Source organism: Conger conger, chromosome 2, assembly GCF_963514075.1.
Source record: "Conger conger chromosome 2, fConCon1.1, whole genome shotgun sequence".
Taxonomy (NCBI): Eukaryota; Metazoa; Chordata; class Actinopteri; order Anguilliformes; family Congridae; genus Conger; species Conger conger.
The window spans coordinates 43,609,844-43,898,201 of NC_083761.1; the positions used below are offsets into that span (position 1 = coordinate 43,609,844).

Below are 288,358 nucleotides of genomic sequence, written 5' to 3' on the forward strand. Positions count from 1 at the left end.
CAGACCCCCAGACAGGGGAACCTACCTCTAATCTGTCCACCCTCACCTCTTTTGCCACCTATCTAATCGGGCAATTGTGTGGCAACAGTGGAATGCATGCAATCATGTAGATACGGGTCAGAGGACCTTGTTCACATCAACCATCAGTATGGGGAAAAATGTGATCTAAGTGACTTTGACCGTGGAATGATTGTTGGCAGCAGACAGGGAAGTTTGAGTACAGAATCTATTTTCATGCACACTAGTCTCTAGAGTTTTCAAAGAATGGTACAAAAAAATTGTTGCATTTATAACAGGTGGGGCATACTAGAACACAGTGTTCTAACATTGATCTGATTGCCATTGAAAAGTCGTACAATGGAGCATGACAGCATGCCTTCCTTGTTGTGAGTTCCTCTAGTAAAGCTTGACTGAGTTTGACTTTCACTCTGTGTCAGTCCTACATCATGGAACCTCACAACATTACACTGGTGTCAGAAGAGGGGATGAAGTTGATCAAAGATTTCATCATCAACACGCGACACAAGACCCAGGATATTCCAAACCCAAAGTTGGGCTCTCCGGGAACCGAGTGGTACCTTCCCAGACTTGCCCGATGTGGCTGGAGGCAAGGAGGCGGCTGCTGTGGCATCTGATGCAGAAGCCAAGGTGTACTGCTCCCAGTGGGCCACACTCATCCTGATGGGGGGACTACTGCACCGGAGATAGAGGTCACCGGTATGGGGGGCGGCCTGCTGCAGCTGCTGGCGCCCCAGACCCTGGCCTTGTGGCTTGGGGCACTTTGGAGCCATCAAAGACGCTCCACTGCCTACAGGGAAGGTTCTACTGGGCGGGGGCAGTGGAGACGTCAAGCTCCGCATGTACAGCTGCGCTTAAAGGTCGCCCATGTCTTGGGCCCCCCAAGTCCAGACAAGCTTCGGGGCCCAGCAGAAGAGGGGCTATGACACCCGCTGTTGGGGGTGGGACTTCACCCCAGGGGACCAGGTCTGGGGGGTCTGCACCCCACGCCACAAAAAGGGGGTGTCACCCAAGTGCACGGGGCACTCTACCGGGTATGTAAGAGACTATTATGAATGAAACAAATAGTTAAATGAATAAATGTTAGTTAAACAGCATAACAGTTGCTTGTGTAAATGTAGACTCTGATTCCCATTGAAAAGTAATACAATGGATAAAGCTTGACTGAGTATGAACTTCACTCTGTCTCAGTCCTTCATCATGGAACCTCGCCACATTACAATATGATTACATTAGTCAAATAAGATATTTTAACTTCCAGATTGTCAAAATAGAAAATGATGTGCTCTAATTCAAAATAAGGTAAATGACTGATTTTCTGTGAAATCCAACTACAGTTTGTATGTACCTCCTTCCAAAACTGACTGGTAATCCGGCAATAATAAAGCCAATGATCAGTTGTTTCATAATGTGCATAGGTCCACTGCAGCCTGAACATTTACTTTAAAAATTCTGACATAGGATAATTCCCAGTCATGATTTGTTAATGTGTTTCTTTTGTTTTGAGAGAAACTGGCCATACAACATATTTATCGAGAGCTTTAATGTAATGTGGGTGGAATATCAACAACATGATCACTAAAAATCCTGCTTCTAATAATATTCCAGCATAGCTTGTTATTATATATATTTTTATCAAGTAACTCAATAGAAAACATTTAAGATGAGGTAAATTGGTTAAAACACTACCATATTTTATAACATTACTAATCAACATAAGCAAGGGAGGAGAACAGAGTTTATTGAAATTCCCTATAGGAGCATATTACATTATATTATATTAAAACAATAATTGTATTGAAAGGGATTACCATAACTGTCAAACAAATATCAAAACAAAAACAATACGTTTCTCATACCAATCTAATTTAAATGAAGACTAGCCAGATATTTCAATTACTATGTTATTCCACAAGGTGGCATTGTGTGGAGTAAAATTCTGCGTAAATACTATTTTCCAGAACATTTTAACATCTGTTTGTGGAAAGCTGATTGCTTTATTGGAAGCTTACTGGTCTCACATTTTAACAAAATTGAATTCCAAACCTTCTACTCTCTTAAAAATATTCCTCAGAATATGAAACCATATTGATAAGCTGTGTAGCATTGAACTGTATAATTCAATGGTTGCTCGCTTCACACTACAGCTCATAGATAAAAGTCATATGATGTGGGTGCAGTGTCATGTGACATGTTCATGCGCTAAGAACCCAAGATAAGCACATCTTCGCCAATAGAAAAAGTGAGTTTCGATTTGGGTGGAGTTTAATATAGGTATTATTTGTGTTGAAATTGAACTTTCTTGCTATAGGAAGTGGTTGATTCGTTGTTGGGTCTGAAATATTATACGAAGGTAAGAACCTCTCTTTTATTAAATTATTTGTTCCACGATTAACTAGTAACGTTAGCTAACGTTTTTGCTTTGTTCTGAGATTGCTAGCCTGGTTAGAGAAATGAGTAGCACGTCCATTCATCTATTAGTTAGCATGCTAAATGCACGCTTCCTTTGCCTATCGTGCTTGTAGTTAGCTCCAGTAGCCTAGTTGTACAATATTTTGTTCAGACGAGCAACACACGTAGCAGAAATCTGCTTGAATAGCTAGCTATATCTACATAACTTTGAAGACTAACATTAAGGATAACATTTAATTTGACAGTTTGGCGTATGCCAAGTGAAATGGGTTAGCTATGTCTACGGTTTAAGCAAGCTTGCTAGATGGAGCCAGTTAAATGTCATCTGCTGTGCTTCGGTAACCAGCAGTAGTTACCAGTAGCACCTAGCTAGGTTAGTGTACACTTCGAATGTCAAATTGTAATATTCACCATCTGGCTTGCTTGCTAACTACACTGTCAAATGTATATTTCCTGTATTTACATTTAGCTAACCGCTAAAATAACTGCAAAGAAAAGATTACACAGGATAGCCTTGGTTAAATGTGTGCGTAGATTTCTAAATTACTGAACTTGTGTAACTTGTGTAACTTGTATAACTTGTGAAGTTATTCAATTTGGGAGTGTGGATCACTATAACGGGTTACAAGTCTCATTTGATGTTCTATGTTTGATGTTGTTAGGGGAAAGTAGTTAAACTCGAGAGGTGTTTTCTTTCTTTCTTACACAGTTTACAAGTGCAAGTAAGAAGAGCATGTGCAGTAAGACAGGTCGTCTTGCTGGAAAGAAGGGACGATATATTCGACTTTTCTTATTGTAAATTCCTGCTTTTCGTCTGAAATGGTATGAATGTCCATTTTAAACAATCAGTATTTAATTTGCTGCATAGCAATGCAGGCTTTACATTATTTTGCTGAAGTCTTTGGGTATGGTGAAAGTAAGAACTTGCATAATTTTCTTTTCTGTTGTATTTATATATTTATATATATTTCATAATTTTCTTTTTTTTTCTAACCTACATGATCTTATTTATGAGTGGAAATGAACTCTAACCAAATGTTTCCACTCATATCTTAGTGTATAGTGGGCTATTCATGCGTTATCAAATTTGCAGTTTCTGTGTAATTCATTCTTAACCAAATGTACTAGTAATGAAGAGTTTGCATAAGAAATTCTGGCTGTGGTCTGACCTAAAAACAAAATGCTTTGTCTTCTCAATAGGAAGAATAAAAGGCATATATAATATCTTCTGTGCCTACATTGAACCATTTTGTTTGCACTTAGGCCAGAAATGGCATCGCACCTAATAATGAAGGGATTAGCAGTGCATGTAATTTCTAGCACTTGTAGTGCTTATAGATATTAGCTGTGGCTGTAAAGTTAGTTAAACATTCATGCTTTAGTGCACATACGTCTGCCTGACAGGAGTGAACTGCTATGAAGAAGTTCTTTGGTCCTAGTAGGATGTCTACCTGTGGATGCTAGCCTGTATTTGTGATCAAGGAATGTGCTGCTCTAATCAATTGTGTATATACTCTAAATTTTCTAATGAAAATTTCTGAGCAGATTAGGCAAGTGCAGTTCATTGTACCTCTGTCATTCCTCATCAGACCACTTGGAGAAATATGTTGCCTTTTTAAAAGCCTACACACTTGGTCAGCTTTTGTAATGAATAGAATTTGTATTTCATATTTCACTATTTTCATTGTTCACTGCACGTGTAGGTCGATCAGTTAGATGAGATGGTTTTCCCCTCCCTCTTCTCCCTGTTTGTCTTAATTTCCCCTGACCTTTCCTCACTTTCTTTTTCAGATGCTGAAAGCAGGAGTGTTGTGCACTTTGCTAGCGCTGACCTCTGCGCTAACATGTCCTGACGCTAGTGTGTGTAAGGATGGCAGCACTTGCTGCCAGACTCCTTCAAACAAATATGGCTGCTGCCCGCTTCCAAACGTGAGTTGAGTCACTCAACACTGCGCATCACCAATAGACTGCATGGAATAATGAAGTACAAACTCATAGTTTGTATCTCCGGCCTCTGAAGTTATATAGGATGTAACCCCGGTTCTGTGCGCAAGTATTTGCTCAAATGAATCGGGTGAATGCCATTCTGTATCCCACTGCAATTGGATATTCTTTAATTTGCCTTCTCCTATGGATCATTTTTTGGTGGACGACGTTTTATAAGAACCTTGATAATATTGCAAGCCAAGTCAGATTAAACCCATTATGGATCTGATGTATAACTAATTCATAATTTAACAAAACCCCTATGTGAACCTGACCTGGGTCAAATACGTAATTGATTTGGATTCAAATACTTTTTTGTGTTTGATTGATCTTGCCTAGTGCAACTGAGCCAACCAAGAGGACCAGAATGCGACATTTACATTTTGAGAGCATTTCATCTGTTCCAATACACCAGACAAGCTCAGTAAAGCATAGAAAATTATTTAAATCCAAAAAAATTACATGTTTGACCCAGGTCTAATGTGAACACTTTCACAGGCTGTGTGCTGTGAAGACCACTTGCACTGCTGCTATGAAAGCACGATCTGTGATACAGAGCATGCCAAGTGCCTCAATGAAACCCACAGCCTGCAGTGGCTGGAAAGGGTCCCTGCTGAACTTCTCAACTTGCCACAGGTATCAAACTGTTGATGGTGTTTGGTCAGCTTTGCCCGACACTTTGTCGCCTATGGTTGGGTTTGATTCCATTTTAACACATTCCCTTTCCTTGCTGTCTTCCCTTGAGAGAGGAATTTCCCATCGAAATTTGTGACGTGTGAATAGCAAACTTAACAGGTGCTCTGCATGGGAGGATAGGCGATGTACAAACCAAAACATAACCAAACCGCCTTCGCAAGTTCTACAGGAAGTAACCTTGGCACTGTGCGCAAGTAACCTTGGCACTGCATTAATAGTTCATAATAACCACCCTAACTTATATTTATTGCTAATAAGACACACCCACACCTTATAAAACAGTAGTGAGGATTTCTTGAACTTCGATTAGAAACACACAAAAAATTAAAATAAAGTAGCCTAAAGTCTGACAATGTTAAATTCTCACTTTTTAATCCTTCCTCCCATTCCTCAGCAGCGCTCATTAATTATTCCCAAACCTCTCAAAACTCCTTATTGCCTCAAAAGTGCACTAATTTGCTCCTCTTTTCTTTATGCATGGAACATTGCATTACTGGATTTCCCTTCTTGCTGATAAGGAACTATAATTGCTCCCATAATTCAGAAGCGAACCCCACTTTCCTGGCATTTTGTGGATTCCCCACTTGAACAAGGGGAGGGAATGTCAGGAATAAAGCATACAGTTTGGAATCGAACCCAGCCGAGAACTTAGGCTAAAGCTGTGATCAGTTGGCCACAGAGAATCTCAAGATGTGTGTATGAAATTTTTTTGCAAGCATTGCCTCGTGTTCTCTAGTTCGCTTCCTGGAATATGACTCAAAAGTTATGTGTCGCTACCACATTTTTGTGCAATCAAGATTTCATTCCAGCTGTGAAACCCACCTGGGTGCATTTTAAATCATTTAATCACACAGACCATGTGCTTAGCTCGTACTGTTATCAATTAAATATTATCATAGATTTTTCAGTTCCATTGAAACCAACTAAAGTGTCAAGATAATTTTCTGCTTTTTCCAAAGTACATAAAACGGTATATTATAATTATGGTGGTGTCCGTCCCATTCAGTTCAGCTAATTGAGGAAATAAATCAAAATGAATTCATTGAATTTGAAGTAATTTCCTGGATTGACAGAACTGGAATGGAATTGGCCCAAACCCTGATTGTAACTCAGTATTTGGTTGGTAAGCAATGTGCTGTTCTCCTGTAATGGCAGACGGTGCGGTCGTTCTCCATGATCCACGCTGTCCCTGTGAATTTGGATTTTGATAATATCTGCCCTGACAAGACTCGCTGCCCTGGAGAATTCTCCTGTCTAAAGACGCGCAATGGAAAATACAGTTGCTGTCCTCTTCCTCAGGTAAAAGTTAAAAAGTACACTCACGGTTGAGTGGCAGGAAATCATGCCTTTGGCGAAAGCAAAGTTACAGACTCAAGAAGCCTATCTTTGAATAAGGTTTCTGTGCATTTATCAGTGAAACTCACTGTTGTGCCTCAAAGCATTGCATTGTATCCATGCACAGCTATGCACTTTAGGCTCACACAATGATGAGAAAATGGTATTGAGGTAAAATGCTGTCTGATGACATTTTTTTTCTGACAGGGTGTGTCTTGCTTTGATGGAAGGCACTGCTGTCCTAACGAATACCAGTGTAGTAAAGATGGGATCTCCTGTACCAGGAGTGCAGGTGAGCATATTTCAGTAATTGAATGAATGCAACTTGAACTTTCAATGCAAAAGTATTCTCTGCTCTAATTTGAGTGTATAAACGTCCATATTGGGTGATTTGTAGGAAGTAGTAGAAAGTTGTAGGAAGCAACCTTTATTTATTTATTATGTCATATTTTTTGGCCTTTACAGCCCTGCAATACTGGGTCTGTTTCCTGGCATTTTAGATAAGGCGTCTGTCTGATTACTGTTTAGAGCCAGGGTTAAATGTACAGGTGTGCACGCCTTTAGAAAAGTGAAGTGCAGGTTTGTGCACCCCTGTGTGAAGTGCAGGTTTGTGCTGCGCCCCTGTGTGAAGTGCAGGTTTGTGCTGACCCTCTCGCTCCATCCCTCTAGAGCGCGTGGAGGCAGTCATCTGTCCCGACCAGGTGTCCGAGTGTCCGGATGAGACCACCTGCTGCCAGCTCCCGGATGGCAGCTGGGGATGCTGTCCCCTGCCCAAGGTGCAGAGTTAGGCAGAGGGCCCTTATCTCGCCACCTTTGCTCTGAAATCATTTTCTGCCCCAAAATAACCATTTTCTGGCCTAAAAAAAGCATGTTGTGCACTCAGACATGGGTCATTCAAAACATGGCTTCAAAATACTGTATGTGTAGCGTCATGGTCTGAGGTTGGGGATGAGTGGTGTTAAATGTAAAAGAACATAGTGTTAATGTTTAATCCTTCATGTCGTGTGCTCATTTCTGGGCAACTGCAAGTGGCTAATCATTAAACCGTATTACTGGTTTTGCCAAGTTTTAAATCAGGTGTGCACAAACTGACTGGTTTGCAGTAACCATTATTTAAACACAGACCCTGTATAAAATGTACCTTTTTGGGTTGCAGTAGTCTTGAACTGCTTTTTTCTGTTTGTGCAACACAGTGCTTACTTTAGACTTTGGGCTTTAGATGTGTCTTACATTGAATCGGAACTTGAAGTATCTTGAACATAGAACAATCTGCCATAAATACATGTAAGGGTAAATATATTTGAGGTATTTTAAACTGTATACTTTAATGCCCAAGACTGATTCAGTGTTATTTAGTGCAGTTGTCACCTTACCTGTACTTTGTACCATACATAATTGTTTTGGATTCCATTACTCTTCTACTTGTCTGGTCTATTGGTACCAATGAAATACTCTCTAAAAGTGCAAACCCCACTTTCTGACCCTCTTGATTGGCTCAGTTGCACTTGGCAAGACAAATCAAAGTATTTGAATCAAAAACAATTAAATATTTGACCCGGGTCTGGAAACGATACTGTCTGTCGGTTGGTTGAAAGGTGTGAGGCTCTATAATCTGTGCTGTAATTGCCGTCTCCAGGCAGTGTGCTGTGCTGACCGAGAGCATTGCTGTCCCATGGACACCATCTGCGACCTTGAGCACTCCAAGTGCGTGCCTCCTTCTGGGAAGCCTGTGCCCATGTGGGAGAAGTTCCCTGCCAGGAGGCGTGAGGCGTGGGAGGACCGGGCAGGTAGGCCACAGTCCGGACCCCCTGGCGGGGGGTGGGGTTGGGATTAAGCAGTCAGCGACTAGTGTTTCTCTGTTCCCTCAGATGCTGTGAACACTACGGCGGTTACCTGCCCCGACGGGAAGAGCAGGTGCCCGGACCACTCCACCTGCTGCGCGCAGACCGGTGGATCGTATGGCTGCTGCCCCTTCCCAGACGTGAGTGGGCTTTGACCGCAGCTGAAAAGTGTACACCGTTTTCCAAAATTTACAGAAAGTCACTCTGTTTAATCACGTCCGGCAGTTGAGAATCCTCCCGATTTCATTTCAGCCAAATGGTACTTTCTTTCACTGTGTTCTCGAAAGCCTTTGTTAGTATAACCGTTCGAAAGCTTAAAGTCCCACATGTGTCAGCGCTTTCTTCCTAGTTTTAGTGTCTAAAATGCAGACAAAGCATTCTCAAAGAGCAGTGTCATAGGTTATTCAACTTTTAAACTGCATTTTTTAGTTCTGTTGATGTTCGCAAGTAACTGTGCCATTATATATGGAAAGAGACTTGCTGTTGACTTTTTCCAAATGTATATTTTTGGCAGGTCCTTCACCAGATATAAAGAAAAGTCCATAAAGGTCCATTATATCACGGTGAAGTGAATCTTAAAAGGTTGTCAAATCTAGAAAAGTCCCTTACCCTGACCCCCAAGCCCAATTCCCCCAATTCCGCCTCCTCTGGTCAGCTTTCTGTGTTAACATTCAGCAACGTCATCCCATAATTATGCAAGACCATATATCATGCCACGTGGGAAATTGTGGTAGGGCGTGGTAGGGCAGCCACAATCTGCACAGCTGTTGGGCACTTGCGCAAGGCCCTTAACCCTGCATTGCTCCAGGGGAGGATTGTCTCCTGCTTAGTCAAATCAACTGTACGTCGCTCTGGACAAGAGCGTCTGCAAAATGCCATTAATGTAATGTAAAAATCGTTTTACAAACAGATTACAAAAAATAGCAGTTAGACCCTAATATATGCATACTTCTACCAAAATCGCAAATGTACTACTTTGCTCAGTAAGAAACACAAACCGAAAGCTCCAGGATGATATGAAATGCTCAAAAACACGATAAATATGCATGTGGGCCGTTAAGCGGCTGAATGAACTGGTGGAGCAGCAGGGTTCTGGGTTTGAGGGGAGCGTGTTGCAGCACTGTCTGGCCTCTGGAGCGTAAAAAAGTGCGCCGCGTAGTAACGTGACCGTTGCTGTTCGCACACAGGCTCTGTGCTGCTCTGACCGGCTGCACTGCTGCCCGGCCGGCACCAGGTGCGACCTGGAGCACGGCACATGCCGACAGGAAGAGCGTCCGCCTGCCCCGCCCCGCGATGGTGAGGTTTCACGTCCACGCCGAGTTCCTCTGAAAGAATCGCAGAAACTACCCTGCACATCCCGAGTCTCGGTCCGGTGGCAAACTGAGCAACCAGACCGGACTGAAACTAAAGAGTCCGCACGCTGTATAAGCTTCCGTATAACGTTAATGAATTCATACCACAAAGTAACGTTTCGAGCCTCATGGCTCTTCACCTGACAGTTTCTCTGAACGCCCTGCATGTCCGGGTGCCTGGTTTGATTTCACTGTTTTGTTTTTTTAAGGGTATTCAGTAGAATGTCTGGACCATGTGACCACATGCCCCGATGAAACAACCTGCTGTATGCTGAACAACGGGAGCTACGGCTGCTGCCCAATGCTTCAAGTGAGTGAAGCTTTCATGGCCTTTTTTACATGTCTTTGAAAGCCAATATTGTTCAGATGCATAATTTTTTCTTCCTTTTCTTGTAACAGTGATGCGGATATGTCCTTTGATGCAGTAGAGATTGGCTAAGATCAAATTTAGACGTGCGTAGCCTTTAATGAACTATATCTCGAGATTTTGGGCTAACACTTGGGTTTTTTTTAAGAATACGCAGTACATGAATTTGTGGAAGTCTGCGTTAATGACTGGTGATTGGGCAGTGGGACAGAGTGACAGTCGTAGCTCCTCCCCAGGCGGTTTGCTGTGTGGACCATCTCCATTGCTGCCCGGAGGACACCACGTGTGACCTGGTCCATAGCATGTGTGTTGGGGCTAGTGGGAACATCACCTGGGCTACGAAGATACCTGGCGTGCCGCTCCCTCCTGTAGAGAGCACAGGTTACAAGCTTTTCTTATGATCGTATTCAGTCTGGCCCTGGATATTGACCCCATGGAATTAACTGCATGGAATTTGACTTTGCAAGCAGGCAACAGGTCCAAGCCTGAATGGATAACCTGTATTGTTTCAGTAAATATCTGCCTCTACAAATTAATATGCTATCTTGCCCTGGATAAAGGTGTATCTTGTCATGCAAATAGAAATGGCGTATATTATAGACAGTGCAGCATGAAAGGTTTGTTTGATAGCCGTGAATGAAAGCGCAAACTTGTGGCCTTTGCTTAAGCTCATGTGGGTATAACCAAAGCATCTGATTACGCTGTATCTTCCAGGCACCGATGTTCGGTGCGATGAATCCGTGTCCTGTCCTGATGGCTGCACCTGCTGTAAAATTGCATCAGGACAATGGGCATGCTGTCCCCTGCCTAAGGTACATGTCATTTCCTGATTTGCAGTAGCTGCTATCGTTTCCAGAACAACACTCACCGCCCTGTCCTGCAAGCGCTGTCATTTTAACATATCTCATCACAAAAGAAATCTTTCTTTTTATGTCTTATGATGCATTACATTACTGGCTGACGCCCTTTTCCACAATGCCCTACATTGAGCAGACAAGTGCATAAATCAGTGTTATGGAACAGTAACTCTAGAAATGTTACACTAGAAATGATACACCGATTAGCCAAAACATTATGACCGTAAACATTATGCGAGGTGGAGCCGCATTGGATCAGACTTTTGTTCAAGCACATCCCACCGACGCTCGATCGGATTGTGATCTGGAGAACACCTTGAACTTTTTGTCATGTTCTTCAAACCATTCCTGAACAATTTATGCTGTGTGGCAGGGCACATTGTCCTGCTGAAAGAGGCCACTGCTATCGGGGAACACCGTTGCCATGAAGGGGTGTACCTGGTCCGCAGTGATGCTTAGGATGGTGGCACATGTCATTGACGTCCACATCAGTGGAGGCTCCTCCATAGAGGTGGAGGAGGCCTGGCCTCCCCAATAATTTGAGAGAAGAGAGAGATTTAAAAAAAACAATAAATATATTTATTTTATTTATTTATTTTATCAAAAAACATATTTTTTTATTTTTTATATTCATATTATTTTAGTTTTGTTCATAAATCTAAATTTTCCCATGGCTAAAACCCAATATTGCAATTGTAAAGCAACAGGCCAGATTTCCCTATCAGTTTGTATTAAGGGAGGCCAGGCCTCCCCTAGGAAATTCGCTTTTCATAGAAGTCAATGTAATGCATTTTTTTTCATGCCAATATGTGATTGGCCAGATCACTGAAAATGGGTGGGCAACGGAGGCCTGGCCTCACCATGCATTGTGTCCAGGGCTGAAAGATTGACATTTTGTTCGTCCAATCACATGCTACTGGTTCATTTGGAATCAACTATCCTTTCCTTTCCTATTCAACACAGAAGCCATTTTGAGAATTCGCTAGTCACTTCAGTCAAACAAACACTCGCCATAGTGGCTACGAGTGTCCTATCAACTTGTGCTTTTCAGGAAATTTAGAGAACACCCCTGGCTATCATCCCTGGCTCCATATAGCTCATTTGGCCAAACACTTTTGCTTAAAACTACCTCGGAAGTCGGCGAGATTCTAGCGCAATTTGAGATCTTGAGCTGGAGATATGCAGATTCCAGATACTAGGGAGTGAGAATGACATTCAATAGGTCATGTTAGACACCATTTGGGATTTATTGAACAGTTTTATTTTTAATGTAGTCCATTTCGTTTTATTACAAGTCAATTTAATAATCTTCCATATCAAATTACCGAATTGTTGCTCTGTGAGGAAATTCACTCTAAATACGAATAGAGTGCTGCCCTCTAGTGGATAACGTTAACGTTAGATAAAGCCAACTGGAACCATATTTTTACATATTTTATATTAAATATATTGAATAAAACTACATATGATAAAGAAAGTGTTATCTTATCTTTTTTATATGCTAAACTTGATTAAATTGGTGATTACATGTTGAAGCTGTAGAAGAATGAAAAATGTAAGCTAAACAAAATTGTTTTTAACTACATAATTAAAATTCCTGCCTTTTACACATGTTCACTTGGCATTTATATTACATCCAAATGTCATTTCTCAGCTTAATTATCAGGCAGGCTCATAGACTTACAGCAATGTCATTTCTTCAGGAAGGCACAAGGCTAAGCTCTGCACAATGAATTTCATCAGCCAGAACTTTCTGACTGTAGCTTACACTCCAAATAGTATGCCTTTGGCCAGCACAAAGACAGATAAGAGAACAGGGAACATTCCATCGCGAGTGAAGTGAGCAAGCGGAAAAAAATGGCCTCCTCAATTCTGGAAGTCACCAGCCTCCACTGGTCCACATGAATGCCCAGACCCCGGGTTTTCCAGAGTCGTCAATATGACGTAAAAGAAAACAGGACTCATTGGACCAGGCAGCCTTCTTCCATTGCTCCAAGGTCCAGTTGAGCTTACCTAATGAGACTATGAATCGTGACCTGCCCTGCCCCATCATTTTCCCTGTATGTAACGTGATTCAAAAGCTCACGTGCCCATTGTATGTGCTCGCAGCAGTGGACAGGGGTGGCACCATTCACGGCAGGGTGTGAGGCAGTGTGTGTTGTGACACATTACCCCCATAACCACCATCAAAAATTTCAGCAACTTGTGCCACAGTAGCCCTATTGTCATTTCATACCAGATTGCATAGCCTTTGTTGCCCTTGCGCATCGATGAGCCGTAGGTGCCCAACACCCTTTCGCTGTCGGAAGGTACTCACCACTGCTGACCAGGAGCACCCCACAAGCTTTACTGTTTCAGAGATACTTCGAACCAGTTGTCTGGCCATAACTATTTGGCCCTTGTCAAAGTAACTCAGGTCTTTACCCATGCCTATTTCTCCCACATCCAACACGCAGACCACGAAAACCAACTGTTTGCTTACCGTGCAATATATCCCCAACCTTGGCATGCGTCGTTGTTATGAGACAATCAGTCTGTGAGTGGTCATAATGTTTTGGCTCATCAGTGTATGTATTCTGTTAGTGAGTTGCAGGTATTTACTTGATTTAAAGTAGCTTTAATGTCTCATATTTTGTTTTCGAGGAAGTGCAAAGAGAAAATTCCAAGCAGCTTCTGTTGCCGTGGCAATCAAGTTCCTCTGCTTGCCCTCCTGCTTCTTCCATCTCCTCAGGGCCCGGGGTTTTATTTTAATTTTATTTTAATTTTTTTATATGACTAGGAAGTCACATTGAGATTAAAACCTCCTTTACAAGTGAGACCTTCCCAAGACGGGGCTAAGACAGTATAAAAAAGTATATAAAAACAACAATAAAACAACCAACATGATAGGATACATAAACTAAAACAGTGTTAAGTAATTGAGGGTTTAAAACAAGTCTTTTAAAATATAGTAATGAGATGTGCTTGTTTTTTGTGGGCTTCTGGAAAATTACTTTGCATCATACAGATGAGTGCCAAATGTTTGTGTGAAGAAATTTTTAAGTTGACCAAAAAATGAAATTAAAGTATGCTTCCACTTACCCAGAGTATGAACAATTTATATTACATCCAGAAGGTTTCGCTGAGATGACAAATTTTCTAGATTTGACAACCTTTTTAGATTCACTTTACCATGATATAATGGACCTTTTTTTATATCTGGTGAAGAACCTGCCAGAAATTTACATTTGAAAAAGTCAACAGCAATGTCTCTTTCCATATATAATGGCACAGTTACTTGCGAACATCAACAGAACTGAAAAATGCAGTTTAATCTTGCACAGCGGTTTTCTGGGGCACAGTGTAAATTTGCCATTTGCTGCGGTTTGCTTGCATATTGACAGTGTGCATGTTAGCCAGCTGTGAACTTTAGTTAGCAAAAAAACCAAGACAATATAGGAACTCGTTTAGCTCGCAATGTCGGACTATGAAGAAGACATGGACGCTTTGCCTCAGAATACTGGTGTGCTTCAGCAGATAAACTTCTGCTCACAGAAGAAATGGTTCTGGATTAAAATGTGCATTTGTGTGCTCTGTTGATGTTTCAGAGTAACCTGTGGCATTATATTTGGAAAGGGACGTTGCGGTTGACTTTTTCGAATGTACATTGTTGGCAGATTCATTACCAAAAATAAAGAGGTCCATAGAGGTCCATTATATCACAGCGTACTGCACTAAAAAAAGCTTAATTCTGAAAAATTCATCCGATCTCAGCAAAACTATGTGGATGGATAGATGGCACTCTGGGTAAGTGGAAACATACTTTCATTTCATTTTTGGGTGAACTGCTCCTTTAAATCACTGAATAAAAGGAAGTGTATGAATCTTTAAATCATATCTTTAAAAAAAAGAAATGACTAGAAGAAAATGAAATGCGTCCCATTAGAGCCATTAAGCAGAGTGACAGCATTCGATTGGGTGGTCCTCCCCAGGCCGTCTGCTGTGAGGACCATGAGCACTGCTGCCCCCAGGGAACGGTCTGTAACCTGGCTGCCGAAACCTGCGATGACCCCTTGGGCTCCACCGCCTGGCTGGAGAAAGTTCCCGCCTTCAGCTGGACCTCGGGCCAAACTATGAAGCAGGAATGTGACCCCACCACCACCTGCGCTGGCAAGGCCACTTGCTGCAAGGACGCCTCTGGAAAGTGGGCGTGCTGTCCGCTGCCTAAGGTGGAAAACGTCAGGGAGAGGATGGGAGGATGGGTGGAGGGGCATTGTCATGTGATGTCTGTCATGTCTTTGAGGGAAATTGCTGCTGTTTGTTTGGTTGTTTGCTTTTTTTAGTTTTTATTCTCTGATATGTGGCTTTGTAGAAGTTGTTAATCTGTTTTGATGGCCGCTGAGATAATCAGTTTCAGTCATTTCATGTTTCTTTAACTTTTGAATGGAATTACAATTTGTGATTTGTCTTGGAAGTGATCATTCACACGAGCAAATCTGACCGTTTAACCATTTGAAGAGTATGTTTTTTGGAATTTATTTCACTTATCAGTGGTGGTCAGCATCAGCATTGGAATGTTCAGCTTGTGGTCAGGAGGGAAGGAAGGAAAGAGCTGGGTGTCATTGGCATAAGATTGGTAAGAAAAGCCACGGGAAGAGTTAACAGAACCAAGAGACATGGAGAAGAGGAGGCTATCCAGAAACCAGTTGGGGGCCGAGGGTCAGAGACTGGGCTCCTCCAAGTCACCTGGTAGTGCAGATCCTGTAACACCCATCCCAGTCAACGAGCAGAATCTCATGGTTGACTGTCCGACAGGTTGAGGAAGCTGAGGACTGAGGAGAGGGATTTGGCACTAGCAGAGTGTGTGGTCTCTGCAATGACTAAACCACTTGACCATGTCTGCATGCTTTTATGCATCGTGTTGCTGCCATATAACGCCACAGTTACTTGCGTGTCTGGTTAGATATTTGCATTGCCTAATATAGTGGTGACTGAGTGTACGTGTTCCCTCCTCTCAGGCCGTGTGCTGCGAGGACCACATTCACTGTTGCCCCGAGAACACTGTCTGTAACCTGGCAGCCCAAACGTGCGACGACCCATCGGGCTCCACACCCTGGCTGGAGAAGGTCCCTGCCGTCTCTGAGATGCCCGACGGACGGACAGACGCCCAGTCGCCTGCGGAGGTGAAGAACATCACGTGTGACCCCAGCTACGCCTGCCCAATCGGGAGCACCTGCTGCAAGACAGAAGAAGGAATATGGGCCTGCTGCCCCCTGCCGAAGGTAAAGGCAGGCCTAGGGATGCCGGAATATTCTAGAACAGTGGATCTCATTCCTGGTCCTGGAGAGCTGCCGGGGGTGCTGCCTTTTGTTGTTACTCGGTACAAGTGTCTAATTCTGCACTTTAAATGGATCAATTAACTCGCCTCACCTGGTTTCTTGTATCTGAATTGGTTGCAGAAGGCAGAAACAAAAACCAACATACCCTCTGCAGCTCTCCAGGACCAGGAGTGAGACCCAATGTTATAGAGCCAGGTCTTATCAGACTTCACAGATAATAGCGTCTTTGAGCAGTTCCTAGCAGACATGATCTATTCAGATATGATTGAAGTGACCCGTAGCCACGTGCCCTGAGAAATCATCCCCGTTTTCTTTTTGTGAAATGCTTCCCCTGCAGGCTGTGTGCTGCGACGACCACGAGCACTGCTGCCCCGGGGGATACAAGTGTGACGTCGTCCAGCAGACGTGTGTCAGGCCGGGCGGGGCCAGCCTCCCCTGGGCCAGCAAGCAGCCGGCCCTGATGGCAGAGCAGACCCAAGGCCCGGCTCCATCCTCTCCACCACACAGCCAGCAGTGCGATTCCCAGACTACCTGCCCAAGGGACACCACTTGCTGCTACATGGACAAGATGAGGAAGTGGGGCTGTTGCCCTTTGCCAAATGTAAAGACCAAAGATTGCGACCGTTCGGCACCACAATAACGTGCATTATTAATAATAACTATGATGATAACAATGTGAGCAATAGCGTTCTGTAAATAGTCTCTTGGCTATGTTATCTGCCATTTTGCACATGACGCCCGATGAATTCTGTTGGATTTTCATTGGCTGTCACAGCATTTTATCGTCAGTGTTTCATGTAGCTGGAAAAAATCTGAAAGTGATACCAGCAATATCATTTGTTATTGTCTTTTTTTTTTTGTGGTGTGGACTCCACTTGAGTTCAAAAGAACATATTTATAGTTGTAGTCATAGCTATCGTTCTTGGTGTGGATGGGCCTTTAACGAGGCCTTTAGCCTCCTGCTGCTCTCGGTTTGCCCTCCCTGTCCCTGGCCACGTTCGTTGGCGTGTGCGTGAATACGGCGCATTTTTTCTGCGTTTGCTTTTCAGGCAGTTTGCTGCGCTGACGGAGACCACTGCTGTCCCGAGGGTTACGAGTGCCACGTGGCCCGTACGTCTTGCCAACGAGGGAGCGTCGTGATTCCCTGGTACCGAAAGGAGGAGGCCCTTGGTGGCCCCGCCGCACCCACGGACGTGAAGTGCGATGCTGAGAAGAGCTGTGCTGCAGGCACCACGTGCTGCCTGCTTCCCTCAGGGGACTGGGGCTGCTGTCCACTGGTCAAGGTACGTAGCACATGGTGGACTCATCCATCCGCTCACAGCGAGCACTTCAAGCGCACTCTGAGCAAATAGGTTGCCGATTCGATCCCCCGTCCTGGGTGTGTCGAAGTGTCTTGTGTAAGATGCCTGACCCACAATAGCTCCTGACGAGCTGGTTGGTGCCTTGCATGGCAGCCTATCACCGTGTGTGTGTGTGTGTGTGTGGGTGTGTGTGTGTGTGTGTGTGTAGGTGTAGGTGTGTGTGAATGAGAGCCATTAATTGTAAAGCACTTTGGATAAAAAGGCTATATTAAAAAGTCAATTCAGGATATAGTCAAATATGTCTGGCCATTTCACTACGTAAAGTATTATATGGAGCAGATATGAATGGGACGATACAGCCAGCTCATGATAAGACGGTGACCACAAACTGAGGCCACAGTTGACACCGGTTGTGGTACTGTGATGAGTAATCTCTCTTCTGTGAGAACTCTGCCACGTTCATTATGTAGAAGCAAATTATTATTGAACAATGATATGCTGAATTCAATATTCAAGCCACTCTTTGTAACAATTTATGCCTGCACTTCTGTAACAATACTTTGGTACGTTCTAAACAGGGTAATGTACTTCAGCTCCGGTCAGAATGACTGACTAACAACATGAAAAGTAATGAACAAGTAATGCATCTTAAAAATAACTATTACAGACTAGTTATACCTATTGTGGATTCATCAGTGATGTCATGATAATTTTTATGTATTTCTACATGACTCAAAGGGACATCATTTAGCCAAATAGCTACAATATCTGAACAGCTTTCATACCAAATAGGCTAATAAGAGTCAAAATATAAATACAGGATTTTATGAAAGATTAAAGCACTTGACCATATACAGTGCAGTCTGTAATTATTTCCATAATTATTCTCCTGTTTTGGCTCTACCTCAGCCCACTGGATTTATGAAATAATGAATAATAAATTAAATAATGAATATGAGGTTAAAGTGAAGTCTGCCTGGTTTCATTTGAGGGTATCTACATCTATAGGAATTACGCCCCTGTATATACATACGCCCTCATTTCAGGGCACCATAATATTTGGGACAAATGGCTTCACAGGTGTTTGATTAATTAGTCAGGTGTGTTCAATCATTTCCTTAGTGCAGGTGGAGAGCTTTCAGTATCTAGTCTAGATTCTAGCCCTTTGATTGCCTTTGGAGTCTGTTATTGGTGTTTGTCAACCTGGGGACAAGAGTTGTGCCATTTATAAGGCTGAGGAATAAGAAAAAACAGTCCAAGGCCAAACAATAGGCTTTCAGTACCAAAACAAACTGTTTGGAACGTAATTAATTACAAAGAGAGCACTGGTGTAGGTTTGGGATCATTGTCTTGCTGTGGGATAAAGCACCGTTATTGTTATTGAACATAGGCAAAAAGGTTGCTTTGGTGCACTACAGAATTCATTCTGCTTCTGCCATCAGCAGGTAAATGATCAATGAAGATAAATGAGCCAGCATCTGTGGCAGCCTACATGCTCAAACCAGGACACCCCCACCACCATGTTTCACAGATGAGGGGGTGCTTTGAATCTTGAGCAGTTCCTTTTGCCCTCCACAATTTGCACTTATCACTCTAATACAAGTCAATCTTGGTCTCATCTGTCTTCAAGACCTTTTTCCATAACTCTGCAGATTCTTTTAGGTACTTCTTGGCAAATTGTAACCTGGCTATCCTGTTTTTGTGGCTGACTAGTGGTTTGCATCTTGCAGTGTAGCCAGTGTAGTTTTGTTTGAAGTCTTCTGCAGACAGTAGTTATTAACACATCCATGCCTTCCTGACATTGACAAATGCTGACAGACTGCACTTTACCTGCACTGTAACCACTTGTTGACAAAATTAGTGATTGATGTGATTATGTTATTGGTGACTAATTCTCAACTTTCTCAATTTTCTCTACTAAAGTCAAAACCCCTTGGGGTTTGGGATTTTGGTAGAGACACTTCATATTTGGTTTGGGACTGAAAGGGTTAAATACAGGTGGTTTGATAAAGTACAGTTGTCTAAAACCAATTGTTGCTCAATGACAATAATAACAACCTTCAGACTAATCGACTTTCAGAATAGTCCTACCCATTGGATATTAACGATTGCCTTTGAAAATGTGATATTTTAGACCTGTCAAATAATGCAACTGATAGGCATTCAGCTTCCTGAAACCTGAGAATTGGCCACAATGGATAATCAAACTGGCTGAGGGCAACAGTTATTTATATGCCACGGTTAAGCCTTCTACATTTCCAAGTGCATTCACTTCAGTTTCTATTTTCATTTTCAAATTCAACCAGCCCCCCATCATATGAGACTGGAAAGGTGCATTTTCAATGTTCATATTTTATTTTTTATTTTTCCTGCCATAAGAAGAAAAAGCTTAAATAGCCAGTGGTGGGATCATTCAATGATCGTTATCCGATCATGTGTACACAACATTTTCAAACGAATGCGTGTGTTTAAACACTTCATTGTGTGCTACAGCAAACCGCAAAAATAGACCAGTAGCATAAAACAACGCATCAGTCAGATTCTGCTGCATCAGACAATGTACTGCACCTGCATCTGGTGTAAATGCACAAAATCTACTACCTTTCAAATTACAGTGTTTTGGGTATTGCGAATGTGCTACACGGTGCTGCATGCAGTGTAAAATGCGGGTAAGTGGGCAAGTAACATCAGTCGATTTCAGTGGGTGCATGACCAAGAATTGAATAAAAGTACAGCTGGAAGAAAACGGTGTGTTACCTTCTCAAGTCTTTCAGAACCACGGCCCATTTCAAGTGTAGGATCATGGTCCTCATTGCAATACGTTACAAAGAGAAATTGTATATGTAATTATAAAAAGTATTTAATTGTAATTATCTTGTCACTTGCAGTATATTATTATTATATATATATATATTTTTTTTTTTGCAGAGAAAAGGGTGATAAGGTGAATCATTTTTACCGATTGAAAATTAATTCTGAACATTATGCTGTCACTTTTGCACACAGAGCTGGATAAGGGCGAGTCCTTCCGTTCACTGTCCCGTGTTCTGCTCTCCTTTCAGGCCGTCTGCTGCTCAGACCACTTGCACTGCTGTCCCCAGGGATACACCTGCAACATGACGTCAGGAACCTGCGAAAGGAAGGGGGGGAGGGTATTTCAGAGCGTATCCCTGTTCCAGGTGTATTCAATGGAGCAGGAGCCTACCCCGGAGCCTGCCCTAGAGACTACCCCAGGGCCGACTACAGAGACTACCCCAAGGCTTACCCTGAAGCCTACACCGGAGCCTACAACCGAGCCGACCCCAGGGCCTACAACTGAGCCGACCCCAGGGCCTACAACTGAGCCGACCCCAGAGGGGGATGAAGTAGAATGCGATGGAAAGTATCGCTGTCCAAAAACCGAGACATGCTGTAGGACTTCTGCCACCACCTGGGCTTGCTGCCCCTCAGTCAAGGTACAATAAATTGACCTCCCCTGACTTATTTCTCCCAGGTCTGGTTCAGCCCTTTTCCCCCAGTTTCACTGTAGAGCTGTGAACCAGGCTGGCCTGTTGGTATTTGTATGTTCATTTTCTTTGTCGGGCTAAATAAGAAATGCCTCAGGCTGATGATCGACTTGTGAACAAGCTGTGAGTCCGCAAGCTGCCTAACGGCTTATGCGAGATGTGCAAAGGAGCACGCTACCGTCACTTGATGTGTAAGATGAGTCCAGCATGGTGAAGTTCTGAAGCATTGGCAGTATTCCAGGAAGCATGACTTGCTCCTCGGGCATGTGCTGAAACTCCAGTTGTGGGCAATGCAGAGGAAAGGTGGTTGTGGTGTATCAGCTTGACCAGAATTGTCCGTCTGGCTTTGCAGAGAAAATCGTTGCCTTTCATAATGATTGGCAAAGCAGGGTCAAAGGTGAATGGATAGGGACATGGCACTGGCACAAAAAAATTATCGATAGATGAGGGCCAGTATACCTGACCATCTCGCAAGTACATAGGATGGATTTCATAAGTTCATAAGTCACTGAGAACTCCAATGCAGATTTTGTAGTTTTCTCTGTGGGTGAATATTTCCTTAGCTACTTAACTGAATTATTCTTCCAAACTAAGCTTCTTCCATCTATTCATCCATTATGCATACCTGCTTAATATTCAGGGTATAATGGTCAGGGTCATGGAGGGGGCGCAAGGCAGGATAACAGCCTGGACAGGTCACCAGTCTATCACAGGACACTATTCACTCACACACTCATACCTAGAAACTATTTGGACCAGGGCTCACCAACCCTGTTCCTGGAGGTCTACCGTCCTGTAGGTTTTCACTCCAACCATAACCACAGCACACCTCATTCAACAGCTAGAGAACTCATCTGCTACTTGGAAGAATCAGGTGGGCCAAATTAGGGTTGAAGTGAAAACTTACAGGATGGTAGATCTCCAGGAACAGGGTTGGTGAGCCCTGATTTAGACTCTCCAATTAACCTAACCTGTATGTGTCAGACTGTGGGAGGAAGTCTGAGTTCCTGGAGGAAACCCATGCAGACACGGGGAGAAAGTGCATCAAAGCTCCTTGTTATATACTGTAAAAAAGTGAGCATTTAATGGTCTGCATTTGCCTTTACAATTTATATACTTGTATTCGTATCCCACTCTTAATAGGACTGATAGACATTTTGATGCTCTTGTACATTTATCAACTTCTCTTTCCCTCTCTCCAGGCCGTGTGCTGTAGGGATATGAAGCACTGCTGCCCTGCCGGCTACGCCTGCAACGCAGTGGACGGGTCCTGCATGAAACAGTCGAATTTCAACTGGGACGAATTTATCAGATCTAGAAAAAGATCTTTCATTTCTGTGTGACACTGAGTGAATCCAATTGCACTGATCTACACTACACGCGCATTCACAAACCTGCAGCACACCGTTGTTTTAAACTTGGGGATGAGGGACAAAGTGTAACGCTTTTCTTTCCACTTTTACTCATGGAATTAATTTTTTGGGATATGCTCAATCATTGAAAAAGATGAAAATGGGTATTTGTTGCAAGGGGAAGGTGACCAGTGTTGTATTATATTTGAAGAGTGAGGTTCTTGATGTTGGTTGAAAGGGGCCCTGTGGCTGAAATCTACACAATGCAGTTTGAAGCAGACATTTTTATTATAATGCTGACGGTTCTGTTGAAATACTGACATTTTTTCTGCCCGTTGCATTCTAATAAGTGTCTGCTGAGACATTAAAAAAGTGTTTGTACCACTGTCAACCAAGTAATTTTTAAAAATCTAAAACGATTTTCTCTGTCTCTGTCACCTTATTCTATGCAAGTGGAAGCTCTCCTGTAAAGAAACATGAATGCACAGTAGCCAATCACTGGTGACTGCTGATAACCAAGCAAGTGTCTGTCCAATCAATCTCTTCTCATGTTAACGCTACTAGGTTTTAGAAGACAGTTTTGTGAAACTTGCAAAAATGATACTGACGACTGAAATATTGCGTGAATCAAACTGCTAAATCACAGGCCTTCTGTCACAATTGGTGCATGAGAATGGTATTCTTTGGTATTCTGTTTTTAACACCTTTACATGTAAAGAGAGAATGAATGTCAACAAGTCTCAGCATTATTTCATTCTTGTTCCCTCTTAACCAGGAACTGGGATGCACTGGAGCTGCTGCCATGTCGGGCTATGGTAGTTTTGACATTGGTTTCAGTCTAGACCCTCCAGTCAGTTGTGTTGCATGCTAACCATTGCGAAGGTTGGACAGTGTGTAAATGATGCTAATATCATTAAGTATACCGTACGATGCATTTACAACTGCAAAAAATTACCACGCACATTAAGGGGCAATTCGATCAGATGCATCTGGTCAATGGAAAATGTCTTTGGTTACACATTTAAAGTAGGATTGCTCTTACAGTGTTTTTTTTTTTTTTTTTTTTTCAAACTGTAATCATATTAATATTGAAAGTTCTGCAAAGCAATTAAATGTAATTACTTTTTTTCCTATGCATTGATCAGTCAACATAATCTGCAGTATACCATCCACAAAACCTTTGCGTGCCATTTCTCAAGATGACTTGTGGGGCCATTTTAGGTAAAAGGCTAAATTAGGCTTTACCTAAATTTAAAGTAGACTGAAGGACGTAATTGAGATATCTCCCTGTTACAGCAGTTCTTAGCATAATGGCCCAAACATCTTGTGTCTATGTTTAACAGTAACTCATACAACCTGAAGTTTAATCCCAAAAATAAAAAATAAGAGTGGACATGTAGGCCATATCTGAATAACCAGGGTATGATGTGTCACTATAGCATCCACAATTTCATAAAGGTCTGTGTTCGGTGGCATAAGATCACTGGAGAATCGAGTATAATGAGAAGTTGTTTAACATAATTCATTTTTGCAGCTTTGCAGCATAAATGTATTCTTTTCAGTTCAGCTGTGCCCCATTTCTTTTTTTCTTTTTTTCTGGTTTGAGATGATATCTTTTAATTATTTATATTAGGTTTTTTTTAATCAATAGCCAAGATGAAGGTTCTTATTTTGATAGTGTTGTATTTCTGTTTTTAAGCAGTTTTAGTTGGGTGTGCACCTTGATATAAAAATAAAAGGGAAAATTGATTTAATTGAGGCAAGGTTGTATTGTGTTGATGCTTGTACAAGCGTACTGTACCAGTTCAAGTGCAATAAAGCAACTTTGAACGCTGATAAACGTTTTTATAGGAACTCTTCAACATGGAACATTGGACATGGAACATTGTGGGCTCTATTTTTGTAGTCTTTTTGCAAAGTCTATAGCTCAGCACGCAAGGCCGCTTAGGGCGTGGTCAGGCTTATTTCAGGGTGGATAGTTCAAGCACAAAGTCGTACTCAAGGTTCAGAAGGACTGGACTGAATGTCTTAACTAATAGTGCCTCAGGCGTAACATACGATAAACAAATCAGAATGTCATCTTCCATTCCCTTTAAGGTCAACTGCATTTTTGCAAGATATATTATTATTATAATAAATATTTACCTCTGAATCCAATTACGCTTAAAACCATTCATGTTTCGAGGTTTGTAAGGCTGAAAACATTCAAAAAGATTAAAAAATTAATTAATAAAAAAAAATAAAAATAATAATCTGATTATTTCTACATCCTCTACAGTTCTACAGTTCGCATATCAATTCAGCTCTGGAATTATTAGCATCCTTGATGGAAATAAAGAAAACAGCTGCATATAATAAATAACACAGAAAATAATCTGTTATGTTCAAACATATGGGAGAACCATATACGTAAATAAAATCTAAATTAAGTTGCCAATAACATTTGACTTAATATAGTTCCTTTAGCCTGAGATCAACTAAATTGTCTCATTCCATCACTTCCTGTTTTTCTACAGTATAAAATGAGTAACAAGCATGCAAATTCCCCCCATTAGCCTTGGAAAAGCCAAAGAACTGTCAATTCAAAAGAGACAGATGGTAATTGACCTTCACAAGTCTGGTAATGGGTACAAAAAATACATAAATGTTTAAACATACCACTTAACACCATTAGGGCAATAATAAAAAATGTAAAACGTGGAATGGTTGCAAACTTGCTAAGAAGAGGACCCCATGGACCGTGAAGAAGATGATGAGGGAGGCCAAAAATAACCTCAAAAAGAACCATAGAACCAAGAGCCTCAAAATGGCACCTCCAGAACCACTCTTTGTAAAGGTGGTATGAAGACAGCCCTTACTGAGCACAATAAGCAAGCATCTGGAGTTTGCTACCTCATTGGACGTATGGCTCAAAGAGAGTTAGATGAGACTAACACCATCAACATGTTTGGCAGCAAAAGAGGAATGCATACAGGGAGAAACACCTCATACCTACTGTCAAATATGTTGGTGGGTCATTGAGGTTTTGGAGTCATTTTACTGCCAGTGGAGCAGGGGCACTATTTCAGAACAATGACACAATTAATTAAACAGAGTACCAGGAAATTTTGCCAGGAAATCTGGTTGTCTCAGGAAGCTGAGTCGTTGGTAGATTGTCCAGCAGGGCAATAACTCCAAACATACATCAAAATCCACATAGAAATGGTTATGTGAAAACAACATCCATGTTCTGCAAGTCAGGTGTGAAGACAATCTGGCCATCAGTAGGTCTAATTACCCGGGAGAGAGGAAAACAAGGGCTGGATTTGGATTCGAGGGCCAGAGTTGATGATCTTTTGCTGCCCTATTTCCCTAATTCGCATTAAAACTGCCTTTGAATTATCCGTCGACGTCTATTGTAAATGAAACTCTTTCACAGTAGAAATGTTTCTTCACGGTAAGAACAGATTAATAGTGTTTGGAATTCCCATCATTCGTTCAGATTACATATAAGCGTTATTGTGAGTAAACATTAAATAAAATTACAATAAATAAATAAATCAGAATAACACGTCGATATGGTGATTTCGCAACACCCCCTACTGGCGCGGTGACCATTTTCCCACCATGGTTATCACCTTTATTTGGTCAGTTAGCACGAATGAGAATGAGACGGCCTAGAAAGTAAACATGAGTCACTGACAGCCTGTGGGTGGCACAAATGCTCGGTGTACGTATATGCTGACGTAACAGATGTTATCTTGCAATGGGAAGCTTTCTCCAAGATGGCGTTACACCTGTTTCAGTGTCGGGAACAGAACAGAAACTGTTAAAAAAAACAAAACATTGCAGATAGTTTTTTAGAATAATTAAGAGACTGAAATCGGTGACAGGGTCCCCTTTATCGGACAAAAAATGTCGACAGAGGAGCTGTCCACTTCAGACAGTGAAACTGCCTTCGCTGGTGGGGAGCGCTGGGCGCCAGTGGGAGCTGTAGCCAGTCCCGAAGATGAGGAGTCAAGAGACGGGCAGGGGGATGCGCTCGAGCCGAAGCGTAAGGGCTCGATGTCGTCAGTTATGGAGATGGCCACGAAGCTCCAAAAGCTAGAGGAAGAACAGGAGCTTCTGAACTCCTCGCTCTTGGCTCTTACGTCGCACTTTGCTCAGGTGCAGTTTCGCCTGAAACAGATTGTTCACGCACAAAGCGACGAAAAGGAGAATATGCTGCTGGAGCTCGAAGAATTCGCATTTAAAGGATGTCCTCACGTCCTCGGCTGCAGGGCCCAGGATGCGCTTCAGTTAGAGAACTCGGTGAGTTGTTTTACAATTGTATATTCAGCTTTTTATTGTGCGGTGCTGCTAGCTAGGTAAACATTACAGGTAGCTGCAGTCGCCACCAGGAGAAGCCGAGTCTGCTGTCAGTGATATTGTTGTGCCGACAAAAGAATTAACTGCACAGGGTTGCAATAGAATAGAATATTGTGTTATCGTTGCTAAGAAGGAGTGTACATTTACTAATCCAATAAAGAGATTTTATGGACTTAGATTCGCCCTGGACTACCCGTTTAAGTTTATTCAGAGATGGCGCAAATAGTTATTTTTGAAACACGCCAGAGAGCAGTCTTTTTTCACAAGTCAAATTAGAGTGCATGCCTGTTGTCCAATTATTAGATATTGGCAGCAAACCCGTCAATATAACCTCACCCAGTCCTTTCAGAGAATGTGTTTCATGGTGATTAAGGAAACATAGATTGTGTTATATAACTCAAAAAAGTCCATCAAATCTTCGTAGCTATTAAGCAAAATCGTCTTAATGTAGCCTGGTGAATGACAGCTCATGACGTAAATCAGCCCTCGGTTCAAGTTCTGACCATGGCTTAAAAAAAGTATTATAATGTTCCCGCCCCGTCATTTCACTAAGCTTTTCATCACGACAGGCCGAGTAGCCAACGTCTGTTGTACTGAGGGGCTGAACGCTCTGTATCCACTGCCTCATTTCTGTACTATGGGAGAATCGTAGTTGTGAGACTGTGCAGCAGCATAAAAAAAAAACACAAATATTTCTTTACTTGTCTTTGTTGTGTAGTTGTGGCACCAGTGTAGCATACACACACCATGTGTACATACACACTACACACCAGGTATTAGCTACACTTTACTAGTACTGGGTAGGACTTCTCTTTGCCCCCCAAACAGTTTGAATCCTTTGTGCCATGGATTCGACAAGGTGCTGAAAACATTCCTTGGAGATTCTAGTCCATATTGACATGATGGCAGATAAGCCGCAGATTCAGGTGCACATTTATACTGCAAATCGCCTGTTCCAGCACATCCAAAAGTTTCCAATTGGTTTGAGATCTGGCGGCCGTGGAGGCCATTGGAGTACACTGTACTCATTGTCAAGTTCTTTGAGCTACCTTGTGATGACGATGTGTTTTGTGACATGACATGTTATCCTGCTGGAAGTCAGGTAGACGGGTAGACTGTGGCCCTGAAGGGATTTACATGGTCAGTAACAATATTTGAGTAGGCTGGGGCATTTAAACAATGCTCAATTTCTATTAAGGGGCTAATGCGTGCCAAAAACACATTCACCAAACAATTACACCACCACCACCAGCTCGAACCATTGACACAAGGCAGATCTATGGATTAACGTTGCCTACCCAAATTCTGACCCTACCATCTGCATGTGGCAGCAGACATTGAGATTCATCAGACCAAGTGTTTTTTTCCAATCTTCAGCTGTCCAGTTTTGGTGAGCTTGTGTTCACTGTAGCCTCAGTTTCTTGTTCTTAGCTGACAAGATTAGAACCAAGTGTGGTCTTCTGCTGCTATAGCCTATCCACAAGGCTTGACGTGTTGTGTGTGAGATGCTCTTTTACATACCACTGTTGTAACGTGGTTATTGAGTTACTGTCACCTTCCTGTTAGCTTGAACCAGTCTGACCGATCTCTTCTGACCGCTCTCATTAACAAGGCGGTTTTTTTCACAGCATTCTCTGTAAACTCTTGAGACTGTTGTGCGTGAAAATCCCAGTAAATCACTATTTTTGGAGATAATCGAACATAATCTGGCACCAACAACCTTTCCACCATCAAAGTCACTTAGATCATGTTGCTTTTACCATTCTGATGTTTGGTCTGAACAACCACTGAACCTATTGTCTGCATGCTTGTCTGCATTGAGTTTCTGACATGTGTGTGTACACGTACAATTGAACAGGAAATTAAAAGACTGTCTGAATGAATGCACCACATGGCTACACTGTGCATCGGCCGTCAGAGCTCTGTGCACTGTTCTGACAGGAATAATCTCTCAGATGGTCCAGAGGAGACCTATTTTGCCCTTTTCCATTAATTTTATTTATGTTTTTGTCAGTGGTTCCTGATTAAATTGTTCTTCCCTATTTATTCACATGCTTGGCTTACAGGAGGAACTGGTGAGTATTCCTGCTTGCTTGCTTATTCTTAATTAATAATAAAAATAATAATCATTACTGCTAGATTGTTCTCCTTGGATTATTCTCTAAAATTGTGATACAGGAAGAGAGGGTCAGTTAACAGGAACCAGCTCCTATTGTATGATAAGTGTGCTACCCAAAATGATGTTTAGTTTTGTTTACAACAGAACACACAGTTGAGTTGAATTGCTGTAGACATTTCCACTTGAAGATTTGCCTAAAAGCTGGTATGTGGATACTGGTTTGTCCTGTGGTTGGTCAAAGTGGCTTCTTGTAAATTAGTGGCAACATTCACAACCCTGATGTGAGGAGGAAGAGTCTGTAGGCAGGAAGTTGTGATTTCCAAAATAAATACTAGTGTGATGATAGCAGCCCGGGAATTCACTACTGGTGATCTACAGTGCAGTCCATAAGTATTTGGACAGCAACGCTTTTTTGTTTTCCCTCTGTACACCAGCAAACAAACAGTTGAAATGAAACATTCACTGTATGGTTAAAGTGCAGACTTTCTGCTTTATTTTGAGCATTTTTACATCCATATTAGGTGAATCGTGTAGGGATCCTACATGGATCACCTGATATGAATGTACATGCCCTCAAATTAAAGGTGACAGTCTGCACTTTAATCTCATTCATTATTCATTTTTAATCTATGTGTGGAGTAAAGAGGCGAAATAACATAAATTGTCCTTACAGACACTTCATTCGTGTGTAGATGTAGTGCTTCATAACAGGCTTGAAGAAATAGTGAAGATGCATAGAGGGAGGTGTAGATAACACTGTGTTGCTACAAGGGCTGTGACTTTGTGCGGTCTTGGTCAAGAGTACACCCATGCTGCCAACCCAACATGTTCCTGGCACCATCCTCCACAGAGTGAAAGGGAGAAGAGGGAGCGTCTGGAGGCTCAGAGGGAGAAACAGAAGGAGCTCATCGTCCAGCTCAAGACCCAGCTCGATGACCTGGAGAGATTTGCCTACCAGGAGGGGAGCTACGACTCCCTGCCCCAGTCCGTGGTCATGGAGAGACAGAGGGTGAGGAGGGGGGAGGAGAGCAAATCCAGCTTCTGGGTTCAACTCTGGGGGCAGATGGAAGGAGTTCACTGGCAACGCTCTGTTTCACAAGATTTGTGGCTTCCATGCAGGCCTGATCAAATACATAACTATATTGGGTTCAAATACTTTTCTGCACTTTACTTGGTTGGAACCTATGAAATACTCTTGAAAAGTGAAAACCCCCACCTTCTGGTCCTCTTTACATTACATTATTGGCATTTGGCAGACGCACTTATCCAGAGCGACGTACATTTGATTAGACTAAGCAGGAGACAATCCTCCCCTGGAGCAATGCAGGGTTAAGGGCCTTGCTCAAGGGCCCAACGGCTGTGCGGATCTTATTGTGGCTACACCGGGATTAGAACCACTGACCTTGTGTGTGCCAGTCATTTACCTTAACCACTACGCTACAGGCCGCCCCCTCTTGGTTGGCTCCATTGCACCAGGCAAGAACCATCAAGCACAGAAAAGTATTTGAATCCCAAAGAATTAAGTATTTGACCCAGGTCTGCTTCCATGATGGAATCATACCCTCATGGTTAATAATATAGGTATTGCACCTGCACTATCATACTTCGACAGAGGTTCTGCAGAATGACCATACCTGTTCTGCTGGTACATGTATTGATGTTGTGAGAAAGGAGCGTCTTTACAAGCGCGTGACTGCATGAGCGTGCGCTTTGCAGGTCATCATCGACGAGCTCATCAAGAAGCTGGACGTGAACCTGAACGAGGACATCGGGAACCTGTCCCCCGAAGAGCTGCGCCAGCGGGTGGACGCCGCCATCGCCCAGATAGTCAACCCCGCCCGCGTCAAAGAGCAGCTGGTGGAGCAGCTCAAGACCCAGATCAGAGATCTGGAGATGTTCATCAACTTCATACAAGGTGCCACTGGCTGCGTTCCCCACTGTGTTTCGGAAACAGAATCCCACAATCCATCTCCTCTTCTCAATTGGCCCCGAGCGCACTTTATTCGAGGCTCTATTTAGATCTTGTAAGCTCAGCAGAATGTGCAGCCTCTCTGGTTTGCCTGAGAAGCTGTTTGGTTGTGTACTGAATGATTGATCTCTTCCTCATTATAGATGAGGTGGGGAACCCTCTTCTGCCCAATGGCGGGGCTTCACCGCAGCCAGGGGCAGCAAGTCCAAACTCGAGAGGCCCTGGTGGACCGAGGAAAGGTCAGTGTTTAATGTTGCATCTCTGAACTTGTGTGCCGATATGTAGGAGATAGCTGTGACCTAGAACCTGTGTGGCAGGAACTTTTCGCTTTTCTACTCCTCATATTTGGAGTTCAGTTCTTCACCGTACAGTCTCTAACACTGATGCTTGCTTGTTTGCCCAGGAGTAGAATCGGGTAAATAAAATAAAAATAGAGCATGGAGATGTCACAGAAAGCAAGACCCTTTGGGGTTACTGATGTTTGGTTTTAAAGGAATAATCCACCCTTGTCTTGTAATAAAGAAGCAGTTCAGTCAGGAACACACTTCCCACTTGATCCAATGATGAGGGTCTATATTTCTGCAGAAAGAGCACACCTGCTGACAAAGTCAACACTGTACAAAAAAAAAAATTATTCACATTGACTCATTCCATTTGCTGAGCTGATGTTTGTATCTATGACAAAAAATCTAGCTAGATAGCTAGTTGGTACACAGCAATGTTAACTAGTTTAATTTTAATCTGCCCAGGGCCTATTAGCAACCCGGTTGACTGGCATGTATGTAAATAAAAGAACTGAACTTGAAATTAAATGACAGGGTAAAGGATATGGAGATGGAGTGTAGAATGGGGAGTGGGAATGAAATGAACACTGCAGACTGATGAGTAACTCCGGTACTGTCTGCCTAAACAAACCTAAATAAACCTCAGCTCTTCGAAAGCTTACCGGGCTCGAGGCGGCATGTAGCAAAACCCCAGTGCAGATCAGGTCTCCTCCCAGGGTCGCCTTCAAAAACAACAAAGGCAAAATAACAAAGCAAAATAACAAACAGTGTCCCGTTGGAAGGATGCTATCCAAATGAAAACACTCTAAATTACCGGAGCCACTATATGTTGAGCAGAGGAGCAAATCAAAGACACAGTCAGGGTGGGCGAACAGAGTCGAGCATGAGTGAGGCACTGGGGCGAACAGTTAAAAAACGGTTGGGCAGGAATCAGAGTTGTAGTTGGGTCAGAGATGAAAACAAACGAGGAAATGGTCATACACAAAATCCAAACGGCAAACAAAGCAAAAGGGCTAGGCAAGAGTTGTAATTTGAACACAAATACGGTCATACACAAGTAAAGGAAGCAATCAATAATCCACAGTCACAAATGCAAAGGGTCGCAGGGCTAGTCTACCCAGATCAGTAGGAGTGGTGGCCTTTTAAAAGAAATTAACAGGTAGCAGAAATCACCAAAGATGCACAACTGCAAATACATAAGCAGAGGTCGTACCAGAATGTACGTATGTTTGTGCGAGTATGTGCGTGTGTTTGTATGCATACGAGTATGTGTGAGTATGAGTATTGTTTGTGTGTGTGTGTGTGTGTGTGTGTGTGTGTGTGTGTGTGTGTGTGAGCATGTGCGTGTTTGTGTCAGTACCGTGCTGTACGTGCCTGTTTGTGTGAGTATGAGTATTGTATTTGTGTAGGTTTGTGTGTGTGTGTGTGTGTGTGTGTATGTGTGTAAGTTTGTGTGAGCATGAGCATGCTTGTGTCAGTACTCTGCTGTACGTGTGTGTGTTTGTGTGAGTATGAGTATTGTATGTGTGTAGGTTTGTGTGTGTGTGTATATGTGTGTACGTTTGTATGAGCATGTGTGTTTGTGTCAGTACCGTGCTGTACGTGTGTGTGTTTGTGTGACGATGTGTGTGTTTGTGTCAGTACCGTGCTGTACGTGCATCTGTTTGTGTGAGCATGTGTGTGTTTGTGTCAGTACCGTGCTGTACGTGCGTGTGTTTGTGTGAGCATGTGTGTTTTTGTGTCAGTACCGTGCTGTACGTGTGTGTGTTTGTGTGAGCATGTGTGTGTTTGTGTCAGTCCCCTTCTGTACGTGCATGTGTTTGTGTGAGCATGTGTGTGTTTGTGTCAGTACTCTGCTGTATGTGTGTGTGTTTGTGTCAGTACTCTGCTGTACGTGCATGTGTTTGTGTCAGTACCATGCTGTACGTGCGTGTGTTTGTGTGAGCATGTGTGTGTTTGTGTCAGTACTCTGCTGTACGTGCATGTGTTTGTGTCAGTACCATGCTGTACGTGTGTGTGTTTGTGTCAGTACCGTGCTGTACGTGCGTGTGTTTGTGTCAGTACTCTGCTGTACGTGCGTGTGTTTGTGTCAGTACCGTGCTGTACGTGCATCTGTTTGTGTGAGCATGTGTGTGTTTGTGTCAGTACCGTGCTGTACGTACATGCCTGTGTGTGTGTGGATTGTGACTGACAGGTGCCCCTCTCCCTCCAGTGGATTCGGAGCAGTGTGTGTTTGTGTCAGTACCGTGTTGTACGTGCGTGTGTTTGTGTGAGCATGTGTGTGTTTGTGTCAGTACCGTGCTGTACGTGCGTGTGTTTGTGTGAGCATGTGTGTGTTTGTGTCAGTACCGTGCTGTATGTGTGTGTGTTTGTGTGAGCATGTGTGTGTTTGTGTCAGTCCCCTTCTGTACGTGCATGTGTTTGTGTGAGCATGTGTGTGTTTGTGTCAGTACTCTGCTGTACGTGTGTGTGTTTGTGTCAGTACTCTGCTGTACGTGCATGTGTTTGTGTCAGTACCATGCTGTACGTACGTGTGTTTGTGTGAGCATGTGTGTGTTTGTGTCAGTACTCTGCTGTACGTGCATGTGTTTGTGTCAGTACCATGCTGTAAGTGTGTGTGTTTGTGTCAGTACCGTGCTGTACGTGCGTGTGTTTGTGTCAGTACTCTGCTGTACGTGCGTGTGTTTGTGTCAGTACCGTGCTGTACGTGCGTGTGTTTGTGTCAGTACCGTGCTGTACGTGCGTGTGTTTGTGTCAGTACTCTGCTGTACGTGCGTGTGTTTGTGTCAGTACCATGCTGTACGTGCGTGTGTTTGTGTGAGCATGTGTGAGTTTGTGTCAGTACCGTGCTGTACGTGTGTTTGTGTCAGTACCGTGCTGTACGTACATGCGTGTGTGTGTGTGGATTGTGACTGACAGGTGCCCCTCTCCCTCCAGTGGATCCGGAGCAGTGTGTGTTTGTGTCAGTACCGTGATGTACGTACGTGCGAGCATGTGAGCATGTGTGTGTTTGTGTTAGTACTCTGCTGTACGTGCGTGTGTTTGTGTCAGTACTCTGCTGTACGTGCGTGTGTTTGTGTCAGTACCGTGCTGTACGTGTGTGTTTGTGTCAGTACCGTGCTGTACGTACGTGTGTGTGTGTGTGTGTGTGTTTGCGTGGATTGTGACTGACAGGTGCCCCTCTCCCTCCAGTGGATCCGGAGCAGTGTGTGTTTGTGTCAGTACCGTGCTGTACGTGTGTGTGTTTGTGTCAGTACCGTGCTGTACGTGCGTGCGTGTGTGTGTGTGTGTGGATTGTGACTGACAGGTGCCCCTCTCCCTCCAGTGGATCCGGAGCAGGCGCAGAAGATGCGTGAGACGGGCCTGCAGCTGATCCAGCGGGCGCTGGCGGTGCTGCAGATCTTCGCCGTGAGCCAGTTCGGCTGCGCGGCGGGGCACGTCCCGCGGGGCGTGTGGTCTCAGGGCGAGGCCGCCCAGGACTACGGCCCCCTGCTGCAGCGCCTGGAGGTGGCCACGGAGAGGGTGCGCCAGCAGGCCCTCTGCAGGCAGCAGCCGGAACAGCACCTGGTCTGCCACAGCGGCGGGCCGCCCTGGGGCGCGCGCGACGAGCTGACCGCCACCGTCCGCAAAGAGCTGGCCATGGCCCTGCGCGACCTGCTGGCCCACGGCCTCTACTCGCCCTCCCAGGGCATGAGCCTGGTGCTGGCCCCCATCGCCTGCCTCCTGCCCTTCAGCCCCGCGCCGCAGACCATGCACCCCTGGGAGCTCTTCGTAAAGTACTTCCACTCCAAGAATGGGCAGGCCTTCGCCGAGGCGCCGGCCCGCAAGCTCTCGCAGTCCTTCAGCCTGCCCGTAGGGGGCGGGCCGGTGACGGTCACGCCCAAGCAGTCTCTGCTGTGGGCGGTGCACTCGGTCCTGCGCGAGCACGACCCCTACAAGCGCGGGGCCGACTCGGAGTTCAAGGCGCTGGTGTGTCTGGCGCTGAACGAGCAGAGGCTGGTGTCCTGGCTCAACCTGCTGTGCAAGTCGGGCGCGCTAGTGCACTCGCACTACCAGCCCTGGAGCTACATGGCGCAGACGGGCTTCGAGAGCGCGCTGCACGCCCTCAGCCGCCTCAGCCGCCTGCGCTTCAGCCTGCCCGTCGACCTGGCCGTGCGGCAGCTCAAGAACATCAAGGACGCCTTCTGAGGCCAAGCTATTCTTAGGAAAGACTCCTAGCAAATTTGCTCATTGTAGCATCAATCGAAGGGGTGTTGGTTATCAAGAAGACAAAATGTCTGCGTAACATTCCAAAAAAATGTTATGTTATTTTACTTGTATCCTAAAACACAGATTTTTGCTTGAATTACACCTGAGCTGATAACCAAAATCATTTGTGTAATGATTATAGAAAACAGGGTTACTGTTGCGTAATTTTCAAAGTGATTGTACAGTTATTCTGTATTCTGTTTTCCGATTTGACAGTTTGCTTTAAATGTATATCACATCCTGTCGTTCTAGATTGCTGCATTATAGGTTATGTTAAACAATGTACTGTATTCCGTTACATGGTTAACAACGCTGTCACATATTTCATGTGCTCATTCACCACTGTGTTCCTAGGGTAGATGGCTCATATTCATATGAGATTTACCCTATGCTGGTCAAGAAAATGCAGTTTGGCTCCAATGAACTTTCAATGAGGTTTCTGCTGTAGCTCCATATTAGAATTAGACTGGCTAAGTCTAAACAGTCTCCTGGTGGCCAGCATTAAGGACTTAATGCAAACTACCACCAGTGTTTCCACAGGCATAAAACTGAGGCTGCAAGGCAAAAGCATTTCACGACGCTCTGATGAATTGTTTACCATTCTTTCAGGTCGTCGTTCGAGTACAGCTTGGAGGATAGCCTTGGATTCCACGTTTTCTGTCTTGGATTACGTAGTACTGCCAACATTTACTGTGGGCATATTGTGCAGTATCTTTAAGGGATTGTATAAACTGAGGACCAATTGAGAGAACAGCTGGCTAATATACGCTCAGGACAACAAAACACTACTATCCATGTTCACCCTTGCAATGCTTCTGGGATTAAAGCAGTCCAAACAGTTTACACAGGTTTCCCTGTTGCTGTGCACGATACTGCATTTCTCTCCATGCTATATGAAAGATTATGGATGCATATTCAATAGGAAGATACTCAGAAACAGTGATTCTAACTGCTGCTTATTGTTCCAAAAGTGCATTTTAAATGAAAAATATTTATATGCTTATATGTGTATTATATTTGATGTGATTATTGGATGCGAATAATCCCATTTTGAATGAAGGTAAAAAGATGAAATTGTTTCAAATCAATCATCAATCACATTGAATATGTATATGAAGAACCAAAGCTGAATGTAACCATTGTTAAAGGTTGTAAGATATAATTGAGTCAATAAGTGCTAAATACTATTAGGATGTTGATTATTTAAATCATTTTTTTGGCATATGTCAGTAATCTTATTGAGATTCTTTTGTTTGTGTTGAAATCATTTTGCATACACTTTGTAACTCTGTGCATGTTATTTCTTATATGCTGATGGATTGTTTTCTTTCGTGTTTTCTTCAGTATTTAACTCTCACTTTATATGGGGGCACAGCACAAATGGGTATATTTGTATATGCACAGTATCTTTGGTCTTATGGATTTGGATTCATGTTTTTGCTCATTTGTGAGTATGAACTTCGCTACTACTGTGGTCCGAAAGTGGTCAAAAGGTCATTAAGCTGTCTGTCTTTTTCATTTCAACATGAATTTTCCGCATGGTGTCATTAAAATTGTGTATCAATGATTCCTTTGTGGTTTCATACATGTAAAATCTTACTGTCTTCCAAACTGGAAATCTAAAAAAATCTTTAAAAAAAACAAAACATCCTTTTTATGTTGAACAAGACTTATTCCTCTTCTATTTCCATTGAAGATATCATAGACCTTTGTTATAAACACGCACGCACACACACACACACAGTATCCATGTTATTAATATATTATGTTTAGTTTATGACTCTACCTGCCAGAACATGGCTTATTCCTATGTAAATTCGTTTAATAAAAATGTCAAAATCTAGTTTTTGGCCTTGTGTATACTTCTGCCACACATTTTGTTCATGGTGTAACATTTTTTATATTTTCCGATTCTTTACTTAATCTTTGAAAAGCCAATTTACTTCTTGTGCATTTTTAGAATTGTTCTTAAGAAGAAAATAGAACATTTGAGTTTTCAGGTGTTTGTGATCCGCGGTGTATGTCTATGGTGTTTGAGCTTCAACGGAAGTGACGTATGCACGTGATGTGAAAGGTCAGTATAAAATTTAAGAATCATAGACGTATATATGTCTATGGTTAGAATCTGGTCCTACTTCCTTTTTAAACCGGCGGCCGTAGATTGCCTGGGCTAGGTGTGTCTTTCCGTAAAAACAATCCTTGTCCGTCGCTGGAATTGTCGATAAAGAGGGACATTAACACTGGTTTTAACACTGCATACCTGAGAGTCAGCTGGGTCCGCAATTGCATTATTTCTTACTCCCTTCCCTAAATTAATACGTTGTATTGGTGAGCGCCACTTAGAGTATACTACCTTAAAAGAGCTAGCTGTTTGATTCAATGTTTACTATTGTGTGCAGTCGATGACAACAGACATGCAATAATTGGGGTACGTTTTCATGAACGTACTTGCCTGTTCTGATTGACAAGACCAATCGCTGTGTGTGTTGAATTGTTCCGAGTCTGGTATGAAATTGCATTGTGTTATGATTATGACTTCGTGTATTCATGGAATGTATTTAATAATGATGTGACTGTTATATGATTGGTGTGACCTGTGTTCCCCTACGCACAGAGATGGGCAAGTTTATGAAACCTGGCATACTGGTGATGGTATTGGCCGGCTGCTATGCTGCGCGCCAGGCTGTCATTGTCAAAGTGAGTGAGACCTGCAATAAACCGATCGTCTAAAATGGCCGACGAATCTTTTTTTGCACTGAATATTGCTGCTGTCCTTTGAGCAGCCTTTAACACTGATGTTTCTTCCATGCAGAATATTGATGATGGAGCCTCTTATCCCCCTTACAACTATGCTCTAGTGTCTGGCATTGACTGATATCCTTGCAAAGTCACCACCACCATGGGCAAGAAGGTTGCCAAGAGGTACAAGATCAAGGCCTTTGTTAAGGTGTACAACTACCTCATGCCTACCAGGTCAGTGTCTGGCATTTCAGCCAATTTGAAGAAAGGGAGATGGTGGATGGACAAAGTAAATCTTCTGTGGCCTTGTTTCAGTGTGAGGTGCTATAATTGGGAATTGAGATTTGAAGCGGTGGCAATCTCAGTGGAACAGGTGTTACCTACATTCAACGTAGATAATCATGTGGACTCCCGAAGACAAGTTGCAAAGAGCCAACATGCAGAATGCCTGCAGTTTGTTTGATGGAGACCGCTTTTGCAAGTGCTGGGAAGTGCTGGTTTAGATTTGTTTTGCTTCTTACTCAAGACTGGTAGTTTATGCTTTTTATGATTAATCAATTTACTCTATCATATTCTTTTTGTCCTACTCATCTGCCCATTAACTGCTTTTTTTGCCATTTATTTCTGCTGAAACGGTTTTTATTGATTAAAATAGTTTCAGAAATTGAGTATCAGGAAAATGGTTTTCTGCAGGAAATGCAGAATGCGGTAGAGGTACTTGTCATCTTGGATTCATGTCCAGTGAATATGTTCATGTTCATACTAATCTTTCCACATAGAAACTCTGGATAAAATGGTTGTCAACAAGGCTATCTTCAGCTCCCTCATTATTGATTTTTGTTTGTGTTAACCTTTTGATTGATGTATGTATGAAATCTTCATTAGTAACCAAATGGATAGATTTAGTGACCAGGTGTTCACACTTTAGCCAATTGGCAACCTGCTGATTTGCCTCAGTCTTTAATGGGATCAGGTAAATGTCCTCTCCATGTAATTATTTGATGTATACAGGCTATTCTAGATATGCTCTGGTATATATCAACCAGGGGTTAATATTTGAGGGGGGGAGTGTTACGGGTGGTGGGGTTTTGTACATGTTCATAGTTAGATCTGTGTACATGTAGTTCTGTTCTGTTTCGTTGTGTGTGTTTTCCCTCTGGTTTCATTTCAGTAATTCACTTTTGTCATCCCTTAGTAGATTCCTCTGTCAGCTAATCATCTGGATTGCCTGCAGCTGGAGTCACCCAATTAACCCATCATCACACACACCCTATTTAAGTTCTTTGTTTGCTCCCCGTCAGGAGATGTGGCAGGTCTCAGATTTCTCTGTTTGTTTGTTACTTTTGATTCTTTTTTGATTATGTAGTTTTTGATTCACTTTTTTTATTTTTTTTATTACCTTTTTCAGTTTACCAGCTGTTTGGTAACTTTGTTCTCTTTTTGACTTTTTTCTACATTCAGCCGGACGCAGGGTTTGAGAGGTAGGGAACTTAGGTATCCGCCTGCAGGTCTACATCTTGTCCTGCACCACATGTAGACTTCTCTCTGTATTAGTACAACAGTTAGAGCGGCGACACTAACCCATGTCTTTGGGGTGCTAGCGCGCCTGTCAAGGGGGTTAGGCTAGGGGGATTAGTCCTGGGGTTGTTTTTGTGTGTTTAGGTAGGGTTAGTTTGTTTTGGGCTTTTTCTTTTAGTAGTCGCTGCATAGCTCAGGGGGTTGGGTACATGTTGTGTCTCGGCCCTGTGTTCCGGTTGTTTTTTTTTTTTGTAAATAAATTATTGTTACAACTATTTGGTGTCACTGCCTCCTCCATTTCCACACCCTCACTGTCTATGTTACGCCGGCGGCCTCCGACCATCAGAGGGGGGGCGTAACAATCCGTACACAAAATGTTGGCTGTGATGTTAATAAAAATCCAAACCTTTACCAACCCAGCTTTACAGCTATTCTACAGCATGTAGTATTTGAGCGCTTTTTGTGGTGTTTGGAAACGAGTAGTGTATTTGATACAATTGTAGATTTATGTCAAATGTCCCATGTACCTTAGCATATGATCTTAGAGGGTATTTGGTGTAAACGAGTGATCTCGATCCCTCATAACTCAAGAGTGAACAAAAGAGACATTTGTATTATAAATGTGTTTGAGGAAACCCACATTATATTTGTGATTGTAAGAGGCATTTAAAGAGGTTCTTGGCATTCAGAGGCTTTGGGAAACCCACCCTAGTTTGGCCACTGTATGATAGCCAGCTTTTCATGAGTCATAATATCACTGCGTGATACACGCATCCGGAGGCTCACCACTCTCATCTCCATAATGTTACGCAAATAACAGGGATTCTGATCCCACCTGAATTGGTACAAGAAATCAGACCCTGTCATAACCCTATCTCAGACATTGTTCGGGAAAGGGCTTTAAGCTACATTGTCAGACATGCATGGAGTAGAGAATAGAAGTTCACATTGTGCTGTATTGCAAATAATTACATGGAGAGGACATTTACCTGATCCCATTAAAGACTGAGGCAAATCAGCAGGTTGTCAATTGGCTAAAGTGTGAACACCTGGTCACTAAATCTATCCATTTGGTTACTAATGAAGATTTAAAAAATGCAGGGTTGGCTTATCTGCAAAGCAGTTAGGAGCCAGTTGATTCACCTCAATTGCCTTTGTGTCTTTATGTAATCATTCGCAATCTAGCACAATGTGAATATGGGACTTCATGGCTATTTCTGACATACTCAGGGTAAAGTGGGTAAATCCCTAAAAATAGGAGTCAATTAACAAATTGTTCATTAATATGGGATTGCAGACCAGCATACACATGGGTCCCCAGGACTGAATTTGAAAACCAATGATCTAGATCAGGGGTCGGCAACCCTGGTCCTGGAGAGCCGCAGGGTGTGCTGGCTTTTGTCTCCACCTTAAAATAAGCAACCGATTCAGACCCAAGAAACCAGGTGAGGTGAGTTAACTGTAATCAACGGCTTTCATTGATCAATTAATGCCAAGTAACAACGAAAGCCAGCACACCCTGCGGCTCTCCAGGACCAGGGTTGCCGACCCCTGGTCTAGAATGAAAAATTTATTTTCCCCCAGGTTATTTGGCTCATTCCAAACAGAAAGTGGTTCTAGAAAGTTGACACCAAATTTGACAGCACACATGTCTGGAGTAATCTGGCATCGTCATGCATAATTCCTGCATGATGCTGGGACTTATACTTACTTTCATCATTTATTTTTGACATTGTTTAGTTTGCATTATGCAATGTATCAATGTATATCAACACTATTTAAAGTATTTCTACCAGTTATTTTCAGCTAATAATTGCTCTGAATTGCAATATTTTTGTTTAGAATTAATTTTAGAATATTTATTGAATATCTCTGCAGACACATAAAAAGTTTTTTTGTTGTATAATTTTCTCAACCACAAAAAGACAATGTAAACAACAATGTTCTAACCCTACTGAAATTCACAATTTAATAATAAAACTAAATTTATGTCGGTGCAACCAAACTTTTCCAATCGATGTCTGGAATATATGCATTCCTGAAAAACCTTTTTTTTAATTTTTTTTTTATCCAGTAAGGGGTAACCTTCTCTGATAAGTTGTAAAGCTGTCTTGGTGTCCAAAGCATACATCAGATTTAATTAGAAGTGAGCCCAGACATTATCGCTTTTCATATACTGTAGAATTAAATGATGTGAAGGGAAGTTATATGCTTTTCCAATGTTTTATATGTGAGTATTTTACCTTATTTATTGAATAAATCAAGCGCATAAATTAAATTACATTTATTTCAACTGACTGGTCGGAGAAGTTGTGGTCATAGCACAGTTTCCAAGCTAAAAGGACTTGTCCATTAAACTTGGATAGTTTAACAGGAAGTATAATTGGAGCATAGTTAAATCTCAACAGAAATTGGAGTCCCCCTATTTTTGTTTTTAAATAATAAGAGGAATAATGTACCATATATATCAGAGCTAAGCATGTATCTTTTCAGCCAGTTTACTTTAAAGGTGTTGTTAATGCCAAAACAATATTCCTTCAAGGCTACCATCAGCTCTTTTGTTGGCTATGACATTTTTTATCCTTATGTTTATTTTTCCATATGAATCATAAAACAGGTTTAGGCTTCTTTGGCTGTTGGAGAATGTCACCAAGCCTGACAGCTCGCTTAGTTACCCAGAAACGAAACTGAAAGGATTCGATGTGCATTGCGCAAGTCTAAAGTGCGATTTGTTCGACTCGAAGAAAAGGTAAGTAACAGATGAACGAAGTTTCTGTTTTTGAGTTACAATTTTAACAATGTTTATTTTGTTGTTATATTGTTATATTGAATTCAGGTTATGGTGTTTATGTGCAGCTACTGTCACGTTATTAGCAAGAAATAGTAGAAATAACAGTACTGAAATATTTTCAAATGGTTCATGATGTTTTTTTTTGTGAAGCTGAAATTTTGTTTAAATGTTTATGGCCGAAGTTGTTGCCTACGCGGAAATAGTATAGCCTACTCTTCTGACGGCCCTGATCCTTTGTGTAGGGCTAGGCCTAGCGAATATTGTGCGAATAGTCGATCAGTGTGAAATTACATTCTGGAGCAATTACTCTCGCCATGGTAATTGTCTGATGTCACTTGTTTCAAGGGGGGGGGGGGGGGGAATTACGATAGGCAATATACGTATTTTTCCCTTTCTGTGAGCATTGCAGTTGCTACAGTTTGGGGCTTTCTTTGCAACATACAATGTTAAGTCATTAGTCACAAAGGGTTTCTAAACAGAACAGAATTACCTCCGTGGCCATTTATCTTAACATTGTTTTCAGTCTTCATTCAATATGGGTTAACTGTCTGATGAGGATTTAAGATTTCAAGCCATGCCATATCTCTGTACCTTTCTTTATAACAGACTTGAAGAAGCCAATCCTTAAGTGTTCTAAACTATCCCCCAAGATGTCTGATGAGGTAATTATAAATAATTCAAATAATAATAATACAGTTGTACTCTAGCTGACACAAATTCACTGTTGATCCTATTCAACTGTATCCTAAATGTACAGTATACACTCACTGAGCACTTTATTAGGTTTTTATTAGACTTATTTTTTAGACTACTGCTGCAGCCTATCCACTTAGAGTTATGATGCGTTGTGTGTTCAGAGATGCTCATCTGCATACCGCTGTTGTAATGTGTGGTTATTTGCCTTACTGTCACCTTCTTGTCAGCTTTGACCAGCCTGGCCATTCTCCTCTGACATCTCTCATTAACAAGGCATTTCTGTCTGCATAACTGCTGCTCACTGGATTTCTTTTTGGGGTTTTTTGCACCAGTTTTTGTAAACTCTAGAGACTAGTGCATGTGAAAATCCAAGAAGATACTCAAATCACCCTGTCTGCCACCAACAATCATTCCATGCTCAAAGTCACGTTCCCCATTCTGATGGTTGATGTGAACATTAACTAAAGCTCCTGACCCGTATCTACAGCATTGCACTGCTGCCACACAATTGGTTGATTAGGTAATCAACCAGAATAAGTCGGTGTTATAAAGTTAAAATATTCTTAAAGTGCTCGGTGAATGTATATAAACACATATAAAATGAAAGTTAATTGAAAGCTCTAACATGCTTGCAGCAATTACAGAAATTCTCCGTGGTGACTACAAATGGTGATGTGCCTGGAGTCAATCCTTTGGATCAGGTCTTGCAAGAAATTGAAAGGCAAAAGGTCTGTGTACAGTATGCAAGCATACATGACATTTCATGCCATGGGGATAGAACTTGGAATCCTGTTTCCTTTGTTAGTGTGTGTGCTTGTGTGGAAGGACTACAAGCTACACTTTTTGTGCAGGCGACCTATGAGAAGCTGCTGGCGGACCACAGGGAGCTGTCTAAAGATACGGATCAGAATGTGGAACTAACCAAGCGGTTTCAGAAGCGCAGTGCCATACTTAGGCAGATACTAACGGAGGATGAGATGGAACAAGCGCAGGGTCTGGAATTGTACAAGGTATGGAGCATCATGAATGCCGTCAGATTCACGTGTCCACATTCTTACAAGGTGTTCCCACACACGGACGCACACACATGGGTCATGTTTGACAGGGGAATAAATGTACAATGTGTAGTGCATTTCCAATGCCATTCAGCTGCATCTTCTTCATCCTTAAGGAGGACACTAGGCTGTGTGCCCTGCAGGAGACTGAAGGCAGGCTGAAGGAGGAGATACAGAAGATGAAGGAGGAGCTGTGTTGCATGGACAAGCTTACCCATGAACTTGGGAAGCAGACACAGGTAGAGCCACACCGTACACATCACTACTGTGGCATGGCACTGCTATGGAGATGTACAGAGATTAGATTTTTGTGATAAAGGAATTGGACAGAATACTTGCATGAAAACAGAATGTGTTGACACACTCAACCTTTTCAGACTGAAGCAGCTGGTCTTGAGTACCCCACTGTTGTCTTCCTTCCTAACACCTAACTCCCTACCATGGTTCTCACTTGTTTTAGGTGTCCACAGCAATGCCTGAAAAGAGAGTTGTTTTCACTGGCAGCGTCTCTGTGGCAGAAGCCAGTGCTGGGACCAGTAGCAGTATTGACATGAATGTTCGAATCATGTACCCCATGGAGGGTGGGACAGCACTCGTCACTTTCGAAGATGCGGAAGGTAAGGATTCCATTTGTCCATGCCAGAGAATGAAGTCCATCTCTTTCGCCCAGTTTCTGTACTACTGGCAAGTTATGGTGCTGAATGTCGGTTCCTTGATTCTCCTCTATTGTAGTGGCTCAGAGTATTATCAGCATGGAGCAGCATGAGATTCGCTTGGGGGACTGTTTCATTAGAGTGAAGGCCCAGCCTGTGCAGTTCCTGATGCCCAGCCACATAGAGGTATGACACCATCTATATACACCTGTCTATGAGATGGACTGATTTTCATTGATTTCACCGAAGCAAGCAGTGGACCAAAAGATGCAAATTGACACATCACTGACAACTGTCCAGAACCACATGGAAATGTGTTGTTGAAAATGTGAATTCAAGGTTCAGCTTAAGTTTTATAAAATACCTGGTCACTTGCGTTGAGTAATATGGTAAAACATGAAATCAGTAAAACATGACATGGGCTATTAGGATTCCTTCAAGAAGAAAATCACTGAACAGGACAAGCAAGTTCGATTTTGCTCCAGAAGTGACTGTATGTATTCTTTAAGTAAAAATGAAGAAAAAGAGAACAGAAAGAAAGAGGTCAAGAAAGCTTTCCTTAAATAAGGACAGGGAATAAATAATAAACCGAATGCAACAACTGCATACGGCAAAAAACACCATGTAAATGCGTGTTTATTCAAGGTTCGGTGCTAGACCTCTCTCAGTATGTTGAACAATGCAAGGCACACACCATAGAATTTACCTCATACACATGTATTTTCTACATGTGTGGTTTGAAGTGTTTCACCTTTTCAAATTGAAGGCACTCATTGATGTTTGCTGAGAGTAAGGTTGAGCTTGAGCTGATAGCACGGCTTCTCAGGCACTGTCAAGTGTTTATATCTCACATGATTTTGCATTGTTCCAGTGCTGTTGGAGTATGTTGGCTCAGTATTGTACCAGATAATCACTAATACTTTTAAACCTGAGCCGATGACAATCGCAGTGAGAATAGGTCACTGGGAAATAAACCGCCTGCTCAGCTCAATGAGACTACACTCACTGAGCACTTCATTAGGCTGTGTACACCTATGCATACAATCATGGAGATATGGGCCAGGCGCTTCAGTTAATGTTCATATAAACCATCAAAATAGGGAAATAATGTGATCTAAGTGACTTTAATCTTGGAATGATTGTTGGTGGCAGACAGGGCGGTTTGAGTATCTCAGAAACTGCTGATTTCCTGGGATTTTCACGCACAACAATCCCTAGTGTTTGCAGAGAACGGTGCGAAACACATAAAACATCCAGCAGCAGTTTGGTGGGCAGAAACGCCTTGTTAATGAGAGCAGTCCGAGGAGAATGGGCAGACTGGTCAAAGCTGACAGGAAGGTGACAGTAACACAAATAACCACACATTGCAGCAGTGGTATGCAGAAGAGCATCTCTGAACACACAATGCATCATAACTCTGCTGTAGTGGATGGGCTACTGCAGCAGAAGACCAATGAATCTAAAAAATAAGTCTAATAAATGCCTAATAAAGTGCTCACTGATTGTATATGTTATTCTATAAAAAAGACTTATCGACATGTTTGGCAGACCTTGTGGAATATTATCAAGTTGCTTAAAATTGAATAATCGTGGACCTTTAAAATGTGTGAGCTCTTTGATCATTTGCTTGAAAATAACAATGTTTTACCAACACTTTACAATGCCTCATTGTGTGTTTGGTACAGCAAGTGTGAGTTTTGATTTGTCATTAACAGGTCGACACCCGTGTGTGCCCCAGACGCATCTTGCTCTCGGATCTACCAAAGAAGGTGGAGATGAAGCGACTGCTGGACAGGTTGGAGATCCACTTCCAGAAGGGTCGGAATGGGGGCGGTGAGGTCGAGACCATCGACCTCCTGCGTGACTCTGGGAATGTGGTCATCACTTTTGCAGAGGACAATGGTGGGTGCAAGTCTCTCAGAAACTGGATATGTGACAGCATAGGCCACTGAAGCAGGGTTTTTAACCTAAACCTCTCCAATAACATTTTCTGGATGGCACCAGTTTTTCTTGTCGTTCTACTAAGCATTCAGCTGTTTAATTTGTCAAAATTTCTGTTGTTATTGGAAATTAAGACTACTATTCTGAGGTAATGTATTTGGTTTTCAGTGGCAAAGGGCTTGACAGACAAAAAGTACCACGTGGTGGATAATATGTACAAACTGAGAGTAACACCGTTTGTCAATGGGGAGATCACAAATCTACAGGTAAGGGTACCTTTGGAAAAATAACTTTCCTGTGCTTAGAGTCTCTGAATGTCATTTCTGAATCCGGTTTGACCATTTGAACACATGATTAGTCATTGAAGTGTTCCACTTCCTTGACCCAATAAGATATTAATTGGACTTGTGTGAATGTCCCTAATACAATCCAGCCCATATCAATGGAAATAGCAATATGTGATCAATTCTGCTTAAAACATAAGGTTGTTCCTTTTCATGGTATCTGGCTAAATGTGTAAACCAGTTTGAACTAACTTGATGGCTAGATAATCTACTTTTTATCTGCGCACACACAAATGTTTCTAGTTCTCCTGGAAAAAACAAAGCCTGAAACTATTCTCAATGGTGTGAAACCAAAACTGTAAGAAGTGTTTGCAAACTTGGAATTTAGCAGGTGTGATGAGTCAGTCAAAAGGTTAATACTACACATTAAGTATATTTATTGTCTATGAATTGATATCGGTTGTAAAATGCATGTTTACATTTCTCCATATTTTGATTTGATTTTTTGTTTGCTTGTATTCATGCATGTCCTCTCCCCAGACGCGGATGTCAGTGTCCCAGCGTACCGTGCTGCTCACAGAGATCCCTGACATCATGGAGCAGGAGAACATGCAGGACAGCCTAGAGATCCACTTCCAGAAGGGAGGCAATGGTGGAGGGGAGGTGGACGCCTTCATCTACAACCCCCTGGGCCACAGAACCCTGGCCATTTTTGAGGAGGACTCTCCCAGGAAGAAATAGAAGAGTTGAGAAATGAGCAACAGGCGCACCCCTCACAACCTGTTGTGACCGTCTTCCACCCCCTCCATGTTCTGCAGTCCACCCCACCCAGTACACCCCTGAACTCCTGTCTAGCCTGCTGTATTCCTCTCTGCTGATCTGTGACCAAGGCTGGAATTACACCAGAAATGGAGTATTCGCGTAGCAGAAATGAAGCTTCCAAAAAATACGCTTTCTACGCACACACTACAGCCTATGAAACCGCTATAATCCAAGCTAAGCACTGTGAATGCAGTGCGTCTGCTAAAATTCCAGCCTAGTCTTAGTCCGAATGGTGTAATCGTGTACCGAATAAGAATAAATTGCAAACTCATGCCATTGGATACAACTTAGAAAATAACGATGACAATGAATGAAATTACTTTGAAAGGCGAGCTCACATTTTGCCAAAACAGGCTAGACGTTGTGACAGAGTACATGAGCATGATGTTCTTCATCTGTGGCAGTCAATGGTCGGTCTTAATGGTCATCCACAGTACTGCACATTGGTATGAATGCTTCTGTTTCTACCATACACCTTTGAAGTGATGCTTTTCTTGGTGAACATTATTTTCTATTGAGTACCAAGTGAGGAAGAATGTTGATCTATATGATGTTGATACATGAAATTATTGCTGTAATTAAAATGATTCAACTGCTATTCTTTTTGAAATCCAAATAATTTATTTGTTTTTATGCAACCTACTGTACCCTCTAAAATGGAAACTATGTGAATTCATTACCTCAATTCAAACATTTGGGAATTTTTCATTTTCAACATCATTCATTATGTACAACTTCCAGGCTGAAACTCTGGTGGACAGGTCTAAAGATAATATCCTAACTGGACCTGGCGACCTCAGACCTGAACCGAACCCAAAATTTAAAATGTCTTCCAATAACTAGCCCAACCAGATGAACAAACCATGTTTTTACTGTCTGTTGTCCGTTTTATTTATTTGTGAATCCTGCATTGGCTTTATTTGTAAGGTATAATCAATCACACATACCCAGTCATTTTCCCTTGGTTTTACATGTTACGCTATATGTTCTTTCAAAACTAGAAAATATAGAGCCAATACCCTGTCATTATCACTATGTGTAGATCATATAAATGTACATCATGTCATGGTCTGTTTTACCAGGAAGAAATATGATTATGGATATAGGATTTAATTTAAGGCACACTATGGTACTATATCCAGAATTGTTCTGAGAAGTGTGGTGCGGTCCGTATGGAGCATACTATGGATGTGCATACTGTCACCTTTTAGATGTTAGGGTACTTACATCCACATCGGTTAACCCATGTATGAATTGCATCCTTTCATATACATAGTCCCCCCATTTTAGGGGACCAAAAGTAATTGGACTGTTGGCTTCAGCTTTTTCAGATTTGTCAGGTATATTCATTTGCTTCCTTAATGCAGGTATAAGAAATCTTGCAGTATCTAGATGTGATTCTAGGCTTTCGATTGGCTTTAGAGTTTGTTATTGGAATTTGTCAACATGAAGACCAGAGTTCTGCCAATGAAAGTCTAGGAAGCCATTATGAGGCTGAGAAATTAGAAAAAAGTCTGAGACATAGTCCAAATGATACCCTGGTGTAAAGCTGTGATCATCTTTGGTTTACCAGCTACCAGCTATTTCAAAACATAGCTTGAGCTGGTAAAACCATGTTGAGTATGGAGCTGGTCTGAGCTGGTCAACTAGCTACCAGCTGTTTCAAATGCTAGCTTAAGCTGTTTTTTCAGCAGGGTATGCTAACTGAAAGAAACATGGAACTTTTAGAGGAAAGATTTCACCGGTGTATGTTTGGTATCATTGCCTCGCTGTGCGATGAAGCATCGTCCAATGAGTTCGCAGGCATTTGTTTGACCTTGAGCCGATAAGATGATTTTTTATTCTTCCGAATTGCAAGGTAGTGCACTTTATTAATGATTCAATGGAATTAACCAAAAACACATTCTACAATTATTGGCACCCCTGGTTTAATACTTTGTGCACCCCTGGCAAAGATGACCGTTAGATAATTTGTGATAAGGTTAAGAACACATTCAATGGGATTTTTGTTTTGTTTTGTTTGTTTATTCTTTGAATTTTATTTTAGATTTTTCCCTTTTTCTCCCAATTTGGTTGCCAATTACCCATATTATTTTGGATACACTGGGTACATATGACCGCGTCCCCTAGCAGCACAAACGATCCAGAGATCAACACGCCTTCTCCAAGCCGCATCGTCTCCAAGCGCGACTGTGACTCCGAGGCGATCCGGCCTCTGTTGTTGTGTGCGGCGAGCCTCCCCCTGCTGAGTCCTCCGCCCTCCCTCAGAGCAGCGAGTTAATTATGCCACCCCACATGAGCCGACCAAACTCAGCCTTTGGCAGGACCAGGATGTAGTGGGATTTTTGATCATTCCTCCATGTCAACTTTTTCAGGATCATTGATCTCCTTGGGATATCCCTTCTTCAATTCAGACCACAGGTTTTTGATGGGATTTAGGTTTTTAAGTAACTACTTCTGTATGGATTTTGATGTACAGAATTGCAACTGGTGTGCAAAGATGTGGGTGCCCTTGGTAAAAAAGCCTTTTACAATTAATATCTTACTGAACAGAAGCAAAACTGACCTGAATGGTTAAGCATTCACAGCATAAACAGATTTCTTCAAATTTTTGCAAGAAGCAAGATTGTGTACTCTGGTTTCCTCCCACAGTCCAAAGACATGCAGGTTAGGCTGATTGGAGAGTCTAAATTGCCCATAGGCATAAGTGTGTGAGTGAATGGTGTGTGTGCCCTGAGATGGACTGGCGACCTGTCCAGGGTGTATTCCTGCCTTTCGCCCAATGTATGCTGGGATAGGCTCCAGCCCCCCTGCGACTCTGTTCAGGATAAGCACGTTAGGATAATGAATGAATGAATGAATGAATGAATGAATGAATTTGTGGTGTGCTTTGGGTCATTGTCATGCTGGAGTACCCAACCTCTCTTCAACTTCAATGTCTGGACTGACCTTCAAACATTAGCCTCTAGAATGTATTGATATTTGGTGGAATCCATTCTTCTTTCCACTCGCACAATATTTCCTGTGCCCCCAGCTGCCACATCACGCCAAAGCATAATGGATCCACCTCCATGCTTAACAGTTGGCAAGGTATTCTTTTCTGCAAAGGCTTCACCCTTTTTTCTCCAAAGATACCTTATTTGGTGGTGACCAAAAAGTTGATTTCTGGTTTTGTCAGTCCAAAGCACATTGTTCCAAAAGCTTTCAGGCTTCTTATTGCATACTTCAGACACTTAATTTTGTGTTGAGGTCATTCTTTCTGGCAACTCTGCAATGTAGGTCTTTGTTGTTTACATTGTACATTAAGTACATTGTATTGTTGTCCTGTGAACAGCTAGACCTGTGTCTGCTACTCTTTTTTGCAGCTCTTTTGCAGTGATGTGTGGGTTCTTCTGAGCATTTCTCACCAGGTCTCGGGCCATTCTATCTGAAATCTTATTGGTCTTACAGACCTAACCTTTACTCCAACTGTTCCATTCATCTTCCATTTCCTAATAATGTTTCTGTCAGTGGAAATGGGCAGTTGAGAAACATTGAGAGAATTTTTAGTAGCCTTGTCCTTCTTGGTGGAAATGAACCATGTTAATGCTGAAATCATTGGATAACTGTTTAGAGGAACCCATGGCTGTTAATACCAGACAGAACAGCCACTGCAGTTGGATACTTTAGAAGGCATGGAGTTACTTCAGAATAAAAAGTTCAGCCCTAGAATTATACTCACCTGACTCATTGAAGCCCTAACGAGTAAATCACCTGAGTCTGGGCCTTGGTAATCATCTTTTTAAATAGTAACAAATAATATTACAAAAGAGTTCCCTCATGTTTGCAGAGGGCCCTTTATTACAAACAGTAAAAAATTTAATTAAGAGGCCCTCTTGCTTTTAAATTAGTTCCTTTCAGTTTTGCCCCTGGACCACTGGCAGCAAAACATCTCAAAAACATCAATGACCGTTACCTTTTGGTCTCATCTGACCATAGCACACTCTTCCAGTCGTAATTCCAAAGAGGTTTGGCAAACTTAAGGGCTGTCTTTGTGTCACCCTTCCATATGTTTATGCCTTTTTTATCATTGCCCCGTTTATCAGTGCTAAGTTGTATGTTTAACTGTCTATGTTTTCTTTTGTACCCATTACCTGACTTGTGATGGTCAATCCCTCATTGTGTGTCTTCTGAATTAGGGTTCCAATAATTCTGCAGCTCACTCTACAAATGTTCCCCTTGCCTTTCTTCTTGCTCTTCCACCTCTTTTCGGTTGTACTCTTTCTTATTTCACCAACTCTTTCTGGTTTGTTTGGATCCATTTTTCCAAAGCACATGAACTCACCTGTCATCCTTTTATTCATCCTGAAGTTGATTTGTGTGTTCATTTTTCTTCTTAGTATTTGTGCCTAAAGAATTCAGGAAGTGATGATTTTCATTAAATATAACTGCAAAACAAAGAAGAAAGGGCAAATACACTGGGAGAAACGTAAAAATAAAATTTGCCCATCCCCACTTCATAGTTGGCAAGCATACTGCAATGTATTATATGAAAATGAACAATATGAGGATATAAAGTATTCATGTATCATTCTAGCAGAGATATAGCTGTGAGGGAACACAACATTGTGAAATATGTGAAATGCAATATGTAAAATAGCTATCCTGCACAGCAGCCATTTACATTACATCCATCCATCCATTATCTGAACCCGCTTATCCTGATCAGGGTCGCAGGGGGGCTGGAGCCTATCCCAGCATACATTGGGCGAAAGGCAGGAATACACCCTGGACAGGTCGCCAGTCCATCGCAGGGCACACACACCATTCACTCACACACTCATACCTATGGGCAATTTAGACTCTCCAATCAGCCTAACATGCATGTCTTTGGACTGTGGGAGGAAACCGGAGTACCCGGAGGAAACCCACGCAGACACGGGGAGAACATGCAAACTCCACACAGAGAGGCCCCGGCCGACGGGGATTCGAACCCAGGACCTCCTTGCTGTGAGGCGGCAGTGCTACACACTGCACCATCCGTGCCGCCTCATTTACATTACAGACAATGCTAATAAAACACACAATAATAGCAGTATTGTGATATTATTTTAATGCAGCCACACAACAACGGCTTGTACACAGTGAATTTAAAAGTGTCCCTGATGACTTTATAAAGACAGTGGTAGTCGAATACAGTAGTATGGTAGAGCAGGCAGTGGAGAGATATGGAGGAGAAACAGACCAAACAGCCCAACTCATTTTTGCACCAGGAGCTGACCAGGAGAATCAGCAAATCCTTTAATTTTTCCTTTTTACCACAAGGCATGCGACCTCACTGTCATCAGCTCTACTGTAGTGAAACACAAGATGGCTGCCTGTACCTACCCCTCCTCTTCACCTGCTTCCTCCCCTGCCTGCCCCCCCTTTATGTCACATGCCCATAGGCATTTAACATGTTCCATGGCATTTCATAGGTAGGATGCTTTAAGTGCACTTAAATTTGAAAAAAACAGAACTGAAGGTTGAAAATGACATACCCAAAATGAAATAGTTACTATTCTTGAACCCCTTTGACTACAGGCATAGTCTTCTGAAAGGTAGCCCTTTGTGTCAGTCAGAATTACTCACATAAAGTTACAGAAGCTGAAACACAGTGAAAGTGGAAGCTTTTCTTCTCACTGAAAAAATGTTCTGTTTTGACTAGATACGGATTATTGTAGTTGTGGCTTGTGCAGTTAGAAAGACAATGGAGCCGCAGCCACAACACTGGACAAATTCCCTTTCACATTTTATGACAATATCACCATCATCATTCTCACAGATATAAAACTGGGTCACGTCACTGAAAATGGCCTCTATTGTGGAGTCAACAGTGTTTTCAGTGTCTTCCTCAGAAATATTCCTCCAAAGGAAGTCCTCTACTTAGACGTAGGCATCGCAAAATAAGTCTTTTGTTGTAAAACAGCAGCTGATTGAGTTGAGCGCACTGATGGAAGTTTGAGTCACTCGCGCACCTCCAGCCTCCCCTCTCTGATCCTCCACTGCCAGCGGGGGCTGCCATCCGGGGCGGGGGTGCAGCGGAGGAACAGGCCCGGATCCTGCACCTCCTCATCATGGGACACCTGCTGCCCATCCAGCGCCTCCAGGCTGAATGCCGTCTCTGAGATCTGTGGGACACACGCACGAGACGGGGTGAAGTAAAGCTCCCGCTCGCCTCGACTGCACAATGCTTGTTCGCCCAGATCAATGGCCTTTGGGTCTATTCTCTCACCTGCTCGCTGATCCCGATGGCGACGTGGCCCACCTTCACCTTGGGTCTCTCGCGGATTCGCAGGCGCTGGCCGTCAAAGTTCTCGATCCACACGTCCACCCCTGGTCCACAGAGGAGGAGAGAGGGTGGTGAATTCCCCCAGAATGCCACAGGGAGGAAAGAGGAGGTTAAGGTTCAGTTAGGGTCTGCTCATGCCACTCACCCGCAAAGCAGCGGGAAGGTGTATGTTGCACAGGCAGCAGCAAGTCCATGTTGAAGCTCTGTCCGTCTGTCTGGCTATTGTAAGAGAAGACGCCAGAGCTGAGGTCATCTTGCATGTTCATGGACCAGCGGGCAGAGTCCTGTGTGAAGGGGGTCAAGGAGATGGAAATGTTAGAGGTTAGTTACAGGTTGGTTGGCATGCACCATAATCATCCTTTCAAAACATAATGTCTTGTACAATATCATGGAAGGTGTTGATGTTGCTGCAATTCTACAATGATGTGCCTTGTACAGCCTATTATGTTTTGCTGTGACTAAAGTAGCCATACAAGTACTTCAACCACCAAAATAAGTGACTGAGGAAAAATGACATCCAGCATAAATTATATGTCAGTGGGCTTTCTATTCATTTTAATGGACATAAAACTACACTTACCACTGTTAGTTAAACTAAACACCATTTCTTTTGCAACACACTGTGGACTTTTTTCTTATTTTTGTAATGCGCATTTGCCTGTATTACGCCTTGCTGTGCATGCAGAGCAGATGTAAAGCATAGATTTAGATGGTTAACAAGAAACTAAACTGTTCTGGACCCTAACTCCATTCATCATTGACTGAGGTTTCCTGAGAGAACCACAGCCCAAATTTGGCTATGCAACTAGCATGAACACATACACACGTTTTTGGTACTTTTATATATTTGTCTGATGTTTTAATGAAGAGTTTTTCATGAAAAAATTCTCACACTTGCATGTACGTTTCCTGCGATGGTGACAACTGGCAGTAAAGTTTAACACAAATTTAACAGTAGATCGAATATGGCAGTTAGCATAATAGACCATATTATACTATGTTAGTTTGGCGGACTTGGGCAGTGATGTGTCCACACCTTGTCCACAGGGTCTCTCTGGTCGGGGCAGTCATTGCTCAGACAGGAAAGCAGCACTTCAGGGGAGTGTGGCTGGGACAGGCTATCGAGGATTAAGACTGAGGAGAAAGCACACACCAAGCTATGTCACAACTAATGCATGCCGGTACTCATACAGATAACTTGCCCACAGTTTACAATCAAGCTGCTAATTAGTAGAATCAGGTGATCCAAATTATGGCTGGAGTAACACATAAACAAAGCTTCTCAGTAGCTAGTCAGTTAGCAACTACCTTAGTTAATATCAATTCGTGTAACTTTATTGTAAGTTTACAGGTTCCAACAACCTGCTCTTAGGGCCACAACACAGAGACCCCTTATTTTGTTTCCCATAAAAAATTATGTGAGTAGTTCTGTGCTTGGCCCCAGATTATGTGTCTTAATTATGCAATAATAAGAAGATTTACTGTGAGATACTGCTGTGCTGCATTCTGCCTTTTAAAAGCCTTAGATCAGCACAGCATTGACAATATCTCATGGTAAATCATGACTTTGAGTGTATTATTGCAATTATAAAACAGTTTTACCGACACGTTGATATATTTAAGCAATACAGTAACAAATTACTTTATTATGGCGTTTTAAAGACAGAATGGACCGCTTCTGAAGTGTTGCTAAGTTACGAGTTCATGATGTCTCTGATAAAATCAACCAAACATAAACAAAGCGTGATAAGTTAATCCTTTGAATGTCTCTCAGCCAGTCAAATTATGAGGTGGGAACTAATTGTTGTAAAATATGCAATCCTCTCCTCAGGGAAGAAGGAGATGTACAAAATCTAATGTTGGCGCACCTCTGCTCAGCTTCTTCAGCTCCTGCTCTGACACTGTGGAGGCACTGTCTACCTGCTCCCATTTCTCATGTCTGGAGCGACAGGCTAAGGAAGGCCGAAGGCGCTCGCTGAGTGAGGTCTCCCACTCCGTGTCATCTTCCTCCTCGCCCCCAGTCTCCTCATTTTCCTCATACTCCTCCTCCTCGTCTTCACTGTACTCCTCGTGGTGGGCGTTCTCTCTCCAGGGGCTCACCCACAGCAGCCTCTGCTCCGGCCTCGCCTCCGCCGATGGGGCGGGGCTGGGTGTGCGAGGGGGCGAGGGGATGGACCTGGACCTCACAGCACGCCTCTGAGCAGACCTGATGCTCACTGGCTCCTGATAGGCTCCTCTCACGGGGCTGGTGAGTCCGCCCACTGCGGTGACACAAATGCACAATCGGGTCACATGACTGCATGGCTCAGGGAAGCACTGGTGTACAGGCTGGTGCCAAATGGCATTATGTCTACAGGTTCAGGTTCAGAGGTGTGTTTCCATATGATTCTGAAACATCTCAGGTTTCTCACCCTCTTTCAAGGCTCTAGTGGTTTTCTCCTTAAGCTCAGCGGCTGAAGCCCTTATATTTGGATCCTTCTGCAGTCCCGCGGTAAAGATGTCCACAGTGTACGGGTGGCTGTCGGAAGGGATCTCACTTAGAGGCGGTGGCTCATTGGCAATCTATGAAAAAAAATTCACATCACACATAATTGTCAATTGTATACCAACACATGTATGAAAAAAAAACACATATAGTACGTACACTCACAGAGTGCTTTATTGGGAACATTTGTACTTTATGACACCCACTTACCTACCTCATGCGATTATCTAATCAGCCAATTGTGTGGCAGCAGTGCAATGCATACAGTCATGTAGATACGGGTCAGGAGCTTCAGTTAATGTTCACGTCAACAATCAGATTGGGGAAAAAATGTGATCTAAGTGACTTTGACCGTGAAATGATTGTTGGTGGCAGACAGGGCGGTTTGTGTATCTCAGAAACTCCTGATCTCCTGGGAATTCCACGCACACTAGTCTCTAGAGTTTGCAAAGAATGGTGCAAAATAACCACACATTACAACAGTCGTATGCAGAACAGCATCTCTGAACACACAATGCATCATAACTCTAAGTGAATAGGCTACAGCAGTAGAAGTCTAAAAAAATAAGTCTAATAAATATCTAATAAAGTGCTCGGTGAGTGAATATTCAATGTAAGAGTTGGTTCTGCAGGTGTCTGATACTATGACAGCACATTCCATGGTGGCATGAGTGTCAGTGGAAGGCTACCTTGAGGCACAGTGGAAGGCTACCTTGATGCACAGTGGAAGGCTACCTTGAGGCACAGTGGAAGGCTACCTTGAGGCACAGTGGAAGGCTACCTTGAGGCACAGTGGAAGGCTACCTTGAGGCACAGTGGAAGGCTACCTTGAGGCACAGTGGAAGGCTACCTTGAGGCACAGTGGAGGGCTACCTTGAGGCACAGTGGAAGGCTACCTTGAGGCACAGTGGAAGGCTACCTTGAGGCACAGTGGAGGGCTACCTTGAGGCACAGTGGAAGGCTACCTTGAGGCACAGTGGAAGGCTACCTTGAGGGACAGTGGAAGGCTACCTTGAGGCACAGTGGAAGGCTACCTTGAGGCACAGTGGAAGGCTACCTTGAGGCACAGTGGATGGGCGTAGTTGCGGGTCCAGGGGTCGCATCCATTCCGCATGTGCAGTAACATGCAGCAGCTGCTCCACACATCTGCCTTGTCACAATGGCACTCTCCTTTCACCACCTCTGGAGCCATGTGGGTCTCTGTGCCCTGGAACCCTTCTCCTGCAACAAAGTCACACATACAGGAAGTGAGGTAGCCCTCTCTTAAAATGCAGTCACTCATACAGGAAGTGTGGTAGCCCTCTCTTAGAACACAGGCTGTGTCAGAAACAGTGGAATTGCCCACTAATGAGTATAGTTGTTGAGTGCACTGGATGAGAAAGTAGGTCAAATTTTCTCTCAATGTAGTAGGATAATATACCTATTTCCATAAATATGATGTGCAGCTTTGCTTTAAAAACGCAGCTGAAAATATTTTTGCATGCTGCCCATTGCATACTAAAACATGCACTAAACAGAAGACAGTAGGGAAGGCCTTTTAAAACACAATTACATGTACAGGATGTGAGGTAGCCTTCAAACATAGAGAAAGTCAGATCTCCTACAACACAACTACAGTTACAGAAGGTCACATAGACGCATACACTTCTGCAAGATAACCACAGTTGCAGGATGTGCTGTTTTCGCTTTGCTCTTTCACTTCTCATTCTGATTAGATCAAAGCAGAACTAAACAAAACTCCCGCTCTTTTTTGGTCTTAGCATGTCAGCTGAAATCTCTAAGCATTTGGTGACAATAAAAACATTATTTTCAGACCCAATAGGTTTTGTTTTTTTTGCAGTGCTCTGTGGATTTATCTAAAATCTTCAGTACATAATTGTGTTTGTAGGACCACTAGTACAATCTTCCAAAGACAAATCTTATCTAGTTAAAGGGTTCTTCATTCCTAAAGTACTGTGCAGAAGTCTTAGGCACCTGTATAACATTCTGTACAGATAAGATTGTAGGGCATTTTACATAAGTGTGCCTCTCTGCAGACCCCCAAAAGGAAACAGACTGTGTTGACCATGTTGACACAGGGTCAGCAAGGTTTGATGAAAAGACAGTGCTTGTCAATACAGGACTATTGCTCCCATCATTGTGCTGCCTCTGCGCAATTCTGCCACCTCAGTGGAATGCTCCCAGAACTGATGAGTTGAAGTGTCTTTAGATTGCTAATGATGTGGGAAATAGTTTGGTGTCATTGGTGGTATAGTACACTGGTTGCTGAATAAAGATCTTGTAGGAATAAACCACAGGTAATGCAAGTTACCTGTGAGTCAGCAACCAGCTGTAATACAAAGGTTAACCAGGTTTGTTGGACATACAGAGATAACATCAGCAGGGCCATTGTTACCGCCATCTTGAACTGTTAGAACAGAGGAGCAGTTGAACTTATCTTTTGGAGTCAGATAAACGAGAACAAAATTAAATTAACCCTGTTCCAGTAGCATTGGTCCGACAACATGCATTTCCTTCACCTCTCGGATACTTCCGCCTTTTGGTGTATTTGGGGGGTTTCTTACAAGATCAAATAAATATTTTTTGTGACCACCCTTTGGCGTTAAAACTGCATCACTTCTCTGAGATAGCCAACACTGTCCTGCAGTTCTGTAAGACAATCAGCAGGGAGGTTGTTCCAAGCATGTTGAAGAACTTGCCACAGTTCTTCTGCAAACTTTGGTTGGGTCCTTGCTTCTGATGTCAGACAGCCTTGATCAAGTTTTTATGTAAAACGTAGTTAATTGCTTACAGTAATATGTTACTTTTTTAAATTAAATACAAAAATGAAAGTTTGAAAATGAATATTTAGAAATCTCAAAAAGTCTAGGGTGCCTAAGACTTCTGCACATTACTGTATGACTGAGGGTTCCATAAATAATTAAAACGGTTCTTCTATGGAATCAAGACAAAGAATCCTTTCAGAACCCTCTTTTTCTAAGAGTGTACCATGTAGAGCAGCTTTACCTCGGTAGACTTTGGTGCTCTGCCCATTCAGGTCCAGTCTCTCAGAGTGTCCAAAATCACAGAGAAATATGTCCTTCTCATCCTCTGAAAGTAGCACATTGTCCGCTGCAGACAGACAGAAACAAACCAAACTTCAGACAAAATTATACTTAATAATTTAAACTGATTACATTTACATTTACATTTACATTTTTGTCACTTGACAGATGCTTTTAATCCAAAGCAACTAACAAGTACATTGGTTCTTCCACAGGTTAAAAGCATCAAATCCTAGTAAACTAGTAAAACACGCATGAAGAACTGTTTGTGGCAGAATCTCTGTGCCATCAAAGAGCAGCATTCACCTGCACTAATCCATTTGTCCACTAGGAGGAGATTTAAAATGGACCAAACTCCTCCTCACCAGTGAAAACCTTGCTGCTCTTTTTTTTTTTTAAATCATGGTGAGTCATGGGTCATGTGGTGGGAAATTCCCCCGCTTGTCTTGTCTTTTCACACCACAGAAAGTGTCAAGAGAACAACAACCTGGTTCATTCTTTGAATTCACACAAGAGCAACAACGGGGGTGAAAGAAAACAACACTAAAACTTTCTTCTTAATTCAGTCCTTTTTTCTGTTTCTCTTTCGATACATACTAATTCATCTTTGGCACATTTTAACCCTGCCCAGTTATGTAACAACTCCCTTATTCCGCATTGCTATGCATATAAGGTTTTCTGTGTCTCTGCATCACGTTTACCTTTGATGTCCATGTGCAAGACTCGTCGGCTGTGGAGGTACTTCAGTGCTTCCAGAACCTGGCAGAGGTAGTGCAGAGACAGGTCCTCTGGCAACCGGCCTCTGTCTTTCAGCAGCCCACCAAGTGAACCTGGGGAAGCAGAAGGAGACAGGATGTAAGAACCTGCCCAAACTGCACAGCAGACCTGGCACAAATATGTAAATGTTTTGGATACAAATACTTTTCTGGGGTTGACTGATCTTGCATAGTGGAATTGAGCCAACCAAGAGGACCCAAAGGCAGGGTTTACACTTTCTGAGTGTATTTCATTGGTTCCAATACCTCAGACAAGCTCAGTACCCAAGTCACTAGTATAGGCTGTCCTCGGCTAACAATTGCTACAGGAATGGCATCACCCACCAAAACCCTTGTCAGTGCCTTGTATAGATGAGGAAGTATGAATTTGTATGGGGTTTGTCTGAAGCATGCAACACTACAAAAACCTAAGAAATAAGTCAATCTTAACAAGCATTTTAGTCATGTTCAACGTAAAATCTGAATTCCTAAATATACCCAAAGGATTAGGAAGAAATACATTTTTAAGTCCCTTTACAAGACTAAAACAGTTGTTAAGACAGACTTTTTTTTTTGCCATACTTGAAACCTTTTGCTAGCTCGGCTTTGTACGAATTTGACCTTTTAATAATTTTTCCAAGGGCCTTCTCCTGATTTACATTGGTATGCAAGCTTTCCATTTTGATGCTCCCAAACTTAAAAGAACCCTATGGAGGACAGTGGTCTGAATAATGTACATCTGATAATGTCATCTATATGATCTGGCATAGCTGCAAATACTGCACACTGACTGCTGCAGCACTTAGCCAGGAAGCTACATCACCATTGGAGGTCACCCTGCACTACATGCTAAATGCTCAGGAACGGATTTTCCTTGAGGGTCCCTCACAATGGCGTCAGTCTGTTAGTGAGGGGAGAAAGGTGAGTGCACTAGCCTGATTTGAGATCCATGAAGAGGGTGACATTTGGGCCCTCTCGGACAACGCCAAAGAGTTCCACAACCCAAGGGGATTTCAGGGCACTCCACGAGCCCACCTCCTCGCTGCAGAATAGGTTCAAGGGTATCTGTGGGCGCAAAACAAAAAATAACGAAGCCATTTTAAGTCTGTGCACTTGAATGTTGTGCACATACAATCGGCAGGGAACTGTACTAAGGAATGGTGGTGCTTGTGTATATGGTATGGAGAAGAGGCCAGTGCTACCTTTTTGGCAGCGCACGTGAATCCGGTACTGTTGTCCCGCATGCGGTAAACATCCCCAAAAGATCCATTCTGGATGGGGTTAAGCCGGGTGTATTCTTGACCCTCTCTGTATTCAAAGTCTTTCGCCTGGAGTTTCTGAAATACAAGCCGGGGATTAACAGACATGAATTAAAAAATCCAGATGGTGAATTAGGGTGGATGGACGAAGAAGAGGCAAACAGGAAAGGAAAGGAAAGGAAAAAACAAATCACAGACAAGAAGAATATTATGCAAATTGCCAATTTCTCTGTGTTGCTTTCTCTTACCTCCTCAGGGTGGAAGAGGATGCCCTCGTTGACGTAGGAATCGCCCTCCTTCTCTTCCGCAGCCTCCATTTCCAGCGCTTTAAAGAGGGGGGCAGCGAAGCACCGCTCCTCCTGGCTGACAGAGCCCCGCAGAGCCTTCACCCCCAGCTCACACACCTCCAGGTCGAGGTTGGAGTCTGACCCACTCTCCTGGCTGCATAGGGAGAGGCTGGGGCTCCCCCAGGTCAAGGTGGTGTGTAGGAAGCCCAGAGGGAGCTCATCGCAGCAGGGCAGGAGTAATTCGGGCTCCACCGATCCTGGCGACTCGGTCTCCTGCACCCCTAAGCTGTCGCTATCTAGCGCCTCTTTCTGGAGGGAGGACACAACAATCACCAATGAGTGTGGAAGGAGACAAGGGAACTGGCTTTCATCTTCTCAAAAGAACATCTTTAATTAAAACAAGTAAAAATTTTCAAATGTTCTGAATCCCTTCATTCATTGTGGAAGGCATATATCAGAGATTTGGTGTTCATGGAAGGAGCATAAAGGCTGATAATTGTCAGTGACAGTTTGAGCCACGGAAGTAACCATGAATCATATCTTGGAAACAAAGGTCTTTTGGTACAGTTTTGAGATACAGTATGTGAAATATCTTAAGAAAACAATACACACACATCTCAAAAAGTCAGATGTGTACAGTAATTAATGGACTGACAGATGGTGTAAGATCTGCTCAACAACACCAAGTGTCAGCAGTTTCGCTTCCCTTCCAGTGAAGCAGACATTGTTGTGCTAGGGCGATTGTGTTTTGCCATCCGCTAAACCACAGGCCTGGAGCAAGGCCCTTTCCCAGCAAGGGCATAGGGGAACTAAAACTAGCTAGGCAGTGGGATTAACATTATTGCCACTGGCAGATACCATCTCATGACAAGAAGTTAACATTTCATATCAAATTAGTCTGACATATCTATTTTGCTTTCATTGCCAGAGGTTCTCATATTTTAAAAGACAAACTGACTAGACGAACCCCTGTCAAAGTCGCTGCTTTATGCATTCAGAACGCCACATTTTGTCATGGAAAATGATTGCAGGTCAGGGATGCAGTACAGCAATGGATGCTACGGCAAATGGATGTTAATGCTAATGGATGAGAAGCAGCTAAGGTGCTTTGGACTCAAGAATGACAGGACTGTTGTTATTGGTGGAGTATAGACAGGATAGGGCTAATCAACACTATCCACAGAAGGTCCTAATATCAACAGGTTCACTCAACTAGCTCATTGTATAGTCATTGTCTTGACTGAATGACTAAATCTGTTGACAGTTAAGAGAGCTTCCAAGGCTAAAGGAGAACTTGGGTTGCTTGGATGTGGACCTCTGGTCCTGGAGTTGATCCAAATTGCCACTGGGACGTTGATCTTACCTGGACACGCTCAAGGCTGTAGGAGCTGCTGCTCTCCTGCTCTGGGACTACCGATTGCGTCCTCTCCCTCTCTCCCTCTTGCTCATTCTCCCTACGCCTTCTCCTCCTCTGTCTCCTGCGCCTCTTCTGCGGTTGAGAGTTCTCTGGTGCCGGACGGTCCTCCTCCCGGGCCATTGGGCAAGCCACATTGTTGTGCAATCCGTGGTGCCCCACAAAGGGCCTGCAGAAGTCAGAAATGATGATCAGAGCGCCTTCAAGGCAAGGTATTCTTACAGGGGAAATTATATCCCTGCTGAAAGAAACAGCTCAAGCTAGGTTTTAAACCAGCTGGTAGCTGGTTGACCAGTTCAGACCAGCTCCCAGCTCGACATGGTTTAGTGCAGTGTTTCTCAACTCCAGTCCTCGGGATCCACTTGCCAGAAGGTATTTGTTATAACCAGAAACGTACACACCTGATTTAATGAATGAACCAATCAAACCACAAAAAATGTCCTTGATTAGTTCATTAGTGTGTGTGTTCGTGGTTACAACAAAAACCTTCTGGCAAGTGGGTCTCGGGGGGTTGGGAAACACTGATTTAGCTGATTGAACATTTTAGACAAGCTATCAGCACAAGCTGGTTGACCAGCTCATATTCTGCTAGACCAGCTTATGATCAACTTGACCAGCTCAATTTTCAAGCTGGTCAAGCTGGAAAGCTGAATTTTACAACAGGGATGCATAGTAACTGAGCAATAATATGCGATTGGATTAAAAAGTGGGAAAATGGACCCAAGAATTTCTCTGGTGAATTTCCTCTGATACTGAACTTCTCGTGCATAGAGGAGCAAAGCCAAATGATACCTGTGTTTGTTAATGAAGACAGATCTGATGAAGCTGTGCTCTGTCCTGGTGGGGGTGAACTCCTGTGGTCCATCACCTGAAAGACAATGATATAGCAGGCCTTAGATACTGCATTTCCCTCTCAGCCATAGCACAGCCTGCCCATCATTCTAATGTCCAGTTATTTTCTCTTTTCTGAACAAATCACTATTCAGTTTTCCAAGACCATGACATCCCCCCAGCTCTGCCCTTCCGCATGACTTAAACATTTCTTCTCCATTTTCTATACTTCACATTGAAGGATTTAAGAGGAAATTATTATGTTATGAAAGCAAACTAGTTCAGTACCCTTGTATAAAATCCAGCTAGACCAGCTTGAATTTACCAGCTACCATCTTTTTCAAAACAGCTTGAGCTAGTCAAACCATGTTGAGTATGTAGCTAGTCAGAACTGGTCAACCAGTTACCTACTGTTTCAAAGCCTAGCTTGAGCAATTTCAATTTCAACTTGGTTGAGCTCTCATCTTATATAAGGTACAACCCCCTTCCCCATTACGCGTCCCCTTCTTCTCCCTCCATTTCATGTCCCTCTCTCTGCCCCACTTACTGGCCTGGGCGATGATGGACAGGTGAAAGCGCTTCTCCATCTCCTGGTCCCCGGCGCACACCTGCTTGGCGGAGCCGTGCGTTAGCAGCAACCTGACCGAGGGAACCGTCAGGTCCTGCTTTCCCTCCATCCACTTGGAGCTTGTCTCCTCCCCTGGGCACTGGTACCCCAGCACTGAGCCACCCTTCAGCTCCTTGAATGGGGTGGTGGAGTTGAAAATCCTCTGCATGTTCATCGCTTGTTCCTCAGTAGCCCTGCAGAGCAGAAACACACCCGATGCCCCCCCCTGCATTAAGTTTCTTTTAACTTGATTTAGTGACCAGACCTGGGTCAGATTAGACTGTTTTCAATTCAAATACTGTTTCTGTGCTCGACAGGTCTTTCCTGGTGCAACTGAGCCAATCCAGAGGACCGGAAGGCGAGGTTTTAGAGTATTTAATCTGTTCCAATACACCAGACAAGCTCAGTAAAACATAGAAAAGTATTTGAATCCAAAACAATTATGTATTTGACCCAAGTCTTTTCCATCCATTACCGTGGCAGCCATTCAAAGTCATTTGATTTGGTTTAACTCGCTTGGACATTCATGTGCAATTTGCAAGCTGTGTGCTGTGTGAACAAGAAGGATGGCAGCAAATTCTGTAAATGTTCAATTTGTACATATACTTCATGCTGCATATTGTGCAATGGCTACATTAACATCTTTGGCTATGAGCAAAAGTGCTGATATCGCTTTTATTATCCACAACCAAGCCTGATTTGACAGTTGACCCATTGTTTCTAGACAACCACAAGATCCCTTTTACTGACCTCACAACTACATTGTCAATGGCAAGATAGAGCTTGAGGGCCGGCATGCAAGTGCAACATAAATAGAAAATGGCAAAATACACTGAAACGATGACTCTCATTTCATCATCTCTGAGCACCTGTGGGTAAACAACACACAGGCTCTCATTGTGTGGCAAATGAGAAGTCTTGCTTGGGCGAGCACCTTATTTATTGGGAAGGCTTAGTCACTCACCGTGGGAGGACATTTTGAGACTGACCCTTCAAAACACCACTTCAAATGTCCCAGGGGCTTCAGTAAACATGAAGCAGCTCGATTTGACAGCTATAAAAACTGCACAGCAATCTCACACGGCAATAAAACCAGCAGCCATTCACCAAGTATCAGTTGAAACTACCATGAAGGTATGTGGGGCAGGCATAATGAGGAAGCAGAGATCTTTAAGATTAACCGTGAGAACGAACAATGATGGAGTCATGTAACTGAGCCACACCTTTTTGCTATTTTGGAATTATCTGGTTCATAGCCTTTTTGCCTTCTTGTTAAATAACTCTCACTATTGAAATGGAAAGGGAGAGAGTTATATTCTGGCCAGGAAAATCTGTTCAGTGATTACCTGATTCCTGCTATCACAGGAATTACAGTTTGTTTCTCTTGGCCTTCAAGCGCTATGGCCACCACAGATTGTCTCCGCAAGGCCTGGTTCAAACATGAGCCACCAACAAATAATTTGTGGATAGTGCTGACATTACAATGTTCATGATTAAACATGCAAGTATGCAGATTCACAAAAGTAAACTGCTTATCAGTGTTACACTATTATATCATTGATAAGCATTGAATGATTTGAATTGATCTGGTGAAATGAAACCTTTTTACAATTATTGTCCAATTTTAGCAGAGTTGCTTAGGATTTCAGGAAATTAATGCTAAATTACATTATGGTTACAGGAAACTTTCCTAAAAGAGCCATGCATGTCTAAAACACACACAAAGGTGACTGAGTCAATGAAGAAATCTGATGTATAGTCTAGCTGTTTCAAATATAATTCTATAGACACATACACGTTTTGCACAAATCTGTCAGTAATTTAAGGTTTTTTTAATCCATTGGACTATTCTTTTTAATACATTGTTTTATATTGCCATTAGAGCTGGACGACAAGAAGAAAATATGCGATATGCGATAACGTTGTTGAATATTGCAATTACAATATGACTGGCGATGAAAAATAAAAAAAAATATTGAAGTGTGCACAGTGTATTTCTTCTGTGGTTCACTGCTAACATAAACCGTAGACAATGAATAGCCTATTCTCACTGATAAAAAATAAAATAAAATAAATAAAAAAACATTTCCAACATGCTTTTATTGAACACATTGCACATGAACAGCCGATCAATTTAACAGAACATCAATTTAAATAAACACTATTCAACGCAGTTCAAGTAGTCCTTTGCGATGTGTTTATCTTGCATGTCCATATCTCTATGACGATAAATATACAATATATCTTGCAGCCCTAGTTGTCAGTCTCCAGAATTGAACATTGGCTTTGATTTTATAAGGAAGTCCACAAGCACAGACTGAAAGATCCACCAATTTTTTTTCTCTGATATCATAAAACACTATTCACACAATAGTGTTATCCTTGTAAAATGCTGAAAATAAGGGTGGCAAAAATTTGGACACCTATCTTTTTGGGAAGTGTGTGAGTTTATTATCGTGTTACTACAATGAGATATTATTTTTAAATGTTGGCAACCTAATTATATATACTGTTTGTTTTATACAGCATTTTCACCGCAGATGGCAATAATTTTGGAAGGAAAAGTAGTCAGAACCCCCCAAAAAGGTGCTGATTTTTTCCCCCTAATAATATTTTTTTTTCCACAAATAATTTTAGAAGGCACAAGAGTGAATGATTATCTTTATAGAAATAAAATTCTTTTTCAGAGCTTCGGAAAGCATAAAAATATGTAAAAGATGCTACATATTTGCATATTTACTGCCAAAACATTATAGTTATACCGTTCCTGAATAAGATTCCACGTACTGTAGGTCATACTTTAGATTTAAGTGCAATAAAATGATGTGTAGGCAATACTTAAGACAAACAGTAATTACTATGAGCATTAGACCAAGACAAGTGTATTTTATATAGTTGCCTGGCGTAGTTTATTGTTTTGAATACTTTTCTGAGCCAGTTTTGTTTTTTATACAGCACTGCAGTTCCGCTCGTCTCTGCTGAGATAGAACCTCCAGAGCCGTCTTTCACCGCGGAGCCGTGGAATGAACGGCTTCTCTGCTGTATCTACGATGTTGCCGCGTGTTGCATCAGTGCATCTGCTGTCGGTATTCGCTAATCTACACCACTGATCTTTCCCCTTGAGCCTAGAACCTCATATACATCCGGATTACCGCACCGTGCGCTGGATGTGCCAAATGGCTGTTTCTGAGGTTTACAGCGGCACTAAGCGCAACAATCCAAATTAATCACGGAGTATTATTGGGAATTCCACTAAGACCTAAGGTGTGTATGTACTGATTGAGCCCAGTGTGAGCGAGTTGAGGCTGTTAGCGATCCTGGATTGGGGTGTATAAATAGCCAGCCGGGACCTGCATTCTGTGGGCCTTCCCAGCTGTCCAAGTCTCTCTACCAAACACCCACCATCTTGACATAGCAGGCCCACACCCACCACTGCAATCCCGCATGACTGAGATTGACCGAGTGATCTAGCCCCCAGCTTGACAATGTCCAAATTGCTGGGTGTGTGCAAATATTTAAGATGACTAGTGTGAAACTTATAGGCTTAGTTTCATGAAAATATTTTTTCCAAATAATAACTATGATTTTAATTTGATTGAGGAAAAATGAATTACAAATGAATTGCAAGCATGCACATTGGTTACCTTGTCACAGGGTAATATGGTGATTAAACCATATGCAATATAGAGGATCATCTTTAGACTTTCTTAAAAAATAAATCCGCATTAAATATTCAGCTGTACAGAAACATGAACAAGACAATTGCAATCACACTAATCTTGATGTACAGAAAAGTACCCAAATATATATAATTCCTAATAAACTAAAATAATTTGCCCAAAAAAGCAGCCTGTCTGGAGAAATATATGAGCTAACATTAGGGCCATGTCAGAGGTTCATTTCTAATATTTCAATTAATGGTCCTTCAATATCATGTCCGTGTCATATCAGGTCAGACTTGTTACATACACACTGACCAAACTGCAACCTGGGTGTCACATTACAGTGTGACATTAAAAACACTGTATGAAAAAAGTTACTCCCACAATAAATAGAGGAATTTATGTATTTAATTTCCTCTGCCTGTGTGTGCAATGCTCTTGTTTTATCAATCTTAAATCATACACTAAGTGACCACTTTATTAGGTAGACCTGTACACCAGTTCTAAATATCTAATCGGCCAATCATGTGGTAGCCAATCAATGCATAAAAGCATGCAGACATTTATACCAATTAATACCAATGAATTCCTGGCTTACAGTTTCTTTTAGAGTTGATTTTAAAGTCTTATATAGGTGCTATACAAATAAAGCTCTTATTAATCATCGCTTAAATGCCACAGCCTATTTGAGTGTTGTTGCTGACCATGCGCATCCCTTCATGGCCACAATGTACTGATGTTCAAATGGCTACTTCCAGCATGATAATGCACCGTGTAACAAAGCAAAATGTTTTCTCAAACTGGTTTCATGAACATGATAATGAGTTCAGTGTTCTTCAGTGGCCTTCCCAGATCTGAATCCAATAGAACACCATTGGGATGTGGTAGAACGGGAGATTCACAGCATGAATGTGTTGCTGACAAATCTGCAGACATTGCGTGATGCAATAATATCAATATGGAACAGAATATCAAAGGAATGTTTTCGACATCTTCAGGAATCCATGCCATGAAGAACTAAGGCTTTTTTGGGAGCAAAGGGAGGCCCAACCCAGTATTTGTGTTCCTAATAAAGTGCTCAGTGAATGTTTATCACAGTGTAAGATTGATTTTTCCTTGATATATCCCTTATACACCCAGACCTCTTTTTGTATCAGTAAGCTTGGCTTTGCAACCTTTCTAATATACAGTGGGCTCCAGAATTATTGGCACCCCTGATACGTCTTCACGTCAAATTAAGTGTTGTAAACTAAGAAATACTACAGTGATTGATTGATTGATTGATTTTATTAGACAAATTAAAAACAATGTGCATACAGTACTAAAATGAATCAGGATATCACAATAAAGTCACATGACTTATTTCCATTGCGGTCCCGGACGCAGGCAGGAAAAGGAAACGACATGTGTATGCTTCTAATATCAATCTACATTAGCTACGCTACTACACCTAATAAAGACATCAGTATTATAAACTTGTCATAGAAAAAATGTAACACTATACTATACTAACTTAGTCATCATCCATCAAGTTGTTTTTTAAAACTATTCAAAGAATGAGCAGATTTAATTTCATTTGGGATTATATTCCACTCCCCCTGCCTTGTATAGAGGAACGTACTTCTCTGTACTTTGCTAACTAACCTACTAGTTATTGACATAAGGTTTATTTTCCAATATGCATAAAGTAGTGTGCTTTATTAATGTTTCAACTGAATCAACCAAAATCAAATAAATAATGTATTTCCCCAAAAAAACATTTTTGGTTCTACAAATTGGCAGTCCTCATTTAATACTTTGTGCAAACAACCCTGGCAAAGAAAACAGTCACGTGTCTTTTCCTATAAGTTTAGAGAGAGATTTTTGACTATTTCTCACTGAAGAACTTTTCAGAATCATTGATAACCTCGGGATACCCCCTCTATAGTCCAGACCACAGGGTTTTCATATGATTTAAGTCTGAACACTGAGATAGCCATTACTGAACATGGTTGGCATTTTTACTTAACCATTTCTGTGTGGATTTGATGTATTTTTGGAATCATTGTCCTAGTGGACAATCTATCTACAACCAAGACTCAGCTTCCTAGCAGAGGCAACCAGATTTCTGGCCAAAATGTCCTGGTACTTTGTTGAATTCATTGTGCCATTGCTTCCACTTCCGGGCATGTTTGGACCCAAGAAATCAACCCAAATTTCTTAAATAACAATTTTGGTTTCAATGAATAATGGTTCCAATGGCTTTATATTAAGACAGATGTAACATCATGATGAAAATTGAAAGGAATGTAGTGTGCAACACAGGTAAAACCATTCACTAGTCAATGTCACGCTCAAGTTCAAATGATGCTGATGCCTTTGTGTGCTGCTGCAGTACAGAAATGACCGCTCAGGGTCTTGCGGCTGACAAGTGAACCTCCACCCCGTCAAGTATCGCTGGGTTTGACAAGTCAAGACGGATGAAGAGTCAAAACAAGACTTCCTTTGGTTGCCTGGCCGGGTACACCCAGTTCTGACAAATATGTGTACAAGTGATGTGTTGTAAACAAACACACATCAAGCTCTGTGGCATTGCTATCACGAGCACTTTCTCACCTCAGGAAAAGTGATCTCACACCTTCTCTAAGTGCCTGCTTTTGTGTCACTTTAAAATCGCACCCTTTGAGCTGACACGACTCATCCGCAAGCTACTATCTCCTATAAAGGCTGTTGGGCCCAGATACATCCCTTTTGCTGATTGGTTAACAGGCAGGAAGAATCCGGCAGGAGAGGCCTGGCGGGAGGGCCAAGCTCTTCTGCACATGCTCTGTTCAAATCCTGAGATGATCTGTGCCAACTGAAACAAGCGCACAACTGCAGGTTTCCATGGTTTGCCGGCACCTCTTTGACTCAGAGTTCAGCTCCACACAAAATACGATTTCTCATGTTTTCAGGGTCTTGAAGACAAATGTAATCCAGCCATTAACAAGAAGGCTTATTTGGCTGCGACAAGAAACCTAACCATTTCAAATATAAGTAGTGAGTAGCTTTACGTTGTAGTACTCACATTGCCCTTTGCTCGACTGGGGCGGTGAAAATAACCAGCACTTTTCCTGCACTAAGACTTCTTAATCAAACCACTCCAGTGCATGGGCTGTTTATGAAAGAATTTGTACTATTTCCCCACAACATGAAAAATTATTTGATTCCCACTTGCAAGCGCCCCTACTGATTCCTCTTTATGGTGCACAATTATTTTTCTTGCCCGTTACTTCCTGCTACAAGCCACGCCAGCCCCCAGAAAAACAACCAGGCTCACCACTCAAAGACAATTTGACACAAATCCTAAACACAGAGGTAGTTAGACAAAAATCTTTGACATACCAAGGAAATGAAAGCAGGTGGTCTTTTCTTTGGTATTCCTTACAAGATTTTTCAAACTTCAGTGAGAGATCTACCTCCGTTCCTCTTCCGCCTCTCTCGCTCTGGCTCTGTGCTCAGTCTGCTCTCCTGCTGGCTCTTAGCCAAGAGCTCTGTGTGTTGAGGCTCACTCTGATTGGCTGAGGGTGTACGCTGGTTTACGGGAAAGCCATCTCCAGTTCTCTGCTCTCCCCCCTCCCTTCCTACAGCAAGGCAGGCTGGGGCAGGCTCTGCATTTCATTCTGTCTTTCTGTTACACACCCACACACACACCCACACAGCGAGAGGTCGTCTGGGAGCCCAACTGGGACCAAGGAGACCAAACAAACCAAACTTATGTTACCCTGACAGTGTTCCGCTGAATTAAGTAAACACTGTTAAAGTTGTAAACTGCATAGCTTTCAGTTACTCACTGGTTATTTGTGATATCCTGCAGTGTAGAAATTCATATTCTTCACTAATAACTAACCATCAGATCAAATATTAAGCTGACAGTAGTATTGCAGTTTTTCAATATCCATCCATCCATCCATCCATCCATTATCTTAACCCGCTTATCCTGAACAGGGTCGCAGGGGGGCTGGAGCCTATCCCAGCATACATTGGGCGAAAGGCAGGAATACACCCTGGACAGGTCGCCAGTCCATCACAGGGCACACACACCATTCACTCACACACTCATACCTATGGGCAACTTAGACTCTCCAATCAGCCTAACCTGCATGTCTTTTGGACTGTGGGAGGAAACCGGAGTACCCGGAGGAAACCCACGCAGACACGGGGAGAACATGCAAACTCCGCACAGAGAGGCCCTGGCCGACGGGGATTTGAACCCAGGACCTCCTTGCTGTGAGGCGGCAGTGCTACCCACTGCACCATCCGTGCCGCCGTTTTTCAATATAAAAGCATTATTAATATTATTATCAAATATGTTTTTGCGGCCATTTTTACCAGTTTGACTGCAGGTTTGACTGATTACCAGTATTTAATCAAACATGCAACCAAAATGGTACTTTTAACTCTATGATACAACTATCACTGGTCGAGCTGATCCAGTATCTTTCTGTGTGTTTAGACCTTGTTAAACTTCTGAGTCCCTCTATCTCAGTGGTTCTTAACCTGGGTTTGATCGAATCCCAGGGGTTCGTTGAGACAGTCTCAGGGGTTCGGCAGGGGTCATAAAATATATACCTATGTTTTGAAGAAATCATATTTTATTTTTCCAATTAGGAAGGGTTTGGTGAATGCACTGATGAAGCTTACAGGGTTCAGTACCTCCAATAAGGTTAAGAACCACTGCTCTAACTGCTTAATAGTGAATAAATTAATTATTTGTGTTGTACTAGGGAAGCTTCTAACTATCAGTATCTACTGCTGCCACTGTCCTAGTCTCTGTAAGCATCTCAGAATATATGTCATGTCGATGAACAGGCTATCCTTAGTTTGGTATTAAGATCTTCATTCAGTTTTTAGATACACTTTAACTGAAGCCTCTGGAATGATGCACTCAATAAGGGTATGACCTTTTCAATTACCAGTGGGCTACAACCACATTGTAGTTTAGTACTGGATATTCAGGTGATTCACAGGGACTGGCAGAAATTATTTCAATAGATCGGTTCCAAAATCCAGTGTAATAGTGGGGCAATTACAGTAAGGAGGAATTTACAGGTGAGTTGGACATTACTTCATTTTAAGTTTTTACTGAATTTCAGGGAAAATTACATATTAATTCAAAACAAATTACCAGACAATATGGACAGTGGTCAAAGGACTCTGTGGTTTGAAGATAAGTCAAGAGTTTGAGTAACTTGGAAATCTTAAATATCATTGAACATCCTGTATATCCATAATCTGGTCTTTGTCAAAAGCTTGAATAAACAGCCTCCTGTCTGATGTTTGTTTTTTTGTTAAACCTTTTGAGCACTTCTCCTTTGGAATAACAAACAGCCACAGTATTCAGAATATTGCTGTTCACAGTACACCATGCTCTGGCCCATTATATTATCATACCCTGTATTCCTTGTCCATTTCCTGGGGTTTTTTTGTGTGTCATGTCCATCTTTGCTTTGCTGTTTCTTTCGTTCACTCATCTCACCTGTGTCTCTTCAGCAGTTTTCCATCATACACACCTGTTTGTCATTTCAGTTCATCACCTGTGTATTTAAGCCCGCCTATTTCCCCTATTTGTTTGCCAGATTGTAATGTGTGTAAGCCATTCCATGTGTGCATTTTTCTGATTGCTGATTGTCAACTCTAGGTCAAGTAAACTGCACCGGATTACCTGCACGGGACAGACAGAGACGGTGGGCCTATGTCTTTCCTGTGCCGGACCTGTAAATTGTCCAGTAAAAGAAAATGCCTGTCAGTAAGAGAGTGGGTTCTGATGGGTGCCTCCATGGTCTCTACCCCCTCTACCTCTTACTCTTTCATGCATGCTGTGGTTTCTTCTGAGCTGTTGGGTCTGAGCAACTTCATGTGTCCCACATCTCACCCGATAATGACTCTGACGGACGTCTCACTAGCGTCCCTTTGGCCGAGGTCAACCACATCACCTTTCCTGTGGGAGTTTTGATGTCTGGAAATCATCACAATTAGATTTTCTTTTACGTCATAAAGCATCGTCACGTATGTCGTGTTCGGCAGACCCTGGCTCCTGCATCAAAATTCTCAGATGGACTGGGTCAATGGATCCATCACAGGCCGAAGCCCTGGCTGCCATGTTTGCCATGTCTTCACTCAGCTTCCGGTTTGTCTGCTTCTGTCTGCCCACCGAGGAGGTTCCCGCTGACCTGTCCAACCTAATCTGTGCCACAACCTCCTCCAAGTCTTCAACAAGTCCCTGCTCCTTACCACCTCACTGTTCCACACTCACCTGCCAACGCCGACAATGGTCCTGCTGCCATCCTGCCTTCAGGGTCCCTGGTCACCCGCCACCAAATTGGAAGGTTAAGGAAGCCCTTAGGAACTACCCTGCTTCTGATGACCCTCTGCCTGGCCATCTCCTTGTTCCTGACTCAGTTCAACCTCAGGGATCAGTGGCACGCTGGCACTTCTGTCCCAAAAAAACATTTTTGGAGTCTATGCAAGCTTGAGTGAATTCTGCCATTAAAGAAAAAGGGGGACATACCAATACTAAGAAATTCTGAAATGTATCTACATTTTCACAGATTCAGCATATCCCTCAAATTGTTATGCCGATAATACAATTTTAAAGGATTTTTTAATTATTAAATTAGAAAGGGGCGGCGGCACGGACGGTGCAGTGGGTAGCACTGCCGCCTCACAGCAAGGAGGTCCTGGGTTCGAATCCCTGTGTCTGCGTGGGTTTCCTCCGGGTACTCCGGTTTCCTCCCACAGTCCAAAGACATGCAGGTTAGGCTGATTGGAGAGTCTAAATTGCCCATAGGCATAAGTGTGTGAGTGAATGGTGTGTGTGCCCTGTGATGGACTGGCGACCTGTCCAGGGTGTATTCCTGCCTTTTGCCCAATGTATGCTGGGATAGGTTCCAGCCCCCCTGCGACCCTGTTCAGGATAAGTGGGTTAGGATAATGAATGAATGAATGAATAAATTGGAAAGGAATGCAAAATGGAAACATTTTCACGACTGGTCTCTATTCACTATTTTGGACCCCAAAAAAACTGCATTGGTATAAAGTATGCAACCTTCTTTTTTATGTTTTCCTTTCAAGATTCCTCGGTCTGCACCACGGTAACCAAGGTGTGCATTTTCCTTTTTTTGCTTTTAAAATTGGCACTGCTTGGATTGTATCACTGATTGGAGGTAATCAAACTTTTGTGGATAGTGGAACATGTGACTGGAATTGCGCCTACAATTTTACTCTTATTTTCATGCAGTGAGAGATCTGACAAACTGACATCAAATTACCTACACAATGTAGTGGAAAAATGTATTTTTGTACTATCTGAACACTGTAGAGATGAAACCCTGAATGTTTTTGTACTTCTGTTCTTTTGTTCTTCACTATTATTAGTTTTCTGTCATGGCAATCTATGGCAGCTCATAGAACATCTCTGTAGGTTTTAGTGACATTTGACACATTCAGCACTGGTCAAGGTATCCAGACACCAAGTTTGGGGTCAGTTCATCGACTCTAGTGCTACCAACAAGTCGAAGTTCACATTAGAACTAGATTTTTTTTTTTAGACCCATTAGACCCATTAGACCCATAATTGTTTATTTGTTGGCCTCGAGTCATGATTCTTTTTCCACATGATCTGTAGTCCTGCTCAGTTAAACACACCCACTTAAGTCAATTTCTACAATATTAGATCTTCCACCATTTAAATTTTTTTTGTAAAATACATTTTAAACATCTCCTCCTAGATTGTTGAAGAAATCACCAATACATTTTTAATGTATAATTTTGAGAGTACTGTTATCAAAATGTATTCAAAGATAGCTGCTAGGTAAAACAATATGGTCACTGTACATAAACAAATTTGATGACAGAGTGCCATCAATATCTCTGCAAAGCTTTGTTGGATTGGTGCCAAACTGGTACCCTTCTTTGCCTAGGGGGCTGAAGTGTAAGCATCACATTGCATGAAATTCGATCACTTGGGGGCCCTATGACAGGAACAATGTTTATATGTTGATTATATAAATATTCAACCAAACATTTTGTGAATCATTGCTATAAACTAACTGGGGAATCATAGGCTTTTTGTGACTTCCATTTTATTTTCATCTTAGATTTTGTGGGTCTTTCAATATTGCCACAATATACCAATGGATTTCGCAGAAAAGGCACCATGAAGGAAGAGTGGCCATATATCTGCAACCCCTTTGTCTACTGGCATCACTCTTGGTGCACATGCATATCATCAAGAGTGGTACAGATAAAGATGGGATGACAGTCGAGAAAATGCCAGGGCAGGGAATTGAACCCCTCAACATGGGGTGGGGGGTTGCATAAGGGATGAGTCAGCCATACTGCGTGCACCACACAGTCATTCTGTGCAAGCAGTTACTTTAACTGTTTCAATGTGAGCATATCACAACACAAAATAGAAAATCTATCTTGGGTGCCATTAAAAATGTATTTATTTGTAAGTCACAGTTCTTTATTGGTAAATGGTTGGCATTTATATAGCGCCTTTATCCAAAGCACTGTATGATTGATGCCTCTCATTCATACACACACTCACACACCAACGGCGATTGGCTGCCATGCAAGGTACCAACCAGCTCATCGGGAGCATTTTTAGGGGTTAGGTGTCTTACTCAGGGACATTTCAACACACCCATGGTCGTACCGGCAACCATTAGACTATTGCTCTTACCACCTGAGCCAATGTTGCTGCCCATTCATTTTTTACATGTCAATGAATGGCTTTTGCTGGTGTACCTACAGTACAGCAACACCAGAGAGTTGCAAAGTAATTTAGAGTTTTCACAGAAGATACTTAGACAATTCTGTAATACATGAGGAATAAACTGAAATGGTAATCAACTAGAACAGTTGGTGTGGGTGGAATAGTGGGTGTTTGGAGGTACTGTAGAATGAAATGGATTCAGTTCAGGTTAGCCAGGCCAGTGAGCAAATATAAAAAGATAGAAGTTAACTGCCAAAAGGAATAATGTAGCGATTGGTTGTGTTTAACATGAGAAAGGAGCTTCTCTGAATAAGTGCACTACTGAAAGGGAACTGGGAAGCGAGCTGATTCCGGCTGAGCACACACAGGCTGACTCATCCACACCCACTCAAATTCACCACATATTTGAGACCTGAGCAAAGACCACCCTTCAATGCACATCTAGCAAGGACTGGGCTTCTTAAAGCCTCCCTGGCTAGTTTCCATTAGTGGCATGCCACTGGACTCTGGAGGTATGGGATTAATGAATGGGTTTGTGTCCAGTAATATTGGAATGACATTAAAGGACAGGGAGATGCAGGCACTATGCATACAAATACTCTAGACATGCTGGTAGATAGGGCATCCAAGTTTGGGCAGAGCACCTGTTTATTTTCTGGCTATACATAGACTCGGACAAAGTGCAAGAGGTGATCATTGTTTGTTCTTTTTTCAGGTCCAGTACTGTAGCTGGGCAGAATCAAGCTTCTGCTGTGATATTATTCCATGTGCTTGATAGCTTAGGGGAGGCTAAGGGGGGGCACTTGACATGTTTTAGCTCAGGACTGTGGAAGCCTGGTCGTCAAGAAAGCCGATTTGCCACAAAAATGACTCAAACTAAAAAAAAAAAAAACCATGGGTACTCTGGACCTCAATAATCAGCCATATGATGAAGAAAGTGGGTCTTAATTTAGGTCAAATCATGTTGTAGCTACCGCAACTATTATTTTTCCCCTTACATATAATTATGTAGGGTTCAAGGCTTAAGTTAAACAAATGAGGAATATATTCAAACAAAACTAAAATCCCTTGATTAACGCAGCTATACAGGACAAGGGCAACTTCCTTTTGTGCCTCTATTTGTTTCCTTCGTTCAGTGCCAGATTGTAATGTGCTCCTGCCATTCTCTGTCTCTGTCTGCTCTGTCTGATTCCCAATGCGATTTTTTTGCTTGGACTTTCAGTGTCAGAGATGCAGGACAGAGCAACCATGCTTAGACTCAGGAATAAGGTGAATAAGGCAGGCTTTATTTACAAGGGTAGACCCAGAACGTAATAGAGAAACAGGCAAAGGTCATAATCCAGGCAGACAGGGACATACAGGGTAAGCAGAGCGAAAATCAGGGTAGATGAAAACAGGTGAAAGTACAAATATGAAATCCAAAAACACAGGGAGTCCAAAACGACGCAAAGACCAAAAACAGAGAATCCGAAAACCAATGCACCAAAAAACAGAAGGGGAAAACAGGTTGGAGAAAAAAGGCTAGAACCGGGGGTAGCTAAGACAAACTAGCAAAGGTAAGGAGCAAACAGGTGGGCTTAAATACAAAACTGATTAACAGACAATGAGAAGCAATGAGGGAATGACAGCAAGGAAATACATTTAAGGAGTGGGAGGTGAAGACACTCAATAGAGAGCAGGTGAAAGGAATTAAAGGCAGAACAGACTAAATGAACTATGGAAAGTGACATGGGGCAAAAAATGCGAGGCGCTAAGGAAATAGACTAATACTGAAAGCTGAATAATACAAGGCATAACAGAATAGACTACGGACAGCGAAGTGGGACTCAAGACACAAACACGAAAACACCAAAACAGGGAGAAAACATTGGGAAAAGCACAGAGATACAGACAAAATGGAAAAAACAATGGACAAAGGGCACAGACGTAACAGATTTGTGAATTTTGGATTTGGTTTTGATGTTCTGCCTCTTCTGATTGCATTCCTGATAACAAACTTTTGCCTATTATATTGGCTACGATTCAAATTATCTTTGCTTCGTCTGTTTGCCCCGGTTACAAGCCTCTGCCTGGATTATTGGTTACGAACTGGTTTACCTCTGACATCCTCTTTTGCCATGTTTGACCATTGCTTGTATGAATTGCCTATCTACCAATGAAAACCCTTATAGTTTGCTACTGGTTCCTGTGTTCTGAAGATAAATTGGCTCAGGGGGTAAGAGCAGTCGTCTGACAGTAATAGGGTTGCCGGTTTGATCCCACCCTGGGTGTGTCAAAGTGTCCCTGAGCAAGACGCCTAACCCCTAAATTCTCCTGACAAGTTGGCCCTTTACCTTACCAAGCCAATCACTGTTGATGTGTGATTGTGTGTATGAATGGGTGAATGAGAAGCATTATTTGTACAGCGCTTTGGAAAAAGGTGTTATATAAATGCCAGCCATTTACCACAACGTATTGCTTAGAAGAAACTTTTATAAGTTATTTCTTACATTTATGATTTATTTACATTTACATTTATTATGAATTATTCTGACTGTAACTTACCCATTAATATGCTATTAATAATGAGTTTATACATTTTAGAGACAATCTGTGTGAGAATTGAGAAGCATTTTCTCATAAGTTATGCATACACAAATAAAAGGTATTGTGATCTTTACCTAAAGGTTAACAATTAGTCTTTTGCCTGGGCATAATATTACAAAGATCTGTTATGCACTGTAATGTAATTACCTTCATTATAAATAAAATCTGCATTTTTGTCATGTGATACAGGCCTGCCATGCAAGACACCGACCAGCTTATCAGGAGCATTGGGGGGTTGGGTGTCTTGCTTAGGGACACTTCGACACACCCAGGGCAGGATCGAACTGGCAACTCTCCGCTTGCCAGACGACTGCTCATATCTATGAGATCTCCCTTTATGGAGCAACACAGTGTGTTCATAAAGAAAATCCATATATAGTAACATTTTTCAAAAATAGTAATACACAGGAATATTCCTCTGACCATCATGCTCTGAATTGTTAGTAAACACAGCAAATAACCATTCATGTGTTAACTGTTCATTCTATTAAACTGGAATTTCTAGGCCCAGTAACTAGGGTTAGGATTCCGGTTAGGGTGAACCATAAGTAGCACATTCTACGGTACATCCCAGGAACTCTTATGTGGCTATGGTCATCGTCATGCAGGTGGAGTAGGTCTCCATCTAGTGGTGAATTTTGCATTTGCAAATTTGCACACCGAGGCAGGTGAAGTATTTTGCTGTACAATGTTTATTTTCTGAATCTGGCTATACTAATGTTCTAATGGCTAATGTACTTATAATATAATAATCATAATATAATAATAATCACAGCACTGTCAGCTACATTATTGCCCAACCAGTGAAAGTACTTAATGTGCATTTTCCTGTTTATATATATTAATTGGCTGACTACACCTTTGTCAAGTTAATAGTGTTGGGTCCCCAGGATTTGTTTTTATTACTGCTATAGTAGCCTACATTGGCCAACCATGGGAAGGAGTGCCAAGTTATCGTTAGAACTATATTGACAGTCACACTTAATAATTTGCATGTCAAATAGGTGACTATTTCAATACTGCAAAGATCAGTCATTTTCCTTTTCAAAACAAGACCGTATTTATTTTATCAAAAGCATTTTACAGTTAATGCCTCTCAATAACCCACTCATACACACTCACATGCCAACAGTGAAAGGCTGCCATGCAAGGAACTAATTATCTTGTTGGGAATTAGGAGGTAGGTGTCTTGCTCAGGGACACTTCGACACACCCGGGGCGAGGGATCAAACCCTCCAACTGCTGGACAACCGCTCTTACCTCCTGAGCTAATGCCATTCCACAAGACAATTCAGAACAAGTACAATTAAATCATTTAGCAGATGCATTTAGACAAAGCGATTTACGTTGAATTGCTTGGTGGTTGCTAGGGTGTAGGGTGGCCTGTGTAGGGCACAGTGTAGGGCGGCCTGTAGTGTAGTGGTTAAGGTAAATGACTGGGACACGCAATGTCGGTGGTTCTAATCCCGGTGTAGCCACGATAAGATCCGCACAGCCGTTGGGCCCGTCAGCAAGGCCCTGAACCCTGCATTGCTCCAGGGGAGGATTGTCTCCTGCTTAGTCTAATCAACTGTATGAGCATCTGCCAAATGCCAATAATGTATTGTATTGTAATGTAATGTAAATGTCCAGTGTTAATTAAACTCTAACAGAGTACACATGAGTCCTATCGGGTAAGAGTTGATATTACACTGAACATTTTGAAGGTTCTTTCCTCAGTACTTGTGAGAAGGTAGAATAATTATTATTTTTTTTTTCATAGAAACATTAAATTAAAATAGAAACACTGAGGTATAGTTTGTAAAAACCAAATGAGTTTGTGGTGTTACAAACTCTTATCACTGAGGTGGTAGTCTATAGGTGCTGTAGTGTATATACAATAGTATCTACAGTAAATCGTACAACAAGCTAACAACACATAATTAATGCCTAGTGTTTGCTTACAAAACACACTTATCGGTACCCAAATTGAACATTATTGTACTTTCAGGGTACATTTGGGAAATGTTTTCCTTGAAGAACAAAAATTTACCATTACTTTACCTTTGTATAGGAGAGTGGAAAGCCAGTGGGTCTGTCTTCCTGACCAGTTGGGGAAGGTACTTCCTGACCAGAGAAAGAGTCATGGCAGCTAGAAGTGGCTGCTGGGAACATGAATGGATGGGACAGCCAGCTGGCAAGAGGATCCAGAACAGACCATTCCTTCCTATCTTCATTATCTCACACTGCCATACCAATAGAACACCTTTGGGACAGATATAGCTATGTATTTAAATCATGAAACACATACTTTGAACACAGACTTCAACCCTGTGTAGTTTGCTAATATTTACCTTTCACCGCTCTATCCCTGGCTAAATGAAACATTTCTGAGAACACTGATTTGCTCAATTCGCGATATTATGAATATCTTTACTTATCAGTAGACTTATGCCATTGCATTTTCAGTGTTGCACATAGAAACTGCTGATTGCTAATTGTGGAACATGTTACTGTATACTATAAAATATAAACTGAACACACACCAATTAAATAACACATTTTATTTTTCAAAACTAATGTAACCATTCAGCACATGCTGTTGGTATTCAAGGTGTTTGTTATACACAAGAGAAATACAGATACTGAAAAAAAAATGCTTGCTGTTTTTCGTTTCTGTGTGGCCACAGAACCTCATCCACATCACAAACAATGTTTTCCCTGGCCTAGTAGCGGGGAAAGTATCTGCTGGCATGATGAATCCAGCCCTGGAGTACATAGCACCACATGCCTCCTCCATTGCCTGTAGAAGGGGTGCTAGATAGTCTTTCCATCAACGTGCAGAGAAAAATTGGATTCAGAAATAGTGAATATGGTCGGGGGAGATTATTGGAAAATCTTGGGTGGACAAGGAACCAATTATGGACCAGAGCAGCCTGGTGGAAACTGATGTTGTCCCAGATGATAGCATACATGGGCTCCTCTGGCCCAACATCTGTGCTGGTGTAATCATGACGTGTGGATGGAGTCCAAAAAGTGATCAGATGGGCAGTATTGCAGGGGCCAAGGTTGGAATGTTGTTGTAGAAGGCCTACTACTTCTCCACCTCTTACTCTCACTCTACATATTTCTCTTCCTTTAGCTGCAGCATTGGCATCAATTGTTCACCAATACAGGAGAGAAACCTGTACCCCTTTTATTCATGTGTAAGTTGTGATTGCTAATTGAAAATGTATGCTACTAGTGTAAACTGGTGTGGAAGTAATGTGGCCGGTTGATAATTTGTGTTTCGTAGTAGTCCTTGAATAGTAGTGCTTTCCATGTGAATACAATAAATCAAATTGTGAGAATTATGCCAAAAGTAGAGAATTGTGTGTAAAGTTTTGTCAAAAGTGTGATTTAGGATTGTGATCTGAGCAAGGAAAATAATGTACTTCTGCAGAAATTGTGTGGGGGTTTGGGACGTGAGTGTAAGGTTTTGGTTATTGTGTTTCAAATCCCTGTGTTAGTGTGTAAACATTTGAAAAAAACTGTAAGCAATCTTGCTGACCACGTTTGTGCAATGCTAAATCATGACGACACATCTGTTAGGTAGTTTTTAGCAAAAGAGCGTTTGTCGTTGACATAGTTCACGTTTATCGTATTGTCTCCCGCATATGACATAACGATCGGGAGTAAATCTGCATTTTGGTTTTGACATTGGCTGAGTGTTAAATCAATCTATAATGTTTGAACGTGCTATTGGTTGGAATATTCGTGTTCTTTAGGTTTGGGGTGGAGGTGAGACCAGAACACTCCAGTGATTGGTTTACAAGTGCATCGGGCATACGGATTTCTGAACTGCCATAGGATAGAAATTTTAATCATGGGCTGCAGTAGGCGTTTCCAACACAACAGGGACAGGTCGGACACGGGAGGGGGCCGAAAGAAGGAGCTGCGGAAGGAAAATGGCTGACAGATTCTCTCGTTTCAACGAGGATCGTGATTTCCAGGTAAATAGCTGCATAGTGTTATTTTATCCAGAATAAATAATTATATGTCTTACTTCCGCAAAATGAAAATGCAGCTGTTATGAGTTGAATTGCTAAGATTTATCTATTGCAGCTTGAGCTTGCCCTTGTCCGACGTTTGAATGTGTGTTCAGAAATGAGTCGGCTTTATTCAACCAGATTCATAGCTGACGAGTAGAAATGCAACACTGCTGTATTATTGGGATTATATTTCAACGCAATGTCATGCATTAAAATGTGTTGTACAAAGGCTGTGTTGCATATACACGAAACATATTTGCATGATGTTTACATGGCTGTTATTTCAGCCCACCAGCTAGGTAGCATGCGCATTCAACTAGCAGCACACAAGGGTCACAGACTGAATGGAAATCACCAGCAAGCTAACTCAGTTAGCTCATTGGCGACGTTAGTTTAAGTTACCTGCTTGTTGTTATCGGAGGTTTTCATATCTGCAGTACAACATTCAACAATTGGAACGTTCGAATTGTTTAGCCTTATTTTTTTATCCTTAAATGAGATAATTTGTTGTTTTACTTAAGGTTAGCCATTAAACTGAGGTTTATTATAGCTAGCTAGCCAATTCAACTGGCTGGTTAACTTGCACAGTGGTTATCAAGTTTGCGATTAGTGTTAACTGCCAACTAGCTGGCTAGATGCCTATCTAAGTTTTTACCTAGCTAGCTACATTGCTAATTTGCTTCATTTAGATCCACGTTAGCCTAGACTAGCTGTTGTATTGGCTTCCATTGTTGATCATTTTTAAGTTTTAATGGTAGGAGTAAACGGCGATATTCTGTTGGCAACCTAGTTCAAGCTAACTTGATTGTCTTTCCTACCGTAGCTTCCCTATAACGTTAGTTTGAATAACCTTAACATTACAAGTTACATCATTACAAGTTGAATGTTAGTATGCTTGGCTTACTATACTACCAGTAATTGCGTGATACGTTTGTGTTTTTTGTCTCACAAGGGAAGGAAAAATTGTATTACATTAGTTTATAACTTTGTCATTTTCGTAGTGCTGAATGTAGCCGACTACATTCGTCGTGCTGAATGTAGCCGTTAAAAACACCTAGCTAACGTTCGTTTTTAACTGAACTCCGGTGCGTTGGTTTGCACCCTTAGTGCGGTTTGTTTTGACAAGTGAAAAAGCTCCCTTCGCACTCGAGTGCGCACAGTGTTCCAGCTGAGAAGTGGTCTCCTCTTCCACGCGAATTTATTTCTGGTGAGGCATAATACAAACTAATTGCAGGAAGCCGTCCAAAATATGTTCCAATATATGGGTCGGAGGAAGATGTTGTCACCTGCTAACCAAAATAAAAGATTATTATGTCTTATATGTATGTGGCACAAAACGGAAACACTGCACTCTGCCTCGCCGCCCACTGACATGGTTTTTGAAATTGTTTTTACAAATTGTTTACAAGGCGAAGTCTGGAAATGGAATGTCCTGCTACTGCATGGAATACGGAGTAGTTTTCAAGTCCCACCTAGCACCTTTTACCTTAACTTAATCCACATCCGACGAGCAAATTCACTGTCAAGATGTCATATACAGAATGACAGCAGGGTCACAGCGTGCATCTGTGCAAGGAAATGCGTTTTTTCTAAGTGGGGGTGGATTTGAGGTCTTGGGGGTGGCCCCCAAGCGATTCCGTCCTGGGGATTAATTGTAGTGCTACTGCCGAGGCTTGACTCTTGTATTCAAACCTCATAAAGCATGCTATTCCAATCCTTAAATAATTAGTACGCATAAGATGTGCTAGTGAATTGCTGGGAAGGAAGTATTCATTAACAGTGCTAGAAACAGTTCAGATGGGCAGTGAAATACCACCTACTCCTCGGCTGTTCTTTGGAATTTTTCTACAAGACTGGGTGCTTTGGATTTTTCCCCCTCAGTTATGTTTCTTTCTGAACCTGGTTCTTGGCTTTACTCTCGGCTTTTGATAACAGAACCGTAAATCCGTAAGCATTGATTATCCAGTTTTTAAGGATCTAGATTGATTCCCACACTACTGCCAAAAATGATTTTTATTTTGGCTATACGTATATTTAATGCTTTGTTCATTGTTGTGCCACGATTTTTGAATTTTTATGCCTCATTTATAGTTAGCGCGGGTACAAGCGCATCCAAGCAATGCAGTGACGCAAGGTCATTACCCTATGTGGTTGCATTGAGAAGTGTAACTCCCAAACCGAAACAGAAATACATTTTACAGTACCGTGCCTTTAGGGGTGGTAAATACTGGAGTCTGCAACTCTCCACCTTATATTTTGGCAGAAAGGAAGACATGGCCTTGTTTGTGGATTCATTTTTTATTTTTTATTTTGTATTCATTTGTGGTTTGTGCAGCTGCCAGTAGAAAGACATTCTCTTTTTAAAAACTACACTGCTCACCACTGTTGTTGCTAGTTATTGCCGAAAAAATACATGACTGAAGCTCAGGTCAGTGATCCAATACAATGACACGACGAGTGGGTAATGTAATAAATAAATTATAGAAAGAAACCATTGTTGGTTAGATGTGTGTTGAGTACATACTGAATCCTCTCTGGAATTAGCAGACTCTTCCAAATTGTCTTTGCAGGGTGAAACCCGTTCTTGTTTTTTGTGGGAGCTTTTAGGACCAGTAGCTCATAGTAAGTCTGTTTATCTGCTTGCTTTTGCTTTGTTGTCTTTTTGTCGGAATCATGTCATGTTGGAATCATCTCATGTTTTCATTATAAATGATGAATTATATTTTAATTTGATCTATTCTATTTTATTGTGCTTCTCAATATGCTCTTACGCTTCTCAATGCTGTCTATGGTCAGATTTTTACCTTATTGTGTTATCTTGGTTTATTTTATTCCTTTTTTCTACTTTTTCTTTTTGGAAAGTGCATTGAGCGCCATGGTCTGAAAAGTGCTGTATAAATTAAGTTAATATTAAATATATCATATAAATGTATAATATCATATATAATGTCTAAATATAATGTAACTGCCGAGTTGTCGACTTAGATTACCAGCATATACCCTGCATTGATTTTTGTTTTATGCCATTCCTGGTGAGCTAAATGATCACAATACAATGGCATCTTGTAAATATATTTGGCTCTGTGTCTAACTAACTAGGTGGCTAGGTGTTTCATCATATTGGAGCCACAGTCCAATCTGTCAGTGGTCTCGGGTTAGCTAGTACTTAGGTACGTGACCACTGATGGTTAGCTGACTGATTACGTACGTTTAGCAGATACGCTTATCCAGAGCGAATTACAGCATGGGATAAACAACAAGTCCATTTGCCTGATTAATATGAGGAATTGTGCCCGACTTTCGACATGAATACATTCCCAGGCCAGAATATATTGAAGAATTTATAATGTACAGTGGTATGCATTCCTCTATTGATGCCATGTTCTCTTCAGACACTGAAGCTTCCTGCAAAGCTTTATTATGCATGTGCTCCCCGCCTGTGGATATGGGTTATGATCCTTGGTCCTGAGTGACTGCATGTAGTCGAGGACCGTGAGGGCGACTGCTTGTGTATGCTACGCACCTCTGTCACAAGGATGTACTTGCTTTGACTATAAGTCAGACTTAAGTTTGAACAACAAAATCTTTTCCTTAATAAACTGTAAACCTGCTCCCACTGAATGATAAAATATGCCTGCCACCGTAATGTCACTTGAGACCAGTTCTGTTGAAACCCTGAGTTCGGAAATGCTTCATCTCTTATCTGTTTACTGTAATGTTCCTGTTCTTTCCTAATGCTGCATAATGACCATTGTTTCTCATGTAAAGGGGATTAGCATAATTTTAAATTCACGTATGAGCTAAATTAAGCATTTAATTGTGTTTTAAGTGCAACAGGGACGTGCAGGGCCGAGAAGTACTTTCAGAGAAGTATTTGCAAGTATTTGGTTTATATTTGCAAAAATGGCGTGACCTCCCTGGGGTGGCAGTCTTATTTCAGGGCGGACTGTACCTTGGAGCTCGAAGATGGAGTCCTCCAACTGCATTGGCTTTAAACGCCGCACTGTAACCTGTAATAGCCTGCGCTATTTCGCTCTAATGCAGACCTTACTCAGATGCGTCATCCCAGTAATTCCCATCTCAGCTCTTCTGCACAGGAAACTGCAAGGTCCAAAAATCTTTGCCAAGACTGACATAGACACTGCACAAGGCTGGCCGGAGCAGAGCCCCCCCCCCCCCCCCCCCCCCCCTTTGGCATCAAGGCGAGTGACAGTACAAGACACAGTGCTCTGAGGGCACCCATCTTTCTTCTGTGAAATGACGCCATTCTGTGCCAGATACGCTCTCTGTCCGGTGCAGTGAGCGGCGGGGCAGAGCGCTGTCAACCTGCTGCACACGCAGGTCTTCTTGGTAGCGTCAGTCCAGTCGGGATCTTGGTTCTCCTTCAGCTCTGTTAATTTCTGGTTTGTGTGTCAGCCCGATGTCCCCGCTGTGTCTCAGAGTGAATGTGCTATATAAATGCGAAAGTTCACCTGATTTTTGTTGCGTAACTGTGCGGTTGTTTCATTGCTGCGGCCATTCTGCATGTTACCAGGGTGCATCAAGCACCCTTTCTGACACCCCCAGTCTTCAGTTTTGTGCAGATGTTGGTTAATTACGATGGGCTGAATGACACACCGATCACCATATCCAGCATTATAGTGGCATTAAATTCGCTTTATATTTTATATAAAAAATAAAAAAAGCATAGTAAGTATGCTTATTGTGGAAGTAATGCATGTAATATGGCTTGATTAGCGTTCATGGGCTGAATAAGAATGAAAAATTAACCATGCTCCAATAGTCGAGTATGACTACACAAAGCCATCTTCACTATCTACTCGCGTGGCTGAAAATGTACTGACTCTTGAGCCGGATCATAAAATGAAGAAGTGATATTTGCGGGGTTTCGTTTTTAAACAGTATGGTTTCCGCTTCCCTTTATCATGTCATTATTAGTGCTTGTGTATTAATTTTTGTGTAGTATCTCAAAATGACAGCTGTGCATTGTTGATTGTAATTTGACCTAAAGTCCTAGCTTTATTATTTAAAAAGGACATCATGGGGTTGGATGAGCTGTGTTAATGAAATGTCCTATTTGACCTGGTAATTGTTTTACCCCTGTCATGTTTTTTTTTTTAGCAGTGTCACCCTGAAACTGCAACAACTCTCAGGCTGTGAGACGGTGGTTTCGACCTCTGATTTTTGCATGAAGTTGAGTTCTCTGGCACAAACACTCAAGTCAATGTTAAATAAACAATCCACCATCATTAGGAGCTAAGCAGTCAGTGTGTTTATTTGAATTTCCTCTTCCCCAAGAGGGTCTTTTCTTTGCATTGTTGGTGCATGTTACAGATTTGCTTGTCAGTGCAGTTTTCTAAGTGAGTGTCTCTGAGTAGTGCAATGTTGCTGGAATTTTAATCAGATTTCTTTTACACTGGGTACCTGGCTACATTAGTTATGTTGTTGGTCCTGGCGTTTTCTTTCTTTGCATTTTCTCTGTCCCTGGAAGCCTAATCCCATGCAAGAAATTGTCCACTGTGAATTATATGGCTTGTTATATTTCCAGTAAAGCTGGAACCAGTTATCAAAATGCATACTTAAAATTGACAGTTACTCCCCTTGCTATCAATGAATGAAATGAGCAGAAATCAAAAACATTTTTGTAGAATTGGCAAATTGGGCGGTAATCTAATTTAACACTAGTGATTGCAGATTACAGCTAGCTATGTCTATCTAAGTTTGTGTTCCCATTGGTTTTTCTGTAAGACAATAGCAGCTGCAAGCAAGTTTTGATTTACCTGTGGTAGCGTGGTAACATATACACAGATTGGCAAAAGTTCTAAAATATTGGTTGTCTCTCACCTCGTGTTGTCATCCTGATGAAGCTCGCCATTTAGGAAAGTGTGAAGCCTGCCCATCATTAAAACTTTAAAACTTTTCTTCAGGAGCTTTTTATTTTTCTTCAGGAACACTTTGCTGGATACGGTGGAGTTTAGATACATCAAAGTAAATTTCTGAGCCTGCTGATCAGGTCATTGATGCATTCAGAAATCATCTTCTTGCAGAGGCAATAGTATAAGCAGCTGAGGAATGAGATCCTGAAATACAATTAAGTCCTGGTGGTTGGAGGTTTTGCTTAGTCTCACCATTGGGAAAAAGTCGCAAGCCACCATTCATCATTTTGTGAGGGAAACGCTTGACCCATGACACCACTGCGGTATGAGACACAATTCCTTGAAAGAAAGCTAGTAAAACTCCCAGGGTTTTCTACGATAAAATGTCTGGCAACTACTGCTAGTTTACAATGCCCATGTCAGGACCAAATACAGACTCCACATCAATTGTACCTCTATGCAAAGGACAATAATATACCTGTTGTTGGAATGGAGTACTTCACAATATCCCCCAATGTCTTTCTTAGAATTAATTTCTTAAATTGCCTGACATGCACTTTTTTCGATTAAAAGTATTGAAATTGTAGACAATCTCATTTGTAAGGTTTCTGTTAAGAATCATACTGTTTATTTATGAACAGATCTGTGTCTGTAGGTAGGGAGGTGAATGTTTGGTCATTGTGGTTAATCAGACCACATTCTAACACACTCATACAGTTGGTTAACATGTACAGTGCAAGTCCAAGTATTTGGACAGTGGTACTATTTCTGTTCTTTTGGCTCTGTACTCCGATGTACTACTGTGATAGAAGTCAACATTGGTCTAATCTGTCCCCAACAGAACTCTTCCGGCTCTTTTCTGTCCTATCGAAATTGCATCTGGCTGTGTAGCCTCTGGAGGTCTGTTAGTGAAGTCGTCTCTGGAGAGTAGTCCCTAACACACCTGCCTTCTGAAAAGTGTTTCTGATCTGTTGGGCAGGTTTTTTGGGTTTTTCTTTTTTATGAAGATAATTATTTGGTTACTACCTTGGCCTACCAGTCAATTTGCAATTACTGAGATTGTCTATGCTCGCCTTCTTATAAAGCCTATTGTTTGGCCTATGTCACTGCCTGTTTATTTATTTATTTTTATTTTTCATAATGCCTTGTCTGTTATTGGTGCAACTCTGGTCCACATGTTGACAAACACCACTAACAGTCTCCAAAGGCAATCAATAGCCTAGAATTGAGACTATATATGGAAAGCTTTCTTATACAGGCACTAAGGAAGCAATTGCATACACCTGACTAATCAGAAACCGCTGAGAAGCCAACTGTCTAATTACTTTTGGTTCCCTGAAATGGAGGGATACAATTCCTACGAGGATCACCCGATATCGATTAATGCCCTCAAATTACAGGTGACAGTCTGCACTTTAACCTCATATTGTTTCATTTCAAATCCAATTTGCTGGTGGACAGAGCCAAAAGAACATAAATTGTACCACTGTCCAAGTGCGCTGTATGAACAAAGGGTGAGGTCAGAAAGTGATCGATTTCTGACTGACTGACCTCCCCCCCCCCCCCGGGCAAATCTCCCCCAGCCTTAATTTCAAACATCTATAAGGTCCCAGACTGATAATTTTCTGAATAGAGCCAACACAGAACATATGAACTTCTTATGAAATTGAGTTTCATTTTTGCACTTTGATAGTGACCAGTGCCCCTCATGTTTCACCGTAACAGAATGGATCCTGCAAATTCTGCAGAGCAGATTGTTTTACTGATCTTACAGGGCTTGTCCTGTCTTTTGAAGTGGCTCTTGCCATTGGGATATTGCACACTATTGCTCAGATTTGACTCACCCCTACTGTTACCACCCACACCGAGAGCCGAAGATGGATGTCCTCCTTACACCCAGCTGGCCAGTCCTGTTTTTCAGCTCCCTTCAGCCATTGCTAGATGCGTTGTCTGAATCCAGTGAAATCTTCACTCCTAAGAGATTAGGTGTTATGTGCAAAGCAAGGCCTATCTCACAGGACGGTATGTTCTGCCTTTTGCAGATAGGGGGGCGATATTGGCTCAGGAGGTAAGAGCAGTCGTCTGGCAGTCGAAGGGTTGCTGGTTCCATCCTGCCCTGGGTCTGTCAAAGCCCTGCCTGGCAGCCAATCGCCATTGATGTGTGTGTGAGTGGGAGAATGAGAAACATCAATTACACAGCACTTTGAATAAAGGTGCTACATAAATGCCGACTTACCATTTCCCATCTGCAAGCAGTCGTAAGGCATGACATCTGCTTCTTTTGTTTTGTACACATTTTATTTAACATACTTCTAAAAATAAGAGTTTGTAATGTTTGTTTATACATAGAGAACATCAACTTGAAATTTGCAGACACTGGTAAGAGTATCTTGGTCTGATGATGGCAGGCAGTCTTCCCACTGCAGATTTACATTGCTGTGGGCAGTGCTTAGACTGGCCAAGCAGGGCGAGAGGTTCACTGCCTTTTTGGGAAACAAAGACATGGTCTGAAAATGTGTGTAAAATGAATTGAGGGGAAATGAAGAGGGATGTAATTCTTCATTTTGTCTTGTAGAATAAGGAAGGAGACTGGCCGTATCATCTCTTGCTGTGTTTTCCCAGGGGAGAACCCTAAGGCCAGAGGTTGTGAGAGATGTCATGAGTCCTGTAAAGAAGGGCCTGGGGGATATCTTCCCAGCATTTGCGCTACTACCTTTTCCTTCAAATTCTCTCGTTTCTCTCTCGCTGTGTGTTTATGCGTGGAGAAGGAGTGTTCGTTCATTGTTGTCTTTATGTGGACACTGAGGATAACTTAAGTCGGAGCAGCTAATGGGCCTGTGGTTGGATTTGATGGACTGATTGTTTTAATATGAGTCAAAAGTTTAGAGGAGGAGAAAATGAAGCCTCTTCTGTTGAGTGGTTGAAAGCCGCAGTTATGGCAGAGCTCTTAGTAAGAGCCTGTAGCGCACCGTGTGACTGTAGGCTACCCACCCTGCTGCGGTAATGCAGGGAAGCTAGGGGCAGCCATAGAGTAGCGATGTGTTGCAGTGTGGGATAGTGGTGGGGAATTGTGAGCCAAAGTCAACACCGCCCCCACCCCCTCCTCAATCTGGAGCGATGCCGCCCCAGTTCTTTTTCTGTCCTGCCCCCGATGGACGCCCCATTCCTGAGAACAGCAAGTACCTCAATTACCTCAATATTCATGTGAGCTTTCAGGATTTTAACCTGGTTTTGGGAGCGCCTGTCTTTTTCTTTAATAGAGATGGCGTCCACCCAGCAGACATATTCCAAATACACACTGCCCCACTCACCTGACTAACATCTAAGTCTGGACACAACAAATTATTCTTCACCATCACAATTAGTCACCATAAGGCACCCTAGCTCAACTGCCTGGGGGACGTAGCACATAAGCACTCGCTAACTCATTATGTAGACTTATCTCCTGAAACAGTTTTAAGAAACCCATAACTCATACTCCTGCTGTCAACTCCGTGAGCCCCCCCAGTGCTGGCAGTGTACAGGCCACCTAACAATACATAAGGCTTATCCATTACTTGTTTGTTTGCCTTTTGGTGGAATTTTCATCATTAGAGAATTTAATTCACATGTAGATATTGTTAATGACCCTTAAGGCTTCTGAACTATTCGACCCGACTAAATTCCATGGCTTTTACCCAACTTGGCTTTAACCCACTACCCTGGTCAAACCTTAGATTTGGCAATTTCTAGAGGACTTAATATAAGTAATTTGCATATTGTTGATACTGCCTTGATCGAATGTAAAATAAAAAAATAAAAAGACTCAATACAGAACATATGGTTTTGAAGCCATACATCACATCTTCAGTAATTCTGCATTTATTTCTTCTCTGTACTGTTCCAGATCTGGATTTTCCATCCACTTGCAGTCATTTAGTTAATAATTTCATTGACTCTTGCTCCAGTTACAGTAAAAGAAAAAAAAAAATAGAGACCGCTATGGAGGAATGAAAAATACTGCAACCAATTAGTTGCCTTCAGTGAAGCCTTCTGAACCCTCCTTGTGCCCACACCTGTTATTATTATTATTATTATTTTTTTAATTTAAATGCTCTGAATTGGCCTGTTGCCTCAATGGGAAAGTCCTCTTGAACTATTTTAAAATTATTAATCATGATAGCGGGAAGGAGCCTTACTCTTGGGCTTTTTCCCCACTCAGTCTTCAGCTGCATGTTTGGAGAGGGTCCATTGCAGGCTGTCATTACTGAGAGACTGTTAAACTAGGGACTGACTGGTAACCGACCGGCCTGGTGCTTCATTGGCATAGACTGTAGGTCCTGTGATTAAAGTAAAATATAACTGCCAGTAAAGGAAATAATGTGGTTGAGGTTGTTGTGCCTCCATTTTAGTTCATTGAAAAATTTAATTTAGAACTTGTACTCATTGTTTAAAGTAAGCAGTGGGCACTCAAGTTCACAGCTTCTACTGCTGCAGTTGGAGTGTAGCTGCTACTGAGAAACCCTTTCATTTATATTCTGTTCATGCCCGTTTGGCCTTTTATTTCAGTTGTCCCTGCTCACAAGAGCCCAGCAGCCCCACTGCACGTATGCACTTATTCAAATTGGGGGTTTGACTCCCTTGTGCATTGTTCAATTTGCATATCGTGAATAAGCTGTCAGTGTGTCACTGGTAAGGTAGTTGCGGTTTCTACTCTCTCTGTCTCAGAAAATATAAAGAAAAACTGCATGTAAAATTAAGCGTAAGAGTTTTCTAGCTGTTCAAGGTTCCCGTCAATGTTTTTCATGGGTAGCAGTCTGGCCTCTTAAGTTTTTTTCGACTAATATAGGCTATAGTCTGACCATAGTTAGTTATTTAGGTAAAGCCTATCTCTGTGGCTGACATAACCATTTCCTTCTGTCGCTTCGGCCTCAAAGTGTAAAATATACTCTCTGCAGTCTAGTCTCATTTATTTTGGTTAAAAGCTTCTGTTGTACTGGCGCAGAGAAACGTGTGACGGATGAAGGGATCGCTCAGCGGCTCGTCCCGTTCATCGCTCGGCGTTTAGGAGGCGTTTACCCCTCCTGACCGTTCCTTTGCTTCTCAGAAAACGCTGTTTTCAGACATGGAAGCGCCCGGTGAAGTTCAATCTCCCCGCAGCTCCTCGATGCCACAGCCGGGACAAACGCGCTGGAGGCATCTCCATTCCGGGCACCGCGCTCACGCTCCGTATTCACAGGGCACAGCTCTGCCCGCCTCTGAGATCCGGCAGGGCTCCCTGCTGTGGGAGCTGACCCACAGAGGTTAATGTGGGGTGACCGACTTCTCGCTTCAGGAACTCATCCACAGGTAAAGGGTTAGCTTCCAGCTTCAAAATCCACAGAGGTGTAAGGCGACCAGGATTTTGATGGTGGAAAAGAGCCCCAGAGGTCATGACCAGCCTTCTGTTGGGGAAGAGGCCCACGGTATAGATGTCAGGTTTAGATTCAGTAAGTATTTTATTCATTTATTTTTTCTCATCGCAGTGTAGCCAGTTTTGTTGTTTCCTGGGTTGACCTTACAGAATGAGGATCTTGTGGCCAATATAAATGAAGGGTTGAACTGTTGTTAAAATGCTTTTTATGCACCATTTTCATTGCTACGACACAATGGTGTCTCTTGTTTTGCTTACTTCACTTGGTGTTCAGGACACGGCGAGTTTACGTTAATGTTTAAGACGAAACTGAAAAGAACAGTACTGAGCTGGAGAAGAGCATAGCGTTTGCAGAAACTCACGTTGTCACGTCGTGTTGCTGACGGACAGGACCCTCGCGGCGGTAACCCCTCTTCCGCATTGTGTTTTGTTTCCTTCTCCCGCCCGCTGTGGAGTGGGGAGAATAAAAACAACCGCCGCAGGGAGGTGAGCTCATCCCACAGCGGTCCGCAGCAGCTGGGCGGCCCAGTGCTGCACACTCGTAAATTGCAGTCTCCGTCCTACACGGAGGCGGTCTCTCTAATGGCCTGACGGTGTATTAAAGCGCAGTAGTCTGGACTGACCAGGGAGCTACTGTCAGAGGTTGTACCGTCTACGGTCATTTGTGCCCATAAGGAAGGCATATTGTTGTTTTTATTATAATAGGTGGCTTTGTTATGAGGTCTTTGAACATCGCCTTAATCGGTACACGCTACCGAATATTGACCACATCCATAACAAATCTAATTAATTCGTAGAACAGCTCGCTGATGGTGAGGCTCTGTAATGAAGATGTAGCTTGACCTTCACTGCATCATCAAAATAAGATTATGCCCTTTACAGTCTCCCTGTCCTGTGTCCATAAGGCATCATGCTGGGCTGCCAAAAACAATTATGGTAATTAGTATTCTGCTCCTTGGTGTATTTAATTATTGGTCGCTTCATCTGTGTTATAAAAAAAATCTCTCTTCCTTGTCTAATGTTTAGACTGACTTTAGATTTTAGATCTTGCATGCTAGCTTTTATAGCAATTTCTTGTGTTTTGGTGCAGCGTAGCTATTCCATTGTGATAGTTCATAGTATTACATGTCTCACCATGTAAAATCAATATTTTTTCTTGTCAAGTCCAGGGGGCACATGGTTGCGGTATTTTCCCATTTCTGTAAAGGCCCAGAAGACGACAGCATATGATATGCCTGCTCTCTTTGTTTTGGTACTTTTCCATAAGTCCCCCGGCAAAGAACAGTAGTATAGCGTTCTGAGGTGAGGTGCTCCCGCCTACCGCTTCCCCCCCATGCTGCTGTGACATAACCATCTCCGTTCAGTCAGTGAAGGTGGAGGCAGGAGGCAGCCCGTCCTGTTTCCCAGAGCGACAGCATCTGCAGGCCATGCCGAGGGTATGCGCTTGCGTTAGTGTCCACTTGTGGTAGAGGTACGTTTCACCTTAGAGGCGCAGGATATTATGGAAAACCGTGTTTAAATATTTCATGCTTCAGTGAGATGTGCATTTTTAATGTTGGTTTTAGTTTTCCATTTATTTCTTTGTAGGGCACGGTGTTGCAGGAGGTTTTCTGGGTTTCTCTTGCTCATGGGAATTTTGGGAACGGAACAAAGTGCTGACATGTAAATGCTCAAATTGAGGCCTGTGGAGATTCAAATTACATTACATTATTGGCATTTGGCAGACGCTCTTATCCAGAGCGACGTACAGTTAATTAGACTAAGCAGGAGACAATCCTCCCCTGGAGCAATGCAGGGTTAAGGGCCTTGCTCAAGGGCCCAACGGCTGTGCGGATCTTATTGTGGCTACACCGGGATTAGAACCACTGACCTTGTGTGTCCCAGTCATTTACCTTAACCACTACGCTACAGGCCGCCCCTGATTCACTGTTGTTTGTCAGTCTAAATCTCACTCTTCAGCAGCAAACCTGCTACATGTTCTGACGACTGTTCTTTTATAACCAGTGTTGTATTGCGGAATTCATTGCTACATTAACCTGTATTTAAAAAAACTCTGCAACTGTGTCTGCACAAGTACAAGTTTTGATCAGTGTTTTAGCCAGCTGTGAACTTAAGCAAAGTTGGGCCAAGACAATGCATTTGGCTCACAATGTCGGACAATAAAGAATGCAGACACTTTGCCTCAGAATGCTGGTGTGCTTTCGTGGAAACTTCTGCGTGCGTTGGCACCGTTCCCACAGTAGGAGAAATCGTTCTTTATTAAAATGTGCATTTTTGAGCTCTGTTGATGTTTGGTGGCATATTTGGAAAAAGTTGTCTGTTTTTGTAACGTCAATTTTGTCAGCAGATTGATTACCAGAGAAGATAAGGTACCTTATATCACTATATAACTATTTATCATTATATAACTGTGACTAAAAAAAGTAGCCAAATCTAGAATGTTACACTCTACACAACTATCTGGGGGAATAGATAGTACTCTGGCTAAGTGGAAACTGAATTTAATTGTTGGGTGAACTGTCCATTTCAGCTCTAGTGTTCCTGCTATGGCAGTATCACCACATGATGTCACTTTGTCTCGCACTCGAATTTCACTTCGAAAAACTGAAACGCTCCACAAATTGGGAAAATGGGGCCTGGGTTTTACATCGGCAGTATGCTCATTTTAATTGCAGGTTGGAGTTTTCCGTTAAGCGACGTACTGCCACCTCTCTGTTCTCACCACTTCTCCCTGCTCTTGCCTTGCAGGGGGGAAATCACTTCGACCAATATGAAGAGGGCCAGTTGGAGCTGGAGCAGGCCTCTCTGGACAAGCCCATAGAATCGGTAAGGCCCCGCCCGTCACCCGCGCTTAGGAGCAGGCCGGCTGGGGAAAGTGTGTGAGGATGGATGACTGCCCAGCTAGGGATAGGAGCACCGCCACCCCTCCCCCAACCTTTTGTGTCATTGATACCCCCCCCACCCACTTCCTGTCTCAATCGTAGCTTTCAACTGGCATAGCCCACCTAGACCTCTTTAGACCTTCCACATGTCCGTTCTTTTTTTTTTCTTGATCAGAATCTCTAGGCAGTGTTAGCTTTGTTCACAAAGATATAGGATAATTTTACAATCTGTATTTTTTGTTTCTCTGCATATATTTATTTTGTTTATATTGTGATTGTTTTTTTTTCTCCCTTGTCCCTTATTTTTCTACTGATAGGAATGTTTCGAGTGCGGACTAATTGTTTGCAAATGGAGTGGATACTGTCCTGAAACAATTTTAAATGGCAAATAATAAGAATCAAAAATAAATAATTCGTACATTTACAACATGGCTGTATGCTAGTACGGCAGGATTAATAAACACACATGGCACAGTCTCATCTCACTGACATAACGTGCATACATGACGCTATTACTGCAGGATTAATAAACGCAAGGCACAGTCTCATCTCACTGATATAACGTGCATACATGACGCTATTACGGCAGGATTAATAAACAAAAGGCACAGTCTCATCTCACTGATATAACGTGCATACATGACGCTATTACGGCAGGATTAATAAACACACATGGCACAGTCTCATCTCACTGATATAACGTGCATACATGACGCTATTACGGCAGGATTAATAAACACACATGGCACAGTCTCATCTCACTGATATAACGTGCATACATGACGCTATTACTGCAGGATTAATAAACACACATGGCACAGTCTCATCTCACTGATATAACGTGCATACATGACGCTATTACGGCAGGATTAATAAACACACATGGCACAGTCTCATCTCACTGATATAACGTGCATACATGACGCTATTACGGCAGGATTAATAAACACACATGGCACAGTCTCATCTCACTGATATAACGTGCATACATGACGCTATTACGGCAGGATTAATAAACACACATGGCACAGTCTCATCTGAAGCCTGCTCGTTGGCCCTGTGCTGTCACAGGCATGCTGTAGCTTATAATTAGCTGTAACGCATCATTAGTCTAAGGCATGGTTCACATGTGCGGGGCACAGAGGAGCCAGTTAAGATGGTTCTCCTTAATGGGATTGCATCGGAAATTTACTTCATGCAACAAAGTTTTATTCCATTCCCTGGTACCAACATGGCACATTTGGCACACAGCCTCTCAATTCCCCGGACCAGGACACAGATGGAAAACCTCTTACAGTAAAATTCCTTATCCCAGTGCCCTGTGCAAAGGCCTCCTTCAATTCTCCATCGGAGTCATAGGGCCATTGCCGTAAGTACTTAATCTAATTGGCTTGAGCTAGATTTTCCAGGCCCTCAAAGCGAATCTGATAAAATGGCTCCAGACAAGCTTTTTGACGGTAAGGCTTCAGCTGAGCTCCGGGAGCACGTGCCGTATTCAGAAACGTCCTTGAGCCACGGGCCGAGCGGGGAGGCAGCCTCTGTAAGTAGGTTAAACTCCATTAGCCTGTCTTACTAGCGGCAGGCCCTCCCCGGCTCTATCCAGGCTGCTCTGTGCGAACCCTTCTTCCCCCCCGTGCCTGTCCCTCTGTCAAACACACCGGCACCGACCCGCCTCCTCTCAATCAGCCGTTGCGCGTCGCTCAGCAAAACCGACGAAAACCGGCTCGGCCCAATTCCCCGTGAGGCCAGCTAGTGAAGAAATTCCCTATAGGCTAAGGCTCGGGTGTCTCCCTGGTTGTGTATTTTTGGAAATGCTAAAATGGCTAAGTTATGAGGGGACTGCCTGCGTGCTGTAAAAAAACGCAGGATCTTCCCCGGCTTCTGACACTGCATTACATTACATGCTAAACCAGGGCGTCAGCACAGTATCCACTCCAGACAGAGAGGGGGAGTGAGTGAGTAAGTGAGAGAGAGAAAGAGAAAGGCGTGAGTGCTGGCTTGTATTCTGTGCCTAGTTGTTTGTGCTTGTGAGTGAGAGCGGGAGGTTCTGTGTGAATGAGTGAATGAGAATGAATTCAGTATAATTTACGTACCAGTGTGTGGGCGCGTGTGTTGAGTGGGAGAGTGATTTCCAAAATTACCAGTATTATACACAACTTGGGGTGTTCGACATTTCTCTCCTGCAGCAAATTGGCCCCAATTAGCTAAGCAGCTATGACCCGGTTTGTATTTGCACGCTCTTGCTTTCCTATTCCTATCTCCTAGGGTCTCCTGTAAACGCTTCTCTTTTTCTCTCTCTTTCTCGCTCTTTCTCTGTCTCCTCTCTTGCTGTCTTTCTCTCTCTCTCCTCTCTCTGTCCTCTCTGAACACAGTGATTGGGTGTACAGTACCCTCTGTCATTCTGTGTTGGCATGGTGCTCGTGCATTTTTCGCTGACGAGGCACATGGATGATATCACAGGCAGCTTCAGTCAGGCATCGCAATGTGCAACCCGGTCTGGGCCCAAAGTCACCTCTCCGCTCTCCCTCAACTATCAAGAGGCCTCATGCCATTGAGAATTTAGGATTACTTCATTCACAAGCTTAATTGTCAAATTGGTATTCACGGTTCTTGGCTCATAAATCTTAGTATTCGCCTGTGCACGCAGAAGTCGGTTGTCCTCGAGTCTCTAGTGCTTATCAGTTCACCAATCTTTAAACATCAGTTTGAGGCTTGTCGTGTTCGGTAAAGGCCTGAAATGTTTCATTTCTAATATTAATACGTCTAAAATCTTTGCATACATTAGTGAAGAGCAAACATGATGAAACTTCCACATCTCATATGTAGGGTTTGAGATTTAATTGGCTACCGTGCACTTATCCATAAACATCCATATGTCCAATGCCAGCTGGACATTTCAGAGATGTTAGAAAACGTTATAAATTACCTAGTGGCTTCTCCATGAAACGTCCAACGAAAGGGCATAATTAATGATATAGCGTGTGGCTGGCATGAATATGAGGCTTTCATGGAATGTAAGTATTCCCAGTACTTGTCATTAGAAAAGTTTCTTCAGTTTCAAGTTTCTTCTCTGAAGTTATGGTAGGTTCTGCAGATTTGGTTAGCACGACTTGTTCTCTTGCAGTCTGCGTTATATTTGAACGATGTAACCGATCCGTCCAAGGTGCACTTGGTTACTGAAGGTCCCTTGGGACTGAAGCATACCGTGGACATCCACTCGTGATGTCCGATTAGTTTGCGCTTATTAAACCCTCACCGCCTACCCAGTTAGAAGGTAAAGAAAAACAGCTTTTTCCCAGGTTTAGAAGCGTACTGAAGGTACTGCATTGAAAGTTTGCCTTATCTGCAGATGAAAGTATTTCCATATAATTTTTAGTTGGTGAACATCTTCAGGTTCACAGCGCTGGCATGCAGCCACTGTAAATAGTTAAACGGTGGGGTGGGGGTTGGGGGAAGTCAAACACTTGCTCAAAATAACTTTCAGCCTCCGTTGAGGAGAGCGAGGCGGAGAGGTGCCCTGACTGGCGGGTGGAAGAAGTGCCTTTCGCTCCTGTGGTATTGTCTATGGAGAGGTGCGGAGGGCTCAGCTATTGCACACAGCTTTATTTGGGGTGGGTGAGTGGGTGGGCTACGAAAGGCAGCTGTCACTTCCACCCTCGCATACACCTGAATGTGGAGAAGGCCGCGCCAGAAGAGCCCACACCCACGGTGTCGAGCCCTCAGCAGGAGTGCATTATGTGTGGGGAGGTCCCTTTATCCATGTCCCATGTGGAACTCCCCGGTGCGAAGGAGCTGGGATGACCCCAGGGCCGCTTCCGAACGCTGTAGCCCCGCTGCCTGCACCCATGATTCCCCCGAGGGTAGCCACCAGTGTCAGCCGACGATCTGCTCGCCTCAACGATCTGCTCGGGGTCCTTGCATATCTTCCTTGTGCAGTGACGTATTGTGACGTGACGTATTTTGATTGCTGTAGACTAGTGATCAGGCGCTGACGGTACATTCCTGGCCGGCAATGTACGAAACATGAAGCTGAAACCAAGAGCACAGCACAAGCGTACTGGACCATCACTGTTTTTATTACTTTAATGCTCACATTCCTTTGTGTTGGCCATTGCAGAGTCCATTGAGACTATACCTGTGTGTGCTTAAATAATGAAATAAGCACCTCCGTTATGGCAAAATAGTTGCACATACATTGTTGAAACATTGCTGAGATCTTATGACACGACCTAAGGGACAACATTGTATTTCCGGCAGATGTACTTTCAATTGGGCAACGGCATTTAGAATACGTCATTCAGAAGTTTACAGGAAGCAAAGTGCGATGCTTCACAATAAATCATGATGCGGAAGGACCCTGAGCGGATTGTGGAGGCGAGCAGATCGTAGACTGACTCCGGCAGGGCTGCCCCGGCAGCAGGTCTGGGCGCAGGGAGGAGGTAAGGACAGAAGGGCCCGGGTGACAGCTGCCAGTCCAGGTGTAGCAGCTGTGTGTGGTGCTCTCCGCCCTCGGCACCTCTCCCACAACTCATTGTGTGTGATCCGTAGGCGGCTAGAGGTCTGTGTTACTCTTGGGGACCTGCTTTTTTTTCTCTAACGTTTTTTTGCCTTGCATGTGTAATTGGGTAATATTCAGTTCCTCTCACCTTTCCTCCCCCCTCGAGAGATATACGGCAACCTCAGGCCAATCCTGCCCAGCCCCGCCCCGTCCAGCACCTGCTCAGAAGCACCCACAGTCACAATGTTCCAGGAGTCATAACCTTGATGGTCAGAGAGACACACACGGACAGACAGACGGACAGACAGGGCCTTGGGGTCAATGTGGTCACTGTCAGAGCACCGTCTTGCTGAATAGTGGCAATACTATTTCGATTTATTCAAATCAAGATACTTTACTTTTACTTTCCGAACCTGGATTTTACACTGATTAGCATCACGGAATTGCACTTATGGTCTTATTAAGGTTGTTATCTGAATTAGTAGTACAGCCAGGGTGTCCTGATTCTTAAGCTCTTTCCCTTGTCAGGACCTGCAGCATTCACTCACTGTTTAAATATTCTGCTGCAGTAATCAGAGCAATTTACCTCAGTGCTTTAGTGGGAACGGGACTCTCCGCAGCGGCTGGAGCCGTTTCAAGTTTGATCAGCGACAAGAGCTTTTTGCTTTCTTACCATAAGCATAAAAATACTTTATCGCTCGATATGAAATGCTGATCCCTGAAACCGAAGGCCATGCATCAGGGCTTTTAGGCCGACCACAGCACGGTTTGCTGAGTTAACTGGCTCCTGGTAGGTGGAAAGTGGTGTTGAACTGAAGGTAGAGGTCACGATTCATTCGGGCGGCATTAGCTCAGGAGGTAAGAGCGGTCGTCTAGCAGTCGGTGGGTTGGGGGATCAATCCCCCGCCCTTTGTGTGTCAGTGTGCCAAATGCCTAACCCCAATCGAGCTGGTGCCTTGCATGGGGCGCCAGTTGCAGATGGTGAGTGTGTGTGTGTGTGTGTGAATGAGAGGCATCAATTATAATGCGCTTTGGATAAAAGCACTATATAAATGCAGTCCATTTACCATTTAACAAAAAACTGAGGGAGCAGAATTTGGCCTTTCCATTTTCAATTACCTTATGGGGGGGGACTCTTCACTGCAGTTAAATTCCATCATGAGAGGACTCTCTTCCTGTAGTTATATTCCATCATGAGAGGACTCTCTTCCTGTAGTTGTATTCCATCATGAGAGGACTCTCTTCCTGTAGTTATATTCCATCATGAGAGGACTCTTCCTGTAGTTAAATTCCATCATGAGAGGACTCTCTTGCTTAAAAGAAAACACCCAACATTTTGGGAAATATACCTTTTTTCAGACTTACCGAGACTTAGACAAGATTAATTTTTCATTTCATTCAATGGCTCAATTTCAGTGTTAGCTTGAAGTGTTTGCTTAGCATAAAGACTTGAAGCCTATAGGAGTCAGTAGCCTACCTCCAGAAATACACCTTACAGCAGCTCTGAAGCGGTCTTATTTACACAAGGTATTGTGTATTTGAAATACCCCTGCGGGGATAAAAATTTAAACTAGATGTTTTCAGAGAAGTTAGACTGTTGGAACCGCTGAACACACGTATCCTCTTCAGTTTTCCACTGGTTGAGCGCAGTATCCACGCACCTTCTGATGGTAGTTTTAAAAGGTAAAACTTATCCGAAAACAATGTCATTTTATTCCTCTATGTGTATTTCAAATACACATGATACCTGGTAGGCTACTGACTCCTTTAGGCTTCAAGTCTTTATGCTTAGCTTACATGTTATACTACCATGGAAACCGAGCCAGTGAATGCACAAAAATAAAAATAAAATCGAACATCTCGTCTGAGTAAGTCGGAAAAAAGGTATATTTCGCAAAATGTTGGTGTTTTCATTTAATGTTAAATTACATAATGATGACTCTCCTTACTAGAGAGGACTCTCTTCCCTGTTTTTAAATGACATCATGATAAGATTCTCTTCCCTGTAGGTAAATTGCATCATGGGAGGACTGGACAGAATATTTCAATTCTTTTATATATCCCTCCTTTTCACTTGAGACAGCCAGCTCTTTCCCCACCGCTTGTTCAGAGATTTGTGCTTTTGAGACTCATTACTCTTGTTCCTAACATGCAGCAAAGGCCCCTCTAAAGGTTTGTGGGGAGTGGGCTTTGAACATTTGAGTTGACAAAAGGTCTCCAGCAGCCACAGCAAACAAAATGGCTGTTCATAGAAGAGCCTCTTCATTGCCGAGCCGGCGATATTGCAGTGTGATCGAACAGGATCACACAGAGCCTCTCATTACAAGTTTTTTTGACCCGACTTAGATTTCAGATATCTAAGGATCCTGATTTGGCAATACATGTTCTTGCAGTCTGCCAGTTAAATAAACAAACTGCAGTTCATGGTTTTTCGCTTATGTGCTGAGGGCCCCCGCACCCCCCCGGTGCTTATAACTAGGACAAACGAGGTGCAGTGTGTTTCCTATGGAGTAAGATGTATCGACAGTGTGTAAAAGAGCAGAGATTTATATTCTCCCAGCCTCCTTTGCTGCTAATTGTTAACTGCCCAGTTTGAAATCCCCAACAGTATTGGCCCATGTGACGTTATTGTAAAGTGAGATTAGGCAGCTGTTAAAGCCTTCCCATCTCCCAGGAGCCAGAACCAGCCTGTCTGCCAGGCCAAATCCTCAGTCCATCTGTCTGTCTGTGCACGAACTGACTCGGTCAAAGAAGACGATGGCCCACCCTGCCCGCCTAAGAGCGTGCGTGTGTTTGTACGCGTGTGTGTTTGTGCGTGCATGCTTCTCCATTTGCGTGTATGCGAGCGTCTGTGTGTGCTGTGCGTCTTCCTGTGCGTGCATGCCTGTGTGCGCGTCCGTCCCAGCGTGTCTGTGTACGTCTGCTTGAGCTTGTGTGGGGTGTGTATTGTAGGTGCATATTGGTGTATGAATGCGAGTTCATGTTTACCCCCGATTCTTCCTGGACACATTCACAGCATCACTGGCCAGGGCAGTTCAGTTACTAATCCACACACTAGGGTTTTCCATTTTCAAACCAGTGTATTCAACTAATTGTTTTAAAAACAATTTCTCTTAAAATTAGTTGGATGTAATGTTAGTGGGATAGGCGTTTACCATAAAGACCACATCAGTAGCTCAATGAATGTTGTGCATTCTGGACTGCTGTTGTGTGTGGTTTTGAATGTTTCATAGTAGGAGCAGTCTTTATTTTTCACTTTTAACTGAGTATGCATGTAGCACTTGCCTGTCAGTGGTCACGTTAAAGCTGGATTCTGCCTGTTTTAAAAAAAGCCGAACACAGATGTTCTGAGGTCTTTAAAAAAAAAAAAAAAAAGTATAACTTTATAACAAAATATGATCCAGTCTTGAACCACAACAATATAATTTTTTTGAGGCTGCATTGTCTGACTGACATTTGTGTTGTTTTTTGATCATAATGTTTACACAGCCATTGGTAGCATTGCAAGATTCAAAGAGAAAGCGCTTATTTTGAATGGACGGTTGAAAGTGAGATGTCTTGCTCTAGCTAGCTTGCTCAACAACTAAATTAAAACTGAAAAATAGCTCCTATACTTTTTAAAATATTATTAGCCGGTGAGATGATTCATTTTTTAGTGGCTCAAATTCCGATTTTTCAGCAAGTCTCATAAATGATAAAGCAGCCAGTTCAGGCTTTGGAAACAAAATGTGCAGACTCCTCAGCCAATTAGTGACTGGAATTCACCACTTAAGTAGGCAACACATTAAAAAAACCAGCAGGCATAGCTGAGACATCAGACTTTTGTTCGATGCAGTTGCACACCGAGGCAGTCCAGCCAGATTGGAGTATTGCTGGCACATGAGGGAGCGGCGTAATCGGGCCGCCACTCCGCCGGTGGGGGGAGGGACTCGGCGAGGAGGTTCGCTGCATACGAGCGCCTCTTATTGCCTGGTGTCACAGTCTGGGGCTCGAGACGATACGGCTTGAAGAAGGCGTGTCCATCTCTTTCCTGCGCTGGGGGGGCAGGGTTGTAGCAATGTTTCCTCAATATACACAGGTGGGTACAATTGGCCACCAAATTGGGTGAAAATGAGGGGGAAAAAATCTGAAACAAATGGAAAAATTGAAAAAGAAACAGACACAGCAGCACTCCCGGCTTTCAGTTTGAGATCCCTGCTCGAAAGTAATATGCAAGACAGGAACAGAAACATGGAGGCTAGCTAATTTAAAACAAAAAACACTAACTCTCAAAAAAAGGAAGCTGCCTCAAAACACGGAGCTGATTTAGGGTCCAGCCATCTCCATGAAAAATCTCCCCGTAAATTCCTGGTGCGAGGATGGGGAGGTGGCTTGCGGCTCCCCTCCCAGAACTGCCCTGAGCTCAGTGCACAGTGTCCTCTCCCGTTTGCAGGCCCCGTAGACTACAGCCCAGTATATCTCTCCCCGTCTCTCTCTCCTCCTCATCTCTGTGCTTTAACCCCTGTGCTGGTTTAACTTCCTCTACACTGTGCCAGTCACAGCACCCTGCTCATGGCCTTTACTCCGGCAACCTTAACTTGTGGGATTTCTAGTGCTGACATTTATTACAAATCATTTCCTTTTCTTCTTTTTCTTTTTTTCAATGGTAATTGTTCAGTTTAATTACTGACCTGATATTTTTTTTCTTCTTTTTTTCCTGTTACATTAGCCAATCATAACCATTTCTAGGCAAGAGAGCAAGTAAAATTAAAAGGAAGTTATGAATTTCATTACAAGCATTAGTGACTGGACAGTTTCTTACATTGTGTTACATTTAACTGTTCTTTTGACAGCCCAGTTTTTAAAGCCAGGTTCGTATGGAAATGCTTTCACTCCACTTGCACTGCTATTGGAATCGGCATATTGCTTTCATCTGTCTGTCTGTTTGTTTTAGTGCATCCATTCGTTCCGCACAGCCCGTGCAGTGTCTCTCCTTCTTGCCTCGCCTCCCGTCCAATCAGATCTCAGGAATGCTCCCCCAGATTTGTTTCCCCCCCCCCCCCCCCATATTCTTTAAATGCCAGTGATTTTTTTTTTTTGTTTGATTTTTTTTTATTCCTTTGCTGGAAGCGTGACCGCTTTTGTTACCCTTTCCTTTTTTTCCGCTGGCTCATTAAGGCCAGAATGAGATCAGCGTCCTCAAATGGCAATGGGAGGGCTTCTCCACTCCAGCTGACGTAATGGAAATGTGACTTTGCTGCAAGTGAAACGCTGTCAGTATCCAGTAACTTTGGAGCGGACAAAAGGCCCACTTCTCCCCCCCCCCCCCCCCCCCCTTCCCGTTAGGCCGACCCGTTTCTGCCGTGAGCTGCGGGAGCCTGCTGCTCCCACGCCACCCAGCCGTGCATGTGCACCTGAAATTGCGAGTTTTGTGCAGCAGTTCTGTGCTGCACACCTCTGTTTCTCCCAGTGAGTCCAGATGCGCTCTACAGCACAGCGCAGTAATTGGACACCCATACGCCCCGGGTGTCTGTCAGGGCTCTCGTCAGCCCCCAGCTATCCGCATTAGGAGCACGCCTTCGCAGTCTGGCAGCTAGCGCGTTCAACTCGTCGCACCACTCGTTCCACCAAGAGGATCTCGGAAGAACGTGTTACCATGGCAACAAACGGGGTCAAAACGGCTCGATCTCTTTAGGAGAGTGTGGAGTGTCCGTACTCGATTCAGTGCACCGCACTGATAAAGTGGTAGTCAGCGGACGCATAGGGAAGACGCTCAGGCCACTTGTATTACCCAGCCTCAGTAAAGTACTGTAATGAGTGCATCTCCCCACTGTAAAGCAGACCTGGGTCAAAGGCATAATTGTTTTCGATTCAAATACTATTCTGTGCTTGATTGATCTGGTCTGGTGTGATTGCACCAACCAGGAGGTCCAGAAAGTAGGGTTTGCAATGTGAGAGTAAGTTCCAATACAGTAAAGCTCAGTAAAATGTGAAAGTTATTTCAAACCAAAACAGTTACGCATTTGACCCAGGTCTGTTGTAAAGGGAGGAGAGGTGTGGTACAGCAGGGACACTATTTCACCCATGAGCCCTCAGTCTTAATTAGGCTAGTGGGAATGTACAGTAGGACTGCAAGTATGATAGTTGGCCTAGAAATGCCGGGTAATGAACAATGTAAAAACGTGTCAGTTTTGGATACAACCATTGAAAGGAAAATGTATAGATCTTATGTTATAGTAACTACGGGATAAATAAGAATGGTGGGACCAAACATGCATGTGTATGATTAGTGGGCTTGTGAGGTGCTGTCTAGCAGGCTTGTTTCCATTAAGTAACCCCCTTACAATGGCAAGTATTCGAGAGCCCCTTCTGTGATGCCCTGCCAGACCCATGACGGCTCGGAGAGAAGTAACATTCAGACGTAACATGAATTGTATGCGAAGAGGCCTCAGGCTGTTCAGCTCACAGCAGCTGGTGTTCCTAATCCAACACTGAATTTTTGCATCAGCAAGAAAATTCAAATACTGCAATATTTTCGTTGTCAGTGGTTATACAAACCAAATCGGTCTAGTTTGTTCAGTTGATGGATCATTTCGAACTGTCCCGATCATAATTTAAATTCACGATGTGAATTAGGACTTCTTTTATATTACATTGTGCATCATACATGCTTGAGCTAGTCATTTAATAGTGGTATTTGAATCGTGTTGTGTCTTCTGTGTCCAAGCCATTAACTTTTGTCACACTGAAGCATTTCAAATCCCAGCCTGAAATTGCTGTTCCTCTCACCCTTTTTGGAACTGGTCTTGTTGGTTTTTGGAACCTCAAGACGCGCATATAGCAGGATGTTTTCAGTCTCCAGAACAGCTATCAGCGATTAGCTTTAAAGTTCCCAGGGCCTGTATCTAATGGCAACACTAAATGTTTGGTCTCTGGTCTTCACCAGAAGTGGTTGGAGTCCAACCCTGCTGTCACAATGTTTATGGTAATGCCCAGAGGTTTTATTAAGCAATGTTATCATGTATGATTCAGGCATAAATAAGAAATGGAGTTCAGCAGTGGAGGTTTTTATTTTAATTTTATTTTTTATTTATTTTATTTTTTTTTCTTCTCCTCCCTCTCTCTCCAGTGAACTTCCTGATCAAATCTCCCACTAGTGAAGCTGCAGCTCTAGGTTCCGTAATTTTGTTTTCCGACTCCAATTCCGGGCATTTCTAATGCTGTGGAAATCTTCCTCAAAAATTGGACGGCTGCTTTTTGACGTGTTTTTTTTTTCCCCAGAACGCTGGTCTGTTTTACATTATTGGGTGATGGGAAGACCAAGCCCTCAACTGAATAGTAGTTACTGTGTGCGCTGAAGAGCCTGCAGTAATGCCAAACCGGATCTTGTTCAGAGGCTGTCAAACCAACCAGGAAAGTGCGTCCGTAAAACACCTTCCTCGACTGAACACTTTGATTTGAATGCCTATGGAAGCCGCAAGCCTTTCTAACCAAAGGAACTGGTACAAGATGTTGTAGGTTTTCCACGTACAAATTAAGGCGATATCGCTTTGGAACCGCAACAGTTCATATACCCTAAGCGGGACACGGTGCACACAGCGCTGGGCGAAAGCAGGTCACCGTTCTGGGAAGATGAAATTGTCCTCAAATGGCACGTTAAATGGCATCTTGAAAAATGCCCGCCATCTTGAATTTTCAGGTGGCTACTGGGCTTTTCTAAAAAAGTAGGTCCTAGGCATTATTCATGCCAAGTTTGGTGCTTGAATCACAAAGTGAAAGATTCTTCTGGAATATTGACTCAATCTGCAGCACCACGTGGAGGCGAACGGGCTGGGCGAGACGCTGCACCTGAGGCATGCGACAACTGCACCCCTCTGTGCGCATTAACGGTTCTGGCTACTCATGGCTCTGCCTGTCCTGTCCTAAACCCGTAGGCTTCTGCATTTAGATGACTGTGTGAAGTACATCATCACCCCGTGCTTGTGTTCATTCATCATGATCGTTTCTGTAGGCCTTCTCTTTAATTTCGCTCCCTCTGTATGTGCAACATATTCAGTGCGTGACTAACATCACCGTTCTTACCTTTGTTAGCTGCTAGCAAGAAAGTTGCATGTTGTACTATTTCTATTATTTCATTTAATTGAATTTAATTAATTTAAGAAAAAAACAAACCTGATCGGTTAAAGAAAATGTCTTGAATTCCCCCTCTCCACCCTCACCCTGTTTGGATGATTTTTTTGTTTTGTTTTGTATTTGATCTGGTGATTAGTGATGGGGAAATTGTGCCTCATGGTTTTTAATTTGTGTTTTTCTTTTGAGTGTTGCTCAAAAGTGGAGGGGTAGTCTGTCATGTTCTCATGGTCACACACACACACACACACACACACACACACACCCCAGGGCTGTGTACTGGTGAGCCACGCCCTTTCTCTCGCAACGGTACACACGGTGCTCCTTGGCTTATGGGTATGGTTTCACCTCAAGCTTGAGTTTTCTACCTCTTTGTGTTGATGCAAGGTCTCGCTCTTTGTGTATGACTATGTCCGTTGTAGGTTTAAATATGTATATGCCCCATATACATATTTGAACATGTATGCCTCTTTGTCCATATTGAGTCATATTGCTCTTTGTAGTGGTTGCCTCTTGTTTTGAATTTATTTCCCCACTGTTTTGCTTGTGACATCCCCCCTGTCCAAACACTGTGCACAGAAGCTGCCCATCATCTTGAGAAAGACCCCCAATACTAGAGGACTGTAGCTACACATCCTCAGTTTTATGTAGTGCCCACTGCTGTCAACAGGTAACCGTGTCCCTAAGTAGAGAGCTAGGACACACTCTAGGATAAACACTTATCTGTTCTAGGGAAGGGATATTATTTTGTCCCAACAAACACTCAACCTTCCTCACCCCCACCTCCCCCCCACCCCCCACCCCCCAGCTGTACTGTCCGTGTTCTCTCAGCATGCTGATTCACTCAAAGGGATCTGAAATTACACTGTATCGCAGGTGATCTAACAGTCCATCCAGTAGCTCTTGTTCCACCCGCTCCTCATCCTGACACATTATTTGGCCCTGTGGGGAAAAGCCCTTCTTATTATTGGAATATTTTTGGTTTTTTTCTCCTCTGTTCTGTCCATCAGGATAATATCGGGCACCGGCTTCTGCAGAAGCATGGCTGGAAGCTGGGCCAGGGCCTGGGGAAAACCATGCAGGGTAAGAGCCTCTTTTCTTATCTCCCTCTTCCTGTCTCTCTCTGTTCCTCCCACTTCATTTCCTGTTTGGGTTTGCAGACCGCCGGTACCAGTCTCCTTATTATACGTCTCCTCTTCAGCGCTTGTTCCTTTGAGTAAGCCCCAGTCGCTCTCGAGGATCAGTTAAGCTATTTTCAGGGTCAACATCCTGTTTGGGTCTTTTTGCGACGGACTCACGTGGGGAATGGGATCAGAGAGTCCCTAGGGTTTTGGCAGTCAGCTTTTCGGCCTCCCCCCCCCCCCCCCCACAATTCATCACATATTAAACGGGTAGGAAAGTCGATTAATGTGTCAAAAACAACTGACTGCTGAGGCCTAGACAAGGAAGTGTTAGGACGCTGAAACTACCCAAAGAAAGGCAAGGGCTCCTACTGCAGACCATGTGAAATGATAGGAATGTATTAAAAGACTTAACACTGCCTTGGTCATGCTACATTTTTCTCATGAGAGATGCAGGGGTTGGAACAACTTCAAAGTCATTAGCCTTCCTCGCAGAGCTCTGAGTAGCATTCGCGGAAAACAATCTGTTTGGATAATTTCATGTGGCTTTTTAGTTTTCCGGCCCTGTTTTGGTCATCTCAGCGGAGGGCGGAGCAGGGAATCGCTCCGCAAACACTCCTCTCCTTGTCCACAGACAATCGCGTCCATTGACGGGACACGTGCACGCTGTGGCCAAATGAAGGGCTCCAGAGGGGGAGGTGGCCGGGGGAGGTCACAGCATCTCCCATTCATACCATAGTCCAAAATGTGGCTCATTGTTGGGGTTTGAAAAACAGTGCCATTTACTATTCAAAGAAGCACCTCCCAGCACGTCGGCCTGACTAATTCATTTCAGCTGCAGTTTCAAAATGGCCGCCGCGGTACAACGTTGTACCACCCGGCATTTTCTGTTGCTGCTTCGCCCTTGTGTTTTTGCCACTTGGGGATACCCCTGTGCAGTTGCTCTATTGGTAAAACATTTACACAACTGAACGCAGAACTCATAAACCGATAAGCGGGAATTCCGTAGCCTTTGAAAACATGCGCTATTGCTGAATGAATGTTGAAAATTTGAAAATTTAAAGTAATATATTTTATTCCCAAGAACTTTTTGGTTCTTTTAGTTACCAACCAGCCTATTATGGCTCCGACCAGAGAATCGCACCATCGCTATATCGAATGGAAAATAATATTGATGTGAATTCCCCAGGGGGAAAACATTGCAAGCTGGTTTTAAGATCTGAATATCATACAGATATTTAGCTTATCTGGTGTGGTCTTACCTAGCAGGAATTATAATTATATTGTAAACTTGTTTGCAGTGCATGGATATACCCATATAGGGAATAGCAGTAGTAGCGCAGCCTTTCTGCTAGCTGCTAGATTAAGCTTGTTGCCAGATAGCCAGAAGTATTTTGAGTAGGATTGCAAGGGTGCCAAATCATATCCAAATAGGGCCAGTGTGGGTGCAGTTCTTTTGTTTTAGCCAAGCACTAAGACACCTGATTCAACTACTTAACTAATTTAGGTTTTCCGTCAAGTCCTTGATAAGTAGAAGCCTAAAATAAAAACCTGCGCCCACAGCGGCCCTTTTGGATAACATTGAACACCCCTGACATGATTTCTTGTGTTTCAAAAAATGAAAGCACAGCTTAGTTTGTCTGAAAGCTCAGTTGTATCCTGGCAAGCTATTCCTCTGAATGACCAATTAAAAAATACTTCCTAATATCTGTGTGGAATTTATCCTTTGCCAATTTCTATTTGTGCCCTCTTGTTCTCCTAACCAAACTCACCATGAAGAATCGCCTATAGTTCACTTTGTTAATCCCTTTAATTAATTTAAAGCCTCAATCAAATCCTCCTAAGTCTCCTTTTACTGAGCGTAAAGAGATTAAGCATTTAAAGTCTATCCTCATAACTTTTTATCATTTATACATGGAACCAATCTGGTTGCCCTTCTCTGAACCTTTTGCAGCGCCTCTATATCTTTCTTATAGTGCAGTCCCCAGAACTGCACACAGTACTCCAAGTATGGATTCCTTAGATTTATACTCAATACTCTTGGCTATGTATCCTAGTGTCCTTTTGGCCTTTTTTACTGCTATCACACATTGACTAGAACCTGAAAGGCTTTGATCAACTATTCGTTTTCAACTTGTGCACCTTACAATTTTGTACCACCCAAAACGTAATCCTGCCTTACGTTTTCATTTCCCACATGTTGAACTTTACGGTTAGTTATATGGAATTTAATTTGCCAGGTTTCCGCCCAGTTCTGGATTCTGTTTAAATCTTCCTGGATTACTTTAGTGGATTCCAAACTGTTAGCTAAACCTCCTAGTTTTGTACCATCTGCAAATTGAAGTAAAGTACTTCCAATGTCTCCGTCAAGGTCATTTATATAAATGAGGAAGAGCAGTGGCCCTAGCGCCAAACCCTGTGGGACTCCACTTCCCACAATAACCTGCTGAGATAACGTCCCGCCTACTATCCCATAGCCAGTTCCAAACCCACTCAAAATGGCTCCTGCAAATACTACCATACTTATTTTGATAATGTGTTTATCATGCGATACTTCATCAAATGCATTTTGTAAATCAAAATATAAGCCCTGCTATCATCAAAACACTTGGTAACTTCCTCAAAGAATGTCAAAGGTTTTTCAGGCATGATTTACCCTTAAGAAAGCCATGTTGGCTGTCCCTTAGAATGTAATTATTTTCAATAAATAATTCCAGTCTGTCTCTAATGATAGATTCCAGTATTTTACACGTGATGCAAGTTTGACTGGGCCTGTAGTTTCCTGAATTAGTTTGGTCCCCTTTCTTATACATTGGTATTATACTACTTTGTTTCCAGTCATCCACTATTTCTCTAAAGACTGTCTAAAAATACTTGCCAGTGGTTTAAAAATTATCTCATTTAACTATTTGAGTTGGGAATATACCATTTGGGCCTGTTTCCTTATTTGTTTTTAGTCGGCCCTGTAAAAGAATGCATTTGAAATAAGTCTGAAACTCACAAAACGCATAGTATGAAAAGGTCCCAGGCTGTCATAGCTGCTTGCACCACTGAAATATGATTTCAGTTTTTTCCTCTACTAGCCCCTCACTTCTGCAGTTTTCTGCCCTAAGGCTGAGGCTTTCTGCTCTAAAGCCTGATTTATACTTCTGCTTCGAATCTACACAGAGCCTACGCGTAGCCGCAGCCTACAGCGTAGCCTGACGTGCACCTCTCCAGAAATGTAACTACGCGTCGTAGCCTCTGTGTTAGGCCATGCGTTGGGCTACGCCATAGGCTCTGCGTAGATTCGACGTGGAAGTATAAATCAGGCTGCGGTGAGAAGCCATTGTTGTTTCCCGCATGATTAGAAATGGAAGCTATCGGTATTCTGTCAGCACGCCCTTTCACTGCGATAGAATTCACCGCTGTTTCAAGCGAAGGTCATGCACTCTGGCCTCAACTTCCACTTTTAAAAAGAAGATTAAACCTGCTGTGCCACGCACACATTAATATCTCTCCTTTGCCAACAATTCTGTAGATGTAAGAAAAAAGATCAATATATGGTTGCCCTACGGTACTCTAGGATGTGTAACGCTTGATAATCTTTTGCTGAGGAGAGATTTTTGCTGCTTTAGAAGGCAGTAGTCTGAATAATGGATACAGTGGTATACTGGTTTCACAGTATACTGTCATATACAGTAAGATTGATGGTTGTCAATGCCTAAAAATATTTTTAGCAACAAGAATTGTGAGCAGTCCACCAAAAACATCTACCTGCCTTAGCATGCATGTTTCTTGGTACTCCTCAGCATTGCATCCTCAGTCAGAATAGAAGGACAGTGGGGCCGGTAAAGGAGTAGGCAAACCTATGCAACAGGATGGGTGGAGGTACCCAGCTAACAGAAAATGTTCACACATTGTTACTGGAATGTTTTGTTATAACATTGGCACAACATGGCAGAAATTTCAGAGAACGTATTGTGTTAGCTGGGTAATGGCCGACCGGGACCATGGAAGTGTCCTCTTATCTCTCCTTCAGAGGCATTTGACTCTGTCTCTTACCCAAATTTTGCTGACTGAGCAGGCTGTCTCCAGCCGTTCCCTCAGGCTCCCTCTGCTCGCCCGGCCTCACGCCTCTGCAGTGTGAGGAGGAAAGGGAGCCCAGTCTTCCCTGCTTCCACTCCCCAGCCTCCAGTCCCTCGTCCCAAGCTACATGCAAACTGTGTGGCTATAGCTTCTACCGGTTCCCCCTTTTGCACAATTACTGTCAATTGGGCTAATTAAATTGGGGACTGGATCCAGTGTTCTGTTCCCCATACCAGTTCTGGCAAATTAAGTCTGAAGATTTGAAGGAAATTGCCCCTGATGACGAAAATCAAAATTATTTTTTTGCCGTGATGTTCTCATTTGATTCATTGTATTAAGTAGATTATTTGATTTCTCTCATGAAAAGTAATCACTGCTGTCTTTATTCTCCGTAGTTGATTTTCCGGAGGATTATGTTATCGAATTGTAACGCTTGACTTATGACTGTGGAAGCATTCGTGCTGCTTATGCCAACTGGCACTACTGCTACTCTAGAGGACACAGAAATTCTCCTTAAGAAATGTCTGGTACAGAGCAGAATTCATGGTTCCTTCTATAATGGCAAGTTTTTCAGGACCCGAGGCAGCAAACATGCTGACATGCCAACAGGGCACTTCCACCCCCCATTTCCCTAAAAGCTTTACTTCATGCCACTCTCCCCCAAACACATTGGAAGACATTTTGGGAAGACTTGGGCATGACTGTGACCTGTAGGTGTCCCAGGGAAGCATCTGAAAATGTTTTTAATGTTTATTTATTCCTGCATCATGTTTTAATGGCTGTTATAATGTATGCTATAATTGTGACCAGAAGGATTCATTTTCTGCACAGTTGTGTAAGTGTACAGAGGCTAATTGTGCTATAATTTCACATGGTCAATATTTTGTCGGCACACTGGGTGCTGTGATCTGCAGTGTGTTCGCTGGGTTATTTTTACACTGGTTCCCTGGGGCAGTCACCAGCTGCAGCCTCGCTGTGTTATCCGCTTTGTTATTCTTATTTTTCTTTCCGTCTCTTTCATTAGTGAGTCACTAATGAACTGGGCATTGAGGCATGAGTGCAGTTTTGCAAGCAGTTTCCATCCAGAATGGAAAATAAGTCTATGAATTTGTTTTGATTCGGCCAAAATTCAGTGTTGCCTTACCATTATAATTTGAAACTTGGGTCTAATTGAAACTGGAACTTGTTATTGAAGAATCGGTGTTCCTGAAACCAAACCCAGCTTACCGTGTTGGGTTTACAACACACTCGGTCATGTTGAACGCAAATGCCTGCGGCCCGGCTTTTCCTGGTCATTATTATTTCATGGTGCCACCCTGCATTTTATTGAGTGCATATCCTCTGTCTGTTTTTAGCTGTAATTACGGTCCAATTAAGAATAAACTGCTTTAGCTGCTTGTTCTGCCATTTTAAGAATGGCCTGCCTCGCTCACACTAATGGATGATCAGTGGATTGATTTCAAGATGGTGGGTCTGGAGGGAGAGGATTGCCAGTTAAATGCTCCCTATGCATCTACCCCATTTCTCAGAAACGGAAGCATCAGATTAAAGCTATCTCAAATCATCCATCATGTGCTTGTCCTGATGTTATTATCACTGTGCCCACACACTAGTATTTCACAGAAGAGTATGATTGCGGCTGGAGTATTTTCCAGGATTACGCCCATGTTCAATACTGATGTTTCAAGCTTTTCCCCTAAATACAAGATGGCTAAACCTCAATTTAGTTAGCTGTTATCTAAAGAAATTCCTCATCTTTCATGTTGCATCTGAGCATTAGTGTGCAGAGCTTGTACATCGACAGATGCTGAGGTTTCGAGAGGTTTTTCCACAGCGCTCCTGGTTTTATCAACATGCCCTTTGTCATAGGGGAGGTCCTATAGCACATCAGCCAGGCTGGTATTTCACAATGGGGGCCAGTTGGTGGTGTACACCCTGTACTCTCTGGCTGGATAGCTGCCCTCCTGCACTTCCACCATTCCTGCTTTGAGAATAGCCGAGCCAATCCCCTGAGGGCTGTATTCTGCTGCTACCGAGCAGAGTTCCCAACACAACAGCGTATGTAGAGCGCTGACCGACCCCTCCCCCACCACTAACCCTCGGCTCAGCATTGTTTGCAGCACGATGAAAGGTATATTAAGCCGGTAAAATCCGGAACAATCCTGAATGAACTCATTTGGGTTTCTGTCCAGCTTATCGCCCCCTTTTGTTATTGCTACAGACATAGTAATGCTTGTTTGAAGTTACTCCTCGTGGAATGACTTCAAAAACTCAATGCAATTCAGTTTGTGAAGGAGTGCATCCATTTGCTTTCAAGGTCCTGCCCTAACGTGAGTGTCCACTGCCATCTACCTGTTTTAATGGTCTGGGGCAGCTAGGTTAGCTATGGCTATGGCACCGCTCTATACAGGCTGGGAGCCCTGGGACATGTTGTCTGCTTAGTGTATCTTTGACCCACTTGTGTAGTTCCTGTAGACGGCCACAGTTTGCAGCAGTTTGTAACCAGCAGTAGATTCCTGTGGCCTGTGCAGTAAGAAGTGAAACTCCTGTGGGTTGGCTTTGGGGGGCTGCTCTTACTGTCTCAGAACGGCCACTGCATTGCATCTCTAGTGAGCTGAGGGGGATCATTTACATCTGCAGTGAGCTGAGGGGAATCATTTACATCTGCAGTGAGCTGAGGGGAATCATTTACATCTGCAGTGAGCTGAGGGGAATCATTTACATCTGCAGTGAGCTGAGGGGAATCATTTACATCTGCAGTTAGCTGAGGGGAATCATTTACATCTGCAGTGAGCTGAGGGGAATCATTTACATCTGCAGTGAGCTGAGGGGGATCATTTACAAGGCCCTAATTGTTTAAATCTCTTGTTGGATGTAGATGAGGCTGAATGCCAGTCTGAGGAGGGTAGTTGCAGCTCGATTAATAGTCAACTTTTTCCCAGCCCAGGTGTGAGAAATGGTTGCATGTGATGTACTTTGGTATGGGATATGGAACTAGTTAGCTGTGGTGTATTCAAACATGGGGATTTTATTATTTAAAAAACATTTTTTTAAGGGGGCATTTTTTGTCCCCAATGGCTAAAATCTAAAATAGATGGTGGCAATTTACAAAATAACATTTTGGCTTTGTCAAAATGGTAGTAGCATATCAGTATATGGGTGGTTGGCATCAATATCTGTATCAACTATAAGCAGTGCTTAGATTCATGCAAAGTCTTTTCTCGTAAAAATAATATAATAATAATAATAACAATAAAACAAATTTGTAACAATTTCACAAATTCAGCATTAAAAAGCATTAAGAGCTCTGTGAGATGGATTGGCTGTTAAAACCCACCACAAGATGAAGTATGAGAGGAGGGGAACAAGCCAGCCATGTTCGCTAACGTTGGCTTGCAACTAGACTGCCTTGACAAGTTAGCTAGCTAACAATGCGGCTAGTGAAGCTAGCCTATCAGTGTAAACTCAATCATTTGTGAATCACAGCCCATTGCAGGGGCATATACATTCACTGCACACTTATTAGGAGCACTATACTAATACTGGGTTGGGCCTCCCTTTGCTCTGAAAACAACCTCAATTCTTTGTCGATTGCACAATTTCTTCATGATTCTGTTTCATGTTGACATGATTGCATCACGCAATTTCTGCAGATTTGGCAGCTGCACATTCGTGCTGTGAATCTCCCGTTCTACCACATCCCAAAGGTGTTCTATTGGATTCAGATCCGGTGACTGGGAAGGACACTGTAGAACATTGAGCTCATTGTCATGTTCATGAAACCAGTTTCAGACAACTTTTGCTTTGTGACATGGTGCATTATCATGCTGGAAGTATCCATTAGAAGATGGGTACATTGTGGCCATGAAAGGATGTACATGGTCAGCAACAATACTCAAATAGGCTGTGGCATTCAAGCGATAATTGATGGGTATTAACAGGCCCAGAATGTGCCAAGAAAACACTCCCCAGACCCATTACACCACCGCCACCAGCCATGGATTCATGCTGTTTGGGCCAAATTCTGACCCGACCATCTGTATGCCTCAGCAGAAATTGAGATTCATCAGACCAGGCTACATTTCATCAACTGTCCTGTTTTGGTGAGCCCATGCCCACTGCAGCCTCAGCTTTCTGTTCTTGGCTGACAGAAGTGGAGCTCGACATGGTCTTCTGCTGTTGTTGTTCATCCGCCTGACATGTTGTGCATTCTGAGGTGCTTTTCTGCTCACCACTGTTGTACAGAGTGGTTATTGGAGTTCTACGGAGTATTGGAGTATCCGTAGAACTGCTGCTCACTGGATATTTCAGGGCACCATAATGCTTGGGACCCAGCAATGTCCTGTAAGTTAGGTGTGATGCACTAGCTGTGGCATGCTTGTGTGGGGAATAGTTCACGATGCTTGTGTGGGGAATAGTTCACTATGCTTGTGTGGGGAATAGTTCACGATGCTTGTGTGGGGAATAGTTCACTATGCTTGGGTGGGGAATAGTTCACGATGCTTGTGTGGGGAATAGTTCACGATGCTTGTGTGGGGAATAGTTCACGATGCTTGTGTGGGGTATAGTTCACGATGCTTGTGTGGGGAATAGTTCACGATGCTTGTGTGGGGAATAGTTCATGATGCTTGTGTGGGGAATGGTTCACTATGCTTGTGTGGGGAATGGTTCACTATGCTTGTGTGCGGAATAGTTCACTATGCTTGTGTGGGGAATGGTTCACGATGCTTGTGTGGGGAATAGTTCATGATGCTTGTGTGGGGAATGGTTCACTATGCTTGTGTGGGGAATGGTTCACTATGCTTGTGTGCGGAATAGTTCACTATGCTTGTGTGGGGAATGGTTCACGATGCTTGTGTGGGGAATAGTTCACGATGCTTGTGTGGGGAATAGTTCACGATGCATGTGTGGGGAATAGTTCACGATGCTTGTGTGGGGTATAGTTCACGATGCTTGTGTGGGGAATGGTTCACGATGCTTGTGTGGGGAATGGTTCACTATGCTTGTGTGGGGAATAGTTCACGATGCTTGTGTGGGGTATAGTTCACGATGCTTGTGTGGGGAATAGTTCACGATGCTTGTGTGGGGTATAGTTCACTGCTTGTGTGAAGTTCGGCAGCTTTGGAAATGCTGCCAGCCCGTCCATGGGCGCTATTGTTATTTACAGCAGACAGATTCTGTGAAGAGACCACCACCCACCAGGAATTTGCGTGGGAACAAATGGAAGATATTATCAGTGGTCTGTTTTCATTTGGAAGACTGTCCCTCCCCCTTCTCTTCTGTTAAATCCATTCCCCCTACAAGGCCAGATCAAGTTGGATTGTAGTCATCTCCAGGTCAACTATCAGCACAGATTCTTTTGAGCTGGCAGATTCCCCTGAAAGAAGGGGGATTTTTCATGTTCCCTGTCAGCCTTCAGTAATGGAATTTATATGCTGACCTGATGAAATGAGTTTCTGCTAAAACAATAGATCTTTTTGTTATTGAAATATCAAGGTTTGCTTATAGAGACTCCAACCGTTATGCATTAAATATAAATCTGTGCAATTGGCGAACCACCCCCCTTCTCCCGGAGCGAGATTGCGGTTTGATGGAGATGGACAGAACAAGCTGAGAGTAATTTGTATTCCTGTCTTGGAGCAAGGGCGAGCGAGTCATTAACACCCTCAGCTCATTTTTCCTGTTTAAATTCCTGATGCAAACCCCACCTTCTCCATTTACCTTATGAAAATCTAATGGCTTCAATTATGCATGCTATGTCCCCCCAACGAGTCTCTCCTTCTCATCCTCCCATGATCCTATTCTCACGCAGCAGAGTAAACAAGCAATCAATCATGCACCACCTATTGCACAGGGATTGTGGGAAATGCAGTGTCTGCAGTACTCCTTCACTACAACCCCTCAGAGCAAGAGACGATTCATTAAGTCCCAGCCCCGTACCGTGTGTCTGTGTCTGTGTCTGTGTCTGTGTCTGTGTCTGTGTCTGTGTCTGTGTCTGTGTCTGTGTCTGTGTCTGTACGGATGGATCAGGATGTGTCCCCTCAATAATTTGCACTGCAGAGCAATTGCATTCAAATGACCTCAGTCTTCACTAGCCACTCCCACTACAGCCCCCTCTCTCTGGTGTGTGCCATCACTCAAAGCCTTGTAGAGGAGTCTGGGTTGCATGGCCATAGCCTCTCCCAGCTCAGGGGTCACTGCCACCATTTTCACTCTTTCATGCTGTCAGTCACCCACACACAGTCCATTACAGGCTCTTAGCAGACACTGTTAAGAGCCTGTAACAGGCTTGTTATTTCCCACAGCTTTGCACGAGATATTGCTTAATTTCATAAATTATTTTCTGTGACAAAAACCCAGCCTTAATTATTACTTGGCTGCAATCATCAATTAATATTTGATATTAATAATCCACTTGATTTCCTGGAGTTGAAATAGTGTGATTTTTATTGCGAAGTTGAAGTTATTCAAGATTCAGAGCCTGTGTCTCTGTCTTGCTTGCGCCTCGGTTTATGCCTGCTATTTAGAGGCGGGCAAATTGAGCACAAATCGACCCTTGCGAATTGCATGAACTTAAGTAAATTCAACGGAATATATAATCAGCCACACTCCAGCCTTTGATGCGTGATCCACCCTTAAATGCATATGAATTAAGGAGAGAAGCGCTGCTTGCGATGACTCATCTAGAACACATGCATACTGCGGTTCAGGCCCCGTGTGCCAGTTTCATACATAAGACGCATGTTTCCTGGTCAGAATGCGTCATATGTGCGCCTGAAAATCTGGCCCTTAATGTTAAGTACCTTGTACAAGAGTACAAGGGCAGTGTCCTATCTAGGGATTGAACTTGAAACCTTTAAGTTACCATCCCAGTTCCCATGCCATGTTACTACACCTATGCCATACACATACCCCAACAAGCAGGTCAGACTGGTGTAATAATGAACTGGGGTTTTTTTTTATTTTTTTTTATTTTTTTTTTTACCCATTCTTGGAAAGTGGAAAAACTGGTCTCGCCACCTGCTTGCGCAGTGTCCCTCATGTGCGAACTCTAAATTGGGATCATTTCCCCGCTGCTAGAAAAGGCTTTAAATGTCAGATATCTGCAATTGGAAATGTGAAAGCTTTCCCTTTCCAAGGCGGGGGGAATAGAGGCCATCATGCATGCTAGGGCAGAGAGAGTTCATGTTGAAGCTGTGAGACCTGAGGGGGAAAAGTTTTCCTCTGCTCTTCAAGGACATATATGGCCTTGTGCTCCTCAGATCAGACCCATGGCCTCACAGTGCCACCCAAAGCCTGGAGGAGGAACTGCAGCATGGCATGGAAATCCTCTAGTCACTTACCAATATTTTCATTGTATCATTATTTGTGTTTTGTTAAGACTGCATTGTAAATAGCATTTTGCTCTAGCAATAATGTCTGTGAATTGATATGTGCTAAATTGAAAATTGGTTTTACCACACATCAGAAGGCTCAACAGTGTTCTTGCAGGAGGTAATTATGCAACAGTTCAGTCCCTTATGCAACGTATCTGTAATTAAGCTATCTCTCTTCACTTCCTGTCTACAGTACTGTGTCTGCAGTGGTATCTTTCAGTTGGAGTATTTCTCTGGATGAGTAATTACGGACTGCCTCCATGGCCAATGGAGATCTTTGTGGGAATTTTCCTTTTTTAGTGACTCAGTAGAATGTCTTGTAGTGGGTATCAGCCACCTTCGACTCGATTCTCCTATTCTAATTAATTTCTTTCTAAATGGAAAAAGAGGAACAATATTGCTCTGTCTCTTTCCAAATGACCAGACCTGAACTGTCACTTCATTTCGTTGGCAATAATGGCGAGCGTAGAGCTAATAGAGCTGAACCCGGGAAGGGCATTTGGATTGGAAGTGCTTGCTGAACTACACCTTCATAACACCTTCCTGCTATCCTGAGATTCCTAAGACCGGTGTCCCTTTCACCCTGACCCCTGGTCTGCATTCTGGCCTGTGCTGTAGGCTTCTGTGCCATGCGTCTCGGTGGTTCTGGAAATGACCTTGGCCAAATAAGTAATTGTTTGGGATTCAAATACTTTTCTGTGCTCCATTTATCTTGCCTGGTGCAATTGAGACAACCAAGAGGACCAGAACGTGGGGTTTGCACTTTTTGAGAGTAATTCATAGGTTCCAATACACCAGACAAGCTCAGTAAAGAGTAAAAAAGTATTTGACTTTGTCCAGACTTGCCCTGTCCAGAAAAGTATTTGAATCCAAAATGGTAATGTAGTTTACTCTGGTCTGTTATGGAAATATTTGATTTGATAACGAGCTGCAGCAGCGACTGTTTATAGCATTGATGGGCTATTTTGGCCCTGGAGGACCCTTTCTGCGGGTTTTTGTTTCCACCTATTACCCTGGCTAAATGAGCTAACTGGCTGTATACCCCAACAATGGTTATCTCTTAGATTAGATCAGATCGCCGTAAATATTGGGACAGAACAACAGTGTTTGTTGTCATTCACACGTTATCAAGAAATGTAGCTAAAATAATGGTGTTTACCTCTTAGCAGCAGTAGCACTGTCAGATCTGTTAATGAAGGGACTGTTCCTGAATGCTACTGAGTGCTCATCACAATATCGAATCTGGGCAGGATGCACATTTAGGTCAACACCATTTAATTTGTATGTGGGCACTGATGCACCTCAACTTTATTGCCGCACAGAGACTGAGGCATTGATAAAGGGGGGTGAGAGTTTAATTTTAATTTCAAACTCACCTCGACCACTACCAGTTTGTAGCACTTTCCTGGGTGATGCATGGCTGTTATTGTGTGCCAGAACACTCACCGCACACCAGCTGAGGTGGAGAGGGAGAGTTTTTGCCAATTGAATCAGGGGATGATTAGGTGGCAGGTTGAAAGAGGGTTAGGAATTTAGCCAGGATGCCGGCGAAACCTCTACTGTTTGTGAAGAGTGTCATGGGAATTTTAATGACCACAGTGAGTGAGGACCTCGCTTTATTTAACGTCTCACCTGCAAGTTGGCATCTCCTACTGCACAGTGTCCCAGTGCACAGTGATATTATACGTTTCAGTGGAATGCCCACTGTTTCAAATCACTTCCTAGGTCCAGTCACTGTTGCGGTGGGCGGGGGTTTAACACTTTCGTGCCTTTAACACTTTCGTGCCTGTCATTTAACCCTGGAACGACGGCTTTGAATGTGCATTTTCCCCTCCAAGTCCCTCCATGTGACCCCGTTGTCAGTTTGAATGTTGAAATAAGATAAGCTGAAGTGTGAACTCTGCTCTGTTACCTCGTTTACTGTTGATGGTGGATGGGCGGATGGGTGGGGGGGGGGTCCATGATGATGATGGTGGTGGTGTAAAAATGGGACTAAAACCCACCGCTGCGGAAACAGACTGTCTGAACTCACCCTCCTAGAGTTTGGGCAGGAAGGGCGATAGGCCCTGGCCCAGATCAGTGTCGGAGGTGGAGCAGAATGGAGGGGGGCATGCCATCTCCCCCTCTGCCCGCCCTCTCCGAATACCTCAGTGTTCATGCTTAACCAATTGGTGTTTCTTTTTTGCAGTGGTATGATCCCGCCCATGTTGTGCTGATGGTAAACTTAGTGGTAATCCTCATTTCTCCCTGATTTGAATTGTTTCCTCGTTGTCGTTTTTCTGTCATCAGTGCACCAGTGCAGTAGGCTTTAATTCTCTCTCTGTCGTAGCCCTCATTCTGCCGCTTGACCTCTTCTGTATGATTACATCCATGATTTTAGTTACTTTATTTTGTTTTCAGTTTTTTTTATCTAGTTTATTTCAGTGCGCATTTTGTCTGAGCCTGTCATTGGAATGGATATTGCGAGAAGGGATCGCTGTGTGTGTATTTAAAAAACGCAGAGAAAGTAAATTCATTCTGAGACATTGTGACCGTCGTGACGGGTCCGATTTGCGGCCCCTTTCAGTCATGTTAATGGCAGGAGCTGTGGCATGCGGTAGCGTACATAGTGTGAACACGGAAGGGTACCCAGAGAGCGGCACTGGTCTCCGGCCAACCAGCACCTCTGATCCCCACGGCAAACTGCCTGTTAACCAGGAGACCGGGAGTGAAAAAGGCTCACCAGCTGTGAAGGATTTAGGGTCAAAGGGTCAGCTATTTAATTCTGGCCCCTCTTCCCCACCTCTGACTAGTAGCCTTGAATCTGGACTCAGTCGCTCGTATAAGTCAGTCCTGTCATCTTCCGACTTATCCTAGATTTTACCATCATCGTTGGCATATCTGACGGAAGCAACCGGAAGGAGGTGTGTTGGCTCAATTAAAGCAGCCATTTTGTTGAGTCTAGTGCTAAGATGTGCAAGCTGGGCCAAAGCCTGCAAAATTTAGTATAACTTTATTTATCAAGTACTACAATTGATTAATGACCATGTATACTGTATATCCACTGGCCACTGTAATTTGTAAAAGTATATTCCTTTAAGTAGTTCTGGGTGAGTACATTTGTGTACTTACCCCCTTTAGGGACACCTGGCTCACAGACAGTGCTGCAGGGGTCAAAGTGCTGCCGGTCCCTTCTGCGAAACAAGCAGTCACGTCACTGTTATACCATTGGGCTTTGGCTACTCTGAAAGTATACAAAAAATGGCAGAATATCTAAGTGGAGAGATGGCTATGAAAGTCCAGTCATTCATTGATGTTTGGTCTCTTATTTCAACTTGCATGTGGGACCTGACGATGTCCTCCCAGCCATTTAATATAAGCTAATGTCAGAGTTGTAGCATAATTCTTCAGCCTGGAGGTAGACCAAATTTGTGGAATCAGCTGGCTGAGTTCATGGGTGGAAGAAACACAGGGTAGAACTTTTTCTTTCCAACCCCTGGACTTTCCACCTCTGGCTAATTTGTAGCCCATTTAAAGAGGACTCAGTGTAACTAGGGCACCTATCTGCAAAAAAGCACAACTCTCACCTTACCTCCATGTGATATGGAGTGACTGCATTATTACACTTTTGTCTATTTCTGTATTTTACAAAACTTTAGTGAAACTTCTGCTTTTGTGAACTGCTTACTGCCCAAGGGTATAACCTGACAATCTTAAATTATACATTAAAAAAAAAAAACTGAAATCAAACCAAACAAACCTGGTTCATCCGATTGCGTGTCTGGTGGCGACAGCAGTACCAGCATTGCACAAATCATTAGTTACGTGCCGTTTGTTCGAGGGCTCTCTGTCTGTCCCTATCCTCCCCCCAAACCCCCCTCTACCCCCTGACATACAGGTAAGTATCCCAACCTCCCCCAACCCCTCCTGCACTGTCACCATGGCGATCACTAGCCCTGTGACATCACACAGCCGCTGTAGCGCTTCTCTACTTCCTCCTTGCTTTGTTTGGCTGGTTGAATGGTTTGAACCATATGTATAAATCTGACGTTTTTTTTTATTTATTGTGTTGTATGGGTTTTTTTTGGTTTCCCTTGGAAGTGATTATCTTCTCACCCAGCTCTTTTCACAGCTTCTATCACATCACTAAAAAGAACATCCTCTCATAGTGTAGCAGCCATTTCAGTTCAGGTTAGGGGTGTTCTCAGGAACATTGAGAGTGTCAAACGCTGTAAAGAGTGCCTCGTGTACGTCAACTATAAATTCGCCATTTACAGTTGTAGCCCTAGCGGGCCAAATTTGGTTTTATTTGTTTATATTACACATTTGCGTGCAGTATGTTTGGAATGATAATGGGTTTTCACAGAAATAACTTCAAGTGTTCTGTGGCGGTTCCTTTAGAAAGACCGCTTGACTAATGCGCACAGCATGTGACAGCGGGGGGCACTGTAGCGAGCAGTCGAGTCACTCAGAGGGTTCCTGAAACTAAACAGACCCTCCCTCAAAGTCGGTGTAGGGCAGAGGCACCGGAGTCGTCGCGTTTCCCGCGACCTTCATTAAGTCCGTTGCTGAGGCTTGGGCGGAGCAGATGTCAGGCGTAGCTTCGCTCTGTAAATTCAAGGCGGAACGCTGCGAGGGCCCGCAGTAGCTCCGATGTGAAGTCATTAATAACGCACGGCGGGCGAGTCGCACGGCGGGCGAGTCGCACGGCAGCGGCTACGGCTCCCGCGGAGCTTCTCCTTCCCGTACCGCATTGCCTTCCAGCCCGGCAGTCCCTGCGTCAGCGCCGACATCCTCCGGCCCCCCCAGGGGCCCCCTGTCAGTGTGTGAATCCCGTGCCCTTGCTGAAGTTTGCCTGTTTGTGATGGGATTTGGCGCAGTGCAGACTGCTGCTGCACGGGATTGAGGACAGGGGGCCAGGATGCGCTGCAGGCCGGCCGGGGGAGACTATGACAGAACCGTCTGAAGTGGCCATCTGGCTCAGCAAACCTCCTGCGTCCTGCTATTGATCCGTTCAATTTGAAACAAATTTTAATCCCTCGGCTGTAAAAACTATAGTGCCGTTTCTGCTTTCGTTGCTAAAATTATTCAGATGTGTTCAGCTTCCCGAGCCTGACACTTATTAAGAATAATAAAGACTCCTCAAGTATTATTATTATTAGTAGTAGTAGTAGTATTATTATTATTTTGTTATGCAGGTCTTATTTGCTCAATGATAACATAACATTTCATTGTGGCTTTATTGGTTAATAGTGACACAGATGTAAGAATGTAAAAAATGTACTAATCCAAAATGGGCATCTGGCTTGACACAAACTTACTGAATCCGTTCCACTTTGAAACTAGCAGAATGGCGATGTACACATGAGCCCCGGTCTCAGTAAAAAGCACAGAGCCCAAAAAATTTCAACGGGTTGAGTTCTGCCCAGTGGCCATAAGCTGTGAGAATGGTTGGTGTTTGGTTAACTGCTCTTCGGTTTCTGCACTTCAAGGTGAGATCTCTAACCCCAGCTCACTGCCAAAGCAGGCTCGTGCCGGCTGTAACCATGTGCTCACCCCCCGTCTCTCTCCCTCCCTCTCCCCCTCTCCTTCCAGGCCGAACGGACCCTGTGCCCATCATCCTCAAATACGATGTCATGGGAATGGGACGCATGGAGATGGAGGTAAAGTGAGATCTTTTCTGTGGTAAAACAGGGAAGAAGTGATTATGAGGCTGTAGGGCTGAAGGAGAATGCCCTGTCATGGTGGTGTGAAAGACCAGGGCGAGGGCAGGAACGGTTTTGCATTGGCAATCCAGAATGTTGTCTTCAGATATATTTGAAGTGTGCTTGTAGAAATGGTGGGGCGGGGCAACTTTATTGGACTCTACAGCCTATTGCCGTTTTTGGCACAGCATCTGTGTTTGTGCTTGTGAGAATGTGCATGTAAGTGAGCCTGAATGTTTGTCTGTGTTTGTGCTTCTGAGTATGTCCACATAAGTGAGCCTGAATGTTTGTCTGTGTTTGTCCTTGTGAGTATGTGCATGTACAGTCAGGTCTGTCTGAATTATTGGTGCCCTTTTGAACTTGATACTTTTATTTCAATAGATTTATTGTCATGTTTCAATGTTATTTATTAACTAATCTCTTTTTTTATGAAAAGCATATTAAATAGAGCGGCAAATGCTAAATATAAGCAAACTACATAGCTTTGAATTCTGGGTTCAAAGTATGTTTCATGGTTTAAATTACATTACATTACATTACATTACATTACATTATTGGCATTTGGCAGATGCTCTTATCCAGTGCGACGTACAGTTGATTAGACTAAGCAGGAGACAATCCCCCCCCTGGAGCAATGCAGGGTTAAGGGCCTTGCTCAAGGGCCCAACGGCTATGCAGATCTTATTGTGGCTACACCGGGATTAGAACCACCGACCTTGCGTGTCCCAGTCATTTACCTTAACCACTACGCTACAGGCTGCCCCATGGGCCCTAAATCATGGCTATGTGCTGAATATTATTTGATTTCACTTCGAAAAAATCGTGCTTTGTGTTTTTAGATTGCTGAGAGGCTAAAACTCAATTGGACCATCTTAATACGACCTCCAGTGGTGTCTGTATTAATTCATCATTGTGACCCGTGTGATTTAACCAGCATGATTTTAACGTATTATACTAATGTATCCTATTTTTAATCGGTAGCCTATGTAATCGATGACAACGTGTAATCCATGTCAGGTGCAATAGCGAAAAAAAGAGACTGGCCAGCCAAGGATCATCTTTATTGCGTTTGGTACAAAGATCTGACCGTTTGCTCGATATACAGTTAATGAAAAGCTGCACATGGATAATTTGCTGATCATATGGAGCCTTGTCATTTTCTGGTTGCAGAATGATTTAATTACATTAAATCATTAAGGATTTGCTTATATAAATTTGTCCCTGTTGCCGCCTATGATGAAATGCGCTAGCAGAGCATTTAGCAGTATATTGGAAATGTAATTCAGAGGTACATCAGATTTACTTCTCTATTGGGGCTATATATAAGATCAGTGGTATAATGAATTGGAACAAAATACCAGGAGGTTTGGTTGTCTCTGCTAAGAGACTGAAACTTGGTCATAGAAGAAATTTCCAGTCGGAGGATGGCTCCTAACTTACATCAAACTCCCCACACTGAAATGAAGTGAAAACAACATCCATTTTCTGCAATTACCATTTCAGTCTCCAGACTTAAATTCCATCGATAACCTGTGGTCTGAACTGAAGAGGATAGTCCATAAATGCAGTCCCAATGATATCAATAATCATGAAGTTCTGCATGGAGGAATGGTCAAAAAATCCCTCCAATTGTGTTCTAACCTTATCCCAAATTATAGCCAGGGGTGGTTGCCCAAAGTATTAAACTAGGGGTACCAGTAATTGTGAAACCTGTTTTTTGGGGAAATACAGACTTTGTTTGAATCCATGGACTCATTAATAAATCACAATACTGTTGGAAAAGTTTGTCAATAACATTATCAGATTACAGTATTTCTTGTGCGTATTTATCAAGGGTGCCAATAATTGTGGAGCTGATTAAGTGAGCTTGTGAATATGTGCAAGTGAGCCTGAGAGTTTCGACATTTTGCGTGTATGTGTGCGAGCGGTCCAGATGAGGTTGGGTTAGTGTGCGCTTGCGTGTGTGTATAAGCTGTAAGAGAGGGGGGAAAGCTCTGACAGCTGGGTGTGTTATGCTCTTGGCAGTTGGACTATGCAGAGGATGCCACTGAGAAGCGCAGGGTTCTGGAGGTGGAGAAGGAGGACACGGAGGAGCTGCGACAGAAATACAAGGTGGGCCTCCCTCCATTTCTCTCTGCCAGTCTCACCCCCTCCACGTCCTTTTCTCACAAGCAGTTCTTTACTCATCTCACGTTCAGTACTGCCTTTAAACAGATTTGGATGATTTGGCAGCTGCTGTGCTGTAGTTGCTCAAACATTTTCCTTCTGAGAAGCAAAATAAGTACTTTCACAGGCTTTATCTGCTGCTTCTCATTCTTCAGGCCTGTGTAATGGTGACATTCTAGAAAGATCTTTACAGGAACTCTCTGCAGTCAAACTAAAGCGGTATTTTTTGAGCTGCGCCTTGGGGCCTGTTCATCATTAAGGATGCAGCCAGCAAGTGCATGTGGACTCTGGTGCATTGGCACAACGCTGCACGTCCCTCTAAGAGCCAAAAAGACTGAAACTTTAAAGGTAGAGGTGCGGAGTCCAGAGGCTTGGGGAGATGAAAGCTAAAGATGGGACTTTTATGAGTGGAAAATGTGAAGGAAGTGTCTTAGTAGGCATGTGCATAACTCCTGGGTCCATTTTTGTAAGAACTGAAAACAGGCAGTTTGGCATCCCTGTTTTCCCCAGAAGACCAGGGCCATGACCAGAAAGTGATTTTGTAGAAAACTTTAGATGAACTTCAGAATCTGAAGTACAGCTAGAATAAAGGGTGGCTATGACTAAGAACATCAGTGAGGCTGAGCAAGGGGAGGTCGCTAGAAAGATACAGTAGGTGAGAGGGAAGATGAGTAGGCAGAGAGCTTGAGAAGAGAAAAAAGCCAGACCGCGGGAGCGTGAAGGCAGGGGGACTTGATGGGCCATGAGGCTCAAAGATGGTTCTGTCTGTGATGATGATATAACCGCCTGTCACCACTCAAACAACGATGTTAAAGTATGTATTTTTTACTGCAAAGACATGTCCTATTGTTTGGGTAAAATACAGCCACAAATGACTATTTTTACTATTTTTTGACATTTTTGGCAGAGTTTGACATTAGCTAGCTTGCTAATGGTACCTGCTATTAATGAGTTCATGGAGTGAGTGTAACATCAGTGTAGGTGTGGTACAGGAGACTGATGCTTCTGTTGCCTGTAACTTTTCGGGGCGAGTGTGGTGGAAAACCGGCACCTAAGGTATTGTATTTTAAAGTCTGAAATGATGCACCCATAATCTGTGATGCAATTTGGTTAGTTAGGTACCGGTTGTATGGGAACTTGTCACAGTGGTACCGGGTTTCTGTACCCAGCCTTCTGATTGATCAGAGATTGAACTCACCTGGTTAGAGAAGAATGAAGAGTACTCCTGGCTGAGGGTCATATGTAAGGGCTGCAGGGTTGATATAGACTTCTACAAATTCCATTTGCTTCTCCTCTAGTCTTCTGCTAATGGAGCAGCATTTTGGTGCTTCTGCCCATTCCAGTAACAGCTTTGCTCTTTCTCCTCCTAATTGGAAGTTGTGTTTCGCATTTTTGTTTACCCACTCAAATTTATTTATATCCCTACTGTTTTCGTCTGCACTATTTTTGCTATGCCATAAAATGGTTTCCTGATGAGGTTTTGGCTACTGCTGGTAGCTATACAAGGTTGACTGAATTATTGTGTACAAATATTGGGACTGTATCCTGTTTTGGTCTGTTGAAAGATTGTACATCTAGGTTTTAAGCGGCCTGACAGAAATTGCACCAGTTACCGTTGTTTCTCCTCTATATTTGTCAAACCTAGAATATAATGGTAAAAATTACAAAAACGAAAGAAGGTCAATGTCATGGGGTCTGCTGTAGCAATGCACCAGAGCTACGATTTGCCGATTCACAGTTCCCCAGACAAAGGGCCTAGTGGCATACCTACTGAAGCTCTCGGTGGTGATGTGGCCTCCTGCAGACGATGTTCATGCGCACAAAGGTTTTCAGTTGTTTTGTTTACTTACAGATGTGGGTTCAAACACAGATGCTGCCTGACTGGCTGAATACAATCAGCATAAATCAGTCATTTTCTTCCCCCCAGTTGGGAGTTTATCAGGGTTCTTCATGTATCTGCTGTGATACTGATGGATTTTCATCACACACAACAGTGAACCAATACTTCAAGACTGAGCATTGGTCATCCTAAAGAATTTGCCCCTGAATAAACTCTGCTAACCCTTTCCCATCTCAAACATTTAACAGAGCATGAAGTTTATATGAGGTTTTAAGTTTTATATAAAGTTTATGTGCTATGTCTGTGTAGGATTATGCTGAGAAAGAGAAAGCCATCGCCAAAGCTCTGGAGGACCTGAGGGCCAACTTCTACTGTGAGCTGTGTGACAAACAGTACCAGAAACATCAGGAGTTTGACAATCACATCAACTCCTACGACCACGCTCACAAGCAGGTAGGCCACCTGCCCTGCTCGCCCCTGCCATGTAGGAAGCTGCGGTTACTGACTGCTTGCTCGTGGTATTTTTCCCGCACTCAAGTTCATCTCCATTTGCGCTGCAAACACCCACATGGAAAAGGTGTGACTGATCTGGATCTGTGGGGATCTTTTCTGCATGAAAGACCGTCTGCACTGAGAAATAACTACCAAATGTGTCATTTCCTCCATGTCCCTACAGGTGCATTGTTAAAAACCTGGGATTCTGGGATTTCCAAAAGCACATTTCATGAGGGTAGTTGTCAGTCCTACCTATTTGGTTAGTTTTTATTATGTAGTACTTTTCAAAATGTACAGAGAGAATGTTTGTGAGCCCTTTAGGATTTTATACATTTCTGCCTCTTAGACCAGAAATGAATTTTCTTCAATGAGTTTCAATCACAGTTAATGAACTTGATTGAACAAATTACACACTTTTATTTTTTATATATCTTAGTAGAACAAACTGACTTGTTCCTCATTGCTTTGTGTTACGTGTGAGTATTAATCCATAAGAAGTAAATAGAAGCAGAGTGAGCATTTTCAATTCACTTAAGACATTTCCATGTTACATTTGTCATTTGTCATTTCCAGAATGTAATACATGAATTATAATATGCTATATTAGTGACTGTATTACAGTGTATACTGCTGGAGTTGCACGTGCTGGTTGGCTGTTTGTTTTGCATTTGGCTTTTCCCTTCCGTCTGGCCTCCATATCACACACACACACACACACACACACACACACACACACTTCTACTTAACGAGTTACATGAGCTATTACTGCAGAATAAATTGACCACTTTAATTGCTTGCCGTTTGCATTTTTTCTAGTTTTCTGTGTGGTGAATTTGAATGTCTAAGATATAAATGTGAATTGTATTAATTTTTCCATTTAGTCATTGTTCATTAGAACTGACATAGAGCTTTACCCAGTTCAGCCAGCAGCTTGGTTTTCCACTCCTCAGAACACAGTGCACATTACGATGTTACGCGGCACACGGGTGTGAAAACGAGGTCCATCCATAAGTTCTGGAGAATGTGACCGTAACATAGCTTATCATTTTGACCTTCTTTTCACCACGCTCTCCCTGCCCCACCCATTCAGCCCTGTGCTGAATCCTCATTGGTAGAGACTGCTTGCCATGTAATGCTTTATCCCCAGCCCTTATCCTTTGAAAAAGGAAGAGTACTCCGGAGTTTTTACATTTTTCTGTTTATTTCTTCTTTTTTTTTGTTTTTTGTTCTGCAATTGTTTAACATTTTTCAGCCGATGTATTGCCAGCAAACCCCTCTGTATAAGTGGGCATCCAGACTTCCTGCGTGAGTCTCTCTACTCGCTGTCCTACTGGCTGCTGCCCCCCTCAGCTCCACATCATGTTGTGAGCGAGTGTCCCATTATTCCTCATCCTCCTCTTCTTTCACTCGTCCTCTCATGGTGTGTCTCTCACTCAAGGCAATGTCCTCTCTTTAGCGGGTCAATATCTTAAACCGTGTTAAACCAAGTCCTTTGCCTTGACAATCAGTCCGTGTCTGTCAATGTATGCCATTTCAAAACCTCTTTAAAATGCTGAAGTGGACAGTCGACTTCATGATCAAGAGAACTAGAAGCAGGTTTTAAAATGACCAAATTAGGTCACTGACCCTCTGGAAGACAGGATACTGCTTTGATTTCTGATTTTCTTCCTTCTTTCAGGTGCTCCCTTTGTTGTTGGCACAGGCTAACCTTATAGCTGCCCTGTTTCTCCATTACTAATCCCCCTTACAGCCCCCCCTCCCTCCACTCCTGCCCTGCAGTCTGCATTAGAGTGCACACATGGCAACAGTGAGTGCAGTAGACATAATGTGGCTGTTTCCTCCTAACCCGCTGCTTGTTCATGGCTATTTATTTCTACTCAACGATACGCACGTGCCCACGCATAGACACCATTGGACAAACCCAATAACCCTCTTCTCTGAAAGCCAAAGCAAAGATGGTGCGGGCACAGTGGGACGCAGGTAAGACCCTGTGTCCAAACCCTCTTTGGTGGTGTGGTGGTATAAGTGCAGTGGCTTTGGGGCCCAGGAGGAGGTGCTGTAGGTTTTGGTGCTTGTGCTGATAGACTTGTCCTTTTTTCTTACTTAATCACAACACTTTCCCAATATCGGACCAACTTAAATAACCACATTTTGAAGAAGAATGGGAGCTCACATTACTATTTCAGTCAATTTTCTACAAGAATCGCAATCGGCCTTGTTCCCATCAGATTTTTGGTGTACACGTGCTGTGCTGTGTCATCGCCGGTGTAGTACGGAGAGGTTTTCAGCAGATCCTGTAGGCCATCCGTCGTGTTGCCTCGGTACTACTCAATAAGCCTGCTTTGAGAGTAGTCTGAGTATGTTTATTTGTTTTTCCTCCTCTTCTGTCCTGCTCCCTGCTGCAACCCCCCTCCCCCACTTCGACTGTGCCACGCTGCGCCGCAGAGGCTGAAGGAGCTGAAGCAGCGGGAGTTTGCCAGGAATGTGTCGTCGCGCTCGCGCAGGGATGAGAGGAAGCAGGAGAAGATGCTGCGGCGGTTGCATGAGCTTGCGGAGCAGAGGAAGCAGCAGGACTGGTGAGTCACTGCTGCCCTCTGCAGGCCAAACGGGCTCCTGCAACGCAGGGCCACCAACAACACTTCACATGCTGCATACAAACACACGGCTGTGTGCTACATTTATAGTTCTGATTTCAGTATTAGCCAAGGTAACTTGTCTTGCAAGCACCAACCAGCAGAATTACTTTTCGGACAAATCAACAACAATTAAATGTCTTGATGCCAAAAACATAGGCCTCAGTCTTTTAAAACCAATGGCAAAAGGTGACCAGACAGGAGACATTCTTAATTGTATTTTGAGTTTATATTGATGAGGAATTAAAATGTCATGACAACTGTGTGAAAGGCATGCTGTTCCTGAATCTGTTTTGCAGTGCACTTGGTAGTGGCCCCATGTTTAAGCCCACCACCGTGGCAGTCGACGGGGAGAGCAACGAGGAGTGTGCCCAAAACCCTGAGGGAGTGCCCGTCTCAGACTGCGCAGGAGAGGGGTCTCCGCGGGAGGAGAACTCCCTGTCCAACGCCTCGTCGCCTAAGCCGTCCTCGGCAATCAGCGCTGCTGTAAACCAGAACAGCTCCTCCCCCTCCCCCACCATTTCTCTAATGCCCAAAGTCAGTGTGTCCTTCTCCTTGGCCAAGAAGGCTCCGGTCAAGCTGGAGACTGCAGCCGCCGTGTTTGCTGATCAGGGTGAGGAGGCCCAGGCAGAGGAGAGCCAAGAAGAAGAGGAGGCCACAGGGACCCCCAGTGCAGCCAGCACCGAGAACCCCGCAGAGGAGGACACGCAGCAGCCTGATGAGGGGGGATCCCTGGCCTCCACGCTCTCTAAGCTGAAGATGATGATGAAGAAGGATGAAGGCTTCTCTGGGCAGGAGCCTCAGTACTACCACTACATGCCCCCGGCCCACTGCCGGGTCAAGCCCAAATTCCAGTTCCTCGTGTTCATGAAGGCATCGGACCAGAGCAGCGACCATGAGGGCGAAGGGACAGCTGCCACTACCACGGTCAACCCCACAAGCAAGAAGGGTGGATCTGGGGAAGCCGAGATGGAGAAAAAGGTTGACAAGGCTGATCGAACTGAAGCCGTAGAGCCCGCGACTTCTGTGACTGGCGTGAAGACGGAACCTGCAGCCGAGCATCCTCCTGCCGCCCTGCCCATAACAACTCCAGAGGACTGCAGCCAGAGGGCACGTGAGCCCCACACAGGTCCCCGCCTTCCTACCAGCCCCTTCTTCCCTGTACTCAGTAAGGATGAAAGCACCATGCTTCAGTGGCCTACAGAGCTGCTGGAATTCACACAAGCTCAGCCCTCGCTCTCCTACAGCTGTAATCCCCTTTACTTTGACTTCAAGCTCTCCCGCAACAGAGGGGCTCGTGCCGGGAGGGCTACCCGCTCCGCAGATCCCAACGCCAAACCTGCCAAGTCCGAAGGGGCTGGTCCAGAAGGAGTCAAGCAAGAGCTTGTCCAAGGGGTGTGTGGAGCTGAGGTCCCGGGACCCAGCGCGAAGAGCAAAGCGAGCCCCACTGTGAAGGAAGGGGTCACTGAGGGAAGGGAAGAGGAGAAGACCCCACAGAAAGAAAAGGAAAAAAGCAGCAAAAAAAAGAAAAAGAAGAAAAAAAAGAAGCATAAGAAGTCCGGTAAGCATTCGAAGAGGAAAGAGAAAGAGGCAGCTGAGGGAGAGACAGAGACGGAGGTCCCAGGAGAAAAAACAAAGAAGAAGAAAAAGCACAAGCGAAAGAAAAGTAAGACCCAAGCACCAGAGGACAAGGGAGGAGAGGAGGAGGATGATGCGGGAGCGGGGGCCGGAGCTTCAGGAGCTGCGGAAGGGTCTGCTTCGGGGAAGAGGAAGCGGCTGAAGGATGAGCCACAAAAACCAGAGTCTGAGGAGAGGGAAGGAGGGAAAGGCCCTCAGAAATCTGGCCCAGCAGAAGGACACTGCAGTGCCAAGCGGCACAAGCCTGACCCTGGAACCACAGCATCCAGCGCCTCCACCTCCGCCCAGAAACGCTCGAGCAGTGGGAGCGGTCGGGGCAGCAGGCAGGCCAGCAGCGAGAGTGAGGACGGGGGCTCCTCCCATCGCTCCCACCAAAACTCCACGCCCCGGCAGAAGCACAGGCGCTACAGCGAGGAGGACTCTGAGCGCTCCCGTAGCCGTTCCTCTCGCCGCCGGGGGCGGGGCCCCTCCTCGCGCAGCCAGTCGTACTCCAGCAGCTCGGAGCGCTCCTCAGTGGGCAGCAGCCGCTACAGCCACCGCAGCCGCAGCTACAGTGACAGCTACAGCGACTACAGCAACGGCGGCCGGCGCTCCAAGCGTTCCTCCGGCTCGGATTACGGGCGGCGTGGCGGGACCCGGCGCAGAGGCCGGCGGCGGCGCTACACATCCTCGTCCTCGGAGGCGGACTCCAGCCGCTCGCGGAGCCACGGCCGGCGGAGCAGGCATCGGCGACACCGCCGCAGTAGCTCTCGCAGCTCCAGCAGCAGCAGCACGCCGCGCTCCTGGAGGCGCAGCAGCTACAGCCGTAGCCACAGCTCGGCCAGCCGCTCCTCCAGCTCCGCCAAGGGCTCCTCCTCCCGCCGGCACAACAGCTCCAGCGGCCACCGCAACTTCAGCCACTCTCGCATCTACCGCTCGCAGTCGCCCCGCTCCTCCTCGCATGGCCCCGCGCGCAAGGACTCTGCGCGCAACAGCAATTCGTCATCCTCCCTGCACAGGGGTGGTGGGACAGGGAAGGCCGGTTTGGGTGGCGGAGGGGAACGTAACTCCCTAACTGCCAGGCAACTGCTCGAGAGGGTGCAGTCCCGCAAGGGTCCGGATGAGACTGTGCCTGGAGCGAAGCCAGGCATCAAGCTCAAGGACCCCCCACAGGGATACTTTGGGCCCAAGCTGCCCCCAACCTTGGGGAACAAAGCGATGCTGCCCCTGTTTGGGAAGCATCCAATGGGTAAGAAGTCCCCGCTTCTATCCCTGCGGAGGCCGGAGGAGGTGGAGAAGGAGACCCCGGGCAAGGGCGCAGAGGCCGGGGCCGAGGTGATCCTCGTGGAGCCCATCCGGGAGTTCCCACCTCCCCCGCCCGCTCCTCAGCCCCCACAGCAACTTGAGGATGTGACGCAGAAGGGGGTGGTGCAGGACACGGTGCAGCTCCCCGTCCCTGAGACGCAGGCACTACCAGAGCCACGGATGTTTGAGCGGGACCCCAACATGCTGGTGCAACCGTACCCCCCTGAGCCCGGACAAGAGGTACCCAACTCAGTACTGGAGTGCCTCCTGCCTGACATGCAGCATCATGTGGCCCAGCAGCATCCCATGCACCCCTACCCTGGGTACCCGCACCCCGGCTTGGAGGAAGAAGACATGGGTATGGAGGAGGACGACGACTCTTCTTTGGCTCCTCTGGAGAGCCAGCCCATCACCTTCACCCCGGAGGAGATGGAGAAGTACAGTAAGCTTCAGCAGGCTGCCCAACAGCACATCCAGCAGCAGCTGCTGGCCAAGCAGGTCAAGAGCTTCCCGTCTGCGGCAGCCGCAGCGGCTCTCCCTGCCAACCTTGCTCCTGCGCCGCCCCCTCCCGCCCTGCAGCAGATCCACATCCAGCAGCCGGCCGCCTCTCCTTCGGCCAGCTCCCTCACCACCATGCAGCACGCCCTCCTGCAGCACCACGCGGCCACTGCGGCCGCCATCGGCATCCACCCCCACGCACAGCACCCGCACCCCCACCAGCTGGCCCAGGTGCACCACATCCCCCAGCACCACCTCACCCCCATCTCCCTTTCTCCACTCGGCCACTCTCTGGGCCACTCGCTGGGGCACTCACTCATTCCCGCTCACCACACTGCCTTCCTCTCCGGCCAGCCCATCCACATCATCCCTGCCTCTGCTCTCCACCACACCCCGCTGGCCCTGCATCACGTCCCGCACACGGCCCTCTACCCCACTCTCTTTGCGCCCCGGCCCAATGCCGCCGCAGCTGCTGCTGCCCTGCACTTGCACCCCCTGCTGCACCCCATTTTCTCGGGACAGGACCTCCAGCACCCCCCCAACCACGGCTCCTGAGGCCAGCCAGCGTCTGGGGGGGGGGGGGGGTGGTATCTCAGGGAGAGCTTGCCAGCCTCCTGCGGCATGAACCGTATCCGCCCTGTCACCTCCCACTCCAACCAGAGCTGCAGGGGCCACTGTCTATCCAGAAGGCAGTGCAACAGACGCCCTGTGTCTGAAGTAATAAGGCTTCAGTCCAGAGAAATCATAAATGGGACATCGGAGGGAGCTGCAGAATTGGGAGGACGGTGTTGTGAAAGTCAAGTGGGGAGAAGTCCTCCGCTAGACACTTCCAAATTCTGGGACAGGGCCTGAAAGAAACATCTGTGTTATCAAGGGAAGCCAGGAAAACCTATGGGGTTTTTTTTCTACTGTTGTTATATAAACAATATTGTTTGATCTCTTTCCTATAGCCAAAGAGATGCAGTGGTTGAAGCCATAAATTGAATCTGTGTGTTCACTTCACAAACGAGGAGTGGCTGTGACTTGGAAATATTAACCCCTGTCCAAAAATTGAGTGGCTTAAATACCTTTGTTACTGACATCTCCTTTAACTTTAGTGCAGCTCAATTCTGTTATACAGCCTGGTCAACTTCATTTGGTCTATTTTGTAATTTATCAATGATAAAACATTTTCAGATATGGTACAAGATTTAAATTAAGTGATGCATATTATGTATTCTGAGACTTCTGAGAAAATCAAATTTCTTGGCAACATAAGCTATGAATAATGGTTAGCCCAGGGTATCTGCAAATTCTTTATTCATGAAATTGAAATGAGCATGCTTTACAACATATAGATGTTGATACTCCAACAACGGCTCATTCTAAAGCAAAACTGATCTGTAAATGTTACCGAATAGCTTGGCAACACCAAACTTGTCCTTCCTTTCTCATGCCTACAAAGAAACCCTCATATCTTTGTCCAATTTAAAGACTCAGAATAAAGACAGGTCAAAGGTAATGCTCCTGGTCTTCATGGAACATTTTTATTGCACTGAAATATTTGCATTTAGATGCTGCTGTTGTAGCATGTATCGTTTATGATTGTAATATACTGCAATAATTTTATTTTGAATTTGTATTATTTTCCAGACCACTCTAAATGGAGGTCACAATCTGTTCTCCACTGTAATCTAGCTCACTGTAAATAGGTTTGCTGTTTGACTGGCTTGTAGTTTAAGGGGTTTGTAGTTCCTGGTAATATTGAAAAATGTACAGAAGTGGTGGAATGAGATTAAAACACTGAACACAAAGCAAATGCTAAGCATGTATATTTTATCAAAACCCATGTATTTTTAGAATTTACCCTGTATTGTACAAAAATACCTTTTTCATATGTGTTCTGTAAATGACAGTGGTGAGTTTATTTGTTTTTGTTTTGGGAAGATGGTGCATTGGTGAATAGTGTGCTGTGATCTGCAGGTCTGTTTGTGTTGCCCCAGGCAACCGGCTGACAGCTGAGCTTATCCAAAGGATTGTGCCTTCTGTAATGTACCCATTTCAAACTTGTACAGAGATGACCATCGGAGAAAGAATCGCTTGAGCATCCACGGAACTAAATTCAGATTCTGCCCCAGCCTGAGATGACCATTAGCTCTCATGACACGTTGACTTATGAGCAGGAAGACAGTGCTTCCTACGCGGACTCCAGCTCTGATGCCAAGGCAGGAAAATGCCTGTGGTTGTGTGTGGGACTTTTTTTTTTCTTTTTTTTTTGCTTCCATGGACCAGCATCAAATAGGATCTCTCAGCACTTCCATCCATTCAAGGCTTCACTTTCCTGATTAAATCTGTACAGTTTCCCAGATTACCATGTGAACTACAAAGTTATTATATCCTGTCTTATTGAACATGTCATTGACAGGCAGTCATCTTGCAGTAAAAAGTTCTTTATAATAAAGGTTTATGGAATCTTGGGATTGGTCTTCCTGCCTTTGTCAGGTTCTTGCTTTTCAGAGTGCGCGCGCAAGTAATTTACATTCAGTTAAATATTTTGCACAGTTCAGAGTGCTTTCTTCTTTTCTAAGCACTGCGCTGGCAAACGTTTGGCTACTTCAGATGGATATATGGGGGATTACTGCAATCCACAAGTTGACTGGGTGCTGACTAGCAAATTTCACACCTGGAGCACAGAACGTTGCCATATTAACTGCCAATCTAATGGCTTCTCTTCACACAACCAAGGACTAGCCGGCACTTGCTGGGTTAATAGCATTTATGGACTTGTCTGAACACGGCTAATGAAGAATGATTTTTACTCTGGCATACTTAACAGAAAATATGGCTTACATGTGGCAAGTAGCTTGTAAATTATGTGCATGTACACCTTCAGGAACCTTTGTATAAAAAGACAGCAATACTTACTATGGATGTGTGACACTGGTGGCATATGGGCCATTCCATGTCAACTCCAGGAGATGAAAATTCCTGAATTTAAGCTTCATACTCATACTGTATTTATTTTCTGCTAGTCGAGCCATTTAAAGTTTGTCGGGTGTCACAATGAAAAATGCATTGTGGCATGAAATGTTAGTTTGAGGTCGATAAACCCTTTTTTTTTTTTTTGTGAATTAGTATGTAGGGATACGTTTTCATGTAAATTAATATCTTGCCTCAAAAATGTGCATCTATTTTTCTTTTAGAGATATTTGGTACTTTTTGTCACCAGGGATTCATTTGAGGGTCAAATCTCCAAAAGTAAACCTATACAGTGAGCAATGCGCACCATAATTCAATGGACAGTGACACATTTTTTGTTATTTTGGTTCTGTACTCTACTGATGTGCAGACTGTCAGCTTTAATTTGAGGGTATGTTCATCCATATCGGGAAATTCAGAAATGAGAAATTATAGAACCTTTTTTTTTTTTTTTTTACAGTCCCCCAATTTTCAGGCATCAAAAATATGAATGTAGAATAAAGTAATTCTACTATTCCACTTTTTCAATTTTGATTAATCTATTACAGCAAATATCCTTGATCAACTTAAAAACTAGTTAATGGCATTTCCATCTCAGTAGGCTACTTGTATTGCTACAGAATGTTAGAGAATGCGTTTTGTGGCTTTAAGAGCTTTTAGTTGTGGTAGGGCACTGTCTAGTTGCTTTGAGATTGCCACTACATCCTTTTTGAATGTATTGACTACATTTGCAAAATCGGGAAACAAACAAGTCTGCAAATAAATACCATCTGCTTCATGGTATCAACGCCGTTTGTCTCTTCACTCACTTAACGCAGTGGAATGAATGTAGATTTTATTCGTGGAGTTACCTCAGAATTCAACTAGGCATCTCTCAAACTGGAGTTTTTTGTTTTTTTTCTTCTCCCTTTTCTCCTTTTCTTGCCCACCCATCGGGAGAGGATAGGAAAAGATTAAAGAAAAATAAGTAACTATGGGGAAGTCCAAGCTGTGAATTAGACAAATGGAATGTCCTTGCTCCTTCAAACTTCAGTTACATACGGCAGATGGGGAGAGGTCGATCGTTTATACGTCAGGTTTTCTGAAAAAATACTCACAAAGGATGCGTAGATGTTTTCTTGCTCAAAGGAATGTCCTTAAAGATGGTGGAGCTCGATCGTTTTCCGGGTCAGGAGAAAGGAAAGGAAAACGAGGAAAAAATAAGGGATTTGAATGAGCCCTCCTGGTAAGTTGAAACTTCACTGAAGCCAACTATGGTCAGGAAAAGTGACAAGATTTGAGGACATTTGTAGGCTATATACAAATAACGTGGATTTAGAGATTAAGTTTGTTGGGGGGTTTTGAGGTAATTCATGAATTAGTACAGCTATAGGTGTTGGATCAGCAGAACACCAGACTTTAGATTTGTCCATAACTACACTGATTACATACTAAATCAGTATTTCGGCTGTCAGTGTTCTCACTGTGATCACTATCGGGTAGACCTGTACACCAGCTTGTTAACGCTGAAAATTACATATTCAATCAGCCAATCATGTGACAGCAAATAAATGCATGAAAGCATGCAGATGTGGTGAAGAGGTGTGTTTTTCAGACCAAATGTCAGAATGAGGAGGAAAGTGACTTTGGCCATTGAATTATTGTTGGTGCCAGAAGACAGGGTGGTTTGAGTATCTCTGTGCCGATATCCTGGGATTTTCATGTCCAAATGTTTCTAGAGTTTGCAGAGAATGGTGTGGAAAAACAAACATCCAGTGAGCAGCAGTTCTGCAGGAAAAAACGCATTGCTGATGAGAGGTCAGAGGAAGGGCCAGACTGGCCGAAGCATTATCGGAAATAACCAGGCATTACAACAGTTGTATGCAGAAGAGCATCTCTAAACACACAACACATCAAACCTCTAAGTGGATAGGCTACAGCAGCATAAGACTTGAGTCCAAAATATTTGTCTAATAAATACCTAATAAAGTGCTCATTGAGTCTATTAGTTCTTAATTGAATTCATTGAACTAAAAATGTTTTTTGCTTTTTCAGTCTCATATTACCTAGTGATTTGATCAAATGAGAACCTGCACCGCATTGTAAGATCCTGATCAGCTGTAAAATTCAATATTCAAATGCACATAATATTTATTGGTAGCTACAGCAGCATTTATTTTTTACATGCAGAGGTAGCTTATGTTAGCCAGCCTAGGTACTTGCCTCCTGCCAAACCTACTAAGCTAACGTTACCCAGTTTAACTGAGAACGCAATAGCTACCTATGTTTGGTCTGCTTTATCCTAGCTAGGATAGACTTTGTAAGCTTAAACTAGGCATAGCCGTTTTGCTCTGTCATCTTGTTACAGCTTTCTGTATCTTTGTAGGTACTGCATAAGCCATCTTGTGCATGTGTTTTATCAAACTGACCAACTCCAACACATGACCCTAATCTAACAATAAGATTAGAACATTCCCAGGTAAGGCTATGTGAAAAGGGCATCAGATTTTTGTTTAGTTTCAGAACAGAATTCTAGGATGTGGAATGCAGTTTGGTTTTACAATTAGACAAGTGTAGTCTGCTGTTCATCTATTCATTTCAGGTAGGAAGTCATGGTAATGAGGAGAAAGTTTAATCTTAAGGGAAATTGCCCTTCATGGGTCTGATGGTGTTCAATAATGACCCAGGTAAATGGAGAGTGAAGTTGAGAGGTGGGTGTAAAAAATGCTCCATTATAAATGTTTTATAGGATAGTTCTGTAAAACTAGCCTTTGATGTTGTAATAACTTTTCCAATTTCCTGTGGGCTAAGCTGTGCACACAAGCAAATACTGAGGGGGGAAATTGTTCAATATTCGTCATATGCAGACTAAAAATCACAGAATACAACCTGGGAACAGCACTGTTAATAGCATGGGGCTGCACACTTTGGAGCAGGGTTATACATTCACACCAGTCTCATCATTGGAGGGGACAGTTCCCAGAGTGCTTTGGCACGAAATTCTTCATTTACAAATATATTGATTTTACAATGTACTTTAGGACCTAACCATTAAGGGCTCTTATTTATAAAGGTCACCGTTTTTTCTTTATCCCAGCCCCTAGCTGCAAATTCAAGATGGCCATTTCTGTGTAACCACAGGTAACATTGTTCAACAATAAAATTCAGTACAGTTCAATTGTTGGTATTACAATAATGTTCCAATAAATCCATTAAAAAAAAATTCATCATGGATCCATGCAGGACATCCATACCATGACACATTTCATGTTAGATTCTTACATTTAAGAATTTGGGCAAAATCATAAGAGAAACCATTGAATGATTGACAAGGAAATTCATGAATGTATAATAACATAATAATCATGAAATAATGTGGGAGAACTGAAGTGTTGATAAGCTAGCACAGCAATTATAATCAGGTATCAGCAAAAAAACAATAGGTATCAGCCACTTTTTCTCACTAGTCTCATTTTGTCACCTCTGAAAACTCACTGGGTCCATGGACGAATTATGCCAAAGTGCTCTCAAATTTAAAACAACAGTATACACCGTTCAGCCACAACAAAAAATAAAGACCACCCGCCATATTTTAAAATGCAGGGCATCTAATCAGTTTCACCCTTCATCCCTCCATTGGAATCCATGGTACTGCATGTGGTGAAACTCACTCAAATAGATCCCATGGTTATGTTACCGTGTAACCAATACTGCGTATGGTTTAAGCACATTGTTTTAATGTTGTGGCTGATCGGTGTTTATAATGTCACATCACACTACTAGAGGTATGAGGTTTGTAGATGCGATTTTGTCAAAATTCCTGTTAAGTTAAACTGTACACAGATGTCACTCACTGGTAAGCACACCAACTTGTAGGAGAAGAGATTGGCAGGGAAACGCTGCAACGTTCATGTATAGATGCTCTTCTCTTCTGGACTTTTGTTTCCTTATTATCCCAACCAACACGTGTCTGCAGTTCTACATTTGCAACTTGTCTCATACAGGATCTGGTCCCCATAACGACTCTTGATGACTCCTGCCAACCCTTCTTATGGCTCAGGTGTTGATGTGTAAATGTTGAGATGACAAGAGAAAGAGTTCTTAAAAGGGCCTGCTCGCAAGCGCTCAGCTGATGTATCTGACCACAAGGAACATGACCACACAGGTTACCAGCATACCACCCATCATGATGAACTTGTCCTGGAAAGCCCTCTTCTCAATCAGGCGCATTACTGTATTTGACAGTCCCAGCATATTGGCCACATCCAGGATCTTTTTATGAGTGTTCTGTGAGGAGGGGAAGCATCAGCACAGAAGCTTACATTCAATACAACCACAGTTTGAATATATCCCTCAACTTATTAGCACGTTCACAAGATAAGTTGGCACTCTCCATGTCCGTTATCCACTTTTCATGGCTTTGGAAGGAAACTCAATAAATTACTTTAAGCCTTCATTAACATATACTTTATTGCATATTCTAGCTCTTGCACTGTCTATATGCATGCAACAGGCAAGTCAATCAGGCAGCTGAATATATCAGTAGTTGGGTACTTTCATACTCTATGCATAGAGGCACAAACCTGGGTCAAATATGAAGTAATTTTGGATTCAAATCCTTTTCTGTGCTCGATTGATCTTGCCTGATGCAATTGAGCCAAGCAAGAGTCCCAGAAGGCGCTATACTTTCTCAATGCATTTTCTCATAGATTCCAATACACCAGACAAGCTCAGTAACACGTAGAAATGTATTTGAATGTATTATTTGACCCAGGTCTGCACTTGGACACATTAAGGGCTGGAATGACTTTCTCTACCAATTGTCACAAGTAGGACAATCTTGGCTCCGTGAACACACCCAGATAACAAGGGCAGGAAAGACTTGGTTTCCGGATACCGCTTGGAGTGTCAATATTGTGGGAGGAATCGCACCTTAAGGGAGCCCCGTTGGTCTCTCAGGCCATCAAGAATGCTGCTCCCACTACCCAGCAGGTTATCCATATCTTTGTGAGCGCAGTGAAGACTGGAGTTGAACTGTAGAGTTTCGTCAATGGGGATCGAGGTATCTGCATCCTGGGGGGTGGGGGTGTTGGGGGGTAGACTGTGAGCCACACATTGCTGACTAAATACCAGCTCTACCATATCAGACCTAGTGACCTGCATACTGTTACGTTAGGCAGCTCAGTGGGTGTGAAACACTGGCAATGAAGACGTGAATTACTGGCATGTTTGACTGTACTGACGTTGGTTGTGAAGGTACGGGTCATCAGCTCCTCCCTCTCGCGGTCCTGGGTCTCACGGATGTACCGCCACTGCTGAAAGTTGCGCAGTGCGGTCTGAAGGTGCTGGACGTCATACTTCAGCTGGTCCACTCGTCTGGGGATGAAAAGAATAATCATTTGAACTTGAACCTGATCTTAGTCCATACTCCAATTTGTGAGTTTTGACTTCCACTGGGGTGAAAAGTACAACTTTTGAGGAAAAGTACATGGGAAAAATGTATCTGGGTGGGGACTGCATATCAAATGTGAGATTAAAACAAGCCTCCAATGCCTGGAAAATGTTGGAATACTCACAGTTTAGCATTCTGCCGACGACTGGGTTGCTCCTTACTGGCCAGAATCTCCAGCCTTTCCAGGTAGCTGAAGATCTGGTCAATTCTAGCCTGCAGTTCATTCTCCAGTACTGCAAACACATTGTGCATTTAGCAGTGATACAGTGCTACACAGATCTAGGGCAGGGGTGTCAAACTCCAGTCCAGGAGGGCCACAGTGTTACAGCACGAGAGATACATTTCAAAGTCTTTCACTGGCTAAAGAGTACCCACACCTTGTTCTCAAGGCCTTAATTGGCTACTGATTCTTCGGATAGATTCTTCGGATAGCAGTGGCACACAAGGATTCCCCAATATCACTTCCATTATTAATGACATCTTAAGTTAGGGTTTCTAACTGGAATGTAATAGTCTTTTCTGATCCGCTGAAATGTATGCAATTTCAAATGTTTATTTTGAGCCTGATGAAACAAGTCCTTGCCACTGCTCCTGCCCTTGACTGACCTTTCAGATCAGTCCAATTCAGGAAGTCGCTTGATTTTGGGAAACATGTGGGAAACCTTTATCTCAGTTCCTTTGGGCTGGGCCCGCCCGTCATGACCTCGCTGGTGAATCGGATGCATCCTGCCACTTTCTGACATGCAAGGTGATGTCATGCATGGCTGATTGGTTCTCATTATCTCAGCTTTATCTCTGGCACCAGGATGGCTCTGAGCCCCTACCACGGAAGCCAATCAGGAGTGAAAGCTGGCCAGAGAGGAAGGAGGTGGACGGCAGCAGTAAACATATTTTCAGAAGGCCATCTCTCACGACCAAAGGGGCCTGCAAACTCTCTGGGCAGGGACAGATCAGACAAGCATATGCTGCTCGCTTTCTACAGCAGGGGGTGCTGCGCTCCTGATTGGAGGGCATAGGTTCAATTTGTGTTTCGCCTTTGAGAGAGGCATATTACTTGTTTTGTTCAGGTAACATGAATAGTATTGGGACTCCGTAGTATAACAAACATGATTACTATATTCTTATCAGGGGTTAAAGCACTGCAGGTGATGGAACCCTAATGTTTTTGTTCATTATGTTTTTGTTTTGTTCATTCACAGTTAATGCAGTCCTTAAGTATTTGGACAGTGGTACAATTTCTGTTCTTTTGGCTCTATACTCCAGCACAATAGATTCTAAATGGAATAGACTGGCACCTTTAATTTGGGGGCAGTTGCATCCATATTGGGTGATTTGTGCAGGAATTGCATCCTTTTTAGAGGACCAAAAGTAATTGGACAACCGGTTCCTCAGCTGTTTGATTAGTCAGGCGTACTCAATCGCTTCCTTGGTGTAGGTATAAGAAAGCTTTCAGTATCTAGTCTTGACTCAAGGATTTTGATTGCCTTTGGAGTCGGTTATTGGCGTTGGTAAACATGACCAGAGTTGTGCCAATCACTACAAGTCATTACGAAGCTGAAAAAATAAAATGAAAAAATAGAAAAAAAAAACAGTCGAGACATAGGACAAACAAAAGGCTTACCACAATAAACAGTTTGAAACATCGTTAAGTAGGAGAGAACTGGTGAGCTCAGTAATTGCAATGGGGCTGGTAGTCCAAGGAAGACCTCTACAGTTGATGACCGAGGAGTTCTCACCATAATGAAGAAAAACCCTCAAACACCTGTCCAACAGATCAGAAACACTCTTCAGGAGGCAGGATGGAATGGATGTGTGAGTAGAGACGACTTCACTAAGAGGCCTACAAAGGCTATACTGCAAGACGTAAACCACTAGTTAGCTGCAAAACAGGATGGCCAGGTTACAGTGGGTGAAGTACCAAAAAGAGCCTGCAGACTTCTGGAAAAAGGTCTTGGGCAGAAGAGGCCAAGATTGACTTGTATCAGAGTGATGACACAAGCAAAGTGTGGAGGCGGAAAGGAATTGCCCAAGAACCAAAGCACCCCCCCTCACCTGCAAAACATGGCAGTGGGGGTGTTATAGTTTGGGTATGTATGGCTGTCACAGGTGCTCGCTCACTTGCCTTCATTGATCATGTAACTGCTGATCACAACAGCAGAATGAATTGTGAAGAGTACAGAAGTAGCTCATCTGCTCAAGTTCAATGAAATTTCTCCAAACCCACTGGACAGTGCTTCATCCCGCCGCAAGGCAATGATCCCAAACACTGTATTTATTCAATCACAAAGCTTTTTGTTGGCAACCTTTGTGTGAAACTGAGGCTTAACTTTTCTACAGTGTTGATCTTATGCAATCAATTGAAAGGCCTTGAAAGTGACATGGGAACATCCAGTGGAAGTGGAATCTCTTCCATTAAAACATGAATTAGGAAAGTGTGTGTAATTTAATGAAACATGTTTAAGTTATTTGCATTCAGGCCTGTTGTGTTTTTTTTTCATTCAGTCAGTGCAAGGCATAAAGTTACTTGTGCTGAATGTGGGGGGTTTTGGTGGTGATTTCTAGCCCAACCTACCACAAGTATGTTAAATGGTAAATGGTTGGCATTTATATAGCGCCTTTATCCAAAGCACTGGACAATTGATGCTTCTCATTCACCCACTCATACACACACGGCGATTGGCTGCCATGCAAGGCACTGACCAGCTCGTCAGGAGCAAATGGGGGTGCTCAGGGACACAGCCCGGGCGGGGAATCGAACCGGCAACCCTCCGACTGGCAGACGACTGCTCTTACTGCCTGAGCCATGTCGCCTTGTCCTTGACACTTTCCGGAATAAAAAGGCACTGGACGGACTCCCCGCCCCTGCTAGATCATAGCTAAGGGCACCTGTAGTTCCAGCATAGTGGTCCAGTCGTGAAGGTTTGGGTCAGCAGTACTCGCCCCACCGGCGTGGGACCGTGTTCTCGTGCCGGACAGGAGCGTTCTACTCCAGAATGTTCCACTAGGGACCTTGGGAATTGCTGCTTGCTGTTACATTTTCATCATAATGTTCATTATTCAGATGCCCTTACACAAAGCAACTTACAAATTCAAAGTGACAACCTGCACCTATACATAATATCGACTTCAGAAAGTATTCAGACCCCTTTACTTTTTGCACACTGTTGTAGATTTAATTTTAAATGGATAAAATAGCCCAATCTACACTCAATAATCCATAATGAGTGAAAAAAATGTTTTGTATTCAGACCCTTAATTCAGTACTTTGCAGACCCTTTCGCCGCAATTAAAGCTTGAAGTCTTTTATGGGCAAGTCTCTGCAAGCTTTGCACACCTGGATTTAGGCAGTTTATCCCATTCTTCCTGGCAGACAGCCAATTCTAGTTAGAGTCTGGGAATTTTATCAATTTAAAAATAAACCTAGTGAAGGGGTCCGAATACTTTCTGCCACTGTATACATACATATTAATATCAGTTATTGGTTTGATGTGCTCTTGTCTAACTCACAGTGGACGTATTCTCGTTCTGTTGATTCAAGACGCCCCATGTTGGACTGCACCTCTTGGATCTGTCTGTTAGAGGAGAAGCAGTAAATGGTTAACTTCTCTGCAAATGACAGATTAACCAAAGGTATATATTAGTCAGGTACAGTGAAGATCAATGAAATACACATTGTGGACGGTCTCCACCATTGTGTTTGACGGGTGAGGGCGACACCAGATGAACTAACTACGCCACAGTTAGTGAAGTTATGGTTTCGATTTAAAAAAGTATTCCGGAAGCAATCAACAGGAGGCTTCTTTCACAGATAATGCTAGGTGCTTTAGTTATGGACAATTTAACTGAATGACAGGTGAAGATGTAATTACTACTTATAGTAAAATACTAACCCTAGTTACAATTCTAAAAGGCAAAATAAATGTTATAGATCTCACTAATTTCACATACGCTAACTCAGGTATGTTAGCCTTCATGTCATCATAATCGAAAGTGAATAGTATACTTTCAGAATGAGGAAGTTAACGCCACGGCAGCAGGGTTTGCCACTGACTAAAATCTACAACAACCATTTGGGAAGTTAACCATTCGGAAAAAAATATTTTGCGATGAATGATATATTAAAAGAAAAAGGACAGCTTGTTTCCCAACTAACTAGCTAAGTTCGTCAACCATCTTCAGAACAATTCTTTTAAACTAGCCACCAATTCACTTCGCTGGTTGTCTAAAGTTTGACGGCATATTTAATCAATATTGACTTCTATAGCCAACTTGTTACTTCTAGCTCATTGACAAGCAAACAAGGTAGCTAGCTAACTGTTAATGTTGCCTTCATACAAAGACGCAGAATATAACGTTACTACTCTCAGCTAAACGATTAATTTAGCTAACTACGTAGTTTCCAGGCCAGCAAGCGAAGTAGGCTACATACTTGTTTGTCTGGTGATAGAGTGTCTCCATTGTTGTGGTGCTCTGACAAAGGTGATCCCAGAAAAATGCAACTGCTTCTTTGATTTTCTTAAAATAGTAACGTTATCATCAATTCCAGCTAATCGTCGCTAGCCACCTAGGCAGCTAAACCAAAAACCAAACGCTTGCCTTATGTTAGCTGACGGATCTGAAAGTTACACGTCATCGTCACCAAAGAGGACCTCAGCGAGGCTGACGTCTGCCTGCATGAAAAGAAAACCCTAACAAGCAGAAACGCAGAGAACGGTCTTGTTACTTGACTTATGAGAAATACACCGAAGGTGGAATTTTTATCTACATTGTGCATTTATGTATTATGAATTTAGCTAACATTTAGTTCAACGAACAGCTTAAGGAACATAACACACTGGGATTTCACATTATAGCTAACGTTAGCGTGGTTGTTGGTGTGTCGTAACTGCCTGAATCGAAAATGTATGTGTATTAGCTAATACAATATTGCAGTCTAGAACAGATAGCTCTATTCTACATTCAGGTTTTTTGGGGTTTTTTTTTTGTTTGCGAACGGCTATTGAAGTCGTTTGATGCCATAAAACAGCCATCGCAAGAAGTATTTAAGTGCACTATGGACATACCATTTCCTACAGGTGTCGTTGTTGTCAACTAAAAAAAGTTTAGCTTTAGATTTCTATCACTCAAGGTTATCGGGGATTTGGGCGGCAAATATGACATCAGGCAAGTTAGATGTTGGCGGGGCATACCAGTAGAGGATTTTTCGGGGTTTCTCACCTGAATTACCATAATGACGACAGACTCAAAGTCTTTGGAAACATTAACTTCTGTACCCCCTCACCTCTTGTAAATCTCTGCTATTTAGCCAAGTGTTTCTTCTTTATCTTCTTTCTTCTTCTATTACTTATACATTTTCTTGCATCCAAACCCGCAATAAAATAAATTATATTCCAAAGCAGTGCTACACATTGTACCAGTGTCACAGACACAGATTAAGCCTAGTCCTAGTCCAGCACTACTCAACTTGTTCTGCAGGCTGCAGTGTCTGAAGGTATTTGCTCCGACCCTGTGCTACACCACCTGATTTCATTAATTATTTTACCTGTTTGGTTTAGTTAATAAGCTAATTAATGAAATCAGGTCACGTAGCGCATGGTTGATGTAAAAGGACATGGAGTTGAGTAGCACTGTTCTAGGCTAAACTCAATTTTGAATTGAGATTATCTACAGAAAACTCAATTTAGTCTCGGACTGAGCTTAATCTGTGTCTGTGAAACCAGCTCATTATTTCCTAGGTTTCTTGAAGTGAATGTGAAATACGAAATAAATGTTAGAGGAAGGATTTGCATTTGCGTAACGCAAGCATAATTTGACTTTGTGGTAGCGTAACATTAATGACATATGAGCTGAAGATGAAGAAACACAAGGCTAAGTTACTTCAATGTAAGAAAACATAACATTGCTTTGTAATTTGGCAAGTGTAGTTTCTGTAATACATTTGTGAAAGGTTAGTTGTAAACTTCCATAGACCTCATTGATTTTACCTGCAAAATGGTTGCTGTTTTTATGTCTTAATTTGTTTCTCTCTGCGGCTCATATAAGTTTTTCTCTCACTTTATTATGTCTGCGGCTATAATAAACAAAAACTTGATCTGGTAAGTAAAACCTATAATATCATATCTTTATTTTGATGCAACAATACATTTACTTCTCCAAATTTGCAATAACATTAAAGTTTTCTTTTATACATCACCAATTACAATTCTCGAACCACAGCACTTTTGCCCTCCCCTACATTCCATTTGCAGTTTTTCACACTACAGTACTGGAGATGATATAAAAATACTCTCAATGAAAACTACTGAACCTGTTGGCACTTGGTATGTCTTTTAGAGGAACTAATGCAACGACTCAAGGAACCCTGGCCAACATAAACGCACCCTACACCTGGCACAACTAAGAAAATGGTGCCAAACCACTGTAAACAGTGGCTAGCCCCTTTACTGGAACTATTAACTATGGAGCCAACCATTTCACATCCTTGATGAGGTACTTTTTACTATGCTAGGGTTAGTTTTTAGGATAAGCAGTGTCCATTAGTTTTTTATACTGCAAGCAATTAAAAAACCAAATGGCATTGAAATGTACTACCACCATATTAATTATTTGCAGTAATCTGAGCTTTTGATAAGGTATAGTTGTAATTATTTTGATGGAGATACAGGTATGACATAATGGAACAGTCAGAAGACTCTGGAAAACATCACTGTCAACTCTCTTGCAATCCATGACCTGTGCAATTAACCCAGTTTCCTAATATTGGTATTGGAACATAACCTTTTTCAGTCATGCTGCTACTTCTGCCTGCGGACATAGATGAGCAAAATGTGATATCAAACTTTCCACAGAAAGAGAGAAATCTTGCCATGCAGATGAGAGAGGCGTCAAGTTATTTGTTAATCTGCTTGTCACCATTTTGGTTGATTGAATATTTGAAAGGGAAACATTGATAGTTGGCATTAGCCTGTAATGTTTTCAGAAACCTCAACAATGGCTCCTCAGGTAGGCAGATGCTGTCTGTACAATTGAGTGGACCTGGACATTTCACTCCTCTGCTGCTCTGTGCTCATCAGAGGAGTAGGGCCTTGGGAAAAACAAAGCTAAAACCACAGCAGTCCCTCTAGGGCAGATTGGGGGGGGGGGGGGGTGCAGCGTGGCTCTCTCTGACATGGTTACAGTTCCCTTTGATTGCATGTTGATGTTTACCCCACAGAGCCATCAGTGAGGAGAGACACAAGTTGTGCTATGTGATGCGCTGTCTCTCCAGGCTACTATTCTTTAGCAGGGGCCCTTTTTCCTCCATGCCTCAAACTGTTGCTTTTCAAGCTGCTTCTTGCTTCCCACTGCCTGCGTTCCTCAGCAGTCATAACATTTCCCCTGGGTGGGTGAGGAAGAAGCAGAGGGAGCAGATAGCCACAGGGACAAAAAGAGAGAAGCCCCAGCAGTATCTCAGTGCGTGATGTATGATGTATGTACATCTGTATGAAGATCGCAGGAGTCAGCATAATCTGTCCTGAAGCGACAGGGCATCTTTCAACTTTCGCAGCTTACGCCTGGGGCAGGCCCTGGACTCTGGCAGACCTTCCCATGTAGCGCTGCTCTACCCCCTCTGGGTCCAGGTGTGGGGGATCGCACAGACTGCACTCGCTGCTCATTGTGACCTGGAAATCCTGTCTCAACTGGGTGACCAACACTGCCATAATATAAACTATATGATGGAAAGATTACTGCTTTGTTGCCTAAGGGGGTCATACAATTTCAGCATTTCTATATTTGTATTTACCTTTTATCTACCAATATTCAGCATTAAAGTCATGACTCTTGGTAGTCAGAGACCCAGGAAATTAAAGCGGTGTCCGGTTTTGAAAATGTGGATGCTGTGGGAATGTGGTCTGGAGACCTTTGTCCTTTCGCACAATTTCAGACAAACAGCTCACAGGGTGCAAACGCAATATTTCATAAGCTCTCTCGGTGCAGGTGAGGGTGAATTACATTTTTGTATTCAGACTATTTATTTTGTATAGTTTTTTTCCAAATTTAATAAAACATCATTGAAGAAGAGGCAGAGGTGCGCCCACACAGGGAGCCGTGTTTTGGGAGCGGTGGTGAAATACCTGCCCTGAAGACACACGCCCTGTGTGATCCTGAAGAGTTGCTCTCAGACCCGACTGAGCTCTGGGATCACAGATCACGCAGCTGGCGGTAGACACCATGACACACTCACTTAAACATGCTCCCTCTCCATCCTGCCCTCAGCCATACCACCTGGGAACAGTGGCTCCTCCGCACCTGAGTGCAATAGAAGACCATCCACCCCCATGAAGCCCGGTTCCCCCTCCTCTGCTATGTGTAAACAGCCCCCAACCAGCGCCATGGTGATGACAATGCTTTTGGCAAGTGTTCCTCTGTCTTTTAAGTTACAATTGAGTTAATTTCATTAAATGCTCAAGCTAGGTTTTGAAACAGCTGATAGCTGGTTGACCAGTTCAGACCACCTCCATACTCAACATGGTTTGACCAGTTCAAGCTATGTTTTGAAAAAGCAGTAGCTGGTCAGTTCATGCTGGTCATAGCTGGATTTCACACCAGATTTCACACCAGGCAGCCTGCAGAGTATTATGTTTATTTAAGTGTCATGGAGACCAACAGAACATGCTAATTGCTAGCATAAAGAATGATTCTTGTGTAACGCTGCCCTTCTCGGTTGAATGATCCGAGTTCAGAGTTGGCAACATCCTCTGCTATCAGGGCTGCGCTTGTTGATTAGTCTGGGAGGGCTGTTTGTGCTGGTAATGGAGGTCAAGTCTGAAGCGTAACAAGACTCTTTGTGTGTGTATGAGAAATGAGTGAGAGAGGCGCTTTAAAACACAGATACTGAGCAGCAGGGGCACACGGTCTCTATCAGAGTGCCCAAGCAGCAATGTAAACCCCTGCATGAGCAGTGCTCCAGGTGTTTCTACCAGGGTGCAGGAGGCTCATGGGAACGGCCTCTTCACTTCTTTCCCAGCCTTCTGCCTCAGAGGGAGGGATATCTCGGGGCTTTAGCAGGCTGGGGAGGGTGGGGGGGACACATGGTCAGGATGGGGTGCATTTTTGCACCATGGAATTGAGTCACATAGATGTTGTCATTGAGCCAAGATTACTTTGTCATGCTGTTCGAGCATATGACATCATTATGTCTGTTGGTTATTAGTTAATGTGAGCACTCACATGACAAACAAAGTGACACAATGACCTTTTCAGTGCTTTTAAAGAATTGCAATGTTGTCTCAACCTGTACTGTCTTTTCCAGTTGAGAAATGATAACATGAGGTGATTATTATGTGATTTACCTGCCAAATGGTCTGAATGTATAAATACCAGTAGTCTGGTTTTGTAGTAAATAGACGCATGGTGCTATACCAGTGCAGTGATAGTTGGAGTACAGACAGTGTTGACTGTGAACCTTGTGTGTCAAGGCTGGACTGGTTTGGACTGGTCTTTAGACCCCCCTTTTCCCCCAGTGGATTTAGGTTTGAGCTTGTTGTCAGGATAACAAGCCGTACCACTTTCAGGCCAGATCAAGGTAAGTCAATGCGGACGTGATCCGCAAGAGAAAGCAGTTTCTACCTGGTCAGTGTGCGCCTTGTCTGAGCATTCCATGAGCACATGCTCAACCATGGTTTACCCACCGAAAACAACAGCAATTAAGGAGACCTGTGCATGCAGACACTCAAGTTCTGGAGGTTGTACCTCTCAAAGGCTTCGCTCTGTGATTCTGCTTTGAAGTCCAGGCGTTTTCACGATAATGTTGTGAACCTCTCATTCAGAATGGGATATTGAACCATAAACCCCAGGCTCTCCTCCTCCCACCTCGGGTCCCTGGTGTCAGCAGGCATCATCCCCTTCCCCTCCATGTTCTGCTCTTGCCAATCCCCAAAAACCCCTCCCATCTCAGGCCTCTTGAGGAAAAAAATGAACTCAAGTCTCTTGTGGCTTGGGGCAGTGCGTGTGCTTGTTATGGGTTGTGCAGCTGCGTTAGTCATTTTACATTCCAAATGCCAGCCCAATGCTGTATTTCCTTTATTCTTTTTCATTGTTCTTCCTTCTCTTTATTATTTTTCTTTCCACACTTTCGTTGGGCTGAGAGTGGGGTCCATTTCCCCCCCAGCCTCAGAAGTGTCTTGCGGTCGCCCATCTTCTTTTAGATTCCCTCAAACATAGCACTATAACACTCTCCTGAACTAGAAAAAAAATCCTGTTCACTGAGGGAATCAGGTAGAAAGCCGGCGACTGGCAATCTCATTAAAAATGCTTCTCTGCGGTTTCCACAATGGACTGATTATTATCTGTGCTATGTTGGGTGTGTGTGTGTGGTGCAGGGAAGAGATGGGAGATAAAATGTCTAGTCCCCAGGGGGTTCAAGACCTGCCCGGTTGACCTCACTAAGCAAACATGGCCAGTGACTTACCCAGCCTACACAGGTACTTGCACCACCCTACACTGGCATCCTGCACACACTCACATACATAATGTCTGTGTATTAATGTATACTCCTGCAAAGACTAACGCAGACCATCACACTTACAAACACACACACACAAACACAGTCGCACACACATACACACACACAAACACACTTGCACATACACACATGCACACACGCACACTTGCAAACACACACACACTCACACACACGCACACACACACACAAACACAGGCATACACATACACACATGCACACACACACACCCTCACACACACGCACACACACAAACACATGCACACACAGGCATACACATACACACACACAGACACACACACTCACACACGCACACACACAGTTGTGTGAGTGGTGTGGCGAATACCAAGCAGTAAGAATGTGTCCCTGCGGGGCTCCCCATAGGAGTGACAGGTTGGGAGCGGTCTGGGCAGAGCTGCGGGGTGATTTATTGAGGCTGCCGCAGAGGGCCCGTCCATCTTGATAATTGTACGATGTGACAGGAAGCGCTTCACTAGCACCGGGAAGCACAGTGAGTTATAGACTGTAACATGGAATGCAGAGCAGGAAAGGTGCAAGGACTGGAGGGGAGGGGGGTCTCCACAAAAAGCCTCACTCTGCAGAAAACACGCACACCTGAACCACTTTCCCCGAACATGTTCTCATTCAGTACGACTTACCATTTCTGTGGGTGATACTTTGAGCACAGTCTCACACTGCTGCTGGGTGCCCTCAGAGAAGTGTGGACTGCATACGGATGAACATACGACGCTGCACTGTGTTGGAGGAAGTTATTTCTCCCTACGCTTGAACTGAAACAGCCCTGTCGTGAGAGGGGCTGTCTCGAAACCCTTGCACCGCCCCCCCCTCCCGTCGAGTTGTGTTTCAGCACTATTAATCTTCATCTCTCAGAGCAACTGACTGCAGTGGCATGCACAGCACCCATCTGCCACCCTGCTCTCCATGAACACTCCGCACATGCTGTAAATCATCTGGGACAAGTGCTGGACTGGAGCCCCCGCCCCCCAAACATACATATTCTGTCGCACACCCCCAGCAGCCCTCTCACAGATTCCTCACCCCTGCGTAGACGCACATCTCCTGGACTGGGCTTTGCGTGAGAAACAGTCAGCAAACTCCTCGGGACCGTCTGTTCACAGAGGGCAGCAGGGAAATGAAGGCTTTAGGACTTCATTTAAAACAACAGCAGCAGCAGCCATGGCAGGGAAATCAAACAGGCCCTGGGGGCTACACCCCCCTCACCCACCCCCAAACACACAACCCAATGAGAGGTCCTCAACTCTCTCCCCTTCTCTCCTCTTCCACTCTTCTCCCGTCTGTCCAAGAGAGGAGACCTCTCTCCTTTCAGCTCAAGAAGAGGACCACCCCCAATGAGAAGGCTGCTCAATGATGCCTTCATCACAGGGAAGCTCCTTTCTCTCTCTCCGGTGGGCTAAATGTCCCTTTGCTTTCTCTCCTATCTGATGTGTGGAGGCACATGTCTGTAATTCCCTGGTGAGGCTGCCACAGATTGTAGTGGCTCAAGACCAGTGGTCATCATTCCTGGTCCTGGAAAACCGCAGGGTGTGCTGGCTTTTGTTGTTACTCAGAAATTGATCAATTGAAGCAGGTAATTATACAGTTAACTCACATCACCTGGTTTCGTGGGTCTGAATTGGTTGCTGATATTAAGGCGAAAACAAAAAGCAGCACACCCTGTGGGTCTCCAGGACCAGAAGTGAGGACCACTGCTCTAGACACTCCTGAGAGGGCAAACTCCTCAAAACTCCTCAAATTGAAGTGTTGTTACTGAAGTCAGACCTGGGTTAAATGTTTTCAAATACTTTTTTGTGCTTGATTGATCTTGCCTGGTGCAATTGAACCAACCAAGAGGAGCTGAAGGTGGGGTTTGCACCTTTTGAGAGTATTTCACTTCATAGTATTTCCAAGTCACCAGACAAGCTCAGTAAAGCGTAGACAAGCATTTGACTCCAAAACAATTATATATTTGACCCTGGTCTGTTGGAGTCATACCAGTGCCCAGTGCTTCTTGAAACTCTGGAACCCCCTCTGAATTCCAAGGACATAAGTGAGCGTTAATCCTCATGCTTTGGGGGGATTTTGGCAAGGGTTTGGAGGCAATAATCTAAACAGACAACACTCATGCAGCGGTGGCCTCACCTCTGTCTGTTGGGACAGCCCTCGCCCCAAGGGGAAAGGGAGATGTGTCAGCCGGGTCGCACCACCACCTCACCACCATACCCTCCAAGGAACTTGACTGCAATTAAATTCATTGGAGAAGTGGTGTCAATATTATGAGCTTCTTGCGAAGTAAAGGTTTCTTTCATTATGCCTGATAGTGTGCGCGAAGGCAAACTTTTAATGAGTAGCAATTAGTGGTAGCATTATTGGTGAAAGTTTTGATTAATTACATTCTCTGAGATGGAATAATGAGGTGATTGTCTTCACAAACACGAAGAATGAAAAGCTTGTGGTTCATGAAGCGTCTTATCTCCCTCGAGCTGTATGAGTCTCGAGCCATATGAGTGTATGAGAGAGAAAGAGTTTGACAGAGAGAGGATGCTCTGTTTGTTGTTTTGAGTGAATGGAAGGGGAACCTGCCACAGCCATTAATTATGCCACCAGCTCTTGCAGTGCTTTGCACAGACGTTTTTCCATGTTGTCTGGTTTTCTGTGTTGCTCTGCTTCACTTTAATCTTGGGTAATTACCACAGACCTTATTTTCACCCCAGTGGGTATTCCCAGTGTGCACCTGCAGGCACTGTATGTAGAGAAACCTGTCACCCGAGTGTTCTATATTTGCTCCATCCAACTGAATGCTGAGCTGAACAGGATGTTTACAGAGGGGGGAATATTATTGTCAATTAGTCTGTCCCCTGTATGCAGTCCTGCTCAGTGCTCATCAGTCATCGTGGCTTTTTTGGGATTAGGAGGGGGTGGTCACTGATTACAGAGAGGACTGACACCAGGGCCGGAGATCAAGAACGCAGGGCCACGAGGCTGCAGGGCATAAACAGCTCCACACACACACGCGTGTGCGGGGGTGCTTTGTTTCTGACGTATTCGCCCTGGGTGAAACACCTGCAGCTGTGCTGCGAATACCGCTGTGTGGCGGGCAGAGCCGGAGACCCAGAGACCCTTCCTCCGACAGATGAAAGCAAGCTTGGGCTGGATGATTACAAATCAATTAGCGAGGAGCGGGCGTTTGCGTGAGGAGCATGGCGCAGGTGTGCCACCCGGTTTGACGGTGGAGTGGAGAGAGGAAGGAGGAGAGAAGGGCAGGCGTTCATTTGAAAGGAGGATTTGTGGTCATGTTGGATTATCGGATCATAAATATACGTACGGCTAGCGATAATAGTTTCACTCAACTTTTGATTTAACCTTCCTGTATTACCATAGGTAATGTAGTTAGGGGAATCGGGAAGAGGAGAGGCCAGGAGTTAGAGCCCAGAATGTTCCGAAGAATAGGGGTTTGATTTGGCCTGTCACATTGCATTAGGCTCCCGTTCCTGTCAATCAATCCCCAGGTGCAGCATAGCTAGTATGGCCCCTCTCTCTCATACGGCTGCTTATGTTTTGGAGGGGCCCCCCTCAATCAGGCAGGTGCAGAGGGCTCCGCCAGGGGTGAAGGGGTTAACGGCGGCACTGTCTCCGTGCTCAGGGCAGCGTGAGCAGAGGAGAGTGGCAGTAATCCTCCTCAGCCCGTACCCTTGCCCAGCCTCCCGGCACAGCCAGGCCTGGCTGGATTAAGGTGTCATGGGAAAGGCTGGAGGCTCCTCCATGCCTTGACTGGCCACTCATGCTTAAAGAAGGAGGGTCCATGACCAGCAGGGGGACAGAATAAGCTGGGGGGTCCCGGGGAGATATCCATGGGGTGAGGGGTGGTGGGATCCAGGTAGTGGGAGTCTAGGGCAGGATCAGTGTAAGGGGCTTGGAGTGGAAATTTGGTGGAAGTGAAGATCTGAAGTTTATGCTGCTTCAGTCATTGCTGGAAATTCAATTGATTAAAATTCAAATTGGCCAATATAGCGACATAGAGCACCGGTAAAGAATATCAAACAGAAACACAAAACGTATGTTTAAAACAATATATAATCATTTATTCAGTACTGCTTTTAAATAAGAATATACATATAATTTTGTATATATATTTGAGATTTCACAAAGGTAAAATGATGATTATGATTATGCACAGCCCAGTTGAGGCACCCTGGAAGTGAAGTTTCAAAGCTGAATTTGATGAAGAATTTAAGGGATGAATGGCAAACAGATTTGTTCAATGCTTACAAGCTGTACAAGTGAGGTAGAAACATAACCTTTGAAGTTTGAGTGATTTCCCTTGGAAGCCTTGAGATGCAATGTGAACTTTGAACCTTTGCTTGACAAAATATCACACATATTATCCTTGAGTGGGATGCTTTTGTGTATAATAATGAATTCATTTGATCAGAACATCACCAACAGTGGTGTGCCTGAGTTTGTTTCTCAATGTTTTTGGGAAAGGCATCCATATTATAAAAATAAAAACAAAACATTACAAATGATGATGTTACAAAAAGAACAAGAGGCATTTATACACATCAATGAAATCCAAAACCACAAGTAGATCTGGAAACAGGAATCATTGCACTTTCATGCAAGCTAAGTTGGAGGTGACATCAACCACAGCATCAGCATATTTGCTGCATGACAATCATGTTTGTTAACATCAAAACAAACTTGTCTGTGGACTAACAGCAATCAATATTGGACCAATAAATATTTATCTGAAAGAAAACCACTTTCTGTGAGTTCCCTGTGGATTTCTCAATTCCATATGAAAGCAATTACATATGAAAATGTCACATTAATACATAGGTAGAAAACAGAACTTGAATAACAGTGTGACTAATTTTCACAATTACCAACTTAATTTGAACGTCTATATATTGTCCCTTATGTTTAGTGGGTTTTCACAAGCTAAGGGCCACACCATCACTTGAATACAAGCAAGTATGTTTATTGAGCACATATTTGCGATTAAGAGCAATAAATAGTGGTATGGGTGATGAGTCGGTGGTGTGGGGGGAAGACTTCAGTGAAGGATTCTCCATAGCTCCTGACCACTGGACCTTGTGGTAGATAGAGGTAGATAGAGGGGGAGAGTGAGAAAGGGAGAGGAAGAACGACAGGAGGGCGGGGCGTGTAAAACAGAAATTAGTGAGTGCGAACAGGCATGGTGGGTAGAACGGTTTCTTATAGGGCTTACACGGAAGGGGAGTGATTGAGGCGTGGTCCTGCTCCTGAACCTCAGCTATCCAAACCTCCGTGAATTTGTTTTGTGCAGGTACATCTTATGGAAAATGAGCTATTTGAACATGTAGACTGAACCATATTGACTGCCTCTTCATTTATAAGCCATTGAGACTGAATGTTACACAGGGCACACCAGGGCACTTGCTGATTCTTTCATTTCAATTTTGGGATCCCACAGTGAACCGCTGTGGCTTACCTGTCTGAGGCAGAAATTGCAAAGAACTTGAAGGTTTGGATTTGATCAATGAAGCTAATTTCACCACAGCACTCTACAGCTTGGGGGAATTTCTTTCCCCTGCATCAAGGCCCCCGTCTGTGATTAACCTGATCGGGCGCCAGCAAAAACAGATGTCTGACACAAATGAATATGTAATATTCCCCTAATAACATCCAGGCTCTCGGGGGGAGAGGGGGCTTTATCTTTAGAAGAATGGAGATTGATCAGCTGAGCCCCCAAAGTGCCTTAACTGTCCCTGTAAACTGCTCGAAATGAGATTGAAATCCAGCTCTTATGTGGTCTTTGCCAGTGCTGAAGCACTCGGGGAAGGAGAAAACTTCTGCCCTTGGGCACATGGTGACACCGTTCAGAGTCTGAACAAACAAAACAGTCACTAGGTGATTAAAAACAGACGCGGCAAAATCATGTTGGGACACCGTATGAAGAGTTCAGCCTCAATCACAAAGAAGCAAAGCGGTCTGGGGGCTAAACGCTGCAATTTCCACTAATGGTTGATGAGAAAACACAACATGCCAAAGAATGAGCCATTTCAAAGTCAAATGAATACACAAAAGGGAGCTTAAATTAGATTCTTAAGAAGTAAAAGGGTAAAATTAAAAGTTTTGTCATTTGCACGTGAACACGCTCAAAGCCCATAATTTTAAAGTCCTTGTGAACACGTAAAACATTGTAGTTAGTTATACACAAGGAAATAGTGTGGGACGATGCCTTTACACATTATCATACCCACAATACTTGAAAACCATGTACAATCCCTTCATAGAGTACTAAAACAGTGCTTTTGCATTGTATGTCCATTTTTTCATCACTGCCTTTAAATATTTTCTATAATTTCCTGTTCATAACAGATAATGCATGACACTTGTGTCAAATCAAGTTAAGTTATCCCCTGTCTTGTTGACATGCTATAATCTATGAGCAAAAACATGGGCAGGTGAAATCTGAATATACAAGGCACACATCACAAACAATATCACGCAAATAACATTCTTAGGAGGATCAGCAGTGCTACATACAACTAAAAACTTTTATAGCTCAAGTAAGCTACATTTAAAGCATGCAAGGAGCCAAACAAAACAACATAATGGTAAAAAAACAACAACATGATAAACAAACTTTGGCCAAATAACTTAGCGTAGACTACACTAGAAGCCATATTTCCTGTAAGCAATGCAATTTATGTGTGTTTTGACAGTGTATTTTTGCTTGGTCATTTAAGTGCTTCTTATTGTCCCATTCACTTTTTCTCACAGCAACAGACAGACTGGACTCCATCTGGCCCAAGTGGTATTTTTTCCTCAGAGAACTTACAACAACACACAGACAGACAGCAGACAGACAAGCAACAGGGCGCATTGGCATTGCCCCTTTCTCTTGCAGGACTCAAACAAGGCGGACGTTCGAGGTTCAGTGTTTAGGTGATTTTCCCCTTTCCTTTCTGGTGTTTCAAAAGACAGCTACATAATGTGGAAGCGTGCTACTTAAGCACTGTAACAAAGCTGGTTACCTGGCTAACTGGAGAACAAGACTGTACATGATGTGTGACATTACCATGTTGTTCTGTTGGTGTAATACCAAGGGAAAATCCCACAGAGAAGAAATTCTTTATAATTGCTTGTGCACTAGCAAATGGCTATTTATTGCTACTGACAGGTTATGCGCACAAACTTTTCTTTGTAATCTCACAGCATATCAAAGATACATACTTCAAACTGTTCTCAACTTGAACAGTAAAATGTTCACTGTTAATTCAACTCTGACTTTATTGAATCCATTAAAGATCACAGGATAATCACATGTACTAGAATACAGTCAAAGACACTGTCATAGTTGATTTAGCACTGAACATTGTACCATCTAAGATTAGACATTTCTTCAACTATTTATCGTTCTTCTCAAGAAAATGTTTTCCATTATAAAAGCAATACCTCTTAATTTCCCCTGGCAGAACGGTCCTGCCTGCAAGTGGCAAAAACTCTGAGAATGGAAAGGAAATAGAACCTGGACAGGCCCCCTGCAAGCTTGATGAGTCACAGGTACTGGTTTTAGTCCTGCCTGGATCCAGCTCTGATAATGGAAAGGTGCTACTGCAAGACATGTAGCAGTGATAATCTCTGGATGAGTGACAGCACAACCTCTGACCTCTAGCCTTGTACAGTACCTGGTGAAGGAAGACCATCAGCCAGGAAAACTACCTTTCATTAAAATGAGGCCCAGGCTGGCTGCTCAGATTGGTTGCTCTGAAGTCAGTTTCAGTAGCAGTGCGGCTATTTGCAAGGGCATGTCCTATAGTAGTGGTTCTCAACCTCGATCCTGGGGACCTCTGTGTATGCTGGTTTTCTTTCCAATCGTTGCAATCGCAGAATTTTAACAAGCTGCTCATTTTTCTTAATTAGGTGCTTTTAATCTTTAGATATATTATTTACCCTCTTAAACCATATTATTTCTGAAACAGCTATGTGTGGTATGAACAATAAAAATACTGTGTTTACATTGTGCTTCATTGCAAACAATTACATAAAAAGATGTAACAAAAGTATTTACGGTAGATAATTTCTCTAAACACAAAACGCATCTAATTAAGTAAAATGAAAAGCTTGCTAACATTCTGGGATTGCAATATTGTTTGAAATGAAAACCAGCATACACAGGGGTCCCCCAAGGCTGTGCTTGGGAGCCAGTGTTCCAACGTACCGTCCTAGTCACTGTGCAGTTCCTACAGAGACCAGAACAGCCGATGCTACAGACAGCAAACAACCTGCTCACCAACATGCAACTGTTGAATGTTTTCTGTCCCATGAGGGGTGTGCCGTGAGATCATTCAGCTGTCATTTCCCTTTTACAGGCGTAGACGTTTCCTCCTTCCTGGAGTACTTAAGTTAGAAATGGGGAATATTTCATGCTTCCCAGTCTCAATGAAGTCTAGAGGGCAAAGCTTGTCCAGCCTCTGAAGCCATTTTCACTAAAGAAAACTGAGACACGTGGTATTACAAGAAAGTTCCCGTGCCACCACTTCAGTTGCCTTCATTTTTTCTGCTATCTCCACCTCACTTGTCTCAGCTTCCAAAAAGCTGCTTATCCCTGTCCTCCGAATTCCGCCCAAATCCATACAGAAGGTGATTCCTCTTCTTCAACCTTTGTGTTTTACATGGCCGACACTGTCTTCTCAGTTCCCACACTCATTTCTCTCCCTTACACCCCCCACCCCATCAATGTTTTTTACATGTGTACACCTCCTCCTCTCTCAGGCAGGTCTGGCACTCTACGTGGCAGCACCAGCGCACCTGGCAGTGGCAGGACAGGGTGGTGTGGCGCAGGGCCGTGTTGTAGCCACGCCCGCAGCACAGGTTCTGGCAGCTGGTGTCCTTGGCGCACGGCCGCCCGGCCGTCCCCGGGGAGTATCGGGAGGGCCGGCAGAAGCTGGGCGAGTCCTCCAGGTAGACCAGGTCCATGGGCCGGGGGCTGTGGCTGTGCCGCCGGGGCCCGGCCAGCTCCGCCTCCCCCGTGGCGGCGTTGGTGACGCTCAGCACGCGCACGGCCGAGTCGTAGCGGAACTTGAGGAGGCGGCCGGTGTCGTGGAAGGGGGAGAGCTGCTTCCAGCAGGTGCGCACGGCGCAGGAGCCCGAAACCCCGTGGCATTTGCAGGTGGTCTTCAGCCCGCTCTTCACTGCCTGAGGAGCGGGGGACGAGACAGAATGAGAGGCATCACTTTCATCCGCCTGATTTATTAGCAAATTTCCTGTCTCGTATGCTAAGCTAAGCAAAGCAATAGTGAAGCAGTAAACTACGGCATGCCGCGGGTATCGTGTAGCCATCTCGGATCAGATCTCATGGATGATGGATGCCTTGTATACAGGAGTTCACCCAGCTCAGGTCTCCAGCTTCAACAATCAGCAGATTCTGTTTATTAGTGTTTTGACACCGGCTATCTATTATGTAGCTTACAACATGGGATAATCCTTCCCCTTACAGATACAGATCCCCAGACTTTCTGATGGTACAAATTCATAAGAAATGTGGAGATTGGGCCACATAGTCTCGACTGCTACTGTGTGCATTGTAACAGAATTGAATGAGCTGTGGGAAACAGCGGCCAGAGTGGTCAGCAAGAAAGAGCAGCAGCAAGGGTGGCCTGGGGTAGGTCATGTGGCAGTGGGGTCGTTCTAATGGCAAGGGGCAGGAACAGCCTGAGGCAGCGGCAGTGTGTGTGAAGAGGTCAGTTGAATTCCACCCTGAACAGGTATGAGCCCCCAGGTGCCGCTCACACTCAGAACATTAGTGAGCTAATGACACAGGCAGCTGCCCGCCATCTTGTTTCTGCTGCTAACGAGTGCCCGCTTCTTACCTCAAGACCTGGTGTTATCTGACCTTATAGCTAGAGTCCAAGGAAGATAAGAATTTCTGTTTGTTTTTAGTTCTTTATGTTTTGTTTCACATTTGTTTTTTCTGGATGTACAACAAAGATATAACCCGGTGGGTATTTCTTCACTTCACTATGGAAGGAACTGCCAAGGGGCTGAGCTGTGAATTAGAACTTTAAGCTCTGAAAGATGTTTGGTAGGTGCAAAAACAAGTGGAGCGGGAATGTTCATTTGGTTGTAATATATGATGTGGATTGATTAAGTATATATAGCACAGTATACAGTATGTGGAAAAATGTGAGCTCATATATTAGAAGGCAACAGTTATTATTGCTGAAGGGAGCCCTTTAATTTTCTGAAGCTCATGTAGCAAGCTTTATCATGCCTGAGAACACCTGGATTCACTCTGAGCGTCCCCTGACCTGAGTCTCTCATAGTCACACTCACAAATACGGCACTTTATCGCGAGCCCTTGAAAGAGGGTGCGGAGGAGCGTCTATAGTTGTTCTTCACTGGGAGACACAGACAGGCACAGTCCTATATGTGCTCCTCCAGTATTCAGCAGTGAACAGAGCTGAAGGGGCTCTGTTTCAGGTAGAGTATTGTCGTATTTTTAAAATAAATTAATTCATTCGGTCAATGCACAATTTTCAAGGCTGAAATCTGAAAAAGGTTTGTAGTGGACCACAATCAGGAAATGACGATTGAGATTCTACCCCATAACTGCTTTCCTGTGGTCTTGTTACTGAGTCTTTTTAAATGTAATTTTAATGTCCTCGGCTGACTCACCCGAACTCCCACGTTGATGTTGTGAGAGTCGATCTGTGCCCTCAAGTCCTTACTGACCCTCTTCTGCCCCAAGAAATTCTTGAGGAACTTGGTGCTGTACTTGAGGTTATCACCACAAATGCCCCACTGCCAGGCTTCGCGGTGTTCCAAGTCTGATGAGTCGTCGCAAGTGCAGCGTTCCATCCGACCAGAGCTGCACGCTTTTGCCAACGCGTGGGTCAAGGCTGCTGATGACACTGCCAACAGAAACGCTGTCTCCTTGAACCCTGAGAGAGATACGGCCATTTCAAGGTGTTTCAAAAATAGTAATGTACAGATATCATTTTTCATTATAATAAAATGCAAATTTGTATAATATAATGAGTAGGCCTACTAATGTGTGATCCTGTCGGACTGTTTGTCTATTTTTGTCATGTCTGTCTTGTATACAATTTCAAGGGGGCATGGCAATGATATAATTAAGCAGTTTATACAAAGACGCACACTTGAACCTGATGTCACTGTTTCTGGGATTGCTAGATAATAAATACATTCAGTTTTAAGTTTTGTCGTCATGCCTTACATGTGTGATTAGTCGTCCTCGCAACTTCAGCGCGCGCTCTCGTTTGTATTTGCTTAGCCTAAAGCAATCAGTATGGTGTATTTCGATCTAATTAATTATTATTTTGACTAGGAAGAGATTTTCCCAGATGAAAGCGAGTAATTTCACCGCCCTTTTCCTCTGGGAACTGGGCGCTTTTCCTAGCTAAAAATAGGCTAGTACAGTGCTTCCTGGGACTGCCGCACAGAAACCAAGGTTTTCAAATATCTTGTTATTACTTACTCCTTTGGTTTGTTGTAGGCTATGTCCTTACTAGATATAGGTTTTTTCGCACGTGTTGCCCCTCGGCCGTATATTCAAGTTGCATTATTTTTCTAAGTGATGATTGTGTCTACCGGAAAATGACAGATAATAATCTTCAGTGATGTAGCCTATAGGAATCCAGATTAGATTGGAATGATTAGATTAGCACATCTCTTTAATCTAATATTTGTGTGCCTGTAGCCTAATCATTTATTGCTATAGTAAACTATAGTAAAATGGCTGCCGGACTGGTGTAGGTTTATGATAGCCTAATCTTTATTTCATTTCAGGTGAATGCATTGCCCAACTTCTTGTTCCCTCTCGAGAAATGTACCCTCCTCAGTCGAAATGTAGCCTATTCGGTATCCACAGCCATTGACCATATAACTGGATTAAATGTGAACATGTGAAATGCCGTATGCCATGTAATATAGGAAACATTATCTTTAAAGCCTTGTTCCGTTCCATTTCAATTATTCCCCATGGTTCATCTTGTACAGGCTAAGCACTTTATGATAGAGGCTGAAGTCACCGTCTCGTCTCACCTCGCTTTAGCAGACTTCCTCGGCCGTCGAGGCTGCAGTTCCACCTCTCGTTTCGGAACTGGTACCGACATTCCAAGAGACTAAGGCGCACAGACTCCCGAAGTGTTTCAGCCAGACCCGGCTCCCGTCGGCAAAGACGCTTCTGTCGGCGAGTTAGGGTCAGCTGCTCACATTGCTTCAGGTGCGCTTTACCCGAGGGAGACTCGTTTGATAACGGTGCTGGTAGAAACACCAGTGGCTCCCTGCCTGTCAGCCTTAAGGAGGAGAACAGATTGAACGTGCAAATGGATAGTTAATTATCTCAGCAATATAGTTCTAAATATAAACCGAATTGTAGTTTGTGTTCATTCAACTGTAAAAAGTTTATATGAGGCCACGAGGAATCAAATGTAGGCTAGCTGCTCTATTAGAGCTGATTTAACACTGAACATTTTAATTGACATCCCGCCCCCCGTCCCGAATAAAATCGTTCGTTATTCTATCGTTGACAATACAAATCGTTTAGAACTCTAGCCTGATTATTCTAAGCCAAAACTGCCCGTGACCGTGATTAAAATTAAAGTCGTTTGTACGCTTTTTATTAGGCCTATTACTTAAAATGTATACAAATGAAACGCATTATATAATAATAATAATAATAATAATAATAATAATAATAATAATAATAATAATAATAATAGTTGTAGGCCTAGTAGTAGTAGCCTGGTATCTTTTTCTTTTTTTTAAGTCCGCATAAGGGGAAACGGTGGTCTTAGCATGACCACTCCAATTCTTCACGTAGCATAATTAACGCTGCATAGTAGCTACAGACATTGAGAAGATAATATTCGATTAAGCAAAAAACATTAGGAGATGTACATAGCTACAATTCTAAATATGTTTTACGCGCAACTTAACTGATTGCTCTGAAGAGAAGGCCGTGGGGAGTGGGGACCGTGAGGACTCGGGGGCATGGCATTAACTCCAGACATGGGTAGTATACGTAGCCCTGGCTAAATTGTCAGGACAGTTGTTGAACCGTTTTGGTGCTTATCATTCTCATATTTAGTTGGCTACATTTCAATGTCCTACAGAAATGTATACAATCTATTTCCCTAGTCATTGCCATTCAATCAACTACATCGATACGGACCGTTACCATAGCTTTGAAGGTAGATAGGCCTAAATGTTTAAAAGTTCTCAGGGCATTTGAAAGCAAGAAATAACTTCTGCGAGACAAATAAATGAATACAGGAAATGATCACTCAGAAGGACCTGAGAGTTCTCTACATTAGCAATAAATTATAAACATTTAGGCAATTGTTCAACGTGCAGGCTACATATATAATTAATTTGATACATCAACTAATTGTATTGAATAATTGTATACACAGTATAATTTTATTTTATCAATAAATGTGTGTATATCATAATTATTTTCTATTGGGCCTACAGACAACTATTTTAAACAAATGTAAGTTCAAATATTTAGCATATCTGTCGCAAACGTGGCTCAGGTTTGGCACACAATGCATTCTTCATATTAACATACCTAGAACTAAATGTATAATAAGTATGAAGTAACATTTTTCTTATTTCAGCCATTAGAGCCAAAGTCTAAAATGTAACGGAAACCCATTTTTCTGCACCTAACATTGTACACATGTAATTTTTCTGTTAAACGAGACAGCGTGCAAAAGAGAGTAAAATGAAAGAAACGCACACAGCAGCTGAATTAAATTCGTTGTTTCCCCAAAAGCAATTATGCGCTCAAAAGTTCTTTCTGTGCTCGGTGGCAGCGAAATATAGCATCTGCGAGCACAGCTGGGAAACTCAGCATCTTTATACTTTAGACTTGCAATACGGCACAGGATATTAAACGGTTTTCCACAAGCCTTTGAATAAAAACTGCTATTTATATTTGCTGTTAACCCGCACATCATTATCAAGCAAAGGAACAATGACAAAAAACCAAGCATCCCTTTCCCAAAGGAACATGGAAAAAAAGGGGAGAACGCAGCTGACCCGAAATAAGCTGACGTCTGTGAGAGGAGGATGCAGAGTGCAATAAGTCGCAGCAAGCAGGCAGTCCTCGGGAGCCTGGTGCACATGATGCCGGATAAGCGCTGCTCTTCATCTCGGTGTTTCTCCGCTGAGAAGTCTCCACTCCGCAGCCAGCGCACCTCTTAAAGGGACCTGTGCCCAATTCACCCCAGGGCAGGCGCGGTCCCGAGAGGGGCTTGGCCTCTGGGGATCGCGCAGCACTTTCATTGGCTAACTCGAGTTAGACGACCCACCTACTAGCTGTGATCCCTTTTCAATGGAGGGGAAGAAGACAGGTAAAACTACCTGTCGGAGCACAGTCAAGGGATTTATCTGCTATTTGTTGTGAAGCAACACATTAAAATGTTCAGTATTAAATCAACTTTTACACAGTATACGGTCGCTATTGGACTCATGTATCTACTCTGTTAGAATTGAATTAACACTGGGCATTTTACTGTGATCGGAAATAAACACCATGAACACATTCTTGATGAAAAGGGTATTTTTGTTTTGCTTTTCTGTTCAAGTTAGATATTGTTTCCACTTTGTGGGTGTGATGTTGATGCTTATTCTGTTGCCAATGATCTTCATGATGATGACAATGATGAGGAGTTGATATCATGATATTTTGCACCTGGCTGCTTTGGGAACCATACCTGTGTGTGGCTGGATGTTCATCATTCTCCTCTGTTCATGAATAAAATGATAGTCCAATTGTTATGACTCTACTCTGCTCTGCTGTACTCTGTTGGTTTTTATAGCCATTCATATAATAATAATAATAATAATAATAATAATAATAATAATAATAATGTATATTGGTATGGATATTGTAAATGCATTCTGTAGCAATTTAGACAGTGTATACTTCCCACTGCTCATGGACATCCTAGATCAGGTGTAAGTGAGTTCTTAGCTTGGCAGCTGAGTTCAGGTTGCCATTGTTTTTGGATACTATTGTTGAACTGCCATCCCAGTTGTTCACATTAATTTATTTATAGATTATCTCAAGACTGGTTTTAATTTTACTTTAAGGGAACCATGAAAAAAAACCTTTCCTCCTTTTAATTGAGAGTAATTTATCTTTCAACACATTAGCCATATAGTTTGGTCTATTCGGGGCTGATAGATACTAACAGCTTGGTGACCTCAAATTTTGAGCCTCGTGTTGCCGTTTTAACATTACAAAGAAAGGTTCCCACCCTGACATCGAATATTGCAAGCTTATGCTGTATACTCTCAGTGACCACTGAGGTACTTATTACATTTCTTCCAATTAGACTTATTGGTCTTCTGCTGCTGTAGCCCATCAACTTCAAGGGTGATGTGCTGTGTGTTCAGAGATGCTCTTCTGCATACCACTGTTGTAATGTGTGGTTATTTGAGTTACTGCCCTCTTCTTGTCAGCTTGAACAAGTCTGGCCATTATGCTCTTACCTCTCTCATTAACAAGGCGTTTTTGCCCGCAGAACTGCTGCTCACTGGATGATTTGTTGTGCATGGAAATCCCAGGAGATCAGCAGTCTCTGATATACTCAAACCACCTCGCGGGGAACCAACAATCTTATATACTCAAACCAACCTGTCTGGCACCAACAATGTTTTTTTCATTTCTGTTCCTGTGATGGTGGTAGTTGTTTTCATTTGTTAAATAGGAAGCCAGGTTTTCAGAATTTCAGCTATAAAATCTATAGACTTCCAGTGAGCCATACTGGAAGGAACTGGATTTTTACATGTCTAACTGGGGAGGCTGTAAGATTTGTGTAAATATTACTGTCTAGTATGAGTTATATCAATGATTAAGGAAATATACATGTGATTTATTTAATGTGAGGCCCCATTATTCTTCCCATTATATTTAAATCACCATTATATGTCTATTGTGCAACCTGTTGCTCTTTTGCTGCGTGACATTAATTCAATGGCATGATAACCTTGTATGCAATTTTGGATAAGAGCATCTGGTAAATAAATAAATGCATAAATAACACTTAATGTATTATTTAATCACTATTAACATTTATTACAGTGTCTGTGCTAAACAGACATTACATAATAAATATAATGCTAGTGCATGCACAGCAAAACAAGTCAACTGAGCTTTATTGCTGATTTCTGATATTCCAGGAATATTTATTAGTGATTCCTAAGGGTTTATTCAGACATGCACTACAGATGACTGTCAACAAAATATGTGCCAGGATAAAATTCCATTTGCTGGCAAAAATAATTGTAAGGTTCTGTTGCTGCTTACCTGAAGGGATATGTGGCTGCCAGTCTCATTGAAACAGCACATAAGCTGTTCTTTCATCATGGCCATAGCATCACCTAGTGGATACCCTCTTAACTACAAGGCAACTGCAAAGAGGACAGGATCTCCTTAAAGGTACAATAGGTAAGATAAACAGTGTTTTTGGTTTGAGGGTGTTTGTTGCTGCAATTCCTCTCTTGACTGTTAGAAGTCCAAAATTACCCATTATACCTTTAAATAACTAACTGAAATACTCAAATCTCAACCTGCTGTAGGAAGCACACTTCCTAATCCCGAATCCCACCATCTCCTCAATTCACATGCCACTCTCCCAACCACTCTATTCACACATAGCTTAACTTGTCCTCCCCAGCATTCTTCCAAGACTATATGGGGCATTCAACAGAAGTCATGCAAATTGCTGTCTTCTGATAAAAGTAAAAAATACACAAATATAATGAATTAAGTAGATCATTTTACGGTTTCATATAACCCAAAATATAAATCACAGTAATAATAGGTACATTGGTCAGAAACATTATTTGTCTAAACATTTATACTGTGCTTTGGGAATAGCTATACCCACTATCAACCATTAGATAGGTGCTTTAAAAAATAATACCTAAATATGTTTTTGCCAATTCTTTGACTAGTCTCATTTGATAAAGTATATAAATGTTCATTCATTCATTCATTCATTATCCTAACCCGCTTATCCTGAACAGGGTCGCAGGGGGGCTGGAGCCTATCCCAGCATACAGTGCATCCGGAAAGTATTCACAGCGCTTCACTTTTCCCACATTTTGTTATGTTACAGCCTTATTCCAAAATGGAATAAATTGATTTTTTTCCTCAAAATTCTACAAACAACACCCCATAATGACAACATGAAAGTTTTTTTTTTTTTTATTTTTGCAAATTTATAAAAAATAAAAAACTAAGAAATCACAGATACATAAGTATTCACAGCCTTTGCCATGAAGCTCAAAATTCAGCATCCTGTTTCCACTGATCAACCTTGAGATGTTTCTACAGCTTAATTGGAGTCCACCTGTGGTAAATTCAGTTGATTGGACACAATTCGGAAAGGCACACACCTGTCTATATAAGGTCCCACAGTTGACAGTGCATGTCGGAGCACAAACCAAGCATGAAGTCAAAAGAATTGTCTGTAGACCGCCGAGACATGATTGTCTCGAGGCACAAATCTGGGGAAGGGTACAGAAAAATTTCTGCTGCTTTGAAGGTCCCAATGAGCACAGTGGCCTAGTAATACAATTGTGCATGCAGAGAAAGCTACAGCAATATCTCTCATTCCGTGTGTGCGGAAACGTGATCGCAACATTGGACGGAACCAGTTCAAATGGAGCACAAGATTCGGTACAGTTTGTACGATGCTGTTACTTTAATTCACCCACCAACCAATGGGACCCAAAGAGGTGTCCATGCTATTCTAAAAATATTTTATGCAGTCAAACTTCATCAGACTCCGTCTCACCTCTTGATCTCCTCGCACCAACACTTGCAAGAGTTTATATGGCTGTGCCAACGCATGCATGCACACAGCAACCACTTAAGATGGGATAACAGGTTAAAGGATAAAGAGTATATACAGTGAACTCCACAATGCTGGAGACAAATTGTATTTATACATTTAGATTTCACCAGGTAGAAATTACAGGATGTTTTATAGCCACCCCATTTCAGGGCACCACCATTAAATTGCCAAGAAAATATATGTCGGTCCAAAACATTTTGGAATTCACTATCATTAGTCAGTGTCTTAAGCCACTGCTTGTGACATAAATGTACATGACTGTTCTCATCTAGTGTATCTTATTCTTTCTTTCCCAGTTGCAATTATGAATTACAACTGCTGCACTAGCCCATTGATGAAATGTCCTCAGCCAATTCAGGACGGTAAGGCCTTGAAAGTGGTCAAAGACTTTGCTGTTCTGACGTCAACAGGAAGGTCATTCCACCACAGTGGGACCAGAACAGACAGCAGTCGTGACCGAGAAGTGCAGGTGCGATGAGGGGGAGGCGCCAGACGTCCAGAGGTGGCAGAACGGAAAGGACTGGCAGGTGTATAGGGTCTGATTAGCTTTTGGATGTATTCTGGGAACGATCCCTTAACTGCCTGGTATGCAAGCACCAATGTTTTAAATTTGATGCAAGCCATAGCAGGCAGCCAGTGGAGGTTGGTGAGCAGGGGGGTGACGTGAGAGTGTCGTCATGTCACATACGTGATTGATCAAATACAATAAGGCTGCTGGCTTTACAATGGCATTGGGTGGGTTTGTGTTCCAAAGAAAGAAAAAAATGGAAGAAGCCAAAGTATCTTATGTTCAGTAAAGTTATACAGTCTTGTACAGATGGAAAGTTTTCTAAATGTTTTAAATATTAATCATTGCAGATGAAAACTGTCTGGGCTAATCAAAAACAGACACAAAGACAAAATAGTCTTTTTTTTTTAATACAGAAAGTGACTTCACAATAACCCAAACTATCTAATTAGCTGTGAGACCTTGGTTTCCACAGTGTGAGGCTATAACAAACAACAACAACGAAAAGTCCCTGATGTCACACTCCACCAGAAATTGTAAAGTTAAGGGTAATCAGGTCTCCTCATGCCCACGGTATGATGTGCCACTTGGAAAATATTCAGCTTTGGTACAATCTGTAGACACAGGCTTTCAATGCATATGCTGGTTTTGTTACAGGTAATCTCTTGATCAATTAAGGCTGCAGAAACTTTGTTTAGGTTCTTCCATATATTTTCCTTAAAGGTACAATAGGTAAGATTTTTCTGTTAAAACATTGTTACAAGACCATTGTAAATCCCTTTGTATCATTGAAAAAGGCTCACTGGCATGTTGACCCTCTACCTGTGTTTATAGTCCTTAAATTCGGGTTTCAATTATATGCAGTTGACAGGTCGGCACTCTGTACCAAAACATTGTATAGCTGTACAATAATTCAAGCTCATTGGTTGAAAATTGGTTCTAATTTCCACAGCCAATGGTGTTTCAACATCAGTGCGTTCACAGAGAAGTGATGGGATAACAGTGTTGTGGTTTGAGCGTGTTTGTTGCTGCAATTCCTCTCTTGACCATTAGAAGTCCGAAATGACCTATTGTTCCTTTAAACTTTTATTAACACAATACAGGTTTGCAATGCAGATTTGGCTCCTTGGTTTAGTTTCAGTGATCAGACGCCTACAATGTGAGCAGTTAACTGATTTTACCTATCTGTTTATAACTGAACCAATTAAAAATGTATCCGCGTTCTATAGGAAGAATTTTGAATCATTTTCACTGGGCCACCAGTTTGTCATGTGGTTGTGTTCTTGCATGTACTTCAGACCTCAAGAGGTTGATAGTCTCTTTGTCAAGCTACCTGTCACATGACTATCCTGACTGCACCACCACTATCATCTATGCTGATTATTGGCACCCTTCATAAATATGCACAAAATGTGCTGTAAACTAAGAACATTTTAGTTATTGACATAAGCTTTATTTTCCAACATGCGTAAAGTAGGGCACTTTATTAATTACTCAAAGCAATCAACCAAAGTCTTATATCTTAGTTTTATATTTTAAAAATGTATTTCCCCAAAAAACAGGTTCCACAATTATTGGCACCCCTGATTTAATACTTTGTGCAAACACCCCTGGCAAAGATGACAGCCATGAGTCTTTTCCTATAATTTGTGATAAGGTAAGATAAAGGTAAATTAACATACTTTTCAGTACATTTCTGTATTATAAATCTTTTTTTGATTGGTCTTATGTAATATTTCAATATTTTGAGATACTGGATTTTTGATTTTCATGAGCTGTAAGCCGTAATCATCAAGATTAAAACAAAAAAAGGCTTGAAATATTTCACTTTATGTGTAATGAATCTAGAATACCTGAAACTTTTTTCACTTTTTGACTTCAATTACGGAAAAAATGAACTTTTCCACGATATTCTAATTTTTTTGAGATGCACCTGTATATTATCAAAGATGTTGAGTATAATAAGGTAATATCAGGGCCACAGTTCAGTATTAGAGGCCTTTGCAAATGGTTTACATACCTGAGCTTGCATGTCAGAAGAGGTGGAAATCAGGAAATCAAAAGAGAGAAAACAAAACAAACTAAAGGAATCTCTAGGAGTTCTACAGTGGCCTGAAGACACAGCACTACATTACAATGGGAGGTGTGGGACAAGTGGTCCTATTTTGTGTGATTTTGTATGCGCGCACTCAGAATTCTAATTGCATTTTTTATGTGGTTCTTTGGGTAAACTATTTGCAGTAAGTTTAAAAACATACATTCTGTCAACTGGGTTTTTAGTGGGACATGACGATACTATATGACTGAGCACACTTTTATGGTCAAATTGTAGCAATGTTAAAACATACACTCACTGAGCACTTTATTAGGAACATTTTTACTTTATTACACCTACTTATTCATGCGATTATCTAATCAACCAATTGTGTGGCAGCAGTGCAATGCATACAATCATGTAGATACCGGTCAGGAGCTTCAGTTAATTTTCACATCAACCATCAGACTGGGGGAAAAAATTATGTGATTTACATTTACATTTTTGTCATTTGGCAGACGCTTTTAATCCAAAGCGATTTACAAGTGCATAGGTTCTTCCGCAAAGTGACTTTGACCATGGAATAATTGTTGGTCGCAGACACGGTGGTTTGAGTATCTCAGAAATGGGATTTTCACACACACTAGTCTCTAGAGTTTGCAAAGAATGGTGCAAAAAAAGTGAGCAGCAGTTCTGCAGACAGAAACGCCTTAATGAGAGATGTCAGAGGAAAATGGCCAGACTGGTCAAAGCTGACAGGAAGGTGACAGTAACGCAAATAACCACACATTACAACAGTGGTATGCAGAAGAGCATCTCTGAACACACAATGCATCATAACTCTAAGTGGATAGGCTACAGCAGTGGAAGTCTCATAAATACCTAATAAAGTGCTCACTGAGTGTATTTTAGTTACCTGCTTCAAGTGATACGTATGTATTGTTAACACACTGCTAGGTGTAACTATTATCACCTATGCACAGTCCATAATGGAATTTTTTGCCAGATGGTCAAGTTGGTTCCTCCAATACACCAGTACTACATTGACTGATTGTGCTGTTTGCCATTGCCGATAGATTTATTGTTTATCATGGCGACGCTGCGTTGTGGTGTTGGCATTTTGTCCACGTCCGCCAGGTCCGGAAACATATATCCTTCGGGCGAAAACGGAATACCTCGCCAGAGGCCTGATTTGCCTTTCATTTTGTAGGCAAATACTGGAACTACTTTCTCGACTTCCACCCGCAATGACTCGCGGTATGCGTATTGGCTACTTCTCGGCGGTGACGACGTTTTACCACCATACTGACGATACGATTGGAGGGCATTGTACTATGGGTAGGGTCCGTGACGCGACCCTCGTCTGGTTCTTGAAAGACGCCATTTTGTTATTAGCAGAGAAGCGGAACGTGAGAGAAAGATCCAGAAGCCGCGACTCTGAGGTGAATATAAACAGTTCAAATACGTATAGTGTGTCTGTGGGTTGTAAATAAGCATACATTTGTAGTTTTGTTAATATATATACCCCTAGTTTGATTATAAAATGTCCAGGCGACTTGAACTTTTGTACCGCATCATGCGCGTTTGTCCGTTATCAATAGCTGTCGAATAGGGTGTAGCTAGCTAGCAAGCCTAGTTGGGCACCATAACGGTATCTAGCTGCAGTTTAGTGCTATCGTAACGTTGGCGGTGTAAATGCCATTTTGTTACATATATTTATATAGCTATAGCTACGTAGTTTGCTTGTTACAGTGTTGTAATTTATTTATAGCTACAATTAACTGTAACTAGCCTAGCCTAGCGATCCATTTGCCCAAGAGCTAACATCAGCGTTCGGTAATCCATAATGGTTAGCTAGCTAGCTAATTACTGACTTCCTATGTCTGTAAGATGTGTAGCTAACCGTTCGCTAGCTGTAGAGCTAGCTCTATGAAAATCCCTTTTCCATTTGAGAGAACGTTGCGTCCTTCCCGGTGTAAAGCGGCGTTTCTGTAGAACACGTAGTTAGCTAATGGTTTTTATGTATTTTTTAATGGTGGCTGTTCATTAGCTAACGTTTCGCTATAGCTATAACGGTCGCTCACTCTTTAATGACGATCATTTAAACCACCAATCAAAATAATCAGTTTAGTCGGGTTGTATCAAACATACAAATGGTAGCTAGCCTCTATGTTAGGACTATCCGCATAGTGTACTGGTTGCTAGTTCGCGTCAGGCTGTGGCCTTGGCCATCACAGTCGTATGGTTAACGGTATGCGTTGTTTTAAAGTTAGCACAGTGTCCTAAATAAGCTAAAATGGCAAACTAGTCTAACGACTAATTTAGTTAGCGAATTTGGGTTAATTTGCTGATGTGGACGTTAGATTCATGATTCTTGACGCGAAACGTTACGTTATCTAGTTGTCGTAGAATGACGTAACGTTACTACTACCAGTTAGCTAGCTAGCCTAGCTCCAGGCGATATAACGAACGCTATAAGTTAGCTAGATACTTTCCTCCGGATTTGCCTTGATTAACGCTGAATGGTCTTTTGGAGTTCCACATATGAGGCGTAAACATCCAGCTAAGCGTTGGCTTTATTAATATTAATTCCGACCTAACGTTAAATTTTTCTTGGTTTAGGCTAAGTTACATGACTAGCTAGTTTAACAAATTCCAAGTTCACTATCACTTAGCCAATTTCACAAATTCTCCAACATTGGGTTTATAGACGCAATTGGCGTTAGCCAGGTCTACTAAGATATTAACTGTTCTCCTTTCTAGAGTTGGACAAGCGTTCGCGAGGCGGTGTTTGAACTAATTTAATTATCTTTTTAGAACAATAGTGAGATGGATTAAGAGTAGTTTCTGCTTTTGCCTGGACTGACCTCTAAGTCACCCGAGGAAGTGGATGACAAGCTATCAACTCGCATAAGCACACACGTTCAATATCGTAGCGAACATGGGCACACACGTTCAATATCGTAGCGAACATGGGCACACGAGGCAGCATTCAGATCGCACTGTTGCAGAGGTCCATTTCTCTGGTTTCTTTATACATGAGTCTTAATGACATTTCATAAAGTACTGCGCTTATAGGCTGCGCTTAGAAAGAACTGGTCATGTGATATGCTTCAGGCTTTTGTATTTTCGTACCCATTGTTGTACTTTCTTTTCAGTACACTGCGGTTTGGATCCAGCGGGTGGAATTTATACAGTCTACGAGGTGACTTTGAATAGGGCGGGTGATTTCTCATCAATGTCTATTAAGCGAATGGCAGGCATTCCCACAATCTGTTTGACAGCCACTTCCCCATATTGACGATTCCTCCATCTTGGTTATACTTTCCTTAAGTTTTCCTTAGTTTTATTATTCAGAATATCCATTGTTCCACTTGATAAGAAAGGCAGTTGTTTTGAACTTACTGAAAAAGGAAGCAAATTGCCAGAGATACTGGCTTCAGGCCTGCAGGCAGAATTGGTTTCATAGTCAGTATGCCACATGACAGGACGCTGCTGCAATCTCACCCACGTTGGGCCTCAGTAGGGGTGTGGTGATTGGGGGTTTATGTGCTGCAGATAATGGCCTTTCACATTGGAAAAAATAACTGAATATTTGTGCTTAGAAGAGGATTTTTGTCAGTTGTACTTAATTTATGTTAGTCTGCGCTAACCTTTAAGGAACACCATTCTGGGTCTCCTCACTTGTTCACACCAACTTCCTGCTCCGTGTCCCTGCCTGGGGGGCAAGGGGTGTCCGTGTCTCCAACCGATGGACATTCATGTGCCTTCAACAGTATTTGTTTGAGATGACCGGGCCACAGAATTGGTCTTTTTAGCCCAGTTAATCCCAGATTGGCAGCCCCGTAGTCAAATTGCCTTACAAATTCAAAGTGCCCCATAGAAGCGGATGTGTGCTGTGATCAGGCGGGTCTTAACAAAAGTGAACGAGGCGCAAAGATATCCGGTAGGACCTTGCGTTACTGAGATGAAGATCTCAATACATTTTTTAAATTGCATTTTGTTTTTCTTTTTATACTCTGATAATGCGGCTTATTATTATTTTTTTTAAAAGGGAAGGTCATTTGGCTAGACAGGCTCCCATTAGCATTTTAGAGATAATGGGACATTGATGGCCTCTGTGGCAGATTCCAGGACTAGACTGGTTTAGCCAATGCAGAAGCATTTTCTGCTTCTCCTGTGTTCTGTCAATAATTCACCGCCCACTTTATTAATTAATGAGTGGATGGGTAAGGCTCTGGCTGGGTAAGGCTCCCTATGAAAGCCACCCCATTATGCTCCCTCCTCTTCTACACCACTGCCAGGCCACTCGGGGATATTCTGTTTACCTCAGTGCTGTCACCATTCGCAGTACTGCAGTATGATAACATCCTGTGCCCCCCACACACAATTACAACTCTTCTCAGAGGACCAGTCCCTTTTCTTGGAAGGGGGGGGGTGTAACATTGTCTACTTTTTTCTGGAAGGGACACTGACCCTGGACATAAAGCAGGTTTTGTGTGTTGAATTCGCCAGGCAGGCTCCTGTGACTGTAGAGACTGAACTGGGCCGTATGTGCAATGTGTAATACCCCTTCCTGATGCGTCACTTTGCTTCTTTTTTTTTCCTCCAAGAGGAATGGAAACTAGTCCTTACTGTGAAACTGAACAGTATTTTCTGGGTTTCTTTTCTCGATCTGGTCAAAAGGAAAAGAGAGAGGGAGGGGGGGTGAACCAGTTGCACAACAGAAGGTGAGTGTCTCTTTCCCAGTGTTTGCTGGTAGCTGGAACAGTCCTATGATAAACCTCGTCAAGACCTGTCCTTTATTTTCTCATAGGTTCATATTTGTGAGACTGTGCTTTTAATTAAAGGAGATTTATTTTGACAACTTTTTTGTCTTCAATTTGTGCGACCCAGTGGAATGTGAATTCCATCTTATGGTGCAAGTTCTGATGTAGACCTACTTTCACACTCAGGATTGCGTCATGTGACTCATTTGGCAAAGTGGGTGAGGTGCTTGCGAGAGGCGCCTTGAAATGGTTGCCACTTGAGTTGTCATGCGGTTGTGAGTGCTCTACTGTAGGGCTGGACTTCATTGCACTGGCTGTTCCTCATGGTAGACCATTTTTAATGCTAGCTTAATTTTAATCACAGGAAATGCACTCAATTTGTTCCCCTGTAAAGTAGAAGTGCACGATACTCATTTTTCAGAACCGATCCGCTTCTGAAGTGCTTCATTAAGAGGTTTGGCCCGTCCGCTGGTAGCATCTGCTTGTATACGCAGCTACTACTTAACGGGCTTCTGGTACAATGACAACGGAGGAGAGTCAAACTGCAACAGCGCCAATGAGTGTGCCAGGGAAGGGGACGACTTTGGAAAAGTACCATCCAGTCTAACAGGAAATGGCCACAATTTGACAAGCTGCCCAGCACATCATAATAATAACAATAAAGATTATGCTCATATCATTAAAGTATCCCCCGTATCTAAAACGGACAAACTCATTTGCAGATGCGGAGTACAAGTACATAGGGGCTGATACCGATGCTTCAGATGGTACTGGTGCACCTCTACCTGAAAGTGTGGGCCACTTGACTTAAGCAATCCATAATGGATGCCATTATACAAAGACTAGCTGGGCCAATGCTGTTGAAAGTGCAGTATCAACTTTTGTCTCTGTATACCTTTTTTTTTTTGTCCTGGTTATGCCGATTCTTAGCGAGAACAAAGTCAAACAATATTCATGGTAATGCAATATTTAGTCAGGTTAAATTACACTGTGTAGCCAAATAGTGAACTGTTTTATTCCCTTCTATACGCTGTAAAGCATCTTTGGGTCTGTCTGCTGTGAAAAGCGCTATACAAATACAATTGAACTGAATCTTCCATCAAAATCAGCTTGAGAAATTTGAAGTTGGGCACAGCTAGGCAGTCGGTAGGCTATCAGTGACAGTATTGTGGCAGCCAGTGCTTGGTTTTATTGGGGTAGAAACTACAAACTGAACAATCATGTGACCTCATTCAATATCTCTGAATCAGAATCTCTGATTTATTGCGATACCATTGTTTTCACTCCAGATATTAAGCAAGTTATGCTCATTTAAATATTATTATATATATTTTGACTTATTCCCATAAATAACCAGAACTGTAGCAACACAAGTCTGTTTCAGAATGTTCATTCACACATTAGGCTACTCACAAATTGTCTTGAACTATGTGCAGAATGTATGAATGTCGTTGTGTTCGTTGGGCTACCTTTGTGCTGGAAATAGACTTGTTGACGGACTGTTAGACGAACAGGAACGGAATGCTTTGAATTTGGTGTCTGGTTATTTATTTGTCACTCTCGGCACTTCGCACATTTGCCGGGACCGGAGTCAAAAAATATTCTGCTATGAGTTCTGCCTTCTGCTCAGTAGTAGTAGCTTCTTTTATCTGGTCTTAAAACTCAGCCAATCCTCCTGATTTTACTAAGTTTAGCTAGCTAACATAATTTATGAGAAATTACATAAGTTGTGAGAACTGTCAATATGAATAAGTTTGCCCTGCTTACACTTTTTGGTCACACTCGGCGCTCTAGAACGTTTGCATTTCTATCGACCATTACATATTATAACGATCTTCATTGTAACAATGTTCCTCTGAATGGCATGGTTCCTCCTCGAATCCATCATACACCATGTCCAGACCACTTGTCTTCTACTCCTTCAAATGATTCTCTTGTACACACCTTGGCTATTAGACAGGTTATGGAAAAAAAAGAAAAGAAAAAAAAGAAGCACTTGTCACATTGCCTGTTTGAATTGCCACTTGAATTAGCGAGAAGCAGCTGCAGGAAAGGAGCGATGATGTAAACGCACCACGTGTCCTCTTCTGTGCGGTAGCCTGACGAAGCAACAAAAAAAGAATCTCAGCAATTTGTCCAAATGCCCTAAACTGATATTGCTGGAAAATGATTTGTCAGGGTTGGTGTTAAATGGTCAGCATTGAGGGAAGGTAGGCCAGCACATTTAGGACTGTGGTGCATTAATGAGCCCCCCCCCTCCCCTCTCCTCTTCATTTATGCAGAGTCCTGGATCCTTTTACAGGTGTAGCATTACCTGTCCCATTTCCTCCTCAGCAGTTCTACCAAATGACAGGATCGTCTTTCCCAGCGTGCACTGCCACCGCTTAATGATGGCATTGTCTCAGGCCAGGAAGGTAAAACGGGAGGCTTTTGTGTCACCCGGTGTCTATGGACAGCAGGTATAAAACATTCAGGACTGTTATTCCTGGGTTATCCATTACTGAGCCTGGTAGCTCAGAGAAACAACTAAATGTTAAACCGTGCATATGTAGGCATGTCCTAGGGGTACAATGGCGGTTTGCTTCACGGTTTAGGTTTTCAATTATTTGACGAACTTGGGAACCAACAGGTGTTCACAGGTTTTATTTCAGAATGATAAGTGCCATTTAAAAAAAGATTTCAAATAGGGAAATGGCTGTCAAACTGAAACTGCAGGCTCAACTCAACCTGCGATAAACTATGCACAGGGAGAGAACTGGAGTAGCCTATTGACAAATGTAATTGCATTTTCAAACTTTGGGCCATCATATAATGGTTCTATCCATTGTCAACATTGTATACAAGTCAGGTAATAGCCTAATTGCCAAATTAAGGATTTATATTGACATTGTGCTCGCAGATGTCCAGCAGTCTGTAGTTAAAGTTGTGTAGGCTATGTTTAGGCATGGTGCTTGATCGCGTCATTTTTAAAAAATGCATCAGTTAAAATGTCTTGGTTTCATCTCTCTTCCCTATGGCCTGACAAACTTGACTAGCATGAAATGTGCCCAGTCTGCTGCTATTGAGACCTTTGTTAGACAGGGTTATGCACTCAATTTTGTGGTCACGTTAAGGTCCAATATTTCTGTGATACACAGTAATATTACCAATATTACACCGTGTCATGGTGGCGACACAAATCTGGTCTATTTTAGGTAGGGAATCCGACAGAAACAACGTAAATATAAAAATGGGATGTACAGATGCCATAGCCGACTGGTCTAATTATTTTACTTTTATGCCAATGGTTTTTATACAATTTCCCTTATATTTTTATGTAACAGTAAACTTTGCCAATGCATTTGATTTTATACGGTGCAGGGCAAACTTTGTGGTGAAAGGATTAATGTGGAAAATGATGGTCCTCGCTGTAAAACGAGAAATGGTGAAATTGAATCTCTGAATAAGGGATTGGTCAATTGTTTTTGTAGTAATAGTAAAATACTGCATTTAAAGTAGATCAAAATGATTATAAATGGTTGAGTTCTCTCATAAGGGAAAGAAACACCATTAAATGTTTGCTTCTCATGTTCCACAACCCCCCCATAATCCACTTTATGTACCTTATTCACCATTGTATAAAGTCAAATAGGAATGGCCCATATTACCTTTAGTCTGTATGACAAAAAAGCACAAAGTTTGAGTGCCTATTTTACATGACTGGAAATCATGAAGGATTTTAATTTTTATGTGAAACATTGTTTCCCTAGTACAATTTGGACAAAACAAAAATCAATCTTGTATTATTTTCCTGTCTTATGAGGAGGGTAGCACCAGCCAGGAAATTGACCATTAAATCTAAAATCCTAGAGCCTATATTCCCGACAGGATATAGACAAAGCAAGAACATTTTAAATGTCACATTTCAGCTCTAATTTGTAAAATCATTTAGACTCCTCTTTTTGCGCATGAGGACTATTTCACTCAAAAGTGAGCGTGAAACTATTTTTTGTGGGCGCCATATCGGTGTGTGTGCAAAGGCATTATTGACCAATGGCCGATGAGAAAATGGCCTCTGGCTTCCCTGAGCTGGGAGCTTTCAGTGGCAGATCCTGCTCTTTGCTCCTTGAGTAAACAATGGGGGGGCAAACCCGTCTCTGCATTGCACCAGCACTGTGAAACCCTCTGCTGTGAATGGCACGATTTATGGAACTGCTGCACAGACAGACAGAGTTGCTGCTTTATGGAGTTATAATGAAGCTACGTTCCCGGTGTGATCTATTAATTCCGCAGCACTGTGTGGACAAAACACTTTTTCTTTTTTTCAGACTGAAAGACGCCTCTGTGTAAAAGGACGTAGTTGAGACAATAAATTGACACTGGGCCTGCTTCTAGAATGTTCTTCTGCGTGCTGTTATGGAGAACGAGGCCTGAAATGAATGGTTTTCTGTCACATTTCCATTGTCGTCAGTGGACTGCGTTTTGTTAGAGACTTGCAGGACCCCCCCCCCCCCCCCCCCGGAGAAATGTGGGTTTAAGATCCTATCACCAACCTTCCAGCTCCCAGTCATGTAGCTTAACCGCTAGGCTACAGGCTGCCCCATTGTACAGAAAGGAAAGGCAAACAAACCAGATAGAATGGAAATTGGGACCAGGCGGACCTCGGATGGGATGGAGCCCACCTGCCGTCTGCAGAAACTGGTTCTCCTTGTCGGTCAGCCCCGTGTTTGAAGTTTCTGCTTTTTTTAAATTCTGAAAACAATGTGAACGCGACCCGTACCAGTACCAACCCCTGAACCAGTGGAAGACGTTTTGGCTCATTTTCCGGCAGGGTTCTATGCTTGAGTGGTCCTTGTTTATTTTACAAAAATACACAATAATTCATGCCGCTAGCTAGTCTGCTATAGTCTGATCTCTTTTCCTAAGACTTTTACACCATTAGCATGCCAAATTCTGCCACATGTTTGATCACCTGGAGCTCCTTTGTGACCCTCTGAGGGACCATCAGCTGTGTGATGTAAGCAGCAGGTGCCAAAGGAAAAAAATAATAAAAATAATTGTGCAAGTGAGGTACTATCCATCTAAGAATTTGTAGATTCATGGATGCTTTCTTTTAGGTTTTTAGGAACCATAATTGTGTTTCTTTGATTTTAGCCTTTAGGACCCAGTCATTATTGTTACCAGGTGTGGTATTACAAGAAATGCACTGTAATGACTCTGTACACTGCACCGTTAACCCACAACAGCCACTGAACATGCACTTTTTTTCAAGTCAGTAAATATACAAGCTTAAGTCCAGAGCTCTATTTGATACCTCGTAACATTTTTATTTGCTCTTATGGTGATGCATTATAACAATGCCAGTCAAATGCGTAACTGTTTTGGATTTTAATACTAAGCTTTACTGTGCTTGTCTCTTGTTTGACTCAATAGCACCAGGCAAGATCAGTCGTGCACTGACAAGTAATTGAATCCAAAACTATCACGTATTTGACCCAGGTCTGAAGGATACTACGGCACCCTGAATTTGCCCTTTGTAACCATTAACCGTTTTTTTCCCCCTACAGATAAATCAAGATGGGGAATGTTTTTGCGAGCTTGTTCAAGGGCCTGTTTGGGAAGAAGGAGATGAGGATCCTCATGGTGGGGTTGGACGCAGCCGGGAAAACCACCATCCTGTACAAACTCAAACTAGGAGAGATAGTCACTACCATTCCCACAATCGGTGAGCCGACCCTCCCTCCCGAATTCTGTTAATCCCCCCTCTGAATGTCTCCCAACGCAGTCCCAACAACCCTAAGTTTTCACTGGCCGCCTCGCTGTACAAACGGTCTTGGCAACGCCCCTGGACATTGTTTTCTTTACCGCGCTCTGATTGAAGCTGATATTAAATTCTTTACGGGGCCACATGTGCAGAAATGAAAGGGCTCTCTGGGGAATGCGCAGGGGAAGGGCCCCCTTGCCCTGGCTGGGCAGGAAGGGCCGCCTCGCACTGGGTTGTTGTTTAACCCCGGTCTCTCTGTTCGGCTGCCTTTGTGCGGCCTAAATAAATAATGGCGGGGCGGCCGTGCGGAAAGCACAGCCCCTGCCACAGATGAGAGGAACAGGCCCGGGCCGCCACGCTCTAGGGCTGGTCGATACAGCCGACACGACAACAACTTCTGTAAGGGCAGTAACGACTATCTCTGGCATGCGGTGTTAGATTTCTTTCAGTGTTAGTTAATCATACCTGATACAGTAGCACACTATCGGTCACTCGTATCTTTTCAATGTTGATATGACAGCAACAGGGCCATGCTGTTGGCATGTGGTAGATAAAAACATGACTGCAAGGATACAGAGTGAACGTAAGTGATGTGTTTTTCAAAATTAATAGGTAAGTTAACCAACATTGAATAGATGCAAGTGATGTTTCTTCTCACCCAGAAGCATTTCACTGAAGTTTGGAGATGTTACCGTATCAATTACCGTATGATTTAAAGAAGAAAAGAAGGAATGAAACCTACTGCCACCTGCCAGAAATGGTTCTTGCTGCGCTGAAAAAACTATTCGATGTACCGCTATAGCTATATCACACAGCCCTACCTCCTGGAAGTAACCCTGTCTCTTCTCTCCCCAGGTTTTAATGTAGAAACTGTAGAATACAAGAACATTAGCTTCACAGTCTGGGATGTCGGCGGTCAGGACAAAATACGGCCTCTGTGGCGCCACTACTTCCAGAACACGCAAGGTGAGGGGTAGTCTGAGAACCTTGCAGCCTGAGGCTTCTGTAACGCTTTTGTTTTCCTTCAGTCACTCTCATGCACTCCCTCGCTCTTATACTCCCTCGCCCTCATACTCCCTCGCCCTCATACTCCCTCGCCCTCATACTCCCTCGCCCTCTCACTCTCACACTCTCATACTCCCTCGCCCTCTCACTCACACTCTCATACTCCCTCGCCCTCACACTCTCACACTCTCATACTCCCTCGCCCTCACACTCTCATACTCCCTCGCCCTCACACTCTCATACTCCCTCCCCTCATACTCCCTCCCCTCATACTCCCTCCCCTCATACTCCCTCGCTCTCTCACACTCTCATACTCCCTCACCCTCATACTCCCTCACCCTCATACTCCCTCACTCTCATACTCCCTCGCCCTCATACTCCCTCGCCCTCATACTCCCTCGCCCTCATACTCCCTCGCTCTCTCTCTCTCACTCTCATACTCCCTCACCCTCATACTCCCTCGCCCTCATACTCCCTCGCCCTCATACTCCCTCGCCCTCATACTCCCTCACTCTCATACTCCCTCGCCCTCATACTCCCTCACTCTCCCTCTCTCTCATACTCCCTCACACTCATTCTCTCTGTCCCCAGGGCTGATTTTTGTGGTGGACAGCAATGACAGAGAGCGTGTGAACGAGGCGCGGGAGGAGCTGTCGAGAATGCTGGCAGAGGACGAGCTGCGAGATGCAGTCTTGCTAGTGTTCGCAAACAAACAGGTGAGCACCGCACTGCTAGTGTTCGCAAACAAACAGGTGAGCACCGCACTGCTAGTGTTTGCAAACAAACAGGTGAGCACCGCACGCAGTCTTGCTAGTCTTCGCAAGCAAACAAACAGGTGAACGCCACACCTGTGGCATATGCTGCTCAGTTCTGAGTCCTCAGGTCACTCGTCTAGTAATGGGTTGGAATATTTGCACACGTATACCCTATTTTGTTAGCTTGTAGCGCTGTCCAGGAATATTGTCCCTTTTATTTGGCACTAATTTTGCCCATGGAAATACGGAAGTAGGGCTGGACGATGCATCGAATCAGTTTTTAAAAAGCATAGTTTTCCCTTCTTTGACCCCGTATGGGTGGATGACTTGCTTGTTACATCTTGCTTAACCGACTGATGAGATGCCAGATCATGTGACTGTTTTTCAAGACACATGACCGTTGAAATGCTTTGTGATTTCCAGGCCTTTCTATGGATTTTCTATAGAGTGCCTTAGTCCATAATGGGTTAATCATTCCTTGTGCACTAGTAAACAACCAAACAGAGGATATGGCCTTGTCCTAATATTCACCGTACGGACTAAGGACATATTTCCGAGGTTGGTGGCTCTTTGAGGCACACCTTGCGTGACACTATCGCAGTAGTTGCGTACACGCGTATCGCCTTGTTTCCGGTCTCCGGTCTTGTTTCCGGTTTTTAGACATGATTGTAACACTGATTCTTGAGGGTGATCTCTGCGATTGCATTGAACATTGAAGTTCTGCCAACACTTGTGTAAAACTACCACGGTGCATAGAATGAGCAGTGGTAGAGTGATGAGACTGCTAATCCGCAGCAGGGCCTTGAAGCTTCCTTTAGACCAGAAAGAACGAATCGCGTGATCGCCGAGAAGCTGTACAACCTTGCTGTTGATTGGATGTCTTATCAACATCCAAAAGATGTATTGTTTCCTGGAAGCATTTCCCTTTGCCTCTTAAGTTTTCATTAACCACTGCATCGTGCATTATTAAAGAAAAAAAAGTGTGAGAGATTGCCTATACGCCCCATGATGGAGGTTTTCCTGATTATATAAGTCAATCAATTGCAGCCCTATAAAGGTTTATTAGCGCATCAGCTATGGCTAATGAAAAACTAAAACTGCCTGGACCAATTGAAAGCACATACTGAACATCTGAAACCTTTGAAAAGTGAAGAAGTGAAATATAAAATGTAAAGTGAAAGGCAGCCACTCTAGGCTCTCACCCTCAGTGCTGGATATAAAGCTGCCCCCTGCTGGTCAAAAGGCCTGTTTTTCCACTGGACTCATTCATGCTCAACAGCAAAGTAAACATGCCTCCGCTCGCATATTGATTAATCTGCATCATTTTTTGGTTATTTTTATATTATGTTTTCCAGGTATTTTCCAAGGTCAGATAAAAAAAAAAAAAGCAAAAATATGAATATATTTATTGTCATTTTCATGCCCTAGTTGGCTCGTGTGTGTGAAGTGGTTGAAAAGGGGTTTCTGAGATCCATTACGATGTGCAGCGCAGGGTTAAGGAAAGAGAAGCAATACTAAGGTGCATTTTGTTTGTGGTAGTAAGTTACAAGGTAGTAAGTGTGTGCCAGTGAGATGAAAAATGAAATGAATTGAAATTAAACATTTGCACGTGTCATGATTGTGGTTGGTTGTTCTCTGTTCTCCTATGTTAGTTATTTATCAAAATGACAGTGAAGTAAGCCTTCATGTAGTTTATATATACGATATGGTTTACTAATTACATTACGGTCATTTGGGAGAAGCTCTTACCCAGAGTACTCTGATTGAAAATGTTGGTGTGTTCTGGCGAGCGGTTCTGTCCTTATTTCTGAGTCTGACTGAGCTGCGCGTCCCCTGACAGGACCTGCCGAATGCCATGAACGCAGCGGAGATCACAGACAAGCTGGGCCTGCACTCCCTGCGCCAGCGCAACTGGTACATCCAGGCCACCTGCGCCACCAGCGGGGACGGTCTGTACGAGGGCCTGGACTGGCTCTCCAACCAGCTCAAGAACCAGAAATGATCCATTCCATAGTCCCTGTGACAGGGGCAGCACTGGTCCCAGCTTTGACTCCCCCCTCCCCTCTCCTCCTCCCCGCCCCTCCCTCTGTCTCTCTCTCCCCACCGCCCCCCCCCCCCCGCCCCCCCCCCTCCTCCAGCAGGGCTCTGTCCAGTGCTGCCCTGCACGTGTGTGTCGGTGTGGTTGTGTGCGTGCGTCTTGTGTGAGCGCGAGAGAGCGCGTCTGCGCGTCTGGCAGTGGGAGCAGCCCCTGGCAGTGCCTTTACACGTCTCCCGCGGTCCAGCTCCTCTCAGAGCGCCCCCCCCCCCCCCCCCTCTGCTCGAGCCCTCGTACCAACACCCCTCCCCCCGCAATAGAGCAAAAACACGGTTTTCACCAAGGCAAAGAAAGACCCAGGATGCAAAGTGTTGTCATCTTTTAAACGATTAAAAAAAGAGAAAAAAAAAAGAAAAAAAAAACCTGATTTACACCACCAGTGTTAATGTTGGAGAGACGTGCATGTTTCAATGTTGGTTTTGAACCCCTGCCCCACCCTCGCATTGTAACCTGTATCAGGTTGGAAGAGTCATGATGCTATTTCCATCCTAGATCCTTCTTTGCGTCATTTGAAAATCATCCTGGTGTTTTTTTTTTTTTTTTTTGGTTTGTTTTTTTTGTTTTCCCGCTCCTCTCCTGCAACTAAGTCCTGGCTCTGATGAACACTACCTGTCTTTTCTTTTTTGAGAGGCTATGGAACACAAGTAAACCAATGGGTATCATTTTTATTCAGTTGTCTGGTTTACTTTTAATGAAAAACTCCATTATGTTTAGTCACCTTGTAAAAGCCCCCTCCCCCCTTCGTCATTAAAGCCATGGAGATGTCGCCCCGTCAGAACCCCGAAGAAGACCGAATGATGTTTTGTACTGTCAGTGATGGCAGAGCGCCTGCTATTCCGCTACGGCCGCAAGGTATCATTTGCCGTGAGTGCGTGCGTGCTGGCCATTTAGCCCGGCAGGATTTGTCAGCCTGTCAAGTACAGTCGGTCGCTGGCCTTTAGAAGCCTTGACTTCTATTACTAGAAATGCTACATGCATCAAGTTCTACATGCATACTCCTCGACCCACATTTCTGCCACAACTCCTAAACCAAATGAAACCAAGCGATGGCAGTCGTCTGCGGCCGCTTTTCAGTACGTAGCTATTTCGGCTGCTTGCCTGTCTTTGGCAATGGAGGTAGCGCAACTGCACGCTCCAGTATGACACAAATTTGGTGTAGCAAAGGGTCTGGGCCTTCATATGACCTGGACACAGTCTTGGCTAAAGCAATATGCTCTGTATGTAAGACCATTCAGTTCTGTACAGATCCTGGCTACTTTATCTGCTCATCTTGAAGCATTCATTTTGTAGCAGAGCTCCAATGCGTCTTTAGTGACCGTAGGCCCCCCCAACGGAAGTAAATTTGTCTGGAGTAGCCTTTTTAAAGTTGTCTGGGGCGGAAGCTTGCCCACCGTCAGTCCAGAGGTGAGTTCAAGCTCGCGTAATTTGTCCCGGAGAAATGACAGTAGCCACGTTTAGGTAGGCTGACTCTTTTCAGAACATCACGACTAGAGATTTCCTGGTTAGTACCGTTGATTTATTCCCGACTGTCCTGTGGAACATGCAATAACCGGCGCTTTGCTTCCGCGGAAGAGAGCTGCAGCACAGCCGTGTCCGGGGACAGTGAGGCCTTTTCAGAGAGCTGCTCCCACTTTTTATTTTTTGTTTTCTCCTTTAGAATTTTTGTTTATTTAGATTTGTTTTTGTTGAGTTTTTTTGTACAGAGCCACCTGCCGCCTTGGCACGGTCTTGTGAGCCAGGTTGCAAGTCGAATGCGGAACGACCCACGTTTTTGAATTCTCCGGGTGGGGTGCGGTGGTTAGTTAAACGGGCACATGAGTGATGCAGCGCTTGGGTCACATCCACTCGCACTGCTATGAACGATCTCAAGAGAAGCTGGTGATACAAGGCTTGTGCAAGAGCAACGCTGTCCTTTTTCTTCACCCTTGTGTCCGTACAATTAAAGACCAGTATTGCCCGCTCGTTTTTTGTTTTTTTTTGTGTGTCACAGGCCAATCATTAACACACGTCTGTGTGCAAATGTCTGCGTTTCCGTGTAAGCGGTTTTGTGGAATTGACAGTTTAATTGAGCTGCAGGACGACTCCACACCCTGAGCTTTAGCTTTAAACAAACACCTCTAGTTCTGATGGTTTTTAATTTTCCTGAAAACAGGAGGCCTGCATTCCACAGTTGCATCCCTGGGAAATGTGGGTTGAGCGAACACTCCCTGGATTGCGTTTGTGGGGTAGAAGCTAGGCTGCCCAACATGAATGTGTAAGGGGCAGCTCATTTCAGACTTGGCTGGGGGCGGGGGGAAGGACCATTGTTCAATAGTACCTTGTTCTTGATGGGATGTGTCGAGCAACTCATTAGCAACGTATAGGCAACTGTCACAGGTATTGTTTCTGTAATCAGTGTGCTTACATATGGCTGTGACAGGATATATTGAAGACATCCTGCTCCGAGACCAACAAACAAGCTGAGAAAGAAAATGGCTGTGAACACACATTAGCCTGTCATTGCAGTGGTGATGCTCCATGGTCTGTCTGCGCTCTGAATTACAGCCCTGCCCTGTGCCCATGTCACGGAGGGAAGATGTGGCCTTTGTGACAACTGGACAAACGCAGTTATTTAGCAAAATGCACCAAACTTAGTGTGGGATGGTATACATGACTGAAAGATCCTCATTATTTACGTTTTGGCCTTTTTTGTCTACTGTGAAAGCCATAGTGCAAAAATAATTCCTTGATCATTTTTCCCCAATTGAAAATATTAAGTAATGAGTAATTGCATATATAAACTTACGTATGAAACTATATCACGTGGGCACCAATTTTATTTACCGTTGGTCAGACGTAAAGCTTTAAGTTTGAGAAATCATCTCTGTAAAATTTGGAAAAAGTCTGCAAATGTAATTTTTGTTCTTTTCCTTTCAAACGTTCATTTCCCTTTGGTTTACTTTTTTTTTTTTTACCCATTCTGTAACATCTGAGAAATGCACTATAATAAAGATCTCTATTAAATTTTTGTTGTTGGTCCTTTTTTTTTTGGGAACCGAGCAGCTTTTGAATGACGTAGCGCTTCCTAGATCGGAATAGCTCGAGTCCACTTTCACAAGCGAAGAGATTAAAGGAAAAAAAGGAGATGACATATACGCTAGATGGCGTAGTGGTGCATTTTATCTTGTAATTAAAGAACAAAATGTAATTAATGTCCTGCTGTAAATCATTAGGCCTACTATACACAAATGCAGTCCTCTTTAGACTAACCGTTTAGCATTGGGTGTTGTACATGAATTAACACGTACAATCTCTGCCAAAGAAGCATTTCAGAGTCTCAAGAAAGCGTCTTGAACTGTAAATTGTAAAACAAAAAATATTTCTATTATTTTATTTATTTATATTATATTTACTTTATTTTTTATTGACTTAAAGCTATTCTCATGTATCGGATTTCTATTATCGGACGCTGTAGCCTATATTTTAAAAATAGACGCATTGGTGGTCCCCTGTTCCCAAACTTTCTCCCCAATGCAATATAACAATACACCGATGATGTAGCCTACGAGTTAAATAGGACACAGTCTTGCTGTTTGAAATGTAGTGTATAATGCTCAATACTGAGACGAACATTTTGGCGCTGTGTCGCAGCGTTCGTGAAGGGCTCTGCTCGCTCACCTGCCAGGTGAGTTAATGGCTCCTCCCACGTGTAAGGTGCTGGGCAATGGTGACGACAGTGGGAGAGGCTACTTAATGGATAAGGAACAGGATCTCCCGGTTGTATGTGATCAGTAACCCCACCGTCTGTGTAGGCAACTACCTGCCTCACCTTGTCAGAAGGTAAGTGGTTTCAAATTTGATTGCTGCGAATATCCGTGTGCGTTGGACCACATGATATGATGGCGACGTACACTGAAACGTTATCGTATCGTCGTATTCTCTATAAGTAATCGGGGGCGATTTGAGGTTCTGTACTTCAGTTAGTGCTTCAAAAATCTCGCACCAATTAAATTTTAAGTTAAGAGCGTGGTGTGTGCGACGCGATTTAGGACAAAATCACCATTGGAGCTTCACTCAAATATAACTTGTGGACAACTCTTAACATATTTTTATACAATTATTATTGGCAATGTCTGTGAAATGCATTTTTTCATATTTAAATTTACATATTTAGACAACCTTCACTTTGTAGGCCGAATTGCAAATGCTCAAACCGCGCTGGAGCAATTAAATCACCTTGACATTCAAATAGTATATAAGATGTTCAGAGATGTCACAAATGTGAGTCAATGTAAAGTTGATTCTGTCGGGGTGCGTTGGTCAATGCTCAGTTACAGTTGCAATTGTGCGAGTTGCGTTGTAGTGTAAAATGACCTTATGTATAATGTGCTGGCCAGTTCAGCATCATATGGTAGCTGCAGTGGCTAATTGTGCTTGTAGTTGCGTTTGTATAAGCACCGGCAGACATCATGAAGGTAGTTACACTTGTGTGCAAACATACACCTATGCACATAAACTGAGGCAAAGGCACACAAACACACTCCACTGCATGAAATGTTATTCTGTGAAGCAGTAATTTAAAACTAAAGCAGAAATAAATCATAATTTCGATGTATTTTGTAACGGTGTAATGTTACACTATGACTGTTATATCGGTTATCACCATCATCCCATGTCCCCTAGCAGTTAACAGTGTAAACTGAAGCCTGGAGTTGATGGATTTGGAGATAAGATCTTAACTGCTGGTATGTACACCAAACAAGGCACAGCCGAACCAATGTCCAGTCAAAGCTGTGCAATCTGCCTTTTTGGTGGTGAGACTGAAATTATATTTTACATCATTTTGTCTTAGAGATATCATTGATTTAGGTTTTATAGAATCAATAAGACCATTTTAGCGGTTCACTAAATTGTATTGATCTTTTTCTTAGCTTTGTCTGTGTTTGTGTGTGTATTCATTTTAGCTCATTTTTGTGCTTATGTATTTCAGTATACCTGTATGTGAAATTAGAACTAGAGTGTGTGGGGCGAGTCTGTGTGTGTGTGTGTGTGCGTGTGTGTGTGCGTGTGTGTGTGCGTGCGTGTGTGTGTGGTGTCAGCCGGGGGAGGGGAGGTGGTGAGTTTCAATATGAGGCGTGTTGGCTGCGAGTCAGACAGGGGCTGGGACTAGCTGTCCCTTTTGTCTGAGTTTCACCCAGGACTTACTGTACTCCACGACTCTTTACTGTACCTGCATACAATGAGCAAGGTGCATGTTGGGAACTGCTGCTACTCTCTTCAGGATGATGTCATCTCTCTCACTGCTGACAAAACACCTGGGCAGCTTTCACAACTCCCTCATCACCGCAAAAACCATCCACCTGTGTCATTCCAAATATAAGTAACAAATCACTTCTGCAAAAGCTTTTGTGAACATAAATGAATCCCATTGTTAGGATTCTTTTGCCCTTTCCCATGAAATTAAATGCAGGAGTAGCCAAAAATGTCCCAAACAGCAAAATTGGTCCAATGTAACTTGCAAAACTCTGAACCTATGACCTTTTAACTGTGAACACACTGAACTTTTGTATCAGCAGTTTTCTGTCACAGCTCTGGCAACCGTACATGTCAGAAAGGCCCTGTTGTTAAAACAACCAGTCTGTCTCCTGGTGTGAAATCGCTTGTCTCAGTGTGTCTGCAGGCCTCTCCGTGGGATGGCAGTAGCCGAGTAGCTGAAGGGAAGCGCAGGGTGTGGGGTAAACGCGGGGTGGGGGTGCTCAAAGGAGGCCGCTTCAGCCGTGTCAAAAATGCTGGAGCTTCCCTTCAGGTGTGTTGAAGCACAGTAAAAAACAGGGTAAAACAAGGACAGGAATGTAAAGCCATACCAGATGGCCCAGCTGGGAGATATACCGTTGGCATGCGCTCCCAGGACGGTAACGGTAATAACAGGCCTCGGCCCGTTCATCCCAAAACAGGAATTAAAAATAGACGCGCTATCGGCTGACCACTGGGGCGGCCGCTCGTCATGGGCAGGCTTACACATGGAGGAGCTGGGCACGCTAACGCACGCGCTCCACGGAGCTCTGACTTACACACGGAGGAGCTGGGCATGTGTGCGTTCACACTCACCCTGATAACGGCCAGCCAAGCAGGACCAGTTGCTCCTCTGGACTACCCGTATCCCAGCAAGTAAGAAAGTTTGCTTCCTTTTAAAGACATAGCAACACATAGGGGGCATACAGGGGGCATACAGAACAAGATGGAGGGCCGTGTGGGGGACAGCGCCTGTGTGGGGAGTGGCGGCTACGCGGATAATCGGTTGGGAGCAGTGTCCCCAACAGGGGACGGAGAGGCCATCATGACGGTGACCCTGTCCCGGCTGATCCTCTTCCACATGGAGCAAGGGAAGTCTGCCCAGGAGGCGTCAGACGAGGCCCTGGCCTACATGTGGGAGAGGGCGCAAGGGCTGGGCGGAGTGGTGGTGGTAGACCCCCGAGGCGGGTGGGCGGCCCGGTTTAACGATACGCAGATGGTGTGGGCCGCAGCCCAGGGCCAGCAGCTGCACTACGGACTGTACAGGGGAGAGGACTTCATTCAGCCGCTGCAGGACCCGGACTCAGCCAGCACCCAAGACCACCACCAGCACTGATAACACGCCTATATACAGTGGCTTCAGAAAGTATTCAGACCGCTTCATGTTTGGCACAATTTATTGTGTTGTAGATCTACAGGGGGCGGACTGTAGCATAGTGGTTAAGGTAAATGACTGGGACACCGAAGTTCGGTGGTTCCAATCCCAGTGTAGCCACAATAAGATCCGCACAGCCGTTGGGCCCTTGAGCAAGGCCCTTAACCCTGCATTGCTCCAGGGGAGGATTGTCTCCTGCTTAGTCTAATCAACTGTACGTCGCTCTGGATAAGAGCGTCTGCCAAATGCCAATAATGTAATGTAATGTAATAGAAAGCTTGTCTGTGTGGACCTTTTGAACTGCAGAATTAGATTTAGAAATATTCTTGTTATCTGAACAAGGTTGATGGCGGAACATACTCCTTTCCTATGTGAGATTGGTGAGCAGCTACGCACTGTAGCTTTTCTTCTGCATTCCTGTATTCTCTTGTTTCCCGCGTGGTTACTGTGGTCAACCGCAGTGACGCCCGCTTGTAAACTCCAAGATGGGCTGTGTACCAACTGCCTCCTGTGATCACCTCTGCCCAGGGAGGAAGACACATTTGTATGCATGTTTGGTTGATGTTTTTCCACACGTCTTTGGAAAGGGAGAAAGAAATTTAGCTGGTTCTGCCTAAGCTTCGACTGAGAAAGCTTGGACAGAGAAAACAGTGAAAAGTGGGGTATACACTGTAATTACTGGCCAATATAAGTGTTCATCTGCTGTGTGTATGTTATAAGAGATTTTTGAGATTTGTATTTGAATGCTTTCGACTTTGTGCTTATGTGTGGGGAAAGCAGGGGGCACAGTGATTGTTGGAACAGATTTCTGGGACTTGACTGTAGCATTGACTTTGTTGCTTCCTTTCTTTACCCAGGATTAAATCACAGAGACCTCCAGCGATCCCCCCCAGTGAATTATTAATGCTAATTGCTGAATACCACTCTCTATGCTCCCATGTAACACATACATGCAAAAAACAAACAGAAACGGTAGAGCTTGCCAGTGTCACCTGGTGCACAGGTCAGCTGTCTCCAACACAATGGACCTTTGTGAAGCCTCCAACAGAGAGCTCTAACATCCTGTTCCCCCCTGGTGATTGCCATCCAGGCATCAGGGCAATTACCTCACCCTGCTTACCTAATCCAGGCAATTTGTTCCTTGCAAGACCGTGCAACTAGCCTGCATTCTTCAGACAGATAAAACCCAGGTTTTTTTTCTGCATAGCAACAGGCGGTGAGGTGAGGGCCACCTACCTGCAGTGGCAAAAAGAGCCCGTACCTCTGAGTCACCATGCGAGTGATCGTTCTCGATTGCTCCTGTCTGCAAGCATCCTAACTCTGCTTTCTGTACGAACATCTACCTGTCAGGACCTCCACTTGCACTTTATTTAAATCCTTTTTGGACTTTTTCTCCATTCTTGGAGGGAGCGCCCTTTGTTTATGAGGGCTGGAATCGACGGCCCCAGGAGCATGATATTCACAAAGGTTTGAGCTCCTCTGCATGCAAGGATGTTGAATTCAGAGCAGTGACATGTTAACCCTTTCAGTTCCAAGAGCGCCATAAGACACTCAAGTGTAACTGCCATGAAATGCCGAGAGGGCCATATGGCATACTCGACCTTATACCTTTTCCACCAATCACAATGCCAGCTATAATATTGTATTGAGCCCCTATTGAACCCCTACTAATTTTTCACAACTAAAGCCAAAACCCTTTTGGGATTTTGGTGGAGCCACTTGTAATTGGGCTTGTGACTGAAAGGGTTAAGAGACATGGGTTCCCCCGCCGTCCTGCACAAACGAGTCGTTGAAGGAAGCCCGGCGGACTGTGCCGGCCGCCCTAAGAATAACACCAGCATGCGTCTAATTTAGCTGCTCACTCTGCAGCTGTATCTTGTTTCTGTCTAATGGAGGGTCGAAGAAAGGGACACTGAGACGCGCGTATTTGGCGGCTCCGTGTTTTCTCATTCCGTTCGCCCGGTTTCCTGGTTCACTGCAAAGTCACCCTGTAAAACGAGAAGCTGAAGTAATCTTCGTCTGGGGAACTCTTGTTTTATGAGGAGCAACACAGGTTGTTTATATGGGCATGTTGTGGCAGGGGGTAGACTTGGTGTTGATGCAGGTACACTGACTTGAGGGATATACACACACACGCACACATACACAGCCTGGCAGCCTTCCAAACTTCTTCAGAAACACTGATACTACCATGCAGTGGAAAACACCTGACAGTGTAAACACATAGAACACACACACCCTCCCTCTCTTGCACACACACACACAAACGTCCTCTCTCTTCCACTCACGCGTACACACACACATATGCATACAGACCTACTTTCAGCTGTAAAACTGGTTTCGTTGTTTTTGTTTTTGTAATTACATCACGACACGCGTCTCATTGTTTTTGCCATGTTTCTGTCTCCTCGATGGGTGTGACTGCGCACTTAATCCTGCGCAGTATAGAAGATATTTAATACCCGGTTTGGGAGAGTCGCTGTGATGTCATACTGCATGTGTTGATGCCCGGTGAACTTCTGAACGCCCTCTCTGTCTCAGAGAATGCCATGGAGGTGGAGGGCCCTTGGAGAGAAGTCTTTGATGGTACGGACAGAGACAGCGGCACCGACAGACAGGAGGACTCCACCAGCCTGACCCGGAGTCCTCTGGCCCCTGATGGCCCACCTATTCGCAAGTCCATGCCCGTCAGCATCAATCATAACAGGTACATGCACCGGGAGAATGAGGGATGGACTGACTCACTGACACAAAGTTCACTTACTATGTAGGGCCATACAAACTCCTTATCTGATGCATTACATTATTGCATTACATTATTTGGCAGATACTCTTATCCGGCGTGACATACAACAAAGTGCAAAGTGCATGCCCAGGAACTTGCATCGAGGACTTCAGTTGGACAAAAAGGAATTCTGCCTGAGTTGATTATTATAGAAGAGACTGCCATCACTGATACATGATCCACCCAGGGACTTACATAAAGTTGTTAGTTCATGTTGCCATATGCCATATGATTATGTCATCATCACATATGTTTATTTGTGACGGTATTTCTTGGACGGATTATTTTGACTGTCTGTCTGTGTGTCTGTTTGTCTGTCCTTTCACCGATACTCATTTCAGTTTTATATAATATATGAACCTGTAACTTTTCCCTCACCCCTTTGCTTCTGCTTTGACCTCCAGTAGTATAATGTTAACATTATTACCTGTGATGCAGACAGTGAAAACAGACAAACGGGCTGATAGGCCAGCACACGCTACCCTTTATCTGTCCCACGTCTTCCAGGTCCAAAGGGGAGGAGACGCAGACCTCTTCGCTGCCATCCATACCCAATCCGTTTCCAGAGCTCTGCAGCCCAGCCCACTCCCCTGTCCTGGTTGGCTCCCCTCTCGGACAGGGCCTCCCTCCTTCGAGCGGCACGCATGTGAGTGAGAGCGAGGCTGGGTGCGCGAGCAGCGCAAGAGGAGACCCCCGCTCCACACACACCATATTCTCCCTGGCGCTCCGTAACATTATCGCAATGCCTCAGTGTCAGTGCGGCATTGTGGGAATGTTTTGTGTTGGCTGAGCGGTCTCTGACCAGCCCTCTGCCAACAGAGAGATGAAGGAACTGAATGTACCGTGTTGATTCACACGCCAGCTGGACAGGTCTTAAGCCGTTACTTACATTTTGTGGTGTTATTAGAGAAATCAAAAGAACACCAAAATTATTGTGCAAGGTCATGGGTCACAGGGACAGATTAAGATCAGAAAAGAAAAGACAATCTTTTTAGTTTTTTATTTTAGCATGGGAATGGTTAAGGTTTTGACAACATTGTTTCTCATGAAAACCGATGTGGGTGACGTGTTAACCATTCACTACACTGTTATTTGTTTTTCTGGAACATCGAGTATTTTCTTTTCTGATCGTACTTTTTCCATGTCCCTTGTTTTGCATAAGTCCTGGATAAGGGGTATCACTGCTAAAATAATTTCATTGTATTCCATTGTTCATTACAGTGAAATAAAATAACGATCTAGAATACAATAGTTCCTTCAAAGAAATTTACATTTGGATAAAGCAGGAGTGTTTACTGACTCACAGATGAGGAAAAGAATAATACAAGTAAAAATTTACAAATACACTCACCAAGCACATTATTAGGAACATTTTTACTTTATTGCACCTACTTATTCATGCGATTATCTAATCAGCCAAATGTGTGGTAGCTGTGCAATGCATAAAATCAGGAGCTTCAGTTAATGTTCACATCAACCATCAGAATGTGGAAAAAATTTGATCTAAGTGACTTTGACCATGACTATGTCAGAAACTGCTGATCTCCTGGGATTTAGTCTCTAGACTAGTCTCTAGAGTTTGCAAAGAATGGTGCAAAAAACATCCAGTGAGCAGCAGTTCTGCAGACAGAAACACCTTGTTAATGAGAGACATCAGAGGAGAATGACCAGACTGGTCAAATGACCACACATTACAATGCAGACGAGCATCTCTGAACACACAACGCATCATAACTCTTTAGTGGATAGGCTACAGCAGTAGATGTCTAGAAAATAAGTAATAAATACATAATAAAGTGTTCTAGAGTGTAGAGAGACAAAACATAAATGCTAAATAAAAAGAAATGCCACCATGACTCCACCTGCGGACCGTGGTGAGGGCAGAGAGGATGCTGGGAAAGCGTGGGGGCTGGTGTTTATTCTGAGTGGGAACACGGGGTGGGGCGGTGGTGCGGTGTGCAGGAATGTCGTGGCGTGTCGCCTGCTCCACGGCCCTCGGGGGCCCTGTCACTCCCGGGGCTGAGGCTCCTGGGTAATTAATGGCTGCGGGTGATGAGCTGTCAGCGGGGCAGTGTTTGCCAGCAGACTCAGCTGCTAGCCCTGGGGTGTAGCACCACCGCCTGAGCTCAGTGCCACGGCTTAGCGACTGTGTGAACAGCGCACACGCCCGCCAACACACGTGCCTGTGCATACACATAGATGCACTCGCACGCACACATACCCTCACACACGCAAGCACACTGTTATGCATGCAAACACATACACTCAGTGAGCACTTTATTCGGTATTTATTAGACTTCTTTTAGTCTTCTGCCGCTGCAGCCTATCCACTTAGAACTTTGATATCTTGTGTGTTCAGAGATGCTCTTCTGCATACCACTGTTGTAATGTGTGGTTACTGTCACCTTCCTGTCAGATTTGGCCAGTCTGGCCCTTCTCCTCTGACCTCTCATTAAAAATGCATTTCTGCCTGCAGAACTACTGCACACTGGTGTTTTTTGTTTTTCACACCATTCTCTGCAAACTTATCCCAGGAGATCAGCAGTTTCTGAGATACTCAAACCACCCTGTCTGGCACAATAATCTTTCCATGGTCAAAGTCACTTAGATCACATTTTTTCCCCATTCTGATGGTTGATGTGAACATTAACTCCTGACCCGTATCTACATGACTGTATGCATTGCACTGCTGCCACAATTGGCTGATTAAATATTTGCATTAACAAGCTGTTGTACAGGTCTTCCTAATAAAGTGGTCACTGAGTGTACATGTATAAGTATGCAAACATACAGATTTGCAAATGTACACAGTATGTGTATTCATGCCTCATACACACACGCATAACAAATGCACGTGCATGTTGTATGCATATATAGGTAGGTAAGCACATATTGAGATTAAACAAATATAGTGCAGTCGTGCAGTAAGTAGCTATTTGGACAGTGCTACAATTTTTATTCTTTTGGCTTCATAGTCCAACACATTGGATTTGAAATGAATCCATGAATACAATGTCACAATACATCCATATTGGTTGATCCATGTAGGAATTGCATCCATTTCTTTTTACGTAGTCGCCCCATTTTAGGGGACCAAACGCCATTGGACAGTTGGCGTTTCAGCTGTTTCTGAGAAGAAAAACGAAAAAATGAGACATATGCCAACAATAGGCTTACCAAAATAAACAGTTTGGAACATCATTAAGAAGAAAGAGCGCACAGATGTGCTCAGTGATTGCAAAGAGGCTGGTAGCCTAAGGAAGACCTATACAGTTGATATGATAACCAAAGGATTCTCACCATTATGAAGAAAAACCCCCAAGACCTGTCCGTCAGATCAGAAACACTCTTCAGGAGGCGGGTGTGGATGTGTCGGTGACTAATCTCCACAGAAGACTTCACAAACACTCAAAGCTTTAGAATTAGTTTTATACACTTGCCCTGATCTATGCACAGAGTTCTACACAGGTCTACACAGAGTTCCTGATTCATGGCTTGGTTTTTATCCTGACATGCAGTGGGACATCATACATATAGGTTTGTGGCTTCCTAAACTATATCTGATCAATTAAATTTGCCAATCAAGTTCTAAATGCATCTCAAGGATAATTAAAGCAAACAGGATGCACCTGACCACAATTTGGAGTGCCACAGCAAAGGGTATGAATACGCATGTAAATGAGAGATTTATATATTTTTAATTTTTAATAAATTTGCAAAAATGTCTAAAAATATGGGAATTTTATCAATTTAAAATGAAATCTATATCACGGTCTGAATACTGCTGAATCTGGATGATGTTCCAAATGGTTTGTTTTGGTAAGCCTATTGTTTGGCCTATGTCTCTGACTGTTTTTTCTTATTTCTCATAAAGGCTTCCTTGACTTTCATTGACACAACTCTGAATGGCAATAACATACTCCAAATGCAATCAAAAGCCTACAGAAAGCATTCTTATACCTGTACTAAGAACGCAGTTGAATATACCTAACTAAGCAGAACCAGCTGAGAAGCCAAGCATCTAATTACTTTTGGGCCCATGTAATGGAAGTATTATGTATACAAAGCTATGCAATTCCTAACCTGATTACCCCATATGGATGTAAATAAATTAAAGATGTCAGTCTGAACATTGACCTCATATTCATTGTTCCATTTCTAATCCAATGTGCTGGAGTATAGAGCCAGACAAACTTTGTATATTGTGCCACTGTCCAAATACTTACTACCTGTGCTGTATATATTCTGAAATGGCATGTACAAACATATGTATACCCACACATATGTTTGTACATGCCAACACAAAAGACCATCAGATTTTAACAACGGCAGTGCACGCTGGAAGGGGTACCCAGAGTTCCAGTGAGGAAGCGAGAGTTCCAGAGAGGAAGATGCTGACACTCCTTAACTACCGTTTGTCCGGAGAAACTATGTCAATATTACATAGAATTTGTGACTTTTTGGTAAATGGCAAAGCATTGCTGTTCCAAAGACTGGGGAAGCCAATTAAACAAGATATACATATGTTCTAACAGACAGAGAGCATTTCAAGATAGCATACATTTATGTAATTGTGGGTTTCAGAGGCTATAGTTTTTAAACCACTGGCATCAAGAATGGTTGGCCTGTAATTGCTGGCTTCTCGACAGTTCAATAGTTTTTGGAGAGGAGTAGAACAATTTTTAAAGTCTAGCCCATGACATTAAGTGGGGATGCACTGCCAGCCAGCTTGTCTTCCTTGGTATCCATGAGTGCAGTCCTTAAGTATTTGGACTGTGGTACAATTTCTGTTTTTTTGCTCTGTAGTCTAGCACATTGGATTTGAAATGAAACAATGGTGATGAGATTAAAGTGCAGACTGACCTAAAGTAATTGGACAGTCAACTTGACAGCTGTTTGTGATCAATCACATGTACTCAATTGCTTCTTTAGTGCAGGTATAAGAAAGCTTTCAGTATCTAGTCTATTTCATTGCAGTCAGCCTATGACCCTGACTGTTTTTTGTTATTATTACTCAGGCACATAATGGCTTCCTTGACTTTCACTGGAACTCTGGTCCTCATGTTGACAAACACCAATAACAGGCTCCCGAGGCATTCAAAAGCCTAGAATCAAGACAGAAAGCTTTTTATACCTGCACTTGAAGTGATTGAATACACTTGACTAATCAGAAAGGGCTGATAAGCTGACTGTCCAGTTACTTTCGGTCCCCTAAATTGGGTGCACTATATATAAAAAGGGATGCAATTCCTACACTGATCACCCAATATGGATCTAAACACCCTCAAATTAATGGTGATAGTCTGCACTTTAAGCTCATATTCAATGCTTCATTTAAAATCCAATGTGGTTGGAGTACAGAGCCAAAAGAGCAGAAATTGTATGACTGTCCAAATACTTATGGACTGCACTGTATTTGCCACTGAGTAACAACTTGGTCAGGGAGGACTTCTTGGAAAAGATTACAGAGGAACTGTCCTAGGCGCTGAAGCGCTGCCATACCTACGTTTGCAACTTTGGACTTCATGACAGCCACCTAGCTGCCTTTAATATATTAACATGAAAATTGACTGCTTGAGCATGTTGGTTGTTGAAACCCACACCCTGAGCCAGTTAGAGGAGGTTAGGCTCCTCCTTTTGGGTCTTGTTCCTCCCAATGATTTGTTCTACCTCTCCAACCTAGGGAGTTTTTTTTCTTGCTACTGTTGCCCCAGGCTTGCTTTTGTTGGGGCTTTTAGGGGTCACTTTTCAATGGTATTTTGGAAAATGGTGGTAAAATGTGATATACGGATAATGGTAACGGATGATATTAACATTGCTATATTATTGAACAAACGGTACTGAATATGAATAAACTTCTCCAGCGCATTTCACATATACGTATAAGTGGTTTACAAAATATTTCCAATTTCCTTCTGTAAACCCTACATGTCTCAGTAAAGAGAAAAATAACATCAGGAATGAAAGTAGGGAGGGAAAATATGGGGAAAACTGAAATTGAAGATGAAAATGTGAATCCCTAATCAGCTCTATGATAACTGCGTGCAGGTGGTGCAGTTTAATTTTGCACCAAAACCCTCTTTTCCCCAGTGTCTCATAAAAACAAACTCCAGAATGCAATAAAGAAAACTAAGGATATTAAATCACAGGGGGAGTCTTTCCAAGAATGTGTAGAATATTCTTTTGGCAAACTTAGACAAGCCCTTCGAGCAACAGGGAAAAATGAACAATGCATAATGCCTCTCTTATCATCAACCTTACCCCCTGGCTGTCAGAGAACAAGCCTGGGCTTCTTGATTGACAGACGACATATTCAGGTCAGACTGGTTTCTATCACAAAGCAGGATGACAGATAGCCAGACGGCGCGACAGTGAACATGCAGTGTGAACTCTGCTGTGACCCTGTGGTGACCTGCTCTGTGGGCCCGCTGCCTGTATTTTGTCTGCCAAGTGGTGCCAACCCAACCCCAATCAGCCCAATGGGGAAATCTGCAAAAGAGTGAGAGAGAGAGTGAGCGAGAGGAAAATAGAGGGAGAAACAGAAAGAAAAAGGAGGGCGCTGCATTCTGTCTTTACCTCTAACACTGCCAATGTTGAGTCTCGTCAGATGTTTGATTTTGAGTCCCAAGTGCTTTGTCTATTGGTTCATCTGTGCCCCTCCATTTTGTTTCATGCCACCTATCTGCCTGTCACTCGGTGCTGTCTGTGTATGCATGTGCCACGCAGTGACTCCTGTCTGTGTGTCTTCGCAGGTGGTGAAGGTGTTTTGTGTGTCTTCACAGGTGGTGAAGGTGTTTTGTGTGTCTTCACAGGTGGTGAAGGTGTTTGGGGAGGACAGCCGTAGCCGGTCCTTGTGGGTGCCTGCGGGGGCCACTGCCAGGGACGTCTGCCACATGCTTGTTCAGACGGCCCACTGCGTCGACCAGGAGAGCTGGGCTCTAATCGAGCTGCACCCGGCCCTGGGACTGGGTAAGCCTTTGTTCGCTAAATTGTTACAGATATGCCATAACAATGCACAAGGTATGCTTCTATCAGGTTTGCAGTCATGTAGAATATGTACCCAATATAAATCATAATGCAGTATCAGATTACATTCAGATTTTTAACCTCCTAAGACCTGGCGTACACATGCGTGGACTCCACATTTTGGGCTGTACAACCATAATACTTCATTCTTAAGACCACATATGTGGACATCATTTTTCCACATATGTGGACATCATTTTTCTCAAAAACTACATCATGTCAAAAGATGATGCTTAGTTTTTATACTTATCAGGTCCCAATAAGCCCAAATAGCAAAGAGAAATTAAAAATGCATACCAAAAAAGAGTGCGGGTCTTAGGAGGTTAAAGAACAAGCTCCAAGTTCATTTCCTCCTGAAGATCTTTTAGTTGTCAATTGTGTGTCGTGTAACTGCATGTGTGTGTCTGCAGAACGTTGCCTGGAGGACCACGAGACAGTGGTTGAGGTACAGGCCACCTGGCCTCTAGAGGGCGACAACAAGCTCCTGTTCCGCAAGAATTACGCCAAATATGAGTTCTTTAAGAAGCCTGTGGTATTGAGCTCTTAATTTCTCCAAATTAAGTTCAGTTAAGTTAATTATTTTTTGACACAATTGTATAAAAACAGGTCTCAATTTCTGGAACAGTAGAAACATTAAGAGGGTTCCTTTCCTTTTTGATGGTTAGTGCCACCATCTTGTTCTAAACTGTTTTTTTGTGTCTTCTTCCTTTATTCTGTATAGTTATTCTTCCCAGAGCACATGATCTCGGACAGTGCTGATGTCACAAAGGGCATGACATCATCAGAACTCATACAGGTGAGAAAGTTGGTCAGTCCTATGAAAGGGTCTCAGAGATGAGCTGACAGATGGAGATAAAAGAGGAATGTGGTGAATAAGATGAGGTATGTTGTGTTGAACTGACTGATGAGAGATTACCAATGACATCTCCTGTAGATTTTGTATGATGAGCATGACTATACATATAGTGGATTATTTCATGCAGCAAAAATATTTTATAGCGTTTAGCAATAGCAATGGCAATATCAGTCAAAATCACAATTGAGTTTAATTCCCAACAAATCTAGGATGTAAGTACAAGACTATTACTGTACTGAATTTTAACGAAATATTGAACCAAGTTTAACCATTTTAATATGTGTACATTTACAATAGCAATAGTGAGACCCATACAATCTGGTTCATCAAGCTTCAACATTGTTCAGTGTTAGCTATCCAAGTCAAAAACCTAAACTAGCTAGTTGATGCAAACAATTTTGACATTATTTCAAGGCCAGGTGTTGTAAAATTGTGGGGAATACCTTTCTGTAATAATGATAAACTTGACTTCTGCAGCATGTTTCATAGAAATCATTTGTAGACCCTAGTGCTTCACAGAAAATGGATACAAAAGAAAATAAATAAATAATAAATAAATAAAAAATAATTATATATATATATATCTATAGTCAAACTTGTCAAATTAACTACTAATAAAAGTATCAGAAATTAATAAACAAGATAAAATAAAAGATAAAATGGAAGCAACCCAAACTGACTAGCAGCTAATATAGTCAGTTAACAGAATACATATGTATACTGTAATGATATAGAGTAGAGGGCATGAATAGGAGGCATCAGTGTGGCTAATAAGACTCTTTGATTGCTGTGAATTGTCATAGCCTGATGCCAAACAATTGTAGGGCTCTTTCTCTTTAATGTTAATGTTCTAGTGGATGCAACATAGCATCATAGCTGTGGGGGTGAACTTAACACAGATGTACAGTTACATTTGATAAGCCTTCATGGAAGCCCTCACCCTCCTCTCAGAATCTTCTGAACTCGGGGAGCTGTCCGGAGATCCAGGGCTTCCTCCATGTCCGGGAGCTCACCCGCAAGCCCTGGAAGAGGGTGTGCTTCTTCTTGCGGAGGTCTGGGCTCTACTGCTCCACCAAGGGCTCCTCCAAGGTCAGTCCCACCACCTTGCTTCTCCGCCCTCTCCCATAGTCTAACCTCTTTCTCCTCCCCTTCCTTGTCTCCAGGCCGACGTGACTGTGGAGTGCGATGCTGTGAAATGACTGCTTGTGGGCTGCCACCACTGAGCGACGATTTAATTAGCGGTTTTGATGTGGGTTGATACCGCTAGTCGCCGAAACCGTAATTAGTTCCAGCGCTGGTACTGATTACAGTCTTGGTGGGGAGGGGGCAGGAGATTGACATTGCAGCCCCTCCCATCCCCATCGCAAAGGCATTGTAGTTTGAATGCAATGAGGAAACGCGGCAAGGAGTGACGACTACTGCATATAAACCATAAAGGTGGGCCGGAGGGGGAGAGATTCCTCAGATATGACCCCCCCCCCCCCCCCCCGTCTGTGTGCTCTTCCCAGGAGCCCCGTCACCTACAGTGTGTAGCCGACCTGGAAGACCTCAACATTTACACTGTTGCTAACGGTCGCAAGCTCTACGGGGCCCCCTCAGACTTCACTTTCTGCATCAAGGTAATGCAGACCAATCCACATTCCATCTGTCGAGCCTTTAGGCCTAAACACTGCAGCCTTTTAGCATGCTGAATACTGCTAATGTAGAATGCTGAACAGTAGTGGAGAACCTGGGTGAAAGCTGTAGAACCCTAACCTGGAAGGACACTGACAAACACTACAGAATACAGAACCGCATTACTGAACACAAAGCCCGTTGAATGTAAATGTTCCAACATGTTATCCTGACCCCAGAGTTTGTCTGATTATCTTAGATCTGTCTCAGATATTCAGCAATCCAACTTGTCAGCTGTATCAGATATGAGTACAAACAAGGTCAGAGAGTTTCTTGGGAGTAGGAATGTAGAAGATATAAACCCCAGGACTGCTAGAACCACTTTGAATTGGTTCTTGTGTGTTGTCAAGAAGCATTACTGAAAGAGATCTGTTGTGGGTTCTGTCACAGCCTTCCAAGAACCGTGTGCGGTCACGGGACATGAAGGTCCTATGTGCAGAGAACGGGCAGACACGCACCTGCTGGACCACCGCCTTCAGACTCTTCAAGGTGAGGGAGGATGAGAGTCTGACCAGCCTGCATATCCCACTCTCATTACAGTCAACCGCTTTACATTCTAACCCACACTCTACAGGCACGTTGCCTGATACAGTGCCTTCCGTAAATATTTGGACAGTGGTACAAGTTCTGTTCTTCTGGCTCTGTACTCCAGCACATTAGATTTGAAATTAAATAATAAATATGAGGTTAAAGTCACCTTTTGAGGGTATTTATATCCCTTTTTATACATAGTCCCCTCATTTAGAGGGACCAAAAGTAATTGGACAGTTGGCTTCTCAGCTCTTTCTGATCAGGTGTATTCAATTGCTTCTTAGTGCCAGTATAAGAATGCTTTCAGTATCTAGTCTTGATTCTAGGCTTTTCATTGCATTTGGAGTCTGTTATTGGTGCTTGTCAACATGAGGACCGGAATTGTGCCAATGACAGTAAAGGAAGTTGAGGCTGTTTGTTTCATTGCTTCATTTCAGATCCAATGTGCTGGAGTACGGACCATGAATCGTACCACTGTCCAAATACTTATGGACTGCACTGTATAGTATGTGTGTGATCTTTCTCTAACTCTGCGACTGTTTCTGGTGCTTGTGGCGGCAGTATGGAAAACAGCTCCAGTGCAACTACCAGCTCTCCCAGTCCACACGCAGGCAGGAAGTCATGCTGCGTCAAGGTGCCAAGGGTGCCAAGGTGAGAACGCCACTAGAGACGTACGCTTGTGTGTGTGTGTGTGTGTGTGTGTGTTTGTGCACATGTGACATTGTTCAGTTGATTATGACTCAGATAATGACTAAGTACGGTGTAATTCAAATTAGCCTACATTTTTATCTTGGTGGGCAGACAGATGAAGGTGTTGATCTGTTGCCTGCATGATTGCACTTTCAGGCATGTTAATTGTGTTTGTTAATCAAGTTCAGCACCAGTGCCCTCATACTACGCTGCTCCTCTTTCAGCCAGCTGCTGTATGCATAAAGTGAGCATGTCTGGAATATGAACAGGAATACCACTTTATTTCATTCAAATTGTAAGCTTACTGCAGCATTGCCGACAAATTGCCCTCCGGTGCAATATAGTGGAAATGGTTGTGACCAATTGTAAATCACATTTAAATGTGCTTTGATGTTAATGTTGCATTTTGCTCTCACAACTTCCCTGTCAGCGCTGTGTGTCAGAAGCATCTTTGGTGGCCATGGATTTCTCTGGGAAAGCAGGAGGAAGAGTGATTGAAAACCCCCGAGAAGCCCAGAGCGCAGAGCATGAGGAGGGGCAAACCTGGAGGGTGAGAGAGGGAGACATCGAGTGAGAGAGAGAGAGAGCGAGAGAGAGAGAGAGAGCAAGTGAGTGAGTGAGTGAGTGAGAGAGAGAGACCGAGAGACCGAGAAAGAGAGAAAGAGAGAGAGCGTGAGAGAGAGAGAGAGAGAGAGATACTTGACTTAAAAAAAAAAACACTGCTTAACCTTAACAAAGCACATGGAAAACCTTGCCTATTAAACAATCAAATAAAATGGTATGAAAATCATGAAAAGACTGTTATAGATATACATACAGAAGGAAAATTATGAAGTGGGGGTGTGTCTATCGGTTTAGTGCGTGTACTATATATATGCTCAGGTGCCATGTCCTGTCTCTTGTGCTTCGACAGAAGAAGACAGCCATGCGCTACAGCCTGCCAAATACCTGCCAAGGCTTCCGCAGCACCTGTGAGTCCCACCGCATGTTCTCACCCAACCGGCCACGGGCATCACAACAATCCATGACCTATGACCCACCTCACAAATAGCTATGCATAAAATTGGCATTCTGTTTATTGGAATTACAGGGGAAAAAAGTTAGACTTGGGTCAAAGACATAGGGCCAGATTTACTAAGCCTTCTGCGGTGATTTTCAGGCGCACATATGATGCATTCTGACCAGGAAACATGCGTCTTATGTATGAAACTGGCACACGGGGCCTGAACTGCAGTATGCATGTGTTCTAGATGAGTCATCGCAAGCAGCGCTTCTCTCCTTAATTCATATGCATTTAAGGGTGGATCACACATCAAAGGCTGGAGATATAAGTGTGGCTGGTTATGTATTCCGTTGAATTTACCAAGTTCACGCAATTAACAAGGGTCGATTTTGGTGCAAAATTTATCAGCCTCTAAATAGCAGGCCTAAGTGACAGAGACACAGGCTCTGAAATTTGAAATAACAAAAATCACACTATTTCAACTCCAAGAAATCATCAAACAGGTTATTCATATTAAATATGATTGCCATGCAATAATTAAGGCTGGGTGTTTAATGTATGAAATTAACAAATATCTCATGCTAAGCTGTGGGAAATTACTGAAATAACATGCTCAATCATAGTGACAGTAACAAGTGTTTGAAGTTTCAAAGAATTGTTGCCGCTAGTAAATAATATGAGTAGACTCAATGCTGATATGCTACTTTTAATCACTTTTGTCCATCATGGAAAGACGTGCTTTTTGCCTTAAACTTCTATGACTAACAACAATTGTGTTTCTGGGAGAAATAAGATATGTCATGGAACCTCCGCGAGCGACACAACGTTCCCATTCTATTCCGGCAATAGTCAAGCTCATTGCAATGTTACATCTAGAGTATTTTAAAGGTTCCAATATATCAGACAAGTTCAGTAAAGCATAGAAAAGTATTTGAATGCAAAACAATTGCATTAGACCCAGCTCAGTTGAGGACAGTACCTGAACAGTAATTGTTTGATTGTTTAATCAAACAAGTTAATTGGTCCCCATTCTATACATAGGGAAAGAAAAAATCTGGTGCAGTACTTGATCAGTGAGGGGCTTGGATCCATTTTCTCTTTTTTCTTTTTTTGATGCCTGATTCTGTAGCGATTCACCAGACCCAGCCCTGGTTCCATGGGGGAGTGTCACGCAGGGAGGCCCAAGCACTGATTGAGGAGCAGGGGCTGGTGGATGGGTGAGTGTGTTATTGTTATGTGTTGTGTGTGATTCAAGCTTCATTGCACTGCACTGTGTACCTCTGTGTGTACATCTGCTTGTTGGCTTATTTTTGGTTGAAATAATAAGACCCTTCATTCTGAGGTTCTACTGTGTTCTACTTACTTTTTCACTGCAAACGTGTGCATGTGTGGGCGTGCAGGATGTTCCTGATCCGGGAGAGCCAGCAGCATGCCCAGTGCTTCGTCCTGTCCCTGTGCTACAAACTGAAGACCAAGCACTACCTGGTCATCCCAGTGAGTTGGTCTGTTTATCTCAGATGTTCCTCTCATATGTCAGCCTTCCTGGTTCTCATTGATCATACATCCATCTGTTTTTCATTTCAGTTCTTCATTTTGATGTCCTAGGCCAGGACTGCCTAACCCTTTTCCTGGAGATCTACTGTCCTCTAGTTTTTCAGTTTAACCCTGGTTTAGCACACCCGTTTCTGCTAATTAGCAGCTCAACGATCTCTAGCTGTTCGATGAGGTGTGCTTTGTTCAGGTTGCGGAGAGAACCTACAGGGCAGTAGATCTTCGGGAACAGGTTTGGGCCTAGGCTGTCCGTCAAGGACATCTACTGTATTCGTCTGTTCAGCCCTACTATTGAAATTCTCAGGTTGTCGGTTTGTGGTTTCCACATCAAAACAGTTACAAAGTGCGTCATGAAAAGCTTAGAAAAGGTAAATAAGATAATAAATGATAAAAATAGATGATAAAATCGGAAAGCTGAAGTGAGATAACACAGAAATTAAAAGTAAAAAAAATATATACTGTATAACCTTAAGTTACAATGGAGCAAAAAAGATAAAAACTTGATGATTAAATGGAAGCTAGCCTAAAAGTGATTTAAAAGAAGGCCAAGATTTCGGTTGGTGTTAGTGTCTCGGTGTCTCGGTGCTGAAATGTTGGTGCATTTTTCATGCAGACCTGGGTAAAATACTTAACTGTTTTTGATTGAAATACTATATATATATATATATATATATATATATATATATATATATGCTTTACTGAGCTTTTCTGGTGTATGGAACCTATGGAATACTCTCAAAAAGTGCAAACCCCGCCTTCTGGTCCTGCTGGTTGGCTCAGTTGCACCAGGCAAAATCAATTGAGCACTGAAAAGTATTTTAATCCAAAAAAAGTATTTGCATGTCATTGTGGAGATCAGTCGTGCGTTTATGGCTGTGGCTGGCGGTAACTTCCTGGCCTGTCTTCCCCCACAGTGCGAGGACGAGGGTAGGAAGTACTACACCATGGACGATGGTGTCACCCTCTTCATCGACCTCTTGCAGCTGGTGGAGTTCCACCAGATCAATCGCGGGATCTTGCCTGTTTGCCTCAAACACCCCTGCGTTCGTGTGGCGCTCTGACCGTAACCCCCCCCCCCCGCCCCTCAGACTTATGTACACCCATCTTCTGGTGCTTACCAACCATGCCGGGAGCCGTCCCTTCACTGAAAAAGACAAAACCGTAGGAACCTTAGGAAGGCAGTCCCGGGGGTAGGTGGAATGTGTGGGAGTCGGGACCGTGCCTTTGAGACGATTTTAAGAACTTTGTTGTTTTTATTCCCTGTGTTATTATGAAATTGTGGACAGCCATTCCAGTCTAGAGGTAAGCTTCGGGGGAGCCAACGAGATCTGGACCCACCATGGTATTCCAGACCATAGCATGATATGTGGGAAAGACACATTTCCTCACCCTTGGTGTGGCAATCTGGAGCTGAGGTTGCCATTGATTCACATGGATACAATGTTCGCCTTCCGCGCCCGCACCCATCGCACACCGAGAGGCTCCTGGATTCTCCTTGCTCTCACTCCCTCCTGAAAGAATGACTGATTCATAGAAACCGATTACTCCTTAAAATAGAAACCTGGCCGACACATGCAGGTATATGTAGCAGCAGGCACAGCCTAAGTGACGAATGTCTGTTTTGCAGATGTGTCCTGGCACTCTTACATGCTCTTGGTGTTTCTTTGCCCATGATGATATGATTAAAGATCTGCCCTGGCCCTGAGTTGAGATGTTTGGCCAGGTGTTACAGGCTAAAGATTGTTTCATTGAAGGAAATGAAGCCCCAGGAAACTGTGAGTGATGCCTGTGAAATGGGAATTGGGGGAGAGGGGTTAGATGGCTCCCCTTCCTCTTAGCTACAGAACTGGACTTTTTCCGTTACGATTGACCATTAGCCCTAGACTTTACTGCCTCAATCAAGTTCAATATCAATGACTTCATATCCTATTGCTTCTCCCGGAAACCGCTGTAGTACAAATGAAGCGGCTTGTCCTGAATATGGCATTATATAAGGCCTGGCATTACTCCATTTCAATTGTACCGTTATTTTATGTGTTTTTAGGATGATGAACTGTCTTCAAATGTTATGGAGAAATAATGCAGTGCTGTGGTACAGAGCTGTGTTAGTCATGCAAAGCTAGTAAATGTGTGGGTTAGGGGAAGGGTGATGTGGGCCAATATTGAGACATTATTTGCACTTGTGCAACACATTTTGATATGGCTATGCATGATGTACAATTACATGTTAAAAGACAGTAATGTAGCACGAACAATTGAGGTCAGTACATCTTCACCAGCCAATCGTTGGACTGCGTACATTGAGTTGTGTTATGTTGATGAGTACCACTAGAGGGCGGCAGTACAATGATTGTCTTGTTCCAGCTTTGCCAGTGCTGTAGCTTCAAATGCACACAACCTATCCCAGGCTCAGCTGTTATGCTTGCAGTTTATTTTTGTCAAATAACTTGGTTTGATTCAACAATATGCTGATCTGGATTTTTTTTCCAGCCATATATTTTCAATTTTCTGTTAGTCTTTTGTTAAATAGCTGCTTTGTTTATTTGATATAAGGAAATGATTATTTTCACTTTTTTTAACTGACAAAAGGAGCTTAAGATCACATGCATTTATATGTAATTGGCTTAATTGCAATGAATTATTCCAGGTCATATAAAAAGAAACTTGAAATAAATATAAATCTGCAATATCAATTTGGCAAAGGCCAATACATTAACCTCAGAAATTTAAAGAAATGTTTTTATTCATTGTTTTATTTGAATAAACAATTCTTAAAATAATCTCTCAGAACTATTCTGATCAATGAAGTTCCATTCAAATCAATTATTAGGTCTAAATATTTGACCAAAATCCAGCATAAACTGAAATGTCACTGAATTTAGGGGAATGGACAGGGTAATGACTGTTCACAAAAAATTTGCATAGATGAAGCAGATCTTTTCGCAGACCTCATAATGGCTTCCTTGACTGGCACAACCCTGGTCCTCATGTTGACAAACGCCAATAACAGACTCCAAAAGCAATCAGGAGCCTGGAATCAAAACTAAATACCGAATGCTTTCTTATTCCTGTGCTAAAGAAGCAATTGAATACACCTCACTACTCATAAACAGCTGAGAAGCTGTCCAATTACTTTTGGTCTCATAAAATTGGGGGACTATATATAAAAGAAGATCACCATCCTACACGGATGTTAATACCCTCAAATTAAAGGTGACAGTCTGCGTATCATTGTTTCATTTGAAAGCCAATGTGCTGGAGTACAGGGCAAAAATAACATAAATTGTACCACTGTCCAAATACGTATAGACTGCACTGTACATCATTCTGAGCTGGTAGGCCCAGTTCCCTCAGGTCCACCCTACCCCTAACCCTCAGGTCTGGTGTGTGTGCATGCGAAGACCATTATTTCCAAGAGGTTTTACTGTAATGCTTGGGTCTTGGATTGAACTATATTGACTCTAGCGTATTACGCTGACTACGGCTTCACCTACAGCAGATAAGGAGACCAGCATGCTTCAGTGACTTTCTGAACCTCCTCTACAGTACAAGCACATTTCAGTTGACGAATCTCTGTAGACATGTTACCATTGAAACTTCTCTTACTTGCTTATTTATAGATATTGGGCAGGTAGAGCGAGACTGAGGAAAAAAGCAGAGGAAGAGATAAGAGCGAGAGCTATGTTTGCTTTGGGGAGACGAAAGTTTCAAAGACTTTATCAGTCTTTAATCAGGAGAATGTGTTAATGACTATGGCTGGTTGAGCCACACACTTCACTGCCAGAAGCTCTGTGAAAAGATTGACAGATGGAAGAGCAGTACCACGAGCCAAATCTGATCACTGCATACAGATTGCTGATTGCATTTTTTTTTTCAGATAATGTCCTTGCTGTTCTGCCCACCTCAGTTTAAAAATAGTTGAAAATGAGACCATGAGACCCGGGTCAAATATGTTATTGTTTTGGATTGAAAATAATTTTCTACTCAGCTGGTCACACCAAATATTGATTTGATTTACATTTTTCTTCTGTTCACTCACTTAGAATTTTGTTAATTGATAAAAAATAAACTATTGACATTTCTATTTTCTACATTTTTTGACACCTGCCTAAAACTTTAGCACAGTACTGCACAAATTGCAAGGCCCTTATCTCTAAAAAGTGAGAAGACAGTTTTTCCCCCAGGCCTTGCACACTGTACACTTAATATAGATTGTGCAGTTGACCCATGGCAGAATGCAGTCCATTTACCATTTACCAGAAGCATTATGGGTAAATGTGTGATACAACTTTTACATTTTAAAAGAAAAATGTTTAGCGCATTGCACAGCACTGTTGTATAAGTGCAAGATCCACAGGAGCTGTGGTCTGTATTGACCCACTGCTATACTGTCGTAGGTCAGCGGCTGAAAAAAAGGAGCAGGCCAGGCTTGTACTAACAGTCCACCAGAGCAAGCACCTTCTCACGCACCAGAACCGTTCTCCTCGCCGCCCAGGCAACTGCCAATGAGCCAACTCCGCTCAGACAGGATGAAGCCGATTGGTTACAGTGAAAGGGTTTCTGCGCCGGGAAGTGTGCCTGCTCATGCCAAGAAAAAAGAAGAAGAACGGGTAAGAGAAGGCCCAAAGGCCACACTTCAGAGCCCTGGTGGCTCTCAAGCAGTGACCGAGGCCTCATCCTTGAGCTAATTTCATCCAACCTCCCCCCCCGGCTTTTCAACTCCTCTCACCCCGAGCTGACTGCGCGGCAACAACATAACATTTTCGCGAAAGGGTTGGGTGTGTGATGTGCCCTGCGTAGGCGGGATCGCAGCTCCCGATTCCTCCCTGCATGAAGTCCTCTGAGCCACGGCTGGCCTTTCCCCTGATGGGAAACAATTAGCTTCTCTTGATGATCCCCAGAACCCCCACTGCAGAGCTGTCTGCAGGATGTCAGGCCGGGCCCAGGCTCCAGAATGTTAAACCCATCTCCCGTTGTCTGGGAAGTCACTCCGGGCCGTGGTGTGACCTACATTACTTCCTATCTGCAGAGGAACAGATCAGATCATGTTTGCCATCCCTGGGTTCAGGAAGGCTTTGTGCTGCTGTGAGATATATTACGGTCCATTGCAGGGCATTCTAAGGGGTTGTTTTTTTGGGTCTTAATTAGTTTTAACAGCTTGGCCCACAGATCAAACTTCTTTTCACATTTTGGCATTAGACGGGGTGGCAAATCACCACAGTGTGAACTGTAGTGCTTGTGTCAGTGGCACCTTCCCTCTCCAAGCACTCTGGTCAGTATCTGGTAGAGCCTTGAGTACAAAACGCAGAATGATTAAATCAGGTTTCCAATCCGACTGAAATCAGAGTACATTAAAATTAGGACTTGGGGGGGCAAAAACAACTTCATTAAAAGTTTTTTTAAGGAGCTTACGAATAATTGCAGTGATATTAAATGAACAGAGTAACTCGGGTTCTCATGTTATTAGGAAATAAGTGAGTGCAGTCCAGCAGATTGCTGCAGGCTCGAATATAAGCTTCCTCAGTAATCTGAGCCATTACCGGCTCCCCTCAGCCATGACCTGATCTTTTTTTTCTTTTTTTCAAAAGGAAAGCTTGTACCATTATTATTTTATTGCAATCTTTTATTCATATAATGCAACACCCCCACAAAAGTGATTGCCTAAACATCAAGTGACCATGCATATATGCACACTGAAGTTGTAAGAAGCACTGGGAAGCAAATTAAAGACAATGTAAACATGTCAGGCTACGCATTCCAGCGTGGAAGTAATCAAGTCATTCACACAGCCTCAGCAATGGACTAGGCTAAACTAAATGAAGCACTACCTTATTGTAAGAAAGTTGAATGAAACAAGCCATCATCAAAAATATAAATAATAACCTTTGTTATTTTGTTATTTAAAGTTGGTTTCATTTTGTCTCTAAAACCAAGTGTATAGGACAGTCCTCTTAGGTTGCGCTGGGACAATGACTTTTTGGAAAAAATGTTTAGTTAAATTTTTTATGCCAAATAATTTTCACACAGCCATATGATGGACATATATAAAACAATAGCACTGTAAACAGCATCTCTTCTAGCTCACATTAGGGCAGTTTATTTATTGAGAAAATGATCAGTTGATTCTTCATAATTTTTAATGTAAAATCATTTTCAATGTCCGATATGATACGGAGAGCTAAAACCAAATGCGTTATAAAGGGCAGACCTCCTAGACCTGCTACATTTTCATTCAGTTATAGCGCCCTGATTGTTAAAGTGAATTAGGGCAGAGCGAGTACTGCATTATCCATATCCGTTCAACCAATTAATTTATCTGTATCCGTAGGCTACTCGGAAGTGGGTGTGACATAGCCCAAAAGTGGTGTCCCCCGTACTACATTGCGATTTTCAGTACATTGAAACCAAGACTTTCACCTGAAGCAAAACTACTACAATTTTGCACTTATGCAGGTAAATATCTATTAAATCCTTATCTGGTTAATCATAGTTTTGGTTTTTAATTAATGCTGTCTATATAAAATTATTTGCGTATGTGTGAATAATTTTATAAGGAACACTTTTGGCTGAGCCACCTGCCCATTTGTATCAGCACCACTATCCGCATTGCCGTCACATCCTTTAAACATACACCCAAATTGTCGTAATGCACTATACTCTTAAGCAACCCTTGTGTGACCAGCGACCGCACTCCCGTCCAGATCTAACTCTCATGGCAATCTGCGACAGAGGCAATAAACCTCATGCAATACACTGGGCTTGCATTGATTATCGGTTTGTTTAAAAATACATAACGCCGGGACAAAACTTCCCCATACCTTGCTATTGGATGACTTAGATCCGTCACCCCCACTAAAGTACAGTCAGCCTAAAGTAGCCGGCTAGGCTACCAACCACCACATAAGGTTACACGCTTTTTTCAATTCAGCTACTTCACCAATTTAGGTGCTAAAAATAATTCATTGACATGATCATTAAAACACTGTACTTACAAGTATGATGGATTTTTTTTAACAACCCTGACCGGCGGCACGGATGGTGCAGTGGGTAGCGCTGCCGCCTCACAGCAAGGAGGTCCTGGGTTCGAATCCCCGTTGGCCGGGCCTCTCTGTGCGGAGTTTGCATGTTCTCCCCGTGTCTGCGTGGGTTTCCTCCGGGTACTCCGGTTTCCTCCCACAGTCCAAAGACATGCATGTTAGGCTGATTGAAGAGTCTAAATTGCCCATAGGTATGAGTGTGTGAGTGAATGGTGTGTGTACCCTGCGATGAACTGGCGACCTGTCCATGGTGTATTCCTGCCTTTCGGCCAATGTATGCTGGGATAGGCTCCAGCTCCCCTGCGATCCTGTTCAGGATAAGTGGGTTCAGATAATGGATGGATGGATGGATGGCACCCCGACCGGAGAATGCAGTAAGCCTGACCCAGGTAGAAAGCTCACTCCATACAAAGTGCCGCCATTCATGCTTTGAAATGTTTAGAGCGTGTCTAAATAATACATGCCTCGGTAGCAACCAGGAATATACACCTGATAAGGTTTGGTCAGGAACACCCAGTGAGTATAGTTCCTACTATATATATGTGTTCAAGACAGCGAGCGTTCATGGCAAACTATGTTTGCAGCAAACAGCAACTGTTGAACTGTTTTCAAATTTTGTTCTCTCCGCGACTTCCCCGCCATCAGCCATTTCTGTTTGTGGCGCACAACCTTTTCAAATTGTTAGCTAACATTTGTGGCAGAAAAAAGTTTGAATATGTTCACTAACGTCTGCAATCTTAAATGCACCCCGAACACACTATGACTAATGAAGTAGTTATATCCTTAATCTACGATCAGAACAAGTTCACACAACAGTCTCTTGACATGCTCAAGAGAGAAGTGATGAAAATAGCAGCAGGCAATAATTTTAACTCATCTATGGGGGAGGAACCAGAGAGGAACTGGCCGATCAGAAAACGGTGCTAATTTTACGTTACGTATTTGTCACTGATGTACAGTTACTGCCGCCAATGTAAAAAAATAAATAAATAAAGCAGCCGAATTCGCCGATCATGGATAATGATCCAATTACTCATACAACACTGATTGGAAAAAAATCTTAATACTTAAATGTAAGTAGGCCTAATATATATCATCTTGTTTACAGGTTCATGTTTCTCATTCATTACATTCAGCATGTTTATACTCAGTGCTAATCTGTAAAACCGGAGAAATAAGTCGACAGAGAAAGGTATGCTGCATTTCACAGGTCGTTCTCAGTATATGTAGTGCTGTGCATTTCGTGAACAAGTCGTTGAAATTGAACGACTCTTTTTACTGACTCGAGATTACCAGTTTGTTTTCTCTGTTGAGTTGTTCATTTTAGTCATTAGTTTGACCAAGCGCCTCTGCCCTTGAGTTTTCTTTCACCTCTATGCAAAACCAAAAAATCACAACTCTATATCCTAGTTGTGCTACTCTCTCACTCCACTGAACAAACGAGTATCTGCTAACGACAAGCAGTGTGTTGCAGATAATACGATAGACAAAGTCTACTCTCCACACTATGAAACCAAACCCCTCAATTTTACACCTTGAAAAGTGAGCTATTAATGAATTTTTAATGGAAAATATGCACATTAATACTGGTGGGAATATGTCATTTAATAACTTTATAAAAATAAAAATAAATCGTATTAATATTAAGGGGTAAAGTAAATTATAAGATGTCCAGCACCTGAAATACACCTTAATTGTAACATTAAACTTTTTTTCCTTAATTGTAACACTTAAATTAAATTAAAATTATGGGGTTCCCACACAGGGACAAAATTAAGGGGTCCGTATTTTTAAATTATGGGGTATACATGCTTTCAGAGGCATATTAAGTGGGAATTAAGCACGTTTTAATGACTTACGTTTAGTAGTGCCAATGAATAAGATAATCTATTCTTCAACTAACCATTTTTTACATAATTGTGCAAAAGCATTCAATGACACAATGTTGCAGGACATTCTAAACCCAAAATGCAAACAAATTATTTGTAAGCTGACTCAATGAGCTCTGAACAAGAATCATAAGTCTTAATTCGCCAGTCAGCTTCCTATGTGCTCTGGCCTTACTGAATCAAGTGAACGAGTCATTTTTTTGACTGAACAAATCGAAAGTGAGCGACTCAAAAGAATTGCATTGCACACCACTAGTAGAATGACGAGACTCTCGCAATCACCGAGTAATGACAGTCACAATGCTATGTGCTCTACTGACGTGCAGCCCCCTACTGGCTGGGAAGGACTCAAAAATCTATATTAATCAACTTTCACCTTATTCTCTCCAATATGGAATTTAATAATACACATATTGTGTGCGTTCAGCTGCGCGCTGCTATTATTCATGGTGCTTCTTTATGTTACTGTCGTTTAGTAAGATTGTGAAAATGTGTATTTTTATTAGTGTTGGCCTAAAACACCAACACTTTTATTTGATAGGTCATGGTCATTTATTTGATGGCACATATATATATTTTTTGGAGAAGGAAAAATAACCCTGTTTTTTGGTATTACTAATTCATATTGTGACGGTTATACTGCAAACTGAATGTTTACTGTGGTTGCTTTGTCTTATAATGTCCTTATAATGGCCTCCAAGTGCTTGTCCTATAATAAATATGCCTGTCCTGTCTTTACACCTTTTCCTTCCAAAAGCAGTTGTGTAGTGAATTTATTAATTCCTCTCTAACAAACCTAGGTAATGTTAGCTTTCTATTCTAAACTAGAGTAGACCTGCTACATAAGCATGACCAGCGTTTGATCCAAGATCACAGTCTTCATGTTGGGGGATATCGATATGGTCATCCTTAACTTTCAGGAAGCAGCAGGTCTGCCTCTGCTTTACACATAGTGTAAGGGATAATCTGGTGTGTTGTAGGTTTATGGTACTCCTCCTCTTTAGTAGGAGAGATGTATCATGCTTCTTGTTAGATAGGGTTGTGCACACTGGTGTGTGCATTGTAGCACCTGAAGCAGATCCATTCAGTGCCAAACCTAAAAAATATATGTACTTACATATTCATAAAAACTATTATCCAAATGATTATCCAATTGTCCCGACTGAATTAATTGTATAATGTTTTACAACATACAGTATCCTTTCTCTACAAATGAATATCAGCACCACACTAATAAATAATACATTTTGTGCACTAATCACAACTAGAAGTAGGCAAGTTCTACTGTTGTGCTCAATTGAATGAGACTTAATTGACTATTCAATGTCAATATATAATGAAATAGCAATCACTCAATAGATTTAATGCTACCAGCCAGCGGATATTTACACTCATAATTGGCATATAAAGAAAAATAATTACATCCTGTTTGCTCCTTGAGACACAGCTCCAGGGTGAAGTTTCCCTTACATGCAGATCTAGGACCAGATTTCACAACCACAATTGTAACTTTATCCGTTGTAGCCTACAATAAAACATGAAAATGATCCTGAACATCATTATTTGTGAAATTACAATTATCGCACAGAACAAAGTTATTAATCTGTCTAGTTTATTGTATTGTTAGATGCTAGTTTTGGAGGAGTTCATTTTGTCCTTGACTCAACTGATTTTAATTTTAGGTGAAGATTTGGTTGTGCTTTTGTTTGTACAAGTTCTAGTACATCAGCTACCTGCAAAGAGTAGCTAATACAGTAGCCATCTGCAAACATTAGCTATCAAAAGCGCATGGCTTAACCATTTCGGTAGATAGAATAATGTATCCATCCAGCTACCTAAGTTTAGTTGCCTACTGTAATTCACAACTGCATGTCAGATATTTTGACAAATGAGCTACACCTACAAAATGGAATATGTTGCCCAAGTTTATGATTCACAAACTTTAAAAGCATACTTTTATTGACATCCATCTGGTTGAATTTATAATAATGTAATATAGGAGGACCCGGCATATGGAGAAGTAGCCATCTTCCAGGGGACCCTCTCCCCACCATTACCCCTCCATGACATGGACCTGGGATGAACAGTGATGGAATCGATCCTCCTGAAGCTGGGCCATGCCAATCTTCCCTCCGGGGCTGCAGGTGAGAGGGAAAATCACATGGTGTAATAACCATCCCGAAGCTCCACTGTCAAGCAGCTCCAGCTGTGCAGGCTGGATTTAAGGCCCGGGTCTGTTGGGATTGGCTCGTCAGTGGCTTGTTTTGCTGGATAGGAGGCCAGAGGCTCGGGTTTTACCTTGTGGTAGGGTGTGGCAGTATGGTATCAGCTGCCTGGGTCTGGTTGAAGTTCCTCCACTCCTGGCCGGTATATGGGTGGGTGGAGAGCCAACCAGCTTCTTGCTCTCATACGAGAGTCCACGTAGAAAGAGATCCATGCCTACCTGCTCCACTGTTTCTGCTCCAAGTGCTTCAGCTTGGGCCTCTATTAATGAGGTGGGGGAGGGCAGCCATCTGGCAGTGTGTGTTAACCGCTTTTGGAAGGCCCAGGTGGTGACTTGCTACCCTGCTGTGGTGGCAATTACACCTGCCCTGCCGGCTGTACTTCCTGGCCTCTACTGGTCCCAGGTCTTGGAATGCCTACTGGTTGCTTCCCATGAGGAAGGGACAACCTGCTGCACCATGACCTAGGGCGCATGCTGTTGTCCGAGGTTCATCTCCACCAGTGCCCTTAATGTCTACTCCCTTGTTGCAGTATAGTATGTAAAACAGAAACCAAACATAAATTACACAGATCTTTCTTAGTGGACTGAGAAAAAGTGGCCAGGGCATGAGGTGGACCAGAACATGGCAGGTGTACAGGTGTGCTATACCCTCTGTGAGCAAGCTGACTATGAAGACTGGACTGCCCCGATCAGCATTTATCAGCTGGCAGGCTCGGCGAGGCCAGCTGATTCCCCTGGGTGCTCATTTCCTCCCTGTTCAGTGAAGTTTCATTCATCATCACCTGAAAAAGATTGTTTAATCATCATTACTATGGTGCTTAACTCTACTCATTTCACTGCGCATGACTCAAGGTCTCTCTTTACCCCTCTTTTTGGTAACCAGAGCAGAGGCTTTTACCGTGTTGCTGAAGGTGGGGGGGGGGACACGAGGGCCTGTGCGCTGGGCTGCTGTCGCAAGCACAGCAGACTGTTATTAATGGAGACTGCTTGCCAATATCTCCTTTCCGAATGGGAAGCAAACAGCAGGTTGTGTTTTTTTATTTATAAACCAGCTGGTCAGCAGGCAGCCATGTTCCGAAGTCATTTTACTTTTACATTATTCATAGAGCAGGTCATTATAGGCTCTTTCTCTCTATCTACCTCTCTCCTGTCTTCCGGTACCACAGCACTCCCTGCCTCACATGGCCCATTAGACTTTCCCATGCTCTCTCCACCTGCCTCCGTTTGTGAACTTTGCTCGATGTCATGGATTCCCGTGGTCCGTAGTTTGATTTAGACCACCACCTCTGCCCTTCTCACATGCTTAAACCGGGATCACTAACTCTGACAACTGTTCTTATGTGTAAATTACAGGCAGTTTTGAATCCCTATGGTCCTGATGGCCTGTGTGCAATATGATGACACACTGCAAATGGTGTATCATCGCACAGTTCTCAACTTTACAGAATGATGAAAAAACTGTGTCGGCTATAATCCATTTTATACGGCACAATGTGCAAGTATGAAAAAAGTCAAATATGAAGTCTAGCTGAGTCCGGTCGTTATTCCTGTGGGTTCTCCACGTTCTTTCTTGGTGGAACAGCTGTAGTCTACACAAATGAATTCAAATGAAGGGCTGACAATGTCACTTTTGTCACAGACCTTTTGACTTGCTGAATTCCCACCATGGAAAGGCCAAATTGAAATTTGTGTATTGGATTTGCATATGCCCCAGACCATCAACCGAATGCAGATAAAATGTTACTATTTATCTAAACTCACAAGGTAGGCTAAAAGACCCGCTTCTATAAACTAGACATGTGCCATATGGTTTGAAGTGCTAAATGTTCTAATTTTAACATACATCTGCAAACATCTGCATCATATCTTCTTCTCTTCTTTAAAACTCATCCACCAAATCCAAATTTTAATTATATTTCTGTTCCAACTGCACTGGGTAGACCCTGGAAGAAGTGCCTGAGTGAGTGAGTGTAGCCTACATGAGGAAAGCCGCCACTTGGGGGGAAAAAAAGCTTGTTAACCAGATGCTGTTTCTTTTTTGCAACATCAACAACCTGGTTGCTATTCAAACAATGTCTTAGCAAGTCGGAGAGTAGGGGAGACTTTACCATGAACCTGGCATGTGAGCTGCGTGAAAATTATATTACGTGTTTGGTCCCTGCTTCCATGCAAACCATGAAAGCTGTGCGTGCTCTGTAGAGAAGAGAGAGGTAGTGCGAGAAGAGTGTTAAAGCACTATGTGCCTATACTATACCTCAATTCATTCACTGTTAGCATAGCAAAACAGCAATACTTTTATCATTATACTAACTATTATCATTATAACATGGATCGTTTGCATATTATTCATGCGTGTGGTCGCTCATGACTGTGACATCACACTTGCCTTCATGCGGTTTAAGTAGGTCTAGCCCTTGATATGAGTCCTGATAATTATTATAATTCTAATAGCATAATAATACCAATATAAGCATACTACTACTTATAATAATATCCATATAAATCATAGTAACCGCAACAACAACGATAACAATAACCTTACCCATTAGTGTGCAAACTGCCAAACTGCCCCTACATCAGTGGATAACAGCCACCTTCATCCTACACAATGTTTCCACTGTTTGGCAGCTGCTGTTTATATATATTTTTTAATGTAATCTTCATTCAATTTGACCTCCATTGGATATCTGGCAATTTAATCTGATCAATATAGGTAAATATACAATGAGTACAATGCTAGATGGCTCTAAAGCAGGTACGAGGCATCTGAATTGTTAGCAGCAAGCTAGCTACATGCACTGTCCATTTTGTTTATCAGTTGATGTCAGCTAATGCGGTTCCAGTGGTGAAAATGTTTTGCAATTGTTTGCGATATTACTTGGATGTTTTCAAAAATGTGTCACAAATGATGTATTCCGATTCTAGCAGACATTGTAATGGACACCACGTTTGGAACATACTTTTTTGAAGCTTGTACCGATCAAGAAAGGTAAAACCAACTGTAATGAGACTTGATGGGAAATTGATAGGGGTTATGTTAGGAGGAAGTGCAACTTGATGAGCACATGAGTGACACCACCACTGACACATTGTAAACTGCATTCGTTATTAGAGCATTTATATTCTGCGTTGTGTCAGCCTGTAGTTTACTCATTGTGACAGATTTAACAGTCTAACATTAGCTAGCTAACTCAACTGTTACTACTTCAGGGGGGTGAATCATGAAGCACGGAAGCCTTCCAAAACTGGTACATGCACTGAAGTAAAAACAGCTGTTCTGAGGTTTTACTCTGTGAAATTATCCACCTAACTCAGTAATTCTGTTTTGCGATATCCCCGCTGAGCATTTGGACAAATAAACAAATAAATGCTCTCATTGAGGATATAAATATAGGCATAGTTCTGTACTGTACTGTGATTTATTTGGTGCGGTGTTTTGTGGAAAATAAGTGCATTTAGTCTTAGAAAGAAGAAGGTTTAATTGTTATGTCATTCATAAATAGACATTGTACAACGGATAGGACTGGTCCATTGTCTCTATTGTTCAGTTTGTATTCCAGCCGTGCCAATCCATGATATACGCACAGCTCAATGAAATGTTCACACATCTTTTAATATTACTCCGCGTTGTAGATCACCGTTCTACTTGTCCTTTGTCCTTCTCTGGGATTTGGAAAGGAGTAGGTGCGAAAAAAATACAGGAAAGGATCCTTGGATCGAAATACCAGCAAGACCACCAAACCCCAGCAAACCAAATGATGACTCATAATGATGCTATGAGTTATTTCAATGACTGCATGTTATCTGGCAGTGTCATCAAGTGTAACGTAAACTATCAAGCTAGCTAGCTAGCTAACGTTAGTGCATTGGGGATCAATTATTGCAATAGAGTTGCTTAGCTAATGTTAGTGCAGTGGGGATCCATTATTGCAATAGCGTTGCTTAGCTAACGTTACTGAAGTGGGGATACGTTATTGCAAGTAGCTAATGTTAGTGCAGTGTGGATACATTATTGCTAGTAGCTAATGTTAGTACCATTGCTTAGCTATTGCAGCGGGGATACATTATTGTTAGGTAACGTTGCTTAGCTAGTGCACTGGGGCTACATTATTGCTAGCTAACGTTAGCAATACTGTTGCTTAGCAACCAATAAACTACTGTTCAGCGGAAGAATACATTCACCATAAAATGTTGTTCCATTAAAAATACATTTATTTAAAGTTTGACTTGTCTTTCTTTTGTGAAATTTGTAAAGATAAATGTAAGAACTGCTGTATCATAGCATTATGGAATGAGAACCCGTGGTATATCGTGGATATTGGCACAGGGTGTGTAATGGCACTCCGCTTCGCATCATGCCTAACCACCCCACTAGCTTTGCCAATATCCACAATATACCACAGGTTCTCGTTCCATAACGCTTAAATCAAATCAGACTGGTGTGACCATACGCTTCAGGGACCAGTCTAGCGCTGTGACAAATAGGCAACGTCTTCAGTGTTATTTGTTTCAGGGAGCATTATGGGAGTCCCTTGTAGTATTGTTCCCAACCCAAAATGTTCCATACCGATTGGATGACGGGCTTTATACAAACAAATGAGGTGCTGGCATGAACATCTGTGAATCAGCTGTAGTAATATTCCAAGAATCAGCTGTGCGTGCAACAATGAGTTGCACCATATTTTTTTCCTGAAACCTGTGCATGGCTGCTGGAAGAAAATCCTAAGGGAAACACTATATTCAGTTGTGTCCTTTATTCATGAGAAAATAGTTTTACTGCACATGATTTATCATAGGTGCTGACATTAACGCTATAATGTTGTACAAACATCATATCACTAATAGAAGGTAAAAAAATGCTCATGTAGGCTTGTTGACACCCCCAGACCTATTGTCCTGTCCCCAACTACTCAGACATCAGTGGCTTTAAATGATCACACCATGACACAGTCGTAGCATCAACACAACCTCTGTTTACTTCTTTACATTACATTACATTATTGGCATTTGGCAGACGCTCTTATCCAGAGCGACGTACAACAAAGTGCATACCCATAACCAGGGATAAGTTCGCTGAAAGACCCTAGAGGGAAGTACAATTTCAATTGCTACCTGTACAACAAAGATAAGGGCGAGGGCCTTTTTTTTTGAGAACAAAGACACAAAGAAACAGAGCAAAAGTGACCAAAGTTAACTATCCAAACACTGCTTACCTAGCCAACTAAGAATACCGATACACAAAGTAAGTCACAGAGACAACAATTAAGGTTCACAGGGAGGTAGGGAGGGATGGGGAGAGGTGCTGCTTGAAGAGGCGTGTCTTCAGCTTGCGCTTGAAGGTGGGGAGAGATTCTACAGTTCTGACCTCAACGGGGAGTTCGTTCCACCACCGTGGAGCCAGAACAGACAGTAGTTGTGAGCGTGATGTGGAGGTTCGGAGAGGGGGAGGTGCCAAGTGGCCTGTGGAGGCTGAACGAAGAGGTCTGGCAGGGGTGTAGGGTCTGATGATTTTTTGTAGATAAGCTGGGGAAGACCCTTTAACTGCTTGGAAGGCTAGCACCAATGTTTTGAATTTGATGCGAGCCATGACAGGCAGCCAGTGGAGGGAAGTAAGCAGGGGGGTGACGTGTGAGTATTTGGGAAGGTTGAAGACCAGACGAGCTGCTGCATTCTGGATGAGTTGGAGGGGTCTGATGGCAGACGCTGGGAGGCCAGCCAAGAGGGAATTGCAGTAGTCCAGGCGGGACAGAACCATCGCTTGGACCAGGAGCTGGGTCGAGTAGGGGGTGAGAAAGGGGCGGATTCTCCGTATGTTGTATAGGAAGAACCTGCATGACCGGGTCACCGCCAAAATGTTCTCGGAGAGGGACAGTCTGCTGTCCATCACCACACCGAGGTTCCTTGCACTGGGTGACGGCGTGAGTGTGGTATCTCCGAGGGAAATGGAGAGATCCAGATGGGGAGAGGTTTTAGCAGGGATGAATATCATTTCAGTCTTGCCTGGGTTGAGCTTTAGATGATGGTTGTCCATCCAGCTCTGGATGTCCCTCAGGCAAGCAGAGATACGGGCTGAAAACTGCGTATCAGACGGCGGGAACGAGACGAAGAGTTGGGTATCGTCCGCGTAGCAGTGGTAGGATAGCCCATGTGCAGTGATCACAGGGCCAAGGGAGCGAGTGTAAAGAGAAAAAAGAAGCGGGCCTAGGACTGAGCCCTGGGGAACTCCTGTGGCGAGGGGCCGAGGTGTCGATACCGAACCAGCCCAGGCAACCTGGAAGGAGCGACCAGAGAGGTAGGACTCAATCCAGTCCAGGGCTGTGCCACAGATGCCCGCTGCTGACAGGGCAGACAGGAGGATGGAGTGATCCACAGTGTCGAAGGCAGCAGAGAGATCTAGGAGAATGAGGACAGAGGAGAGGGAGGCTGCTCGTGTGGCATGGAGTGACTCACTTACGGAGAGGAGCGCAGTCTCTGTCGAGTGGCCCGATCTGAAGCCAGACTGATGGGGGTCTAGCAGGTTGTTGTTAGAAAAGAAAGAAGAAAGTTGAGTAGAAGCGGCTCGTTCTATAGTTTTAGAAAGGAATGGAAGAAGAGATACCGGGCGGTAGTTCAGGATGATGGAGGGATCCAGAGTAGGCTTTTTTAGCAGCGGAGTGATGTGGGCCCTCTTGGAGGATGCCGGAAAACAGCCGGAAGACAGGGAGGAGTTGACAAGGGAGGTGACAAATGGGAGAATGTCAGGTGTGATAGTTTGGAGAAGAGAAGAGGGGATAGGGTCAAGGGCACAGGTTGTAGGGCGGTGGCAGAGCAGGAGTTGAGAAACATCAGAGTCTGTAAGGGGGGAGAAAGTGGAAAAGGAAGGGATGGGCCTAGAGGGGGGGGGAGGGCACAGTGAGGGGGGCGGTGGTTGTAAAGGATCTACGGATGACTGTGACCTTCTCATCGAAGAAATCAGCAAAGTCATCAGCAGAAAAGGAGGACTGAGGAGGAGGAGGCGGTGCATTGAGGAGAGAGGAGAAAATAGAGAAAAGTTTCCGGGGGTTAGAACCAGAGTTCTGAATTTGTGTTTGAAAGTATTTTGCTTTGGCGGCAGTCACAGTGGAAGAGAATGCCGCCAGGAGAGACTGGTAAGTCGTGAGGTCTGAAGCGTCTCTGGATTTCCCCCACTTCCTCTCCGCTGCGCGGAGGCTGGCCCTGGAGGTACGGAGGGTGTCTGATATCCAAGGACTGGGAGGGGATGTGCGAGGTGGCTTTGAGACAGGCGGACAGAGAGAGTCAAAGGCGGATGAAAGGAGGGTGGCAGATGCAGAGTTAGTGGGGAGTTTGAAGAAGGATTCAAGAGGGGGGAGTGAGGCGATGACAGTGCTGGCGAAGGAAGAGGGTGAGAGGGAGCGGAGGTTACGGCGGGCTGAGGAAGTGTGGGTGGGAGGAGGGGGAGGGGGAGGAGGATGGGGAGGAAGAGGGAGGGAGAATGAGATGAAGTGGTGATCAGATGTGTGCAGAGGGGTAACCGTGAAATCAGAGCATGAGCAGTTCCTCACAAAGACAAGGTCTAGGATATTGCCCGCCTTGTGGGTTGGAGGAGAGTGTTGCAGGGAGAGGCCGAAGGAGTGGATTAGCGGTAGGAAGGCAGCAGCCTGGGAGGCTTCTAGGTGGATGTTGAAGTCTCCAAGGAGAATCAGTGGGGTGCCATCCTCAGGGAAGGATCTGAGAAGGGTGTCTCGCTCATCAAGGAAGTTTCCCAGGGGCCCTGGAGGACGGTAGATAACTGCAATGAAAAGCTTAGTAGGGTGGTATACTGCAACAGAATGGAATTCAAAAGTGGATATGGACAGGTCAGAGAGGGGGAGAACAGAGAATTTCCACGAGGGGGAAATTAAAAGACCAGTACCACCGCCACGGCCGGAAGGCCGGGGAGTGTGCGAGAAGGAGAAGGAGGATGAGAGGGCAGCGGGAGTGGCGGTGTTGTCAGGTGTGATCCAGGTCTCTGTGAGGGCAAGGAATTGTAGGGACTGGAGGGAGGCATACGCAGGGATGAAGTCAGCCTTCCGAGTGGCAGACTGGCAGTTCCATAGTCTGCATTCACAATCTTTTTAGACCAGAGCAACACAATTCAATACCCATCACTCAGGCATAATACAATGATAGCAGAACAGTAGAACAATTCTATAACTTGATGCATCACTGATAACCCTGTGTGCCGACATAACCATCTCAGTAACACTTTATAATAACGATCACTTATAAGTGATTTATAAGTTAGTAGTTCCTGATGGACTAATCATTAACAAATTATTTAAATACATTTGTTAATTATTAATAAATAATTTGTTCATATATAGATAATATGTCATGAACTTACTACTGAACTAGTTGTTATATTACCTAAACATTTACATATGATTTGTAAATTACTACTACCAACAAACTATGAAATACATTTGTTGATGATTAATAAATTATTTGTTCTTAGATCATATTTTGTAAGTATTTTGCTTGCTTGTGCTCAACAGGTGAGACACTGTAAGTTAGGACATGCATAACAAAGTTAAGAACCGTTCCCACTTTAGATTAGGGGCTGTAAAAAGCTTTGTAAATGGTTAGTAAATGATTAATTAATACATTTGCAGATGAGAAACTAGTAAGTAAAACAACTGAAAAGGGTAGACCAGAAATCACTTAAACATTTGTACATGCCAAATTATTTATACTTTCTTTACAAATATTCTACTGTAGGTGAGCTTGCATTACTTTCTGCTCATTGGTATTTACAAATGGTTACTACATATTAACTAACATTATTTAATGTTCAAAATCTCATTTGTCAACTTCATATACATTTCATTAAATTAATTAAATGATTATTTTAGAGCTGAATAAACTTCAAAGAATACATGCTCGGTATGGGAAATGTACTTATTTGACTGTGCCATTAATCTTCTTCAAGACAAATTATTCTTCACATGACTATGGAAAAGTTCCTGTGTGTGCAATGTAAGTCAATGTTACACAAATTTCACATTGTATTGCATCATGAAACTATCCCCTTTTCAAATATCAATTCCTGACTCCAACCACTATCCTGTTCATTTTTGCGACACCATCCCCTCCTTTCTGCATCTTTTCACTATATTTAGCCGCACCATCCTTGCCGTACATCTACCCCAGCTTGTATGACAAATGTGTTGTCATTTGTACATTATTTGTTGATTATTACAGTTAATAAAGGCTATTTTTTTTGCTTTCTTAAAAAGTTATATATTTTTACAGGGACTTGCATTTGTGTATCAAATTGTGATTCAAAACTTTACAAACAGGTTTTGCACCAAACACATGCCACAGATTGGAGAGGGAGAGAATGACAGGTTACAGGTTGAGAGAGCCAAGTTGGAAATTTAGCCAGGGCACGAGGGGACCACCTAGTCATTGGAATGAGTGTCAGTGTCATGGTTTAATGTCTCATTGGAAAGATGGCCACTACGTCGGGCTTATTTGATCAGAGGGAAGGTTTCCAGCACAAACTTCTTTGGATGTCTGCCATCCACGTACTAACCAAGCCCATACTTGCTGAGCTTCAACAATTTGGCAGGAGCAAGGTGAATGGTGGCGTCCCTGCTGGCCACACCACCATTTACAAACAATGTTTCATCGATCAGCTACAGATTGTTTGTGAATGTTACGAATCATTTACGTATGTTTTATCAATGATTAGTTTATATTTTATAGGTGACTTACATGACATGTATATAAGAACATCTGATTTATTAATCATTTACAAATGTATTTAAGAATTGTTGGTAAGAGTAATCTACAAATCATATGTAAATGTTTAGTTAACATAATTAATTGTGTAAAAAGTAATTACCTATGTTTTATCAATTAATAGTTCATAGTTTCTAAATGACTTTCAATAAATTATCTATTTAAGAACAATTTATTTGTTTAATCATTTACAAATGTATTTAATAATATGTTGGTAGGAATAATCTACAAATCATATGTAAATATGTAAAACCCAACGCTAACCCAACGACGGAATTTAGCGAGGGCTGAAGGTATCAGCGTGCTCGTCCTTCTGGTGTTGCTGAAAGAATACTAATAGGGTTAAAAAGTAGTGGCCCCTATGCAGACAGTCTAGATCAGCCAATAAACAAACCACGATACAAAGGCAGTAGTACCACTCTGCCTTCCGCTCTTTACTGGTCCGGGGCTGACCCAGAATCTCCACAATAGGGCCAATAGATTCACCTTCGGTTATCTGACTCCATTTTAGAATAATAATTTAGATTAGTTATCCACATTAGTGGATGTCGTATTTATAATTTTGACTTGATCGCTATAGGAATCCTGTACTGAGAAGAACTCGCTGAACAATCCTCTGCTGGTACCACCGCATGTCACATCGCGCGTAATGTGCACGTCTCACGAACTGACTAGCTATCTGTAGTCATTACAGAGGTCGCAGGAATAGCTACTCTCGGGTATATCTGTTTACAGCCTAGGGACCCAAGCAGACCAACATAGCTACGGCTGTGCTCGACATGAATGAACTACCAAGCGGAGGCGAGGGATTTACCAACATAGGTCTACGGGTGCTATACGCCGTGATACAGTAAGTGGAAATAATCATCCTCCCTAGACCAGTTCGAGGGGGTAAACCACGCATTCCCTGTGTAACATTAAGTGTCAGTAAGGAAAACCAAACAGATCAAGTTTTAACAATTTTATTTTACCAGGCAGGTTACATACACGTAATTGCATACTAGTTCCAAATAAAAACATTGCAATGCAAACCAAATTACGGAGTCTTAAACGTCATACCTGGTAATAAAAGCTACATACGGGAGTCTGGCTACAGACACCCTGTACGTAGAAACTACGTGCACGGAGTGCACGGGAGGCTGATTGCATTCTCCCAGATTGCTTAGTTTGCTGTCCTTAAATCCAAATTCTGGCCTTTGATGTTCACCCATCTGTAATTTGGAGCCACGCCTCCCCAGGAAGCGCAGGGGGGTTGAGGCACATGGCTTTCACTGGGGCAGAGCTCCACACAGCTTCTCCTGGTTCGTTATGATGTACAGGGTTTGCTGTTGCAGAAATAAAATCATTGCACCAGTCGCACTGAAACAATCAGAATAATACCAAACATGAATATTATCTAAACTGACTTTGTCATGAAACATCCAATGCTGTACACATCATTTAGTGACTGAGTAAAGAGGGAGAGAACAATGAAGGGGGGTTCAGGAGAAGGTCAGGGCCTAACAGGCCGTGCCCTCTGAAACCTTCCAGTGCCGTAAAGAATGTTGCCCTGTCGTAAGAGTTTTACGACTGGAGACCTGAGTCTTCCCCCACAGGCTCCTGCCCGTATGGGTGTGGAGATAAGGGGGGGGTTCATGATGCATGCTCCTAAATTACTTTACAGCCACATATTCCACAATACCAGAGGAAGCCAGCAAGCTGACCAGCCCTGAGTGATAATGCCAGATTTCGGCCTTACAGATTCCTCTCTTGACCCCATGGGGCAAACATAACACACTCCCAAGGGGTCACTATGAAGGCCGTGGCTGTGTATATAATTCCCTGCGGCTTGGGGTCTCAGTCCCAACATTGTCGGCAGCTGCAGGGGCTGAGCACCAAAGCAGCATGGGTAAAGGAGCTTAATAGGAGGATGATAATTTTGGTGATGACGGACCCTCAGAACACCCAGTCCCACCAGTCCCACCATGTGTAGGCGTCCTGAGCAGAGCTGGTCGAGGAGCCAGCCCTGGACGACCTGTTGCACCAGGTCCGTTAGGTCAGTCAGAGACCACGCACACTGTCCAAAAGAGTGTCTTTCCACCACAGAGAGACGTCCACCTCCAGCGGAATTCTCCTCAGAACGCAGATCTGACCCCTTGTGAAGTCCTCAATCACTTCCAGTTGGTGAAGTGACTTGCTGGACAGGTCAGACCTCCACCTGTGAAGGAACTCATCTCGCTGGTGACGTACTACTGTGGGTGAGACACCTGGATGATTTCAGCATGGCCATCCAAAAACTGAACACTAATACCTCTGGTGTCATAATGGGAAAAAGATGGTTACGCATATAGATCATAGCAGGATGTTTCATGACAATCAGTGCGAGTGGTGAATATGGCTTCTATGCCCCTTATAGTGATATCCACCAATATGGTGATTTAATTTATATACCTGATTCTGCACTACTATGCGAGTTGAGCATATGGTAGTGGAATTTGGATAGACCAGGTTTGGGTAAATCAAAAGAAAGAAAACTAAGAATCCGATACAACCGGTAGTTATTTACAACAAACATATAAACATTACATACATACATAAATGCTGTGGGTAATGAATATTTTCCCTTTGTTCTGACACAATTTACCTATGCCAGTCTAAGGCTTCAATGAGCTCCCTTACAACATGACTAGGAGACGTGTGCAGACAAAGGTCCAGAATATCTTGTATGATAGCAGTAAGCAAATCCTCAGCATATGTTCTGCAGGCTAAGTCACGCTCGATGGTACGGGTCTGATGAAAAAGGAAATGGCTGATAGAATTGAAGCGCAGCACCCCAATTCTAACTGATTGGAATATATTTTTATTGACAATTGATTATGTTTGAAACCAGTGATCAGCTGGTTTACCAAACATGCTGAAAATTAGGATTATTAATTATCCTATAAATATTTGGACGACAAGTCTAAATACTCAGAAACTAAATCATTGAGCCGTGCCTATAGCCATGCATACGTTTGTACAACACTGCAGTATGTTGCATAGAGAATGCTAACAGAACACTGGAAAGTATATAGTTCACATGCACCATTACAAGATTTATAATTCAGTTATTTTACTTTTAAAAATAAACATTTATTCGGGGTGAATATCTGCATTAATCCAGATATCCAATCAAGAATTGATCCTAAACAAAGAGATCAAAACATAACAAATTATACAGTTCATTTGGAGTGCAGGTTCACTGTTCTAAAGACAAGTGACATAATAGGTGACAGACAAAGTGGGGGAGGAAAAACAACACGAAAGGAGAAAACAGTGGAGAGCTAGGAGGGAATGACCTATAAGCCAGTCTTTGCCAAAAATGACCCCCCTTATGAAGTTCTAATGCCCAGGGAATAAAACAAGAGAAGAAATTGCTTCTACTCATTATTTTTAAATTTGCTTAAGCATTTTCCATTTGGAACACCTTCTTCCAAAATATAAGCCAATTTATTTCCCCTAGGTTATAAATACCTCTCTGGTTGTAAATGTCTTCCCCAGCAGTGACAGATAATGCTGGCCACTGTTAGGTCAGTAAACTTTAAGGGTTAATTTTTGTCATTGACTGGTTTATCTGTGGTCTAGGAAATATTCTAATATATATTTTGTGTTAGTGGGAGAAACCACACAAACATACAATTAGATTTAGGTACACACATGCCTCAGTTAATCTAACTGGCACCCAAGTAAGTATGTTAGTTTTCCTAACATTTCCTAAATGGCATGCAAAGACGTGCAGTATACCGTATTATAATATAAATCCTCTGCATTCACAGTGGTGGAGTTAAATCACACAAAGTGAAACAGAGGAAACAATATGGTGCACCAAGATGCACTATACTTTTGCCTACGCCTATATATAATTAAATTTATCCAATAGGACAAATTATATAATCAGGGATTTCATCCTGTTTTACTACAGATGTATCCCCCCTAGGGCAAAGCCTATGTGACATCTATTACAGAGCATTTGGTAGATTTAATTTTACACATGTCTATACCAAATGTCTCACAAACTATAGCCTATGTATTTAATTACAAGTATACAACTGTTACTGATACAGGTAGCACAGGCCAGAGGACTCAGTTTCCAGCAGCTCAGAAAGACAGAAATTCTGTGAGGCGACACCCGACACCAGTCTCAGAGGTCTCGCATAGGCCCCACATGCAGCTGATTCCCCAACCTTGTAGCAGCGCATCAGAGGGGTGGAGACTTGTATCTGCTGTGGCACCCAGCGGCCCTGTGACGTAACATCAGGCCCAGTACACAGAGGTATAGTGACCACTGGTACAGGCCTCCCAAACTCTGTTTCTAGAGCTGGAACGTAAAACCTAGGCTATGCTCCTGACTCAGCAGTCAGTCGCAACTTATAATTATCCACTTAAATAAGATGGAGAAGCTTGCCACCTTTAACAGAGCTCAAACTTACTCCACAAGTAATATTATATATATGTGCATGTTGTCATGTTGCACATCTACGGGCAGCCATCAAAAATACTACTCATATACTTCCAATTGCGACATGCTTGTTTCTAAAACCGTTCCTACTGTAGCCTATTTGCTGTTTAAGCTAATAGCCACAGTCACACAGCACAGTTACAAAAACATGCATACCACCATTTCTCTCTCTCTGCCCTCTACCATGATCGCGCTACGTACCCTGAGGGGTAGTAACCTGCAAATATGGCTGGTTTCTACGGTCCCAGTCCTGTCCGGGATATGTCGATCCCCTACACAGTATTCATGCAGCAAAATAACACAACTTTCCCTAACATTACTGATAGAAAGAAACCATGCTACTCACCACACCAAGGATCGCAAAACCAGATGGAAGGAAAACCACACACCCGGGGTAACGGGTATCATGCCGGGTTGCACAACACCACCAGAAGGAGCAAACTTCAGACACCTCATCCCTTGTAAGGCTCAAATCTTACACGGATGAAAGCAGATCACGTCGGCAGACGAATCTGACATGAATGGAATTAGATCACGTCGAGGTCACCAACTGTAAAACCCAACGCTAACCCAACGACGGAATTTAGCGAGGGCTGAAGGTATCAGCGTGCTCGTCCTTCTGGTGTTGCTGAAAGAATACTAATAGGGTTAAAAAGTAGTGGCCCCTATGCAGACAGTCTAGATCAGCCAATAAACAAACCACGATACAAAGGCAGTAGTACCACTCTGCCTTCCGCTCTTTACTGGTCCGGGGCTGACCCAGAATCTCCACAATAGGGCCAATAGATTCACCTTCGGTTATCTGACTCCATTTTAGAATAATAATTTAGATTAGTTATCCACATTAGTGGATGTCGTATTTATAATTTTGACTTGATCGCTATAGGAATCCTGTACTGAGAAGAACTCGCTGAACAATCCTCTGCTGGTACCACCGCATGTCACATCGCGCGTAATGTGCACGTCTCACGAACTGACTAGCTATCTGTAGTCATTACAGAGGTCGCAGGAATAGCTACTCTCGGGTATATCTGTTTACAGCCTAGGGACCCAAGCAGACCAACATAGCTACGGCTGTGCTCGACATGAATGAACTACCAAGCGGAGGCGAGGGATTTACCAACATAGGTCTACGGGTGCTATACGCCGTGATACAGTAAGTGGAAATAATCATCCTCCCTAGACCAGTTCGAGGGGGTAAACCACGCATTCCCTGTGTAACATTAAGTGTCAGTAAGGAAAACCAAACAGATCAAGTTTTAACAATTTTATTTTACCAGGCAGGTTACATACACGTAATTGCATACTAGTTCCAAATAAAAACATTGCAATGCAAACCAAATTACGGAGTCTTAAACGTCATACCTGGTAATAAAAGCTACATACGGGAGTCTGGCTACAGACACCCTGTACGTAGAAACTACGTGCACGGAGTGCACGGGAGGCTGATTGCATTCTCCCAGATTGCTTAGTTTGCTGTCCTTAAATCCAAATTCTGGCCTTTGATGTTCACCCATCTGTAATTTGGAGCCACGCCTCCCCAGGAAGCGCAGGGGGGTTGAGGCACATGGCTTTCACTGGGGCAGAGCTCCACACAGCTTCTCCTGGTTCGTTATGATGTACAGGGTTTGCTGTTGCAGAAATAAAATCATTGCACCAGTCGCACTGAAACAATCAGAATAATACCAAACATGAATATTATCTAAACTGACTTTGTCATGAAACATCCAATGCTGTACACATCATTTAGTGACTGAGTAAAGAGGGAGAGAACAATGAAGGGGGGTTCAGGAGAAGGTCAGGGCCTAACAGGCCGTGCCCTCTGAAACCTTCCAGTGCCGTAAAGAATGTTGCCCTGTCGTAAGAGTTTTACGACTGGAGACCTGAGTCTTCCCCCACAGGCTCCTGCCCGTATGGGTGTGGAGATAAGGGGGGGGTTCATGATGCATGCTCCTAAATTACTTTACAGCCACATATTCCACAATACCAGAGGAAGCCAGCAAGCTGACCAGCCCTGAGTGATAATGCCAGATTTCGGCCTTACAAATATTTAGTTAAAATAATAACTCATTGTTAACCAATCATTTACACATGTTTTATTCATGATTAGTTAATTACTTACAACATATTATCTATATATTAACAAATTATTTATTAATCATTAACAAATGTATTTAAATCATTTTTTAAATGATTAGTTTATCATTACCTAGTACCTGCTAAATGACTTATAAAGGATCATTATTATAAAGTTACCACAATATCTCCAAAACTAATTGCTCAATCCCAACAAGTGATACCTCATTTTGTAGCTCTGATCTTAGTTTCACATAAAATAAAAAATAAAAAATGTAAATCCGCACCATGATATCCCCTTTACTGTGTTGCATCACATATAGCAGTGTGGTGCAGATGTTTTTTTGTTCTATCAATGCAAATTCTGAATATAGAATTCAATTTGTGAAGTAAATTATGATTTCCAGAGTTTAACATTGAAAGAATATGGACTGGAAATTGATTTATTTGAGCTGGACTAAATGCTGTACATGCCTATTATGTTTTTATATGCTGAATCATGTCCATATCTATTTGCAACCTTCCAAAAATATGTGGATATGTATTAGTATGGATATGTGTATGCTATTAATAACGTACATGTGTGTATCTGCATGACTGCAGATACGCTGCATAATTGAGAGTGTGAACAAAGCTACACATTTTGAATGCAAAAGTAACTCATGCATGCCTATGTCTGTATAAGAAGCACAGTGGTTGTGCTTATTAAAGTGGCTGATAGGTACCTTACATATCTGAATAAAAAGCATAGCAGTTGTGATTATTAAAAAGATCCTAACATGACTACTGTCATTTCTAGTCATTGTTTTCATCCCTGAAACAATGCTCTTTCCACTGTAATAGGCTCCAAATTGGTTTGCACTATGGCACAGTAATCTCCTGGACCTCCACCACAACCACCCCTCTCCACTGTGCCAGTATGTTGAATTTAACAATCAGCATCAAGGATCAAAACTACGGCTATTTATTCTACCTTCTGGGCTGCTTACGAATCTGTTCATCATTCATTAGCCTAATCTGTGAATAAGGCAGCCGGAAAACCACAGTCCCGTCACCATGGGCTGCTATGCCTCCCCGTCTCCAGCTGTGACTCACAGTTCCAGCTGACAATGTCTCTGGCCTCCCCTTGATTACCATAATGGCGCACAGTGTGTGACACAGCCCTCCGGCCTCTGGCAATGCTGATTGTCGCTATGCCTTTAAGAGAGGATGAGCAGGGGGGGTGGGGAGTGTGGGGGAGGGAATGGATGCAAGTGAGATTGCATTAATTTATCATGAGCTAATTTTTTTGCTCATTCTTAGCCGCGCCGAGCATCTCTCTCCCGAGCGCACCCACACGTGTGCACACACCCTCGGCGGAGGAGCTACACGCACACACACACACACACACACACACACGCGCGTGCGCACGAGACGCCGGGCTATAACGGCGCAGCTGGACCCGAGCCATCCCGTGAAGGAGGATCCGAGCCGGGAGGAGAGAGCGACGGGGAGAAAGGGAGGAGGACGGAAGAAGCAGAAGAGCGAATAGGAGCACAGACGAACGCTGCGAAAGGATAAAGAGAGAGACAGGGGAGGAGAAAAACGAGAACAGGAAACAATATTACTCACAGCACAAGTGCTCCGTGTTGCAGAATGGGAAATGCACCATCCCAAGGCATGTCTGCTCTATCTCCATGAATACTGTAGTAGCAGGTATTTTTTATTTGTGTGTTTTGCAACTGCTGGCTGTCAGTTATTTGATGTTGGGGGGGGGGGGGGGGGTTGATGTTGCTTGAAACTGATTGTGTGCTGTACCTGAAGCTGAAAAGCAAAGGGGGGGGGGACTGGGAAAGGGTGTCAAAGGGGGAAGAGTACGACAGGCAGCGAGCGGGATGGGTCGCCGCTGAGCATGAAACGCCGCTGAGGGACGGTTTAAACGGCCGCAGGAGGGGAGGCGGTGGGGACCTCCACCACAGGGAAAAGAGAGGGGCTGACGAGAAGCGCCGCCCGTCCCCACGTAAGGAGACCTGGGGGAAAGGGAGAGCGTGTGAGAGAAAACGAGTCGGAGGGGGAGAGAGAGAGGAACAGGCGCGGAGACGGGAGGTTGGTCGCATGCAGAGTCTGCCTGGCGGAGTGGCTCACGCTGCCTCCCTGCTCGCGGGTAAACTGACGGGACTACCCCGAGATTCCTGGGGAGAACCGTCGTGCGGTTCGCACGACTGAGGGGGGGGGGGCTGAGCTGGTGTGCTTCTCAAGCAGCATACCTGCAAGAATGTCATAGAACGGCAAGGGGGAGAAATTCTTGGGGATGTGCGATGATGATGCTGCTGCAGAAGAGAGAGAGAGAGGGAGCAACAAGGGAGATTCTAGGAGGAAAACGAGAGGGACACCCGGGGTTCCCTGGGAATGAAGGGGGGTGGCTCTATAGGAGTGAGATGGAGGCGAGAGGCAGGGGGAAAGAGCGATGGAAGGAGCAGGGCAGGAGGAGGCTAGCTGAGGGAGGTAGAGAGGACGGGTGACTGAGCAGGGAGGCAGCGCTGGGGCTTCTGTTGCGCAGCCTTCGCACGCCTGTCACCCAGGGACAGTCTGGTTGCTACGGAGAAGTAACCGCCAGAGACAGGGTGAGATAGGAGGTAGAGGAAAGGCAAGAGGGGAGAGGAAAATAAGGAGGAAGACGTATAGCAAGCTGGGGTAGATGTACGGCAAGGATGGTGCGGCTAATTATGATGATCAGGCATTTGGAAAAGAAGAGTACAGTGAAAAGATGCAGAAAGGAGGGGATGGTGTCGCAAAAATGAACAGGATAGTGGTCGGAGTCAGGAATTGATCTTTGAAAAGGGGATAGTTTCATGATGCAATACAATGTGAAATTTGTGTAACATTGACTTACATTGCATACACGGGAACTTTTCCATAGTCATGGGAAGAATTATAAAATTTGTCTTGAAGAAGATTAGTGGCACAGTCAAATAAGTACATTTCCCATACCGAGCATGTATTCTTTGAAGTTTATTGAGCTCTAAATTAATCATTTAATTAATTTAATTAAATGTATCTGAAGTTGATTGCAACGGGTTTAATTAAAGTAAAACTTCTTAAAAAAATGTTTGGGACACCCCACATTTCACCTAGTCCATTCATTTCACTGTGATCTAATAACTGAATGCACGTCTCATATGGGAAATGGTTATACACAAAACCAGAACTTTCATCAGCACATGAAATGGCACATCATGGTCTCTGAATGGCGGAATGTAACTCATTGAAAACGATAGTGCTGAAGCTCATGTGCCTGTGGGGGGTATGCAGCTATTGCTTTTGGCCTTGTTGGGTGTGATTTTAGTGCAGTCAAATCGGGATTTCATCATTTCATTAACCCTGGTTACGAGGTACCACTCAGTTCAATGTAGTTTTTTCTTACATTTGGAAGGTATCCTAGCTCTCACACCTGCTGGTAGTTAGTGTACATAAGCGTGTCATATCCTGCACTGAGAATATTGTACTTTCGTGTCACGTCATTGCAATGTGATTGTTATTCTCTTCTTGAGGTTGTGGACTTTTCAATGTCACACGGCGGTTGTTACACTGGATGGCCGTTCCCTCTGGCAGTGTGGGTCAGTCCCACAAGCTCTGTGTTAGGCCTTTATACTGTTACGCCGTGCTGTCCGATGTGACTTGTGCCTAGCTTGGCAGCCCAAGGTCAGTTGACATCCGTCAATTTAATGCGATTTTGCATGAACGTTGCCGCTGATTCACGCCTTATATGGGTCTCTCTCCGCTCCCCGTGACAAGTCATCCACCAGCGCTGCAGAACGAGGCAGCGGTGGCACACGGGTGACTGCTTTCGGTCCTGTGTACGGAAGACACCCCTTACAGCGTGATTTTGCAGCTGCCTTTCCACAATGGTATGTACTCACTGTATATCACGGTGTTGCGGTTTTTGTGCTGTTGGAGCAGTTTTCGTACTCTGTAGCCGTGCGTATTCTTATAGTTTTTATTGAAAACTAAAGCTGGGAATGCAAGACAGGATCATGCCACAGACATACACCAGACAAGAAAGAGCAGGAAATGTGACAAACGAGGATGGACGGTGATAACTGGGGTAAGGGTCGATGCATGCAGGCAGGAAAGTGCAATTGTGGAGGAAAGAGGAGGGATCGCATCGGAGTGAAGGTTATTGTATCAGTGCAGTGATGCGTCGTATTTGGAGATTTGAATCAAAGCGTCAGGATAATGGTTAGTCAGATTAAATGGTTAGTCAGTTCGTTGTTAGGGAAAGTATTTATGAATCGAGGGGCCAATTCAAACCGGGATATTTAATTTAATCACCTATTTGAATAGCTCCATAATTAATAATACAAAACCAGCGCTTATTGCTGCGGAGAGTACTTAGACAGATTATCTTAAGACTCACATTGGACCAGCTCCTGGAAGGTGGGTCTAAATCTTGCCTTTTGAAATGACACTTCTGAAGGATTTCACATTTTTATTATGTGCTATTTTATGTGCATTATTTTAAATACCGAGCTTAGATGAAGCTGTCATACAAGTGTTATGAGAGAAATTTCCGGGCTGCTGATGCCAGTTCAAGTCTGTGTGTCAAAGGGAGGACGCCTGTGTATTCATCAGATTATATGTGATGTACCGAAGGGAACAGCCTGTGCCTGAAGTGTGTCTAGTCTAGGATGCTTGTCTGTTTGCACTGTTATTATGTGCACTAATCTATTCATATGGGTGTATCTGTGTGCAAGCAGAGCAGGGAGTGCATTTGTATTCATTCCTACCTATCTTTGCCTTTAAGCGATGATGTGCAAATTTGTTTGTGTGCATATGAGTGTTTGAAAAGGAGAACGTTCATATGTTTGTTTGGGATGATAATGCCCGTGGGGGCTAATGTGTGTCTGTGAGAGTGTGTGCGTTAGGTGTGTTCTTCCATGCTCCCTATGGTGAGGGAACATAAACGCTGCTGTCTGATTGGCCCGCGATGACGACATGATGCATGGCCGTGTACCGCTGGCTGGATCGCAGTTTTGAACTAAATGAACCTGCTGGGAGGAGGGTGGCATCAGAGGGCCAATGTTGTTTCAGCGAAGCAGCAGAAACACGGCAAATGCAGGCGCGGAGAGGACTGATGCACTGTGGGAATTGGCTATACCCTTCACTGTTTAATCGGCTCATTTCAGCTTACTCGGCAACTGCAGCTGGTAAGTCTGCTTTTTCCTGCATTATGCTGCATTTGGTGGCTGTGAACTCTGTGTGTATTCTTTATTTTACTTGCACACACACACACACACACACACACTAGGTTCTTACCTCCACCCGTCTAATGCATTGTAGGAGGCTAGATTTGGATTAGCAGCTCATGTCAGTATTATGTCAGCCTGGGGCTAGGGCTCGGCCAATAGCGCGACTGGGTTTTGTGGTGTGGGTCATGTAACTGAGCTCTTTACACCGGGGAAGATGGAAGGTTAAGTCCAGGGCTTGTGTAACCATGGTCTACTTCAGGGTCCCTCTTAACGTCAGACTGGGTGGTTTTATTGGACCGGGGCGTCAGTAACATGCTGATTAATTGCTAATTACTGGTAAATTTATTCCATCAATTACTCAAACAATGACATTACATTGTCCTGTTTGGACCAGAAACAAGTAACCGATAATTTAAAAAACCCTGATATTCGGGTCAAAAAACGGATGTCTGGCAACCCTAGGTGTGGCAGTAACATGCCACTATATTTCTGCTCACTTCACATTAACAAGGTATTCATTTCACATCCTTTTCATTCACGGCGTGGGTGCCTGGAGGTGAGGAAGTCTGTTATGCAGCCAGAGCGGAGGAATCAAAGCCGCCAATATTGAACGGTAGAAATAACATATTATTTATTTTCTGTGTAAGCGAGAATATCAGGCATCTCATTCATCTGTGCAATCATGCCATGAATGAGTGATACCTCTGCCACCACTGATAGAGTACGGGCTACAAGTCAATAACATTTAGCTAGCTGTATGGTTTGATATTGTATACTGGAAACTTTGATATGAATGGAACATTATTGCACTATATATAATACACAGTACTGTGAATTTGCTGAACCTTGCTGGGCTGAGGAGATAGGACTGTGAACGTTTATATACAGACTAGACTACAGAGTGTCATTGGGTACTCAGAGAAGGAGCTGTGGATGGACACAGATAACCTCAGCATGTCATATGTTGTCAGAGGTGAAGTTCTGCCTGGAGAGCTGCAGAAAGTGGCAGGTGATCCAAGCCATCTCCCGCCAGATCACACCTCACAATGTCCCTGGCTGTCAAAGGCCAGAAGTTGAGTCACGACAATGGCAAACAGTCCATTACTCCTGACACTGGGGAGATTCTCGAGTGCTCCTCCTGCCATATACTGTTGCTGTCTGCTATTCTAAGTACTGCTAGTCAGTGGGCAAAGCTCAGCGATGTGTTTCCTAGCTAAAATGATCTCATTCTGAGCTCAACTGGTGCAGCGTCTTATTTTAGGCAATTTGGCCGTTGGTTATCACAGCACTACAGAATCATACAGGGGCCCAAGGATGACCATAGCCTTGTAGGTGCTTCTAGGCCTGGCCTATTCTTTTCCTACAGATTTTATATCCCACAATACAATTAGGAGTCATCCTTCTTCTTCATTATCCACTGCATGGAATTTGGCCCTTAACAACTGGGATGGCAGAGAAAAAACCATAGAATTCCACCACGGAAATACATGGCACAAACTACATGATCAAGGTTTGATTGTATTTAATTGGGGTAAAAAATGAAAGAAGTTAAAAAAGTGGGTCAGACTTGTGATTTTAAGGACTAAATCCAGACAGAAATAAAACAGTTTCTCATCCATGAAAGAATGGAGAAGAATTTAATTGCAAAATAAAATAGGCAAATGAAAAATATACATTTTGGTTATGCCATGCCAATCCCGCTTCACGGATGAGTGTTGTAATATTTGTTGAATTATTTTCAAAGGCCATAAGGCTTATTTCTTTTGATAACTATGTTATTAAAATCTACTTCTGTGGTAGAAAAGCGTATGTTCAGACTTTAGCCCTGTCTGTTGTCCCTAGGGGAGCTCGCCTAGTGAAATGCCAGCTATTCTTGCATAGCACCCAGTATGCTTGTTCTCAACACTCAAAAACTGCAGTGCCAACCCTCCCACTGTGCCGAGAAGCAGTGCTGCTCACCCTCCTTATTTTCTGCTGAAAGCAGTTATTTTCCAGTCCCTGCTACGTCTTTCTCTGACACATTTTGCATGGAAAATGACATCCTCTGCCCAATCAAGTAGGCGACTGTTCTGCTGGAAATAGGCTTCTGACTGTGGCGTGAGTCAAATGGCATTTTCTCAAAGTAAATTTCAGACTATAATTCATTCGATGTTATCACTGTCAAAGCCTCAATTATTCACGTGTACTTGGGCAATGTAGAGATTCTCATTAAGGACCGTGTTAAAAAAATGCACATGCAGTCATAGAAAACATGCACGTCTCCGGTTAATTAGCTTCTTATCTGTTGTTTTCTTAATTTGTTTATGTTCTCCTCCTGTAGCGAGAGCAGTGAGAATTGGCGCTGTTAAATACTCATTCTCCATTTTCAGACTGGAGGTGAACTGCTATTTCTAGGTGAAATCTGCTTTTTCCTCACTCTAGCATTCATCATGTGTTGTAAAATAGCTACTCAGGCAGCATAGGAATTACATCTATAGAGAGTTATGGGCTCAGTTAAATTTTTTTAAACATTCAAAATGATGAAAGCTCTCGTGATGACAGCTCTCTTGAAAGTGGAAATGTACACGGAAACAGGCAACAGGAATATAAATTGTGTGCAAGTGAAATAAACGTGCTCTCCCGGCCTTGTGCATTGGGCAGTGTGGCAGCTAGACAGCGGCCATCTTCTTGACATTTGTTTGCAGCAGAACTGTCTGCAGACCCTGTGACAGTGGCTCAGGTGGTAAGAGCAGTTGTCTGGCACTTGGAGGCTTGCCGGTTTTATTCTGCCCTGGGAGTGTCGAAGTGTCCCTGAGCAAGACACCTAACCCCTAAATTCTCCCGATGAGTGGATTGGTGCCTTGCATGGCAGCCAATTGCCATTGGTGTGTGAGTGTGTGTATGAATGGGTGAATGAGAACAGCATCAATTGTATATAAATGCCAGCCATTTACCATTTACCATTCATGCGAGAGCTCCCAGCACATGTTGTCGAGGAATGCCTGGTGTTTCATCAATGCCTGGGGTCAGCCTGAGAGGTCTGGCCTGCTGCCGCACTGAGCCTGCAGGTGTCTCTCCTCTTTAGAAGCGCAAGGGCCGTCGCCCTCACCTGCTGTTTCTGCTTCCTGAAACATGAACACGTTCTTTCTCATAACTGAATGTATTAGGGAGAGCAGCGTGTTTTCACATGGGAACAATGCTAAATTGCTTTTTCTTGAAGACTTGAGTATTATAGTTTTATTGGAATGGATTTGGCATATAGGAAAACAGCTGTATGTTAGTAGAGGGCAGAGAGGTGAAATTACTGTAATAGTAAGAATCCCAACCCAACATATTATGTTTTAGAGTATATGCAAAATTTACAGTTTATTTGAAGTAGGACGTAGCTAATTTCAGCTATTAATAAGCAGACATGAGTCAATTAATCATAAAATCAGTTAATAATGTATTTAACCGAATAGTACCCAGACATCAGATCAACGAATCTTGTCTAGGCCGGCCAATTAAAAAATATCTTTCCCAGCATATTCCACAAGAAGAATTTACATAAAATATTACTCAGAAGAAAGTTTGCTCAAGATGAAGTCAAACTACATTACATTTATATGCAATTTTATTAATATAATTAGTAGGTTTTAGTGTTTTGTCCACATTACATTTTTTTTTGTACTTATTTGAAAGCAAAAAGTAATAAGTCCAGCATATGAAGTAACTGCATTTCTCACACTCAATGCTTTACAGCAAAGGGGTGGCTCTGGTAATAAATGACCGCCATTTTGTGCCAGGACAGTGAGGTGGAGAAGGAGAGAACAGTTATTTAGCCAGTTTAAAGCAGAGGATGATTAGGTGGCAGTTCGAGAGAGCCATGATGGGAATTTGGGGAACCCCCCCAACTCATTGTGATGAGTGTCAGTGATCTTTAATAACCACTGTGAGTCAGGACCTCAGTGTCATATCTTATCTAAACGATGGCATATCTGTCAGCACGGTGTCCCCATCACTGCACTGGGGCATTGTTTTTTTTGTTTTTTTGACCAGATGGAAGATCACCCTCCATTTGCTCACTTGGTGAGCAAACTTGGTTTTACATGGAGGTCTCCCAGCTAAGTACTAATCAAGCTCACACCTGCTTAGTTTCAGCCATTCAGCAAGAACAGGATGCATGGTGGTATGGTTTCTGGCAGGCTGGTGGCATAATGATATATTTGAAGTTTTTACAATAATGAATTGACTCAAAAATGACATTTAAGTAAACAATAAATTACCTTCAGTGTAATGCTTCCAATTAAATATCATAAAAAATAATCATCTGCTTCTGCTTAAGTTATCACAGTGCTCTGAAAAATAGAAATTCTTTGGTTTCTCAGATCTGAGTTTAGATGCAGGAACATCTGCCTTGGAACTGGTAAGCAAAATATACACTGTATATTTTATGCTTGAGAACCATTTCACCAAAATGAAGGCGGAGATTGATATTTAAAAAGAAACTGAAATTGTGAGGTTGCTGAATAAGTGAGGACCCTTTTGTTTTTGGTCTGGCTTCATTGCAGTGAATGGAAAAAGATACCAAGCAAGAATACAAAGCTGCCACACATGGGCTAATTTGTTAAAATACTTATGTTCCTGTTGTATCGCAATAGTCTCCATCTCAGCATGGACAATTGCTAACTGACAAGAAATATTTAGGAATTTGCTGCCTTCCAGTCTGCCAACTGCCAGCATGTGTCTCTGAAAAGTGGCAGTCCAGCTCTCAAAAGCTTTTTACCTCTCACTGTGACATGCTAGCGCACTAATGAGGCCCATATGACATATTGTACCACAAACATACAGTACATACACATACTGTATACATACACACACATACAGCGTTATGGATATACTGAATACGTACTACTCCTTCAAGTAGACTACATGCAGACACCTTTGTTTGCACATCAATACTACTGAGCCTTTTAGGCTAGACATTGTTACATACTGTAACATTTTTCACCCTTGTTAAGCAACTGTTTGTAAGAATGTTGTGTGCTCTAGTCAAAGTGAATTGTGTCATTGCCACTTGTGCCTGTCAACATCAAAGAGTGCATGGAATTAGAGCATTGTCAACCCAGCTTGAATGGACGCCTACTGAAGGCACCTGTAGAGATGTAGAGAGTGGATGGGAAAGGAGTGGCCGAGGTAACAGTTTTTAGCATTAAAACTAAAACAGAGAACAGAGGTTCTTCATGGTTTATTGCTGAATGATTTCAATATTTTAAATATCTATCATTGCAATCATGGCATAAAAAATGTATTATTGAAAACAAAGTGATAAGCATTGGCATTTTTATTTTCCTATTATGAATGCATTTCTATTTCTATACATACAGTACATAAAAAAAACTATGGATAATGGATGGACAGTGCATTTTTCATCCTGTTTCATTGTCAGTGAATTCACACTGCTGGTTTGCATAATTTGAATGGTGTGATCGATCAAAAGCGAAGCAAGGGCCAGATTTACTAAGCCTTTTATGCATCTTATGTAAGAAACTGGCACATGGGTATGTGTGTGTGATCTAGGGAGTCATCACAAGCTGCACTTTAAGGGTGGATTGTGCAAATAAAGGGTGGAGATATTGTGGCTGATCATGCATTCTGTTGAATTTACTAAAGTTGACGCACTTAACCAGGGTCGATTTGTGTGAAATTTCTCTGCATCTAAAGAACAGGCACAAGTGAGACAGACACAGGTATAGGCTCAGAATCTTGAAATAACTTTGCACAGAAATAATCTTTGCAGCATAAATTACACTATTCCAAGAAACTCCAAGAAATCATCAAACAGATTATTAATATTAAATATTAATTCCAGCCAAGCAATCATTAAGTCTGGGTTTTTGGCACAGAAAACATTTAGAAAATAATTTATTAAATTAACCAATTTCTCATGTCAAGCTGTGGGAATTTACTGAAATAATGTGCTCAAACATGACATTAACAAGTGTTTGAAGTTTCCAATAATCTTTGCAGCTAGTATGCTGCTTTTAATCGTTTTTGTCCATCATGGAAAGACATGCTTTTTGCCTTTAACAGAACATTGTTAGAAACAGAGCATGCTGAACTGCTAAAATAATAAAAGCAGGGTTGTATGTTTCTTTGGTTAGTTATCCGAAACAATCACAGAAAAGAAACAGGAAAAGACTTCTGTGACAAACAACCAGCCATACAAATAATTGCACTTCTGGGAGAAATAAAATATGAAACCTCCCACATACTGTAACATTCCCATTCTATCCCAGCAATAGTCAAGCTCATTTCAATGTCAATGTCAATCTCACATTTTTGATTAAAACGATAATAGCCTACACAGCTGGAAAATGTACACATTTACTCCTGCACTAGATACGCTTTTATGTGCCACCAGACACATGGATATCGCCACTCTCAGTGAAGTTATGCAATGCACTAAACACATGTTTAAGATCTGCCTCATTTGCAAAATGCGATTTGTAGACAATTCCATTCACTGATTTCATAATGAATGAAATAAGATGTTAATTTCAGGCAGACTGCAACCACACCAACACACCCTGGTCAGCAGGTCCGCATTAAGGAGTTTGAAGGCCATGGTCTGATGCATATGTGTGGCCCCAAGAGAGCAACACACTACCGATTCTGAGTCTGAAATGCAAAGTCACATTGATATTTACAGTCTCATTGAGATTCACAAGCACAATTGATTCACAATCATTAGCCTCCTTCAAAGCCAAAATATACCTATTGGATGATTATGGGCTACTATACCACATTTCACAGGAGTAGTCTACTGTAACAGCACATCATTATTATTTATTCACATTACTGTATTAGAAAATATAGTAATATATTAAGATTAATGCTTCTCTGAAACCACCGAACTTACCATGTTAGATATTTTTTTCCTTTTTAGATTCCTACATAATGTTAGCAGCCAATACAATAGTTTAATGTAAATTCAAATGTAGGCTAGATTGAACATTAATTCAGAGTTACGATGCAACTTAATTCAAACAGGTTGCACCCATAGACTGTCCTTCCTGTGTATTGTAATTCATGATAATGGTTGAATATTGGCTATCCCAGACACTAAAACACTTTGATTGATGTGAATTGGAGCAATAATTTGGAATTACATGGAAATCGACAAATAACTACACAGCTTTTCTGTGTTGGGAAGACCATGTTAGCTCAAGATATTCTAAACACCTTTTCACAATGTTCCAAACAGCACCTGAAGGACAACTACTACAGATTTGCACTCTGTTATGCAGGCAAATCTCTATTAAACCTTTATCTGGTCAATCTTAACATTCATTAAAAACTGATACCGTCTATATAAAACGATGTGTGTACGTGCGTGAACAATTTTACAAGGAACACTTTTAACTTTTAACACTGAGCCGTATAAGCCTACCCGGTTTGTAGTCTCTCGTTAGCAACAGCTTTCTCATCACACAACCACTGGGGAGCACCATTACCTGTATGCTGAGATGTATCGCGTACCTGACTCGCAGTTAGCAAGTTTTTATGAAAACAGAAGGAATTACTTCATGTGTGTAGAGTAAATACTACACACTGAAAAACCAAAGCTGATCTGGAAGTAATTTTTTTTTTATTCGTCATGAAAGTTGCACTCTTCGGAACGTGAGCTAGTGTACAGAACACGGCGAGTCTACGTTCCCCGGCGCAATGTTAGCATTTTAGGTTCACCACCTTTACTTGCGCATGACTCATCCCTTTAAAGTAAAATGTTGATTTTGGCTTTTTTATTTCATACTTCTTCAGCTTTTGACTTTTCAGATTTTCCTCTTTTTTGCCCCGCTTTTGTTTTGCCTGATATCAGACGACATTTCACAAATAGTTTAAGTATGCTGTGAATGTATGCAGGCTTACACTATGATCTGTACTAAACTAAACGAAATAACTGAACACTACGGCTCGCATAAAAGGCCAATCAAAAGTGTTTGCATGAGATGCAGCTAGTTAGGCCTATGTGAATGAGACGCAGTGGGGAGGAGGAGAGCACACAAATAAGGCTGCATTTTGCGTTTTGGTTTTCTTCATTTTATTAAACGTAGTTTTCTATGTATTATATACCACATGAACACGTATTTGTCGTACTATAATTAACATTAGACACAAGCCCATGATTGATGAAAAAACGATTGAAGATATGCTGGGGAGGTTCAATTGAATGCTCTTAACTAAAGCATAGTTTTGCCTTTCCAATCTATGCCTATCCTCATTATTTTCTTCAGAAGAAAAATGCTTCAGAAATCTGTGAAAGCTTGTACAGAGTCTATTTTTAATTATCTGCAAACACAGTGTAAGCATATTTTAATCTGTTGTTAAAATGTGTGGTGCAATGTAGGGTATCTATCTTCTCATTTCATAGTCAGTCAGTAATTTTATTCTAGAAGTGAGATATATCCCATCCATTCCATAAATCTGGGCCCTGTAAAAAAAACAAAAAACAGCCTGTCAAAAAAGACATCTCAGTTTGGAATTGTATTACAGTTATATTAGAGCCTTTTACAATTGCTAACAAGCATTCTTTGATACCGAGCAACTGTCGCACAGTTGACACGACAGCACTATGTGGACCAAACTGAAAGATTTTGCATTGCTTTGACAAAAAATGCATTCAATGAACACAGTTTTCAAAAGTTTGCTTAGAAGATTTAAAAAAACATGTAGGCTAAAATCCAAGTGGATAGCCATTGGCTAAGCCACAAATACTGTATTGAAAAGCATTCAAATCCATAAAAAAGAATGGTTACTGTTTGAAGTGCTGTTTGAAGTTGATGCAGATTGTTCTGCTGATTGTGAATTGGTTACTGAGTAGACCGATGACATCTGATACAATTGAACGCCTGCCCTTTACCTGGGAAGTGTGAAGTCAGTAGCACTAATTACCTAGGACAAAAGAAAACCAGGGCTGGATTTGGATTCGAGGGGCCGGACTTGATGATCCCTGGGTTATAGTGTGCGATGAAGAGCCAGCATCCCAGCTGACTGACACTTACCTGGGTGATGCTAGCTTTCGTTCGGTGGGTTAGCGAGCACAGTCAGTGCTGACACATCTGGATTCGAGACCAGCCTGTGGAGCCCACTCACAGACTAGAACACAGGCTAGAACTTCCATTATTGTTAAACTAATCACAAAAGGGCAGTCATGATTGTCTGCATTTTGGAATAGAGCGCATGTGTTTCTCTCTCAGATCTTTGCCAAGATGCTGAGCATGTACAGTACCCCCACCCCCCCCACACACACACATACTGTATAGCTTCACTACTAATTATTAATCTCTTTTTCCCCACTTGCCTCCCTCCCCTGGTCATTCTAATGGAATAAAAAGCTTTTATTAACAGGCACAGTGTACAGGAAAGGTCTATCTCACTGCGCTCAGGATATCTTAATTAAATCTGTATGCTGTTACTATTTTTATTGTGGCGGTAATTTAAGCATATACAGCCTGATTAATTTTTATAAGTTGTAAATGATACCGTTTAAAACTTATGTTGTCTGCAGTAAAATTGGTCTTCCAATTTGGTGTGGTAATACAATTACCTTCAAATGCCTCACCAGCATCTCTTGCACCTTATAGTCAATGATTTTGCTATAAACTCTGGGAGCTTCAGGCAAGGAAACACCGAACTCCTTCCAGGCAAAAAAATAACAATCCCCTAAGTACTATGTAAAAATAGCACATAATTGGGCAATTACCATGTAAAAATACGTAAATATGAAGAAACTGAAGCTGAAATATACCCTCTCTATTAATATAAATTAAACTACCTTGTTGTCATCAAAGCTTTAAGCTGGTTATAGCCTGGATTTAATTGCGTACTTCCTAGGAATTTAGAAAATAAGTATTGTCTAATTCTCTAGGAGTTTGAGTTTCTTGCTATTTACCTCTTCTGCCAGTAGTAATTATCCAATTATGTGCATTTCTTACCACATATTTACCTGATAAATATCTAATACTTTGCGGACTATAAAAGGAAGTGGTGCCAGATTTAATAGATAGGAACAGGGCTGCTTGTTGGCTCTTTCTGATAAGATATGGTGAATGGATGAGCCCCATGGTTTTTGATTGAATCCGGTCTGTGCCAGTGCCAAATGTGTCCTGTAGCTCTATAAGACAATGCACAGTTGCCGATTGCATCACCTTGGAGAGGATTTGGACGGTTTGAGGTCCGTATTTCATTTCATGTCCTCCGACTGTACTCTATATGAGTTTGTCTGTGGGCAATGGTGTGAAAAGAAGCAGGTCATTTCTTGTTAATGATGTTCCAAACAGTTGATTTTGGTAAGACAATTGTTTGTCAATGTCTCTGACTGTTTTTTTTTTCTTCTTATTTCTCATCATGGCTTCCTTGACTGTCATTAGCACAACTCTGATCCTCATGTTGACAAATGCCAATAACAGACTCCAGCCGCAAAAAGCATCGATCGATCAATCAATCAATCCATCAAAAGCATAGAATCAAGACTAGATACTGAAAGCAATTTTTGTTGTTTGGTTCTGTACTCCAGCACACAGGAGTTGAAATAAAACAATGAATAGATGGCTAATTTACTTTTGAATTTAACATGATTAACACAGTACCTTTTTATACATAGCTCCTCCATTTTATGGGGAAAAAACTGGCTGGTCAGCTCTTTCTTGGCCTGCTGTGTGTCTTTGGATCATTAGATCATGCACACGAAAGATAACAAAAGGTCTAGAATTTCTAGGTGTGGAATTAGCAGTTGGAGTCAGCTAAATTGGCCCCTTTATGGAAAGCCTCATTTTGTAGAGGGATTTGTTTTCATTAAGAACCAGTGCATAAAGTTGAATATAGGTGGCATCGGCAAGGGAAATGTCTTCTGCACAATTGATGCTTCTCATTCACCCATTCACAAACACACTCACCCACACACACACACCAACGGCCATGCAAGGCACCAACCAGCTTGTCAGGAGCAATTGGGGGCTGGGTGTCTTGCTCAACCAACCCTCCGACTGCCAGACGACTGCTCTTACCTCCTGAAGTGTAATGACATTGAGAGCAAAGGGGCTGTAGCATTTTGATGCTTAAGCACATGCATAGGGAGGACTGCAGCTGCATGGCTCTCACTAGCTCATCCCCCAATTGTGGCAGCCTGGCTGCTTATTTCAGAGCTCTCACATGGATCTCCCACCTTCTTTCCTCTCTCGAGGAAGAGACTAAAACAACCTGCAATACTGTTGATTTTTTAATGTATTTCAGTTCATGGTTGAGTCTGTGCATGTGTATGCATGCGGTGGGCTCCAGAATAATCGGCACCCGTGATGAATGTGCACTAAATCAACTAAAAATTAATACAGTTATTGACATAAGATTTATTTTACAGCATGTGTGAAGCAGTGTGCTTTGTTAGATTCCATTGAATCATTAATAAAATCTTACAATTTTCAAATAAAAAATATATTTCCCCAAAAACCTATTATTGGCACATATTTGACAATAGGTGATTCTTCTTATCTTTTTTCCATTTTGCTGCCCAAAAATGCCGATGGTCTGTATCTCCAAAACATTTTTCTCTCAGCTGACCATAACGCTCTCTTCCAGTCATAATTCCAATTAGGTTTGGCAAACTCAAGATGCTTGGTTTTGTTTATTGTGCTCAGTAAGGGCTGTCTTCATGCTAGCCTTCCAAAGACTTGTTCACATGGAAATGCCTTTTTTTTTTTTTGACTTGGTGACCCAAAGGCAAAACGAATCTTTGCAATTCTTAAACTGCCCTCCTTGGATAATTTATGGCCTGACCATCTTCCTTACCATCCGTGGGGATAATATGCACTTGCATCCTCTTCCTGGAAAGTTTTCAGCAATTCCATATGTTTTACACCTTTTTATTATTGCACTTACAGTGCTAAGTGGTATGTTTAACCGTTTATGTGTTATTTTGTTCCCATTACCTGACTTGAAAGTAGACAACAAGATTTTGTATGCTTGTTACCTCATTTTTATACTCTAGTGAAACAGGACATGATGGAATGACACAATATAGTTCCTTTAGACTGAGATTAACTAAATTAAGTAAAATTGTATTGCCTATTCAGCACGGATGGTGCAGTGGGTAGCACTGCTGCCTCACAGCAAGGAGGTCCTGGGTTCGAATCCCCGTTGGCCGGGGCCTCTCTGTGCGGAGTTTGCATGTTCTCCCCGTGTCTGCGTGGGTTTCCTCCGGGTACTCTGGTTTCCTCCCACAGTCCAAAGACATGCAGGTTAGGCTGATTGGAGAGTCTAAATTGCCCGTAGGTATGAGTGTGTGAGTGAATGGTGTGTGTGCCCTGCGATGGACTGGTGACCTGTCCAGGGTGTATTCCTGCCTTTCGCCCAATGTATGCTGGGATAGGCTCCAGCCCCCCTGCAACCCTATTCAGGATACGCGGGTTTGGATAATGAATGAATGAATGAATGTATTGCCTATTTCACTTTGATTTTATTTACAATAATTGTTGGAGGTGCCAATAATTTTGGCACTAGTGGTTTTCAGAAAATATCAGATTACTACATAAGAAACACTGAAAAACTTGAGAGTAAAAGTATTGAAATAAAAGTACTATATTGTTTTCACATAAAATATAGATCATTATCCATGTTGTTTATTATGTGTAGGTGTTTTTCCAATAATTCTGGAGCCCGCTAAATGTGCATGTTTGCTCACCATTGTGTGTATGTATGTCTCTCGACAGCTGTCAGTCTTTGTATCAACTGTTGCTCAAAAAACATGACCATATGATCTTCCAGCCTGTCAACATACTGTACTGTACAAGCAGGAGAAAAAAACTAGCAGACTGAGACTACAATGTCAGATTATTTCTATCGCTCTTTCCCTATTCCTACACAGGCATTGTATAAAGCTGATATGAGACTCTAATACCAAGTCATTTTTTGAAGAAACATAACAGAAATGGAAAGTTCTGGAAGGGCATCTATCCCCGAATCCTCTTCCCCACCGTGTGCTCTCTTTTGTCCCTCGGCCAGAGCCCAGCTCTGGCAGAGAGGGACAAGAGTCCTCTGCCTGCTGCTACAGCTTGGCTCTGTGACTGACTGGGGCTTTTCGGTGATAGCTTAGCTGCGAGAGGCAGCATGTCCGGCTGTTTTGACCTTCCTCAGGAACAGAGGGCGAGCCATGGGGAATGGAGGCTAAGCCGTGCTAGCACACAGCAAACAGGCTGAAACAAATCAGCTTTTCAGCCAGCGCAGGACAAAACTGTTCCCTGCCCGCACCCCTCCCGCACCTTTCCGCAGTTACTAGGAAATGGCTTTTCTGTAATCGGAGGTTTCGGAGGTGGCTCCACTGGGGAATAATCAGAGGTGCCTGAGAGCTGCTCTGTCTCACGCCACAGGGCGCCTCGGTGCTCTGAGCCCACGGCTGCCACACAGCACTGGCTCTGCAATCATCGGGGGGAACAGAAACTCTGTCTCCATTTGTTCGTCCTCATGCTGTCATCGTATTCAGGCTACGACGATTCTGCCAGACCCTCTCTGTGAAGCGTACTTGACATCCTTTGATTGGCTCTATTTTAAAATCCGCAGAAGCATTAAATTAATATTCACGCGTCCCCATTTTCGCTTGTGTAACAGATGCATCCATTTTATTCGACATGTAATGTTCTGCCCGAAAGACCATTTGACACTGATTGAGAGAATCATACAGAGAACTAAGAAGGCAAGCGCACAAGTGGTAAATTTCATGGTAAAGCAACCGTGTAAAGCACAGCCTGTTATTGTTTGTACAGGTCACCTATTTAAAAAGCTAAAGGTGTGCCATGCAGTGACTGCTGTTGGCAGGTGTGGACCCTCCTGCTTATTTAGCTTATTTTGGTAGCTCTGCTATGCAAATGCTACCAAAGCCATTGTGAGATTGCGCAAAGAGGAGTTTTATTTACTGGAATCTGTTCTGAGGGCAGCATTAGATGTGATTGGTTCTAAATAAATATAACTCCTATGTGCCAGTAGCACAGGGTGGAGTCAGGCCTGGGTCAAATTCGTAATTGTTTGGAATTCAATTTATTTTTCTGTCTTCGATTGATCTTTCCTGATGCAATTGAGCCAACCAAGAGGGCCAGAAGACTGCAGAAGAGAGGTTTTCACTTTTTGAGATCCCAATTCCAATACACCAGGTAAGCTCTGTAAAACGTAGAAAAGTATCTGAATCCACAACAATGACTCATTTGACCCAGGTCTGCAGCACACTAGCAGAGGTGAACAGAAAGGATCGATGGAGAGAGATTACGCTTCTTTAATGAGGTGCGCACAGTATTGGCAACAGCACGGACCTGAACCCTGCAACCACCGTGCTTGCAAAGGGGTTCCTGGGCAGAAAATTAATCTGTTCACCTCCAAGCATTTGTCTCCATTATGACCTATTTGTGAAAATGTGAGGCAGATTGATGTGGAATGAAACCCAACCCCCCCACCCCCCCAAGTGACCCCCCAGTAGACCTCCTGATTCCACAGCGCTGGGATAAAATGAATGGTGCAAAGCAGAACAAAAGGCCCTACTCGTGCTTCCTAAGCCCTGTCAATCAGACTGCTGTGTGTCTGGATCAAAGGAAATCCATGTTGTGACAGGGAAGCAAGTGGCCCCGAGAGGTGTCTGACCCCCTGGGGAAACCCCCACTTCAGGTAGTGCTTCTCACTCTGAGAATAGCATGATATTATCCCCACAAGTCTACTCTTGGCAGCTCAGAGCTGGAGTTATTGATATGCCCCCCCTTCCCACAGGAACGTTTTGTGCTTTATTTTATTAGATAGACCATCGCTCATCAATGGGAATCTAAGATGGGAAGGAAGGCTTTGGAAGTCATTCATAATTTATATAACCTTACATTTCTGTGATATTGCCCAGCAGTATTATATACTGCTCGATTTTATTGGCGATAAAATGGAGATTTCAAATAAAATTCACTATGCTGCTAACATTTATTTGGTTCAATTTGTTCAATTGTCAATAACGTGGTTCCTTAAGAAGATTCCGGATGTGGGCTAGGGCAGTCAATAATGAGTATTCTCAGTGAATTGCTAAGACAGGTGTGTCTTCTTCTCAGGGAGATGTATATTGCAGAAGAAGCTGAACGCCAGGTGCATTTTGACTGCGCATTGCAATGATTCAGTGAATTATGATACTCACGTGGGATGCCACCTGTTCAGTCATCAAGCTAGGAGTGACCATGGTTATGGTGCTTTCTTATTCAGTCTAGTCTTCTACCCAGAATCCAGTGTAATTATAGAAAGGAAGCTCAGGAGGTTCATAAAGTACAGAATTGATAGACCTCTCTTACAGTTGGGTCTCTTCTAATCTACTTAAAGCCTTCTAGCCCCAGCCATGTTTTAATAAACAAGCTCATTTTTTCCAAACAAATGGATTTGAGTTTCAACAAATCCAAATAAATTGAGCCAATGGTTCATGGAGCAATCAGGTTCCTATTATATAACATGTATAACTTTGGATAAAGGCGCTATATAAATGCCAACCATAACAACAATATCCCACAGGCCCATGAATACAGTCTTTTATTACAAACCACAACAAAAAAATGGCACTTCTGTTTTATTGCATATTGGGTTATATCCACGCAGCCAAATAATGAAAAAGAAATTTCGGAGAAGATGGCAGCAATTGGCTGTGCAGTGTCCGCACACTGTGCGGGACAAGGGCCAGTTATGCCACCTTGACCTACTGACTGACGCTGATTTGCAATTAAATGGTAAATGGTTGGCATTTATATAGCGCCTTTACAATTGATGCTTCTCATTCACCCTTTCATACACACACTCACACACCGATGGCGATTGGCTGCCATGCAAGGCGCCGACCAGCTCGTCAGGAGAATTTGGGGATTAGGTGTCTTGCTCAGGGACACTTTGACTCAGCCCGGGCGGGGGATCGAACCAGCAACCCTCCGACTACCACTCTTACTGCCTGAGCCATGTCACCCTGATTAGTCATAACAAGTTTTATGAAAACCCTAATAAGGTCATTCAGGATCAGTTTATTTTGAGTTTCATGACATGAACCTACCCAAACAACGTTGGATTTCTGTCAGAGATATGAAGTATTCACTATTGTCAGAAAATCACCCCAGGAAGGGGAAAGTATGCAAGGCAACATTTTTATGTTTTTATCCAGAGACTAAAAAGAAATATCAAGTTTTAAACCACCTATTAGATTTCCCTTATAATGGGATCAGTCAGTTGTCATTAATTGTATTGCATGTGTGAAAAATTGATCTATTGAGTTTTGCAATTAAACTCTTCAAATACACATTGAAATAATTAGGAAACAAATTACTCTAATAACCTATAACACAGAGTGTTTATACAGTATTCATGCAAATACACTAGGAAGAATGCCAAACCAAATAATTTAGAGAACATTCTAGAATATTTACATCTATAAATGTATCTTACAATACTCATTTGGCTGTTTATGGAGATCTGTGTGCTGTGATGCTGTTGTTCATACTGTCATACAGCTTGATACTGTCGTATTAGTTCACTACTAAAACAGGTTTACAGATTATTATGCTATTCATTTATTTGTTTATTTGCAAGGCAAAGTGCATAGCACCAGAATTAGAATCACATGCTAAAATCAACATGTTGTCCCTGGGCTGGTAACACAGGTTTCTTTGGCGATCCTAATCACGAAAGCTACAGTAGAATTAGCTAGCTATATATTGGAGGTGAAAAACTGCTGGCGGCAAATGCTATGAAATAGGCCTCTCGTGACTTATAGGTTCCAGAAGGTTAATAACTACACTAATTACACTAATATCTGTCTATGAACCAAAAAAGGATTCAATGGAGCCCTGAGTGAGTGTGAATGTGCTATACACAGACTGGTGTGTAGACGGGTGGTTCTGAATGATTTATGCAGAATGCAGATGAGGCCCGCACCAGATGCCCCTTGGAAGATGAAAGTTGTGAAGAGTGTTCCCTGTCACTCCTTTCTCCTCACTCACCAGTGGGACAGTGTGAGGCTGCTTGTCAGAGGGATTGAGGTGCTGCACATTCACTTTTTTTAGTTAGAAAAAAGCTCTGTGGGCAATGTATGACAGGAACTCATTTGTACATTCATAAATCATTCAACATTCCCTTTCAAATGTGCCAGACAAAATATGTGCCAGACCTTTGGGCATGGAGTGTGTTCTTGCACGGACATGGCCTGCTTGATCCTGATTTGATTTGAAAACTTCTTTATAGAACTTTTTTCCCCATCACCCAAGAGCCTTTTTTGTGAGTCATTATAATTGAACATTTCAAGTCAAAGCAATTAGTAATAGTCCAAATTCATGTAGAGCTATCGCATTTGTAATTTTTAAGGCATTTATGCACATGATAATGCTAGAAATGTAACTAGTTATTTGGAGCTGAGCAACCTCTAGCTATGTTTATGTACAGTCACATAATTACTGAAATTTCTTCTTATGTTCTAAAATGGACCAATGATTTATTCATGGAGTTTTATGAATGGCTGTTGGATGGGTGTTTAAATATTTTAACTTTTAATTCATGCCTGTGACCCTTTTGAAGTCACCCTTGGCCCACTCGTTTACAACCACAACTGCAGAGGAGAGAAAAAATAAAACAAATGATATGCTTGAGCATTCTTTGAGCAGTATACTTTTCACATGGGTTCTGAAGGGAGCTTTTCTAAGCAAGTCAAACCAAAAAACCTCAAAAATGAAAAATATAAACTTTTAAAAACTTTATTTGGTTGATTTAACTACTGATGAATATTGAATTCATTTGAGATGTTAAAACTAAAATATGTGGAGTAGAAGAGTACTTAGAAGAATAAAATTTGTGGAATTCAAAATTAATATATTTGGCTATAAAATCTGGCAGAGGAGAGAAGATAATCGGTCATCTTAATGATGACAGCTGTGCGCTTAATGACCGTCTTATTAATGCCGAAACATTAAGAGTATTATATTCCACTTCATGAAGTGACCTTTGCCACTTGCCAGAATACTCAGAAAAAAGCAAGAAAAAATGGTTAAAATGGATAAAACAGTTTTGAAGAAATGGACCCCTGGAGCAGATCCAAAGATTTGCAGTCTTCAGTGAGGCGGCCACACGAGAGAGAGGTGGAGCAGGAGGGAGAGAGGGAACAGCTGTCTGCTGAAGAAGGCAGACTCCATCTCTTCCCATCTTCCACGCTCCTGTGTCTTCAGGGCTTCGTGCTCAGGTGGCTTGAAATGTAGTATTGATTGTTCTCAAAGCAGCACGTGCGTATGAAAGACGAGATTGCATTTTTGTGGCCGCAAACCTTTGTTTCTGACCCCTTTCTCCACTTTCTTTGTGTGGCTTTCTCAGCCTGGCATCCTGGATCGTTTCACTGGATGCTGCCAGAATTGTGGAGCTCTATATGTGTGGAATATCCGAGATGATCCTGTGTGCTGGAGTGTGGGCACAAACCTGTCTGTTCACCTTCCAGTCAACATTATTAATCCATGGAAAATTGTAAACATTTCAATTAAATTGTGTCTGCTTCACTAAAAGACATGAATTGTCATACGTTTACTTAAGACCAGTCTAGATACCCTTCTCTACTATAGACTACAGATGGATGTCTTTATAGTGTTATGACCAAAACAGAACACAGTATTCACTACTTGCTGTATACACTAGCATCCCATTTGTCTTCACTATCAATGTGTTTTTTCCAGAGGTGGAAGGTCCAGGGGTCAGAAAGTCAAAGTCCTGCCGTCGGCTGATTTCACCAATTATTTCTATCTCCTGGCTGAATAATTGTGCTAATTAGCAAGTTCAAATAATTGGAACAAAATAGAGAATAGGAAGAACCTGGATTCTCTGTTCCTTCCTGAGCAGTCATTTTTATATTATGCCATACACTCAGTGAGCTCTTTATTAGACTTCTTCATTAGACTTCTTTTTTAGACTTATTTAGTCTTCTGCTGCTGTAGCCTATCCACTCAGAGGATTACTGTCACCTTCCTGTCAGCTTCGACCAGTCTGGCCCTTCTTCTCTGACCACTCTCATTAATAATGTGTTTTTGCCCACAGAACTGCTGTTCAGAACTCCCAAGAAACAAAAATAGAGTATGAACTAATCAGCTGCTGATGGAAACCCTTCCAAACTGAATATTTCCATCACCAGCTTTCAAGCTAAATTCAATTAAATGAATTTCAGATGAAGAGTGTTGAGAATGTATATCTCTCTGTTAACGTCTGCAACAAAATGTCTAAAGACCTGTCACACACTAATGTGGCCATAACGCATGGCTAGAGCAGTCACTAAAAGGCACAACCAGGAGAGTCCACTCTCGCGGCTGCATGAGCTCTCTCTGTTCTTGGGCTGTTCTTGGCACACACTACCAGGGTCCCCCACTGACCCTTCATCTGTGACGTGGGCGTTCAGCTTGTGCAATGGGAGAAGTAATCTGGACCTGGAGTGGGAGCTGTGCATCACAACTGATCCTTCCTAATACCTCCCATGCCTCCCTCAGTACTGTAATGACCACCACTACTGCAATTATGTCACACAAGCCAATAAAAACATGCACGCATGGATGCACACACATTCCAGTTGTGCTGCTGTGAATGCTGGAAGCATCCGGAACAATGCTCTGAATACACAGGATGAAGCCCACAGTGCTGAATGCAGTCGGATACGGACAGTATTTTAAGAGAATCTTCCCTCTGCAATCTCATGTAATTCATAGGTCAGACAATCTCAGTAAAGCGTAGAGAAGTATGTGAATGCAAATCAATTACATATTTCACCTAGGTCTGGTTGTCGCCCCCCCCCCCCAACACCTGTGCAATTCACTATTCGTATACAAAGGCTCATCTACATTAACAGCCATTATTGTGACAGCCGTGTTATGCTTTCCTTTTTGGCAGTTCAATGAATTAGCACTCATAGTATGACAGGAAAGAGAGGTAGGCTTATTTTATTTTAAGTATAAAAAAATGATAACCTTAGAACCTAAGGAAAACCTTAAAATAGCTTTGTTTCTTAGATTTTCCTCTTTGCTTGTGTGTTCCTTTTATAAATGTAGAATCATGACAACATTCCCTGACTGTCAGTCCTGCTGCTCCTTCAGACCACAGGGATTAGCTCCAACTCTCTGTCATATCCAAGAACCCAGCCAGCCTACCTCAGAGGGTTTCTGCCAGAATGGAGATGTGTTTCTTCCAGAATGGAGATGCCAACGGCTATCCTCGGTTTAAACATTTTGCTAATAAATCATGTTTCACATTGATTAACCAAATTGAGACAAAGGGTTTTTTCAGTAGAAAGTTGCAGTAGAAAGATATCGGATTGTCCTGAGAATGACAGGATTGTGGTTCAATGAAAGAAGAAGACAGGAGTGACTGGGTGAGGAACTGCAGGTACTCCATGGGAGTGACCAGAATGCTAAACATTCACCATTTACAACTTGTCACTTGATTCTGAATACTTATTATACATATTTACTCCACCCTGTATAATGCTGTTGCTTTACTTAACCACAACTCTTCAGTAGCATTAGGATAGAGCTGTAATGGACACAACCATGAGTGGGCTGTTGTTTTGCTGCACTTTGAACACAGAAGAGCGTTCATTTGTTTTGTTTTTTTACCCATGGAGGCACATTTAGATAATTACATCTTTTAGTAACTTGCATGCTAAATGACCTTAAATTGAAATAATTAAATGGAGAGATGATTAGCTTTAGGATGCTGGAATAATATATGATTCTTCAGCAAAATGCAATATCTTACAGAATTTTTCTCACTGACTGCCTCAGCATGTCTTCTCTGTCTGTAAAGACAAGACTGCTGTCACCCAATCATACTCTTTCACAGCTGAAGCTCAAAAGCCTGACTCCCCTCTGTAGGATAAAGACCCAAAACATGGCAGGACAAATATGAATCATGGCAGCCCATTGCACCAACAATCTGAGCTGAAGTGGACACAGAGGTGAGAAGTATCAGGTTCTTCGGAATGTTATAGCATATTTCCGCCAATGAAACTGAAACACCTAAACTGGACAGGCAGCCACTTTATGGTGAAATTCATGTTCATCAGTCATGTTTTCGTAAACCGAGTTAGTAACCATCTGGCTGTCACAGTTAAAATGGCTGAAATGTGCGATGCGGAAAATGTAGTATGGAAACCGAAAGACAAAGATAGCCGTTTAGTTAGCTCTGTAATTATTCTGTGCCAGGTGCTTTGACAGTACTTCAGCAAGCCACTTTCCCTGGTCCTCAGTTGAGTGGCATTTAGTGAAACTGTGGACTAAGTACTGCAGGGCTGGAGAAGAGAAATTACATCAGCTTTTATATGTGTGTGTGTGTGTGTGTGTGTGTGTGTGCATAAGTGTGTGTGTGTGTACATAAGTGTGTGTGCATGTGTGTGTGTGCACATGCGTGTTTCTGTGAGAGAGAAAGAGGATGAATAGTGTATGCTGTTGAGCGAAACAGCACCCTGGGCTGAGGCTCCCCTGTAATTACACTCTCAGCCTGCATGTCTTTTCATCTCTTCCCTGCTTTCGGAAGCAGTCTTTTATACTGCCTGCAAAAAGCCTTTTGAGACCCTGTGACAGTGTGGAGTGCTTCTGTACCCTTGAGCTCTCATCTCTATTCAGGTTGTAAATACCCATACCTCTTAAGAGGGCAGATGTGCAGGATATATGCGCACATGTGTGGCCATGTATATAAATGAATGTATACGCTTAAATCCTATTTATAACCTACACACAGCGTGTACTAGTGGTGTTCACCACCCCCACCCCCCATAACTCATTCCTCTTTATTGAATACACACACACACACTTGGTGGGAGGTGTACTTGCACACATGGAGTAAATGGTTTTCCTTGCTTGTTGAATTTGTTGGTGGTGTGTGGGCGCTGTGGAACAGCTGGACTGAGGGAGGACAGTGGCAGGTGTTACCTGGCACCTGGCGTGTTGGAAGGAGCACCAGGTTGAGGAAGAGTAAGAGGCATCAAGGCACTGTTCCTGAAACAGGTGGACTGGCTGGAGGAGATGTGAGATTCAGCCAGGGCAGTACAGTAAGTGTCCCGTGCTCGGGGTCCTGCACTTTAGTTTCAGATTTACTCAGTCCGTTTGAAAAGGGCAACTTCATTTGAATACCTTCAAAGCCTTGTACGTCTGTGGTATGCCGAATTGTTGTGCCTGCAATTTAGCAAGCTGGGTTTTCTGCTTGAAATGCTGAAGCTCCAGGGAGCTATGGAATTTATGCAAAATGGTAATTTTTGTGATCAGATGTGCAGAAAAATATTTCACATTCTGTTTTAATAGCAGAATTTTTTTTTAAATGTAAATGAAATAGTTATGAACAAAACATTTTTTATTTGCTTTAGTTTTAGTTTACACTTCTACTGCAGACATCCCACCCTTATGGATTTTTTTTTCCAGGAGTCCGTGAGGGGGGGTGTTCAATAACACTTTTCAGTTCTCCATCCATCCATCCATCCATTATCTGAACCCGCTTATCCTGATCAGGGTCGCAGGGGGGCTGGAGCCTATCCCAGCATACATTGGGCGAAAGGCAGGAATACACCCTGGACAGGTCGCCAGTCACTTTTCAGTTCTCCGTTCCTTAATTTACAATTGTCCATCAATTTGTAACTGGATGATGCAAATTTCACCTCACCTTTCATGCCAATTGCTGATTTGTGGGAGAATTCTGCCCCCTCTCAGGAATCAAGGAGTAGGTGCTAAAAGTGGGATGTCTGCTTCTGCGATGTAAGAGATGACATTCAAACAGCATGTAGTCAATCCTGTGTGCTATTCTGAAGCACTTCCATTGCCGTGTAATGGAAGGATGATTTTCAATGGGTGGAATTTCAATGATTGTACAGGTATAAAAATAGTCTAAGAGCTGCTGCTCAAGGCAGTTCATTCTCTTGAGGGTTTTGGACAGCATTTTTCAGTGTGATGCATTGCATTCCCTTTAAGAGTCTGTTTCTGTGTTCCTTGTGCCATTTCTCTGTATCATCGAGGAGACTATGTGGATATTCAGTAATTCATTTGGTTGATGTTATTGCTGCGGTTTCAATCGCTTGTGTCAGCGTACATTTTATAGTCAATATTATTTGCATAAGTTTTGAACCTGTTGGTATTAATCCAAGTTTTCAGTGAATTAGCATTATCAGGTTCATAACTACAGTGTTGTTACTGTGAGGTGTCATTTTTGCTCTTTCTGCTCCACCTGCACAAACAGCATCTTCTGCTTGTAAAACTGAATAAATAGCACCCGTCATCAGTTTGTGGTGGACTGTGTGTGTGTGTGTGTGTAGTGCTGTACTGTGCGTGTGTAGTGCTGGACTGTGTGTATGTGTGTGTGTGTGTGTGTGTGTGTAGTGCTGGACTGTGTGTGTGTGTGTGTGTAGTGTTGCACTATGTATGTGTGTGTGTGTGTGTGTGTGTGTAGTGTTCAACTGTGTGGGTGTGTGTGTGTGTGTGTCTAGTGTTGCACTGTGTGTGTGTAGTGTTTCACTGTGTGATGTGTAGTGTGTGTGCGTGTGTGTGAGTGTGTAGTGCTGCATTGTGTGTGTGCATAATGCTGTAATGTGTGTGTAGTGCTGCATTGTGTATGTACATAATACTGTAATGTGTGTGTGTGTGTGTGTATGTAATATTGTACTGTAATTATTACTGTATGTGTGCAGCATATGTATATAATGCTCAATTATTTTTGTCCATGCTGGCCACCAGGCTTCAGACTCAGACTGCATATCACTGTAGTAGTGCAGAACCGGGTTACACACAGCATATCTCTGATCACTGATCTCCCTGGAATTGGAGTCAGCATGATTGCTTTGTGGGTACAGTGGAATACTGAAGGAGGTTGAATCATTTCCTCCCCAGTGACACTGTGGGTAAATGCAACTCTAGCAAGACATCGTGAGCAAATATAGGCAAAATGTAGTAATACGGAGGAAATACGTTGGATGGATTTTCAAACAGATTTCCCTTGTATATGAGATGCGTTAGATGTCTATTTCCGATTTCTGTAAAAATAAATAAAAGAAAACCTGCCGCAAAAGAACTTTTCGGGAGAAACATCTGCCTTATCCTCATCTTCCATTGTATTTGCAGACTACGGAAATTGCCAATCCAACCTGCACAATATGTATTAATCTCAATGAAAAGCGTTCATTCGATTGGACATGAATTGAAACTAGGTGCACCACACTTACTGATAATATAGTGAGCATAATCCAGCCCATGCACCACAAATCAACTTCGCACAGCGCATTGGTGCAGTCACCTGCCGATGTGTGTGGTGTACTGGGTGCGCCTGTCGCTTGACTTCGCCAAATAACAAGATTCAGTCGCCACGCCCAGCACACCACGCGGCCTGCCAGGTGACTGTGCAAACTTGATTCCGGAAAAATCCGCTCTTCGTAATAGACCTGTTCTCCCTGCTGTGAAATCCAGCTATGCCAGCTTGACAAACTGGTTGACCAGCTCATACTCGGCTAGACTAGCTTATGATCAGCTTGAAAATTGAGCTGGTCAACCAGCATGAGAAAGCTAATAACCTGGTCTAGCTGCGTTTGAGCTGGTCAACCAGATAATGCTGGTAGATTGTCTGAGCTGGTAGCTGGTCAACCATTCATCAAAACAGCTTGAGTTGGTCAAATCATGTAAAGCTGGGAACTGGTCTCAACTGGTTGACCAGCTACCAGCTGGTTCAAAACCTAGCTTGAGCTGTTTTTTTTCAGTAAGGATGGCTCAGCATTCATGAGTAGCCAAAATAGACTTGTATACTTCATATGCATCAGGCAAATAAATCCTCTAGTTTCTAATTAGGTTCATGACTCCAGCACTCTTAGTTACCAGTGTCATGTAAAGATGACTGCATCACAAACAACATGCAGAATTGTTTTTCTGTCACAGCCGTCTGTGAGTACTTAGCTTCTCTCGCAAGGCACATTTGCATAAGTGCCTACGTAGAAGAGTGCCCAGAGCAAATTGTAGAATGCTATGTCGTACTCCCTAGCCATCAAAAACGTGTAAAACATGCAACTTTCCTGGAGTCTATTTTTAGCACAGCTGAAGACTTCATCAATATGACAAGCAGAATGAAATAACAGAATCAAACCCTCTCCCTGATTCTTGAAAAGTAGTTTTTGTCATCTCAATCCTGAATGACGGATGGAGAGATCGGGAGATTACTTGTCCCTTTGTTCTGGAAACAAAGCCAAGCAGGAGAGGAGAAAAAAGCCGGGTGACATTCAGCAGACATGTGGAGCGTAGATAGCGAGAGACAGTGGGAGGGAGGGAGGGAGGGAAGGAAGGAGAGAAATGCGTGATGGAGATGAAGGAGAGATAGTGACACGGGCAGAGAGGGTTGAAAGCTCCGTCTGTCTTCTCCTTTTCGACTTCGCTCACCTGTGCAGCCATGAAAGAAAATGTTAGAGAGGCAGGAAGGGCGAGTGAAGGACGCTGAGGAGGCAGGGCTGAGAGCAGGCACTTTCTCACCAATGAAGAGTAATGGCCGCCACAGGCCCCAGAACACAGCCACACCCTGAAGCCCCTCAGACACACAGCAAGGGCAATGCTCATGATGCACAGAAAAAGGGCATTTCAACACCAGATCTGGGTCAAATACGGAATTGTTTTGGATTCAAATACTTTTCTGTGCTCAGTTGGACTTGCCAGGTGCAACTGAGCCTACTAAGAGGACCAAAAGGGTTTGCACTTTTTGAGAGTACTTCATTTTTACCAATATACACAAGCTCACTAAACCAAGGGTGGACAAATTGGTTGTCCAAGATTTTAGTCTCGGACAACCAAAGCACAGCAACACAAAGCCCAGTGGACAACCAGATAATTTTGCCTTTTCTTTTTTCCCCAAAACCAGATGAGCCACAGGAGCTGTCACCACAAAATATGTAGACTATAATCCCGTACAATATTAGGAATATATTTTGGTAAACGAATGCTACTGCATAGCTTATAACGTTAGCAAGCTAACACCCTCTCCTGACCAGATGAGGCCGTGAATTTCGGAGGCAAACCTGAGTGCTAAGAGTAATGCTTGATAATGCTTGATAGAAGTTAATGCTGCCACATGACCAATAACATTATTAAGCTAGATAGCTAGCTAATTTGTAGCTATCTCATTTATAAACTTATATATATATATACAGAGAAAAAAGAGGTTTATGGTTTCCTTAAAGGCAGATCGCATATTGTCATTTCTATGATGACTCTTGTTTTTTTTAAATGTACATATGAAGTCTATTAATGAACATGACTCCAGCTATATATAATTACAGTTTTTACAATAACAGAGGTGCGTAATAATGTGGTATTTATGCCCAAGTTATCATACCTTCAAACTCTCATACCGGCCCATGCCTACAGTGTGACGTGAAGCCTGTGTATTTCATGAATTTGACTAAATACTGGAATAAATTATGTTGCCAGTTTGGCTCAAGCATTGACATTGACATTTGTTTTGTCTTTACACTAACAATCTATTTGCAAGATCACTTAAAAGCACAGAGATCAACCCAAGCACACATTTGTCCTATTATAAATCTGGGCAACCAGATGCATCAGGATGACCAGTTTTAAGATTTTGGTTGCCCATCTCCGTCTCACCTCAGTCTCATCTTGACAGTCTGAGACTGCATATTCACAGTGGTATCTCCAGCACAGCTATAATTTTGGAAGAAAAAACAGGAACATCTCTGGCACTGCAGGTCTAGGTTTGCCTTCTCCTGGCTGATTTGCTTATACGGCAATATTCACAAGGACATTGAGCCAGCCGTGTGGCTCAAAATGTTTAAAAAAATATGCGTTCTGCGGTGGGACTGGGTTACTGACATCACCCTGACAGAGCTGACAGGGGTAAATGCTCCACTGCGCTGAGGGGCTGAAAATGGAGAGCTGTCACTGTTGAGAACTTCGGAAAGTTTTTGAAGAACCCTTCACGATCCCCTGGAGAGGAGCGGTCTGTCTTGACGTCTGTCTTGGGGGGAAATCGGTCTTTGCTTGACTGACGTTCCCATTATTTGCCCCTAATCCGCTGAGGGGCTGCCAATCAACAACTGGAAAAACGGAAGTGAGGGAGGAGTGGAGAAAGAGGAGATCTATTCCCAGCTGATTGACTAGATTTGATATCGATTTGCTTTCTGTCATGTCCTCTCCTTTACACATGCGGCCACATTGTGGGTCATGCACAGAAGCCACACGTGTACTTACACGCATGCATACATGCACGTACACACACATACGCACACACATACAGATTGCACGCATGACTGCGTCTATGGGGTCTGGAGTGATTGCATTGGAATGATGAGTGTGCTCATTCGCCAAAATTCCTCTGTCACACAGGCTTGCGTCTGAAACGATTTCAGTTTCTTTCTCTCAGCAATTTGATGCGAGTCGTGATTAAAACGGTCCGTCAGGTCAAAACGAAAATGCACTATTTGCGCCTGGCCACAGCTAGAATTCGTAGCCCATGAAGGAAGGAGCGCTGCAAGGATGAGAATCTGCAGGCTCTCTCTGTAATGTTTCACAGTTTCCTTTTAAGTCTAATTATTCACAGGGAGCGCTATCAAAATGTCCTCTGATTTGTTCTGCGGCAGAGCCACAGAGCGCTGTGCGGAAGTGCGAGCTGTGTTGTGCGGCGCGTGGAGGGGAGGCTAATTCCGCTTGTGGAAGAGGGAACGGGAATCACACGCACGGACAGCTCGGCTCTTCCCTCACCTCTGTCCCCGCGCGTTCTCTCTCCACCTCCTGCTCCGTAACATCGGCTGAATTCAGCCCGTCGAGCTGCAGCAGCCATCCCGGCAGCGACCAAACACGTCGAGGAGGCGAAATATGGAAAGATAACATTACGTTTTTCATTTTAATAGTGGTACCGCTGCCCCTCGCTTCCGGTGGTATCTTGCGGAGCTGCAGAAAGGTAATGTTGCGGGAAGCCAAACGAGCGGTATGGAGATTACAGATAGAAGGCAGGCTCATTTGCAGCAGGTCCTGGCAGACAGGGGGATTAGACTCGTAGCGGACTAATCGGAGCGCGGTAACCAAGCCTCGAGTTCTTAGGAGCGCGGTGTGCACTTAGCAGACTTTCCGTCCGTGACGCTCCGTAAATATAAGCCGGCACGTGGAGGGACTGCAGCGTAAGACGTACAGATATTTGCGCCCTTTTTCGGGCCGTTGCTTTTGCGAGCGGAACCCCTCGCCGTGCACGCTTGCTCCTGGTATTCGCTCTCTGACTCTCCCGCCTTTAACGTGACGCCATGCCAGAGGCGGCGTCTCGGAGGACGCTAAGGTGCGCATCCTAATTCTGCCTATTCGCCGGAATGTTCTGAAAAAACTGCAGCGGGGTCGCTTTTCCCTAAATTGACCTTGAATAATTCATTGAGTGTATTTTAGTAATTATGCGAATACACGCTCTGTTAAAATCTAATTAAGGCCTGCCTTTTTAACCGAACCATTTATAATCCCTTTATCTCGCTGCGAGAGTCATGAAAATTTGAGCGCGCTGTGATGGACGTATTGGGATATGAACCTTGTGCCATCTGACTCAACAGATCAGGTAGGTTTTTGGATTATTGCACACTAGATGCATTTCCATTCGGCACAGTATTCATGTTTTTAATACGATTCTGTATGTTTACGAGCCTGGATGTTTGTAACTCTGCAAAGCTATTTTAAAAAAGCAAAATAGATGCCCCAGGCTTTGATGACAAGCGGCTGTTGGGACTGGCTGCTTAGATTGCCCTGAGAACAGACTGTACAGGGATAGTGGTGTGACAATCACGTGGACTGGCTTGTGTTGCATGCACATAATGCAATGCTGGGATTTGCAGTCATATGAAGGGTGAATCAGTGAGCAGAGCTTCCAGAAAGAGTCTGCCCCAGAGTGATTTGTGCTCTCTTATGGGAGACAAGCGTACACGTGAATACCAAGTGCCCTGTTAGCATGACGTAGCATGATTTGTGCTGTCTCTGATAGGAGATAGGGACACAGCTGAACAGAGTGCCCCATTAGCTGTATGTTTGTGGTATGTCTCTCTCTCCGGTTGCTCCAGCATTACTGAGGGTGTTGGCAGGGCCAAGGCAGCCAACAAGGGTGTGCTGAAGGGGCAACTGCCACACCAAAAATATTTCATAGGCCTAAGTCTTATAGTCTCATTGGCTAAGCGGCAAACCACACAGCCTGTGAGTGTTGGCTTCATTTTCATATGCAGCATGTGTATTCCTGTAGTCTACAGAAGCTCTGCCCCAGTGGAGGGCTGTTGTTGTTATTTGTTTACGGTGGGTTATCCTCTGGTTTTCTCAGCAGCTCAAACCAACTGTACAGTGGTATATTTATGAATATTATGTTCCGACAAAATTTCATCAGACCACGCCTTGCTATTTTATCTTACCTGTTGCAGCATACAGTGTCAGTCTATTTGGAGGAGTTAACTAGCTAACTAGACGGCAATTTTTTTTTGGCTTGCTTGCAACCTTTAGTATGGTTTCATCATATTCAAAATAACAGATTTACATATACATATCATAAATATGAACTAACCCACTTGTGTATTTTCGCAGATGATTTGGCTGAGTAAACTTGACGTCATCCAGGCAGGAAAGAAATGGTTCATTAAACTGTAATGAGCTGCAGAAATAGGTGATAGTAGGTTCTCTGCAGTTATATAACGCTAAATTGTAAACTCACTTTGTGAAACACCTAATGGAAATGGAAGTGGAAATGTGGCTTATGATGCTTTATCCGTGCTCATAGCTAAACAAATTGCAATAGGGCTGTTACATTTACATTCAAACTTCGAGCCATATTAGAATATGTACATTGTACAATATGTACAAGATGGACCATGGTTTCTCTCACTCTCACTGACTGTTGAGGATTTTGTAGTTTCCTCCTCCCGTACGGCAAAGAATCTTGGGGTAACTCTTGATAACTGCCTCACCCTGGCTCCACAAGTATCCTCCACTGCCAGAACCTGCAGGTTCTTTCTGTACAATATTCGCCATATCCGTCATCTCCTGACGGAGAAAGCCACCCAGCTCCTAGTCCAGGCGCTTGTCATTTCCCGCCTGGATTACTGCAGCCCCTCCAGCTGGTCCAGAATGCTGCAGCCCGCCTGATCACCAGTCAGCCCAGGGCGGCTCATGTCACCCTGCTTCTCATTGGCCTCCACTGGCTTCCTATTGCTGCAGGCATCCGATTCAAGGCCCTAGTGTTGGCATTTCAGGCTGCTAAGGGGACTGCCCCACCTTACATACAATCCTTGATCACTCCCTACTCCCCAGCTAGACCACTCCGGTCTGCCAGCTCTGGTCGCCTTATGGTTCCCTCACTACGAGCACCTGGCGGTCTAGCTGCACGTTCACGCCTGTTTTCCGTTCTGGTTCCTCAGTGGTGGAATGACTTGCCTACCACTATCAGGACAGCAGAATCTCTCCCCCTATTTCGACGCAGACTAAAAACACACCTTTTCAAACTCTACCTTAGTCCTCCCTCCTGATTTCCCCTGATATCCCTGATATCCCTATCCCTCTTGTCTAAAAAAAAAGAAGAAAAAAAAAAGATTATTGCACTTTTGATGACTATATGTTTAAAACAGCACTTCCTATGTATTTTCCTAGTTATGGATGTGATGCTTTGACTTGTGGAAGAACCTATGCACTTGTAAATCGCTTTGGATTAAAAGCGTTTGCCAAATGACTAAAATGTAAAATGTACATTAATTGCCATATTTTAATGTGAAAGAGAACATTAAAAATATTTTTATTCCTTGTGGCACAAACTCAGGTTCATATTTCACATGTCTAAAATAGGCAATAGGATTGGGCAGATAACTTTGATGGCAAAAAAGACTTTAATGAAGTTGGCTGTCTTTATCAGTAGGCTAGCCTATACCAGGGGTGCACAGCAAGGGCCGATACGTTTCAGGATTTTGTGGCAACTTCTGCTCTTAATTACTTAATTAGCTCAATCATGCCGTATCTTGGTCATTTGTATCAGCAGCAGCTACAGTCACAGACTGCAGGTGTATCCTAACGATTTTACTGATCCAGTACAGGAGTGAACCAGTACACTTTTTAGAGCACTCGTCTGCATTCCGCATATAAATAACTTGCATTTTTACGATGCTGTCTCCATCGCTTTGGCATATTATATTCAGATAAAACTTATAGACTCTAGATTATGTAAATAATGTTTCATGTAAGTAACATTAAAACGATAACAGTGGCTATCCAGCAAACTTATCTACCTTGATTTATTGCAAGCTACCTAACTAAATGCCTAAGAAAACAAACTAGATACTTTAGGATTCCTGTGTATGTTTATGATTCTTACATTTTAATGTTCAGTTATCTTGTTAATGTTGCTTTTGTCAATACTATCTGGCCTTCAATATTAACAAAGGTTGGAACATATTCATGCTAATATGTATTTAAAATGTACATATTCGATGTGCAATTTTTGGTAAAGGTGACAGCCCTCGTCATAACTTTTAACATGTGTGAGTGAAAATGTGGATTCAGGAACTGATAAGCAGAACAGAAATTCCCCTGGGATTTTTTTGGGACCGTAGAAAAAGAACAATGACAAGAAATCTAAGAGATTCAAAATATCAAATGCTTCCAAACAACAGGAATAATATCTCTTAAACTTGTTCCACCGTCCAAGGATCCTATGAAGGCCGATACTGTAGCTCTTAGGTCTGGACATTTCACATCTGTTTGATTTTTTGATTGTTTCATGAAATCAATTCAATAGCTTCGCAACCATGAGGTGAAAAGCACTAAAGTACCAGCACCAGAGAATAGATGGCCCTCTTCTGCTGCAACAATTTTTCTGAAAAAATAAAATAAAAAATCTATAGATCCTCAACTGTACAGCGAGGAGCACTAACATTAACAGCAGATATTACATTGCCTCCAATTGACATTACAGTGTTTATCTTCGTCTAATTTTGTTTTTATGGAAGAAAATAAACATGCAGGGAGAAAAATATGAAAAGTAACATCACACGCCAAAGCTATTGACCATACAATATCTTTCTGATTTGGACATTTCAAACTGGTTTAATTTAGTTTACAATCTCATAATTCATTTTTTCATACTTCACTTGACCTCTGTTCCAATTTTTTACTACTAAATATAGCCCCCCCTACTGGAGATAATACACCTTTTAGAACAATAATGAACAGAAACAATTTATCTGTTCATTATTGGTCAATTTTTATTTTGAACTAAATTCAATAGCTTCACCACCATCAGAAGGACCAACACCAATTAATAGAGGGCCACCTACTGACCATACTACAGCTTTCAGAATTCACCCTCAGCTCAATAAATATCTACACCGGAGCTACTGCAAGCACACTTTACTACTGTCTCACTTAACTCTACAAGAGCCGTGGATGTCTAATTATTTTTCTTAAATTGTTTTTATAGATTAATAATCGATTAATCTATAAAACTAATCCAAATTTCTTCTCATGAAATTAATTTAAATAATACAAGTACATTTCAGACAAAATAACTTGTTGGATTTATAGCTGTCAAATACTCACTACTTGTGATAGTGATATTCAGTAATTCTATTGAGACAGTGTAACCTTTTATTATTGTCACATTTGCAAGGCCACTGAATTATTTTTTACATTGCAGGGGGACCATTTCAGTGACAAATAGTTTAATCTCTGATGATATGATTATCTTGGTGAAATGTTAGTGTGGCGAGCTGGACATCGGGAGTCTCAGTGCTTTGGATGAGCAGTGTAATGTGTGCAGTCGGGGGTTTGGGTTCAAGCCTCACAGGCCAAAGGGCTAATGTGAGTAATTGCCTGCAGGACCTGACTAGACTCCGCCTTCATCCTCTCATCCTCCATCACATGATGGAAAACGGGTCCAGGCAGGCGTGACTCCTTTGGCCTCCCCCAAAGGGCGGGGGGGTGGTTGCAAGTATGCTGCTAGCAGATTGTCTGAGCCCAGGAGCAGTCAAGCGGTCATCACCCCCACTTCTTGGCACAATCTGCAGACATCCAGTTCATTAAGACTCCCCCAGCTGAAATCAATGACATCAATGACATCCCTCTGGTAAGAACTCAGTGGAGCCATCTCGCATGCTTAACCCATGGTTGTCTAGCTTGCTTTCTGAACTCAATGAGTGCACAAAATGACACAGTAATACCAACCAGCTTTTATTGAGGTCAAAATGTTCACCACAGTGAGGCAGAGAAGATGACTTCTTTCTTGACTGTGCAAGAAAACTGCTGAGGACATGTGCTTAGATCCGTTAGGAAAAGTCAATTTATCTGGCAGCGCTTACCTGTAAACCAATAGGTGCTGATGAAAAAGCTAGGAATGACCTTGAAGATGAAGATTATCTCAGTAACTCAGTGGTTCAGAAAGCTCCCTAATGTGTGTCCTGTTTTAGCACTGGCTCACCGGAGTTTACTGTGCAGTATGTGGCAGTCATTGTCAGCCTGCTTACAGCACACTGGTATGAATAGCCACACATACACAGCCACCTGTACCAGGACAGGTGGATTTCCTCTCAGCCACAGAGTGGCCAACTCCAGAAGAGAGGGATATGAAGACTGACTGTTTGTCTGTCTGCCTCCACAACAACTCTCCAAGACTCCCTACTGACCACTTCCTGCTCCTCACCCTGAGCTGCCATGGACAGCTGCCCTCACACCATACCATATGCTCAACAGAACAGGATTACTCTCTCCGGTTTTTTCATTTTTGTTGTCGAGGTAGTTATTTTTTTATTGTGTTCTTTCTACTCTACTTAGATATTGCAGGATATCTTAAACTTGATACGACACAAACACAAACATAATGACTTGCTTGTTATTAGCTAGATTGGTGAGAAGAGAAAGTGCTGGCATTTTCCCCTCCTTATTCCTCCTCCTGCTGGCAGTTCACACTGGGCACAGGTAGAGGAGCTTGGCCACATTGCAGCGAGCCCACTGCCAAATTAAAAAAGCTCAATCTGCTTGTTGCTCTTCCTCATCCACTCACCATACACACACACACACACACGCACACACGCTCAATAAAACATCCACTTAACTGAACTCCAGCATAGTCTGCAACAGATCATCTTGGATGTCCCTGGTCATAGTAACATGGAACAGGTACAGCAGCCATTAAATGTAGAACCTGATAAGATTCCCTCCATTCCACTAGCTTGAGAGTTCAGCTTTCTTTCATGTAAGATATTACAAACTTGGTTGAATTGAGGTCTTTTCCCTCTGTGGAAAACATTAAGTGTCAATTATATAACTTGTTAAGCCAAATACTTCCCCCAAGCTCTTAATCTTTTCCTGATTTTTAGACATTGTTTCTTGAAACTCAAATTAGAAACACTTGTGACCTTGCATAAAGCTCTGAAGGACAATGCACTGTGATCTCTTCCGCTACAGAAACAGCTGATAATTATACGCAGATTTAATTGAGGAACAATGTTTGTATTATCTTTATTTATATGCTCAGATGACTTCGACAGCACTGTCTTACCGCACTTCAGAATTTATTTCTAACCCACAGCACCATTACAATGTCAAAGTAGAGTGAAATTGCAATGAAACTAAATTCAGGCCCTGGGCTACTGAGGTATGCAAGCATAAAGAATGAGGAGTGATTACATCTATGGGCTGTAGTTGGGTTAGCCATTAATGTGTTTGTAAAAGCGTGGATTGGTGGCGGGAAAAGGAACTTTCGTAAGCCCATCTCTGGAGTTGTCAGTGGCTGTGTCTCAAACCGAAGGCATTTGCCTTGATGCCTCGTTGCCTTGCTGCCCAATTAGTCACTGTCCTTCAAAGGCATCTTCAGAAATGCTTAGGCAGCGTGTGAATGAGACGCACTTTGAAGACATCAGAGTCAAAGTAACGGGATAACATGATGTGCGATTACAAGCAATTTAGCTGCCTAGTTCACAGTGGAACGTTAAATACCTTATTTCAGGGTAATTAAAATGTAGTTTAAAAATAACTACAACAAAATATCAAGCCTGCTGTATACTTACGCTTGCGGACGAGCTGTTTTATAATTCTGTGCGAATTCCGCCGCTATTTTCAGCCACCATTAATTTAATGGAAGTAAGACGCTTAAGATTTATGGGATATTCTACCCGACAAAGGATACATGCATGCTACCTTCAAAATCGTCCAACTGAAGGCACCTTAGAAGTCTTATCCGGTCTAGCAGATAACTGTCTCCCAGGCTGCCCGAATGCAGCTCCATCACCATGCCCCTGTGGCTCTGGAGAGAGGCAGGAGTCTCAGCTTCTTTGCGTCCAGTAATCCGAGTGAGAGAGAGAGGCCAGCGGCACCTTCGCAGGGAATGACGGTAATCCGATGAGCCACACATAGCATGGGACTTTAGCACCCCAGCAAACAGCACCACGCAATCTCTCCCGTGTTACATCAAACTGCATTGGGGAATTTCCATAACATACTGCTCCCTTCAGCCACCCGTGACCCTGAATTACATCATCTTTACTACAGCATTTATTGAATTTAATCATTTTATTTCCCCAGGGGAACTTGATGTAGCCAATGTACAATATATTAAATACACAGTTCACATAAATTACCCAAAGAAATGAATCAGGAATGAGACATTTTCAAGTAAGAACTTCATTTTGAACTATTCTGAATGGGAAAATGTAATTAAACATTAATCTTATGGTGTGCTGTGTCATTGATGAGGTGGACCGCTGTTGGCACAAAGCTGTTGAGAGCTCTACTTGTTTTAAAGGACGTGGACTTCAGTCTTTTTCCTAATGGCGAGATTTATCACAGATGATTGAGGGGAGGTGAAGGGAGGACCATCATTCTTTTTCCTTTCTCGACTGTCTGCTCTTCACGGCTAATGTATATACCCTCTGTGACAACTTTATTAGGTATTTATTGGACTTATTTATTTTATATGTATTGATCTACTGCTGTAGCCCATTGACTTCAAGGATCAACATGTCCAGAGATGCTCTTCTGCATACCACTGTTGTAATGCGTGGTTATTTGAGTGACTGTCACCTTCGGCTTAAAGCAGTCTGGCCATTCTCCTCTGACCACTCTCATTAGCGAGGTGTTTTTTTCCCACAGAACTGCTGCTCACTGGATGTTTTTTGTTTTTTTCACCATTCTCTGTAAACTAGCGACAGTTGTGCGTGAAAATCCGAGGTTTCTGGTATACTCACCCACCCCACCTGGTACCATTCCACGGTCAAAGTCACTTTCAGATTCCATTTCTTCCCCATTATATTTATGTTTGGTCTGAATAATAACTGAACCTCCTGACCATGTCTGCATGCTTTTATGCATTGGTTTGCTGTCACACGATTGGCTCATTTGATATTTGCATTAACAAGCTAGTATACAGGTGTACCTAATGAAGTGGTCACTGAGAGTATGTGCATTTTTTGGCGCAATAAATGCAGCAGTACATTGTGACTGTTACTGTAAGGAGTTATATAAAATACTAGTGCCGTTCACCCTAATTAAATTCTGTTTAGCAGTTTTTGGAGTATACTTTCATGGATGGTTTGCCAAATTCATATTTGCAGTGCTAATTCACTTGATTTCAGTCCAAGTTCCTAACATTCCTGGAAAGAGGAAAGAGGACATCCTTCATTCAATCCTACAGATCTTAAAACGAGAGTCTGGAAATGTTTCTGGAATGGCGGCAGAGTTATGTTTTTTTAAATTCCATTTCCTCAGAATTTTTCCAAGCCTACAGTATAAAGATCTTCTGAGGTTGTAAAGAACGAGCCTAACATTTGTCCTTGTTACAGTGTTCTTAGCCCCAGTATTTATTAAAATGCATAATCAGCATATCACCCCCATGAAGAAAAGAAGTGCTGTGTATTTTAACAACAAGATACAGAATCTGCTTTATTCTGTGATTCTACCTTCCTTCTTACCTTCTGACAATTCTTGTTCATTTGTGAAATAAACAAGTATCTTTGTAGCAAAAAATGTGTATGTTTGAGTGTGTCTGTCTGTCTATGTTTGAACTGTTTGTACCGATTAGTATGTGCATCTGTGTATACAGTATGTCTGCATTTCGTTCCTTTCAGTTGCTTGTACTCTAATGGGAAAAGCTGTAGCTGACAGTCTCTGCTCAACACTCCCAAGGCCTTTCAAACAAAGTTAGATTCTAAAAAAATGGAGGGAAAACAGAGAAATATGACAGGGCAGTTAATCGTTTCTGCCTGTGGGTGTCGAGGCACACTTTGTAAATTGGTTGTCACTGTGGTAACCTCCATGTTATATCTCACATTCCTACAGCCTGCTGGTTTCATTTTCATTCTCACAAAAAAAAGAGAAATAACTGCTTATATATCTACTATGAGTGCTGATACAATAATGTCTCAATGATATGATTAACTGTACGTATTCTCTGAATTTGAATGCGTTGGGCAATTATGTTCCCTGCTATTTTCACTTGTTTGACTCTCTAAAATGCCCATTCACTCGACATGCAATTTGATATTTACAGCATGGCAGAGTTGGTTTGGCATTTTGTGCTGTCACTCAACTTATACTGTGTAGTGCTCAGTATTCATAAAAATGCTTAAAATTCACTCTTTCCCCCAGAAGGGCTGAAACACACACAATAGTTTAAAGGCAAATAAGCCACAAGGCACAGGAGACTTAATCATAGATGGCTTGTTAGATGTAGTCATTTTTTTCTCATTTTGTTTTGCGGCCCGTGTAGAAGGATTATAATGCTTACATAACTTTGAACTGGTAAAATCGGGCCAACGCATTCATGAATTATCCACACAGTTGTGGAAGTCTCACAGTTGATCTTGTTTGATCCACTAAGGCTTTGATAGATTCATTTATGTTTACATTAGCACTTGCTACTGAAAGCAGCTGTGTTTTTATTTGTTGTTTCAATTTACTTTGCTGTGATTAGCCTTTCGTGTCTCACTGTGTATTTTTACTTTGTTTAAAAATACATTATAAAGTACACAGAAAAAATTGTATCTCTCAGAATGGAGTACAGCACATTCTGATTGCTTTATAATCAGAAAGTATTATGCCTCTAAATACAATACACATACAATGAACAAATGCAATGTCAGAAGAAAGTCAAACAGATATAAATGTTAAAACTCAATGTTCAGTTTTAAAAAATCTGTGATGGTGAAATGCAATGTTGAAAGGCAATTTATTTATAACTTGAAATAACTACAGTTGTGTGCAGAAATTTTGGGGCTGGCTTGTGATATTTACCTCTACCAGGGAAAAATCCTTTCGGATGTGCCCCTCCTGCCCACAAGGCCAGCAACCCTGCCCTGACATTTCTGGGGCACTCGTCTGACCTGAGACCAGGGGAAAAGTTAACGGTGGGGACAAAGCGGTGGGATGGGGATTTCCTTTAGGGAAACGGGGTCCTGGGAACCCAGTTAAAACTGGGAACTGGGAATGGGGAGGGGTAAAGAAGGGGAACTATGGAAAAGGGGGAAAGGAAAGAGTAGGGTGATGGGGAATGGGAGGGAGGTATAACTGGTCCGTGATGATTCTTCCTCTCCTCTCCTAAACTGGTGATTCTCCGCTAGCTGAATGGCCGCACTCAGGGAGGTTCGTTGGTGGTACCGAAACCAGTCGGAGGTCCCTTTTGGGAGCCCCATTATAAACTGCTCCAGTGCCACCTGCTCCACAATGTCTTCGAGAGTGTGGCTTTTGGGTTGCAGCTGCTCTGTATAGACAGCCGAAAGTTTGCGCAGTCTCTTCCAGTGGCCCTCCGGCTTCAGTCCCACCCGTACCCAGATGGTACCCCGGGGGGTGGTGTAATCAGCCAGTGCACTTGCCGGTATGTTCCGTGCAGCCAACTGCGCCTCCCCTGAGAGCAAGTGTAGGAGGCGGAACGCCAGCAAAGTTACACGCCGTGGCCTCCTTTAGAACAGTTTGACGAATGCCTCCGGGTCCTCCTCTGGCCTCATCTTTTGTAGTTTGATGTGGGCCAGGAGGGGGGTCGGGGTGGGACCAGATGTTCGCTCCTTCAGCAGCTCTGTCAGCTCGATCCGTAGCCTGCAGTGCTGCTGTAGACTGCATGGCCTGCTGTTGCTGTTCCTGCAGCTCTGCTGTAGCCTGCATGGCCTGCTGTTGCTGTTCCTGCAGCTCTGCTGTAGCCTGCATGGCCTGCTGTTGCTGTTCCTGCAGGCTGCTGTAGACTGCATGGCCTGCTGTTGCTGTTCCTGCAGCTCTGCTGTAGCCTGCATGGCCTGCTGTTGCTGTTCCTGCAGCTCTGCTGTAGCCTGCATGGCCTGCTGTTGCTGTTCCTGCAGGCTGCTGTAGACTGCATGGCCTGCTGTTGCTGTTCCTGCAGGCTGCGGAGAGCTTGATGTTATGGCTCCTACATTTGCTCTAGCTGCTTCACCATTTGCAGCAGACGTTTCCATCTTTGGAGAACTCTTCTGTCCCGGGTTTCGGCAGCAAAATGTCACACGCCGTGTGACTCCCCTAGGAGGACAGAAGAGCTGGACACTGGGAGGTACAACAATTTGCCGTCTTTTAGTCACGGCGGTGGTGATGGAGAGGGAGAGTGAGCACACCAACAAAACAGGAAAAATAAATACAAGTTTTGGGACTAAAAATAGTAAACTACATTACATTACATTACATTACATTAATGGCATTTGGCAGACGCTCTTATCCAGAGCGACGTACAACAAAGTGCAAAGTGCATACCCATACCCAGGAATAAGTGCGCTGAAAGACCCTAGAGGAAAGTACAAACAAATATAAATAAAATAATAAAGTATAAACTAAAATAATAAATTGAAAAGAAATAACCTGACTG

General features: G+C 43.1%; 9 protein-coding genes and 1 long non-coding RNA gene across 20 annotated transcripts; 7 read left to right on the forward strand and 3 right to left on the reverse strand.

Moving 5' to 3' along the window:
* The first annotated feature begins 2,223 nt into the window (after positions 1-2,223).
* Positions 2,224-24,100, forward strand: grna (granulin a). Its single transcript, XM_061231698.1, has 19 exons — positions 2,224-2,371; positions 3,140-3,252; positions 4,222-4,359; positions 4,915-5,052; positions 6,268-6,411; positions 6,655-6,739; positions 7,117-7,223; positions 8,084-8,234; positions 8,316-8,428; positions 9,476-9,584; positions 9,850-9,950; positions 10,244-10,388; positions 10,722-10,819; positions 14,836-15,072; positions 15,862-16,125; positions 16,520-16,783; positions 17,232-17,465; positions 20,546-20,938; positions 22,192-24,100. The coding sequence occupies exons 2-19, from the start codon at positions 3,250-3,252 to the stop codon at positions 22,330-22,332; spliced, it is 2,865 nt and encodes a 954-aa protein (XP_061087682.1). The 5' UTR covers positions 2,224-2,371; positions 3,140-3,249; the 3' UTR covers positions 22,333-24,100.
* Positions 24,101-26,096: 1,996 nt separating this feature from the next.
* Positions 26,097-37,151, forward strand: rundc1 (RUN domain containing 1). Its single transcript, XM_061233224.1, has 5 exons — positions 26,097-26,631; positions 29,658-29,816; positions 30,524-30,722; positions 30,920-31,015; positions 34,386-37,151. The coding sequence occupies exons 1-5, from the start codon at positions 26,236-26,238 to the stop codon at positions 35,246-35,248; spliced, it is 1,713 nt and encodes a 570-aa protein (XP_061089208.1). The 5' UTR covers positions 26,097-26,235; the 3' UTR covers positions 35,249-37,151.
* A 280-nt stretch (positions 37,152-37,431) lies between these two features.
* Positions 37,432-39,840, forward strand: LOC133122299 (uncharacterized). 2 transcript variants are annotated; one of them, XR_009708085.1, is made up of 4 exons: positions 37,432-37,482; positions 37,923-38,005; positions 38,121-38,281; positions 39,243-39,840. It is a non-coding gene; the product is annotated as an uncharacterized LOC133122299 (long non-coding RNA). The 2 variants fall into 2 exon arrangements; XR_009708086.1 differs by having other exon boundaries at positions 39,246-39,840.
* Positions 39,841-40,777: 937 nt separating this feature from the next.
* On the forward strand, positions 40,778-48,405 carry ifi35 (interferon-induced protein 35). Of its 5 annotated transcripts, none has more exons than XM_061231838.1 (11): positions 40,778-40,796; positions 42,183-42,314; positions 42,963-43,018; positions 43,688-43,780; positions 43,904-44,062; positions 44,224-44,346; positions 44,568-44,724; positions 44,840-44,946; positions 46,476-46,662; positions 46,870-46,967; positions 47,526-48,405. In XM_061231838.1, exons 3-11 carry the CDS (start codon positions 43,007-43,009, stop codon positions 47,724-47,726), a joined length of 1,137 nt encoding a protein of 378 aa, XP_061087822.1. In that variant the 5' UTR covers positions 40,778-40,796; positions 42,183-42,314; positions 42,963-43,006; the 3' UTR covers positions 47,727-48,405. The 5 variants fall into 5 exon arrangements, with proteins under 5 accessions (XP_061087822.1, XP_061087820.1, XP_061087821.1 ...); XM_061231836.1 differs by lacking the exon at positions 40,778-40,796 and adding an exon at positions 40,887-41,015; XM_061231837.1 differs by lacking the exon at positions 40,778-40,796 and adding an exon at positions 40,888-41,010.
* A 4,474-nt stretch (positions 48,406-52,879) lies between these two features.
* On the reverse strand, positions 52,880-71,958 carry map3k14a (mitogen-activated protein kinase kinase kinase 14a). Its single transcript, XM_061233248.1, has 16 exons — positions 71,825-71,958; positions 64,740-64,993; positions 64,154-64,229; positions 63,311-63,530; positions 61,909-62,256; positions 61,604-61,738; positions 61,337-61,466; positions 60,348-60,476; positions 59,609-59,713; positions 57,660-57,823; positions 56,529-56,679; positions 55,986-56,378; positions 55,154-55,251; positions 54,263-54,401; positions 54,061-54,161; positions 52,880-53,956 (listed from the first exon to the last, which is right to left on the reverse strand). The coding sequence occupies exons 2-16, from the start codon at positions 64,972-64,974 to the stop codon at positions 53,792-53,794; spliced, it is 2,589 nt and encodes an 862-aa protein (XP_061089232.1). The 5' UTR covers positions 64,975-64,993; positions 71,825-71,958; the 3' UTR covers positions 52,880-53,791.
* An 11,706-nt stretch (positions 71,959-83,664) lies between these two features.
* gpatch8 (G patch domain containing 8) lies at positions 83,665-141,812 on the forward strand. 6 transcript variants are annotated; one of them, XM_061226012.1, is made up of 11 exons: positions 83,699-83,758; positions 97,814-97,891; positions 100,134-100,169; positions 107,278-107,295; positions 111,565-111,637; positions 125,308-125,349; positions 128,694-128,761; positions 130,829-130,915; positions 133,119-133,262; positions 135,750-135,880; positions 136,237-141,812. In XM_061226012.1, the coding sequence occupies exons 7-11, from the start codon at positions 128,735-128,737 to the stop codon at positions 139,910-139,912; spliced, it is 4,065 nt and encodes a 1,354-aa protein (XP_061081996.1). In that variant the 5' UTR covers positions 83,699-83,758; positions 97,814-97,891; positions 100,134-100,169; positions 107,278-107,295; positions 111,565-111,637; positions 125,308-125,349; positions 128,694-128,734; the 3' UTR covers positions 139,913-141,812. The 6 variants fall into 6 exon arrangements, with proteins under 6 accessions (XP_061081970.1, XP_061081996.1, XP_061081979.1 ...); XM_061225995.1 differs by lacking the exon at positions 125,308-125,349; XM_061225986.1 differs by lacking the exons at positions 100,134-100,169; positions 107,278-107,295; positions 125,308-125,349 and having other exon boundaries at positions 83,665-83,758.
* Positions 141,813-144,427: 2,615 nt separating this feature from the next.
* On the reverse strand, positions 144,428-152,386 carry gosr2 (golgi SNAP receptor complex member 2). The gene is made up of 6 exons (XM_061232047.1): positions 152,176-152,386; positions 151,254-151,318; positions 147,871-147,979; positions 147,538-147,670; positions 147,227-147,367; positions 144,428-146,581 (listed from the first exon to the last, which is right to left on the reverse strand). Exons 1-6 carry the CDS (start codon positions 152,202-152,204, stop codon positions 146,420-146,422), a joined length of 639 nt encoding a protein of 212 aa, XP_061088031.1. The 5' UTR covers positions 152,205-152,386; the 3' UTR covers positions 144,428-146,419.
* A 14,603-nt stretch (positions 152,387-166,989) lies between these two features.
* On the reverse strand, positions 166,990-172,440 carry wnt9b (wingless-type MMTV integration site family, member 9B). The gene is made up of 4 exons (XM_061232906.1): positions 172,324-172,440; positions 170,320-170,573; positions 168,931-169,196; positions 166,990-167,451 (listed from the first exon to the last, which is right to left on the reverse strand). The coding sequence occupies exons 1-4, from the start codon at positions 172,407-172,409 to the stop codon at positions 166,990-166,992; spliced, it is 1,068 nt and encodes a 355-aa protein (XP_061088890.1). The 5' UTR covers positions 172,410-172,440.
* A 7,582-nt stretch (positions 172,441-180,022) lies between these two features.
* On the forward strand, positions 180,023-196,066 carry LOC133116420 (ADP-ribosylation factor 1). Its single transcript, XM_061225935.1, has 5 exons — positions 180,023-180,138; positions 189,012-189,169; positions 190,064-190,174; positions 190,805-190,929; positions 192,809-196,066. The coding sequence occupies exons 2-5, from the start codon at positions 189,022-189,024 to the stop codon at positions 192,968-192,970; spliced, it is 546 nt and encodes a 181-aa protein (XP_061081919.1). The 5' UTR covers positions 180,023-180,138; positions 189,012-189,021; the 3' UTR covers positions 192,971-196,066.
* A 683-nt stretch (positions 196,067-196,749) lies between these two features.
* Positions 196,750-218,605, forward strand: grb7 (growth factor receptor bound protein 7). The gene is made up of 15 exons (XM_061231582.1): positions 196,750-196,882; positions 202,251-202,416; positions 203,002-203,140; positions 209,307-209,463; positions 209,931-210,052; positions 210,242-210,316; positions 211,328-211,465; positions 211,885-211,995; positions 212,441-212,539; positions 213,143-213,232; positions 213,702-213,821; positions 214,185-214,242; positions 215,404-215,491; positions 215,675-215,768; positions 216,740-218,605. The coding sequence occupies exons 2-15, from the start codon at positions 202,259-202,261 to the stop codon at positions 216,884-216,886; spliced, it is 1,596 nt and encodes a 531-aa protein (XP_061087566.1). The 5' UTR covers positions 196,750-196,882; positions 202,251-202,258; the 3' UTR covers positions 216,887-218,605.
* The last annotated feature ends 69,753 nt before the right edge of the window (positions 218,606-288,358 follow it).

Excerpts from the sequence above, each read along its gene's own strand:
- grna (XM_061231698.1), top strand. Across the intron at positions 7,224-8,083 it reads GATGCTGTCCCCTGCCCAAG|GCAGTGTGCTGTGCTGACCG; the intron begins GTGCAGAGTTAG and ends TGCCGTCTCCAG. Across the intron at positions 17,466-20,545 it reads GCTGCTGTCCACTGGTCAAG|GCCGTCTGCTGCTCAGACCA; the intron begins GTACGTAGCACA and ends CTCTCCTTTCAG.
- rundc1 (XM_061233224.1), top strand. The coding sequence starts at position 26,236 with ATGTCGACAGAGGAGCTGTCCACTTCAGACAGTGAAACTGCCTTCGCT. Across the intron at positions 29,817-30,523 it reads TGGTCATGGAGAGACAGAGG|GTCATCATCGACGAGCTCAT; the intron begins GTGAGGAGGGGG and ends TGCGCTTTGCAG. Across the intron at positions 31,016-34,385 it reads CCCTGGTGGACCGAGGAAAG|TGGATCCGGAGCAGGCGCAG; the intron begins GTCAGTGTTTAA and ends CTCTCCCTCCAG.
- ifi35 (XM_061231838.1), top strand. Across the intron at positions 43,781-43,903 it reads AAGAAATTGAAAGGCAAAAG|GCGACCTATGAGAAGCTGCT; the intron begins GTCTGTGTACAG and ends CTTTTTGTGCAG. Across the intron at positions 46,968-47,525 it reads GGGAGATCACAAATCTACAG|ACGCGGATGTCAGTGTCCCA; the intron begins GTAAGGGTACCT and ends TCCTCTCCCCAG.
- map3k14a (XM_061233248.1), bottom strand. The coding sequence starts at position 64,974 with ATGAACATGCAGAGGATTTTCAACTCCACCACCCCATTCAAGGAGCTG. Across the intron at positions 57,824-59,608 it reads GAGCACCAAAGTCTACCGAG|GAGAAGGGTTCCAGGGCACA; the intron begins GTAAAGCTGCTC and ends ACTTTGTTGCAG. Across the intron at positions 55,252-55,985 it reads GCTGAAGAAGCTGAGCAGAG|TCTTAATCCTCGATAGCCTG; the intron begins GTGCGCCAACAT and ends CTTTCTCCTCAG.
- gpatch8 (XM_061225986.1), top strand. The coding sequence starts at position 83,714 with ATGGCTGACAGATTCTCTCGTTTCAACGAGGATCGTGATTTCCAG. Across the intron at positions 128,762-130,828 it reads TGGGACGCATGGAGATGGAG|TTGGACTATGCAGAGGATGC; the intron begins GTAAAGTGAGAT and ends TGCTCTTGGCAG. Across the intron at positions 133,263-135,749 it reads ACGACCACGCTCACAAGCAG|AGGCTGAAGGAGCTGAAGCA; the intron begins GTAGGCCACCTG and ends GCTGCGCCGCAG.
- gosr2 (XM_061232047.1), bottom strand. The coding sequence starts at position 152,204 with ATGGAGACACTCTATCACCAGACAAACAA. Across the intron at positions 147,671-147,870 it reads CGTCGGCAGAATGCTAAACT|ACGAGTGGACCAGCTGAAGT; the intron begins GTGAGTATTCCA and ends TTTCATCCCCAG. Across the intron at positions 146,582-147,226 it reads ACCAACGGGGCTCCCTTAAG|AACACTCATAAAAAGATCCT; the intron begins GTGCGATTCCTC and ends CCCTCCTCACAG.
- wnt9b (XM_061232906.1), bottom strand. The coding sequence starts at position 172,409 with ATGTGCACCAGGCTCCCGAGGACTGCCTGCTTGCTGCGACTTATTGCA. Across the intron at positions 170,574-172,323 it reads CAGACGTCAGCTTATTTCGG|GCTGACAGGCAGGGAGCCAC; the intron begins GTCAGCTGCGTT and ends CTCCTCCTTAAG. Across the intron at positions 169,197-170,319 it reads AGGAAGTCTGCTAAAGCGAG|GGTTCAAGGAGACAGCGTTT; the intron begins GTGAGACGAGAC and ends TATCTCTCTCAG.
- LOC133116420 (XM_061225935.1), top strand. The coding sequence starts at position 189,022 with ATGGGGAATGTTTTTGCGAGCTTGTTCAAGGGCCTGTTTGGGAAGAAG. Across the intron at positions 189,170-190,063 it reads CACTACCATTCCCACAATCG|GTTTTAATGTAGAAACTGTA; the intron begins GTGAGCCGACCC and ends TTCTCTCCCCAG. Across the intron at positions 190,930-192,808 it reads TAGTGTTCGCAAACAAACAG|GACCTGCCGAATGCCATGAA; the intron begins GTGAGCACCGCA and ends GTCCCCTGACAG.
- grb7 (XM_061231582.1), top strand. The coding sequence starts at position 202,259 with ATGGAGGTGGAGGGCCCTTGGAGAGAAGTCTTTGATGGTACGGACAGA. Across the intron at positions 213,233-213,701 it reads AAGGTGCCAAGGGTGCCAAG|CGCTGTGTGTCAGAAGCATC; the intron begins GTGAGAACGCCA and ends CTTCCCTGTCAG. Across the intron at positions 215,769-216,739 it reads AGCACTACCTGGTCATCCCA|TGCGAGGACGAGGGTAGGAA; the intron begins GTGAGTTGGTCT and ends CTTCCCCCACAG.